This window comes from Ambystoma mexicanum, chromosome 11 (assembly GCF_040938575.1).
Source record: "Ambystoma mexicanum isolate Mex_15411 chromosome 11, UKY_AmexF1_1, whole genome shotgun sequence".
NCBI classification, from domain to species: Eukaryota; Metazoa; Chordata; class Amphibia; order Caudata; family Ambystomatidae; genus Ambystoma; species Ambystoma mexicanum.
In genome coordinates, this window is record NC_090934.1 from 1426526980 (window position 1) to 1426815337 (window position 288358).

Here is a 288358-nt window from a genome sequence, read left to right on the forward strand (position 1 = left end):
AAAAAGGTCTTGCCTTATATTCCAACTCCGCTTCACACATCGGTCATTGCTTCCACGATAAAAGGATGTCTCATTATTGCACCGCTGATTTTCTGGGCTCAACCAGCTTATTTGTTAGACAGGCTACAGGTATTTCAAAATTCAGCTTCCCGTTTAGCTAAAGATATCCCCTATGGCAGGCCAGTTTCCACGGCTCGTCGCCGATTGCACTGGCTATTGATCGCAGCCCGGGTAAAGTTTGAGTCCTTGAGCATCATTCACCGGTCGAAACAAGGCAAAGGCTGTAAAGGTCTACAGTAAAAACCTACCCCCTATTGCCTTGGCCGAGCTCTTCAATCTTCCTCTCGTTTTTTGCTCAAAGTTCAAGCTAATTATTGTCTGGCGCGCCGTGGCGGATGGGCCTTTTTCTGTGGCAGGTCCTACGCTATGGAATTTCCTTCCACTAGATTTGCATACAATCAGAGGTCAAGGCTTAAAAATTAAAGTGGGTGGGGGGACTCCTCAACAAACGCAATTGGATGCGACATCACCAGAAATTAGCATATCGAGGTGAAATATACACATTTCATTAAATTGGCTTTGCATAACCACCCAAATTGCACAGGAGAAATGGAAGTTGCCTTTCATAAAATCAACACACACACAAAATAGGATATTTTCCTCTAATAGGGCCTCATTAGGACCCAGGCGGTAAGGGGTTTATGGCGGCGTAAACAGCGCCGACCCTTACCGCCTGATTCCGAGGTCCCTTAGCGCCATGGAGGTTTTAACAGCTGCTTTTAGCAGGTGTTAAAATCCATGGCACTAAGGGACCTTGTTGTTAATTACGCCACCGTAATTTACGGTGGCGTAATTAACGCCTTCCCCACTCCCATTATGCCCTATGGGGCAAAAATGGGAATGGGGAAGGGTAAATGGGTTAATGGGGACTTACCGCCCCACTCACCTTGGAATGGGGCGGTAAGTCCGCCAACCACCATGGCGTAAACATAGTTTACGCCATGGTGGTAAAGGTACGACCCAGGTGGTAACTTACCGCCTGGGTCGTAATGAGGCCCATAGTGTTTTTGAAAACATTAAAAGGTGTGCATGTTTTAATCTCCAAGAATCAATACGAATATTTTCCTTGGGACCTGCAGTACTGAAATGCGACATTTCACCTTATCTAGTGCAGTGGTGCTGCGACCTGCCTGCAAACCGGACGACTGTGGTTCGATGCTGAGGTTGGCTTTAATTCATAAATTCAAAGAGGTAATTCAATGTTTCGCATTTTAGGTGGTGGGCTAGGTCCACCCTCTGAATAAAGTGGGGGGACTCCCCCCCCGTGTGTACCCTCGATTTGAGCCCTGCATACAATCCAAGATTTTAACCTCTTCAAAGAAAATCTAAAGACCCAGATTTTTGCTTGATCATCTTTCTCACGGTATTGCTTTTAGCGCCCTGATGCCATTGGTGAAGGTTTTGCTGTGCTACATAAATGCTGATTGATTTAAGTTCTCTCATGTTCGTTTCTGGGTTATCAGCAACGTCTCAGATGCATAGCCACTCCGCTTGTCAAGGCTGCTCCAGGGCCATGCATGGTCTCTTGATATGTGCTCTCGTTTTAGATCAACGTGCGCCATTTTGTTGAGAAAAGATGGCCGCCCCTTGCTAGAACCTCCACATCATGCACTGGGATGAGATGAGCTATCACGTGACAAATATGCAGCAGTCACAGTGTGTGCTTCAGCCCTCCCCAGAAGCCGTTCTTTTCATCTCACAGAAACGAGAGATTTTCCAGGGATTTTAGCTCTATGTATATTGAGTTGCTTGGCACAATGGATGTGTACAAAAAACGTGATTACTTTATAAAGCACTTCCTTATGAAGCTACAGATACTAAGTCCCTTGAAAAGCGGAATGTAGCAGAAAATGACATAACCAAACGAGCGAGTGAAAATAAAAATAAAAAAGAGGAAAGTAATGGGTGCTAGGATCCAACTGATAGCATAGCAGCTTGACACTTGAAAAGATCTTCTGCTCTTAAAAAAAAGATGAAGGGGGCCTTGACAGTGAGTGAAGGGACTCTTTAAAACATGTTTTTTAGATGCTGAATATTTAATTCGCTGATAAAAGAGACCTTATTTCCTGCATTTGAACTACACAAATAAAAAGGCCCGTCTTAAAAGGGAGGCAGGGAGCAGAAGTGACCTTTCTGCGAGCGGGCAGATGAGAGGAGGAATTTGGCTAATCCCAGCTGCCTCTGATTGGCCAAACAGACCGTGTTGGAAATGGCTCCATCTGGACTAATCTGTCCTCAGTCGGATGAGCCGAAGCCTTCAGAGTTAACCTGACATTTAACAATAATTACCCTTTTCTCTGACCCCGGCCCAATATCCTGCTCTCTCGGAAATATCTGGTTTTGTGTGTTTGCTCCCAAACCCCTTGACTCTTGTGTTAGAGATAGCAAAGGCAAAAAAAAAAATAAAAAAATAAAAGATGATATGATAATGACTACGAAAAAAAATATCCTTTGTCAGCTGCAAAAAAAAAAAAAAATGGCGCAGCATGTGGCATTTGTGATCCCTGGCAGGCGATTTATCAGATTCTGGTGTCATATGTGGAAAAAGATATGAAAAATGGGGAAAAAGTGATCTGGTGTTATTGACGGATTAACTGCTACAAATGTGCACAGGTCCTCAACATAAAGTTCTCCCTGTATCCTATGGACCGCTCAGCGTAGGGCTGGTAGCTTCTGCTTTAGTTTGGGCGAGTAGTGATGCAAGAATTAAAAAAAACAGGGGTCAAAGTTTATGTGGGCCTTATGCATAGGAAACGGGCCTGTTTATTTTCCACCAAAGTCCACAGTGGTAAGGAAATAATACACCTCTGAGAAAGGAATCTGTGTAGATGAAACAGGGGGCACACCTCAATTCTCCAATCTTGTGCCCTCACTCCCTTTGTTTCAGTGTCCTGAGCTCACTCTGATTCACTAACAAGAAGTCATCATAACCCCAACTTTAGAGTGACGTCATAGCATGGACTGGGGCCAGGCTTCAACCCACCCCAGTCGAAGTGCCTTTTTTGTTGTTGCTCCACCTGCCATATAATCAGGCTGAATTTGAGGGTTTCAGATTAAAAATGGTGCCCCTTGTGCCCATCGACTGGTGGCACCTTAGGGAGGTGTCTAAAATGGCTTAATTGTGGCAACACCCTGGTAATACTTTTTACGACGATGCATGCTCTGGGGTTCGTTTCAGGTTCGAAATCCAAAACAACACCTTCAGCATGATTCCAAGAATTCAGTGGAACGCTGAGTATGGTAATGTTCGGCATTGCAATGTCACTGCCAGCATATCCAAATGTATGCCAATAAACCTCCTGAATACATTCGTTCCATTCCAAACGTCTGCCTGTTGATAGCTTTCTGCCCAAAGACATGTTTGATGCTCCCAGAATGGGGGTAACTATAACTAGTACATTGCTAGAAAGACAACATAATGTTTACAGATTTGGACAGCCCAAACAGTAGCCACCAGTTTCATTGATTGGGAAAGTCCCCTGCTTGGATGGTCTAGGATATACTAAAGACAAGAGTGAAGAAAGACTGAGCAACACAGCAAGTGACCAGAAACCATCCTACACTGCTGGATGGGAATACAAGAGTGTCAGGGATGAGGGGAAAAAGAGTGCTTATAGAGATTACGAGTTTGTTGGGTAGACGATTGGTCATCGTCAAGTGTGCTGCGGTCTTCCAAGAGTGTGCATTTCATCAACTGTCATTTTGAAGCACTTAACAATATTTTCTGCCTTTGGGTTTCAAGAAGAGGTGTGTGAAAGGTTATTGCAAGGGCAACTGGCCTGTGTTCACCAAGTTCTCATAGCAATCTCACCTTTTGATAATTTTCAATAGCAAAATGGAAGACATTTTTTCCAGATTCTTTCTTAAGGCTCGAGTATAGAGGCTGGGTACCTTTCCTGATCGAGGAAAAATGGGCTTCTGCAGCTGTTCCTTCTCAGTTATTTGTAGAAGCAGTTGGGCAGCCATCTTAGTTCAAAGCAGGTTTGTGGTTGGGTGTCATGACCCTTGCCCCAGGCCCTCACTGGCAAGTCAGCCTTCCAGTTAGGGCCAGGTCAAAGGACTTAAAACCTCATCCAAGACTCTCTTGAAGTCAGTCCTGGTGCCTTTGGAGCCAGGCTCATAACCATCATGAAGACCAACATTAGAATGGGACTATTTACTTGGGACTATTTAACTTGGGGGGGTTTCAGCCAACATGGAGGCGCACACATAGCTTAGTTACAAGGATCTGAGCTATGCGGTCTAGTCTTTTGGGTGTGGCAGGCCTGGGACTACTTTACCTGGACTACTTTGGGTGTGGCAGACCTGGGACTATTTTACCTGGACTACTTTACCTGAGACTATTTAAACCGCACCCAAACAGCAGAACATGCTTTGCGTTATTCTGCTGTGGGCAGCTTAACGCTCACCGTGTCCAGTTCTTTGATGCCAGTTTACCTGAAACCAAGGACCTGCAGGGAGAGAAGGAACACTACGAAACTTACCTGGAACAGTATCCTGTCTTCAATCCATCGCTGACTTCAGTTCCACTCACCTGAAGGTACGAACTCCATCATCCGGCACCACATGCATCCTGGAATACCATAACCTGGAAAGAGGAGAAAGAAAGACAACATTAGTAAGCGTTTACTCACGATTACTCGCGAATGAAGAAAGCCACACAATTCTTACCTGGGTCATCATCTCCTGGTCAGTATCATTGCTGGAACATTACGGCATTCGGCGAGGAACATTGCAACCTGCAAGGAGAGAAAAGACACAGGTTGTCAATATAAAAGGCGAAACAGCACCGCACATCGCGCATTACTCACCGGACAGCATCGCGCACACTGCGCTTTCACCTACCGGCCCATGCTCATCTTCAACTGCATGACAACAACAAAATACCTTTCCATACCTAAAAGGAAAGAAGCAAGACATTAATATTCGAACTGAGAGGAACATAAGAACTGCATATAAAGACTTTAAAGCAGCAAACCTAATGAGTCGCAGCAGGCTTGGATTCCCACAGGGGGGCTTGCACCAGTGAAGTAACTTGGTCGCTGCTCGCCCCCCACATCTACGCGCCCCTGCCATGAGGAGCAGGACGGAGAATCCACCTTTTACAATATTAAGGTGAGGAGAAGGCCCAAGGGGGAGGAAGGAGTTGAGGCCAAGGGAGGTGGGAAAACATAAAGACAATCTGGTATTGAATACAGCTCTCCTATATTGCAGACCCCTCTTTAACCAGAGGCCTTAACAAGGGACCGGGAGAGGGTTTGAGAGTGCAAATGATCCAACCAGGGCTGGGTGGCATCCCCGTGGATACCAAGCGAGTGTAACATTGGGTTCCAGATGCATGGGAAAACATTATAGTGGATCAAAGGAATCTCCTGAAAGGCATGCAAGTTCTCAACATGTTATGTATGCTAAATGCACTTGACATAGCAACGCTGTTGCAGGAAGCGTTCAACTCTCATTTGCAAGCAGTGATCAAAAGTCCGTAAGCGACATGGCTTAGAAATTAATCCCTGAAGAAGGAGACTTACTCCGAAATGCATCGGCTCTCTAGCCATATTTAGACCTTGGAAATGCTTTCCCATGAGAATAGACCAATTTCAAAAGGTAACTCATGTTGAATAAAATTGGTTATTTTCATTGCAACCATGAAATAATATGAATCATTCCACTCTGATTTAAAAGGATGTACAATTGGGAAATGAGATATTAAAAAACTTAAAGGAGCTGTTATAGTAAAAACACAAAGCTCAACTTTTGAGAGCATCGGATCGGTGAGCTCATGCAGCTTTTTTGTTTTTCTGAAGAGGAATCATCTACCTGTCGTAAGTTAAGGTATTCAATCGTCATTGTCGGCTCCATCAGAACTCACACGGTGCCAAGGCAACCACTTGCTGCCATGCCTTACTGAAACGCAAAGACCTTGCATGTCCAAATGTTTGGAAAAGTTGAAGATCAGGGGCTGCTTGTGCCTATTCGTTAAATGTCTAAGCGATAAGGGAGTGAATGTCCATGGCCCTCATTACGACCCTGGCGGAGGACCATGGTGCAATTTGCACCATGGTCCATGGCGCTAAGCTGCCAACTCCGCCATGGGGGTTGGCGGACTTACCGCCCCATTCCGAGGTTGGCGGGGCGGTAAGTCCCCAATCCCCATTTACCCTTCCCCATTCCCATTCCTGGCCCCATAGGGCATAATGGGAGTGGGGAAGGCGTTAATTACGCCACCGTAAATTACAGGCATTAAAATCACCATGGCACTAGGGGAACTCGTACTCAGGCGGTAAGGTACGCCATGGTTTACGCCGGCGTAAACCCCTTTCCGCCAGGGTCGTAATGAGGGCCCATGTCTTTAGCTTTCTCTATAGAATGCTAATTCTATGACAGTTCACATTTTTAGGCTATCTGTGAAATTACTCATCCAGCATTACAGAAGGAATGCCTCTAGTACAAAAGAGGTTCATGTCATTAGTACAGTCATTAGTTAGGAGAGTGAGGAGAGTTCAGCGTTTGGGCTGCTTTACAACATTCTGAACGCTGCCAGTTTCTAAATTGCAGGGAAGGCTCTGGTTCATCCACACCTGGAGGTGTGTTTACCCTTTTAAAACTGTTATCCGACCCAGAGTGTGGCAAGTGTTTGGTGTTTGACGAGAAGGCATGAGGGCGAGCCAGCAGGAAGCTGCCTCCAGGTTCTGGAGCTTTGATGCCCTCTGGAAACAACGTTTTCTTTTGTTTTATTTCCAAGAAGAAAGTGGGCAATACAGTGTGGATGTTCATGAAGGTCAGACCTCTTTTGCTAGTGGAAGCGTAAGGAAGCAATTTGGAGTCTGATGGGCTTCTTCGTGTGTCGTAAATCTCCCCCCGTCTCACCTGGGATCACTTCTTGCTCTGTTCCGCGGGAGGATTCCTCTTGTGGATGGATCGGGTCTTGTATAGGCTCGCCCGAGTCTCGTCCGGCTGCAGAGCGCGTTCAGAGTTCCGGGAAGGCCACTGTTCCAGGATGTCCAGGAAAAAGATAGCCGTCTCTAGGAATGAGGATTCCGGGAGCAGGTTAGAGGGAAGGGGTGAAAGGAAGGAAGAAGGAACCAGGAACTTGGAATAGTGGATTCGCCGAACAGCACACACACGTCAAGTCACTACCTAATGATAGCGTTGAGACGTGCGTGGCCAATTTATGGAACGTGCCGTGTGCGACGTGAAGGCTGGTGCGAGGCAAGTCGCTTGGCACGCCCATGTTGAGAGTGACAAAGAATACAAGCCTCGTCACAATAAGGACCAGGAAGTCCAGAAGGGGCAAGTTCTATGGGTCATGACACCGTACCTGTGATATACCTTTTACACGCCCGCTGAAGCTACTGATTGTGCACACATTTATCTTTTGGTTCAGCGGATCACTTCATTTGATCAGGCATTGGTACTGCAAGCACTGGGGCAGACATTCAGGGTCAGAGACTTTTGGTGGCCCCTGAATATTCCTTATGGGGTCAAACTCTCACGAAGGGAAATTCCCCTTCTCTAGGAAAAGATAATGGACCATTCAAATAAAATAACATCTATTAAGACCCCGCTACCCCGTACATGTGCTTGAAGAAGTACTCATTTCTCCCGTTCAGCAAGGGTTCTACCCTTGGTAAAACAGGGCAGCTCAAGGACGATGAAGCCACCAAAAAAAGCAATCGCAGAAAAGGCTTTGATTAATCCTGTCCAATCAAAGATTACAGGCTACTACACCACAAATGCCACGCCATTTTCAATAGCAGGTGTCTTAAAACTGTGACGTTAACAGCAAGCTCACCAACAATATCAGTTGGCTTTGATAATAACAATTCACTGTTAAATTTATATTTGAATTTTCAGCAGGGAGATAAGGAACTCTCACCACCTATGGAACGTTTTGAAGATCCCAGTCTTGAAACTGGCAATAGTATTTGTACAGATTTATTGGCATCACCAGACTTGGTCGAACTGATAACGGGCACAACTCGGAGCTCTGCAGTTGGTTTAGATTGTTCAAATCCGTGGATGACCTCTTTGTATTCCAATATGGAACAGGTTGCTTTTAATCCTACTCTTAACTCAGTTGCGGTCATGATTGATGCCGTCTTTGGCCTACGCTTAAGCCTCCTGCAAGAACAAAATAATTTGAAAACAATCTTGGCTATTGTGGTGGATGTTATTTTGAAAAACAGTGGAAATGTGGCTCTTGATATGGTCAATTTGGACACTGTGAGAGTGTGTATTCTGAGAGCTCCCTGGATTGTGACTCAAACACCCCCGAGCTCCCTACACAATTACCAGCTTTGTGCGAGTCCACAGCTGTGAGATCTGGTCCTTGCCGCAAAATATGGGACGGTACAGGTAAATGGCAAATTATGCAGGATTAAGACATCAAAAGATCACATAAAAGCACCTGGATATGAATAGCCCCTTCCTTAACCATATTAGGCTTCTGGAAATATTTCACAACATACCAGAATTAAGGATTATCTCATCCAGTGACATTAAATGCCTGGAACTTCCAGATCTGTACTGTGCATCAAATTGGGTATTGGCCAGATTCACCTCTTCTATTATTGTAGAAACAGTATGTACTCATTTCCTATCTTTGCAAAAGATGGGCTTTGGTCTATGGCTGTTTCAACCTAAGAACTTATTAGCCCCACCTTCCCTGACCTCTATATATAAAGGGGGGAAAGCAGAAATATGGGTCACAGTCAAACCCATCCTATTGAATCCAACTGTCCATTTTGTTCACACTTGAGCTCTTCAAGACACACGAAGCCTGAGCTCAGGCTAGAAGGCACAAGGGTTCCCCCCGTGCCGCAGCCTAAACTGGTAAGTCCATCTGAAGAAAATGTGCCTTTGCTTTCATGGAACATTAGAGGCTATCAGCCATGTTTGCAATCTGCTGGAGGTCTTGCGACAGGCCACTCTTTTCTGCTGAGAAGAGATCTGGCTCCAGTTTGATTTCTAGCCAGAGGCAGGATCTCACCCACACCTGTTATGCACAATGCTCACTTTTTTTCCCATGAGAGGCATTCAGTCCTTGGTGCTTATATTGTACGATCCTTCTGAGGCCTTGCTCACAGACTACCTTATGCATGGCCACTTCTTACATTTTATTGGTCTGGTGTGAAAAAGAATCTGCAGGGTGGGATTATTTTCATTGATGATTTCAACGCTGCATGTGCTCGGGGGTGGGGGGTTTGGAAATTCCTGATCGGGGTATGACAAAAGAAGTTCTAGATGGCTCTAAATCTTCCAAGAGAGAAAAATTATGGTTGAAAGTACTTATGGAGTAAGATATGCAGATGCTTCATCCTATGGCCAAATCACCTTATGTAACTTGGAGTTATGGCCATGCCTAAAGATGCATTGACTATGCATTTGTGATCCAAATAATGTGTCTTCATGTTCTGAACTTTGCTGTCATTCCCAGAGATTTGAATGACCACTCCATGCTCAAGACACACGTTAAATTAAATATGCCCTCGTTGAGGAATATTAGCCAATTGAATATTGCTATAAATTTACAAGGAAACAGGATCTGCTCATCAGAGGCAAACATTACTACTAGTGTTAGGCTGTTGCTTTCCACTGGTGGTCACTCTCCTGCTGAAATACTGTTTCGCAGTCAATGGGATTCGCAGAAAATGGTGGATAACTTTTGGCCTAGCCATTCTAGGCATGTGATTATGCATACATGTACAGTCAAGAACAATTCATTATTTGACATAGAAATAGCTAAAAAGAAAATTACTTTGCTCCTTGCTAAGCAGAAAATCTAGAGGGACAATGGTTTATTGAAGATCGAGAAAGGTGCCCAGATTACATCTTTGACCATGCAATATAAGAATTGGATGTCCAGCCATAAATTCCAACTTAATTCATCAAATTGAAAAATGTTACAATGTCTTATTAGAACTCATGCTACTAGAACGTTTTGGCACATGCTCCACTCCGTTGGGTCTTGTGAGGTAGCAAACGAGATTTGTGGAATATCTGAAGAGGTCTTGGGTAACTTTATTGCAGGTGCATAATGGAAGATATCATCAGCCCCTGGTCAACAGGCTGGATCGATCATATATGATCACACCCAATTTAGCCTGTTCGTGGAGGATGATATTCTGGGTGTTATTACAAGATTAAAGGCTTCAAGGGCTCCTGGTTTGAATGGCTTGGCTAACCCTGTGATGAAGAGAGATCCTCAGTTTTGGGCTCGGTTGCTCCTAGAACTTTTCTATTTTGTTATTAACACAAGGAAAATCCCTCCCAGTTGGCAACACTCCATCTTGATAATTGTTCATAAAAAGGGCACACAGCTAGATCTGAAAGACTTTCGCTTGCTTGTGATGCTAGACTCTTGTGGGATGATTTTTGCCTCACTCCTATTGGGCAGGCTTACGAGGTGTGCTGAGACAAAAAAACCTTTTGAGCCAGCAACAGACAGAATTTAGAAAAGGATGCAGCACCATGTATAGTGTTTAGGTGCTACAGTCCGTAATGGCAGACACATACCAAAATGCAGAGTTTAACTTATTCCTCTGTTAAATAGACTATTGTTCAGCTTTCGACAGTGTCTCGCGTGTCAAACTTTGGCCTAAATTAGAGGGATGGGGAATCGGCCCCTCGCTCTTATACTTCATCAAACAGGTCTACAATGAAATATTGATTGCAGTAAGATTATCACAGGAAGGAAAAACCTCAAAGCCTCAACCCACACATATTTGCTTAAATCAAGAATGTGTTTTGCCTTCCATCCTTTTCAATCTTTAAGTGGCAGACTTAGATTTGGCCCTACAGCAAGCACGTAATTTTCCTCCTAAATTTGGTAGTGTGGCTACATCATGGCTCGCCTATGCTGAATGTACAGTGCTGCTCGATCAGACACTGGTTGGTCTACAACATTTGCTGGATGCTCTCTAATTCTAGGCTGAATTGAATGGTCTAAAAATCAACTTGACCGAGAAAGTCATGTTAGTCAGCAGAAGATATTGTAGCTTTGGTTGGTATATGGGTGGTAACAGACTTGAGCAGGTCAAGGTGTATAAATACTTGGGTCTTCCCATAAGGAATCTACCTTCTGCATTATTTAATGCCGAGACCTTGCAACTAAATCCTTAGGTAAATGGCTGGCTATAAAAAGCATGATAGACGGACATGGCGGTCGTTCCATTGAAGCCATGTTGGAGGTGTACACTAGATGTATTGTCCCCTGTATCCTTTACACTTTAGAGGTTTTGTCTGAGAAGTCGTTTAAGTGGCTAGACAAGCTGGAGGCAAAGATTATGCGAGCAATGCTGGGTATGCAGAGGTCCCTTCCTGTTGAGGTTTTGAGACTGGAAATGGGTCTCCAATCTCTTTTTCCTCTATGGAAAAAGAAAGAAGTAAATTCAAACTGAAAATTATCTTGTCACCAGCCTCCAAAGCACCAATATTAGGCTTGTTGTTACAGCATGCTACATTGAAGCCAGCCAATTGGTCATATATAGGGGCCTTCTTATTCGAGTCACCACACACCTTGAGAACATAGATCTTGCCTTTCCTGGTGAAAATTAAGCTGGGGTGTTCCTGCAAAAATTAAAAACTAAGACTAGAGAATGGGACTGTATCCAGTCCTTATGTACACTTGCTGAGATGTAGTGGTGCGCCCGGTACTCACTGCCTAATTTACCATAACCTGCTCTTTAGTTGTTATTTAATGTGCACCTTGTATTCTATGCTCAACTCACAGCGTCTTGCCTGTGATTAGATATTTAATGCGACGAGGGCACCCACCCATCTGGCTACTTCTGTCTACCACATGAATTTATATTCACGCCTGGCTGCACCACACATGTTCTGCTGGTTTTACGTTGCCTAGCACTCTGCCTCTGATCCTTCCAGTACACAGAAAATCCTGCCAGTACGCACAAAATTGATCTACCCCATGCCTAGTCGCCCACACGCATCATACTAAGCAAACGGTACAGCACAGAAACATATGCCTTCTAGCCTGCAGACCTCTCACCAGGAGAGAAGCCAACCTGCTGACCACTACCTCCAAATCCTAGCACAGACCCCTCATCACTCTGTCTCATCTCTTCCATATTTATAACCCTCACCATGTCTCCCAACCTTCCTGACTTTTACACAATTCCACCAACCTATTTCCTACCTTCTGGCTTCACACACCTCTTATGCCCAACCCCACAGCAATGTGACCTTGAGAGTCACCGCAGCAAGACCACAGATATTAATCAGCTTTCCATGGCCTGCCCCACTCCTAGCCATGCAGATATATATCGCCCCTGTTCTATAACAGTAGAATTGTAACCTGCACACTTAAGACCCCACGGGTCTCTGTCCTTAGTACCATCCCCTCCACGCCTTGGAGGAATTCCCACCTGAATTCCAGAATCCCTCTCAATACTTCCACCTCCACCAAATACACCAAGCACAGCTCCACAGCCACCCGCCATCGGGTCACAGCAAACCGAATGCCTGCTGGGGACCCCGCCAAGACAAACCAGAGAAGACACCCAAACTCACCCCAAATGCTTTACATCGACACTACCCTGACCGCCAACCATCATACCAAAGCCACCTCAATCCATCGTAACCTCATCAATGCTAAATCTATCCCCGCACCTGCACTAGATATTGCTGACCTGATCACCGCCAATGCACTAGAGTTCCTGACCATTAATGAAACCTGGCTCCATGCTGCTGCAGGCCCACCACTCCTCTTGGCAGTTCCAGACACCTATTCTATCTACAGGACTGATAGACCGACCACAAAAGGGGGGAGTAGCAATTACAGCTAAAAATGACATGAACATCTGGGAACCTCCACACCCCACCTTCCAAGCAGGAGAACTACTATCTATTAAAATCGACCACATCACCACCCACCACGCTGAATGTCCACCTCATCTACAGACCTCCTCGTCCTATCTCCTCATTTGTGCTAGATGTAGCACAACTCCTCTCCACCAATACAAAACCTAGCTCAGAGGACCCTTCTGCTAGGAGATTTCAACCTGGGCTTCTATGACCATGAGTACAACCACGCCGTTGCCTTGGCCAATATGATAACAGCACTAGGTTACAGGCACTGAATAGGCAAACCTACCCATACTAAAGGCCACACCCTTGACTGGTTAGCGGACCTCAATTGAAACATAAACCTAACCTCAAATGTCCACTGCCCATGGTCCAACCACCACATTATCAGGATCAACATAGCTATGAACTTGGAACCTGCATCCGTCCCTCCCATGGCTCCAGTGGCATTATCTAGAAACTCACGCAGCTTGACAGCAGATAATACAGTCCCCCTGCTCCATCCTATCTTCACACACCTCAACACACTTATGAATGACCATTCAGATTTGGTGGAACTATATAATCAAATTCTCCAAGGTGCCTTAGACAAAATAGTGCCCTTATCACTGTGCAAGTCCAAACCACTAGCCCATTTAAACACTTGGCTCACACCTAACTTGAAAACCTTGCGTAACATGAAAAGAGCTGCAGAATCCCATTGGAAAGAATTGCCCTCAGAGCAGAACAAAGCTTCCTTCTCCACAGCCTCTAAAAAATACATAGAGGCGACCATCCAGACTAAAAGTACAATGTTCAATGAAAGAATTGTGAATGCCAAATCAGAATCCAAGGAACTCTTTGCCATCCTGAGAGAACTTGAGTCCCCTGTGACACCTCCAGACATCTGCATCAAAGACGAGAGCTGGTGTTCTGGCATCCAAAAAGCTCTTTCAGACAAAATAGCCATACGTCAAACTAAAATCAGTCTGAAGCCTGCACTCCTGCAACTGATGCCTAGCCCGGTTGTCCCTTATACAGAAGTACCCTCTGAAGTTGGTCCGGTCTCCAACACCGAAACTGCTAAAATCATATCTAGCCTTAACCTTCCAGATGTGAGGGAGACACCTGCCTGGCCTCTCTCATTAAAGACTGTGCGACTGAACTGACACCTTACATCACCAAATTAATCAACACATCCTTCGATGGCGGCAGAGTCCACATCAACCTCAAAGATGCCTGGGTCCACCGCTCTTAAAAAAGTTCATACTGGACCCCAACGTTCCGACTAACTACCGACTGATAACCACAGTGTCATTCCTACTCAAAATCCTGGACAGAGCAGACTATCTCCAGATTCAAATCCATTTGGAAACAAACAACGTACTCTGTACTCGACAATCTGGCTTGCACCCTAGACATAGTACGGAGACAGCACTTCTATATCTAAAAATACAAATGAATGAGCTGATATGATAAGATATGATATGGCATTTATAACACACCTATACACAAGTGTTTAAAGGCGTGACGAGGCAAGGGAGGGGGAACAGAGGCAAGACAGAGACATCAATCCTTATAGACCAGGTGTCATTCAGATTGTACAAGTGCATGGGAAGGGGGAAGGGTTAAAGTGCAGGTGGAAGGGGGAGGAGACAGTGCAGTACATGGGATAATAGAATAAATAAACAGTAAGTAAAAAGTGTGGCCAGCTGGTGGCAAGTGATGGAAGTGGGACTCTAGGGATACAGAAAACAGTCCCAAAGTGCAGGGCTTGTCAGGAGGTAGGGCAGGTATGTGACTGGCAGGAGAGGGAACCCCGCCCCGAGGTCAGATGGTGGCCAGGTAACCAGTGCAGTTTCAGTTTCAGCCAGGAAAATTAGCAGGGGAAAGGAGGAGAGAAAACAGAAGCAAAGAGAAAGGTTTTGAGGTGTTTCCAGAACTGGAGATAGTTCTCCTCAAGTTTCAGGGAGGAAGAGAGGCTGTTCCAGAGGGAGGCCACAGCCGAGGAAAGAGATTGACCCACTACTCGTTGCTTGGAGAAGCAACTGACCCTGAGGAAGTTGAGCAAAGAGTTTGAGAAGGAAGATATTTATGAAGAGAGAGTTGAAGGTATTGAGGCCTGAGGCCCCAGAAGGCCTTGTGGACAATGCAGAGGGTTTTTAACTTAATCCTTGCAGCCACTGGGAGCCAATGCAGAGATTTCAGTTCTGGAGAGATACAATCCCTGGGCTTGAGGCCAAGGACAAGTCTCGCAGTCCTGAAAGACAATGGCAATTTAGCACTTCTCCTCCTGCTAGACCTATCATCAGCATTCAATCTAGTAAACCATGATATACTTTGTAACCACCTTGCCTCAGCTGGCCAATTCTCACCTAAAGCTATCAAATGGATACAGTCCTTCCTCTCAGATAGAACCATGAGAGTCTTCTCACCTATCTCAGCGGCAGCCCCAGCACTGGTCACCTGTGGGGTACCTCAAGGCTACTGCGTACCTCCCACACTATATAACATTTTTACTAAGCCTTTATTCGGCCGCTTGATGATTTGGGTGTAACCTACACTAATTACGCAGATGACATCCGAATCCTCTTACCTATCTCTGGCTCTTGACGATACTGACACCAACTCTCTCAACACCATCTACCAAACCATCCAAGCCTGGTTGTCACAACACAGGTTTTACCTGAATGATGAATAAACTGAGCTTCTCCTTATTGGCTCCCAGCCCGTCTCAACAAACTCTCTAAATCATTCTACTCCTTCAACATTGACAGCAATATCATTATGGTCTTGAAAGAAGTAAAGACCCTTGGTTTCTACCCTGACGCTACCCTAACCTTAACAAGACAAGTCAACGCCACGGTCTCGGCTGCAGCATACACATCCAAGTTTACCAATGGCTGTAGGCCTTTCCTCTCACCCGACAGATGCATCACCCTTGCGAGAGCTCTGATTCTGTCGAGACTAGATTGCTGCAATGCCCTTTATGCAGGGACTGAGACCCTGAATATCAAAGAATTGCAGGTTATCCAAAATAACGCCCTGAGAGCAGCTCTCAACATGACTCACATTTCATTGATAAGACGCAACGCTCACTGGTTACTGGTTACAAAGAGAGAATCTGCTTCAAAACACTCTCATTAACCCACAAATGCCTACACAAGCAAGCCCCTAAATACCTCATAGATAAACTCATGCCCAAATATTCTAACAGATCTATGCGCACAGCCTACGGGGACCGTCTCGTCACCTCATGTTTCAAGCTGCAGAACGCAGGTGGCAGTAATAAGGTGGCAGTAATATCTTTACAGTGGTAGCAGCCAAACTATGAAACAACTTACCACTAGCTCTACGGTCAGAAACTTCTTATTGGGCCTTCAGAAAACACCTTAAAACATGGCTGTTTACACAGGAGGTACAAATATAACTGCACAAAATAATCTTCAAGCTAGCCACCAGCCTCTTAGCATCACCTTATGTAAGTAACTAAAGAACTTCTGTATTTATTGTTTTGTTCCTGTAACTCTGTACCTAAACTATTACTGTATCTGACGTCACATGCTTAACCACGTAACCATGCATCTTGTGTATCTGCCTGTAACCTTTATACGCCTGTATGGAACGAGCAACATCACATTTGTTACTGCCAAGCATAGCGCCTAGATGCCCTCATGCTTGGTTCACTATATAAATTGCAAATTAAATAAATAAGGTTTAATCTTCACACTCATCAAGGCTCATTCACCAGCGCCCATCATAGTTACTTAATTTAACTACATAACCCTTTGCTGATACGCTTTATAACAGGTTTGCGTTTTAACATTAAGCCAGTGTTCGTGCACACAGGGGGTTGGCGGGCTTCAGCTAGAAGGACGAGTGTACCGCTTGTGTGGTAGTGGCATTGAAACTGCTAGACACATATTAATGGCCTGCCCAATACTTGAGTCTGAACTTTGTAAAGCCTACACAAGATTTGCTCGTTTTAGAAATGATCAATTTTGGTCGACGATCTCTGGGGCAGCATCGATGGTTATCATGCCCTCTGGGTATTATCCCTGGTTGAAGGATAAAGAGCTACTTTATTTATCATCTGTTGCTTAATTAATTTTTCCTATTTATGATAGGATTAGAGTCTTCTTTCATTATGAGGTTTTTCTATTTTGTTTTATAATAAAAATGGTATGAAATTATAATCTATGCACTTGAATGTAATGAATGTTTTATTGTAATGTAATTGCATGTGTAGTGTAAAAGGCTTACTATGTAGCCAAACCCACTTAAATTTTAAAAAAAAGAAATTAGTACAGCTAAAGGCAAAATTAAATTGAGAATCACAGAGTAAGGCTGTCCTCCAGAAAGCACAAATACATTCTTGCAAGACTTCCACAACCATGCAGAACACCTGTAGACTATATTACAAATAATCTTTGTGTTGAGATTATGCAAATCATGTTCCTTGTCACATGACCCTCGCCAAGCCTTCCAAGGGAGCTCTTGCCTCAAGGACAAGCCTCTTTCCATGCACCAGAAGAGGTATAACTTTTTTTGCCGACTGTGTTTTTTTTTTAAAGTAATTTTTACCAAAACAATTACTTCAAAATAACTATCGGCATATATGGGGGTAAAGGGATACAAGGGGTAGTGGTAAGAATAAAGGGAATGGGAAGATTGGAGGGGACCCCCATGAATATATCATTTTTTTAATGAGTTTTTTCAAGTAATTTTGTTAAGAAATATTACTTTGAAAAAACTCCTGTCGGCAAAGGGGCATAGAACCCCAGAAGAATCTGACAACCATATCACGTACACAAAGTAACTTCACAGGTAACAATAACATTCAAATAGCCATCCAGGCCAGCAGCAGCGAACTGAAATTTCAGTGAGCAGATTAAGTATTCTATTGCATGACATACATCAAGTTTGCACTAACCTGAATCTAAAAGACTATCGTTTAGGAATAAGGAACCAGACGTTACATGATGATGTTTAAGACGATATCTATGTGTATGTATCTAAAAGTAGCAGACTAACTGATGTTGAGGCAATACTAAGGCACCCACATCTGTGATGAAGAGACTAAAGAGCCTCATTACCAGATGGCCAGAGTGAAATGAGGTCCCAGTAACAATGTACACCAGCAACTTTCTGCACCGGCCAACTCCAAACTTGCTTGTAGAGTCTCTGGTCTACTGGCAGGCCTGACCTGCTGGTAGATCAGGCCGCTACTGGCAGATACATCCATGAATGCCGGCCAACTCCAAGCCTGCTGTTAGGGTCTCCAGTCTACTGGCAGGCCTGACCTGCTGGTAGATCAGGCCCCTACTGGCAGATACATCCATGAATACCGGCCAACTCCAAGCCTGCTGGTAGGGTCTCTGGTCTACTGGCAGGCCTGACCTGCTGGTAGATCAGGCCCCTACAGGCAGATAAATCCATGAATACCGGCCAACTCCAAGCCTGCTGGTAGGGTCTCCGGTCTACTGCAGGCCTGACCTGCTGGTAGATCAGGCCCCTACTGGCAGATAAATCCATGAATACCGGCCAACTCCAAGCCTGCTGGTAGGGTCTCCGGTCTACTGGCAGGCCTGACCTGCTGCTAGATCGGGCCCCTACTGGCAGATAAATCCATGAATACCGGCCAACACCAAGCCTGCTGGTAGGGTCTCCGGTCTACTGGCAGGCCTGACCTGCTGCTAGATCAGGCCCCTAACGGTAGTTAAAACCATGAATCACTGGCACTGTTACTAATGGTGCCGCTGATTTGCGAAATCTTATCGTATGGAATCTAATGGGACCCCATGGAATGGGGAGTTACCAGCATCTCTGCCACCCGTAATATCCTGGTAATACTGGGATATCAGGTGGCGGAGAAGGTACGGTAGTTCTCCGATATTCCCGGGAACTCATAATTAGCCCCTAAGTAATTGTATTAGCTTCTAAGGTTCCTAACCTGACCATTACTACACGGATATAACCTAACTAAGAAGGCAATAAAAAGCTAGACCTGGGGTAAGGCTCTTAAGAACTGAAGACAAGATATATCATTTTAGACTTTGCTTAGCCCTATTAGAGGTAGTTGCCTTGTGCATTAGAAATGATCCCAAAAGATGAATGCACATGAATTGCATGTGTCATTTTGCCAATTCACTCATGGGTATTTCTGTATCACAATTTAGGTCTGGAGCATGTACAAGTTCATTATTTCAGTTTGTTGATATTGCTTTCTCTGTAGCACTCTGTAATCACTTTCATACACCAAAATATGGTGGGGAATTCAGGGCTCAGAGGGGTCTGTGAGTTAATACTATTCCTGTAGTGGGTACCACACCAATATTCTCAGTAACTGTTAAGATGAGGGTCATGCTTGAGGTCAGCATGTTAGTAGGTTTTCCCACAAACACAATCCCCAATCGCCAGTACAATCGCGGTGTTGGGCTAGCCCAGGATGCAAGGCTCTATTGTTTTTGGAATGTGTTTCAAAGGAAAGAAACCTGGTTGTGACTAGTAATCATTTATCATTAAATCAAGCTTTATTTGATATAAAACGTCTTACAGCAAGGCAGAAACCATAAATATATGAGGATACAGTTGACATTTAAAAAAAATCAAAGTAATGTGCTAAACAAGAAGAGTACAATGATGATTTAATCTGTTAAACAACGTTTTTTCCATGGAATTTTTCAAATGACTATCCTAATTGCCAGCACCAGAGCACCGATATATTTCAGATACATTATTTAAGATTTACGAAGCCATAATTACATCAAATCGAAAAAATGTGAAAAAACAGCGAACAATGCAAACATTCTTGCGCGTGCATCTTTGGGATTGCTCTGTCACATTGTCATAAATAGAGATGCGCATTTATAAAATAAACCAAAAACGCTCTGTGTTGGGTTGACTATAGAAAAGGCTGGCACAGCATCTGGTTGAGATCTGGTTCAAAACCACATAGCTAACCCACAAGACAACCAGCACAGGTGTGCCAGGCTACCTGATGGCCAAACTAAAACCATTGGGTGGCACACAGTCATCTCATAGTAAGACCATTACCAGACTATAATATGATCGTTTTTTTAATAATGCACTTAATGTTGTAAGCGGGGAACCCGGGATTGAAACTGTGTTGCGCCTGAGCTATCCTCCCGAGACCAGAAACAGAGCTTGAATGCAAAGAGAAAACTAGGAAACAGTCCTTGTCATGTTACTCTCCAGCCCTCTTGGACTCCATGCCGGTATCAATCCAGCTTGCTCCAAGTCTCCTTCATTTTAGGAAAGAACTATAGACATGGCTCCTCCAACAGCACCTAGATTCCGGCTGTGCTGTCCACTCCCTCTCTGTGATCATTTTTAATATTGCTTAAATATTTACTTGATCACTTTCTAGAACATCTCTGCCAATATTTTGCTCTATGGACTGTACACTATAAAAATATATTTTAATATTAATAATATGTAGAAAATGTGTGAATTTCAAAGCCTTGGTGCTGTCAACAATTTATGTTTCAGTGTTAGACATACTCGTATTCATTTTAGTCATATCACTTTTCATTGTAGTAAAAGCAGCCTAATAATTGTTGTATACCGGTATTCTGTATGGCACATTTGAGTGTGGCCTACCTTGTCTTTGACTTAACAGGTGCTTCTCTGGGTTGGGGGTGGGATTTGCCTGACAGGTTTATAATTATTATGTTATGTTTTTTTATAATGCGCTAAATACCAAAGAGGTTTTTAAGTGCCAGTATTCAAACCTGTGTTGCCCTGTGTCATTTTGCTTTCAAGACTGTTAGGGTCTTCCTTTTGGTATGTTGGTGTTTGCTTGTTTGCTGTAAGTGAAGGATGTGTTAGGGTTGGTCTTCCTTCCTGTATGTGTGATGTGTGTCTGGACAGATGTCTATCTGTGGAATGTAGGCTGTGAGCGCGGAATGGTGAGGATGGATTGTTTGTGGTTGAAGATGTTCCAGCCCAGGCAGTTTAGATATGAAGCCTGCGTGGTGGGAGCCAGTGGGCAATTGTCCTGATTTCCTCTTAATCTCCTGTTAGACTGATGACATCTGATTGCAAATGAAGATACAATTAAAGCAACCGTGAACAGTACCTGACAGGGTATCAAGTTTATCATTTTGTATGAACCCAATGATTGAGATGCAGTCATAACAAAGACGAACATGTTGTCACTGAGCTATACTAACCGTGGTGCAAAAAGGGGGAAAACAAGCATTTAGCAAATATCAATTTATTTCTGTGGCAATATTCTCAAATATGGAGCATAAACATACATTAATACTACCTGTTTATTTATATGTTGAAGGTAAGCTTGCATTATAGGGTTATTCAGAATGCTCCACATACTTCTAAGATGGCCACCCTGTATACATTTATCACAAAAGGGCACATGGTTGATGCCTTGCCCTGCCCAGGTGGGTAATATCATAAATAGAACAAGAATGAGCAAGGTCATAAGAGTCTCACTGCTGAAGGAAGAATGAGCACACTCCTGTGTGGGTCTCACCTTGACGTGATGGACACCGACTAGTGCAAATAGTTTCTGACAAGTATTAGACAGGACAATACTGTGCACTACAATTTAAATTCAATTTATTTGCAGTGAGTGTTTTCAGTACACTTGACTGAGTGAAATAAACAATACTTCAATCTTAGTGCATTTACATGGTATATTAACCAGTTTACATAGAACAAATGTTGGGTATTTGTAGCATCAATCTTTTGCTTCTACATTCTCTAAAGTATCCTTGGGAAGGAGACCAGAGAACTTAGTGTGGTAGTCGCATCATGGGCGGCATAAATGCATACAAACAATGTAGGGTTGAACAACAACAACACAACAAATACAATAGGTCAACACAACAGTGTTTCGGCCAAGGAGTGATCTAGATGAGCTCAAGTTGTGTGGCCTTCATCAGGACGGGATATTCCAAGGGTAGAAGTATCCTAAGCAGTCAGATCTGGGGAGTGCAGTGGCTCGAAGAGTAGCAGTATCTATGTACACTGGAAGGATTGCAAGGTCCTTGGTGTGGCCATTCCTTTAGGTAGCCTACTCAATAAGGCAGGCGTATTGAATACGAAGGAACTCCGCGGGAATGGATGGCTCGCTCGTCGGAGGGAAAGAACGCAGGGTGCTGGATGTCTCGGCAGTCGCGTGTGTCTGGAATGGTAAACCATTCCAGACACACGCGACTGCCGAGACATCCTGTCTAATACTTGTCAGAAACTATTTGCACTAGTCGGTGTCCACCACGTCAAGGCGAGACCCACTCAGGAGTGTGTTCATTCTTCCTTCAGCAGTGAGACTCTTATCACCCTGTATACAGGGCATAAACTCGATGAGTAGCCAGCATGTAACTGGGTAGAATCTGCAGAAATACTCAGTGAGTCACAGCTACCCAGTGATCTGATTGGTTATATTGCTTTATGTGTGTGTGCTCTCTGACATAGTGTGTATCCACCTGTGCTGTGTTTCACACGTAAGGGTGTCTGTGTGTGTGTGCCTGTTGCTATTGGTCAAGTGCCAAAGCCCCTCTAATGCTAGTGCTGTTCTCTGGAGACAAGCAGGTCTGTGCCAAATGCATCTAGTGGTGACCCGCCTCGATCTGCTCTGATCTCTGAATGACCTCTTCAAACACAGTAAACTTCATACACACTCTTTCAGCCAGTGAGAGCTTTCTATAATGACTTGGTGATGGGGGATTTGCCAGTGTACTCTGTGTTTTGTTGGCCTACTTGCTCATTGGCCCAAGTACATTAGGCTCATTAGTCCCGGCACATGTGCTGACTGGCTTGATTTTTTAATTAAACGTTTAATTTTTTAAAGCTCTGGGATTTGAGGAATCCAGGATTCTAATAGCCATACTATAGTTCATTCATGTAGAGTCTCTTCTCACCGGTTTTAGCAGCCATTCAATGAGTAGGTGTAGTCTGTTGTGCTCTCTTTTTTGTCCCATTTAGGCAATAAAAAATGAAGACGGCCCTTCCATTCTCAAATTTCTTGTCATTAACATGTCAGCCATGGTTTAATTTATCATCTGGCACAGGTAATATAGCTCATTGGCAACTCGCTCTTCTTGGAAGCAACACATGCAGAACTACACCAGTTTGAATCTCGGTCCAGGCTTAGAAACCTAATTGGTATTAGTACCCGGCGAGAGTCAAGCAGAATGCAAGACGCATTCCGATTGGCTCTCGCCGGGTCCTTACCAGGCCGGGAATCCCTCCGTCGGGATTCCACAGACTTTGTCCCTGGCGGGGGGCATGGCAGCACCTCAGCCAATGAGGAGGCTCGAAGCAGGGCCATCCCCGCTCCGAGCCTCCCCGTGGCTGAGAGGCTGCCTTCGCCCCCCGCCAGGGACTCGGGTAAGCCTTTTTTATTTTTTTTATTCCCTTCCCTCCGTCCCTCCCACCCGCCCCCCCAACTTACCTTCTTGTTCCTGCATCCCGAGCGGGGGATGAGGGAAGCCTCTAGCCGTGTGGAGACTCGGAGCGTGGCCATCCCCGCTCTGCGCCTCCACACGGCTGGGGACTTCCCTTGTCCCCCGCCGGGGACACAGGAACGTTATTTTTTTTCCCTCTTCCCTCGGCTTCGCTCGGGGCCTTACCTATAGGCCCTGGGCATTACCTGAGTCGGTAATGCCCCCGTCACTCGGGTTACATTGCTTAATCAAGTGCGTTCTAAATAACTAATTATACATTTGCATGATTTAGGGATTATAGATAATCACCTCTGCCAGAGTTTGCATGGCATATGAGGAAGACCAGCATTGAAGTACAGGGCCTGAGGAAACACTGCTTATGATGTTATTAACTGACAAGGTGGTAGTGCCGAATCTGATTGCCACTAGTGCATCTCATTTCTTGCTGTAAAAAATAGTGGCAGCCCAAATCACAAATGGCGTCTGAATGAGTTCATCTTAAATGCGCTCATTCAGATGCACTATTTCTCCCTTTGCACATTTGCGTAAAAAAGGGGGTATTTCTGGGTATTTTAAAGCACACCACAAATTAACACACAGAATACACTTTAAAATGGCCACAAACGAGGACCATCCACCCTGTGGTGGATCTGAACAAGTGCTGGGGAGGCCCATATATTTCCATACCCAAATCATTGTGGCATCCCGCCTGGCATTGCCCGTTGGATTTCGAGGTTCTGGCTGGATAAAATTATCTATATAATGCACGCTATATACACCTGCCTGTTTGTTTTACTTGATCTAGAAAACATGCATTACCACTGAACATGTGGTCCTCATTGGCTCATTAACCTGAAATATGTTCATGGTTTTGAGGGTTCTTGGTTGGTTCTACTGCTTCGTGACCTTTTGTCAGCAATTGCTTAGCATGTGGTGTGTCCTTTCTGGCCTTGATGGTAAGACTTGGTTAAAGAGAGCTCAACGAGATCCCACAAGGAGGTGTGTTGGGCGGGAAGGGCAGGAACTGGATGGGAATGACCATAGGGATTATCATGTCCATGGGCAGTCAATGGGTGGGCACATAACCATACAACACCTACAGAATGTGTGTCTCTCCTCAAATGCCATTCCTCCCTATCTATACTCTAATGCAATAGTTTTGGCTTATAGATATCGCAAGTGACACCTAATAGCGAAAACTAAAAAGGCAATGCCCTTAAATTGCGTGAGTTCTAAAGACCAATTGTCTGCAAAGTAGAGAGATGAATGGAGGTGCCCAATGTGTTAAAGCTGGGTGAAGAAGTTGGGGATGATTGAATGTGAAAACATAGCCCCGGGTGGCATAAATCAAAGGGGTGAACAATGGGAGATTGGACATAGCGAGGAGAAGAATGATGCCAAAAACAGTGAAAAGGCAGAAGGTGAAGGTAGTAAACAGGAGGTTTTATGCTCTGAGGAGCATAGCTGAAAGAAGTAAAGATGGTATAGTTCAGAATAGGAAGGGAAAAAGAGAACCAAAGAAAGTCGCCAATAGTGTAAAGATGGTGGGATAGAGTAGACGTCTTGTAGAGTCGTTTCAGGAAAATTGCCCAAAGTGGTGACAAAGAAGACAAAGAGAGTGGAGAGTGCACAGAAGAGTATGCAGATCAGAGATGTGTGTTTAATGATGAAGAAGTGGAGGATTGAGTGTTTATGAAAAAAGTAATTGCCGAAATGGACACCTTGAACAGATAAATATGAGCAGTAGAGGCTGAGCTGGTAGCTGATGATAAGGGTGGATAATTTAGCAGGAGCCTGTGAAGGAGGGCCAACAGAGTAGCCATCTGAGCTAATGGGCAGAGATCTTTGGGAGAGCATCTGTATGAAAAGTAGTTTATTTTATTTTTATGTATTGGACATTTGTATGTCACCAATACTTAAGTGTTTCCATTCACCACAAGACAAGATAGTGGGGTGAGGAAGAGCATGGGCATCACGAAAGAAGAAGAAGAACAACACAAATGGTTATATAGGCCTTGTGACAATTCTATTGTGCAAGTGTATGACAAGGTGGCAAGTGCAGAGGTAGAGGGGGTAGAGGGAGACATGCAGGAGTGGGGTGCCCACAAGTGTGGGGATCGGGCAAGTGCTGGGTGGGCCAAGGTGGCAAGTGCCAGGGGAAGAGGGGGGAAGGGAGGATGAGTGTGGTGGACAGGGAGGATCAGGTTGGGCTAGTCTGGGTAAGGGAGCCCAACAGCAAGTGATGGCAAGGGATGCTGGAAGGACTGTTAGGAGCCCCAATATGACTCTGAAGGGATCAGGCCCAATCACATTGGCAGTGGGAGAGTTAGCATGGGGGGAGAGAGGGAAGGAAGAGGAGAAAAGGAAAGTCTTGAAAAGTTTCCAGAACTTAAGAAGATCCAGCTCAAGTCTGAGGGGTGTAAGGAGGCCATTGCAGAGGGAGGACACAGCCAAGGAAAGGGATCTACCACTCACTCTATGCTTGGAGAAACATTTGACCTGCAGAGTGTTGAAGCCAGAGGAATGAAGGACTATGGCCGAGAGGTATTTAGGGAGGGAGAGCAGGATGTAGAGAGGTCCCAGGCCACAGACAGCCTTGTAGATGATGCAATGGATCTTGATTCCGATCCTTGCAGTCACCGGGGGCCCGTGTATAGATTTTAGGTTGGAGAGATGCGATCCCTGGGCTTGAGGACAAGGATAAGTCTTGCAGTCCTATTCTGGATTAGTTGAAGGAGGCAAAGGGAGGACAGAGGCGGATTGAGGAAGAGGCTGTTGTAGTAGTCTAACCTAGAGAGAACCAGGGCTCTGGTAATGTTGAGCTTCCGGGAAAGATGAGAAACGGTAGAATGCCCCTGAGGAGTTGTAGCTGAAAGTTGGACTTCTTGGCAAGGTCTGTGATGTGTGGAGAGAAAAAGAGAGAGAGGAGAGGTTTTTTGCCTCACAAGTTATAGATGAGAGGGGACCCCAGGAGACTGGCCAGAAAGTGGGGGGGGCAAGGAGCATACATCCCCTCTTTGCCTCTGCCTTTGCCCCCCCTTCTCCCCTGTTGATCTATTTCTTCTCTTGGCATCGTGCACCTGGCCACCCTCTGTCATTCGGGCCCAGGTTCCTGCTCAACTTGCCACCCTCCTGCACTGACTCCAGGCCACCATCTGCACTAGGGTTCTGTATCTGTACCCATACAGCCCCCCTCCCACTTTTCTTCTGCACTTATCATGTATACCTTTCTGATTAACTTTCACCTGCCACTTGCTGGCTGCACTACCATGGTTTATCGCCCTTATTTATTATTTATTTTATTTAATATTTATTTAGATTTTCTCTCCTCTGCCTCACACTTTCCACTCCCAACCCCCCCCCCCTTTCATGAACTTTTCCCTGTTTCCCTTTTCCATGCACTTGCACTTTCTTAAATGTCACCGGGCCTAGTAAGTTTGCTCTGTTTTTTTTGTTTTTTCTCCCTTGTTCCCCTCCCCTTTTGCCTGGTCGCACTCTTTAGCACTTGTGTATGAGCGCGATATGAATAAAATATAATTTCATTTTTATTTCATTTCATTTTCATTTAAGGAGCTCTGTCTTACTGGCATTAAGGCAAATATCATTGGCAGAGCACCATGCCTGAATAGCAGTCGGGCAATCAGTTATGAGGGAGGAGGCAGAGGAGGTAGCGGAAGGCAGCTTGAAAGAGAGATTTGTGTCCTCTGCAGAACGCTGGAAATGAGGGGAAATGGCAGAGATCAGGTAGGCCAGAGGGGCCAGGTAGATATTGAAGAGTCATGGTGATAGGATATATCCCTGAGGGATGCCACAGGTAGAGAGTGAGGTGGAGGAGAGAAAAGTACTCATTTGCATTTGGGATGGTCTGTTTGAAAGGAAGGAAGTACGCCATGCCAGTGCTCTGTCGGTGATGCCTAATTTATCATGGAGACAGATTATGAGGATGCAGTGTTTGACTGTGTCAAAGGCAGAAGAAATATCGAGAAGGATCAGAACAGAGGGAGTGTTTGAATCCAGATTAGAAAGTAGGTCTTCACAGGTGTTCAAGAGAGCAGTTTCTGTGCATCTCGATGTCCTGAAACCAGACTGGTGATCATTTAGGCAGCCTACCACTTAAGGCAGCCTAAACCTTCTCCATGAATTTGCGCAAATAAAGGGGTGATATAGATAGGGCGATATTTAGCTGGGCCTGAAGGGTCAGCAGATGGCCTTTTAGGAGAGTGTGCACAGGAGAGTGCGTGAGGGGTTGTGGGAAGGAGCCAGTGTCAAATGAGTGGTTGCAGAGGTTAGCCAAGGCTGGGGCAAGGGAGGTGATGCTGTTATTGAGGGTTCTGAAGGAGCAGGGGAGCACCTGTTTAGATGAGACTTTCATAGAGCAGACAACTCTAGAAATGTCATCTGGTGCAATGGGAGAGAAGAACGAGAGGATCAGGAATAGGGGGGCTGAGGGAGGCAGGAGAAGGGGGGGTCTTAGGTTGAACAGAATGTCCAGAGTTTTGTTGGAGAAGTTGGTGGCCAGTGCAGAGCAGAGGGCCTGGGAGGGAGGAGGAGAGGAGGAGACTGCTGTGGGATTGGCATGTTCCTTGCAGCTTGCAGATTTTAGCCGTGTTATTGGTGGCTCCAGAGATGCGGGCTTGCTCATGAGCGATCGTTTGGAGCAGATGACAAGACCATATTGCCTTTGGAGTAGGCGCAGGCCAGTTTGTCAGAGGATGAGCTAGATGCCTGCCACTTCCACTCTGCTGCTTTGTACTTACGTCTCAAAGTTACAAAGTTGGAGTCATACCAAGAGTTGCATTTAGAGACAGACTTCATGCAAATCCTCATGATGGGGGCAAGGATGTCCAGGATGTAAGCAATAGAGAGATGGAGGTTAGCTACAACAGAGTCAGGAGGAAGTCAAATGAAGGGGGTGGAGGAGGGATGAAGGAAGAGAGAAATGCAGCGACTGACACACACTTCTGCCATCGAATTAAGGAGAAGAAGACTGACAATGCAGAGGCATCACTAGGGAGCAGGGGAGGTCAAGTTGGGAAGAGAGGAGAGTGTGGTCAGACCAGGAGTGGTGTAGTACGAGGGTTAGATAGAGGGATGTCTGTTGAGATGAGATCATCCAAGTTGTGTCCGGTAGAGTGGGTTGGGCCAGAGGGAAGGATAGTGAGGTAAAAGAGTGTCACAGAGGTCACGAAAGAGAACAGTAGCCACATCTGGAGAATTGATATGGATGATAAAGTGCCCAAGGAAGATTGGTTTGGGTAGCAGGCAAGAAGAGGGGAGGGCCGGACGGCCCTTTCTGAGAGAAGACAGAGGTATGTTTGTGGGGCCTGTAGATGGTAGCTAGAGTAAGAGAGAAGGTAGGCGAGACAGAAAGCCTGCAGACTAGGCTTTCAAAGGAAGAGTAGGTTTGTCCCGGGAGGATAGCACAGCGGCAGCGTGCGCGTCTTGGAAGCAAGACGACACAAAGCAACAACAGGTTCGATCCCCGGGTCCGCGCTTAGAAACCTCTGAGTGTTTAAGCGCGTTATAAATACGTAACTAAGACAAAGAAAAAACACAACTAAGAAAAACTAACAATTCCTGTAACAGCGCCTCGATGCCTGCGGGCTGTGTGAGCGCTTTATAAATGTAAAAAATAAATGAATAAATAATAATAAGTGGGTATGCTGGAGGCAGGAACCCACTCACGGAAAATCAGAGCCACTCCACCACCAGGCCGGAAGAGCCTGGAATCGGAGAGGATGTTGTAGCCTTCAGAGTGAAGAGTGTTAAAAGCAGTGACAGAACTGGCCTTGAACCACATCTAGGTGAGAGCAAGTACATCAAGGTCAAGGTCATCAAGGAGGTGACAGAAGTCAGAGGCGTGTTTGAAAGCAGAGCGAGGATTGAGGGTAACTAAGGAAGCTGGTTGCCCCTATAAAAGATTTGCGTGGGGGTCACAGGAGTAGGGTGTCACCACAGGGGGGGGGGTGGGGATGAGGGATGGAGGGTTGCAGGAGAGGGGGGAAGTTGAAGAGAGATGGAAGACACTTGTCAAGAAGGAGGAGGTTGGGCTGAGAGCCCGGGGGCCATGACAGTGCTATTTTGATAAACATTAATGGTCCATTTCAAAGATGTGAAGTGAGCCAAGAGCACATTCCATCTGGTGCCACCAGTAATGGGAGAGGAGGAGAAAGGGGAGAGGATGGAAACCATACTTGGAGTTCATAAGTCAGAAGAAGGAACAGCAAAGAGAATGTCAGGGATAGTCTGTGTTACATTCAAATAATTATAGATACTCAGGTAGGCCGCAGGTAGATTAGTCATGATACTTTAATCGCGTTAAATGGTTCATCAGGTGACATCAGGTTCATCAGGAGATTGGAAGTACAGAAGGGAGCCCACTGGCTCCCACCACACAGGCTACATCTTCCAACTGCCCTGGTTGGAATCACATTCAACTTCAAACATTCCAGTCACTCTCAGAGCATTTCATTCATGACATCACACATTGCATTAATGGAACAGGGACCTAGCAAGGAATACCAGTCATAACACACCTCCTTCCGTTCTTCACACCATACACACCTGCACACCTGACACATTCGTTCAGCCTTCAGGAGAGTGGTTGTCCAACCAGGCATAACTAACACACAGGTAGCAGCACCACAACAACATTGCAACAAATCACAACCACCAAAAACATCACACAAACACCTTCCACCCACCACTGGCACAGGCGGGTCACCAGCCTGCCATGCTGGAGTGCTACCTGCCCCATATAGGACAAGAACCTACACTCAGAACCACCATACACAACTAATAACACCTTTCTGTCCACCACTGCCACTGGCGAACCTCAGGGCTGCCACCCCCAAGCCAAATCTGCCCCTACATGGGCTGGCATGTGGCCCACTACACTTCTGCAGAAACTGAACTAACCCTCAACACACACCAATCCAAACCGGTGACACAGAGCAAGATGCTTACTTAACCACAACCATAATGGACAACATTCTGAACTGAGAGACACTCAGCACTCACACATTCTGGCAACTGACGTGCACAGCAAGAATCAACACGGTCAACAAATGCCCAAACAAAACAGAATCCCAGAGTGTTGGCCAGACACACTGAGCTTCCTACATCAAGCTCTGCTGAGAAGACTAACCACAACCAGACCAGCTGGACACTGTCACAAAGAGATGGAAAGCGTTGCCAAGACCTCCAGAATCATCTGAAAGAGGATCCAGGATGATTCCAGAAAAAGAAAAAAGAAAAAACATTTGGATAGAGTGAGAAATTCCTAGATGGGTCTCACACAAACAAACCTTCCTATTATCCCATCCACACAGGCAGGAATATATAACTCTATCTACATGTACAATCACACTTCAGAGAAGGCCTCCATCCAGTGAAAGCCTTCACCACTGGATGCTTGTAGCACAAAAAGGGACATTTTTGACCAGTAAACCGACTGGTCACACTGCCATCCACAGAGAAGAAAACACACATCAACCAATCAAACAATACCTCTACAGCAACCTCACACCAAGCAGCAAGCGATGAAGTCGCCTTTTCCCACTGGATACTCCATGACACACACTCTGGTGTGAGAACATACCTCTGCACAATCACACCCAACAAAAACATCAAGATGAAGGATCTCCATCCGCCCCAAAACATCCATGCCCATCATTGCACTACAGAAATAGTAACTTTTCATAGTGCTTTTTCTTTCAACACTCCATTAATAATTGCGTTTCTAAAGTCCATGTTGCTAGTTTGCGCAACCTAAAAATGCTGAAAAGCCTCAACACAGTTAGACTAGCAAATCTAAACCTAACATTCACAAATACGCTATATGTCCATGTTGCTGTTAAAATGTTGCATATACTAAAAAATAATTAACTCTAGCAATTTCTAGCCCAAAATGTGCACACATACAAATGCCACCTCAGTGCACAGACAGTAATTTTTTACATTCAAATGCAAGTGTGTGATGCACATGTAAAATTTAGACTGGTGTACACGTATCGCAGCGAAAACACCTCATATCATCCAGGTAGCATTTAAGCTGCAGCTAACAACCTGGATATTGTAAAAGACGTTGCTTTAACTGCATGTATGCATAGCTCACCACGCATGTTCCCATACATATCCCTGCAGGAATGTTCCTGTATTCCACACACATTCTAAACCACTTTGTTTCATGTATGGTCGGAAAACGAAAGTACAACCAAACAACTCAAGATATGCACCCAGAAGCCTTTGGGCCAGGCGCGCTATACACATAAAGAAATACAAATACAAATACAACACTACCCACACAACACACCATGGCGCTAATGGCTCTTGTAACATAAGATGGAAATGTAGATCTCAGAGGAAATCACTTCCATGGCAGCATGACAACCCAGCCTGCCGCACGTCGCAAGTAAACACTGCGCAAGAAATCATGCTGAACTATTACAAGGTTACATACCAAAAAGAAATGGATTCTAAGATAATGCCTCATTACAAGTGTGGCGGCCATGAAATGAACGGTGCCTGTAAAGGACGGGCACCGTTCATTCCGGGCTGCCACATTACGAGTTCTGCAGCGAGTCCCGCTCTGCACGCCTGGTCTGGCCAGACGTGCAGAGCGGGACCCGCTAGCAGAACAGGATGCTAACAACAGGCCCCTCATTAACAGGCCCATTGTTAGCATCCTCCCCATTCCCATTGAGCACTATGGGGCTGAAATGGGAATGGGGATGTACTGGGTCCGGGTCCCGCGAAAGGGAATTACCGGGCCCTCCAAGGTCAGAATAGCCCGGTAAATCCCCTTTTGCAGGACCCGAGTTTGGAAGTAGCCATGCCGCTACAAATGGCATGGCTACCTCCAAACTCATAATGAGGCCCAATGCCTGAGGCTCCCTGAGCAGTAAGCATTACTGTCACATACATTCCTTGGTAACACTGCAGAGGAGCTTAGACGGTGCTCCGGAGAGCTCTCTCCATGCGGCCTTCATTTGACAAGACAATGCATACTCTGTCCCATGGTGCAAACGTCACTCTGTCAGAGATCGGCACTTGCCGTGATCCAACTTCCAGCACTTAACTGGGTCATTCTCATTGCTGTCGTGGGTTACCTCTTGCAGGGAAATGTGTTTATAAAAAATGAAAGTCTTACAAAACCTCTTTGGTTTCTGGTAATTATTTTTATATTGTTGGCTAGTGGTTCACTGAAATGTGGCACACCACTCTAACACTCCCATTTTTAAAATCCCATCCCACAATTTAGGGCAAAGAACAGTGAAATATTCAAAAATCTAAATTTATATAAAGGAAAAAGATACTTTCAACAAACTATGTCTCCAACTTTACAGTGGAGACAATAGAGTATATATCCAAAGTAAATAAACACAATGTTTAAATGCCTGTATGCATCTCACTATTATGAGTTCACAAAGGCCTCTACTTTCCATCATAAAGTCTTCTTCTAAATATGATGATAATCTGGAATTACAACACTTCTGCTTGAAATCAGCTTGTTTAGATCACAGAACACATTTTTCACGGGAACCCTTTCATATAATGCAAGTATGGTTAAATATTTGATTTTCCCCAGCATCAATGTAAGTATGGTGTCAGAGAAAATCTACATACATCCAGAACACATCTTTATTTTCACTTAATTCTTTTATACAAGTGTGAAGCTGTAAACGTGTGGATTATGCGTAAGCCAATGGTATTAACAAAGGCTTACATGCATAAGAACCGACACATTAGAATTCAAAATTACTTTTCAATAGTTGATTTTCTCTATTCTGAACCCACATGCATACTGGATTTTCAATACACCTGGGTGCAGCTTTCTCTGAACATGTATAAGTTATGTTCACTCAATAAAGGAGTACTGCTTGTGACCTGTACATATAAGTGTGAGTGTGTGTGTGTGTGTGCGTGTGTGTGTGTGTGTGTGTGTGTGTGTGTGTGTGTGTGTGTGTGTGTGTGTGTGTGTGTGTGTGTGTGTGTGTGTGTGTGTGTGTGTGTGTGTGTGTGTGTGTGTGTGTGTGTGTGTGTGTGTGTGTGTGTGTGTGTGTGTGTGTGTGTGTGTGTGTGTGTGTGTGTGTGTGTGTGTGGAGTTCCTTTAACATGACTGTATTTTTCAAAATAGATGCATGTACAGTTTTAAAAGGGTCTGCATGTAACACTGCCAGTCTCTTTAAATAGCTAGGCTGGAGATTTGCTATTCTCCAGTAACAGATACTTATTTGAGGAGCCTCTGTCATCCCACATTACACCTAACTTTGCCTTTGTATTGAAAGACAGGGGAATAGAGAGGATTTGCACTTCATACAGTTCTTAATGAATACAGTTAATGTAATTAAACATGTATTACTTTGCACAAACATGCACTCAATAAAATGGTCACCCCAGCAGCATTAACTTCATGATGTCTCTTATGCTATAGTGGGTCATGATTCCACTAGGATCTCAAAGGCTCAACACCAGCTTTAACAACTAACTGTATTTGCCAATAATACCTAATTTTACAATGGCAATACTAAATTAAATCAGCAAACAAAATACTATTCAGATTTGGATTTAATTAGTCAATGCAACTAGGGCTTGGCCTTAAAGAAGCAACATCTCATGTTGTATTCAATATATATAAGGAACAAAGAACATTTGGATATCAACAACTGTGTCCCTGTTTATAAATTGCACTTTCTTGCTTTCCCAGTCCTTTTATTTGCCCTGATTTTATCCTGACCAAAAGTAGACAATCTGTTGATTGGGGTTGATTTACCTTTTAAGATATAACTTCTGATTTTGGGAGAACCTGCCAGGGGACCAGTCAGTGAGGCATAATTCTGTAAGTAAACCCTCAACTCAGTTGGTCTATTTGGAAATTCATCACCAAGTGTATACAGGGCTTCCTTCTATGGGTTGTTCTCCCCTGTGCCTTAGCCAATGGGCACATCTGCCTTCTGAATATAATTAGTCCTTCTGCTGTCCAATCTCCTGTTTGTTTCTCTTTTTAGTCTTCACTGCCCAAATTCACATTGCATCAGTCTCCAACTGTCCTATGACTATGCCTTTATAAACCTCCTCTAATACCACAACTTGCTTGTCAGAGATGTCATTTTTCAACCACATGACTAATTAAGGGGGAGTGTTGCTGCTCTCCTTTGAAGAAAAAGTAATTTAGTTTGTTATGCACTAATTTCGGACTCATCTGTTTTACCTTGGTGAAACTTATAGTTTTAGATTCTGCATGTCGGGGTGAACCTTTAGAGATGTTGAATGATTACATTCTTATATTCTTTGACAATTGTACAAGTTTTTACAATTGTTTTTTTTATTTTTTTTTTACCAGAGGACAGAAACAATACATCACCTAAATATTCCCTTTCCAAGTAACCAGTATCCAAAGCGGAAATTCTCTTGGTGTACACATTCTCAATGATCTTTCACCTTGACTAATCCAAGGGAGAGGTCTGCTGCTGGGCATCTGAATGTCAATCACCATTCTGTTGACCTCTTAAAGCTAATGCTTCTTTGACAAGATTATGGGAACACATTAATTTGACATGTCTTCTTTGAAGCCAAATGCTATTTCCTTGAGTGAATTAATGCAGTATATTTATAGTGCTTGTCCCCTTTAAACACCTGCTGTGCAAACAATGGGGAGCAGTTTTGGCTACCTAAAAGCATGTGACCTGACCATTGCATGCAATAATTTTCTAAAGGTTGATTGCAATTTTATAATTCATAATGTCCTTTAGGTAAATAAAATACATGCATCTTTCTTTGTTGCACAATTTGATTTGCTAGATCTTTTATGGATAGGAAATCACGCTTGCCTGAAAGAAAAAATGTAATGGCATTCTATCTAAACATGATATTGAACACAGTGTACACTATAAACCAACCTTTTAAATGTTTCAATTTGCAAGAGACAGTAATCCCTGATTAATTACAAAGTCAGTGGATATATATTTGTCCTTGCTCTGCCAAGAAGGCCTTTCTCATTGTATTTATTCAAGGCCTTATTTTTATTATGAAATCCCTGACAGTTCAAGTCTTGACTTCTTCTTGGTTCTTTTATGATTTCCAGCGAGTGCTGGTTTCACAGGGATGTCTCTGTTTTCTTTCCCCTTCTGTTTGTTACCTAGTTGTACTGTTCTGCATTTGGCTGCCTTTATCCAGAATATCCACTGTTTTCTTCTTGAGATGATTTACCTTGGTGTAAAGGAATAAGGGGCTTGAGCAGTGAGCATGGCACTTCTGACAATCCTGCGGTAGACCAGTGGTGGTTGACCTGATGAGAGGATGGCCAACAGGTAACTTCCAGCATCTGGATGGGAGAGAGATGTTTCTTTTGAGCTTCGTGCTAAGCACCTGAAATCTGTCAGTTTATCCTTCATAATCCATTGCACAGGGACTGATGTGACCTGCATGGGCTTTAGTAGTACAACCCTAATCAGATAGTTATGAAGAAGCCCCTCGTTGGAGTTGATGCTGCTGAGTCTGGGAGCCTCTGTGCCACCTGAATGATCACACATGCGCCATCTTGGGCCTTGGAAATGGAGTGCAGATCATGAGGAACTGCACTTGTCACTTCCGAGTGATGAAACAGCACTGGGACTGCCCCTTTGCTCTGTGTCCCGAACAGTGAGGTGATTGGAGAACCACCACCCTACGATCTGCCTCTGCCTGACTCCGAAAAAGGGTTGACAAGTGTCGCGACATTGACCTGACAATGGAGAGGATATGGCCCACAGTGAGTCAGGCAGAGAAGCAGAGGATATGACAAGCATAGTGAAACGACTGTAGCATCAGTGGAGGTATCTGCTCTCTGCCCCTTATGATCTCATGGCGACGGCGGCGATCAGCCCACTCCGAGGAGCACACATCAGTGACTGAACAACGCAGCCCTGCCTGCCACCCTGAATACTTACTGAGAATGTTCTTGTCTCCGACCTTACCTGACCCCATTTGCTCAGAATACAGCTGGTGTTTCTCTGTGTAGGGGATGTGGAAGGGGAAAATAGCTGATAGACACAACCCTCGCCGTGTGCCACTGGTAAGCTGAACTCTGCTCCAGTTGGGACTAGAGTTTCCCTACATAAGGATGGGAGCAGTAACATTGAAAAAGGCACGTATCTCATTATGTGCTGCTGGAGATCTGGACACTGACTGCGTGTGGAGGTCGGTTACCCGGGACATGTCCTCGAACACACTGTTACATAGTGTGTCAGCAGTAGTTGGTGCCCTCCTTCCAGATAACTGTGAGATTAAATCCCCAGAACTACCACAATGAAGGTCCAACCCACTGCACTCTCTCACCTTCGAATTTGGGTGTGCTTCCAGCTGTGCATCCACCATTTTGTACTGTTCTTAGTGCTTTCTGGCAAAATTCGAACATTGGTGTGCTTCCTACTGTGCATCCACCATTTCATACAGCTTTTTAGTGCTTTCTCGCAACATTCGAACATAGGTGTGCTTCGAACTGCGAATCCACCATTTTGTACTGCTTTTTAGTGCACTCTGGCATAATTCAAATTTAGATGTGCTTCCAACTCTGCATCTACCTTTTGAATTGCTTGTAAGTGCTTTCTGGCAAAATGTGAATTTAGGCGTGCTTTCAACTGTGCATCCACCATGTTGTACTGCAATTTAGTGCTTTCTGTCAAAATTCCAATGTAGGTGTGCTTCCAACTGTGCATTCACCATTGTTTACTGCTTTTTACTGCATTCTGTCAAAATTTCAATGTAGGTGTGCTACCAACTGTGCAATCTCCTTTTGTGTACTTCTTTTTTAGTGCGTTCTGGCAAAATTCGAATTTAGGTGTGCTTTCCAACTTGTTAATGATCTGTAAATGTGGGCATTTCAAGCATGCTCACTGATTTTGTCTGCTTGGCCACCTGGTGAGATTCTATTGTTGCATAGTGCTTTTAATCCTCTCCCTTGCTATCCTCTGATTCCCCCACCACTCTTGTCTCTGCCCCCATGGTGCTCTCTGTCTCTTTCTATTCTAACTGCTTCTCCATCACCCATCCTCCCTCTCTCATGAAGTATGGAAGGAAGAAACTTAAAAAGGCACTCCTGAGTTCCAACCCTGGTCTGCCCATCTCAGACGCCTACATCAATGCTTCCTCCAGACAGACAGTTATGACTGGTGTTCCTTGCTTGGTCCCTGTTCCCTGAATGCATGGTGAGCGAATGCATGGTGTGAGGTCATGAATGGAATGCTAGGAGAGTGATTGGAATATATGAGGTGGAATGTGATTCCACCCAGGGCAGTTGGAAGATGTAGCCTGTGTGGTGGGAGCCAATGGGCTCCCATATGTACTTCCCATCTCCTGATGTACTTGATGTCACCTGATTAAACCTTTTAATGCGAATAAAGGATCCTGAATAATCTACCTATGGCCTACCTGAGTGTCCTTCATATTTGATTATAACAACTGGCAATGAGCTGGTCTTTGGAGAGGACCCAGGCGAACCCAGAAGCTAATGTCACAAGGTACCTGTGAGTGTGAAAAAGAGGAGAAATGAGACTGCTGCTGGGGGTGCAGGAGGAAGTGACAGATTATTGGAGAGAGAAAAGGGGACCCACTGCCCCCCACTGTTTATGTCCCACCACCCAGGGGAATAAAAAGGGCACAGCATAGGTGCCAGATGTCTAATTGCCACAGCACTTATCCAGAGTGCTTGGGGGGACCCAGAGTGTATAGAAGCACCTTATAGCATCCTGTATAGCTGTTGTCCTGGCCAAGAAGTGATGGGAAACCCAAGGGAAATTGAGACAGGTTGTAAGAAGATTTTTAGTGCCTGAGTGCCACGGGACCCAGGGAGTGTCACCGGCAGCTCATATACGCTATGAAACAGCTCATTGAACAGCTCATTGTTTGCCTGCCAGAGTGTTTGGGTATCTAGTTGTGTGACCCCCAGGGGAACTGTTTTGGACTCATGGCACAAGGTGGTCTTAAGGTATATCAGAGTATTTGGCGGCAGTGAAGTGTCCAACCTGCATTGCCAGACCAGTGTGTAATGACGTTTCCCCAGCTGCAAACTTGAGGTACTGTTTGCTGCGATGTCCCAAGGACAGGGGATAGTTTTTGCACTTTAAAACTTTAACTCCTGAGGGCACATGACACAGCGGTGGTGCCACGTCGTCAGGCTGGACTGACCTGACGGTTGGAGTTTGATACTCCAATGTTCTCTGCTGTCAAGAGGGCAATGGTGATGTCGGCCGGCTGCTGATAGTGATGGTGACCAGTGGAATGTTGAATCCAGCCCGCGCTGACATCACGTTCTGCAGGTGCATCATTTATCCTGGTGGTTGTCAGTTCAAAGAAGGAGCTAAGAGTAGCGTTTTAGAGAGAAGCACCTTTCAGCGTGCCACGGCGTGGCTCAGAACTAATGGTTCTCATTGCTGAAGTGGGTTACCTCTCCTGAGGCTGGTAATAAGCCATTTTTGAACCTTTACTTTCCCTGATCTTTAAGTCAGCAAACATCATCAAATAACTCCTGACATTTCAGATGCGTATTATGACTACCTTGTTTATTATCCCACCCCAACACTGAAAAACATCATAACACATCTTGAACTTAAGTGTGCTTTGATTGTCTGGTCATTTTATCCGTGACACAGACACAACATACCTATGGGAAAGAAGGGGCCTTTTAGCACGAGGCAGGTAAACATGTAGAAGGCATTTCATAAGCAGGAACGGAGGCCAGCAAAGATGCTGTTTCACTTAACAACATTTTTGGCAAATGCGGTTTATTAGGACAACCCTGAAAATACCTTCATTTTTACCTTGATTGTCAAAACAAATACATGGTATCAAAAAACAGGTTATTACCTTCAAGAGCACTGCAAAGAATAAAAAGTGACATATCAACATTGATATTAGAATAGGATGTGTCATGGGCTGCATACAACAGAACACATAATGCATGGCTATTTCAACAACTTTATTTGTTCTTGAAGGTAGATAATTAAATGAAGGCCTGCTGAAATGGGAAGCATCTAGGTATGGGGGGGTTGTAAGACGACAGTATCAGGAAGGAGGGTTAATCAATTATTGTGTAGGGCCTACTCAGTCATCTCAGAGTAGATTCCTCAGTACATTTTCCAACCACTATGCTACATCTCAGGCTCCTGGGATATCCACACCCAGTACAGTGTCATTCCAATCACTCACAAGCTGAATTTTGTTTAACGTTTTTTAAGTGCCCAACAAAGCATCTTAATCATGGTCTTATCAGATGATCCCAACATTGAGTAGTCTCCTGCAATGCTATTGCCTTTGACGAACAATCACCTGGGCAATTCCTGTTTCATGACTTCTCTTGGACTTGGGGGGGGGGTGGGAGGGTTCTGATGCATTAGTAGAGCAATACCTGTTGCTTCCCCTCTTGCCTCAGTGGTTCTTCAGTGTAATATTTTCTTTCACCTTTCAGTAATCATGAGCCCCCTATCAGACACAATATTATCCTAATATGCAAACCTCTTTAGTTGGTGCAAGATTCTGCACTAGATCCTCCAGCATGTTTCTCTCAAGATCTTCTGCCAGACCTCTTCACCAGCAAGCCTACTACTGAAGACTGCCATATACTCATTTGTTTTTCTACACCATGGTTCACTAAACGTAGCCACCTCCAGTCCTGTATTGATAATGATATTGCTCATTTGGCTTCAAACCCACATTACTATTCTGCCCAAGCGTCCTTCCTCTCCTCTTTCTGATACACCAATGACATTCTGGAATCCATTCATAAAATCCTCAAAGCCAGGAAGTGGCTCCCTCTTTTTTACAGTTAGGCTTTGGCACAGATTGTCTCAATGAGTCTTCTGGTTGGTGGGTCAGTTTCTCTTGTCTTTTAGTGTGGATGTTTGTAATTGGAGGGTGTCAAATGGTTCCACTACCTTCTCAGGCACCTGCCCCCTAGTCTCAATCAGACTGAAGTGATTAATGTGTTTTAATGAGTGGTTTGGGCTCTAGAGCTAACTGTATGCGGTCCCATAAAGCCAGCCCACCAAATTATAATCAGTGAGTGGTATGATGGTAGCCAAGCATGGCAATGTTTATGCTAGAAACAGTGGAGGTACCCCTCCTTGCCTGAAAACAGCCTGTGCACATTTAATGCCTTTGTTAATTGTACTTGTTTTTTTTTTCTTTTTGCTGTGCACTCCTCATCAGGCTCCACTCCAACACTGACACAGGGGTTTGCATGTGTGGGTGACACTCATTGTGGAGACTTGCTCAGTGCTTGGATCCATGATTGAAGCCCAGCGCTGCATACCGTTTTTCTAAAAAAATATTCTGAATGCACACAAACTCTTCAAGAAGTTGATTTTCTCAAGCTTTCCTTCTCCCGCACTCACTTTCCTGACAATATAACCCCACATGGTATGCTGTCAATAAGGGTGTTATGTTATGTTATCTTATGTTAAAACATGTTTAAAATGCAGCCTTCACTATCTAGGACATCATGGGTGAGAGAGAGCAAGACTGTAAAGGAAGCTAGAAAAAGAAGGCTGGACTCAGACTGAAAACAGAAAGGACTTCAGGGCATCCCGGAATGGCAGATGATCGCAGATTTTGCAATGGGACAACGGAACAGAGTTCCACAGTTTTGCTGCGGCAACTGAAAAGGAACAGCCTCCCACCAGCAAGTACTTAAAACGTGGCACAAGGATGTGCAAGGCGGTGGCAGATCGCAGGGGACAAGAGGGAGAATACTGACATAAAAATGTCGCTTGAAGATATTCAGGGCCAATTTTATAGAAGGCCTGATGAACAGTGCAAAGGGCCTTGAACTTGACCCGTTTAGACACTGACAGTCAAAGAAAGGAGCTCAGGATGGGAGAAACAGAAGAGTAGCGGTAGGCACCAGTGTCCAACCTAGCCACAGAGCAGAGTTTTGAAGGATTTGTGAATGATGTAGCTGATAAGAAGGTTTTGCAAGATAAAGAGAATTACAATAATCCAGGGACCCTGAAGTCAGGGAAGGTAGAACCAGAGGACAAAGCTGGGGAGGAGCTAAGGTAGTATGTTGCGCAGGATCTGCAGTTTGAAATTGACAGATTGGCACACCGCGCTCACTTGGGCCTGCACAGAGATGCAGAGAACTTTGCACCCATGTCCTTAACCACTGCAGAAGGCAGTGTATGGGGGCCAAGTTCAGCAGGCCTGAAAGTGGATGACCAGAGTAAAGTCTCAGGTGAGGAACCAGCAATTAAAACCTCTGTTTTCACACTGTTAAAGTGAAGCCAGTTGTTTGCCATACAGCAATGGACGGCAGACAAGCAAGAACGACAACGCTCAGTAGTGGCAGGGAGGGAAAGATCAAGCCACACGAAGATCTGAGTGTCATCCATGTACGAGTAACACTTAAAACCAAAAGAGTCAATCAGTTTAACAAGAAGCTGAATATAAACGTTGACAAGAAGAGTGGAAAGAGCAGAGCCCTGAGGTACACCACACGTGAGGGGCAAAGGGGTGAAAGGAATGGAGGAAGGGAGAGAGACTGAGAGCGATCAGAAAGAAACAACTGAAACCAGTTTAGGACCGGGCCGGAGATATCTGCCAATGTCAACCTCTTAATTAATATGCCATGATCAACAGTGTCAAATGTGGCAGAGAGTTCAAGCAGGATCAGGGCTCAAACACCACCCTGATCCACAATCTGAGCCAAGTCATCCATCGCGGACATCAGGACCAGTTAAGTTCCCTGGCTAGGCTGAAACACAGACTGGAAAGGATCAAGGAACCCAGAGTCTTCAAGAAATGAGCAAAGAAAAGGTGTAACTAGGGCATCCAGAAGCTTCATAGGAAAGGAAAGGGTGACACTACAGCTCCTGTGGGGTGATCATGAAGTGTCCTAGGGAGGGCTGGATGAGGGTTGGCGGATGCCCATTTGCAACCCCTTAACGGTGAAATTAAAGAGAAAGTGGCTTCCCCTGGCCCCCGAAGTTCTGTGTTGACCTTCAAAGGGCATCTCAAAGGGGACTCTGACACAGCCGGTGCAGTCTTATTGTCCCGTAGGACGTTGCTACTGTTATGCTATGTGATTTTCTATTTTCTAATTCTTGACATTTTAAAGTATATATGCAATTCATCTTAACTCTTAGTACCTAAGATCTCTTTTCATGTGTGCACCTTAAATTGTTGGCCAACTCCGCCTCTCTATCATTGTCTGTTCTAAACCAATCCTTCTTGCTCTCTGCAGTGCCATCAAAAGGCATTACTAGTCAATCGCCATGGGCTTCATTAAAAATCCGGCAGTGCAGCAAAACGTGGCAGTAATTCCATTCCCACCCGTTCTTTTGGCAGTAAGGATATTACCACCACTTTTATGGCACCAACAAATTGCTGATTTGCCACCAAACCCATATGGAGGATGTCCCAGTGGCTGTCACCTTTCTTTCTTTGAAACACCCCCTGCTTCCCCACATCTCCTAATTGCATGGATCACTCACATTGATCAGAGCATATTTTCTTTACAAATATACATTTTTACTGTCTCTTTAGAGCTCTTGCTCCCAACATCCCTCTTGCTGCCTCTCTGTAGCCAACTCGATTTATTTCTCAAATTATCTGAGTTCTGTTAATGACTTTCTCCTTAATTTTTACACTACACTTTCTCCTCCATCTTATTTGTCATCAGCCCCCTTTATATAATTTCTCTTTTGGTATGACTGTGTCAACATTCTTTCTCCTCTATAATTTTGTAGACCACTAATTTTTCCAATCATCATCCATTACTCGCATTACTCTCTGCAGCTCTATATGCTGACACTCAGACTAGATCAATAGGTCAAGACCTCTCCTTTATCACACGCAGTCTACCTATGTCAGTCTGTCTCGTGTATTAAAGTTCCTGGCTCGTTGAATGCCAGTGCCTCTTAATCACTTACCGTAGATCACTACAGATCTCTATTTCTTATTTTATTCCTCCTGTCTCCCTACATGTTGCAGTCCTGTCTATCACTTGTCCATATGCTTGGATTGCTTTATCTAGCATATTACTCACTGTCCCTTTGTATGTTGCCAGGCCTCTATCAAGCCCACTAGGTTGCTACATCTATCTTTAACCTCCTCCATTACTCTCCCTGTTTCAATTCACCTCTCTTTCTCATCTATCACTCTCTCTGTCTCTTACCCTCTCTGGCTTTTACTCTGTCAACCAGCATCTTAGTATGATCTAGATGTATCTACTCCATTAGCACCCTGGGCGGCAGAGCCAGCCAATCAGGTGCCTGGGAATGTGGGCTAACACTACCAGTGAAAGCCAGCATTCCAAGCTGCCTGATAGCTTGCACTCCTACCCGCCATCTTCCCCCGCCAACCTCGTTTTTTGTTTTTTTCCCTCTTCTTCCCCATCCCACTTACCTGATAGCCGCAGCGGGAATAGCTCCTTTCCCCATGTGACCACCATGGAAATGGAAGAGGGACTCCGTATGGAGCCCCGCCTTCCAATTCCTAGTGGCCATGTTGGAATAGTATTGTCTCTCTAAGAACGGAACAACGTGAGGCGTTCCGTTTATGGAGAGAAAACATGTTTTTTTTAAAAAAAACCATTTAGCATCTGTGTAACGCACTACACCCATGCTAATGGCGATATGCCCCTCGTTGGCTGGGCCCACCATGGGTTACAACCCACCACTCTCATTAAGGGACCCTTGCTTCGCTCTGCCCATTAACTTGGATGGCGGGCCGTTACTCACAAGGTGGGCCTGCCACCCCGGGGCATATCGCCTCAATATCAATTAAGAAGACTCCAGTCTCCCTACAAGTCCTTATCTCTGTATGTCTGTACATCATTTAACATGGCACTGCCTTTCTCTGCATCTCTCTTTCTTGTCAGTCTCTTTCCCTATCTCTTTCCACATTATCATGGGCTCTTTTTCAGCTCTGTTAGATGTCATTGTTTCTCTGCAACACTATGCACCATATCTTGTGCCGTGTCTCTAAGTCTCCCTCCTTCATTACTCTACAGTGGCCCTCTCTATCAATGCCATCTTTCTGTTCCATCAATGCCATTTCAATTTGCAGCATGTCTAACACCTATGCCCAAGACGGCAATTTTTAAACTTCAAAGATTGGACTAAGTCATGTCGATTGTCTTATTCTCTTGACTTAAAATAGATCCGTCATTGGCCAGAACTCTGCTTCCAGATGGAGGACATCATGACAAAAATAAAACAAAAATCCATGGACTAACATCAAAGTGGAACTTTAAATGCTCATTCTAGTATATGTCACTTTAGAAGGATTCCTCACTAACCCCAAACATCTCTCTCCTTCCTATCTTACTGACTATATGGCCCTGCTTTCACAATACAGACAGAGACCATATTGTGCATGGTAACATCATACTTACTAATTACCACATTACCATTGACCAGGATATTCCAAAATGTGCATCCTTCTCTATATTCCCACCCCAACAACAACCCAGCAGATAACCTTGTCTCATGACATTGTTTTTTATCAGACCTTCTCTTTGAAACGCCTAGAACCATAACAGAACTAAGGACCTGGTAATTCTGGCCCTTACTCATCAGCACCTCAGGCTTCACTCCTGGTGACAAAGCAAATACAAAGAGGTGATGGCTGGAAGGTTTAGACTGAATCTTAACCACTGGCATTGCTCAGGGCAACCCTCCAGACCATCGTTCTTCGCCTGCCAAGCCATTACAGAAGGGGAAAGACCATATGCAAATCAGGCTTGGTCCCACCCCAAAAGGGGAAGTCCAGCCCGAACTGCTAGGTCACATCCCTTCTGCACGAGACCACAAGCATCCCCAAACATGTTTCACCCTTGTTGGGGCTCATCAGTGAGGAGTAGCTTGGGTCTCTAGGCCCAGCAGGCACGGGACCAACGTCTGGGCATACCCGTCCCACTCAGGGTGACAAAGCAAAAACAAAGAGGTGATGGCTGGAAGGTTTAGACTGAATCTTAACCACTGGCATTGCTCAGGGCAACCCTCCAGACCATCGTTCTTCGCCTGCCAAGCCATTACAGAAGGGGAAAGACCATATGCAAATCAGGCTTGGTCCCACCCCAAAAGGGGAAGTCCAGCCCAAACTGCTAGGTCACATCCCTTCTGCACGAGACCACAAGCATCCCCAAACATGTTTCACCCTTGTTGGGGCTCATCAGTGAGGAGTAGCTTGGGTCTCTAGGCCCAGCAGGCACGGGACCCACGTCTGGGCATACCCGTCCCACTCAGGGTGACAAAGCAAAAACAAAGAGGTGATGGCTGGAAGGTTTAGGCTGAATCTTAACCACTGGCATTGCTCAGGGCAACCCTCCAGACCATCGTTCTTCGCCTGCCAAGCCATTACAGAAGGGGAAAGACCATATGCAAATCAGGCTTGGTCCCACCCCAAAAGGGGAAGTCCAGCCCGAACTGCTAGGTCACATCCCTTCTGCACGAGACCACAAGCATCCCCAAACATGTTTCACCCTTGTTGCAGGGAACCAGGCTGCACCTCACTGAGGAGGTCCAACAAGGCCGAAACATGTCTGGGGTTGCTTGGTTTTCTGTGCAGAGGGGACCTGGCCTAGCAGTTCGGGCTGGGCTGCTACCTTCGGTGGCGGCAGCTGCTGACTGATTTGCACATGGCTGGTCCCCTTTTGCAATGGCGCAGACGGGCTAAAAAACGGTGGTGTGGAAGGTTGCCCAGAGCAATTGCCAGTGGTTTAGATTAATTCGAAACCTTCCACCCATCACTTTTGTGGTCAGTTTGTTTCTCCTTGTGAGAGAGGGTATGCCCAGACGTGGGTCCCTTGCTCCCTGCGCCACAGGGAACCAGGCTGCACCTCACTGAGGAGGTCCAACAAGGCCGAAACATGTCTGGGGTTGCTTGGTTTTCTGTGCAGAGGGGACCTGGCCTAGCAGTTCGGGCTGGGCTGCTACCTTCGGTGGCGGCAGCTGCTGACTGATTTGCACATGGCTGGTCCCCTTTTGCAATGGCGCAGACGGGCTAAAAAACGGTGGTGTGGAAGGTTGCCCAGAGCAATTGCCAGTGGTTTAGATTAATTCGAAACCTTCCACCCATCACTTTTGTGGTCAGTTTGTTTCTCCTTGTGAGAGAGGGTATGCCCAGACGTGGGTCCCTTGCTCCCTGCGCCACAGGGAACCAGGCTGCACCTCACTGAGGAGGTCCAACAAGGCCGAAACATGTCTGGGGTTGCTTGGTTTTCTGTGCAGAGGGGACCTGGCCTAGCAGTTCGGGCTGGGCTGCTACCTTCGGTGGCAGGAGCTGCTGACTGATTTGCACATGGCTGGTCCCCTTTTGCAATGGCGCAGACGGGCTAAAAAACGGTGGTGTGGAAGGTTGCCCAGAGCAATTGCCAGTGGTTTAGATTAATTCGAAACCTTCCACCCATCACTTTTGTGGTCAGTTTGTTTCTCCTTGTGAGAGAGGGTATGCCCAGACGTGGGTCCCTTGCTCCCTGCGCCACAGGGAACCAGGCTGCACCTCACTGAGGAGGTCCAACAAGGTCGAAACATGTCTGGGGTTGCTTGGTTTTCTGTGCAGAGGGGACCTGGCCTAGCAGTTCGGGCTGGGCTGCTTCCTTCGGTGGCGGCAGCTGCTGACTGATTTGCACATGGCTGGTCCCCTTTTGCAATGGCGCAGACGGGCTAAAAAACGGTGGTGTGGAAGGTTGCCCAGAGCAATTGCCAGTGGTTTAGATTAATTCGAAACCTTCCACCCATCACTTTTGTGGTCAGTTTGTTTCTCCTTGTGAGAGAGGGTATGCCCAGACGTGGGTCCCTTGCTCCCTGCGCCACAGGGAACCAGGCTGCACCTCACTGAGGAGGTCCAACAAGGCCGAAACATGTCTGGGGTTGCTTGGTTTTCTGTGCAGAGGGGACCTGGCCTAGCAGTTCGGGCTGGGCTGCTACCTTCGGTGGCGGCAGCTGCTGACTGATTTGCACATGGCTGGTCCCCTTTTGCAATGGCGCAGACGGGCTAAAAAACGGTGGTGTGGAAGGTTGCCCAGAGCAATTGCCAGTGGTTTAGATTAATTCGAAACCTTCCACCCATCACTTTTGTGGTCAGTTTGTTTCTCCTTGTGAGAGAGGGTATGCCCAGACGTGGGTCCCTTGCTCCCTGCGCCACAGGGAACCAGGCTGCACCTCACTGAGGAGGTCCAACAAGGCCGAAACATGTCTGGGGTTGCTTGGTTTTCTGTGCAGAGGGGACCTGGCCTAGCAGTTCGGGCTGGGCTGCTACCTTCAGTGGCGGCAGCTGCTGACTGATTTGCACATGGCTGGTCCCCTTTTGCAATGGCGCAGAGGGGCTAAAAAACGGTGGTGTGGAAGGTTGCCCAGAGCAATTGCCAGTGGTTTAGATTAAGTCGAAACCTTCCACCCATCACTTTTGTGGTCAGTTTGTTTCTCCTTGTGAGAGAGGGTATGCCTAGACGTGGGTCCCTTGCTCCCTGCGCCACAGGGAACCAGGCTGCACCTCACTGAGGAGGTCCAACAAGGCCGAAACATGTCTGGGGTTGCTTGGTTTTCTGTGCAGAGGGGACCTGGCCTAGCAGTTCGGGCTGGGCTGCTACCTTCGGTGGCGGCAGCTGCTGACTGATTTGCACATGGCTGGTCCCCTCTTGCAATGGCGCAGACGGGCTAAAAAACGGTGGTGTGGAAGGTTGCCCAGAGCAATTGCCAGTGGTTTAGATTAATTCGAAACCTTCCACCCATCACTTTTGTGGTCAGTTCACTCCTGGCTCTCCATCTCTTTCACTAAGAAAGATTACCCTCTCCCCTTTACAGAGACACAAACAAGATTGCAACAACATTGCAGGCAGTGGTTTTGCACAAGACCCCTTTACATTAGATTACAGATCATTACATTATGTTAAATCCTCATATTTTAATTTTCATTACCTGTATTTGTACTTCAATGCTCTGATCTTAATAGAACCACTTTTCACATCCACCGGTTGACATATCATTGCATGTTTACTTCTGATCTTTCACACACCCTGCTTCTTAACACCTGCGTATTCCCCATGTGTCCCCTTACATATAAAGTTCGTATTTCTCCTCTATCAATGTCTCTGTCCTCCGACTATATTTGTGGTCGCCCATCCCCCTGCATTCCAGTATATTCGTTACCACTTTTATGGACCTCTGCAGAGCGCATTCTCTTTTTGAATGCCCCTTGTGCCACATCATGCTTTCCCTTTGACCTCAGTCACTCACAATATGCCCACAACCCTCTGTCACTTTTTTTGCACTGTGTATATTACTCTAAATTGAAGGTGTTTTAAAAATGTTTGAGACACAGTTCAAAGCGTCTTGTTCAAGGTTTAGTTGTCTCCTTTAACTACTGGAAAATCCATAACTACTGTATTTTAAGCATCTTGTCTGAAGTCTTGGGCTTTCTTTTCATTCGTGATTCCAACTAAATGATATTTGGCATTATGATATGGCGTAACATTAACTCCATAAATGTGAAGCATTTTATAGCGATGTATAATGTTTGGTTAGTGATCAAGAGCTTATTAAGGATCTCTATGTGAACAAAACTGATCTGTTTGGTATTTGATCTTGAGTGCTTATATTATAGTGTATTCGGTTTCATATTGAAAATGAAATGAGAATGACAAATATGTCAATTTGTAAATGCCTATATGGTATATTTATTTGTGTGATTTATTATGTTGCAATTTAGTATGTATTTAAATGATTTTATTTTATATGTGGATTATGTTCATGAGATTGTATATATATATATATATATATATATATATATATATATATATATATTCAATGAAAAAACTTTGTTAAAGGGACATTATGGTTAAGTTGCGCTACTAAAAACCTATGAAATTCAGTTAAAAACGTTGTTAGAAGGACTTTATGGTTACAAGTAAAATCGAAAAACCCCTGAAATTCACCAGTTATGGTAAGCTAAGCAACCACAACTTGCACCACCACAGTGCACTGCTAAGACTAACACCCAGGACATAAAAGATGACATCACAAATGTCATTGATGACATCACATGTCTAGCCCCTTCTTTTTTGGTCACTGCCATTATTTACTGACAGTCAGTAACTTAACATTCAAAAGGTATTACACTTATAGATGTTGCTATTCTCACATGTTCTTAAACTACTTTCCTTAGAATTTAATCACATCTTATGATGCACATATATAGGGGAAGAAGTAGTCCTGAAACACAGCAATCATTTTTGTGCGTGAATACAATCATGTAGATTATACACAGTTGCTAATGATACTGCCTCTTGTTTGTTTACTTTACTCTCCATATATAAACCCCATATTTGTATGCATTGTAGTCTATTTATGTTTTGTGTGTATTACTAAAATTATGTAGTAAATGATGCATTATTAGCTACTTAGTACATGTTTAACAGTACGGAAAAGTCTGATACAGTAACATTCACTGTTTTATTATATAGCTTTGGAAAATTACAAATATTGCACCTCTATGGTGTATGCTGCAGCCAATACCTACATTTCTGTATGAGTAGGTTCCTGTACTAGAAAGAACACTGCAATGGAATGTTCTTTAGAACACTACATTGTGTAATGAAGTATGTAGTTTATTACACATCTCCCGATAATCCCTGATACTTTTTTGCCAGCATTACATTCACAAACCCTTGTATGAAAAGTAAATGCACATGTGATATCATCAGTGATGTCATCAATGAGATTTGTGATGTCATCTTTGATGTCCTGGGTGTTAGTCTTAGCAGTGCACGGTGGTGGCGGCGAGTTGCTTAGCTTACCATAACTGGCGAATTTCAGGGGGTTTTCGATTTTACTTGTAACCATAACGTCCTTTTAACAATGTTTTTTTATTGAATTTCATAGGTTTTTAGTAGCACAACTTAACCATAACATCCCTTTAACAAAGTTTTTTCATTGAATTTCATAGGTTTTTATTAGTGCAACTAACCATAACGTTCCTGTAACACTTTTTTTTACTGAATTTTATAGGTTTTTATGAGTGCAACTTAACCATAACGTCCCTTTAACAAAGTTTTTTCTTTGAATTTCATGGGCTTTTACCAGAGCGTGCTATTTTCCTACATCTTACTGATATCATACTTACCCAATATAGTAATATTTGTGTCCAATTTACAAAGGGTCATCTTAAAACTCTGCCATTTCCCACCTTCTAGAATGATTTTTAACACTTCTATACACTTTTTGCAACTATTTCACCTAGTTTTGCATCCATGGACGTCTACGAACATCTGACTTCAAACCCGCACTTCACGATAAGAGCCGTGCTTCGCGGACAGTTCGGAACTACATTTTCTACTGATCTAGGAACTTTCAACTTCAAAATTTCCCTTGCACAGCTCCAACACCTATTCCTACTCATTATCCATTAACAATTTAGTACACAGTGCATACTTTTAGCAAAACTACTATTTATCTTAAATGGCATCAGCTGTTGCCATCCCTCCTCCCCAAGAGCCACCACCACTGCTTTAATCAATGAGCATGAGAAGCACTGCCCCCTACCTTCAAAATAACACACTCAGCATTTTCCCCTGTTCCCCTTTCCACCTATCCCTCCATATTAGTGTTTGGTGCCTCTTCCCTCATTTCCTCCCCACATTTCGTTCTTAGCTCTCCTGCCAAAAAACAAAAACATCTAAAAACAACAAAAGAAATGTTCCTTTCGGAACCACCTTTCACAGTTAAAAAATAGAACTAAAAAAGAAAAAAAGTATAGACTCCATCTACTTTATATTTCTCAGTAAAGTACATAGGGCCTCATTACACGGATGGGGTAGGGATTTACCGGTACCGGTAAAATACCGGTACCGGTAAATCCCTACCGCCTTACTACGATGTCCCTTTGCGGGTTGGGGGATTTAACGCCTGCTTTTTGCAGGCGTTAAAATCCAACCCGCTAAGGGACCTCGGAGCTAATTACGGCACCGCAAAATTGCGGTGCCGTAATTAGCGCCTTCCCCATTCCCATAGAGCCCTATGGGGCAGAAATGAGAATGGGGAAGGGCAATGACGGAAGGGGGATTTACCGCCCCTCCAACCTTGGAATGGGGCGGTAAATCCCCTTTCCGCCAAGGCGGTGCCGGTATTTTACCGGCATGAGCCATGGCGCTAATAGCGCCATGGCTCACCGCCTACCGTGTAATGAGGCCCATAGACTCAATAAGATTTTCCAACATTTCCATTAGCATTTTGTGTTATGCTAATGGAAATATTGTGGTGTTCATCCTCCGTTCCAGGGCTGGAGCGGTAGATACCGGCCCGGTAGCCCAAGTTATCAGCCCAAGCGAAGCAAGGGTGGATAGTGAGGTCTCTGAACCATTATCCCCCCATTCCAGCCCCTGTAATGGGGGATGAAGGCCATTAGTATCCTAGGGTCCCAAAGCGGGAACCCGGGGTCCTGAAAAAAGGGATTTTACTCCCTACACCGGAATGCCTGCGGCATCCCGGTTTAGGAAGAAAAATCCTTTTCCAAGGTGGCCACCATCGAAAGGGAAGGCGGGGTTCCATACAGGACCCCTCTTCACTTTCCATGGAAACCTGTTTCCAAGATGGCCACCATTGAAAAGGAACGCGGGGTTCCATACAGGGCCCCTCTTTGCTTTCCATGGAAGCCTGTAGAAAGCGAAAAGAGAACCCTATGACCTTATTACCACAAGCACATTTTTCTTCTCTTTCAAATCTATTCGAATTTTGAATAACTTCACCACAAAGCCAGTCCCAGGTGGACATGGCCCCTTTAACGCCATATGTTGTTCCTCGTGGTCATGGCCAGTAGCCAGATTGTCCAGATTATGACCTTATTCCATGACCTGGACAATCTGGCCACTGTCAATGGCCATAGGTTACACCTCAGTCAGCAAAGATATATCACTATTTTTTGTACCTACATTATGACACTTGTCAAAGAATAAAACAGGGGCACATTTGCAAAACCATGCTTTCAGGTCCTTGCCAATGCTCCTTATACAAGTTTGCTGGAAATCCACCCATGTTTTATTTTTTCAAAAGTGTCAAATGTATGCACATACAATCGTCATATAACCTAGCCCACACTTGACAAAATCCATTCAGACTTTACAAAAACATTTATATCTAGATCTATAATCTTTTTGCAAACCTGTGTATAGATTTGTCAAATGGCACCACATTTATAAGCCTTTACAATATTTTGGGACCCCCCCCCCTCTAATTCTGCTCCCTCTTGACAAAATCCCACCAAACTTCGCAAAAACATGTATATCTAGATCTATTATCAGTTTGCCAAATTAAGTGTAGATTCGACAAATGGCACCTTATTTATAAGCCTTTACTTTATTTTGGGACCCCCTCTATAATTTTGCCCCCCTTGACAAAATCCCACCAAACTTCACAAAAACATTTATATCTATATGTATTATCAGTTTGCCAAATTAAGTGTACATTCATCAAATCACACCTCATTTATAAGCCTTTACATAATTTTGGGACCCCCTCTAGTTTTGCCCCCTCTTGACAGAATCCCACCAACCTTTGAAAACTCATTCGGGATCAGGTCAGGAATATAATTGCAAAATTTCATGCATTTTCATTAAGTAGTGCCAAAGTTATAAGCCATCCAAAAACTGGCCCCAAACATCTGAAGTGTCCCCGAACTTCTCAGGACTGTTTGCTGACTTTTGCGGCAATAAACACCCATATTTTTGCTTCTTGCAGCCATATTCCATCCCATCCTCATCACCCTTCACCTCCCCAGCGATTATTTGATAAGTTTGACAAGTGCAATGTTGTTTTTTTAATCTGTTTTTTACCACGATGTCCGCGGACACCGGCCGATGTCCGCGAATCCAAGTTGGCGGGCGTTTCCAAAAATCTGACGCACCTCACGCTTCACACCAACCAACCAGCGAACACGTTGTATGTCCGCGGACATGACACAAGTCTGTTAGCCAATCGGTGTCCTGTTCGCGGAGCGAAGAGCGAAGTGTATCCGCGGAGCAGACATAGATATCACTAATTGTTTTGCCTTACATTTTGGTCATTTAAAAAGAACCTGCTGCATGGATTTACACTAAATTAACAAACGTACGCTTTTGGGACCAAGCCGCCTTTCCTGCCACAAATTTGGTGAAAATCCGTCCAGCGGTTTGGGCTGTAGGCGTGAGCAAAGATTTTTCCCTTTATGTAAATGGGAAAAAAATACATTTTGGGACCCCCCCCTATAACTTTGCACCCCCCGGACCAAACCTCACCAAACTTTGCAAATAAATTCAGAGTGGGACATATACTTCTTTTTGAAAACTTAACCATAACTACATGGCTGCTACCGCAGGCCATGTAATGATTTATAATTATGTGAAAAGTTTATTTGTAAACTATAACACATTAATACATTATTATTATTAACCTGGGATATTTGTAAATTACGTCTTAAGAGATTTATGACATGTATTGATTTTATTTTAAGCCACTGCTAAACCCAGAAGCAAATCCTCTTGTCACTTAGACAGAAATCATGTAGATCCAAGAAGCTGCACATTTTTAATTGCAAAGAGTATTCTAGTGCAATGTTTCTTTTTCTATCAGGCAGATATGACTATTTTAAAGTGCATAAGAATATTTCAATGTGCATAAGGCTATTTCAAAAAACATAATTATTATACTGAATAGGTGTATTGGGAATACCAAGAACAGTCAGATTGACCAGAAACATAAGAAAATATCTAAAGCGAAAACTGACGGAGGTTGGGGACAACCAGATTTTGAGATTTTAACTAGGACAGCTGCATTATACATGTGTAGGTTTCTGTGTACTACCTCCTCTCACATAGTTTTTAGAATATTCTGTTAACATACATGATGCAACCATAGGGGGCTTGATGTTCTTAATTTTAATTTTCTCTACTCTGCGCCTTTAAGAAGAATTAATGTAAGTTGATCCAGAAACATTTAACATTTGGAGAAAAATCAAGGTTCCTGCACAAGATAAGAATAGCCCAATTAGCCTTTTGACATTGAATTTACAAAGAATGTATTGTTTTGCATTTGAAAATGCTAATTCTTTTTTTAAGTGTTTAGTTTAGACACAGGGATGGGTTTATTAGAAATCTTGTTTTACAGCAAAGGGATTACTTTCATGCTGTGTTAGACATTACAATGCTTCAAAACTGAGGGATTTGAGCAGGTATATGTGCAAAAGGATGAAATGACAATTAGTATTTCAGAAGAGTGATGTAAAAAAGTGTGTAGGTTTATTCATTAATTCCATAGGAGGGTACATCTAAGGATAAAACATTACTATCATAAATATCAACTACACTTCGCCCACTGGTAAATATAAAAATACACCATGCAGTACTTCCTCTGTGATGGCAGTGAGGTCTCCGGGTGAGGCATAAGGTACAAGTTGATTAGAATTGTAAATTGGGTGATTTTTTTTATCATGGTTTATCATGGGATAAAACTCAATTTTACTAGAATCTTGCAGACAGTAGTGTTTCTACCGAAGAAAATATCACTTTTAGGGTCTGCAGATCCGTGGAACGTTTAGCAACCAAAGAGATATTTTTATTCTCAGAACTCTGAATACCAAGAGCCTTTTGAATCAATATGGAAATCATTTTCCCCATAAAAACCCAACATGGGTCTAGTGGAGAAACAAGTTGAAATATATTATAGAGTCATGGAATGTTTTTTTTTTCTTTTTTTTTTTAAATGAAAGTCGGGAAAATACCTAAATAATGTGCTGCAAAAATATATTATTTATTGAGGCACTACATGAAGGGGGTGCAGAGATGAATATATAACACATCTCATTTTAAAAGTAGTGGTATTTGTTGTTTTATTTCATGAAAATATCACTACAATGATTTAAAATGAAGTGTCCATGTTATGTGAATGTTACATGTATATCATTAAACAACATGGAATTTAATTTTTTTTAAATGCAACACATCTCGAACCTCTGCTTCTTAGGAAAGTAACTGGTGTCTGAAGAAAGGATACATTGCAACTTTTACAGATGTGTCTTGGTATAACTACTTCAATATTAAACATTACTTTAAAATCTGTTTTAAAGTATTTCCGAAGTTAAACATTGTCGATTGATGGCCATGATAACTCACGTAGGAAATAAACCATCCTTCTTAAAATGATGTATTACTCGCTCAGTAAAAAAAAGGGTTCTAAAGGTAGCAAATTGTATCAAAGATTCAAAGATGTGCTTTTTCACAGGAAAGGAAACTGCATGGTATTCTCAGGGGGACTTTGATGTAAAATTCACAAATAACTATGTTTTACCGCATCTGTTTGCTTTGCTTTTGTAACAAAAAACGTTTTATCAAGATCCATTTTATTTTTTGCTGAGAATATCTTTTATAAACGTTGTTCTCTTTGTATAATGTTTTTTTCTCACATAAATGTGCATCTGTTTTCAGTATTTTACTTTTCATCAAGAATAAAAAAATATTTTTTAAACAATGTGATGCTTTTCTAAAAGTATCTTTTTGGGAAGAATTAGTCCTTTTAAACAACAGCATTTTTTGTAATGAATCAATTTCTTCTTGAGATCAAGATTAATGGCGAAGAGGGTGATACGCAATGCATCTCTGGAACACATGTTTTGCTATAATCAATCCATTTTACTTTTGGTGACTGCATTTTGCCGGGCCCTATAGGTGGGGAAAAAGTATGCTTTGAATTGGCAATTCATTTATTTTACCTACCGAAATAGGTCTACTTAGTACTATACCTGTCAGATAGTATCTCACTGAGTTAAGCACTTTCGACGAAGATCTTCTCTAAACTTTCAATTCATCAAACGTGTAAGAAAAATGTGACTTTCATCCTATAGTTTCAATAAATAGATTAATTAATAAACAAAAAGGTAAAACTCTGGTACTCAAAGTAAATCCAATCGTACACTAACTATGGTGCCCATCACACTGCAGCCAGAAAGATGATGCACAAATGTGACAATTGTTCCCAGAGTTACACACAGATGAGCATACAGACCACAGTCAATGCAGAAGAGAGGTACTCGAATTCGAATTCTCACAAGGAAAGCGATCATATGCAGTGGCTTCTAAAATATCTTTTTTTGGCTCTTGGTTGCCACCAGAATAGAATTTAAAAATCCTAACCATTAGATACTTGTCTCGCAGGAGGATAGCTCAGGGGCAACGTGCTCGCCTTGGAAGCAAAACGACAGGAGCACCACAGGTTCGATCCCCGGGTCCGCGCTTAGAAACCTCTGGGTATTAAGCGCGTTATAAATAACCTATCATATCATATCATATCATATGGCACTGCACCTTATGCCTGAGGGCTAGGTGTGATAAATAAATACAACAATCAATTGCATAAATCCTTCTAGGAGCAGCAGGAATCATCCATCGTGCCATCGGAGCAAATAATCTGGCATTATGTAGGTATTTCCGAGCTGCCGCCGCATCACAGGGCACATGCATTAGCGCCTGGGAACACCATTTGTTGTATTGGCACCTTATAAATAGTCAATAAATAAAGTGCATGACAAAGCAGGGTAAGAACCCAAGAAGCACCCATGTCACCCTCACCTTCACGCTCTGGGCCACTTTGTCCACAGATTCCCAGCTCTATGAAAGTCCCCACTTCCTAGCGTCACTCATCCCTCCCATCCTTTATTGGTCAGTCTGACCACGTTCCTGTATCATATTTGTCCCATCGCCTGCGCTTCACGTGCAGATACCCATGCCGTATTTTATTGTCCGCTGTTTCGTGTTTCATTGTGCACCAAGTGGGAAATCATGCTACACTTCTGCAATGATTTCTAAAGCAGCAATCTGATATCCATTTATCCTGAGACTAATACAGGCCCTAAAATCAGGCAGTTTGTTTCTAAAATAAAGATCATATATGCGCAAATCACGAAAAACCCATTAAGGCAGAATGCGTTTGAAAGACACTGACCTGGTGGGCAGAGGTTCAGAAGGCCAGCCTAGTTTCTTGGAACAGGATAACCTTCTGGACAAGCCAGACCAATCAAGGTAGCATTGGCGGCGGTCAAGACTAGGGGCCTCATTACAACCCTGGCGTTAAGGGGTTAACGGCGCCGTAAAAGGCTGCAGCGCCGTTAAACCCTTAACGCCAGATTCACACTTTAACGCCTGCTTTTTGCAGGCGTTAAAGTCCAAGGCGCTAAGCGACCTTGGTGCTAATTACGGCACCGTAATTTACGGTGCCGTAATTAGCGCCTTCCCAATTCCAATTGTGCCCTATGGGCCAAAAATGGAAATGGGGAAGGGGCCATGGTGAATGGGGAATTACCGCCCCGCCAACCTTGTAATGGGGCGGTAATTCCTCCATCCACCATGGCGGAATCCGGCATGGACCATGGTGCTAATAGCACCATGGTCCAACGCCAGGGTCGTAATGAGGCCCTAGGTCTCAGGAGGGGTTAGGGTGATTGAAAGCCCACAATTAGCACACCGAGTAAAGGACACTACAAGTTACTCTCAGTCAGGTGTATATATCAAAAATACATATACATTTATTAAAGGCCTTTTAAATCAAACACAAAGCAAATACCAGCAGTATCAACTAAACTAACACAACTCTACTATTATACATATATACAGTAACCAAAGGCCTAAAGGAATAGTGCACAGTAAGGGTCCACAACCTGTGAAGAAAGGGAGCATGCAGTGCAAATATCATTTAGCCAGTCCTTCACTCTTCAAACCCCAAGAGGCAATCCAGTCCCTACGATGAGTGGAGCCTCTGCTCAAAAGTTATTTCGGTGCTGATGGACGCGATCGTGCGGTTGGGCCAAAAAACAGGGTCTCTAGTATATCGTTTCTTCCACTCTTTTAACATGCCTTTTTTTGCCAGGTTATTTATTTATCTTGATGTATTTTTGCATTTATAAAGCGCCTGGCTAACCCTGGGGCATCAAGGCGCTTCCTACATTCCGCAGTGCCAGGGTGTATCATGAGGTTGATCTCCCGTTACTACCGCAGTTGCAGCAATGCCACACTCCCCAGCTCTGTGGAAATGGCGGCCCTGTTCCTCCTCTTCCGTTTCCTATCGGCCTTTGTTTGCTGCCTGCTTCCATGCATCGAGCCGGGCATCATTCTATCGCCTCCTTAGCCACAGGGGTGGCGAAAATCAATGGCTATCAGATTACCTTGTTAGCAGGGGGGTTAAAGGGCCAGTGTGTTAAGTTCACAGTGCATCACCTTTCATTTAAAACATTTCGCTTTTTTATTACATATTTTTATTAGTATTTATGGCAGCGGGTGCCCAGCACTCCTGCACTTATCGATTACCAGCTCCTGCTGTCGGCTCGTCTTCTGATGTCTCCTTTTAGAATTATGACAAATGGGCAAACATCGGAGGATTTGGTAATAATAATAATAAGGCAGTATTTATATGGGGCCTTTCATCACTGTTAGGCTGCAGAAGTGCTTGCAGGCCTGTCACACATTTTATCATCGGCCCAGTACAATGGGGTCAGCATTTCAAAGGCTGGATTGACCTTGTCTTGTTTTTAACCTGTGACATTCAGGTTGAACAAATGTTTAAGCCACTGTTTCTTCCACTCCCTCTGTATGTGTAGTTACACATCACAATAAGCAGGAGCGGATCAGTCCATTGTCATACTATGAACACTGTTAACTTCCCCTTGCCACAGGCAATAATGCAGTCATATTAATGTTCTACGTGGCTATCTACGGTGAGAACAATCCTGTTTGTTAAACCTTTAAAAAAAATACTGTTTTGCATAGTACAAAATCACAAACAAGTCTTTCCAAATTGCATAAAGGGAGATGATGGCATAGTAGAGAGAAATACAGCTATCAGCTGGGTTACGGTTAGCGCAGTTATGTCATCTTAAAGGTTGCGGTTAGCGCAGTTATGTCATGTTAAAGGTTGTTGTACCGTGCACTGTTGCCACCTGCCTGGTCTCTTGACGCTCTGGCTGATGTGTAATGCAAGGAGGGTGGCAGGGTTTGTTAGCAGGACTGAGCAGGAAAAAGAGAAAGAGAGCTGTAATGTGCTGTTGGCAGCTTCTTTTTGGAGAAGCTGGTCACTGAGCTCAGGTGTGTTTTTCAGTAAGTAGTCACCATTTGGTGTTGGGTGAAATTACGCTTGGTTTGTTTCGTTGCCACAGTGTATACATTAATTGTTGAAACACGTTCAATCAAAAGTCCTGCATATTAAACATCGTTTGCAAATAATAACTGAAAACAATAACGCCTGGAGAGTGTCCAAAAACTATGGGTCCAAATTGGACAGTAACAGATCTGGATGTTTCCAAGAGCATGGTGTCAGATCTTAAGTGCTTAGAGGCACTATCACACAGATTGCAGTGAGCTATGGTCCTATCCAAATGCGTAATAGTCCTTGGAGACCCTGAACAATGACATTATGACTCTGATTCGATTTCAAGAATTTCAAGAGTGGTGACTAAAATGTTGTATAATCCTGAGTAAGTTAGAACACTTATCCAGAAAGAGAGTGGCGAGCACCCAGTATTGCTATCTGGTATCTGGGTAGGCTTTCTTATTGAGTTTATTTGTAGGTGTCCTCTTGAACCTGATATACCTTTTCCCCCCAGTATCAGATATTTTGAGATTGCCTTCATTGTTAGTGGCTGCATAGACGATGAAGAGCTTCACCTATGTTGACTGCTTTGGGACTTGGGAATTGTGAGAAGCGTGTTGCCTTGATAGTATTAGTGGTCTACTATGGTGGAATGGTGTGAGTACGTTGCTAATATATTTGGGTGCTGTGTTTGAGATGTCCCAGTATGTTACAAATAGGCCTTTGATTCGGTCTCAGAGTGTGAAGGGTAACCATTATAAGGCTGTGGGTTCAGCTGTTATGTGGGTGCGTGCCGTTTGGCCTCAGATCACACAGCAGTGTGGACATGAATTAGACAGATTTGGAGGGTTAATACTTTTGTTAGGCCTGTGAATATGCTATTGCCATAATTAAACATAGAGATCAATAGAGTGTTAGCCAGTTTGATGTTTTGATCCTATTCCAGGAGGAACCAAATCTTCAGTATCTCTAGCAGGAGCGGTATAGCCCCTCCATCCTCAAGGAAAAGCATATGGTTTTGTTAAAGTCCTTTACCAGTTTATTAGCGGTTGGGAGGCACGTATTTCTCCATGCCATATCAGCACATAGAACCTGGTAAACTCTGTGTTGAATCAGACGATTTATATTTGACTCAGATTGAAGCAGAGTCCTGGAAGACATCTTGTTTGAAATGATAGAATGCACATAGCTATGTTGTCTTAGGGTGACTCTGCCTTCAATAGGTTGGAAGCTAATTGTGTGTCAACCGGAGGGAAATACCTGTTTCTGGGAATGAAGAAACTGCCACTCCATGACGTTAAAAGCCATGTCAGAACTGTTTGTACAAGTTACTTAGCCAATTAAAGGGACAGTATTGTTTACTAGGAACATCAAAACTGACAATGTTGGAATGTGGTTGCTACAAAAACCTGCTCTAATGGGAATATTGCAAATGAACATACTCCTAACATGTATGTAACAATTGACAATATCTGTTCGGGGAAATGTAGGCTCTGCCAGTACCTGCTATATGCATGTAGAAATTGGCAGTATTGGTTACTGGGCATGCAGTACATGTGAATACTGTATATGCTATGATGGTTCATATCTGACCTGGAAATCTCTGTCATAGGAAAAGGAGACTTATAGAGTTAGCATTTGGGCACTGACCATATACTACTTACTGAATACCTTTCACTACTTACGATGCAATCCCTGACTCCACAATAAAGTGTTTTTAAACTAATATCCCATTTAGATGTCAATATCTGGTTGCATAAGAATACCCCTACAGTGGCCATCTGCCCCCCCTTCCTTAATGCTGATGACACCTACCCAAATCATTGACTCCACAGACCCATTCATGTGCCCAAGTTGTAGCTGTAATCAGGGACGTGTGCTGTGGATGTATTCATGAAGCCATCATTGCCACATACATGCTGATGTTTCCACTCTGAGCAAGCAATCACAGTAGGAACTACATGTCCATGTTATTGGGTCTCCACAGAGTTCAATAGCGATCAGCGGAAGGGAATGTTTATGTGTTGACCAAGAGGAGTTCACCACTTCTCGGTTGGTTTCATCTGAAGAGGCTCAACATTAAATTAGACCACAATGGAGAAGAAGCTGTTCTTGCAATTGATGGCAAACACAGTTACAACAAAGCCTTCAATGGAGAGTCAATAGCGGGAGAAGACATAATACAGCAACAAGTTTTCACGGTTGAGTTGGGTGTCTTAAAAACCTCATACACAAAATAAGGATGAAGGATAATGACATTCCTGGAACTCACAAAGTTATGAGCATTCCCTTTGCAGTGAGAAGTGAAGTGCCAAAAGAATTACTACTAATGGAGAGGCAGGGTGTTATCGAAATCATGGATTTGGCAGAATGGGTATCACCGTTGATGGTGGTCAGAAAGCCAAATGGAAAGCGCAGATTGTGCATTGATTTGAGGGACGTTAATAAATGTATAGTACCTGACCGACATCCTCTTCCCAATATAACAGAAATGCTGAGCACCATTGGAGAAGCTGAGCAGTTTTCTTAAACTTGAAGGTGGCTTACCACCAAATTAAGTTGCATTCTTCATCGAAAAACATGACTGCTTTGATCACACTTGTGGGCATGTTCTAATGTAGTTTTATGACCTCCTGGTTGATCTCAACTGCTGTCTTTTTCCAGCGCATAATATATCAGTTGTGCCTGGATGGGGAAGGGATCATTTGTTTCCAAGATATATATTTTGGTGCATTGGAAAAGCTTAAATGAATATTATAGAAGGCTGTTGACAGCACTACATTTTATAGAGGTGGCAGTTAAGCCCAAATCTGACTTAGTCAACAGTATTAGTGGGTTTCTGAGTCCCCAGAACAAGGAACAATTGTTATCATTCCTGGGTATAGCAATTATAATCCATCCAGAGCAGATGTGGTAACAAAGGATGCACGCAATAAAGGTTTGGGGGCAGTTCTGTACAAAGAGAAGGGGAACAGGAGTTCACAGAGGCATTTGTCTCTAGAATTTTAAAACAATTGGAGAAGAACTATTCTACTATAGAGAAGGAAAGGCTAGCCATCGAATGGGATGTGGAGATTTCATTCCATTTTTATGGGGAACTTTGTTTTTGGTAAGGTCGGACCATAAACCGTTTAAACAGATTTTGACACCAAAAAGAATTGGACAAGGTATGGTTCTGCAAACTACATGGATCACACATTTGTATGAACATACATGGGATGTGGATTATGTTCCGGGTATCAAGAACAGAGCAGCTGATTGTCAATACTTACTAATGTTATGGTTAACCTGGATGAGGTTAAGCAGCACGTTCTTGGCATAAAACAAGTGGTATCTAGGGAAGAGTGGGTTGAAGGCATGAATGCTGATGAAATGTTGATAAGATTGAAGGATGTGTTGAGAAGTGGCAGCATGATTGAGGAAGCAAGCATGTTGTGGATTCAATCAGAAGCAATCAACATGGTGCACAATGAATTGCATGTTGGGAATATGTTTGTGTTGAGAGGTGGTCAGATTATTTCACCTCGTGGGGTGAGAGAACACAGTCTGTTGGTTGCCTAGTAGGGACATCAGGGAATGTCCAAAACCAATCAAATTGTGAGTCAAGATTATTGCTGGCCAGGTGTGGACATGCAAGCTGCGAGGATGATCAAAGAGTGCAATTCATGTGAACATGCCAATAAAAGGTGTATTAGCAGGTCTAGCCCCATTATGGTCATGACAATTCCACAGTCACTTGGGAAAGTGTTAGTTTTTATATTGTTGGTCCTGTAAGGAGTCAAGTAAAACAGGATTATTTTATAGTGTTAATTGATCCTTTTGTCCAGGTGGGCGGAGTTACAGTGGATGCAGAATATATGTACCAGTGACATAATCAAGTTCTTGGATGTTATATTTCAGAGGGAAGGGTATCCCACAATATGGATCACTAATAATGGGGTTTAGCTAGTCTCGAGCGAAATGTTGACCTTCATTAAAAGAAATAATATTGAGCATTGCAAAAACTCTATTTATCACCCTGAGACCAACGAGTTGGTTGAAAGATTTAATTATTTGATAAAGCAGAGAATTCAGGGTGCCATAGTAGAAAACAAAGATTGGAGGAGGGCTGTTGAAGTCACTGTAGTGGTATACAGATGGACATCCTATTCCTCGATGGGAGTTTCTCCCTTTGAGGTTCTCAGAGGTAGGAAGCCTAATGCCAGGGTGTGTCCAGCATTGCAAGTTGATCGAATGTGACTAAAGTGAGATTGAAAGATGTTAGAGGAAACATTTGAGAGTCAATTGACTAGCAACGTGGCGTGTGACATTCACAAAGCATCCAGAGTGTTTAATGCGGTGGAAGGTGAGTATGTGCACATTAAATTGTCTTTTGCTTTACAGAGGCAGTGTGGTTCTTGGTCTAAACTCATAATGGCGATGCAAGTTGAACAAGTGAGTATAGAGCTGTAAGGACGGCAGATGGAAGGGCCTCTGTATTTTGATGAGTCTGTTAACTGCTTTGGATATAATGATCTGATCCTCTTTGGTGGTGTCCCACCATTTATTGCCGTTATATGGTAGATTATTTGCTCATTTTACACCAATCTTGTCATATATATATGTTCTTCATAGTTGTTCCAACGGTCATCCTACATGTTATTTTGCATGGTGTTCATGTAGTTCAGTAACATATCAGTCTTAGCATTAGTACCATTGGTAACATTGTAGTGTGTTGGGTAAGGAAGGGAGATGTGTAGCATTCTCACTTCATGTGCAGAGTGTGGAACATGGAATCCTTCCTGATTCTATATTCCACCTCAGAAGAATTGTCCGTTGACAGGAGTCGATGGGGAATGAGGTTGTAAATAAAATACCTCTTCTACTGACCACTGTCAGGACTCATCTCTGTTACAAGAATCCACATCCAGCATCGGTGATGGGGAAACTCTTTTCATGCACCTCTGTCAAGTGTGCTTGCTTTTGACTATAGCACCAGTATTTGAATACAATACATTTTGAGAAGAAGGTTTACCCTATAGGTTTCTCCCCATACATCAAGCAGTTAGAATTAAACTAATCTATTTTCCAATGGGAAATCCGACTGCAAAGTGTCTGCCTCACCGAAAAGCAATGATATCTAGACATCATTTAACATGAAGTGCTTTTCTGTTAAGCAAAGAGGAGATGCTTTGCGTAGACTATGTTTTCATATTTCTCTCATAAGCCTTGCACAGATGGCAACATACGAGGCCAGGTCGGCAACTCGAAGACTATGATAGATTCGAGGTGCCCCAGAACCAATATCTATGCGACTAAATGTAGTGATTGTGGGTGAGGAGACCCTGCACTGGATATGACCTGACACCGTCATCCCTAATTAAACATTAATTTAAAAACACAAGCCCACTGAAAGGTGACCGCAGTGAGAATAGCGACAATTAATTATAATTACAGATGAATCCGGCCAAGCAGCAACATATTTAACAATTTTCTAAATTGGGAGATCTCCCTCCCAGATAGCAGCGATTTGCTGTGCAGGGTCTGCAGTCATCCCTACCAACCCGCAGGCGCACATCAATGCCAGCCCAACCCAACCTTGGGTTGGCTTAGAAAATAGTGCTTTAACTGTGTTTGACAGCATTGAGACAACAGTGGCAGCCATGATGGATTACTGGCGGTTACGCTGAATAAGGGGGGGGGGTGGGTGGGATTTCTGCCTTAGCGCAACCTGAACTAATGGCCTATCCCCTAATATCATTTGATTTATGCGAGGTTTTCCGCCAGGATCCCCCTCTTAGGAGAGCTTCACTGTGACACAGAGCTCCAGTCTTCATGGGCATTTAGACATATTTTCTCCCACTCTGTTGCCCCCTCGCCCCCCATCCTTCCGGATGGATACTTAGTGGATGTGTTGTGTACATCACCTAGGGGGGGAGGGCGGGGAATCACATTTGCCAATCCCAGGGGGGGTGAACACGAGAGTGAATCACAGTAAGGCGTGATTGATTAAATTCAGCCGTGTCTTCATTTTTCATTCCTTGAAACGGTTGTTCAAGTGTCTTTTAGCTCTAACTGAATTCCAGGTCGAAATCCGTGTATCTGTTGCAGACCCCTCTGCCACCGCGGTCCGCTGCTGGGGCTGCTTCAATTAATTAAGTGCTGCAGAGCTGGGTAACGATTTTAAGCTTAGGAATGAAATGACTTCATGAAGTGGCATCTTTCCACACTGCTCTACTGTCTGGATAATGGCGGAAGAAAGTACACATTGAATTGGCTCTCGTGCTAAAAGGCACTTTGCTCCTAATTTCCCCGATGGTGCAACACTACGGGCCTGATTTACAAAGCGTTTTTCAATTAGATGTTCCCATTGAAAACGGTTTTGTAAATCAGACCCTGGAGAGAAAAGAAGTGCCGGAAGATGCCATGTGCATGGAATCCGACGACGTAATGGCGGGAAAATATGTAATGAAACATTCACTGTATTACAATGACTGCTGGGTAATTCGGAGCATAGTGTTGTATGTTTGAAAGCAAAAATATTATTAGACATAATCACAGAGACTATGATCATCATTTTGCTTCATTTCTTCAAGCATCTTTGTTTTAATGCGAGCAATTTGTGCATTTAAAATATGTCCCACTGATAAAACTATAAAGTGAAGGGCACAGTGCAAAGTGATATAGATGGCATTTATAACGCGTCTATACACAAGTGTTTCAAGGCGCGAAAGTGACGGTGTGCCAGTTGCAGCTGGTGAAACTTTTTCATTGGAGGGGTGTTTATATTTCCCACAAAGATGCCAGTGCAAGTGGGCATTGCGATGGAGTCTGAACCAAACAAGGGGGTTCGGAGAGGTTCTGCCCCAGAGGAAATGTATGAATACAGGAGACTTTCTGTGAGAAAAAAGGTACAAAAGATAGTTTGTAGTTTGCTTTTGTAGGGTAAATTGGGTATACTACAATCCAAAGATGCAAGTCAGCAACATTTCCTAATGCATTTTCATGATACCTTTGCCCACAACATATGCCAGTATAAAAACATTTTTAGGCTGACTGCGTCCATACATTTCCATGCTAGATGCACCAATATATGCAGATATTGCCATATAAGAACATACTCATGTTTGCTTTGTGTATAATGCCAGTAAGGATATTATAAGAAAACATGGCCATGCTGGCTCTGTGAATATATGGAAATAGCCCCACATAGGAACATCCTCCTGTTGGTTTGCCTTTTAAAACAAGCTACCATTATAAAACATGCCCCAACTGGCTGCACAATCTAAGCCAGTCTAGAAAAGTAATAGCAATTATGCTTACTTTATCATAGATTCCAAGAATAAAATGCCATGCCATAATAAGATATAGCTACACTTACTGCACCACAATTCCTGTCTTGTCACATATTAATACATATCTTCCCTACTGTATTGTATATGCCCAGAAAAGAAAATGCCATGCCACAGTAAAAAATAGCTAGAGTGGCTGCACCAAAATGCCAATTTAGCTACGTATGAACACGTATCATGCTTGGACTGTCATCGATGCCCAGTAAAACATTGCATGCCACAGTAAGAACTGTTCCAAAAAAGTAAACCTAGCCACGCAATTATCATGCTTGCCTTATCATAGATACCCTGTAAAAAATGGCATGCCACAGTAAGCAATGGCTAGACTGGCTACACAAAATGCCAGGCTAGCCACATCATACGATTTATCATGTTTGCCTTATTATAGTGGCCCAGTAATAAATCCCATGCCAAAATCAGAAAAGCTAGACTGACTGCACCAAAATGCAAGCCTAGCCTTCTAACAACTCATATTATCCATGTTTTCTCAAACACATGTTTACTAGTTATCTGTGATAGATGACCAGTAAAAGATATCTTAGCTGCAGTTCTCCCTCTGTCCCCACCACAAGCCAGCAAAAATCAGCTCCCCGGCCCAGCACAAGCACAAATGCAGATTCACACAACATTCACTCACACATGCACACACTTCATTCACTCATGCAATCATACATCATACACTCAGTCATTCTCACTCACATTGGCCAATTATAATTCATAAAAACATTTGTCTAGCCTGCAACTACAGTCCAGACTCCTCTGCTCCGCCTGCACCTCTATAAAGATCTCCAGCTCCCGTGCAGCATGAACAGGAACCTGGCAGCGAAGAGCTCTTCCTGGTTCTTGCACATGAACATAGGAGCTGGAGTGCTCAGTTGACAGCGCCCCAATGTATTTAATGTGACGGGAGGCACGAGTCCCCTTTCTCACATTCCAGCATGCAGTTCCAAAGCCTTCACCCCCAATGTGCATACTAGGCTGGGGAAGTAAAAAGCCTCTGACTTTGCATGGTCCATTGGACATAAGCGCTGGGGAACTAAGCTGTCAATGCAAAATCAGTTTTAAGCCAGCCCAGGAGTGCTCCCTCAGTAACATCACACAGCTGAGTGTACACTTAGTGTTTCCACTGGACTGGCATGGCTCCACCATGACGGGCAAGCGTACTCTCATGTCTGTGCCCCCTCTCCCATTATAGATGAGCCACCCCTACTTTGCGCCTATGTAAATCATAGTTCACATGCTGCAAATTGCTATTTCAAGTAAAAAAGCACATTTAGCACATACAATGTGCACCGTGCGTCATGTCCAAACATTTGGCGCCCAATAGTATTTGTACTACATAGAAGCAAAGAATGTGTGAACACGAGGACGTTGAATGGGGTGGAATATTCATGGACAACATCATATCATGACAAAGGGAAGTTACCTGAGAGTGTTCTGGGAGGAATTGGCCAACGTCACATCCACACCCACCAAAGTGCAAAAATACCCAGATTAACAAAAACATGAGCGCCATCAGACAAAGTTGGAAGTCTCCAAATCTTTGCTCCTATCCAAAGCAGGGGCAAAGTACAAATGCAGCATGCAAGCATGGGCAACATTTTCCACAATGGCCTGCCACTTCTAGCACTCACACTTGCCCACATGCCTAAAGGAGAAGGAGGATGCATAGGGTTTACCACACCAATAACATCATCTTTAGAATGTTCGATAAATAGGGGTATGGCAGATTCAGATTCCTACCTCATGTCACATTCAAGATGGTGAGGCAGTAGAAACCAGAATTCGTTTCCAACACCACAAGCTCACATGCTATACCCCTGCCCCATGCAAGGGGTTTAACCCTCCACAACTTTTTCACTGGCTCATTCCATTTTACCATTCCAATCAAAGCGGGTATATAGGTATATAACAACCCACCCACACTCAATTCCCACATCAAATGCTGCAATGATATGATATGATTTGGTATTTATAGCGGTTCCGTTCACAAGTGTTTCTAGGCGCCACAAGACAAGGAAGGGGAGACAGAGGGAAAACAGGACAAACAATCCTACTAGGCCCTTCACATTTGAAACGTGCAAGTGTAACCGCAAAAGTGCAAGGGGAAGGGAGAGGGGGAAGTGCAGAGGAGAGGGTAAAGGGAAGAACAATCAGGTCACCTTACCTCTGACTAAGTGCAGCCAGAGCTGCACGGCCCTGGGTACGTCCATGGAAGGCAGGGGGCAGTAGGAGTTACAGCCCATAAGTGGGTTGTAGGCACAGCAGCAGTGCTGGAATAATGGTCATGGAGGTGTCGGGTACCCAGTAAGACTCTGAGGGTACCCTGTAAGAAGTCAGGGAAGGCAGACAGGAAGATTATCAGGGAAGAGGGAGATAGAAGGGAGAGGAGAAAATGAAGGTCTTGAGCAGCTTCCTAAACTTCAAGTGGTCTGGCTCAAGTTTGAGAGGGGCAGGGAGGCTCTCCCATAGGGAGGTACCTGCAGAGGAAAGAGATCTGCCCCCCACTCTCTGCTTGGAGAAGTGTCTGATCCTCAGCAAATTCGAGGTAACTGAGCTAAGGGCTCTAGAAAGAAGGTAGTTAGGTGGAGAAAGCTGGATATAGTGCAAGCCCGGCCCCAGAAAGCCTTGTCGATGATGCAAAAGGTATTGAACTTGAACTTGGCAGCCACTGGGAGCCAGTGCAGGGATTTCAGGGCTGGAGAGATGTAGTCCCTGGGCTTGAGGCCAAGGATAAGTCTCTCAGACCTGTTCTGGATTAGTTGAAGGGCAAAGAGTAGAGTTAGGCAGGTGGAGAAATAGGTTTTTGCAGTAGGTCAGCGTGGCGAGAACAAGAGCTCTGGAGACAATGAGCTTCTGGGGGAAGGTGAGAAAAGTTAGTATACCTCTGATGAGGTGCAGCTGGAAGTGGGCCTTCAGGGCAAGGGCTGTGATGTGAGGAGAGAAGGAGAGTGAAGTCAAAGATGACCCCAATGTGTTTTACTTCCATGGAGGTTGAGGCTAGTGGGCCCAAGGGGGCAGCCAGAGTGTGAGAGGGAAAGCAGAGGCAGTGGACCCAATGGGAAGAATGTCAGTCATACTAGCATTGATGCAGAAATCATTGGATGAACCTCATTCCTGAATCTCTCATAGGCAGTCAGGAATGAGCGAGGAAGGTGAGGAAGGTGAGGGGCTGAGGGAAGCCTACAGGAGAGCTGTCTGTCATCAACATAACACTCAAAGTTAGAGGAGAAGGTGCAGATCAGGTGGGCCAAAGAGGTCAAGTAGACATTAAAGAGCCAGGTTGAGAGGATAGAGTCCTGAGAGAGAGGTGGTGGAGAGAAAGCACCGGAGTTGGACCTTGGGGGGTCAGTCCAAGAGGAAGGAGGTCAGCCACGCCAGAGCCTGATCTGTGATGGCCAGGTTCTCGTGGAGTTGATTAATCAGGATGGCATGATTGACCATATCAAAGGCAGAGGAAAGGTCAAGGAGGAAGACTGCAGGAGAGCTGGAGTCAAGGTTAGAGAGCAGTTCTTCACAGATGTTCAGAAGAGCAGTTTCCATGGCACTGGCTGCTCTGAAGCCAGACTCATGGTCATGAAGACAACCAACAAATTCATTGTGGAGGGTTAGTTGGGAGATGGTCAGCTTTTCCAGTTGTTTGCCCAGGAAAGGAGTGATGGAGATCGTGAGATAGTTTTCCAGCCAGGAAGCATCAACAGAAGGCTTTTTTAGAAGGGGGTACACAAGGGAGTGCTTGAGGAGAGAGGTGAATGATCCAGAGGTGAAAGAGTGATTACAGAAAATAGCTAATGATGGAGCGAGGGAGGCAATGTGGTCCTTGATAGTTCTGGTGGAGCAGTGGAGCACATGTTTGGAAGACACTTTCATAGATCAGACTTGTCTAGAAACATCATCAGGTGTTATCGGAGAGAGGGACGAGAGAATGGAAGGAGAGGGAGAGGCGAACAAGGGGGGGCTGAGATAGGGAGAGGGAGAGAGAGAGGAAGAGGAAAGTGAGGATATGATGACCTGGGTTTTATTGGTTAGATAAGAAGTCAGAGCCAATCAGAGGGCCTTTGAGTGAACAGGAGAGGTAGAGACTGCAGACGGATTGGCCTGCTCCTTGCAGATTTTAAAGAGTTCAAACATTCTGTTAGAGGTGCAGAGATGTGGGCTTGCATATGGACCCTCTTCTTGGAGAAGACAGAGTGTCTGTATTGCCTTTGGAGCAGGTGGCATGCCAGTTTGTCAGAGGATGTGCCCGATGCCCTCCACTTCCGTTCGGCTACACTGCACTTACGTTTTAAGGCAGAAAAGGCAAAATCATAGCACGAGTTGTACTTCGAGGTAGACTTCAGATGGATCCTCATGGCAGGGGCAAGGATGTCCAGAGTGTTGGAGATAGAAAGATGCAGGTTGGAGAAGGCTGTGTCAGAGTGGGAGTCAGCCGCAGCAGTAGGAGAAGCAGAGAAAGTGGAGGCAAAGCTGGCCATTGACACTCGCTTCATGGGCCGAATGACCGAGAAGGAAGTTGGCAGTGCTAGGCTGGGCTTTGTCTCGGGGACAGGATGCTTCAGTTGAGAGGAGAGCAAAAAGTGGTCAATCCAAGAGAGAGGAGTAGTGAGAGGGTTAGAGGGGGGGATGTCTGAGGAGATGAGAACATCCAAGGTGTGTCCAGCAGAGTGTGTCAGACCAGATGTTAGAATTGACAGGGAGAGAGAGTTACAAAGGTTGCAGAAGAGCCCTGAGACAGGGTCAGAGGCATCCAGGTGGATGTTGAGATCTCAGAGGAGAAGTTGAGAGGAAGAGACAAGAAGAGAAGAGGTGAGGTCCGCCTATTCTGAGAGGAAATGTGCAACCTGGCCAGGTGCACTGTAGATGGTGGCCACTGATAGAGAGAGGCCATGAGAGATTAAGATCCTGTAGACCAGGCATTCAAAGGAGGAATAGGCCTGCTTGGGAATGACAGATGCAGGAACCCTTTCAGGAAATATCAGGGCCACTCCAACTCTGGGCCGATTGGTTCTGAGCTCAGAGAGGATCTTGTAGCCCTCAGGGAGGAGCGTGTCAAAATTCATGACTGAGCTGGCTGTGAACCATTTCTCAGTAATAATGAGAACTTCAAGGTCAAGGTCTTCTAGGAGGTGGAAGATGTTAGAGGAGTGTTTGATAGCAGTGCGAGAGTTGAGAGTAGCTACGTGGAGCAGGTTGCCACCTTTGAAAGTCCTCTGAGGCGGGGTACAGGAGTGAGGTACACCCAGCGGAAGAGGCAGAGAGGGCCAACAGTGGGCAGAGGCAGTAGATGGAGGAGATATAGTGTCCAGAGAGGAGGAGGAGGGGGGTGCCAGAAAGGACACAGTGTAGGAGGGGGGAGGTGGTAAAGGAGCTGGAGAGAAGGTAGAAGGAGTAGTAGGAGAGGGAGGAAGTTGATAAGACACAGGAGCTGCCTATCAAGAAGGAGGAGATTGCGCTGAGAACCCTGGACCATGATGCTACCATTTTGATATATATTAATGATGGGTAAGGAGAAGTGGAAGGAGGCCAGGAGGACCTCCCATCGGGTGGCACCATTAATGGGAGAGGATGAGAAAGGAGAGCGAACAGAGATTATATGAGGGGTCCATATGTCTGGAGAGGGAACGACAAAGAGGATGTCGGTGAGATTCTGTCTGGAGGAAGCGCTAGTGTGGGTATCAGTGAAGGGCAAAATTAGGTATCGTTGTCTGGATCATTCAGGTGGTGTGCTGCTGTACACTCCAACTGTAGTGGGCAAAACCATACTGGCCTGTTGCATGTTGCATGCCATGACATCATTACTTCTTCCAATGAACATTTCCTGTTGAGAGCACACACGGCATCCTCTGGAAAATGTGCATCAATGTTGAGAGTGCCATAACTGTGTCCAAACCAGTCACTCTTGTGACAATTAAGATACCTGGGTAATACCCCATGCCATAAACATAAATGATGTCCATAGTTTAAGAATGCATGTATCAATACATGTCCATAGACAAGGACTGCACATAACCATATGGCCACATCATCGAGAATGTGCAATCAGTACAATTACAAGCTATATGATCAAATACACATGACAAGTAAGAATATGCACAGCATGCAAGATCATATTCATAACTTGAAGGTGACATCCTTCATTGTACCATTCCACACTATGCTGGCAAATGGAAAATAAATCCCTGCAAGGTCATACATCAAAAAGACATGTGGTTTGAAGTTTCCATCCTTACATGTAATACAAAGGCACATCATTCTGACCTGTATGCACTGTTTTATAACACATTGTCTGTGACATAATGTGGGGCCACCAGCAGCAGGTAACTGGTCAGAGCAATACACGAGTAGTGCTGTTGTACCAGGACTGGTCTAAAGTTTACAGACAAAGGAAACTTAGCCAACAGTCGAAATGCAGAAAGCCACCAACCCGGATCCGGATCTAAGTGTCTGCTAGATGAGTAGAGAATCCTCCTCGTCGCCACTCCGTGCTGCCGTGCTGCCGTGCAAGCGATGGGAGCAAGGAGTGTTCTCCAGGGAAACCCTTGTGGGGAAGAAAATCCTTGGTGTGCTGCTAGGGAGCATAGAGTCCTGTTAGGTCTCTGGGACAAACTGTCAAGCCTTGTATGGAAGCTTCCCCTCAGTTTGGCAACCGAACACAAACTGCAAGAAAGGATCTGGGTTATTGGAAGCTTGAGACCAATGAGTATGGGAGACATCAGATTGATCCTTACCCTGTATGCTGTGCCCGTGTTCTCAGAAAGGGGATAGCTGATACTGCTCCGTGTGGGAACTGTTGAGGTAAAGGGTAACCCTGTGGTCAAATGGTGTTAGTAAGGAAGTAACCAGTAGCAAAAGAAAGAAGAATAGAATGCCAAGACAGACAGGAATGTGCTGTCTTTCTGCTTACCGTTGGACACAGCAAGCATTCCCCAAGAACGGTGTGGGCATGTTCCTGCAGTCTTAGTCTGCTGTCATGTGCAAGCCACGGGTGAACCTAGGTGGGCTTGATACAGAAGAACGTTTGTTACAGAAATATGTTCATAAACAAATGCTCACATATACCCTATCTCCTGGACTGTATGCACACCTACACGGGACTGACAGGCAGCAGCCAGCATAGGGGGGTGAGGGTTTGATCCGCATGAGTGTCAAACGCGATGCAGTGAATGAAGCAGAGCTGGCAACATAGGCAAGCGCGAAATGGAGAGGTGATGAGTGGGAGCAAGGAGAATCGATACCAAGACTGTATCAAAGCAGTTTAAGGATAGTAGCAAGATTAGAAAAGAGCACTTACTCAGCATGGGCGACTATGAGAGTAGTAACACGTAGATGCATTGGGATCCAAGGTAGAAAAGCACTTCCTGCAGCAGGGGGGGTGGCTTGCAGAGGACACAGAGGCTGATCCACTGGTGCGGTAATTGGAACTTCAGCCGCCCTGCTGTAGGGAATCCTATACTAGGCTGCATTGGGCTCATATGCCGGAACACTATAAGGGCCAACTGGCAATGATGATGCATGTGTTAAGCAGAGAACCATGCGTTTCATCACAGTATGCCCCCTTCTAGGGGAGCACACCCCAGGTTTGCCCGGATGGAGCCGGTGACAGTAAAGAGCCAGACCCGGTGCATGAACTGCGTTAGCTGGTTCCCATGTCCTTTCCGCAGGTGAGTGTCCCTTACAATCTACCAGATATTGGAGCATCCCTCTGCGGTAACATGAGTCGCATATCCCCTCCACCTCATATTCTGGACCTGTCGATGTAATAACCAGAGGAGGTATTGTTGTAACTTTAGGATCGAACCTGTTACACACTTCTGGCTTGAGCTGGGAAACGTGAAAAACCAGATGCATGCAGGACCATGAGTCCGGAAGGTGAAGACGAAAAGCCAAGGAACCAACTAGTTTCAAGACCCGAAAGGGTCCAAAGTACTTTGGTGACAGTTTGGATGGCACCAGGTGACGTGGAAGGAATCGGGAGGCCAGCCACACAAGATCCCCTACTATGATTTTAAGGGCCAGAGTTCTATGTTGATCGGTGAAATGTGTCCTTCTTACTTGTGCTTCTCGCAGGGCTCCACTGGCCATCTTATGGCCTTGTTGGATTCTGTTCACGAGTGCATCAATATCCGGGAACTGAGTAGCTGGGGGAGATAAGGTAGGACAAGATGCGGGATGGTAACCATAGGTACAAAAGAAAGGACTGGATTTGATGGATGTGTGATAGGAATTATTATATGCATATTCTGCTGTAGGTAACAACTCATTCCTATTGTCTTGGGCCACTGAGATGTAACAACGCAAATACCCTTCCAGGGTTTGGTTAAGCCGTTCAGTCTGGCCGTTGGACTGTGGGTGGTATCCTGAACTTAAAGTGCGTGATATTCCAAGGAGGGAGCAAAGCTGCTTCAAGTAGCGCAACATGTATTGGGGCCTCAGTCAGATATGATGACCTCCGGTAGACCATGGAGTGAGAATATTCACTCAGGGCTGCAGTAGGAAAGTACAACATATCAGGAGCAACAGAGCACATGCACTGTAAAACTTACATCACCCACGTGTATTCAGTCATTTTTCTGATGTAAATTACTCCATGGCAATTTACTTTGACACAATCTTTTAGTTAGAGCAGTATTTAGTATGTGTTTTAAAACATTTTTTAATATTATTAATATTTATTTGTTTATGATTACAAATAATCTTGCAATTTAGCATATAACACTTAGCATTTACATTTAAAATCACATATTCATTCTTTAGCCATTGGCGGATCATAAAATTCATAAAAATTCATAAAATTCATAAAGCTTCTATCAACTTCCTTAGGTTGCAACCTAGTGCTCTATCTTTCAAATACTACACTATTGGCTTGGTCTTTCCAAAGGTGATATCACAGCCCATAAAGTAAGCAATGCATTTCATGAGATTACCTAAAATGCTTAAAGTGCCTATGGTTACCCAACATTTCCTAAAATGACATACCATTTTTTGTAAATTTATAATGTTATGATTTGCATAGATTTACATACATTTACACAACATCACATAGAGTTTACATTACTTGAAATACTTTATACACACACAACTATGGCAATAACTGTGGATAATGGCCCTATTTTGGTATGGAGAGTTTAGACAATAAGTCAAAATGCCTTTTTTTAATTGAGACATAGCTTTAGACATAGCCCTGACTACTGTCATATAAATAGTTCCCATGGGGCTACATTCTGTGAGCACATGTTTGGGTGTCTCGATACAGCCTGCCAATTTACATATACAACATATTCTTTTATCCAGGGCTATTTTTAACCGGGCCCCCTGGAAGACCAATAGGGAAAGTTGATTGGTATGCAGTCTGAGCATCAGGCTGTGAACCGCCGGGCTGGGGCATTGCCGGAGGTAGGGTTGCAGGCATAAGTAGATTTGGGACACATTGGACACATATTGATATGTTCTCAAAATTGATAATTGAGTATAATTATCACACCAATCCCAACGTTCCAGCTTCCTTTTAAATAATGCTTTTAAAATTACATAGTAAGTACCCTTTTTGAAGTAGGGGGTTCAGGCAAGAAACTTGTATAGCTGGTAAGTCAAATGGGCAAAATCCCCTCCCCCACGTTTCCATTCACATCCCTTATCTGATCCTACTACTGCCAGTTATATACAATTAGGTTTTGAATTAGCCTTCAAATTGAGATCTATTGTCTAAGTAACAGTTGGCCCCCCAAGGAGACCAACCCCAGCTGCAGTTGCCAGTATTATACTGGCACTGTATTTGAGAGGTTTAGGACCCACCTCCAAAAGTAACCCTCCACTTTATCTAACAGCTCAGGTTGGTCATTTGAAGGGCCTCTAAGCCATACAATATCATCTGACAAAAACTTTGGCGATATAGTCAATATACCCTCCAAATGAGTAGCACGCAGTATTCTGGGTGAGCTTGTCTATCAGGCTTGTCAGCCCTCTGCCTTTTACTGTCCTGGGCTCTATAATATGTATATAAGACAAATTCTGACTCATTTTGAGGCCAAAATATGGGTACTTGTTAACATATGGTAAGTTTCCCAAGCTGGTATCAAGAGCAGGGCGGCTTACCTGGGCAGCCAAAACCAACATAAACTTTGTCTTGGTCATATTAACCACCAATTCATTCTCAGTGGCATACACAACTAGAATTTCAAACATGTCTTTTGTGCCACAGAAAGTATGGATAAAAAGGGCCAAATCATCAGCATAAAGAAGGCCAGGAATTGCAGATGTATCAATATATCAAGTAACCACCACGGGTAGCCCCACCATTCCAGTTAAGCCCACAGTTTAGGCTGACTAACACCATCAAAAGCTGTGTGGAAATCAACAAAGATAACATACAGAAGAGAGCCGCCTTTAGATGCAGTGGCTCGGGCTAATATATCCAGTGTTCTCAAATTGTGGGTAGTAGAGCTAACTGGGCGAAAACCAATTTGTGTGAAATAGAGAAGGTCATTTTTGTCTACCCAGGACTGTAGCTCTCTTAGCACCAGCGCAGAAAAAAATCTGAATGGTAACGTCCAAAAGGGACAGTAATCTATAATTACATGGGAATAGTCTATCTCCTCCCTCATAAATTGGTAAAATTATAGACTAGCACCATGAATCTGGGACATTCTTGTGAATACAATTTTAGGCGTCTAGCCCAACCCACGGGGTCTTGTTTTAGGACTATACTAGTGAGCCCTTTAATACCAAGGGCCCTAGATCTCTTTATGTTTTTTATAATCCCCTCAATAGTCTCAGTGAATATTATCAAGGGCCATCCACCTGGCCCAGAATCCACCCACTCAGTTTTGTGACTCCCCCTGCTCTGTGTTTAAGTTGGTGTAACCACTCTTTTTCTTCAATGGGGTTCAAGATCACATTCTTTCACCCTTAGCTGAAGAAAGAATCTGCCACATTTTTGGCAGCATTTCCATTTCGCAGAGCCCCAATCATGTTTTGACAATGGGTATTCGTATTAGAAAATTGGCACTGTTTAAGTCATTGGCCCTCATTACGACCCTGGCGGAAAGTGACTGACCGGACCGCCACAGCGTAAATAGCGTTTCCGCTATTGCAAGAAGGAGCAAAGTGCGGCCCATTCCGACCCATCGGGCACGAGCACCACGGCATGGCGGAAGTGCAAAGTCCGCGATGGCGGAAATGAACCCAAAACGGCCCACACCGCCGCCGTACGGCGCCCTAGGTGCAATACCGCCACCCATCACAGCGGACACCGCAGTGTGCGCCTACCGTAAAGTACGGTGACCGGAAATATACGGAAACGGAAGTTAAAACACGGGCCCGGAACGGGAAACAACCCGCCGTACACCTATAAAACCACTAAAACCACACAACCACTAAAATCACTACCCTGAGACACAACCCAACCCGTCATCCACCCTAGCGAAACCAAGAAAAATGGGAAAAGTAGCGAAGAAAGCGTGCGACCGCAAGCGGCAGGTCCACTTCTCCCGTGAGGAACTCACCGTGCTAACAGAGACCCTCCAGGAGAATGCTGCCGTGCGTCGTCTCCACGCAAATGACCAGGACGGCACTCGCAAACAAGAAGGCCATATGGGCTCTGGTGGCACAGCGGGTAAGTGCGGTGGGGACCGCACCCCGCACCCCACAGCAATGCCGTAAGCGATGGGACGACCTGCGGATACGCGTCCGCAGCATACTCTCTGCCAACCGCAACATTGCCACAGCCACCGGGGGAGGGTCGGAATCACCCATCAAGCTGACCCCCTGGGAAGAAATCTGTGCCTCCACCATCGGAATGGAGAGCATAGAGGGAGTCGGAGGGATGGAGAAAGGAGTGCAGACATCCGAAGAATCAGGTAGGTGGGCCTAATGAAACAATGCCAAAACCACAAAGTCCATCCATGTGAAGCACCATGTGTCCCCATAGTGCAACAGAAACACATGTCCAGGAGAACGTCCACACACATCGTCCTGATAGCGCACGTTAAAACCCACAATAAATACATAAATAATTAAAAACCCCTAAAACACGCACTACACGTGCAGCAGGCACACCCTAACTGCAGGCTGCCAAACAACTGCACCCTCACTCCACACACAAATGGAAGCACCTCCAAGGCCCCGACCCAAATCACCCTCAGGTACCACCCCAATGCATGTGATACAATGCCATTCCAATTCCCACAGACCCACCAATAACCCTCGCCCTCCTTTACTCCACCACAGGGTCCGATCCAAACGACGAGCTGCAGGACACCCCTACCAGCACACCTGCAAAGAGGGCCAAGACCAACGGCCAAAGACCCTCCACCTCAGCTGCACGCATCAAGACACGGCAGCAGCACAAATCAGGTGGCAGCACACAGGAGGGAACATCAACAGGCACCCCAGCAGCCAGCATGCCTACAACACCACCACCACAGGTCCCCCCAACGGATGCCACAGAAGGCACTGCCTCCGGTGGCAGCAGCACCATAGGTGACACCCCATTGATGGCAGCATGCTCCGACACAGAAGACGGGGATGTCGAAGTCAGATCCATCCATGACCTGTCCCAATCCCCCTGTCTGTCCCATCCCGTACTACATGAGGATACCACGCAGGGGCACCCACAAGACGACGACTGGCCATCCCCCACAAGCCCTGTGGCAGGGCAACATGAGGACAACAGCCCCTCTGTGACACCCCCGCAAATGGCCATGGCCCAGCAGAGGCAACAGTCCCTCGACCAGTTAATAGTGCAACAGCAGCAACTGGCCACGCTCCTCAAGGACCATGCCGATGAATGTGGGGGCACTAAGGCAGACATAGAAACATCAACTGAGACACTTAGAGCACAAATGGAGAGTAGCACCGAGAGCCTGAGAGTCCAAATGGAGAGTAGCACCGAGAGCCTGAGAGTCCAAATGGAGAGTAGCACCGAGAGCCTGAGACTCCAAATGGAGAGAAGCACCGAGAGCCTGAGGGGGGAACTGCATGCGACGTCCAAAGACGTATGTGGTGAACTTGCCGCAGTGCGCCGTGTGCTCACTGAGCTCTCGCAAACCCTTAGGGACATGCATGGACGTGAGCAGGCAGAGACATCATCCGTTGCAAGTTCCGTCCAGGGCAGCCCCCAACGTAGATCTGGGAGGAACCTGCGCTCCACAGGCAGGGGTGCCCCTGATACCCGCAGAGGGGGCTTGCAATAGCGACTGCCCACTGACGATGAGCATCTTTGGACACTGGTGTTCGGGGGGGAGGTGGGAGGGTGGAGGGGGTGTGTTGGGCTCACTTGGGTGGCGGGTCGATAGGGTGTACAACATGATATCACATATGCCATAAAAAGTGCACGATCAACCAATGAGATGTGTGGACATTGATCTTTGTGTACTAGGCCATCATAGGCGTACAGTCCATATTGTGCATGTCCCAGACACACACAGTGCCACGAGTCCCGTGTCCATGTATCAGCCACCAGGCGTGAGTGCTAGAAGCATACATCAATGAGATGCTGACAAATGTCACGGGCCTCCGGTGCCTCGCAGACTCCCTGAGGTGCTGCCACATCCCCACCCTCATCATGACCATCTTCAGGTGCTTGCAGTTCTGCGTCAGGGGGCATGGGCACATTTCTACGTACGCACATGTTGTGGAGCATGACACATGCCATCACCATCTTTGCAACCTTCTCATGGCGGTACAGGAGTGCCCGCCAGACCTGCTGAGGCAGCGGAAACGAGTCTTCAGTAGGCCGAATGCCTGTTCTATGACTACACGGGTACGTGAGTGGGCATGGTTGTAGTCCTCCTCATGCTGGTTCTGTGGGTTCCGGACTGGTGTGAGGAGCCATCTCTTCAGTGGATATCCAGCATCACCTGTATGTGGACGATAAACGTATGATGTGGAATGCCATTGCTACGTACGCACACCCCCCCCCGCCCCCTTCCTGCCAGGTCATTGCCGAATCACATACCCCACATCATCATGCATGAAATGAGACTCACCGAGTAGCCAGGATCTGTTCCCTGCGTGTCGCTCCATGTAGCGTGGTATTGTAGAGTTCCTCAAGACCATAGAATCATGGGTTGATCCAGGGAATCGGGCACAACAATGTGTAATGATCCTGTTGGAGTCACACACCATTTGTACATTCAGAGAATGAAATTGTTTTCGGTTGCGGTACTGGGCCTCCATGGCATGTGGGACGACCAATTCCACATGGGTGCAGTCGATGGCACCAATGCAACCCGGTATGCCGGCAAGTGCATGGAATCCCACTTTTGTGTTCGTAATTTCCTGCTCCGAGCGTGGTAGAGAGATGTAGTCGTCTGCGTGCTTCAGGAGGGCATCGAGCACTTGCAATAGTGTCTGTGAGAACAGTGGCTGTGAAATGCCATGCAACTGTCCGACTGTGTGCTGGTAGGTGCCTGTGGCCAGGAAGTGGAGTACAGACACCACCTTCAGTAGAGGTGGGATGGCGGTTGGGCTATCTATCATGCTGACAAGGTCAGCCTGTGTCATGTCCACAATGGCGGTTATGGTGTCCCGGTCCAGACGGTAGAGGGTGTGGATCTGCTCATCAGTGAGGTTGAACGGATGTGCTCGGAGGCGTGGGATTGCGGGCTGCCTGCGTGGTGGAAGTGGCTGTGCTGGCGGCCCTTGCTGGCCCTGCCTTGGCCTCCTCCTCCTCCTGCGTCTCCTCCGTGCGGCCGGTTGTAGTTGGTGTTCGTCTTCTTCTTGGAGTTGGAGTACTTGCAGTGCTATCAGGTCCCCCAGGGCCAACATCGCGAGTCCTGCCGGTAGCATTTCGGAGTGGGTGTGGTTGTGGGAGGAGACTGGGTGTGCAATTTATGTGTTTTCAGGCTGAATGGCCTCCACCTGTGGTGATTCATTCAACCTGTGCAAACTGCTCTCCCCTTTGGCCGAGCACGTCCCGCGCACAACGCTGCAATTCGTGGAATGGCATCTTGCTATTGCAATCTTGTATTTGTACCCGATGGCCGTGTAACATTGGTTGATATGTTCATTCTGCTGTGGTCCCATTGTTTCACATACTATCTGTGCAGTCGCGAACAGAGTTGTGAAGGGTCAGTGGAACGTAGTACTCGAGTAACGGTGGGCCCTCATTCATCACTGTACCGAGTTGCAACGACGGGCGGGGCGTCCCATTCGTGGGTGAAGGCAGTTGCCATTTTCACACACAGCCGCACTCGATGGATTAATTAGTGTTTTCAAACGGCCACAGATGCCTCTTCGACGTGATGTTGCAAATGAGGAATTCGAAGGGCGGCGCTTTCGGTTTTCAGCTGCAGGCGAGGAGATGCCCACAGGTCTGACTGCAAATATAACGTTCTATTGTTCAATGTCCTTGGGACAGGGGCCATGGCGAGAATGCTATGATTGATATGAATAGTATGGGATGCGCAATTGCGTAGTGGACGATAAGGCAGGACGTTCCCAAATACATGTTACTTCACTAGACTGGAATTACGTGCTGGGGCACTGTGGATTTTGCAGGCTGCATAACGCACAGACTCAATGGATATTTCTAATGTTATGTGAGTAAATATTCAGGCGTTTTCATTACGGGATGAGGGAATGATGAATGGATGCATGGGCAGGTGATTTGATACAGAGTTTGCCATGTACAGGGCTTCTTGGGATCTGTCCGCCCCCCCTGCGCTATGTGATGCAGGGCTGCCATAGTGGGACCATCGTCTATCTGGCCTTGTTGAGCCCTCCCTGTCTCGACGCGCCTTCAGACACTTGTGTCCATGCACGTTACCAATCCCATCTGAAGGATTCTGTTTTCACAGACGCATGCACAGGTACACTCGTTTGTGATGGTGTTTTCACCTCGATATAGATAGTTATGATTCGCAAGTGGTTTTGGGGTGGTGATGATCCTTTGGAGTGGGCTTGCATGCATATGGCTGTGGATCTAGTGTGATCATTGAAGTGAGTTGTTCGAATGTAGTTCTGATGGCCATTCTATTCTGTTTCTTTTCTTTTGGTTGACAGGTATCTCCTCCCCTTTTGCCACTGCCATCTGTATGCCACTCCTGCAGATGGGTTTTACTCCCGACACCTGCTGCTTCGTGTTAATCAGTGGAGCAGCATTACGATCTTATGGGACGATCGCCAATGGGCCACATGCCCTTACGCAGTACTGGTGGCTCGGAGCAACATTTCGGCCTTTCAGCTGGACTAGTGCCTCCCCATTGGGACGGCCCTGCGGTTCTGTGTGCTTCCATGTTGCCTTTTCGTAAGTGAATGTGGCCCTGTGTACCATGAAGGAACAGGGCGTCACACAAGTAGTGGCTGGTCATTTCTTGCGGATGCAGCCCACAATGGTGAAATGTGTTTTGGAGTTCATGGCCTGATGGCTGTATGGGCTTGGTGATATTGATGTGCATTAAAATTCTATTCTGATATGGGCCGTGTAGCGTTCTTCTTTGCAAGTGATGTGGCATATTCCTATTTGGGGAGCGATGTATTGTGAGGGGATCTGCATTGGGTTCCAGCTTCGGAGTTTTGTTGCGTGGTCCTGTACTGGGCGCGTTTGCCTACGAAGCCCGTGAGGTCAGGGATGGGGGCTGCCAATATGACAGTTTGAATGTTGTCAAGCTCAGGGGCGGGGGATTGGGTTTTGTGTGACAGATGCCGGTCAGCCAGGTGGACTGGTGGAATGTTGTGATTTTCTGAATATTGCTGGTCACAGGTGCCTGTGTTTGCGTGCGTTTCTTGGTGGGGGACTGTGGTCATGTCCATTGGGATGGCTTCTGTATTCGTGCCATCTGTGCCCTGCAGCTCCCATTGGCCCCTCTTGAGGTTCATTTGTTCGTTGGCATGCATGGGTGACTTGTGCATTTCACTGGTTGCATTGTGGCTTCGTTGCACCTACGGGGAGTTGTACTTTGTGGGCAGGGAGCGGTGTACGGGCAGTCAGTGGGGCCGTTTACGGTTGATTCGCGATGCCGTACTTCTCACCATGGCGGAATGGTGCATTCCGCCATGCTTGATGGCATTAGGTACATGTCCGCTGGGGTCGGAATTGGCGTACCGTTGCGCCATGGTGGTGTTTACGGTTTGGCATGGCGCGCGCGCGCGTGCTTGGTGCAGTTAGCGTTGGCGTTCACTACGGTGTCGCTAATGGCATCGTACTTTGCGGTGACGGGTCATAGTCGCACCGAGCGCTATTCGATGGCGGTATTGCATTTCCGCCATCGTTTTCCGAATTCCGCCAGGGTCGTAATGAGGGCCATTGCCTGTACTCCAACGTTATTGTCCTTATCATCCTACTCTTAACAGAAGTGGGAGCACCTGACCCCTTATTTTCCTCAGCTTACACCTCATAGTTCTTTTCGTGTCACGGATGACTAAGTCAAATTTATGTGTATGTGTATGAACCACAGTCAATTCTCCACCTTGTACAACCCAGGTAGTAGGTGCTAGTGATCTTAGCCAGTCTTCTGTTCCGTTACCTTTACACTGAACGAGACCACCAAAGTCTCTGAAAAAGGTAAATATGAATAGTTGGTTGGCGTTGTGTACATTCCTTGCTGTCCAACAGACATCGTTTCCTGCATGGTTTGGCATATCCCACCTAAGGACTTGGGCAGAGGCAGCGGCCATATGGCGTTCCAAACTTTGGGCCAATATAACATGCTCACGAAAACAGTTCGATATAGCCTTTGTGTCATGACCACTGGGTTTCATTCTTACACCACTCACTCTCACTGCATACAAAACAGAAAGAGGGGAAAGAGAGGCTGGACCACCTAATGGGGTGCCTGGCACGCATCAGTCCGTCCAGTTGGCATGATAGCTGCCCACATCTAAAGTTCCCCCAATATGGATGACAATCTGCAAGCACATTCCATTGGAGGCAGTCTAAGATACCTGGGTGGGCTGCTATATAAGCCTCACCCACACGTGTGTTTCATGCTTTGCGTTATTTCTGCTACTTCTTGCTGCTACTGCAGCATAACGCTTACAGCGATCCTCCGGCCCGCTACTGCGCCTGAAAAGAAAAACAGAAGGTCAGTGAAGGAAACTACCCAGATCCCCCCAGAGACCTGAACAACTCACCTTCTTCCTGCTCCGCATCGCATGCGATCTCCGCTTCCATCAGCAGGGATTCTTCTAAGCTAGGTGTCCCTCACTTGTCTGCCAGCACGGCGCACACTCCGGTCTGGTCCTGCAAGCATTTCACGATCCGCTAGCTCAGCAGTTCTCCCTCTGGTCTAGAGTTATAGCAGCAAGGAAAAAGACATTAGAGCATGCAGAGCTTCACAGTTGCAAGCACTGGGCAGCACGTGCAAACGTGAAGACATAGGTACAAGAACTTGTGAGTACGGACACCATAGACATTTAACGTATGGAGCCTACACTAAATCGAAGGAAAATCACCCAAAATGGGACGTTATCGAAGGGCGGTTTTGGAAAACGATCCTACTAGTACCGCAACATTTTCCCATACAAATAATTTGCTATGAGCTGGGACTCATAGCTATGGAAACATCAGTAATATGGATGCAATATCATTATATGGGAAATGTACCAACAAAGACAAAAAACATGATACCTGTCATAGTGAAGCTTCTGGAAACAAAGAATCTAACACCATTATCAACGTGGGAAGAATAATGTATTATTCAAATGCAGAAAGCGGACATTGACTTAACGCTTGTATGGTCAAATCCCACAAGAGCAAAAGAAAAATGCTGGCAGACAGCTTGGAATAAAAATTGGGACGAATGTAAAAACTATAAGATCTTCACCACAGGAAATTTCCAGCCAAAAAAGAGCTAATACCTTACCAATATACCTAAAGAAATTTCTGAGCAAAGAATATTTTGATAAAATAATGTGTCTAAGATTCAACCTATGGCCGACGAATGCTGTACTTTTAACACGATCTAAAGGAATCTGGGAATCTGGGAAAAGGCATGTCGATTCTGCAGATTATTTGAAAAAGTGGAAACTCTACAACATCTCAAGACGGAATGCACAAAATTATATAAATTGCAACACAAATCCTTCTTTAGGCTTTTTTTTACCAATATCGCCTACTCGACCAAACACAAATGTGTGATATGATTTTCAAGGCCAAAAGAAATCAGTTAATCTGGCAACAATAAGATTCCTAACTAAACTGAAGATAGAACCTGCAAAGAAATCTGACATTATAAGAAGAGCATAACAGATAAATGAGAGTGTGTGAAGAGATTTATCCTAGCAGCCCAATAAAGAAAGAGGAAGGGAAAAGAGAGGGTAGAAAATAAACAGCCTTGACATGTGAATTCATCAAAAATGTTAAAGAACTCTAAGGACTATGAAATGACTGTGCTCTTTGTTAGAATCTTTCTTTCTTACCATTGTAATTTCATAGCACAATTGTGTAACATGAGAGCTCCGTATACTTAGATGTTTAACCCTTGTATTATTCCCCTTATTCTTCGCTTATCTCTTTCCTTATTTCTATTTGATTTTCTTTTTACTATTCCTTCTCTCTCCTTCCTTTTAGTATTTTTATTTTCACTCCTTTCTACATTGTTCCTCATTTACTTGAAAATGTAAGCACAAAAGTGAACTGTAAAAAGCATTATTTTATAAATTTGGAAAGCTGCATGTCAACATACAAAAAAGAATACTTGGTCTGGTGATGCCTTTCCATCTTCTAGTTACATTTTACAAGACCCCTTAGCAAAAGCCCCCAATAGCCAGGACCAATTGTGTATTCTCCCTAAAGGTGAAGGGTCCTGGACACACACCGTAATTCTTCTATAAAATGGATTATTTACTAAACATGTCATTTGCAATGATTGAAAAACTAGAACTATTTACCAAAACCTTAAAACTGCTCGAGTAACTTCCGACAGATCATTTCCCATTGGGAGAAGACACTAAGCCGCGTCCAGGATAATGCTCCTAACCAGTCTTGCATTTATATGATTGAACACTCTAAGTATTTATCACTACAAAATTCCAACTGGTCGGTGTCTAATGAGTGGAAAGCACGTAAAGAAGGAACTCAATCAAGCAGGTTTATGTTTAAGATCATTACACATTCTTAGAATAGACATTCTTAGAACGTCTGCCTATTTCCAAGGATGTAATGATGGCTTTTATGCTCTGACATACAATCAGAGTAAAGGCCTGGAATCACACCTGCTGTACTGATGGTGGTGCACCCTACATGGTCCTAAAATCATCAGATGGTTCTTACATATCTAATCACTTGTTCATTAGACTTTCCAGATGGATACCCTGTACTGCCACCTTCTCAAGCACTCACTACCTCACTACCTGACCAGTGGTTATCAGTTCACTGACCACTTGTTCAACCACTGTCAAGGCTTCTATGTGTGAGGGCCCCGCTCCAGTCAATTGAGCTGACCTCTCCTTTCTCCCCAACTTCGCCTTGGCCAGATGAGTCAAATCTGTCATGCGCTTCTGCACCTCTTTGAAAGTTTCATGTTCCACATTGATCGGATCAGACCGCTGCTACAAGAAGGCCACATGTTCTGTCACAAAGTCTGAGCTGTGACTCAAAGCTTAAAGCCCACATGATGTTCCTCAGCAAAGTCTGCTAGCTTTGCAAGCTCTTCATGAGTACATATTGTCTTAATATTTGGTCCCTACTCATTTGGAGCCTTCCCTCCTCACTCATGATGGATGCAGAGGTCCTTGTCCAGATCTTTGAAGCAAACACATGTTCCAAATGAGATGCACATGCTCTGACAGCAAGTGTCGTATAATGTGGAAGCACGTCACAATCGCAGCAAATGTTTTCAAGGAAATCATGCTTATTTTGTCAAGATGACTCACGCAGTGCACACGTGGCAAGCTGTGCCCTGAATATCTTTCCTTTATTTGCTTCATGTGCGCACCTCAATCACTCACTTGTGCACCTCTTTCTTCCTTTTTTATTGTACTCCTGTCTGCCTACCATGTCAGCCCTTCACAGGCTGTTGTTTATCCTTCATTCTTGACTAGTTCTTCTCTTGCATTTTCCTGATGCGACTCATTCACCACTGCAGCCTGATCTTACTTTCTTCACAATGTTTTGACTCCAGCTCCTGTACCATCTCCTCCTCCAGGTCACTTCCTCTGCCTCACATGTACAATATATGCCTCCACCTGTTTGGTGTATTCCTTCTGTCCAGTTATTCTCAGGGCGCACAATTACTCCCACCAGCTTCCAACCCCAATGCCGAGCGTATCATCTCAAGCAGCCAGGTTGGGGAGGCTGAGAGCTGTTTGAGACCTGTCCCTGAGGCACTGGGAGTCCCTCTTCAGTAGGTGGAAGCAGATTGGGGCTATGGCCGGTCACAGGATCAAGGAGCACATTAGAGTTGCCATTAATGTGGAAGGAAGGCAGTCCATAGTGTGGAAAATGTAAAGAAGCACTGGGACGATATGAGGATACTGAGCAAGATGAAATTAAGAGCAGCCATAATTGGAGTATCTAGTTTTTCCACGGCCACCAATGTGTGACACAGCCAGAGGTCCAGATCCTTGAGAATGTGAAGCCAGCACTTTATGCACTGGTCCTTGATCTTCAAAGTCAGATCCAGGCTTCTAGCAGGTACCAAAGGAGACAATTTCAAAATGATGAGCTGTTGGCAGTAATGTGACAACAGAAATGTTTTCAGAACATATATCTGCATCCCTGTGAGATTTGTAGGTAGCCACAGTAGACAGTGTGTGCATGTAATGTGCCACGTGATTTCAACAAGGAGATCGGGTGTGGATTTCTTAGCATGTATGCATTTGCATGAATCTAAACATTGTCAATGTCAAGTAATTCTTGACAGATGATATAGGGAGGGTACAGAGGAAGGTTATAATACCAGAGGAGGTCTGAATGGAGTATAGCTGCCACTTCATGAGGCATCAACACATGAGACAACACATCCACATTTCTGGAAGTGTTTGGCTGGATGGGGTTCAAGGAAATTGGAGGTAAACATGTAAAGGAGTAGACTGAAGATGTGTTTCTGTGGCAGAGGTTTGAGCATGTATTGAACAGTTGTGTTGTGCTAGTACAAACCATACATATGAAGACCCACAATGCATACAAATCAGTGGCACATACAGGGAAACTAAAGTAAGGAAGAAAGAAACAGCGGTTGTACGTGATTTTGCCGACCTATTTTTGGTCGTGGTACTTTTCATCGCCGGATTTTACATCGCCAGAAACCCTGTTTTTGTTTTTTTTTTATTCTGGGGGGTTCCCCCCCACATACCCCCTTTACTATTATAATAATACCCCAACCCCAACAAAACACCCCCCAAAATAAAAAATAAAATAAACGGGGTTTCTGGCGATGTAAAATCCGGCGATGAAAAGTACCACGACCAAAAATAGGTTGGCGAAATGCGTGTATACCGAAACAGCATCATCAGAAAATGTTAATAACATTAAAGTTTATCTTCATGTATACAAATGGATTGTGTGTTTGAGGCCTGCTTATTTCTCCATGTATGTGCACCATGAACTCAGACCAAACACTAAGGAAAGTACTTTAAGAACATATGACAAGGTTTACGTCTAGATATATTGCACCTTTTGATTTTAAGATTCTGACAGTCAGTGAACAAAACCACCTGGCCTATATATTTCAGTGAACAAAAACAAGTGGGCCAGATATGTGATGTCATCAGTGATGTTATCAATGACATTTGTGATGTCATATTTGTTGCCCTTGGTGTTAGTCGTAACAGTGGACATTGGTGGTACGAGTTATGGTTGCTTAGCTTACCATAACTGGCACATTTCTGAGGTTTTTCAGTTTTACTTGTTACCATAACGTCCCTTTAACAATGTTTTTTCATTGAATTTCATAGGTTTTCATTAGTGCAACTGAACCATAACTTCCTTTTCACAACACAAAGTGTTTTCATTGAATTTTATAGGTTTTTATTAGTGCAACTTAACCATAATGCCCCTTTAACAATTTTCTTTCATTGTGTGTATATATATATATATATATATATATATATACATATACACACACACATATGGCAAACATATTTTTGGGCAGCAGATATGCTTACATTTAAACACGGTTGCTATAAAACACTCTATCAGTTATACTTAACAAAGTATTGGGGATCGTGGATACTTTTTTGTTGAACGCTTTTGGGAAAATGTATGCCCGCATTTCTGCCGCCTGGCAGGACATGACAGTTTCTATTGAATGTGTTGTCTCTTTAAATAAAGATGTACCCCACTTGAAGATGGTCCAAACGCTGCCCAACCAACTGTTACCCTGCTAAATACTAGTCCTCCTAGCAATAGGAAGACATCAGGGGTCAGTGCGTAAAAAGAAAGGAGTGAAGAAGGTGACACAAATATGAAGAGATGTTGAAAAATGGATGATAACTTTAAGGATCCAAGAATTCAGCTACCCTTGATTGGCACCGCGAAGGATGCAAAAGAGGCACACTATCAGGATTTTCCATGGGTGGCAATTATGCTAATAGTAGAAATTGAACCAACATTCTTTTAGCAAGTTGTGACACACTACTCAGGAGGGGGGATAGCTCACGAGCAACGTGCTGGCCTTGGAAGCAAGACGACATGGAGCACCACAGGTTCCATCCCCGGGTCTGCGCTTAGAAACCTCTGGGTATTAGGCGGATTATAAATAACCTATCATATGATACCAACTTGAACAGCGGTGATGAGTGATTGATTTCCAGTGGATTTGGCTTAGCAAAAATCTCAGGTCTTAATTGTTAATGATGACAATGAGGGAATGGATTAAAGGCATTAATTCGCATTGTAGATGTATGGATGGAATTCTTGAGTGTGTATAATTGAATATCACTACATGTTTCTGTGTGAGGCTAAAACACAGCTCATGGAGGAACATGTAGAAACCCATTGGACTAATCCAACTATTGTATGAAGGGAGGTCTGTTTGAAATGTGTAATCAAAGCGTTGCCCACGTTTCTGGCTAAAAGGTTACAAGAAGGAAGCTCAGTGACTGTGCAAAGAGCAAACAAGGATACAGGAGAACCAATCACATTCTCTATGGTTCACTAAAAGGAACCGGAATCTTCAAGCGAGAGACCCTTTTTAAACTTGAGACCCAATTCAACATGGGCAGGGAACAGGAGAGGGGAGCCAACAGAAATATCATGCTGGATTCCACAACAGTGGCTGTCCCATTGTTATGAGTTCTCACCCATGATTCAGAGATCGAGCCAGCTCTCGGTAGGGGTTCCCAATGCCTCTCTAACATTTAACAGTAAGGCGAACGCCAGCAGAAGCCGGAAGTGAAAGCAGTCATATCATTATCAATGGTGGCACACCTTGCATGAACTGCTGCTACAAGGATGCTTCTCACCAAAATGTTGGTCAAAATAACGGTCCTGCTATTTCAAAGGAATGGGTTGGATTGGCAACTTCATTTAAGGCAACCCGCGAGCACTGCTCGCTTGGATCCTGCTGCGGTTCCTCGTGGGCATACACTTCAAGCCAATAGGAATGGGGCAGCTGTAGCTTTAAAAGGCGGGAAAAACTAGAACCACAGTCTCCTAAAGCAATGGCTTAATAGGGTGTGTTAACTCCGGTCTCTGAACAGAGTCCAATAAGGATTCTTTAAAGCCGTTTGAACACATTTAAATCATGAAGGGTTTGTGTTTGAAAATTGGAAATATAGAACCATTTTTTATTGATCTTTGAAGCAAAAGGGCAGTTTAATGTATTGTGAACCTGCAAGGGTGCCATGCAGCTCAGCGTAACTCTCATGGAGAAGGAGGCAGTTCAACCAATCATATTTATAATACACTGCTTCTGTAAGGCAGAGATGAGATCACCAAGCTGTGCTGTACCCAGGGATGTTGCTTAATGACCTTCTGACAATTGGTATAATTAATTTTATTTTTATGTTTGCAGTCCTAATTGTGCCATAAAGCAGCATTATTAATATTAATCATGCAGACATAACATATGGATGCTTACAGTAATTGTGTCACGCGCATTTTCTTGCTCCAGGAGCTGATGGCAGGCATGTGTGTGTTGCTGCGCAAACCGTCTACAAGATATCTTTTTTCTGTCACCTTTCCATCCCTGAGTTCATAAACGAGGATTTGGCGACAATGTCACTGAATTGAATTTATGCTACAGTTACAGTCGCCATAGGCTCTTCTGTAAAGTGAGAAACGCAGAAGATCTGGCCAACGACCCTACCCACTGAAAAGGACAAGCTTTAGATGCCAGCTCATCATCTGGACACCCGCACCAGTATAGCACGCACGCCACCCCTCTTCCATGGACAGATCCACCCATGCACATCAAAACTTCAGACAAGTTGCAAAGTCTTCCAATGTCTCTCCTCCCTCTAGGCTGGGTTAAATCCCAGTAAGGGTGTTGAATCCTGTGACCACAGAACTATTTGCTGCTACTTTTCAAAATCCCAAAGAGTGCCGGTATCCACTGATTTTCCCCTCCTTTTTTATATAATCCATTCTTATTAGTTTTGAAAATGTCAAGAACACATAACGTTCAAAATAAAGTGAACACTTTAAATGCACAGGTCCCTAACCCACTCTCCTTCCTAATCCTCCCAGTATTATGCCCCCCCTCACAAAATGATTCATATGCCTTCGGATGTATTGCAATCACTCCTTGGGTTGGCAATTCTATGACCTTAGGGTACCAAATTAAAATTTATCAATTCCTCTTTCAACTGAGCGCTGTCCACTTTCCCCAGGTTTTTGGTGGGTGCCTGAGAATTCTCTAGATATGTATATTCTCATTTCTAGGGAACGGCACCTGTCTCCCCTTCCTCCATCATCATATGTGTGGGGCCTCCCCGTCCCCCAATTGCCCACAATATCTCTCCTGGCTATCACTAATGCGGTTGCAATGTCTTTTTCCCATTTTGTTTACTCATTTTCTCACCAGATATTCAGAAGGGCCAGCCTCAGGGCAGACCAGTATTTGTTGACACGGAATCCTCGACAGTATTGTTGAGATCACATTCTACAAGGATTTTCTTTAAAGCATTTCCATATCAGTGCCACATGTAATACAAGTCTGGTCTGGCACTCTGTCCATGTGCTACAGTCCCATCCTAGAATAGTATATCCTATGTAGGACTTTGTATTGGACCAAATCTAGTCTACTGATAATAATAGTTCTCTTATTGAGGTAAGTGTTTCTGTCTAATCTTCCTCCTCAGAATCCCCCAGCCCTGCCGCCCAACTTCCCATTAGTGTTTCTAGTTGTAATTTAGTGAATTTATTCATGGACTGGTATAATGCTGTGATAGCATTTTTCATCAATCTTTCTGACAATAGGTTCATTTCAAAAGGTGAATAGGTTGGTATGTCCCACTCATACCGAAACTGCTTTTCCAGGCCATGTTTAAGTGGAGTGTATGTATATGACTCCTGCCATGGTACCTTATATCAGTCTGTTAATTCCTGAAATGTTGTCATTGTGTTGGGTGTTTTAAGGTCTCCCATGGTTGCAATACCCATGTCGCTCCATCTGAACATCCTGACCAATTTCATTACTTCCAGGATAATGGGATTTTCCTGCAGTGATAACATTAGCGTGATCTTGCCTTTCCACACGATCACCCTGGTAACTTCCCCATATCCCCAAATGACTTGTAGTCTGCCCGATGGAAGCAGTTTTTTTTTTCCTGAAACACATTGGGCCTCATTCCGAGATTGGAGGTAGCCATGGTGCTATTAGCATCATGGCTGCCTACAATACCGGTACCAACTCCGACCTGGTTCAATGGGGACTTACCGGTGTAGTCCGACCTTTGCGGGACCGGTAAGTTCCATTGAAAAAGACAATTCCCATCCCCATTTGAGCCCCAATACGCCTCAATGGGAATGGGGAGGGAGCTAATAACAGTACTGCAATTTGCGGTACCGTTATTTACTCCCTGGTGCCTTTGCGGCTCCCGCTAAGGGCACCTGGTTAAACCAGGCGCCCATAGCGGGACCCGCTAAGTGACCTCTTAGTAGGGCGCAAAGGGATTACCGGCACCAATGGCCTTAACGGTGCCCGGTATCCCTTTGCGCCCTACTCGGAATGAGGCCCATTCTGTCGAGAGGGTGCTTACCCATTAGCTGAATTTATTCGTTTTGTATGGTGTTCATGATGGTTGCCGAGTATTCGCTCATTTGTCACCACCAATTGAAAGGTCCAGTAACATTTCTGCATATCCGGGACACCCAAAGCCCATCCTGTATTGAACAGCACAAAGGGCCTTATTACAACTTCGGCAGTAGCCATGCCGGTGAAACCGGCACGGCTGTGGCCGGAGTCGTTTTTTTACTGGCGCCTGGGAATGGGCAATTACCAGGTCATTACGGCCCTGTCGGACGTGGTAATTGTCCATTCCCGGGCGCTGGTAAAAAAAATCCCCATTCCCATTCGAGCCCCATAGGGTTCAATGGGAATGGGGAAGCCGGATGCACCGGCACCATTAAGAAAGGTGGTGGTGCATCTGGCATGGTCTGCTCGCGGGTGCTGGTCCGCCTGCAACGCCAGACCTGGTGGGCGAAAAGGCACCTGCGTACAGAACTCATAGTTTGCAGGTACAGTAGCAACGGTACCAGAAATATTACCGGTACCATTGTTACTGTACCAGCAAACTTCGAATGAGCCCCAATGTCTCTAGTGGAATATATGGAGCCCCAGCCACCCAATTGATGTTTTCGAGCTGGGCTTTTTTTCTTTTAAACAGTGGAACCTCTGTTGTAGTATGCATATCAATTTTGGCAGGGTGATAATTTTGAACAGGTTAACTCTCCCTATTATGGATAGTGGTAATAGGGGTTAGGGTTTTTCACTGTGTTTTAAGTTTAACTGCACAGGTTGGAGGGTATCTCTCAGAAAAGCCTCTTCTCCTACACCAACAACAGTGCAAAGGGACCCCGTGTTATCTTTAGGGGTCAGCTTTCTGGTATTGCCCCTGGGCCTGCTTTAACTGGGAGAAGCGTGGTTTTATCCCAGTGTATCCTTAAACCACTGTTGAGGCCAAATTCCTGAACAAGGTCCATAACTGTAGGGTCTGACACAGTTTTCCAGGTAAATAAGAGGGTGTTTGGCTAATAGTGATATCAAATCTTCCCCACCACCAGGCCAACCAAATCCCCTTAACATCTCATCACTCTTGATCTTTGCCGCCAGGGGCTTCATGGCCAGGAGGAAGACCAACATAGGTAGCTGGCACCATTGGCTTGTGCCCCTCTGCAGCAGGAAGCTTTGTTAGAGAGTGCTGTTCACCCTCACTCAAGCATTCGGTATGGTGTACACTAACCTCACCCAGGGAATGTCTTTGTAATGTCTCTGAATCCCTCCTTTTCCATTGCAGGCCAAAGGAAGTGCCATCTCACAGAATGTCCAGCAACATCATAGCGTGGGAGCCTTGTAGAAGTGGGGCTTTCGCTAGGGTATTGCACATCCTTCTTAAATTCATTCGTGTTGCTCTTCCTGGAATGATTTGATCTGTGTCTATAAAACGGCATATTAACTTAAGCATTCTATTGGCCAGAATGTTTGCCAGATTTTAGTCTCTCCTTTGATGAGGAAAACCAGTCGGTATGAAGAGCAGGGTTCCGGGGGCATCCCTTTCTTATGTATCACCACGATGGTGGCCATTCTTAAGTCTTTAGGTAATGTCACTACTTCATAGTATTTCCTAAACAAATCTAGCTTGGTTTTAGACACTTTACTCCCTATTTTTTCCAGAATTTAATAAGGGGAACTCCATTTGGTCCAGGGATCATTCCCACTTGAAGCTGGCGCATTGCCACTACTATCTCATGATATCTCTAGTAGCATCATGTATTTATTGGTCATTTATATAGCGCCTATACACTTAACAAGCTTTTCATAGCACTCCAACGCAGGGAGGGTGAGTACAAAGATGAACATTCTTAATAGGCATTGGTGTATTCAGAATGGGCAAGTGCTATGTGTTTAGTGGTGCAATAATGGACAGGAGGAACACAAACGGTTGCAACCTATGACACACATTATTGCACTTGCCTGACAGTCGTTACAATAATGCAAAAGCTATGTATGAAGGAAGGATGGTGGGAAGGGGTGCATAGGGTAAGACGAAGAGGGCTCAGAGGGGCGAAGGGGAGGCACACTATGCACATCCAGACGAAATGTGGCTGCAGAGGTAGAAACGCCTACATTCGATGCTTAAGCAAGGCACACTAAACACAATTAAAGCATAATGTTACACCATAACTTTGGACGTTGGCTCTCATCTAGGTATCGGGTTATGTTGTCCTTCATAGCCCACACTTTTCCCTGTGAAGTACCTGATAGAACGCTGCTCCAGCTGTATTGTCCCCTGTCACATAGCACTCAGACTGCATGTTAATTATCTTTGCGACACATCAAGATTCCTCTTCTCTCTTTTCTAGCTAGTCTAACATCTTTCCCGATTTATCCCCCAGCTTGTAAAGTCTAGCTCTCTTATACCCGGAAGCCTGTTTGGCTTTGGCGGTCACCATTGTCTTGTATTGGAAAATCAACTTTGTCAGTTCTGCACTTGCTTCCATTGTTTTATTGGTGACATATGCATATTCGCACAACTTAATTACCTTTCCAGTTTTTAGAGTTGTGTTTTTCTCTATATCGTTTGTGGTTGGCTGTCTCCATTATAACCTTTTCCCTGTATAACCGCTTTGAGCTTGCCCTCCTTAATAGAAATAGAAAGAACACTTGTACACCACTGGCACAAATCAATGCACTCAGAAGACAGAAATGCATGCCTGCATCAACTGAAAGGATATTATGTGGCCATTCTTGCAGAAAACGATTTCCTCCATGATCACAAAGTGCAGGTCAACATGCCTGCTTGTGAACTAATTCACATCAGCAAGGGTTTGAGAGTGCCCTCGGAGTGTATTTCCACCAATTGTATTTCCCAAGTCTTAGCAGACAGCATTCAATCCTTCTTCAGGGCCAAGATTTAATCCATGCATGAAGCTGTCGCATGTCTGATCGGATCCTCTGCTCCTCCTATCCCAGATGCTATCACAAAATTCTACTTTCCTTCCTTCAACCGTGTGTCCTAATCTAACTGCAAGCACATCATCAAAGCAATGAACACTTTGTCAGAGTAGGAATACTCGTGCCCAGCCAAGACCATCGAAGTAAACATTACCTGTGTTGACCACCTTGATTAACAGTCCTTGCAATCAGTAGACTTTCCATCTGCCCTCTAGAAACCTGCATCTCTCGCCTTCTTAAGAAAGCAAATGCTGACCCAATCATTCTGGTAATTTAGAACCCAATTGCAAATGCACAATCTTTAGGTAAGACTCTAGAGAAATGTGCTACTGTAGAAATGCGGGAACAGTGCAAATCCTTCAATTTCATGCACAACTACCAGTTATTGTTCAGGTCATCTGGAGGAATGAAGTCAGCCTCAATTAACACAAGGGACCAAAGGCCTTGATCAATGACTCCCTTGTTATGCTAATTCTCGTCAATCGCTCTATGGCATTTGACATGTTTTATCACATCCCCTTAATAACTATCTTAAAACACACTTCAACGTGTATGATTTCACCCTCAAATTCATCTCCTTTTTCCCTGTAGACATACTGCTTCAAGTATGTCAGGGTCCTTCATCACTGAGCATTCCATCCCTAACTGCAGAGTCCCTCAAGGACCTATCCCCTCCCAAGATTGAGGTCTACCCTATTCTGACCTGGAACTTCCCTGGTCTCACTGGCCGGTCTTCTCTCTTCCTTGCTTAAGTCATTTCTAACCATCCCTCCACACTAGCCTTTCTCTGTCCTCCTCTCCAGATGGTAACGGGCATCTGTATTTCTCTCTTACCTCCTCAAGTCCTCTCCTGCACATGGTGATAGACTCTCCTTTTCACTTCACCAATAACCTTCTCCATACTTTAATAATGTTCAGCCTCCTTAATAACTCTCCCTCCAACTTTCTCAAATGCACACTTGATATGGTAATTATCCCTCCAACCTTCTTCATAACTCTCTCCTCAATCACCTCAATTGTTCTATCTAGATGGTAATCCTCCTTGCCACCTCCTCAAATGCTGTACCTCTAACATCCTGAATAACGTGCATCTCCTTCACGGGCACTGCACACTGTTAGAATGAACAGACAGTATTGTATAGTCTGTTCTATGCTATACTTGGATGTAGCTTAAGAACATGCATTGCAACTGTGTCGTGCAGTTTGGTCTGGCTTATAATTGGTCCTGTAACCTTTGGTCATGTTGACTTAAAGTAGGTTGGCCCGAGGTTAAATTGAGGCCTGCTACAATCTTGGCTGTACAAATGGGTGTGGGCACGTGGCTGATCTCATTCCCACTCCTGTGCATTTGTACGGGCATAGACCATTTTGAAATGCGCCCCTTTGAATTCCCAATGTGTAGCCCAAAAGTCAGTGAAGTTATTGGGAAGCAAGGGAAATAATTGTTAAAAGAAATCTTCCAACAAACAGAAAACTATTAACATATAAATCCATTTGACATGAGCAGGAGTGGTTCTCTATGCAGTGAATGTGTGTGCATGTATTTTAATTGCACTTGTGTATCTTGCACGGTTGCTGCAGTCTGCACTGGCATGTCCCAGTCATTTGAAACCTTCCTTCAGGCAGGTGTTCCAAAGAAAGCAATGTATCCACGTGCTTACTGGTGAATTCACAATGCTGCAGTACTATTTGGTTAAGGGAAGAGGAATTCATTCCTATGCTGATTTTGTGGGTCTGGCTAGTGGGTTACAGTAGTTTGCAAGGAGTACCATTACAATAGTTATTGCTGTCCTCTATGGATTTGAAAGCTGACCCCTTTATCACAGGAGTCTTTGAGATGCAAGTTACTCCTGTGATTCCCCCATTCTTATTCCGGTAACCCAGTCTGTTGATCCTTGTACACCCATTCTGAGTGCACCATGCGCTAACATGAATGGACCCAGCACCTTAGACCATCCCACTGTCAGTCCCTAAGATTATGCAAAGAACCACATCACATACGCTTCCCTGCAGTCTCTATGCTCATCAGTCACCATCTTCTGGAGAAATACAACAATGCAGCCACACTAACCCTAGGCCAAAATCTCAGTGGCCATATCAGGCCACCACTGCTTGGTTTGCAGTGACTTCCGTTTGTTGCTCACATGAAATTCAAGTCACTATTTGTTTTACCAATTGCTTTCTGTCACTCTAGTCCAACCTAACTCACAGATAAGTTCGTAAAACACTGTCCACTAAGGCTCTTCGCGTTCTACAGCTGTAAGACCTTCATGGCGGCAGCCATTAAGAAAGGATATATGGGGGGCAGAACACTGGAAGTAGCAGGCACACTTACCTTCGCCTCCCTTCCATCGCCTCCCCATGCTTGTGTAAGATTAGTTGTCCCTTCCCATCGACTTTCTTTGGGGGTGCTACCAAGTGGTTTATCAAGCATTCAGCATCTAAGAAATTATAAATATATGCAGAAATGAATAAATGAACACATAAATTAAAGATTTTCAAGAAGGGAGGCGATGGCAAGGTATCTACACAGCCAATTGAGAGGCCCTGCTGTGAGTTTCTGTTGTGCCCTTTCTTTTAGATGCCTCTGCTGCATTAACGTGAGAAGAAACACTGGGATTAGCGTCCTCTTTAAAGCATGCGTAAGCATGTTAGGAGAGTTCCACTAGAGATCAGTGCAGCTCTCTTTTGCACTGCCCCTTTTGGAGCTGTAATTGAGATGTGTGTGCCACCTGCTTAATGTAGGGGCCTGACAAGGACAGAGCGAGAGAAGAGTCTAATGAGGCATTGGGATGGATTCAAGGGGGATCATTATCTCCCTGTCAGACTCGGGATGGTGTTTGTGCAAATTGCGGATATCGCATAGAATCTCCGGATGGCTGCACGCACGCACGGGGGTTTCTGAGCAGTGAACGCAGAGCGGATAATCCTCGCTGAGACCTCTTGATGGAATGGGAGAGAAAGAGCCTGGGATCAATGTTTATGCTAATTGCAGAGGTGGAGGTGCTTTAGAAACACAGTGGCACAGAACGAGGTGGCTGATGGAAACGGCTGATCAGAGTTTTTGGGCCTAAAAATTGGAACCAACTCCGACTGCAGATCAGAACGCGTGAGATAGCGGACCTTTTTAGGAACTGCAGGATCATATTGTCAGCCCATCCTAAAACATAGTTCATTCCCTCATAAAATGCATAGTGTCAGATAATTACTGACCTCTGCACCTGGATGCATTGTTGTGTGTGTTCCATGCCATCTTGAAATGGTGACATGCTCATTCAAGCATTAATATTCTATTTCATAAAAAAACAATGCTCCATTCAGTTTCTCCTTAAAGACTACTTTGAAGCTCATTTTGCTGCGTGGTGTGGCATGGCGTGGGGTGCATGAAAGGTGCTTAAGACGTTTACTCCTTTCATTCAAGCCATGCCACAGTTTCCTCCATGTGTATGGTGGAGAGAAGGGGAGGAGAGCAACTTGCATTTCCTCGGCCTCCCTTCCTCTCTGCCATACAAAAGGCCCAGTATTTGCACCGGTGGAGAATAGCTCAGAGGCAACGTGCTCGCCTTGGAAGCAAAACGACACGGAGCGACAGGGGTTTGATCCCTGGGCACGCGCTTAGAAACCTCTGGGTATTAAGCACGTTATAAAAATCATATCATGTGCATTTTCAAAGCTGGGGATCCCTATGGCGCCCGGGTGTTTTGTACACCAGCATAAAGCAGTTCAGACTCCAGAGGAATCTATTGTACACGCTGCCTGACATTTATCCACCACTTTTGTTTTTCTATAGTCACCCTGGCGGGGACGGGAATGCCCAGACATGGGTCCCGTGCCTACTGGGCGTAGAGACCCAAGCTACTCCTCACTGATGAGGGCTAACAAGTCCAAAACATGTTTGGGGTTGCTTGTGGTCTCATGCAGAAGGGATGTGACCAGTTTGGGTTGTACTGCCCCTTTTGGGGTAGGAACAAGCCTGATTCGCATATGGTCTTTCCTCTTTTGAATGGGCTTTCCAGTTGCCAGGCGAAGAATGATGGTCAGGAGGGGAATGCCAGAGGTTAAGATTAATTCTAAACCTTCAGACCATAACCCTTTTTGTTTTGCTGTATTCAGCCCGAGTGTGACGGGTATGTCCAGACATGGGTTCTGTGCCTGCTGGGCCTAGATAACCCAGCTACTCTTCACTAATGAGGCCTAACAAGACTGAAACAAGTTTGGGGATGCCTGTGGTCTCCAGCAGAAGGGTTGTTATCCAGCAGTTCTTGCTGAACTGCCTCTTTTGTGCAGGGACCAGGCCTGCTGTGCATATATTTCCCCTTTTGTAAGGTCTTGGCAGGTGAACAACGATGGTCTGGAGGGTTGCCCACAGCAATGCTAGAGGTTAAATCTTCCATCCATCACCCCTTCTGTTATGCTCTTTTGGCAGGCAGCTTTTACAGCTACAATTGAACGCTGCCTGCCATGCTCACATTTACTCATTTGCAGAGTGGAGTGCAAATGTGCTGGCCAAAAGGCGGCATATAGACATGTATGCCGCATTTTGTCCAGCACATTTGCACTCTGCCATGCAAACAACCCATTATTCACTGGAGCAATGATGGGTACTCTGTAGCAACCCATAAAATAAATTACTTTTACAGCATCACAGCTTTTACAACCAACCCACAGTTATCTGTAGTGTCACGGGCACATGTCGACATGCGGACACGGTAGGAATTATGGAACTATATATTTATTATATTGGGTATCTATAAGTATCTACATCGGGCTCCACCGGCTGGCAAATACAGGCTTTGGTGTTTGAATCACCTCGTTCTCCTCCATCACAGGCACACGTCACATTGTATGTGACGTCCTCGTATCTCCTGCGTGCCTGGCTCACCGCGGCCCTGATAATGCAAGTGATGTACGATACTACGCATCTCCCCTTCTTAACTTATCTGATAACACAAATTTAATGTCCAACATATAGAAAGTCTTTCATTGGTTCAATGTTCCCACACAAAGTCTGTCAACCCACGGGGATGTCGAATGACTCTTCCTCTGCTTGATCTGCGTGTTATATCTGTTTTAGGCTTTGGCAAGGAAACACTTTGCAAGTTCTTCTTATTCACTACATCCCTACAACATTCCTCCAAATCACTAGGACCACCATTACCATTGACTCTTTCATGACCATCATGTTTTGGCACAATCACTTTGGGTACATCCCATACACATACTCTCTCCATATTCCAAACTCTTCCATCCTCAACCCTCACTGCATGCTTAAACACTTCGACCACACCGACAGGTTTTGACCACTTGCACGGACCATTTCTCAAGACAGGTGGAAGCTTGATTCTCACCAAACCTCCAACCATCAATGGTGATCTTTTTACATTTCTGCCTATGGATCTATCATGGGCTTTCTTGTTCTTAAATTGCATAGTTCTGATGCTCTCACACACGTCTCCAAAATCTTTCTTTATTACAGTCATTCTTTTCATCCAGGATGGTGTCAACTTAGTGTTGGCCTTCCGGCCCCTACTCATTTCAAACGGCGACAAACCTGTAGTACAGTGTGTTGTGAAACGATGAGCATTAATCTTTTGTCTGACAGCTTCTTCCCATCTCACACCATTTGCCCATGCCCATCTCACCGCATCTTTGAGCACTCTGTTAAAGTGCTCGACCACTCCATTGGTCTGCGGGTGGTATATTGCACTTCTTTTGTGCACAATGGAATTTTTTGCACAAAACTTTTGCCTTTCTTTCGAGTGGAACTGGACTCCATTGTCCGTTAATATACTTTTTGGCAAACCTTCCCTTCCACAGACCTCTGCTAGAAATTCAACTACCATTTTGGCAGTCATGCATGGCTTGATCATGACTTCCACCCACCTAGTCAACAGATCAATGATTACTAGGCAACATTGTTGCTTACCCTCACTGCAAATTGGACCCAATATATCCATACCCAGGTCATCCCATACATTATTTGGGAGGTCTGTAACTACCATGGGGTATTTCTCATTCACACATTCTCTATCACTCTCTTTGCAAAGGATACAATCACGTATAATTCTGTCGATTTGCAGATCATATCCTGGCCACCAAAATTCATCACGTATTCTTCTCTTTGTCTTCACAACACCCTGGTGACCCTCGTGGCCCAACGCAATGATCCTTTGGCGCAGACTTGCGGGTGGAATGATTCTGTCACTTCTCATAATTCTATTATTCTCCACCTTGTGTTCATTTGCAACTTTCCAAAATTCTAACAGCCCATTTTCTTCATACTTGGCTTTGACCAACGGACTACCACTTAATATGATGTGTCTCAATTTTCCGAATGAAATGTCTGATTCCTCTGCCTCTTCCCATTCCTTCTCTGATATGGATATATCTTCAATATTAAGTACAACTTCAGATTTCATATCTTCATCATCATCTATCTCAGAGACGTTAGTGAGTCTTGAAAGGCAGTCGGCAGCACGATTTTTCATGCCTGGTACATACTTCACTACACAGTTGTATTCTTGCAGGAGTATGACCCACCTTTTTATGCGATTCCAAGCATTGTCCAAACCTTTGTTCATTATGACGTGGACCAATGGCTTGTGGTCCATGCGGAACTCCACTTCTGCACCCCAAATAAAATTTCGAAACTTTTCCGCAGCCCATTTGATAGCCAATGTTTCCTTTTCAATGGCCGCATATGTTTTTTCCGCCCCTTTCAACAGTCTAGATGCAAAAGCTATCAATCTCTCCTTGCCATCAATCTCCTGTGTGATGACTGCACCAAGACCTACATTGCTGGCATCTGTCGTGATGACGGTTTTCTCTCCGCTCTTGAAATTCCTCAACGACGGTGCTTTATTCAACTCATGTTTTATCCACCCAAATTCTTCTTCACATTCTGTATCCCATGCAAATGACTTCCTCTTCAAAAGTTCTCTGAGTGGAATGGTGTGCATGGAATAATCACGCATGAATTTTGAGTAATACTCGGCCATGCCAATGAAAGTACGCACTTCCTCCTTCGAATTGGGTCTTGGCATATTCTCTAAAGCATCTAATAGTTGTTTCTTTGGCCGTACCCCTTCAGCCGATATAGTATGTCCTAAGTATTCAATTTCGCAACAATCAGTTTTGCATTTTTCTTTACTTAAGGTCATTCCTGCTTCATATAGTTTCTTGCACACATATTGCAGTCTCTCATCATGTGTGCTTTGATCAATAGCATGTACTAGTATGTCATCCTGGAAGCATATAACACCTTGGTCCTCTGGAAACAGTTTATGCATGATCTTCTGAAAGACATATGCAGCCAATATGAGCCCAAACGGTAATCTCTTATATTGATATAGTCCATCTGGCGTGATAAATTTTGTCATGCACCTGGATTCTTTATGTAATTTTACTTGATGGTATGCTGAGGTTAAATCAAGAGTGGAGAAATGCTTCGATGGACCAATGGTGGAAACTATTTCTTGGATGTTAGGGAGTGGGTGTCTGTCAGGAATTACACATTTATTCAGCTCCCGCATGTCAACACATATTCTCAATTTCCCAGATTTCTTCCTCAGGACAACTAATGGAGATACCCATTCGCTGGCGTCAATACTTTCTATGACACCATGTTCTTCTAGGCTCTTTATTTCCTTTTTTACTTCCTCTCTCATAGATAGGGGAATGTTGTGAAGCTTCCGTGCTACTGGAACACAATCAGGTTTCATCCTGATTTTATGTGAGGAACCCCGCAAACATCTAATCTCATCCTTGAAAACACTTTTCATCACTTCTTCATTATTCTTTGTCTCATTTATTCTCATGTATTTTCCTGACTTTTCATTGTCAATGTTCATCACCGATTCATTGGCACTGGCATCCAACTTCACTTTGAGTTTACTTTGATGAGTCCAACTTAATAAGGGAATTCTACCAGCTCTTGTAATGTAGATGTTCCCATTGGCCTTCCTATCTTTAAACTTAAGTGCACCCCAAAACCATCCGATAACATCAATTTTAATTCCACCATAGGCTCTAGGCCTTATGTCTGCTTCATGTAAATATTCATGTCTCCTTTTATCCCACATATCTTGTGGTATCAAGCTGTATTTGGCACCAGAGTCAATCATCATGTGCATATTCACTCCATCTACACACACCATAGCCTTAGGACTTTCCATTTCCTCTTCATGTTCTTCGTCAAATATAACAAATACACACTCATCATCACCATCATCGCTGCCATTATCATTGCCGATCCAATTCATGGAGGTATTTTGTGCTCTACAACATCTAGCATAATGGCCCTTGCCTTTGCACTTGCCGCGTATGATCTTCAAAGCTGGACATTCAGGATTATCCGCCCAATGACCCGTACCATCACATCTAAAACATTTGCCAGTACTCCTCCTTCTTGGACTGCTTCTTTGTCTTCGTGGAGGAGGACTCCTCCTTCTCGCATGTATCTTGGGTACTCCTTTGCTTCTTCTATCCTCATTCACAATGGTTTTCGAGTTTTGTCCCACTTGTTCTTTCCACTGGCTACATCTATCACTTGGGCTATTGATTCAATATTCTTGTTAGCGTTCATAGTGCAATTGCTCTTTGGGGCGTCATGTTTGACTTCAACAGACTGCATTCTGTTCTCTAGTTCTTGAACACATTTCTCAGTATGTTCAACTTCTTTGGCTATTCTTAAGTCTGTATCGAGGGGTGGATCATCTTCAGCCCACAGCTTTTCCCTCACCTTGCTGCTCCTGCATTCTGGCATAAACTGATTGCGTAATCTCTCGTCCAATTGAGCATTGAAATTGCAGGTCCTGGCCAATTTCCTCAAGATAGTTATGTACTGTTCAACAGTTTCACCTTCTCCTTGAACTCTTTTCCCAAACTTGTAATGTTCGAGGATAGTGCTCAATTTTTTTTCATAATGTTTGCTCATCTTTTTCACTGAGCATTCATATTCATTCAAATCTGCACTTTCTTCCGGCAATAATTCAGGCAAGTCTTCAAATGTTTCTTGTCCAGCTGGTGCTAGGCAGTGCAACAAAAGTGACTTCCTTTTTATCCACGCTGCAATTTTGACCGCACACCACCCCCGAGTAGTGTTCGAAGGCTTTAATCCACCTCTTCCATGGAATTGACGGTTCTCCCACGTCTGACAGGAAGAACATGGGGGGTGGAACACCACTGAATGCCATGGCAGACTATAGTTGTAAGGTTTAATGTTTATTGGACAATAAAGTTCAGCTCTGTTGTGGTTTTTCACTGCAGCAACACAAATCCATGCATCATCAGTATGAATTGACAATGATTTTCGGTTTTATTTTGTTGTGTGCTTTGAAACATTGAATAGGCACCTAGTGAGAGGTGCCCTCCTTCTGATTTGTAGTAAAACTATATGCTCAGACCAATATTGCTGCACTTCAAACATGAATTCCCCTTCAGTGCTCCTCCATACCGTGCTCTCCATAAATGTATTATTAAACTTCCCTTAGTGTTCCTCTATACCGTGTATTACGGTTAAATTGAGCAGTTGAGATAGGCTGGCCTTTATGAGGCGGAGCTACAATCTGGAAACATTATGCGGCGGAGACTTACTTGCTGTGGCCACTGCAACGCTAAGGGAAACGTAGCGGCCTTTGTAGAAAACAAATCACTCCTCAGATACCGGGGATTATGCAATGTGGCCGCTGCAAAGCTCGGGGAGGTGGAGCGGAGCGACCTCTGGGGAAGGTGATTGCAGGAACAGCTATCACGGACACACGGGTCCTCAGGAGGCGGTGGAGCCCGAATCCTCGTCGCCACTTCTAGTGTCACGGGCACATATCAACATGTGGACACAGTAGGAATTATGGAACTATATATTTATTATATTGGGTATCTATAAGTATCTACATCGGGCTCCACCGGCTGGCAAATACAGGTGTTGGTGTTTGAATCGCCGCTTTCTCCTCCATCACAGGCACACGTCACATTCTATGTGACGTCCTCATATCTCGTCCGTGCCTGGCTCACCGCGGCCCTGATAATGCAAGTGATGTACGATACTACACATTATTCACTGGAGCAATGATGGGTACTCTGTAGCAACCACTAAAATAAATTACTTTTGCAGCATCACAGCTTTTACAACCAACCCACAGTTATCCTGCTGGAGTCTAATATCATAATGACTGTTCATGCTCTCTTCCACTATCCCTTTGCAATCTTAAAGACATCTGCAGTCTTCATTCCCATCATCATTTGACCTGTGCTGTGGTCATCAGTTATCCATCTTCCTGTTGTCCCGCTCCTTTGGGTATTTAATGACTTTAAAGTCTTTCGGTTAACATTTATCAAGCCACTTGTTGGGAAGAGATTTGTTTTACAAAGAGGCTTTGGTAAGTGCAAATATACACCACATATTTGTGTATCCAAATTTGATTGGCAAGTGCTGGTGTGAAAATACTAAAATCAAATTGGCATCCTAACAAAGGCTGTTAGTTAGTGACCACCTAAAATTAGAAGAGAGTTCAATCCATTCTTCACTGATATCGGCGATCAATGGAACATGTATTTTTATAGACTTGGACGCAGAAGAGTTTGCATAGTAAAAGGTAGCAGTTGGGTAATAAGAAGAGGATACATCTAAGGTACCTTTTCAGGCATTTTCATTGGGTTCTTTTACTCAAGTTATCAAGGATTTTTCCTCCTGTTTTCATGTTCTCATTTGTAAAGTGATTTCCTAAGGTGTTTACATTGCTATTTGTTGAGTATATTCTATCTCTTAAAGCCCTAGGGCAGGGTTGTGCAACATTTGGCACTACAGATTTGTTGGACTACAACTCCCATCCTTCCTAACAAGCATTTTAAATGGTGAGGGATCATGGGAGTTGCTGTCAAAAACATCTGGACAGCTTTGGTTGCATCCCAATACTGTATAGCTTAACCATTCCCAATGAACCCTATATTCATACATTTTTACCAATTACTTCCAACTCCCCTCACAACATATGGGGTAATTCATAGAATTTAGCGCAGAAGCAGCGCACGCGGGCCTCACAGATAGGAAGCATGCGCCCGGCATACGCCAGCCACGTGTGCCAAAACCCATTTTCACGCACAGCGTATTCATGGATACTACAGCCGTGGTGCAGCTTGGCACAGCGACCCTGCAGCAGTGCCAGTTATGCCCTTAAAACTGCCCCATGTGCCAATAACATCGCACAAATCCCTTACATGGTGCAAGCAAATGAAATTGCATGTAAAACTCCCTGTGCGCCCCTCGGATTACGCATAACCCGCCCGCGCCAGCGAAATCGCATGTAAAACTCCCCACTCACCCCTTGGATTACGCGTAACCTGCTCATGCCAGCGAAATCACGTGTAAAACTCCCTGCGCACCCCTAGAATATGCGTACACCTCTCGCGCCAGCGAAATCACATGTAAAACTCCCCACACACCCCTGGAATACGCATACCCTGCTCACGCCAGCGAAATCGCAAGTAAAACTCCCTATGTACCCCTCGGATTATGCGTACCCAGCTCTCGCCAGCCCAATCACGTGTAATTCTCATTCCCGTACCCCCAGATTCTCGCAGCAGTGGGGTAAGAAGCCACATGCACCCCTGCAGCCAGACCATGCCACAGGGGTCCACCCTAAACCCCTCCCCATGCCCCGCAGGCAGCCTATCACCCCTCCCAATGCCCTGCGGGCAGCCCATTCACCCTGACCATGCCCCGCAGGCAGCCTATCCACCCTTCCCATGCCCCACAGGCAGCCCATCCACCCTGTCAATGCCCTGCAGGCAGGCCACATGGCACCATGCACTTGGGAGCCCGACTCCTGCCCCCCACCACCTCCAATTGACAGGCACCTGCCAGCAGGCCCCGACAAATATCCCCCCCAACCCACCCCCCCCATTGACAGGCACCTGCCAACAGGCCCCGACTCATGTTCCCCCGAACACCATGTCATAACTATAAAGACCCATGGCCCTAATGGCAGCCCAAATCCCACACACCCACCCCCAAGTACAAACACCCAACGATCCACTGCACCCACTCCCTAGTAAATTACCCATTCCCTGATAGTCTGAAAAGAACCAGCATGCCCATCAACAAATGTCGTACAGAGCCACACAGTGGCAACACAAGACTTAGCCAATGCTCATGGAGACACGCACAAAATAAATCATTGTACACCACACCAATAATCTTGAATCATGAAATGTATTAAAAAGTAAAACAAATGACTAAATGAAAACCACACATGCAAATGAATAAATAAATAGTGCAATAAGAAAAAGAAAGTCTAATCCAAGGAAAAAAAATAAATCCAAAACATGAAAAAATATAAGTGGGCCATACCCAAAGTCCATAGAAAAAAATCATAAGTTGAAAAGCATAAAAAAACATTAATCCATGTGAACATCTAAAAAAAAAAAAGTACGTACATGTCCAGAAAAATTGTGAACAAAAGTCTGAAGGATCCATTATGCCAAAACAAAAGGAAACCTACCTAAAACCCTATCTGAAATACAACTATCTTCAAAAAGTGGAGCAAAGTCTGTGAACACCAAATCATAATAAAAACCAAATGAAACCTACACCTAAATAACTATATACATTGATGGCGGGCTAGTCCGAAGGCTCCCTTATTGATGTCCCGGGCCAGGGCATCATTGAACTCCATGGTCGATGTTCCAGAGGCGGGCCAGTTCCCTGGCCTTGAGGTCTCGCAGGGATGCAGCCATGGCCTCCTCCAACTCCCTGCGAGTTGCCCCGAGGCACTCAGCCCGCCTCAAAGCCCGGTGCCTGGAGTTCTCCGCCCTGACCATTGTGAGCCATGCCCTCTCCGCCCGCCACCGCTCCACACCTATTCGCTGGCCCAACCGCTGCCACACGGAAGACACTACCAATCCTGGGTCCTCCTGCCTGCCGGCTGGTGCCTGCCCCGATGATGTAGAGGGCCTGAGGTCACATGCCTCCCACGCCGAGGCTGCCGCCGCCTTTCTGCTGCCTGCTGCTGCCACCACGGCTGCTTCCAGGTAGATGGCAACACCCAAGGCCGTCTTGCAGGTGCCCTACTTGTATGTGCCTGCACATCATCTGTTGCCAGGGGTCCAGTTGCCGGGGTGACCTCCTGTGCTGGAGCTCTGACTCCCGACTGTGGCAGGAATGGGATCTCCACCAGCCTGGCTGTGTTGGTTGGGGCAGGTCCACAGGGGGGCTCTGGTGGCATCTGGGCCGGAGGACGGCACGGAGAACGACTGGTGTATAGTGTGCACAGAGGAGGAGAGGGCCGCAAGACAGAGCGTCACATGGAGGGAACCCCCTAACTGGGCCACGTTGGCACACATCTCTTCGTGATGATGTGCATGGTTCCCCCAGGAAGCACGCACGTCATCACGATTGTCACATGTGAGCAACACGACACCAATCAGGACAGACTTCAATCCTGTCACAGGTTCCCATGTCCTTAGGTAGAGGAGTGCCAGATGACGTGGACCTCCCCCCTACCTGCAGACGTGCCTGGGATGGGGCATCCCCTCTGGTGCATGGTGATGCAGTCACAGTGTTAGGGACAGTGACATACACAGCCCCCTTCGCGGTGACTTGTGCTGCCTCCTGCCCCTGGACTGCACCACTTGCACCAGTGGTACCACCCCCACCGGGCCCCATATGCAGCTCTGAAGCGGCCTCCTCTGTACACACCACCAACCTGGATGGCTCTGCACCATTTTCCGCCGTCACCAGCCCCTGTGGGGGCTCACCCGCCCCTTCCGCTGCAGCCGTAGTGGCGGACGTGGCACCAATCCCCTTACTCCCGGATGATAGAATTTCCTGGGAGGGTGACTGGGCCTTGTGTCGCCGGCCAGTGGAGGCATCCCTGCCGCTTTCCTCCACAGCGCCTTCTCCGCCCTCTTCTTCACTCGCCGCTGTGTAAAGGGAGACATTGAACACAAGCATCAGGGTACTGTACAATAGCCCCCAAGACACAAAGCAATAGCACATGAGTGGCACTGTCAAACATCACTTCCATCATGTCCCTCCACAGCACATGGGTCAGTGCAGGCAACACACATGCAGGAACAGGCATGGCACATACAAGAAACATTTTAATCCATGTCCAAGGGACTGTAGAAACATCCAATGGTGGTCTGAAACTCACATGCATCATGGGACATGCTGATCACATGCACACACATCACCGGAGGGTCATATATCTGGCCCCGTATAACCCCAGACACAGTGGATACAAGGATGACTATGCTGTATCAGTGAATCAACAGATCGTCATGGACATCCATGGCATTTACCAGTCACTCACACACTACTCAGACACACGGACATGTACACCATGCATGTCCATGACAGCAGCACCCATCCCTCACGCCCCAAACATGTCCAAATACAGACACAGGCATGCATACATGTGTGCATTCCGAATGCTGCTCTGCATGATGCATTGTAACACGTACACCATCCATGTGGGTCACACCTGACTGGACTCACATGCAGCACCATCATGTCCCTGCACACACACATCCATACATGACCCATGTCACACATACAGCCAAGTAGATAACTACCACCACCCTGCAACATGTACTGTTTTAAACGGGAATGCATGGGCACTTACCGCTCGACTCCAGATGGGCCTGAATCCTGAGGGTCTGGTGGTGAAGCACTGGGCGAATGCGCTCCAGGACCCTCATCTGCTGGGTGGTAAGGTGGCCCCGGTGCCCCACTGCATCCGCTGCATTCAAGAGGCACCGGGCCTTCTTGAGGGTCCTGGACTTGTAGTCCTCCCAGCACTTCGGGACATGTTTGACGTCGCGGGGTGCCACCCCCTCCATGTTGATGGCACCCACTATGTCCGTCCAGATCCTTTTCCGTCCTTCCTTGTCGGTGAACAATGGTGTGAAGAGGGTATCATAATGCCCCAGGACTTGCTCCACCAGGATGCCAACTTAATTTGCACTGAAGCTGGCAGCCCTGTGCCTCTCTGCTGGGGGGTTGCCACTGGTGCCGGATGGTGTTGCGTCGGACATGGCAACCCCCAAGGCAGGTGTGCATGGGCAACTGGGTCCTGGGTCCTGGGGCTGGGCTGTGGAGTGATGGAACACCAGTCAGGAGCCTTCTGTTCCAGCAGGGGTGGTCACAGCAACTGGACCCCTGCAGATGGCTGATGTGCAGGCAAGAAATGGCAGGGCACTATTGGCAACAGGCAGGCAGGCAGTCAGGCAGCAGCAGATGGCTTGTAGGAGGCTCCCCTGGGGACTGGGGGCAGGAAAATGGCCTTCTGAGCAGGAGCGTGGTCTTCCGTGTGTTGTTGCGTGGCCAGCCTGATGCAGAATGAATTGGCACGTGAAAAAAAAAAACTTCAGTATGTAATTCGAGGAAAGGGCCTTACCGCGTGAGTGCATAAGTGACGTGATGCGTGTGGGCGTTTCCCTCGTACGGGTGCCTAGTGAATCCGCATGTGCAAAAACAGTGAATGCGTGTAATTCGAGGAAAGTGACTTAGCGCATAAGCGCGCCAGTGACGTTACATGCGCGGGCGTTGCCTTCAGCATGGGTTAATGGTCCAGCGGGGAAGCAGTCCACTGTACGTGCTGTTCATGGAGACCGACGCATGTGTTTACTCTTCTGGATTTACACGCAATTACTTTACAGCGTTTGAAGTTTGTACCTCTTCTTTTAGCGGGGTGTTGCCTACGCGCACAAGCACGTGTGTTTTTCTTTTCCACGCAAGGCAGACGGTGAGTCACGCATGCTATTTTTCCCCCTGGGCATTGTGTACCATTTTCGATGTCACAGTACCCTGTGTGTTCCACGTGTACCTGTTTTTGGTGTCCCTGTACACAGTACTGCTGGAGGTAAAATCCACGCATGCAGGTTTTCATTTGAAATTGTACTATGTTTTAATATTTATTTCTTTTCTTTTTTTTTTTTTCTTTTTTTTTGGAGGGGGGTCTGAGCTTTGCGTGACTCGTCATTTTTCCCCAGGGGTCATAGACAGCCTTGCAGGAGCACAGGGGTACCTATTCTATCCAGTACCCTGCCCCCTTCAACCCAATTGCCCAGGACAATTGTTAAGTGCACCTCCGATCGGCTATTTACCATCTGTGCCATGGTTGGGAGGCCAGCAAAGGGTAAACAGGGCAAAGCTGGGCATCCTCCCAGGGTTGTTCATGGTTGGGCATGTGGCTGTGGAGACCAGGGGGAACAGGGAGTCTAGGGTGGCCAGGGTGGCTATAGAGGGGGAAGAGGCAGGGATGCCCCATTGGCACTGGGGCAGGATGCCCAGCCACATGCTGGTGCAGATGTGCCAACACCCCTTGTGACTCCGAGTGATGCAGCTGTTGCATCACAACCTGTGCCCATATGACCCAACAGTAACTTTCATCTGCTGTCTCGGGCCCACCATTGGTGGTAGCTGCAGGTGCAGCTGTGGGGACCACCACCTGAGCTGGGGGTCGGGCAGCGCATGTTGTGTTGCGTGATGAGGACTCCCAGGATGATTTCCATCTTGTCAGGAGGTGCGGGTCACGTGTGTCCAGTGCAGCTGTGACTGGGGCACAGGTATCTGGGGCATTTATTACATCTGCTGCCCCAAGCAGCCAGGTGGTGGTAACTGCATGGGCAGATGCAGCCAACACCACCCCGACAGTGAGTCAGAACCAAGCCAGACCTTCCATCCTCTTTCAAACACCCACTCCCTTGGTCCAGTCCACCAGCGCAACTGCCCCCACTGATCAGGGCCGCATTTGCCACTAAGGGTCAGTACCACTGCACAAAAGGAGGAAGCGTGCTCCTGCGCAAGAGGCTGAGACCCCAGGCACGGCTCTGGCCTCTGGCACGTCAAGGAAGAAGCCTTTCATCAAGCAAGAACTGGACTTGCTTGTGGACTACGTGTCAGCAGACCAACGTGATATGCTTGTGGGCCCACAGTGCCATACAACGCCTGCTCAGCGTTGGGTCCACTGGCAGCATGTTGCGGATGGTGTGACATCCATGGGATACCAGTTTTGCACGGCTCAGGACTGCTACAAGCATTGGAATGACCTCCGATGCAGTGCAAAACAAAAGTGTGCCTCCAATTATTCCATGTCTCTGGTGACTGGTGGTGGGCCAGCACCAGAGAAGGATGAACTCACTCAGCACAAGGAGATCGCTGCAGAGTTCATCTCAGAAGAACAAATCCGTGGAGTGGGAGAGAGGATGGATTATGATGGATCGTCCGGTGAGTGTTGATGTGTGTTACTCAATGACATGTGTGTTTGGCATGTGTGACCATCCCAGCTACAAATTGGGTCCTCCCTTTCATCAGTCTCCCTCTCTACCTGTGGTGTTCACCAGGGGTCTGACCTCTCGGCCTGGCTTTCCAAACAACACCTGGCAGCTCTCGCCTACTGCATTTTCATTCTGTGCTACAACTTCCAGTGCTATGCTGATAACACTCAACTCATTTCCAGGCTGCCCATGGCCACCTCTTCTCCTGTCCTCATTTCTGATTGCCTCATTGACATTTGAAATTGGTGTACTGCCACCAATCTCTGTCTAAATGCCAGCAAGACTGACATCCTCCCAATCGGTACATCTTCACCATCCTTTCCCCTTACTCTCTGGCTGGCCCCCCTTGACCCTCCTCCTAACCCCACCTGCAAGGCCAACAGCCTCGGGGTCACCTTTGACTCCACACATTCCTTTTCCGCACACATATCTGATGTTTCTTGAGATATATTAACTTCTTGCTTAACCTTCTCAGGGGTACTGTGCCTTTCCTCTTGTTCACCTACAAGCTCACAGTCTCTCAAGCTCTGGTTGTCTCAATGTTGGACTACAGTGACAGGCTCTTTCAAAATTCTACCTGCCTCCACACTCCGCCCTCTATCACTAATCCAGTACAGGACTGAAAGACTTGTCCTTGGCCTCAAGCCCTGGGATCCTATCTTTGCAGCTCTGAAATCCCTTCATTGGCTAACAGTGGATGCAAGGAAGAAACTTTAGACCCTCTGCATTGTGCACAAGGATTTCTGGGGCCTGGGTCCAAAATACCTTCAACTATCCCTCTGCCAATACCTCCCCTCTTGAGTCCTATGCTCCTCTACCTCACACTCCCTCCGGGTCAGTCGTTTATCGAAGAAACAAGCTGGGGGCAGATCTGTGCCTATTGCTGAGACCTCCCTTTGGAACAGCCTACCTGCCATGTTGAAACTTGAGGAGAAACATCTCTGCTTCTGGAAGCACCCTTAAGACCTTCCTATTTGCTCCTGCATTAGCCCCTCTTCTCCCCAGCTGAACAGTTTCCTCTCTTGGCACTGTGCACTTGGACATCCTCTGTCCTTCGAGCCCAAGTACCTGCTCACCCTGCCTCCCTGCTGAACTGCCTCCAGGTCTCCCATTGCAATGGGTCCTGTATGTGTACCCATACAGTCCCCCACTCTTCTTCTGAACTCATCAGATTTGCCCTATCCAAATGATCTTGCACTTGCCACTTCCCACTTGCTGCTGCACTACCACCTTTTGAATGCCTATTCTAACATTGGACTTCATGTTCATTCTTCGGTCTCCTCTGTTTAGCACGTTCCACTTCTCCCCTTCCAGGTTCTTCAACCCTTTAACCCTTCTCCATGCACTTGCGTGTTCTCAATGTCACTGTGCCCAGTATGATCGTTGTTTTCATTTCCTTTCTCCCTTGTTCCCCTCCCTTTGCTTTGTTGCGCTCTGAGCCACTTGTGTACGAGGGCAATCTTTGAGGAGATGTTATATCATGTCATATACATCCTTTGTCCTTGGTGCAGTGTGTCTCACTCTGACTGTACTGATGGCAGTGGCTCCCCATGCACATGTGTGCACATTTATGTTCCATGTGCATTCCATGTATGCCCCTAGGTGTCCTTGACCGCCTGCTCATTGTAGTATGTCTCCATGATGATCCAAGTGTCATGTTATTTGGACAGCCATTTCATGCTCACTGTGGGTCTGTGTATCACTTTAGGGTATCCACATCTGTGTTGTGCACATGGCTCCCCCTGTTACAGGTCCACTGCCTCTTTTCAACTGGTGTTGTGTCTTCTGCATGCATGGGTGTACTACTGATGGTTCATCATCTGTACTGCATCGTGTCCACTTCTCATCGTCTGTAGAGACATCTGACTCACGACATGCAATAGACGCATGCCTACACTGTCTGCCAATGCACAGTTCTTTGGTGAACCTTTCATTGCCATGCAGTGCCTCCCTGCTATTGCCCAAAGGGTGGGTGTTTCACAGTATCCATGTTACATGGTGCATGCCATTTGCACATGATGGCTGCAATTGCCCTTACAGTGCCATCACGTTTGGAGATTGACATCATTACATACGTGTTGATGTTGGAAGTTGAGGGGGTACACATGCACTGCACCACAAACACCCACGCCTGTACCAAGTTCAGCCCTTTAACATGCAAACACAATGCTGCTGTGTGATAGTGACCTGCCATGTATGTACCCATGTCCCTCCTTTCACTGTATCGAAACACAGTAGCGTAGGTGCCTCCTGTGACACATGTACTCTGCATAGTCAATGGTTGGTGAGTGCTGCATGTGAACATGCATGTTACATGTGTCATGGTGTGTTTGGTGTGATTGCCAGCCGTGGCTATTTGTGTGTTCCGACATGCTTATGCTACATGCCATCTCTGTGTTGCCATCTCTCATTTCTGCCTTGGATATATGCCTGCTAGAGGTTTATTTATTTATTTATTTATTTGGATTTGTATAGCGCACATCTGCCCAGGGGCATCGTGGCGCTGAAAGCATTCTTACTTGTTACAGGCAAACATGGTATGGATATAGATACATTGCTGAACATATATGCATGTTTATATACAGTTGTGCTTATTTATATACAGTTGTGAAAAAACAGTTAGGACGGTGGGGTGGAGTTAGTTAAACAGCGTGGTTTTGAGTAGTCTGCGGAAGACATGGTAAGAGTTTCCGTTCCTAAGCGCTGTGGGGAGTGCGTTCCAGTTTTTGGGTGCTAAGTGTTGGAAGCTAGACCCCCCGGCTTTGCTTCTTTTGAATGTGGGTACGTAGGTCTGGTTGGTCATGTGTGACCTTGTGGGTCTAGTGGATGTGTTAAGGGTGATTCTTTCAGAAAGATAGGGCGGAGCCTTGGCTGAGAGGCATCTGTGGGTGATGGCCATGGATTTAAATAGTATCCATTCTTTTATTGGTAGCCAGTGGGCTTCTTTCCTGGCTTGGGAGATGTGCTCCCTTTTAGGGATGCTTAGGGCTACTCTTAGAGCATTGTTTTGTGTGACTTGCATTTTTTTTAGGTTTTGTGCAGACGTGCCCAGGAAGAGAGCATTGCAATAGTCCAATTTGGTACCTACTGTGGCTCTAGCTATGGCCAAGCAGTTTTTGGTGGATAGGTAGGGTTTAACGGCGTTGATTATCTTTGTGGTGAGTGCGGCAGAGGAGGCTATGGCATTGACCTGCCGTGTCATGGAGAGAGTGGGGTCAAGGTATACTCCTAGCGTTTTTACTGCAGTGGAGACTGTGATGGTGGAGTTATCTATGTTAAAGGATTTGTACTGCGGTGGGAGTTTGTTTAGTGTTTCTTTGGTGCCACTAGTAGGATCTCTGTTTTGTCCCCGTTTAGGCAGCGGCCGTTGGCTGCCATCCAGGTTTGGATGGCTGTATAGATCTTGGTTAATGCTGCTGCGTCTTGTTCATAGACCCCTGTGAGAGGGAGCAGGACTTGCGTGTCGTCAGCATAATTGGTGTATGCTATGTGGCGACGGTCCAAGTCATTGAACAGTGGGAGGGTGAAGAGGTTGTATAGGGTGGGTGCAGTGCAGGACCCTTGTGGGACACCACAGTGGATGGTGGTGGGGGTAGCGTTTGCAGAGTCTGAAAAGACTTTCATAAGTCGTCCCTCGAGGAATGATTTGGCCCAAGCGATGGCTTCTGGCGAGAAGTGGGCTTCTTTTTTGAGTTGCGTGCCTAGAATATCGTGATTGACCAGTTCAAAGGCGGCAGATAAGTCTAGCAGGAGCAAGAGTGCCGGTTTGTCCATGATGTCATTTAGTTGGATTTTGAGGTCTAATAGGGCTGATTCGGTCCCATGCCCCGGGCGGAATCCCGATTGTCTTTTTCCTAAGATGCGGTTTTCTTCCAGGTATTCCTGTATTCGTGTATAGGCAACTTTGTCGAGGATCTTGAGCAGGAAGGGAACGGTTGTGATGGGTCTATAGTTGTTGGCGTCTTCGGGAACTAGAGTGGGTTTTTTGAGAAGAGGGCGCACCCAGGCTTCTTTTAGGCTGGTTGGGACTGAGTTTGAGTTGAAGGACGCATTGATGAAGGTTTTAAGAAATGGTGCTAGTGTTTCTATGCAGTCTTTAACTAGTTTAGCGGGGCAGGCGTCGCCTTTACAATTAGAAGGTTTGATTCTGTTGACGATGTCGACTACCTCTTTTTCTGAAACTTCTCTAAATCTCTAAATTTGAAAGGAGTAAAGAGCTTAGTCTTTGTGTTCTCAGTCACAGTTTCCGTATGGGATGCTGATAGGTTGTGCTGAGTGAGATTTTTGTGGTGGTCTATGATTTTTGCTTGGAGGAGTTCAATTTTGTTTATGAGGGCGGACTGTATGGTGTTACACCAAGCTTGGTCCTTAACAATCTCTTGAGACTTAGTAGCCGGTGTGGATAGTTCATTGAAGATGGCGAAAAGCTCTTTGGATTCAGAGGAGGCGTTGAAGATTCTTTCATTGTAGGACGCGGATTTGGCTGCTATGATACTTTTTTTGTATTGGGTGGCCAGTGATTTGTAGGAGGATAGCGAGGATGCGTTGGGCGCGCTTTGCCATAGGTTTAGGGCTTTGCGTTTTTTGGTTCGTAATTCTTTTAGTTCTGCTGAGAACCAGGTATTTGAGTGTTTGGTATTTTTAGATTTTTTCTTTTGTAGAGGGGCGATGGTATCTATGGCAGTGCTAATGGAGGATTTGTAGATATCCGCCAGCGCAGCTGGGTCTGATGCGGCAGGGAGGTTAGAAGTGAGGGTGTCTAGGTAAGGTAGGATATTTTCTTTAGTGATGTTCTTGGCTCTTCTGGCCAGTGCTGGAGGTGCTGGCTTGAGTTTTTTTCCCAAGTTCTTAGGAATGGGGATGAGGAAGTGAATGAGAAAGTGGTCGGACCATGGGGTAGGTATGATGGAGCTGATGTCGATGCCACAGTTGTGGTCAACTATCCAGTGAAGAGTACGACCTTTGTTATGGGTAGGATGGAGTACTTTATGTTCAAAGCCCAGTTCCTGGAGAACCTGTGCTAGTGTAGTGGAGGGTCTATCTTTCTGGTCGTGGAGTCCCAGGTTAAGGTCTCCTAAAAGGATAGTTTTGGTGGTAGATTTAAGGTTTTCCCCTAGTAGATGTGAGAGGTTGTCCTGAAAGTCCAGTATTGGGCCTGGTGGGCTGTATACTAGATTGAGGGTGATGGTGGTATTGGGAGAAAGTGCGATCTTGGCAGATAGAGAGTCTACCTTCTCCCCTAATTTGGAGCAAAGTTGTCTTATTTCTAGGTGATCTTTGACTATGAGGGCTACCACCCCCCCTGTGGATAGTGTTCTGTCCTGTCTAAGGATGGAGTATCCCGATGGGATGGCTAGGGAGATGGCCGGGCCGGCGGCATTGTGTAGTCAGGTTTCGGTGATTGCGAGAATGTCAAGGTCGAGGGTGGTTAGAAGGTCATGGATTTCAGTAGCGTGGGCAGGGAGGGATCTGGCATTAATTAATGCACATTGTAAATCTGGGCATGGCAGCGGAGGTGGGGTGGTATTCTGCCCAGTGGCTGCCTTCTTGGTGGTGGCCCTTTTGTGGTATTCTGTAGTTGGTTTGTTTACAGTTTTATCTGGTTGGGTTTGCGGTGAGGATCTGGAGCGGAGGCCTAGTATTTGATTTCTAGAGTTAGTAGCTCTGGGGCGCGTCGAGGGTGTGCTCGGTTTGTGATCTGTGGGTTTAGTGAAGAAGGATGGAAGGAAGGGTGTGGGGGGATGAGTGCATACGGTGGGGGTGTGATGTTGGGCATGCTGGGTGAGTGCAGGGCAGCGATCAGCTATCAATCAACTTTGGCTAGGTGTATGCAACATAATGGCTAGATATAGGCAACACAATGGCTAAGAGTGGGCAACACAGTGGCTAGATATAGGCAACACAATGGCTAAGAGTGGGCAACACAGTGGCTAGATATAGGCAACACAATGGCTAAGAGTGGGCAACACAGTGGCTAGATATAGGCAACACAATGGTTAGGTATAGGCAAGGCAATGGCTAAGAGTGGGCAACACAGTGGCAAAATATAGGCAACACAATGGCTAGGTATAGGCAACACAATGGCTAGGTATAGGCAACACAATGGCTAGGAATGGGCAACACAGTGGCTAGATATAGGCAACACAATGGTAAAGAGTGGGCATCACAGTGGCTAGATATAGGCAACACAATGGCTAGGTATAGGCAACACAATGGCTAGGTATAGGCAACACAATGGCTAGGAGTGGGCAACACAGTGGCTAGATATAGGCAACACAGTGGTTAGGTATAGGCAACACAATGGCTAAGAGTGGGCAACACAGTGGCTAGATATAGGGAACACAATGGTTAGGTATAGACAAGAAGGCAATGGCTAAGAGTGGGCAACACAGTGGCTAAATAAAGGCAACACAATGGCTAGGTATAGGCAACACAATGGCTAGGTATAGGCAACACATTCGCTAAGAGTGGGCACCACAGTGGCTAGATATAGGCAACACATTGGCTAAGAGTGGGAAACACAGTGGCTAGATATAGGCAAGACAATGGCTAGGTATAGGCAACACAGTGGCTAGGTATAGGCAACACAATGGCTAGGAGTGGGCAACACAGTGGCTAGACATAGGCAACACAATGGCTAAGAGTGGGCAACACAGTGGCTAGATATAGGCAACACAATGGCTAAGAGTGGGCAACACAGTGGCTAAATATAGGCAACACAATGGCTAGGTATAGGCAACACAATGGCTAAGAGTTGGCACCACAGTGGATAGATATAGGCAACACATTGGCTAAGAGTGGGAAACACAGTGACTAGATATAGGCAACACAAAGGCTAAGAGTGGGCAACACAGTGGCTAAATATAGGCAACACAATGGCTAGGTATAGGCAACACAATGGCTAAGAGTGGGCAACACAGTGGCTAGATATAGGCAACACATTGGCTAAGAGTGGGAAACACAGTGGCTAGATATAGGCAACACAATGGCTAGGTATAGGCAACACAGTGGCTAGGTATAGGCAGCCGGGCTACCCATACAGTTATTAATCATGCTCACTGTGAGAGTGATCAGTATGTGCATGGCATAGTGGTGTGCTTACAGTAGCACGTGCTATGTAGCGGGAAATAGTCAGAATAGTTACATGTTAGGGACAGGAATGCAGAGTCAGCGGTTGGGATCTCAACAGTGTTACCTTTGAGTTGGGTAGCGTTGGTCGGTGTAGTTCAGGCAGGGGTCCTGGCATGCGGCATGACGGCTGGTGACAGGCTGAGGACAGGTCCTGGCCTTGTCTCCTCGGGCCTTGCTGAACGTGGGCCGGCTTCCGCCTGCCGGCTCACGGGATAGCTGCAGATAAAGGCCTGGCAGCCAATCGGTGTGGTCGGGGGGAGCCTGGGGCTACTGGGATCACAAAAGGCTGTCCGTTGCGGCGGGCGGCCATCTTTGAAGGCTTTTTCCTCGTGTTGGGCAATGGTGTCCACATGGTTGTGTCTGATGCAGGTAATGGGCAACATGCAAAACATGTGTTGGCTTCACATTTTGGTCGTGGGGTGGCAGCCCACGATAACCCACTGGTGCTCCAGGCCATTGTGTCCAGAGCTGACTCTGAGTCAGCCTCTGATGTATCCTCTGACCACAATGTTGAGCCAGATCTGCATCATGACGTGTTATCACCGGTAAGTGATCCTGTGTTGGATGATCTTCTGTCCACGACACCTGCAGTAGGGGGCCAGGCGGGGTTGAAATGTCCGCCTGTGGTGGTTACGGGTGCACGGTCACACTCAACACCAGTTAGCCATGTTCCTGGGGCATCAGGTCAACAGAGTGATGCAGTCTTGCAGCCGCGGGTGGCACCAACCCAGCAAGGACTACAGCTCCTTGGGCCCGGCAGGTGTCGTGTCTGGCAACATGGTGGTCGTGCGCTACCGGGATCAACTGAGTGGGAGCATGCTGTCATTGCCATAGCACAGCAACAGGGGGGAGTAGTTGAGATGATGGCTCAAGGTATGGAAAGTGTGGTCCATTCCATCCTCCCCCTGAAAGGCAAGTGCAGCTCCAGCAGCAGTCTACGAGGTCCATGTGCCGCTCACTCAGGCTGGCATGGCGACCTCTGACAGGGCGCGCCGGGCTGAAATAGTGGATCTGCGTCAAGCTATTTCTGCTCAGGCAGAGGCACACCGTGAGGTTCTGAGGGTCAAACACCAAACCCTCCGATCTACTCTGGGTACTCTCATGACGGACGACATTAGGCGGGAAGAAGACAGGATGAAGCGGCTTGAAAGAACCATCTCAGCTGAACTCTATGCAAGTCGGGAGGTACTCTGTTTGTCATGTGAGGCCATGCAGGCTGAACTCTGTCTTACACATGAGTCCTTGCAGGAGGAAGCACGTGTGACACGTGAGGTGATGCATGCAGACCTACGTGTCATTGCCATGCAGGACCTGTTTTAACAGACCTGCATGCTTGCTGCCGCTGAGGGGCAAGGCGCGGATAGGCGTGGTGAGGCAACTGTGCCATCTTCACCTTCTGATTTCCATCCAGAGGGTGACGACGACAACCTATCTCCCACATAGGTCGGGCCGTGCAGGCGCTGAGCTCAGTGAGGTTTTTTTCTTTTTTTGTCTATTGTGCATTCATGTGACAGTGTGGTGCTTTGTGGCATTTGAAGGCATCCACTGTGTGTTCCAGCAGGGCCCGTTCAGGCTTGTCTCATGTGTGTGTTTTGCTTGGGGTCCAGACATGTATGCTACTCCTGCTTCCCCTTTCCATGGGCCTGCAAGGATGGCTCGGTGTGACAGCATCTCACACAGGGGCATTGGGCTCCCGTCATATCAGTGGCCAGCCTGCAGTCTTACTTGTGTGTAGACCCCTAGTGGGTATTCTGGATGGCTTCTCCAATGCATGTCTGAAATTCATTTTGGTGAGTATTCTGTTGACTGCATTTCATCATGTTGCTTATGGTTTATTTTTATGAATTGACTGTCTATGTTCATGCACGGCCTGCTGTAGGCGATACCATGAACCCTTTGGCTGTGTAACACACACTGATGATGGGAGGGGTCTGTGTGCTGACAATGTTGCATTGGGACACAAGTGTTTGGCGGCAAAGGGGTCGAGAACATGGATTGCAAGCATGCAGCGCAGCTGTCGACCAGCGGAGACCGCAAGATAAGACAGATACCACAACATTATAACTAAGAAGACAATGCAGCCGTTGGCCGGAGCCTGTGCATAACACACGAGGAGACCTACCTGAGGTTCTTCACAATTTGGGATAGAGAGAGAAAAAAACAGCTTGCTAGCCAAAGCGACTCTTCTGAAGGAAGAAAGATACTTGGATTACCAATTGCAACACTTTGTGAAGCGAAAGAAATTAGCTTGGAAATTGAATGAAATTTGTCAATTCACATCAATCAGAATTTTGTTTTTAGAAAATGTGTTTGTTTGTAATGTATACGTCCTGATGAGGTGCACCAGATGGAAGCTGCATAGACCGTTCTGGTGGCCCGAAACTCGAGTCGACAACACCATAGAGCCTACTCTTCCCAGAGCTGGCTCTAACTTGGGTTTACACAGATAAAATATGGGGATCAATATGTGTCCATAAATAATTACTTTGGAACATCCACCCAGTGTTTTATATATTTTATAAACAAAATAATGTCAAATAGGCGTATTTTGAATTATTGAAATGTTAAAGCCAATGGATGGGATGTTCTGAGTCACAGAACAAAACTACCAGGATTGCGTTTTTTGCACAAGTATGAGTGGTTGTTTGTATGTATGGGGATGAAAGAGTATGTAAGGAATGATATGTGGGACGTGAGCTTCTTTACGGTTGATGTGATAAAATGCGTATTGTCTAGCAATTGGTTTGTTTATAGATGTTTTATTAATATATTTTTTGATATGCTCTTTTTGTAAAAAAATGTCCACAATTAAAATATGATGAAATAAATTTTAAACAAATGAGTTCTGACACGCTGTCTTGTACCTTAAATATATACTCTTCAAATAGGGTTGTTATTTTTGGAGGGGATTAGGCAACGTTCTCTACATATGAACTTATAGGAATCAATAATAGGAGGATGTGAATTTTATCTACGGGTAACTGCAACCTTTTTTGTTCGGCATTGGGACACTTGGCCTACAGTGATTTTAATATGCCACATGAACGTTGCACGCTGAGTTATCCTTGTCACCACGTATTTCAACTACCCCCATTTCCTTGCTTCCCCTGCTTTGGCCATCTTGCAGCCCTGCCTGGTGTTTTGTTGTGCCATTGGAAATATGGCCGCATTGCTTTTGACTTGACTGTCATGTTGTGGCCTGGACCTGCTCCATCCCTCTCATTGGTTGCACTTGACCCTTGTGACAATCCGGCCAACCAGGAGGCTGGAGCCTGCCGCCACTACCAAAGGCCCAGAATGGAGGACCTGTCTACCCCTGTCCACCCCTGTCCAACACCCTTCTGGGTCCCTTGATTGTCCCCCTCTCTCCCTAGCCCCGCCTGTCTCCATCGGCCCATGCCAGTCTCCCCCTGTCTCCCCTGCCCTGGCCTGTCTCTAACTGCCCCCTGCCAGTGTCCCCCTGTCTCCCTTGCCCCCCGCCAGTCTCCACCTGCCCCCCGCCAGTCTCCCTCTGTCTCCCCCCTTCACCTTCACACCCCCTCCCCTTCTACACCGTCTTCTTTCCCTCTGCCCCCTGTATGTGCTTTCTTTCCCCCTCTCCCGTTTCCTGCCTTTACACCTTGGCCCCCTCCTCCCTTCTCTCCTCCCTCTCCACCACGCTGTCCCCTCCTCCTTGTCCTCTGTCTGTCTTTTTAACGCACTACCCCAATTGCCGTCGGGCATGGTGATACGTAGCAACTTGTTCTTTGCAGACACTTCCCCCTCTGCCTCCGTCCATCCACACCCCACCTTCACCTTTTTGAGCTTTATTTTGGAACTTACCTTTATCATCAGTCCCTCCACCACTGATTACAGGTTGTCTGATCCCCCTTTCCCTTCTGTGTTTCTTCTCCCGCTCCCCAGCACTATTTTGATTCTTCATTGACCTTCCATAGTTTGTCACTTGTCTTGTTACTCTCCTCACCTCTTCCCTCCTCTTCCCTCAACCCCCTCCTTATGTGACTCCTGCACTGTAACTATTTCCGTCAGGCATAGCAATGATGATGCTAGTTTTGTTTTCCCACATTCCCTCCCTAGACTCTCCCTTATTGTTACAAGCACTTGTACTATGTACTTTGATTTGATACTTATTTTTCACATTATGGACTGTTAGAAGGACTTGTAGGAATGCACTGTTATTCTCCCTTGTTCCCTCCCTCCTTGAGGCGCTTTGATGCACTTTGTGTGTAGGCCCTATAAGGATTTTCAATGAATCAGCGATTGCTCACTGTCTGCCATCGTCGATGTGGGGTACTCTGTACATGATATGTTCTGCTGGTCAATGGCTGATCCTTTTTTGGGTTTGATTTTAAGATGTCAGGGGATTGGTGTGGTTTAACAAACAGGGGGGTCCTTGAGTGCAATGTTCACATGTGCTGTGTACAGGACACTGGGGCTCACTTCATTCCACATGCATGTATTTGATGCATGTCCCTACTGACACAAACACTTAGGCAACACCCCCCCACACCAACTACAGCGACACCATGCACACACGTGCACCCAGATTGCTTCTCAGTCATGCTGTGTCCCGACAATCCATGTTCACTTCCGATTCATTGATTGTGTACGGAATGACAGCGTACTATTTGGTTGATTGTACTTATTTTTCATGATGCTCAAGAGGATACCTCAACGCAATGCACACTCACTGTGCTGTCCGGTGAGCAGTGTGTTGCAGGGGACACACATGCAGCACATGATGTTTGTAATGCCAATTTGCTATTGTCCAATGTGCATGGCAACAGGTTTTCTGACTTGTGTTACTTGCATGACTGGTGGCATGCATTTGTGCCACCGTTTTCAGGGTGTGAGGTTTTGGTCAGTCATTTCTTCAGATTCCATGTCAGGTGTAATTGGCTGGTGCCTATTTACATTTCTCCCATGGCACTTCATGACTATTGTGTCATGTGTTGTGCATATGGTTTGATGTTTTGCCGTTGCATAGCATGGTATGGTGTTGCAGACGGGGGTCATGGGAGTTGGGAGGGTTTGGGTGGCATACCAGTACTTTTGTGGCCCTTTTTGCAGGGGGGGATATGCTCCTTACATGTGTTCCTTTTGGTCACATAGGATTGGTTGTGTTTAAGTAGCTAGGGATGCACACAATGTGGCACTTCTGTGGACATATTCTCAGGGTGGTAAGGTTGTGACAGTTAACTGTCCCTTTCTCATCATCGATCGTCAACCGGTATGTACTAGGCTTGTGTGCACTCTGCAGGGGTTAGAGTTCAGGTGAAAAAGTGGCCACAAGCTGGGTACGGGCTGCCTCGTCACATGCCCTTTCTTCTCCCGTGCGCAGCGGCCGTGCGTGTGGTTGGGGATGTAGGGGCACCACCATGTCCAACGGTACGCCCCGCCGTGTTGCAACATTGTGCAGGAAACATTCTGCCACAATGATCCTGCACACTACTGGGGGTGCATATAGTAGCTGTCCACCAGAGCGGTCAAGGGAGCGGAAGCGTGACGTGAGCACTCCGAATGTGTGCTCCACTATGGCCCTGGTTGCAATATGGGCTGCGTTGTATCTTACTTGGGGTGGTGCGGTGGCGTTCCGTATTGGCGTCATGTACGTGCTCAGAGGGTAGGCACTGTCCACTGGTAATGTGATAATGATTGTCATTATTTGGGCTTATGTATTTGTCTGTGTGTGACATGCACGCATGTGCACAGGCATTTGTACTCACCTATGAGCCATGTGTCGCCATGCTACCCAGCTTCCAGGGCCCGGCTCAGGGTGGACATTCTGTATATGAAACTGTCCTGGGTGGACCCTGGATAGTTTGCATAGACAGAGGTGATGATTCCCTTGGCATCACATACAGCCTGCACGTTGATGGAATGCCAGTGCTTGCGGTTGCGGTAGATGTTTTCAGTGGCGCTAGGTGGACGTAGGGCCACATGGGTGCAATCTATGGCACCAAGCACTTTGGGGAAGTGTGCCACCCCGTAGAAGTCCTGGACCACGGCCTGCCTTTCTGCGGGTGTTCTGGGCATGTATATGTGCCTGCAAACTGAGGTGCGCGCAGTGATGATTGCCAACACCTGGTGTAGGCAACGTGACTGCGTGGGAGATGCCCCCCACAATGGCAGTTGTCTGCTGAAATGACCCAGTGGCCAAAAAATGCAGTACATTGAGCACCTTCTCCAAGGGGCTCAATGCTTGGGAGCACAGGGTGGGTGATGTGAGTTCATCCTTGCGCTCAGTGATCAGTTCTAGGATGATATGAGGTGGAAACCTATACCTGCCATAGACCTCCTCATCAGGCATCCCAAAAAGGCTGGTCCTGGGCAAAATAATATGGGGCCTGGCTATTCTCCTCCTCCTGCGGTGTCCCACGATCACTGCTGCATGGAATGGGACATTCATCGAAGCTGTATATGCTTGTTTGTTGTTTGCGCACACTTTTATGCTGCTCGGGGGTGCTTCCGCCTGCTTTCGTGTGAGGGACCTATTTGTGCATGTGTTTTGACGTGCGTGGCTTTTCCCTATTCGATTCCATGAATACTTGTTGTTCACTAGCGTGTGGGAGTTGCGTGTGTTTCCCAGTGGTAATTTCCATGTTACGCCTACATTTTTACACGTTGCTCCCCATTCCCTGTGTTCTGCCCCCTTTTTAGATGTGTATGCGAGAAGTTGTGCACTTTCCCCGTTCCTGTCGCGCACGTGTTTAGATAGTCGCAGTGACAGGTAAGGTAAGGGTGGATTTGGCGCACATTCCGGGAAAATCATGCGCAGAGCATTCCATGAACCGCATGCGTGTAATTTGCACGCGTGCACTAGATTTTTCACGCTTGCGCCACAAATTTCGGCACTTTATTCCATGAATTACCCCCTATATCCCGTAACACATTATCCTTAACTCCATACCCATTACAAATAATCATAATGCCTTAGCTCTTGGCCCTAACCCTTAAAATCTATTTTTGTAACACTTAATCCCTCACTTGAGAACACCTATGCAATAATATCGACCACTTTGCCACCAACTCTTTAGTCATAGACCCTAAGTCCTTACCCCACCTCCTTCACCTCTCACCCTTTGACCCTTAACCATTCACCCTTAAATGCTAGCCACTAACCCACTTTGCTGATGCCTTAAGTGTTTATTCCTCATACACTAATTTGTCATCCTCAACCTCTTTGGGCCTCACCATGAGTTGGGCAATATCCCAGTGGTAATTGTGCTGGGATACCCCCCAATGTAATTAGTGTTACTGCAACTCGGTCTGTTGCAAATTGCACTGGATCCCAAGTTGTGGTGGCACTGTTAGTCCCCATTTGTTATGATTCCATAGTACTCTATGGGCGTTTTCAGCGCTATTACCATTGGCAGAAGTAGCACCAGCAGAAATAGCACCGAAAATGTGCGAAAAGCTGGAGATTTACCTCCATTCGGAGTTGGGGGTAAATCTCCAGCTTTCCGCCCAAACAAAGCATTGGGTGGAGCGCTAATGCAGCGGCAATACCGTTACCACCACATTTCATCTGCTCCATTCAACTCTTGATGAAGCCCTTTATCCATTATCCATGTATCCATTCATCCATTATCTGACACTTGCAGGCTGCAGGAGCAGCTTTGCCACCCTATCTGTCCATCAGAACAAGCAAGGTAAACCACTGGGCTTATTCTACTACCTCTGCCACTGTTCTTTTACATGCAACGCTAACTTCCGCAACATAATCTATTATTACCCACTTTAATTGATTGAAGTCGCAATGTTGCCCCAAGACTGTTGTGCCATACTTTTGTGCATTTTTCTGTAAATGGAATTTAGAAAACCACCTGGTTTCTATCTTTAAGATGGCCGCCGCTGCCTGGAAATCGGCTCTGCAGTGATTCATGCGAATATCCTGACTTGATGCGAGCAACTGCCTCCTGATTGGGCAGTCACCCTCCTATAGCCTATCGTCGGGTACCAGCAGGCGTTAGCTGGCCCCCAACGAAGGCAACCAAGAAAGGCTCCTGACTGAGCCCTGGTTCCTTATCGTGCCACCAGTAGTCGAGCAGGAGCTCCTGGTACTCGCAGGCTGCAGGAGCAGCTTTGCCACCCCATCCGTCCAACAGAACAAGCGAGGTAAGCCACTGGACTTATTCTACTACCTCTGCCACTGTTCTTCTACATGCGACGCCAACCGCTGCATCATAATCTATTATTACCCACTTTAATTGATTGAAGTCGCAATGTTGCCCCAAGACCGTTGTGCCATACTTCTGTGCATTTTTCTGTAAATGGAATTTAGAAAACCACCTGGTTTCTATCTTTAAGATGGCCGCCGCTGCCTGGAAATCAGCTCTGCAGTGATTCATTCGAATATCCTGACTTGATGCGAGCAACTGCCTCCTGATTGGGCAGTCACCCTCCTATAGCCTATTGTCGGGTACCAGCAGGCGTTAGCTGGCCCCCAACGAAAGCGACCAAGAAAGGCTCCTGACTGAGCCCTGGTTCCTTATCGTGCCACCAGTAGTCGAGCAGGAGCTCCCGGTACTCGCAGGCTGCAGGAGCAGCTTTGCCACCCCATACATCCATCAGAACAAGCGAGGTAAGCCACTGGACTTATTCTACTACTTCTGCCACTGTTCTTCTACATGCAACGCCAACCGCTGCATCATAATCCATTATTACACACTTTAATTGTATTGAAGTCGCAATGTTGCCCCAAGACCATTGTGCCATACTTCTGGGCATTTTTCTGTAAATGGGATGTAGAAAACCGCATGGTTTCTACCTTCAAGATAGCTGCTGCTGCCTGGAAATCGGCTCTGCAGTGATTCATACGAATATCCTACTTCATGCGAGCAACTGCCTCCTGATTGGGCAGTCACCCTCCTATAGCCTATCATCGGGTACCAGCAGGCTTTAGCCAGCCCCCAACGAAGGCAACCAAAAAAGGCTCCTGACTGAGCCCTGGTTCCTTATCGTGCCACCAGTAGTTGGAGCAGGAGCTCCCGACACTCGCGGGCTGCACGAGCAGCTTTGCCACGCCATCCGTCCATCAGAACAAGCGAGGTAAGGCACTGGGCTTATTCTACTCCCTCTGCCACTGTTCTACTACATGCGATGCAACCGCCGCATCATAATCCATTATTACCCGCTTTAATTGTATTGAAGCCACAAGGTTGTGCCATACTTCTGTGCATTTTTCTGTAAATTGGATGTAGAAAACTGCATGGTTTCTACCTTTAAGATGGCCGCCTGGAAATCGGCTCTGCAGTGATTCATACGAACTTCCTGACTTGATGCGAGCAACTGCCTCCTGATTGGGCAGTCACCCTCCTATAGCCTATCGTGGGGCACCGGCAGGCATTAGCCGGTCCCCAACAAAGGCAACCAAGAAAGGCTCCTGACTGAGCCTGACCCAGAAGCTGTGCGCCTGCAGGAAGCTCTGCCTGTCATTTACACATACTCTCCTCTCACACTCCTTTAGATGCTCTCCCTTGCCTGCGTGCATAACAGGTACTTCTATACATGTGGGCACGATCAAATTATGACTGTACACCCCTTGAAACAATATACTGCATGTCCCTGTGCCTTATAGCTGATTATGCAGTTGTGCAATGTCACACTCGCACTCTGTTATCCTCTGCCACGCCCCAATTGTCCACGGTGCATATGCATAGCTATCCCCGCTTGCTGCTCAGCACCCAATACACTGCATATCTGCTGTAACCTCATCAGGTACGACCCACGTCTCAATTTGCTCTGCCTATGCACTCCATCAGGGTGTTTGTTGCATGCTGCCCCTTTTTGCAAGCAGTAGCCCTATCTTGCGATAGCTCCACCTCTATCAGTTACTTCTTAACCAATAACGTACATTTGCCATGGAGCAGTGCTACTCTGATCAAGCTACATTATTCCCAAGGACCTGAACCATCGTTCTTTGATGCTAAGGACAAGTGAAGAGGCAGGGTTAGTGTAGTTAGAGGAATCTCAGCTTTGTTTGAGGAAGATTCAACCATCTTGTTTCTCTCTATACCGATCATGTCTTCCTGTCTCCTGACTTCCTTTAACACAAAGCACTTTGCGTGTGATGTTAGAAGGCAAAGACCACTTGTCGCAAGGACAGGGATTGGACCCCTTAAAACAGGTGTGCTTTTGTCCAATCACTTTGCATAGAAAAGAGTGGGTCTGGCACACCCTCATTGATTCATCGCTGGACTTTAACCCTTCAAGATGAATGTGTTTGAATGTGCTGGGAAAAGAGCCATTTCCGAAGTCCTCCAGTTGTGGGGTGAAGGCTGCTGATGACCCAAGGCAGAGGCAAGCTCTGCCCCATGCCACCCTCAGCGATTAGATGGTGTGACATGTTGCTGTAGCCAGATCTGAATCTCTGTCAGCCATACCATTACCCAGGCTCTCACTGGAGATTAAGGACTGCATTGGCTGTTTGCCCGTCTCCTCTATGTTTAGGAGAATGAGATCAAGGACCTATCTTGTCCCAGAGCCCCTAGATTGGGACTTACAACAACTGAAGAAATTAAGTAGCTGGTCTCCTGCATTTGAACTGTGTGGAGTTCAGTGTTTTAGCAAAATGACTCTGACATCAAGGTGTGGATGACTAACTTCTTTAATCAGTTTCCAAGTGTAACATCCAGTTTCTAGAGTCATTATTCATCAGATGGTAAAGTTCAGTTCTCATAAACAAGCACCGGCATCCTCTCTCTCAGGCTACATCTCTCAACTGCCTTCAAGAGAACACCAGTCACACATAAACATTCTAACCATTAACATTCCACTGTCAATCACAACACTCACTCCAGATTCCATTAGGATGCAGGAGAAGACCAAATCCTTACAAACTGAATTTAAACACTTTCAGACCAATAGAACCTGTGGGACTGCCTTTGCCACTTCTTCAAACTCTTCGGACAGCTATTGCTGCATCCTCAAACCAGTTCACAGCTGCCCCACAGATGCTCATATTGTCAATGACTCAGAAGAATTTGAACCGCTGTGTGCCTCACTTCGAACTCGACCCAACACCTGCTATAAATCTAGAACATCATCCACACTGCATCAGAACATGATTTGAAACTCTTGCACAACATCTAGAGTAATGGTTCACCATTAATAGTGAGAAGGCATTATTGACTGCTAACTGCCTCCTGGACCATCTTTGGGCCCTAGTGACTGGATAGGCCACTTTGAATCACTTTTTACACTATAACATATCCTTTTGCAAACATTATGGTTACTGATTGATTTTCACCACTATTTCATTATCCAGAGAGCATATTTCCATTTCTTGGATATTCTCTGTTCTTTTCACATGGGTTGATTTTGTGTAGTGCTGTTCTATTGGAGTGTTTACCTAAAGTATATTTTTGTTTAAAGAACCTTAACTGGACATATCTTTATTTTAGACTGCTGTACATTGCTGTTTGGGATGCTGCTGTTTCATAATCACACTCCTCTTAAAAGTAAAGCCTGCCCTTGGCCCATTTTACCTCAAAAGGCAAAACAGTTATATCTCTTAAACGTGCCTGTTTCACCTTTATAGTTGTTATCACTCTAGTTTTGTAAACGTGGGATGGCTGAGTAGGCGATTTATTCACTACTCATCCTTGTACTCCAATGGGGAAGAAGTATTTCATCACAACTACAGTAAGAATTGTTGAACCCAACGTCTTAGAGAGACCTCTTGTGAAAGTTGTTTTATACAAGGTCTGAGGAGACCTACTGTGTGACTTGCTGAACAAAAGGTATGGAAGGAATTGCCAATGAAATGTTTTGAAACCAAGGTCTTGCAGAGCCTTATTGTGAAAGTTGTTGATCTCAGGACCTGTGAAAACTGAACAAAATGATAATATTGGAGGGATCTACTTTTCCAGGAGTATTGGCGAGAAGTGGAGTATCCCTTAAAGCAAATTTGGACTGAGGGAAAATCTCCTAAGAGGTACCTGATAAAAGGAACTGCAGAACATGATGCATGGGAAAGGTCTTCAGAGAGCTGGCAAAAGCAGGCACACCTTGAAAGAGAGTTCCCAGAAGAAAGTTTTTGTGTGCTTTTTTAGATTTTCGCTCAACTATTAAGGTAAGGATTTTTGAACTCTTTCGTAGGTTAAAATGTACAAACATTTCCTGCTTGAGCTATGGTAGCCAGGTGACTTGTAAAGATTAGGTTTGGACGTTTCTTTTCTTCACATCCTTTGAACATTGCTTTGGTGTCCCAATAAAGGGGGAAGAAAAACTATAAACTTGGTGATGTCACCAATCTCAAATCTCTTCATGTCAACTATAGGACTATGAACGTAGAGGCGAAAGTTGCTTACTACTCCACCACCATCGCTGCAGCATGTAAGAGGAGTAAATTCATCTTTGAAGTAGTAAAGTATTGTATCAAAATGCTGCATGACCTTGAGTTGCCAGCAATTAAGGAAACATCCAATTGAATCAACAATGGTTTAATGGAAAAGATGGACAAAAATCTGACAGATCATTGAATCAGCCTGCCCTAAGGTAAGCCACCCTACACCTTGCATGCAATCTGCCTCTCTGGAGATAACTATCTCCTTTCCATCCTGTGGACACTTAAACCCCACCACCTCCCTCAAACCTCCCTCCTACTCTGATAAAATAGCCTGGCCTTCATCATTTATCAATTAACAAGCCTGCTGCTCAATGCACTGCTCAGCATCATTAATGCCTCCCTCACTGAAGGGTCATTCCCAGACAACCTCAAGACTGGTCTCATAATATCTATTTTGAAAAAAACAACCCCACGACCCAGATGATCCAGCAAACTGCCAACCCATTACAAACCTCTTGTCTCATTATACCTATTTTGAACAAATCAAACCTAGACCCAGACAACTGGGCAGACTTTCAACCCCATTATGCTCCTCTAATTTATCGACAAAATATTGATAATGTAGCCTCTACTCAACTACATGCCAGAGTAAATCAACTATACCTGGTAAGCGACTATCAGTCTAGGCTTTACCCGAAGTGCAGCATCGGGACAGCCACCATCCAGGATCATGGATCCAGGATCATGGACAAGGTTGAATCATGACTCCTCATCCTCCTTGACCTCTTGGCCACATGTGACACGGTTTAATAGTGCACCCTCCTCTCCTGCCTCGGTGACAGGTGGGGTGCACTGATACTGTCCGCAACTAGTTCACCTCCTACCTTTCAGACAGATTACAACTGTCCAGATGAACATGTTTCATTGTAACTGACTCCGACTTCTGCAGAGTCATCCAAGACGCTATCCTCTCACTGATCCTATTTAACGTTTGCATGGAACCCAGTGGCAACCTTCTCAAAGATTCCAATCAAGCCATCTTCCAATACACGAATGATACTCAGCTGTTTATGAAAATAAAAAGCCTGCTGGACATCAGTCACATCCATGATTACTGTGCCATCAGCCAGTCCTGCTTACCTCAAACGTAACCACTGCAAGACCTAATTTGTTCTCATCGGTCCCCCTGCTAAACAACATCTCATCCACCCATGGCTCAATGATATGCACCTAGAAGGATTTGTTCTGCATCTATTGGATTCAGCAGAATTCTTAGGGTTCACCATCGGCTGCAGATTGTCCTTTCAGAAACACATGGCCATGAAGGTCCAAACAGCCTGGATCCAAATATCCACCCTTTGCAAAATCAAAGACTTCATCTCACCACATGACTTCCAGACTTTAGTTCAGGCCCTTGTGATCTCAGAGGTCGATGAGGAAAATACCCTCCTGACCGGCTACCAGCAGCTCTCTTTGCTCGCCTAAAAGCAACCCACCATGCCACGGATGTATACTAATTGGCTTTTTCACAATTGATCTTGGGGGAATTGACCTTCTGCACAATTGATTGTGAAATGAAGGTCAATTAGGACATATATGCAGGGGGAACCCCCTGCACCCCCCACTCAATCCAAAACCCCCTGCAACCCGCTACCCAATCCCCTTTGATTATTTATTACCCCAAACCCACCCCACACATACATATAAAAAGTCAAATAAAGGTAAAGGTCAATTGTGCAGAAGGTCAATTAGGACCACTATTATTAGGTCAATTAGGAAAAAATGTCAATTGTAAAAGGTCAATTTGGGTAATACCCCATGCCACAGCACGTCTTATTACGGGTTCTCGAATATTTGCCCAAATTAACTCACGCTCATGGACTCCATTGGCTTCTTCTCGAAGGCCAGCATACAGTTCAAGACTTCATGTGTCATCTGCAAAGTAATCAAAAGTAGCACACCAGCATGCCTGGCAGCTAAGCTTTATAAATATGGTGGCACACGCTCCTCATGCAGCATATTGACAAACTGTATCGAATCACAACTCACCCACAAACAGAGGACCCGCAAACAATCCTTCTCTTGTCAGACACCCACCCTCTGGAACTCTATCACAACATTGGTTTGGAATACCCTTACATTTATTCCTAATGAGCAAATCTCTCAAACTGTGGCTTTTCTAACAATACCTGACTGATAAATAATCCTGATGGATGCACAGACTGACACACATTCTGCAAATCACAATGCTGTACAACTTCTTAAAAGATGCCCGCCCAAATTCTGGCCATTAACAGCCTCACAGCATGCCCAGAACTCTGATGCTCTTGGGCTAAATCAGTGCTTTAAATAATAAAATAAAATCATCAAAATAAAGGGCTAGGACTTATAAAAAATATATTCAGAACTTTAGGATTTTCTTAAAAGGTGTTGGACATACAGAGCAGGACCAATTTTACACATTGTTTACCTTATTTATATGCTGTAGCTTATCCAACTGCTTTGTATCTGTTGGCATATACCTTAACGGGAGTTTGATTCTTTTATGAAATTAATATTTTTTCAATAAAGTTTAAAACAATTTTTAAACTTGCAGACTTTTGGTGTTGATTTCGAGGATCCGTCACGAGAGCACTGCTCAAACAAACAGTGTTTTTGCATTGCCAAAAGTGGATAAATATATATACGGTAGTGGCCATGTAGTTATGGTTAAGTTGCTGTTTCCATAGAAAGAGCACTTTTTGGGCGGCTTATAACTTCGCTCTCCCTGGACGAATCCTCACCAAACTTTGCAAAAAAAAGTATTTGTGTCACTCTGAATTTTTCTGCAAAGTTTGGTGAGGATTCGTCCAGGGGGGGCAAAGTTATAGGGTGGGTCCCAAAACTTTTTTTTTTCCCATAGACTGAATGGGAAAAAATGTTTGCTCGCGTCTACAGCCCAAACCGATGGACGGATTGTCACCAAATTCGGACCAGGAGCAGCGGCTTTGTCCCAAAAGCGTGCTTTTGCAAATTTGGTGAAAATCCATACAGTGTTTGGGGAGGGTGGGAGTGTATGAGATAGGATGAAAGTTGTGTTTTTTATGTGTTAGACGTTCTTTTTGTGTTCGATTTGTCTGCGGACATCACAGGTGTTCTGAAATGTTCTAAATAAACTGAATGGGGGGTGTTCTGAGGATTCAATATGTGTCCGTTTTGTTCGCAAGCAAACTGAAACGGTTCTAAGATCACTCCCAGTGTCCTGAAATGTTTGCAAATATACAAAATGGGGGTGTCCTGAGGACGCTGTGCGTATTTTTCGTTGTCAAGTTGAATATGTTCTAAGAACACTCGCAGTGTCCTGAATTGTTCGCAAATACAAAAAATGGGGGTGTTCTGAAGACGTTGTCGAACACTCGCTGTGTCCTGAAATGTTCGCAAATATGAATGGGGGTTGTGGCTGACAAGTTGAATGTGTTCTAAGAACACTCGCCGTGTCCTGAAATGTTCGCAAATAAACAAAATGGGGGTGTCCTGAGGATGCTGTCCGTATTGTTCTCTTTCAAGTTGAATGTGTTCTAAGAACACTTGCGGTGTCCTGAAATGTTTGCAAATAAACAAGATGGTGGTGTTCTGAAGACGGTTCTAAGAACACTCACGGTGTCCGGGGAATGTTCGTAGGGGGTGTCCTGAAGACGCTGTCCGCATTGTTCTCTGTCAAGTTGAATGTGTTCTAAGAACACTCGCGGTGTCCTGAAATGTTGGCAAATAAACAAAATGGGGGTGTTCTGAAGACGTTTCTAAGAACACTCCCGGTGTCCTGGAATGTTCGTAGGGGGTGTCCTGAAGGCATAGTCCGTATTGTTCGCTGGCAAGTTGAATGTGTTCTAAGAACACTCGCAGTGTCCTGAAATGTTCGCAAATAAACAAAATGGGGGTGTCCTGAGGACGCTGTCCGTATTGTTCTCTGTCAAGTTGAATGTGTTCTTAGAACACTCATGGTGTCCTGAAATGTTCGCAAATAAATGAAATTGGGTGTTCTGAGGACACTGTCCGTATTGTTCGTTGTCAAGTTGAATGTGTTCTAAGAACACTCCCAGTGTCCTGAAAAGTTTGCAAATAAACAAGATGGTGGTGTTCTGAAGACGCTTCTAAGAACACTCACGGTGTCCGGGGAATGTTCGTAGGGGGTGTCCTGAGGAAGCTGTCTGTATTGTTCTCTGTCAAGTTGAATATGTTCTAAGAACACTCGCGGTGTCCTGAAATGTTTGCAAATAAACAAAATGGGGGTGTTCTGAAGACGTTTCTAAGAACACTCCCGGTGTCCTGGAATGTTCGTAGGGGGTGTCCTGAAGGCGTAGTCCGTATTGTTCACTGGCAAGTTGAATGTGTTCAAAGAACACTCGCAGTGTCCTGAAATGTTCGCAAATAAACAAAATGGGGGTGTCCTGAAGGCGTAGTCCGTATTGTTCGCTGGCAAGTTGAATGTGTTCTAAGAACACTCGCAGTGTCCTGAAATGTTTGCAAATAAACAAAATGGGGGTGTCCTGAGGACACTGTCCATATTGTTCGTTGTCAAGTTGAATGTGTTCTTAGAACTATCACGTTGTTCTGAAATGTTCGTAGGGGGTTCCTGAAAACGCTGTCCGTATTGTTCGCTGGCAAGTTGAAAGTGTTCTAAGAACACTCATAATGTCCGCGTACATTAAAAGTTTCCATAGACCATAGTTGAAATGTTTGACTCTATGGATGTGATATGCTGCGGTGGTTGTTGCCAGGGCATAGAGTCTTGGGTGCATGGCCATTTTGCACCCAAGACTGTATGCCCTGGCAACAACCACCGCAGCATATCACATTCATATTTGCTTATAACTTTGGGTGAAAAACAAAAGTATAAGGAACAAAGGTATTAGATACTATGGATGTGATATGCTGCTATGGTTCTCCTTATTATTGTATACTTACTGTTTGGTTTAGTAACGGGAGTCCATGTTTGTCTTGTTAATTTCTGTGATAAAAGAAAATAGCATGTTAGTACTAGTATTTTGTAATTACATTGTATAATCATTATACTTTTTTTTTGGACCCTCATATTTAGTAGATTACAAATCAGAGTACTGTGCAATTTGCTCAGTTTCTGTATTTGTTGCTAAAATCATTGGGTCTGTGGGAGAAAAAAAATCCATGTTGGACTAAAGAAAAACATTTTTCTGTTATGCTACAGTTTATTTGTTTGTTTGTTTTCAGTGTTCACTTGTTGTTTCTGGCTAATGCTTTATACTTTGGCTTGTTGTATTTTTTTGGAGCAGTAACATATTATTTATTTGTTTTGATATTATAAAATTTTGGAGCAGTTAGATACCAATTGGCGTATTCTAACTGTCTATATTTTTTTATATATTTTAGTGGTATTGATTTATCTATTGGGATATTGTTAAATTTTGGGACATTTAGATACGAATTGGTGTATTCTAACTGTGTATTTTTTGGTCTAATTTAGTGGTATTCATTTATCTGATTAGTTGTTGTAGAATCTTTAGATAGCTTTTGGAGTATTCTAAAAGTTTATATTTTTTTAACACAAGTTTAAATACAGTTTAGTTATCAAATTTTGGTTTTAAGAACATCAAATAAGCGTTCGTAAGATTTCCTGGCAATCTCTGCTTTAGAGTAATGGTACTATCATTACATTCAAACCATCCACATTTCTTTTTTATATATGCAGTGTAGTGCCCTGAAATGGTTGTGGCTCCTGCGTGGTAGATTATACCTATTGTTGTGAAGGTTTTCTTACCAAGTGATATTTGACCATGTGTGAATCCAGTCAGCTTGCAGTTGTTTTTGGTACCATCTGCATTGTACCGTAGAAGCATTAGTATTACGTATTTACTATGTGTTTGTATTACTAACGTGGAGCGATTATCTGAATTGCAGGTAGAGCATAATCTACCATGGTTTGCATTTTGTACAATTCGCTGAAATGGAATGAATTCACACTTTGGTATTGATATATATACGAAGCGTTCATTGGGGATTTGTTCTTGTGTCACATTGTTGCAGAGAGTGCATGGATGTTTCCACATGTATGAAATCTGAAAGATTTCATTTATAGGTATGTTTTTGTTTTCCAGTACTTGTAGTAAATACATTAGAAATTCTTGTGGATCTTCCTGTGAATTTATAGTGAATTTCACCATTCCAGCACAGTAGTCCAATTGTTGTCTTATTCCAAAAACACTATACGTGTTGTCAGGATTGTTTGCTGCATTTCTGTGAAGTACTAACATTTGCAAACACAATGGGTCTGTACTGTGTAAGTAAATGTTATCAACAATTGGTGGTAATTGAAATAGAATATTCATTGCTACATTGCGTAGCAACTTAACCAGCTATATTTGAGAATTTAAATGGTCCAGGTAGTTCTGTATCTAACTTCTTTTTTTGGTGTTTGTCTCCCTTCTTCAAAGAAGTACTTGGTTTACTTTCCCTAATTGATTCTTTTTTGCTTGTGGTACTTGATGAAGTATTAGTTTCTTTTACTCTCTTTGGAGGATTTGCAGTGACATCCTGTTGCATTTCTGTTTGATTTATTTTTCTTTTATAACGTTTTACTTTTTGTGGAACAGAATATGTGTTTAGGTGGGGGGTGTATAGTGAGTGAAGTCTATTGTATTCTAAAATGCAAGGAATATCAGCGTTTATTTTACTTGCATCAAAGTTGATTAGAAATAGACCGTCAAGTGTACGTAAGCGTGATAGTGCTACATTGCTCATGCCTTCTTTAAAGACTGTTTTACCAATATCTATCATTGCTTTGTCTAGGGTCAGACCTTGTGATTTATGAATCGTGACTGTGTATGCAAGAGTTAGAGAAAATTGTTCTCTGCGTACATACATATCTTTGAAGAGAAGGAATCTAGCTGTTGAGCGTCCTATCCTTTTTACTTCTGAAAGTTTGTCAAAGAGTATATTGACAAACTGAATTTTGTTGTCGCGTGAGTATGTTTGAAAGCCAACAACTGTACCCAGTGCTCCATTAACGAGTCCTTGATCCACGTCAAGGTTACGTTTAAGCATTACTCTGCAATTTAAGGATAATTTTAATATCTTTTCTAAGCCTGCTGTAACGCTCACCTGACTCCCATGGAGACGCTGACCAGGCCTGGGATGCTGCGGCCTCTTCTAAGGTGATGCGCAGGACTCGGAACACCGACTGGGCCGGACCCCCAAACCTCGCCTGTCTGATGAGTAGGAAGATCTTTCTGTAGATGGGGAAAAGGATTTTAATCACCTGCGGAGTGATGAGCCGAACCCCTCCTTTCCCCTTTTACTCTCTCCTCAAACCACCTCTGAACCTTCCCATTAATTCTCACCTTAAGATTTGAAATGACGAGCTCTCCATCCTGCTTCTGGTGCAGGGGTGCGGTAGAATCCAGTTACTTCACTGGTTATCGGACGGGCATTCAGGTCCAGTTGCTTCACTGGTTCTTTTGTATGAATAAGGCACTTTCGTAAGTATATGACTTATCAAGTTCAAGGGTTGTTCTTCCTTCCTTTTTGGCCTTTATTTTCAATGGACTGCTTTTAGTCTTTTAGCGCAGGTGCAGAGCGAAGATTCCACGTAGGAAAGACAATTCGCTGTGGATAATTCAGGTGAGCTTATGTTGGGGTGGTTTTTCTAATGTCTGGATGTTCACCCACTAATGCGCGTGTTCTTTTTTCCCCATAGGGGCCGGGGCGCGGTACTGCCAAAAGGCGTGCCGACCCAAGATGAGGAAGGATTCTCCCCCACCAATCGCCAGGTAAGCCTTCTGGCAAATCAGTTTTTTCCCAATGTTTTCTCTGGCTCACCTTTTGTTCTTCTCTTTTCCTTCCTAGGTGCTGGAATGCGGCGGAACGTGTGGATGGTCGTAGGAGTACGGAATTCCTTGTGGACAGGTGAGTTGAGCGCAGCGCTGCAACGAGCAACGCGAGGAACCCAAAAATAATGTCTTTTCCTTTAGGATTGTCGGCGTGTTGGCTCCGGATCCCATGTAATATCAGGTAATGTCCTTTATTCACCTTCTCTTCCTCTCTTGTTCCTTTTAGGTGTTCCAGGACTGAAGCAGGCGTGGCTGGAGTCAAGATGCAGGAGCAGACACGGTGAGCGTCCAGCTGCTGGGCGTGGCTTAAATAGCCTCCAAAGAAGTCCCAGGTATGTATCCTTCCCCAATCAGGTATGTATCCTTCCCTGACCACGCCCGAGTGGTAAAATAGTCCCACAGGTAAAGTAGTTCCTTTCAGGCCTCAAAGAGGTCTGGATCTGGCAGCATGGTCTGCATCAGATAAGTCCACCAAAAGCACTCCCTTTATGAGCCTTGCGCCTACGGTGCCAGGACTGATGTCCAAAATGAGCCTGGCGCCTACGGCGCCAGGACTGTGTCCAAAGGGCCCCTATTTGGGGTTGCTGGACCTTCCCTTGGGTACCTGATGTGTGCTTCCGGGGCTGCCGGTCTTGGACTGGCTCTCCGGGAGTATGCATCATGACACCTGCTGTGTTTGAGATTTTTCTAAACGATTTAGTCTTGTTGTGGCTTGGTCACACATGGGTAGTGTCATACCATGTACATCTAGTTTGTCTGTGGCGCTAATTCCCATGATTGTTTGCATTTCTTTACTTAGCATGATTTCATTGAATTTGAAACAGCTTGCAAGAGTTGGCATTAAGGCCATACAATTGACATTTTTGTGGGCTAATTGTTCCATAACATCTGTAGCACATGCATTATCGCCATAAATTGCATTAATGTGCCGGGTTTTAAATATTGCTTCTGCTTCTTTAGAAAGTATACCAACTCTGATACTTTTTAAAATGTTGGCATAAGTGAGATGTGCAGATTGCCGCATGTTTTCTGTTAATTCTCTGTATTGGAAATGTTGCCAAAGGTTGACATTTCCAATGCTGCCAACAGTTTTACGGCAGAGTTTGTGTCCTAATGGTTTAAAAATAGGCTCACCTTTTACTGGTGTTAATTGAAGCAGATCTCCAAAAACAATAATGTGTTTTCCTGCAAAGAGCTCTTCATAGTCTGTTTTCAGTACTTCTTGTACTCTGAGGTGAATCAAAGCTAACATCAGGTTGGAGACCATGCTCACTTCATCTATTAGTAGCATTTTCATTTGTTTCAATACTCTGTGTAATTCCATTGCAGCTTCTGCAGAAAGTTTGTAATAGTCTAATTTGTTCTGATGTTCTACTGGTAATAGTAGTAATCGGTGTAATGTAACACCACCTATGTTGTAGGCAGCTAAACCTGGGGGGGGGCAGTGACAACAGCTGACAGTTTGTTGTTTGTCAATTGTTGAAGGAACTTACTAATGATTTTGATTGGGAATGTTTTGCCAGAACCAGCTTCACCACTGACGTACAGTAGTATAGGTTTATAATTATGGCAGGAACATTCTTTATTTTCATGTTTTACACCACGTGCAATTTGTTTTGTTACTTCTTGAAAAATGCTACTTTGCTCATTGTTTAGTTTTGATTGTAGTATAGTTAAGTCTTCCTTATCTTCATACTGACACATGGTGTTTTCTACTTCTATCATAGCTAATTCTGCCTCATTTATTATTAGTGGTTCTCCCAGTGGTTCTTGGCTTCCTGTTACAGAAGGTTGACTACTGCCAGGAGTGTCCTTATCTAGTTGGGCTTGGAGTTCTTCTTCGTGTTGCTGTTCATTGTGCAACATTGTTTTGTACTGTGTAAAGTTTACATCAGTTATAGTGCTTTCATTTGCTTTGAAAGCATCCTCATATGAGTCATAGTTATCTAGTAATTGTTCTTCTTTTCTCCACGGTTTGAAGAGTTGTAGCAGGGACATGTAATATACTTCTTTATGTTGAGGAGTCTTTAATGACAATTTGATATGATTAATTAAATTTGGTTTAGTGAGTTTAACTAAGCTGCCTTCACAGTTTGTTACTCTATATTCACCTTTTTTTTCATCAGGTTTCATATTATTTTTGTATGTGTAGTTTTGGGCTATGTGGTATAGACACATGTTTTCCAAAGTATTACTTATGTTTGGGTAGTATGTGTCCAATAAATTGTTTTTTAAAATGTCTTGGCTGTTGGGATCATGTTTGGCTATTGTTTCTATATCTTCATATGATTTTAGAACTCTTTTTCTAGTTTTAGCTGGACCAAGACTTAGCCATACTATATTTTCAGATTTACCATACAATGCAGTACCAGTTAAACGATCAGCTGCTTCATATGATCCACATTTTCTATGGGTGAGCATGTTTTTGCCCAAGCTGTATAATTTCTGAGATACTGTTTTATCTGATGACAGGTCATTCCAGAGGTCTTGGAGCTCTGTCTTTTCTGCTTTAGTTAAGTATGCTGTGACATATCGTGCAACTGCAGTAGAATTGTCTGCAATGGACTGCACATCTATGTTTGCATTCCATAAGTGGGCAATGATTGCATTATAATCATTGAGATATTTTTCTTCTTCTTTTCTTTTTATGTAATATGTATTTTTAGGTGACTTACTTTTAACACTATGTCTAACTGAAGACATGAGGTTTTTCACTTGACCTGCATTTGTAACTGGTCTAGGGAAACCAAATCGGCATTTGGTGTAGTATTTCCCTTTGTTTTTGTATTTGCGACGACAATATTTTCCACATTTGTGTCTTTGAAATTGTAAAATTTGTGCATGAAGATCACTATTTGTGGCTTCTGATGGAATTTCACAAGTGACATATTTTTCAATAAACTGTAAAACAGTGGCATCACTGTCTTGACCAAATTTAGGAGCCTCTTTGATCCATAAAAGCATGTGGATATGTGGTGCTCCTCTGGCTTGGTATTCTTTTCTCCAAAAGAAGTGTTGCATTTCTCCAAGGGGAAGAACAGTTTTATTACAAATAAAATGTAGCATAGCTATGAAGCGATGGTGAAAATATCTTGAAACATTAACAGGATCCAAAGAACAAAGTTCTCCAGGTGTTAGTATATCTATGTTTGTTTTGTTTTTATTTGATATGCGTAGGAAATCATGTAAATCTTCCCATGCATATTCTGCACAACTTAATGTAACAAACCAAGTGGGTGGGCCAAGGTTTCTGATTATACAACGAACATCCCCATGACGTCGAAACCAGTACTCTTTAGTACCACGCATATTTGCTAATAGATTTGTAATATTTGATTGTAAAACCTCATCCTTTTGTTGCACTTTTTCTAATAATTGTGTAGCTGTCATATTTTGAAAGTGTGATCCTGATTTTAATATGTGTGCAACTCCGTAACATAAAGTTGCTAGTTCACTTTCAAAGAGTAGGTGGAATATGTATTCCACATTTTGTCTAAATCTGGGATCTTCAGAATACATCTGTAATGAGCGGTATTCTGAAGCTGATATTTGAATAGGTCTATCATCATACCTTCCTCCTTTGCCAGTAGGAAAGAGTAGAGGAAAAGTACGTGCTTCTATACTTTTTCCCCATATGCTGATTGGCGATCCTTTTTTTGACGCATTTGGTAAGTTTCCAGTACATCTTCTATGGTGTCATTACAGTGCAAAATTTGAATTGTATGATGGCCTAAAGTATTTGATATTGTAGCAGGATCTAGTAGCTCAAATTGATCACATTCTTGTGTTTCTTGAATTATTTCAGTTGTATCTTTCAAGTTTTCTTCAATATTAATTTCTTTGTAATATTCATTATTCTCTTTAAGATATTGGAAGGCTTGTCTAACTTTATATAAATCTACCAGCTGTTGCCATATTATTTTGTATTTTGTAGGTACTCCATTTACTAAGATAATTAAAGATTGCTGCATTGGACGTTGCACTCCTAGAGTATGCACATTTTCTTTTAGATCTAATGGTAAATAAACTACTTTTCCACTGATGCCTTTTACCAATTCAGAGGCAGGTAATTTTGCTGTTTTTGGTTGAAGGCATATTATTGCTTGAAATGCGTGTACTGTTTGAATTATGATGCTCTCATATAAATAAAGTTGTTGTAGGGGTTTTGGTACTGGGTATAATTCCAAATTATTTGTGATAGAACGTGAAGGAGTTTGGTTGTTGTCAAGTTTTGTAGTGCAGTAACTGCAAAGTATTAAGGACTCAGTTATTTCGTATTTGTTTTCTGCTACAAGGTAGAGAGCCAATTCAAACCATTTAGAATCTTCATTGTCTTCTATTTTGTATGATAGGTCTACAGTTTTTGTGTTACTTTTATAAAAAGTTCTACGGCAACATACACATACATGGTTTGGTACTTCAGCTGATGTACTTTTACATTTTAGTATTTCTTTTTTGTGTGTGTTTAGCAAAAAGTTGCCAGGTGTAGAATTGTTGCTTAATTGGTTTAAAGCTATTTCATTCTGTAAATGGCATTCACTTCCAAAATATTTTTAGCATAGTACAGTTTATAGACTAGATTTCTTATAGTTGAATGATGTGTTGATATCCTTTTGATATCATGGAAAGTGGTTTTACAAGTAGGTCCTGTAATGCAGGCCAATGAATGTCCTTGTAGTCCTGTGTACTTGCGCACTGGACAGGTATCCATATTTTGCAGTGATTTAATTTTGATTTTGTTTTGTTTTTTACATATTTATTGAGGAATTGGCGTAAACATAGCTTGTATTAACGTTATAATATGTTTGATTAATAATACAAATATTATGGTGATATTCTACTTACTTTTTTAGTTAAATTAACAGGTAACTTCTTAGTTCTTCTTTGTTCTTCGAATTCGGCTGCTTCTTTTCAGGAGACTGGTCTTCACTGCAATTGTAAAAGCTTCAAATTAGTAACTTTGTTTGTATATAGCGCTGTTTTTAATTTAGATATTGATTTTTTTCATTGAAATCCTCAGTGCCTTCTTTAAAACCATTAAACTAATTTATTTACATAAGATACATTGCATCAGTTCAGTACATATGATATGTTCTTAATGAACAAATTGTATTGAATGACTAACTGTAGCAAAAAGAAATATCTCTACTATGTCTTGTGAAATGTATAATATACCAGTGAATACAACTATTTCTGTAAGTAAGCTGTTCTAGGTAATAGCTCCTCAATGTCATGTCTAAATTAAAGTAATTAAGTAAATAAATAAATAAAAACAAAAAAATATGAAATTGTATGAGTATTTTTTTAAAGATTTAAACATAGATTGTGCTTGCATGCAATTTTGTTAGAATATATGTATTCTATATATTTCATTTAAAAAATGTTAGTTTAACATGTTTTGAGTGTGTGTGTATAAAGAAAGTAAATATTATAAAGGTTTATAAGTGATAGTTGATTTTAGGATATTGAAAAAAATACAGTAAATTAATTTTACAGATTACTCAAGCTAAAAGTCTTTTTGAAAATGTGTTCATCTACTGTACAGAAAATGTGCATACCTGAAGTTTGTGTTCATGCATATGGATATGCATGGAGCTGCAAGTAGACATCTTGGAGACTTGTACATTATTTCTGGTAGATGGTGCTTGCCAATGATATGACACTTGTACTCAGAGAGATTCACAATACATTTGCAGTGCTGATCTATGATGATGCAGTTAGATCTAGAGGTCTTGAATGTGATTGGTGCATGGTCATTTGATTTTTTAGCTACATCCAATGAGGGAATGGCAGAGAGAGTGAAGTGGAAATGGTAGAAGGGCCGTTCATTTTACGATATGTCCGCGGACATGGCAGTAGTTTGCGGACATCGGGAGTTACATTCGGGGATTTTTGGGTTCAGAAGTCATGCAAATGAGAATAAGCACTGAAAGGGATTGGTCAGGAAAGTTTAGTGGGTGTGTTGTGCCAGGAGAGAGTTTCTCAGATACCCTTTTTGCTGAGAAAAGAAATGATATCTATGGCTGTGTGTTTCAGAAGACAGATTGTTTGGATTTTGGGAGATTGGTGGATACATTGGTTGAAGGTGCATGCAGAAAGCTGTGGAGTAGCTGTAGATCTTGGATTTCCACATGTGGAAGTACACTGGCATGGAGTACGTGTTGGACTTGCTACCTCTCTGTGCTACTTTGGAGACAGAGCAACATCCAGACATAATAGTAATTCATTGTGGAGGGAACAGTTTAGGACATGTGACTGGAATTTATTTGCAATTTGCTATGAAAGAAGGACTTGGGAAGGTTATGGACATGTTTCCTAATTCTCAAGTGATATTTTCACGGATTGTGCAGGGACAAATGTGGCTTTGTTCTTCTTCATTTGGTCCACAAATGGAAAAAGCAAGGCACAATGTTAATAAGGCTGTTTGTACCTTTCTAAGAGATTTTGGCATGTCCTCTTTTCACAATGAAAATATTATGTTTCGTAGTACATACATTTTTCGCAGAGATGGAGTCCATCTAACTTATGCTGGCAATCAGATTTTTCTGAGAAATGTACAAAATGCATTGCAACCTTTTTTGGAATTACAACAACCATTTTGTAATTTTTGACTTACAAACACCACCCAAAGGCTCTTTTCAGAGCCACCACTTCTTCCCAGAGAAAATTTCAATGTTTGAGATGGGGTAGCAACACAATTTTTTAAATGTTCACAAACTGTCTGCGGACTTCTAAAAAATACAAAGGGCCCTGCTTCATTTATTGTCACTTCTATTTTTTAACTGTGAAAGGCGGCTCTGAAAAGAGCCTTATTATTTTTTTGATTTTTGGTATTTTGTATTTTTTTGGTTTTTTATACACGACACACTAGAAGTGGAGGGGAAAGTAAGGTAAAGGGGGGGACACCAACCACAGGGATAAGAAAGGGAGAGCTGAAAGAGGAAGATGTACAGTGGGTTTTATTTGGGTAGTGAGCAGATCTTCTCGTGCTCTGAGACGATAGTCTCAAAAGCACTACGAAGTCGCTCCCCCCTGCAGAGTACTGTGTCACAGTACATACATACAACTGTGACCCTCGAAAGGCAAGGGTCATCAGCATTCTGTATGGCCTGTGAGGCAGCTTGAGTAAGACGCTGTCCCACAGAGGTGGTCCTTGTGGTTACAGGATCAGAAACAGAGGATGAAGTAGAGGAAATCAACCTGCTACATTCTTCACAAAGTACAACCCGGCGAATAGCCCCAGAGTGAAATGACCTCAGGTGTCGCTTCAAAGCTGTAGTTACCGTGCTTCCCACGACTGAGTATCATTTTGCACTCATTGCAGGTAACACGGTTCGCACAAGCCTTAGGAACATTACCATGAATGGTAAAAGATGTCCTGGGTGTTAGTCTTAGCAGTGCACGGTGGCGGCGCGAGTTATGGTTGCTTAGCTTACCATAACTGGTGAATTTCAAGGGTTTTTCGGTTTTACTTGGAACCATAACGTCCCTTTGACAAAGTTTTTTCACTGAATATATATATATATATATATATATATATATATATATATATATATATATATATATATATATATATATATATATATATATATTACATGGCCACAGTAGTGGCCATGTAGTTATGGTTAAGTTGGTGTTTCCATAGGAAGAGCACTTTTTGGGCTGCTTATAACTTCGCTCCCCTTGGACGAATCCTCACCAAACCTTGCAAAAAAAGTATATGGCCCACTCTGAATTTTTATACAAAGTTTGGTGAGGATTCGTCCAAGGGGGGCAAAGTTATAGGGGGTGTCGGGGGGAAATTCTACCGGGGTCTGCTGGGCCGTCCTCGGACCCCCGGGCAGGGAGGCCCCAACTCCTCCCGCGTATCCCAAAAATGAGTATGAGGCACACGCAAGAACCAAGGTGGTTCTGCTGTTTATTAAACAACGGCAGGGATGGGTCAAGGATCGTACGCGTCCGTCCTGACTCTCGAAATTCGTGGGGCTCGCAGGCCCTTTTTGCCTCAGTATGACGCGCTACTCGCGTCACCTGGGAAAGTTAACAAAAAACCTATTGCAACTCTGGATTGGTTCCTCGAGTGGTAGGGTTAGTATAGCATACGTATAGAGAGCGCTGTTAGTGGTTAAGGGTCAGTCAGGTGGTATACTTGGGTTGTCCCTTCTATTAGATACATGAAAATTGTTACATGAAGACCCCTGATGATTGGCTAATGTTAATGGCATCAGTGATGAGTGCCCCATGTTCTGATTGGTCCACTCGCGAGCCCCCCAGCCTGGGACCATCGTTGTTCCCAGCTCGCGGTGCACCTGCCATTTGCAACAATGTGTAACTATGTGTTTGTGCAGACAATGCATGGATTTGTTCATATGCTTGAGAGCAGACTACTCCCACCGCCGCAGGTGTCCATTGAGTCGCTTCATGGTTGCTGCCTGTGTCTCAAAACGTGGGACCCATGCGCCTCCTCCCTTCTGGGTCTGGCACCCTGTCAGGTTCGGCTTGGTCACGTGAGGTGAGACCGTGGTTGAGGCAGAATTCTGCACATTTAATGTTGCATTTTCCACTGTGTGTCTGGCTTAGCTTGGAGGTGTGACCTTGGCTTCGGCTTGTGGTATGCGAGTTTGCCACATTGCTCCCTTGGCTGTCTGTTCTCGCCGGGCTCATTCTGCAGGGTCAGCAATTGTACTCTTGCTCGTTCAATGTTCGTGGAGGCTCTTGCTTGCGGCCTACTTGGGCCTGGTGCATAGGTGGGGATGTTTGATGCACGGCACTTTAAGTTATGGTATCATATTGCTTTACCCCCAGTATCATGTCTTCGTTATATTTCTCATCGCAATGCATGGGTTAGGAGAAGCGTCAGCAAGCATTTTAGATGAGTTCGTTGTGCGTCTTGCGTTTCTGCATTTTGAAAACCCTATGTGTAAAATAATAAAAATGCGCGTCAGTGGGTGTGTCCGTCACCTACGTCATAGCACTGAATATGTTCTTCGTGTGGATTGGTGTCGGAGTGTCCAGTGTCCCTGTTTGCACGGGTGTTCTGACCGTTGGCTAGGTCGTCATGGCAACTCTAACGATGTGTTTATTTACTGTTGAATGGTTCAGTCGAGTTCATCCATGCCGCAGGTGTCGGCTTGGGCAGGGCAGGCTGGTGGGCAGGCTGGTGGGCACATCCGTATGTTCCTGTACCAGGGCATTTGGTCGTCTGGTAGATAGTCAAACTCCTCTCATTGCGGGTGTCTGGGCCGTGATCCTCTAGGCCAGGGGCGTGAGGGGATTGGTGGGACTCTTTTGTCCCATTCTCCCACTTCAGGGGGGTCCCAAAACACTTTTTTTTCCCATAGACTGAATGGGAAAAAACGTTTGCTCGCACCTACAGCCCAAACTGCTGAACAGAGTTTCACCAAATTTGGACCAGGAGCAGTGGCTTGGTCCCGAAAGCGTGCTTTTGCAAATTTGGTGAAAATCCGTCCAGTAGTTTTTTTTTTTAAATTACTCAAACGTAGGTCAGAAAAAATTAGTGATATCTGTGTTCACTTCGCGGACACACTTCCCTGTTCGTTCCGCAGACAGGACGGTGATTGGGCATGTGATGTCCGCAGACATCTGACATGCTTTTCTATTGGCTGCCGTGAAGCGTGCAGTGCGTCTATTTTCAGAGACGCCCGCCATCTTTGTTTATCGCAGCGGGATCTGCTGCCTGCACAGTGTAGATGTAGGCTGCATCGGCCACGAAAAGGCAGTGAGGCACAGGCCCTCATGTCTCTCTCTTGTTCCCCCCACCGCCCGCTCATGGGCCGTCTCTCCCATGTCCCACCCTCGCTGATTCTCTGTGTGTTCCTCCCATGCTCCGTTTCTCTTACCCGTTCCCCCCGCTCATGCCCCGTGTGTCTCTCTCCTTCCCCCCACCCCCCGCTCATGCCCCGCGTCTCTCTCCCCTTTCCCCATCCTCCGTTCATGCCCCGTGTGTCTCGCTCCTTTCCCCCCACCCCTGCTCATGCCCCGTGTGTCTCTCCCCTTCCCCCACCCCCTGCTCATGCCCCATGTGTCTCTCCCCTTTCCCCCACCCCCTGCTCATGCCCCCTGTGTCTCTCCCCTTCCCCCTCATCCCCCGCTCGTGCCCCTTGTGTCTCACCCCTTCCCCCCCACCCCCTGCTCATGCCCCGTGTGTCTCTCCCCTTCCCCGCACCCCCCGCTCATACCCCGTGTCTCCCTACTGTTCCCCCCCACCCCCCGCTCATGCCCCGTGTGTCTCTCCCCTTCCCCCCACTCCCCGCTCATGCCCCATGTGTCTCACCCCTTCCCCCCACCCCCTGCTCATACCCTGTGTCTCCCTACTGTTCCCCCCATCCCCGCTCATGCCCCGTGTCTCTCTCTCCTTCCCCCCACCCCCGCTCATACCCTGTGTGTCTCTCCCCTTCCCCCCCCACCTCCCTCATGAACCGTGTCTCTCTCCCCTTCCCCAACCCACTGCTCATGCCCTGTGTGTCTCTCCCCTTCCCCCCACCCCCGCTCATGCCCCGTGTGTCTCTCCCCTCCCCCACCCCCCGCTCATGCCCCGTGTGTCTCTCCCCTCCCCGCCACCCCCCGCTCATGCCCCGTGTGTCTCTCCCCTCCCCCCACCCCCTGCTCATGCCCCGTGTGTCTCTCCCCTCCCCCCCACCCCCCGCTCATGCCCCGTGTGTCTCTCCCCTCCCCCCACCCCCCGCTCATGCCCCGTGTGTCTCTCACTTCCCCCCGAATCCTCGCTCATACACAGTGTGTTTCTCCCCTTAAATCATGCCCCCCGCTCATGTGCCGTATCTCTCTCCCCTTCCCCCCACCCCCCGCTCATGCCCCGTGTCTCTCTCCCCTTCCTCCCACCTCCTGCCCCATGTCTCTCTCCCCTTCCCCCCACCCCCCGCTCATGGCCCGTGTCTCTTTCCCCTTCCCCCTACCCCCCGCTCATGCCCTGTGTCTCTCTCCCCTTCCGACCCACCCCCCGCTCATGCCCCGTGTCTCTCTCCCCTTCTCCCCCACCCCCTGCTCATGCCCCGTGTGTCTCTCCCCTTCCCCCCCACCCCCTGCTCACGCCCCGTGTGTCTCTCCCCTTCCCCCTCACCCCCCGCTCATCTCACCCCTTACCCCCCACCCCCTGCTCATGCCCCGTGTGTCTCTCCCCTTCCCTCCACCCCCCGCTCATACCCCGTGTCTCCCTACTGTTCCCCCCAACCCCCTGCTCATGCCCCGTGTGTCTCTCCCCTTCCCCCCACTCCCCGCTCAAGCCCCATGTGTCTCACCCCTTCCCCCCACCCCCCGCTCATACCCTGTGTCTCCCTACTGTTCCCCCCACCCCCGCTCATGCCCCGTGTCTCTCTCCCCTTCGCCCACCCCCGCTCATACCCTGTGTGTCTCTCCCCTTCCCCCCACTCATGAACCGTGTCTCTCTCCCCTTCCCCCCAACCCCCTGCTCATGCCCCGTGTGTCTCTCCCCTCCCCCACCCCCCGCTCATGCCCCGTGTGTCTCTCCCCTCCACCCAACACCTGCTCATGCCCCGTGTGTCTCTCCCCTCCCCCCACCCCCCGCTCATGCCCCGTGTGTCTCTCACTTCCCCCGAATCCTTGCTCATGCACTGTGTGTTTCTCCCCTTAAATCATGCCCCCCGCTCATGCCCCGTATCTCTCTCCCCTTCCCCCCACCCCCCGCTCATGCCCCGTGTCTCTCTCCCCTTCCTCCCACCTCCCGCTCATGCCCCGTGTCTCTCTCCCCTTCCCCCCACCCCCCGCTCATGGCCCGTGTCTCTTTCCCCTTCCCCGCCACCCCCCGCTCATGCCCTGTGTCTCTTTCCCCTTCCGACCCACCCCCCGCTCATGCCCTGTGTCTCTCTCCCCTTCCGACCCACCCCCCGCTCATGCCCCGTGTCTCTCTCCCCTTCCCCCCACCTCCCGCTCATGCCCCGTGTATCTCTCCCCTTCCCCCCCGCTCCCCGCTCATGCCCCGTGTGTCTCACCCCTTCCCCCCACCCCCTGCTCATACCCCGTGTCTCCCTACTGTTCCCCCCACCCCCACTCATGCCCGTGTCTCTCTCCCCTTCCCCTCCCACCTCCGCTCACGGCCCGTGTGTCTCTCCCCTTCCCCCCACCCCCTGCTCATGCACCGTGTCTCTCTCCCATTCCCCCCACCCCCGCTGATTCCCTGTGTGTCTCTCCCCTTCCCTCCCACCCCCCGCTCATGCCCCCTGTCTCTCCCTCATTTCCCCCCACCCCCGCTCATGCCCCGTGAGTCTCTCCCCTCCCCCCACCCCCTCTCATGCCCTGTGTGTCTCTCCCCCCCGCCCCCCACTCATGCCCCGTGTCCTCTGCGCTCATGCCCACCCTCCGCTCATGCCCCATGTCTCTCTCCCCTTGCCACCCACCCCCTGCTCATGCCCCGTGTCTCTCTCCCCTTCCCCCCACCCCCTGCTCATGCCCCGTGTGTCTCTCCGCTTCCCCCCACACTCCGCTCATGCCCCATGTCTCTCTCCCCTTCCCCCACCCCCCGCTCATGCCCCGTGTCTCTCCCCTTCCCCCCACCCCCGCTCATGCCCCATGTGTCTCTCCCCTTCCCCCCCACCCCCTGCTCATGCCCCGTGTGTCTCTCCCCTTCCCCCCCACCCCCACCCCCCTGCTCATGCCCGTGTCTCTCTCCCCTTCCTCCCCACCCCCTGCTCATGCCCCGTGTCTCCCTACTGTTCCCTCCACCCCCCGTTCATGCCCCGTGTCTCTCTCCCCTTCCCCCCACCCCCCGATCATGCCTCGTGTCTCTCTCCCCTTCACCCCCACCCCACGCTCATGCCCCATGTCTCTCTCCCCTTCCCCCCACCCCCCACTCATGCCCCGTGTCTCTCTCCCCTTCTCCCCCACCCCCCGCTTATGCCCCATGTGTCTCACCCTTCTCCCCACCCCCCGCTCATGCCCCGTGTGTCTCTCCCCTTCCTTCCCACCCCCCGCTCATGCACGTCTTTCCCCTGTTCCCCCACACCCCCCGCTCATGAGCTGTCTCCCCTGTTATCTCCCACCTCCCGCTCATGCCCCGTGTCTCCCTTGTGTTACCCTCCACCCCCCCGCTCATTCCCTGTGTCTCCCTTGTGTTACCCCCCCGACCCCCTGCTCATGCCCGTGTCTCCCTTGTGTTACCCCCGACCCCCTGCTCATGCCCCGTGTCTCCCTCGTGTTACCCACCACCCCCCGCTCATGCCCCGTGTCTCCCTTGTGTTACCCCCACCCCCCGCTCATGCCCTGCGTGTCTCTCCCTTTCCCCCACCCCCCGCTCATACCCCGTTTGTCTCTTCCCCTCCCTCCACCCCTGCTCATGCCCCGTGTTTCTCCCCTTCCCCCCACCCCCTGCTCATGCCCCATGTCTCTCTCCCCTTCCCCCACCCATGCCCCGTGTCTCTCTCCCCTTCCCCCCACCCCCACTCATGCCCGTGTCTCTCTCCCCTTCCCCCACCCCCGCTCATGCCCTATGTGTCTCTCCCCTCCCCCCCCACTCCCCTCGCTCATGCCCCGTGTCTCTCTCCCATCCCCCCCACCCCCAACTCATGCCCCGTGTCTCTCTCCCCTTCCCCCCACCCCCCGCTCATGCCCCGTGTGTCTCTCCCCTTCCCCCTGCTCATGCCCCATGTTTCTCTCCCCTTCCCCCATCCCCCCGCTCATGCCCCGTGTCTCCCTCCTTTCCCCCCACCCGCCGCTCATGCCCCGTGTGTCACTCCCCTCCCCCCAGCCCCTGCTCATGCCCTGTGTGTCTCTCCCCTTTCCCCACCCCCCGCTCATGCCCCGTGTGTCTCTCCCCTTCCCCCCCACCCCCGCTCATGCCCCGTGTGTCTATCCCCTCCCCCTCACCCCCCGCTCATGCCCCGTGTGTCTCTCCCCTTCCCCCCACCCCCCGCTCATGCCCCGTGTGTCTCTCCCCTTCCCCTCCACCCCCGCTCATGCCCATGTATCTCTCCCCTTCCCCCCACCCCCCGCTCATGCCCCGTGTCTCACTACTGTTCCACCCACCCCTTGCTCATGCCCCGTGTCGCTCTCCCTTTGCCCCCCACCCCCCACTCATGGCCCATGTGTCTCCCCTGTTCCCCCCACCCCCCGCTCATGCCCCATGTGTCTACCCTGTTCCACCCACCTTCCGCTCATGCCCGTGTGCCCTGTTCCCCCCACCCCCCGCTCATGCCCCGTGCCTCCCTTGTGTTACCCCCCAGCTTATGCCCTGTGTCTCCCTTGTGTTACACCCCACCCCCAGCTCATGCCCCGTGTCTCCCTTGTGTTACCCCCGCTCATGCCCCGTGTCTCCCTTGTGTTACCCCCCACCCCCCGCTCATGCCCCGTGTCTCCCTCATGTTACCCCCACCCCCTGCTCATGCCCCGTGTCTCCCTTGTGTTACCCCCCCACCCCCGCTCATTCCCTGTCTCCCCTGTTACCCCCACCCCCCGCTCATGCCCCGTGTCTCCCTTGTGTTACCTCCACCACCCGCTCATGCCCCGTGTCTCCCCTGTTCCCCCACCCCCACTCATGCCCCGTGTCTCTCTCCTATTCTCCCACCCCTGCTCATGCCCCGTGTCTCCCCTGTTCCCCACCACCCCCGCTCAAGCCCCGGTTATCCCTCGTGTGCCCCCCGCTAATGCTCCATGTCTCCTGTTGCCCCCCCACCCTCCGGTCATGTCCGTGTCTCCCTCCTGTACCCCCACCCCCACCCCCGTGCTCATGCCCTGTGTTTCCCTCCTGTACCCCCACCCCGCACATGCCCTGTGTTTCCCTCGTGTTCCCCGCACCCCCCCGCTCATGCCCCGTGTTACCCCCCATCCCCGCTCATGCCCCGTGTCTCCCTCATGTTACCCCACACCCCCACTCATGCCCTGTGTCTCCCTCTTGTTACCCCCCACCCCCGCTCATGCCCCGTGTCTCCCTCATGTTCCCCCCACACCCTGCTCATGCCCCGTGTCTCCTGTTGCCCCCACCACCCGCTCATGCCCTGTGTCTCCCTCGTGTTTCCCCCACCCTCCGCTCATGCCCCTTGTCTCTCTCCTTTCCCCCCCACCCCGCTCATGCCCCATGTGTGCCCTATTCCCCCACCCCGCTCATGCCCCGTGTGTGTCCTATTCCCCCACCCCCTGCTCATGCCCCGTGTGTGCCCTGTTCCCCCCACCCCCGCTCATGTCCGTGTGTGCCCTGTTGCCCTGTTCCCCCCACCCTCCGCTCATGCCCCGTGTCTCCCCTGTTCCCTCGCACCCCCGCATGCCCCGTGTCTCCCTCGTGTTCATCCCCACCCCCCGCTCATACCCTGTGTCTCCCTCATGTTCCTCCCCACCCCCTGCTCATGCCCCGTGTCTCCCCAGTTCCCCCCACCCGCTGCTCATGCCCTGTGTCTCTCTCGTGTTCCCCCCACCGCCGCTCATGCCCCTTGTTTCCTTCAATTTCCCCCCACCACCAGCTCATGCCCCGTTTGTGCCCTATTCCCTCTCACCCCCCGCTCATGCCGATGTGTCTCCCCTGTCCCCCCCCACCCGCTGCTCATGCCCTGTTGTGTTCTCTTTATACACCCCGCCTTCCCTTTCCATGGTGGCTATCTTGGTAAAAGATTTTCCTTCCTGTCCCGGTGTAGGAAGGAAAATCTTTTTTTTTTACCACCCGGGGTTCCCACTTTGAGGACCTAAGATGCTAGTGGTCTTCATCTATTGAAAAAGGATGTTATGGTGACGTTGCACTAATAAAAACCTATAAAATTCAGTAAAAAAAAGTGTTACAGGAACGTTATGGTTAGTTGCACTAATAAAAACCTATGAAATTCAATGAAAAAACTTTGTTAAAGGGACGTTATGGTTAAGTTGCGTTACTAAAAACCTATGAAATTCAGTGACAAATCTTTGTTAAAGGGACGTTATGGTTTAAGTTGCGCTACTAAAAACCTATGAAATTCAGTGAAAAAACTTTGTCAAAGGGACGTTATGGTTCCAAGTAAAACGGAAAAACCCTTGAAATTCGCCAGTTATGGTAAACTAAGCAACCATAACTCGCGCCACCACCGTGCACTGCTAAGGCTAACACCCAGGACATCAAAGATGACATCTAAAATGTCATTGATGACATCACGGATGGCATCACATGTTTGGCTCACTCTTTTTTCTTTTGCTGACATATCTAGGCCACGTGGTTTTCTTCAGTAGCAGTCAGAAACTAACATTTTTATTTTATTTGTATCCTTCAAGTAGGTTCTTACAGTAATTCCCTTAGAGTCCAGTCACATTATATGAAACATATACATACGGGAAGACACAAGCTTGAAAGACAGCAATCCTTTTTGTGCATAAAGATAATCAATAGACTTATGAGAACGTTCTGATAGTTCTGTTGGTTTTTTTTAGTTTTTTTTATAGCTGTACTTTCCCTGTATATGGTCATATTTGTATACATTGTACTCACACTACTTTCCTTTGGGTCCAATCACATCAAGTGATACATATACATAGGATAAATAGCAGCTTTGAAACAGAGCAATCATTTATTTGCATGAAGATTATCAGTTAAGTTATGAATTGTTTCTGCTACTACTTGTGCGTTTTGCTAACTTCACTTTCCCTGTATATACCCATATTGGTATGTGTTCTTGTGTCTTTGTGTTTTGTCTATACTAATGCAATTATGTAATACATGTGTTTTATTAGCTACTTATTACATATTTCACAGTACACAAAAAGCTATTAAGAAAGCAATTATCATTTCATTATTCAACATATTAACATTACGAATATTGTACCTTCATCTTGTACGCTGCACACAATGTTATGTTTCTGTATGAGTAGCTTAGTATACTAGATAGAACCCCATAATAGAATGCTATTTATATCAATGCATCGTTCAATGCACTAATTAGGGTCTGATATTTATTGCAATGATCCTTGACACTTGTTTCGCAACATTATAATAAGAATCCCTTGTACACATATTTAATGAAAAGTACATACACATGTGATGTCATCAGTGATGTCATCAATGACATTTGTGATGTCATCTTTGATGCCCTGGGTGTTAGTCTTAGCAGTGCACGGTAGTGGCACGAGTTATGGTTGCTTAGCTTACCATAACTGGCGAATTTCAAGGGTTTTCCGGTTTTACTTGGACCCATAACGTCCCTTTGACAAAGTGTTTTCACTGAATATATAAATATGTATTTTCAAGGACAAAGCTCTAGTTGCAAGGAAGTTAAGGAGAGAACTTAATGCAACAAACCCCTTGAAATTTAGCTAAAGTCACATTAACTTCGTGTCCCCTGTTACGCAGATGACGACAACAATGATGACATCACAGATCACATTACTTATGACATCACTAATTAAATTACAACAGCAACTGTATTAAGCGTGGCCTTCAGTCATGGTCAGTGTGCATGGCCAAATATATTTTAACACATGAACGGGTACTAGTCATGGCCTTCAACTATGGACAGTGGTCACAACTTTCATCCATGTGCACTAACAGGCTACCAACCATAGATGTTGTCCTTTACTAGATGATACAGCTTTCAAACGAATTAGGCACTAGCTGTGGACTTTAGCACAATAGTGGCCTCTGGCCACAATCTTTGGCTGTGCCCACTATGCATTCTAACATACAAATAGGTCACTAGCCATGGCCTTTGACCTTGAGCATTTTGTACATCTTTTGGCCATGTCCACTGGATATTTTAAAATAATCAAATGCAATAAGCGATGACCTTCGGCTGTGCCCACTCTCTAATACACAACACTAACCATCCACTAGCTATGGCTTTCAACCATACCCACTGTATATTGCATACACCAACCAGCCACTAGCCATGGTCTGCAACACAATATTAGCCAGTGGTCACGGCCTTTGGCTCTGCTGACTGTATATTCAGATATATTAATGGGCCCTTGCTATGACCTTTAGCCATGGCCACTGACTACAGCTTTCAACATTGCCCATTGCATATTTTGAAACAGTGACGGGTGACTAGGCATGGCTTTTAACCCTGCACATTGGTGTTTATGAACACTAACTCACCACTAGCTAAAGTTTTCATGAGCTAACTTATAAATGATGTTATGTTTAATTCCATTATTGATGTATTCAGTTATATACAATTTAATTAGTGATGTGATGTGTGATGTCCTCAATGTGGTCATAGTCTGCGCAACAGGGGTCGTGAATTTAAGGTGGCTTTAGCTGAATTTCCAGCGTTTTGTTGCATTAAGTACTCACCTTAACTAAAGGTTTTTTTTTTCCTTGAATTCCAAGGGTTTTGTTATTCCATACATAATTAACATTAATAATACAGACAATTCACCTAAACAAAACAATTAATTATGTCTACAAAGTAAAATAAAAATCAATTGTGCAACCATATTCCCCCCAAATAAACCAGATGTTACAAAATATAGGTTTGCATATGTACTTTTTTTACTGTGTAGAAAGAGTACACTCAATAGATTTAAAAAAAAATAAATATGTACAACACTTCTGCCCATATATATGTATATATTACGTCCTGCGGAAGCAGCCCTGTAGTTATGGTTAAGTTGCTCAACTCATAGGAAGAGCACTTTTTGAGCGGCTTATAACTCTGCTCCCTGTTGACGAATCCAAAAGTATATGGTCCGCTCTAAATCTTTTGGGCAAGTTTGGTGAGGCTTCGTCGAGGCAGGGGCAAAGTTGCAGGGGGGTGCCACAATTTTTTTTCTCCATAGACGCAATGGAAAATAGATTTTGCTCTTGCCTACAGCTCAAACCACTGCAAGGATTTTCACCAAATTTGTGGCAGGAGTGGCGGCTTGGTCCTGTCAGTGTGATTTGTAAATTTGGGGTAAATCCATCCAGTAGTTTTCTTTAAAACAGGCAAAATGTAGGTCCCAAAAAATGTGTGATACCTGGGTCCACTCCGTGGTTCCATTTCCCTGTTTGCTCCTCGGACAGGACATCGATTGGTCCGGAGGTTGTGTGATGTCCACGGACAGCCAATGCACCCACTGATTGGCTGTTGAAAAGCATGATATGCGTCATATTTTTCCAAAACGTGTGCCATGTAGTATCCGTGGATAGCCGCGGCTGTCCACGGATAGCAGGGTGGGGAACAGGGCTGGGAAACTTGTTTTGGGGCATTTGGTGTTGGGAAGAGGGGCTGGGAGAGGTGGAAGAGTGAAAGAAAGATGATATGAGATATTTGTTTGGGTGGAAGAAGAGCGTGTGGGTGGCGTGGCAATCCACGGTCACTGTAGTAGTCCGCGGATAGGGTCTTAGGCAGGCAGCTTATGTGGTGACTACATGCAGGCTTTATTAGGGCAAGGGAGTGGAATGTAAATGAGATGAAGATGTTTGTATATGTTAAAAATAGGCCATGCACATGAGAATCTAGGCACTGGCACAAGTTTGACAGGCAAATGTGGCAATGCAACCAATAATTTGTCCACAACCATTCTAGTAGTAAGTGTTTGGTGGGGAGTTGGAGAAACATGTTTGGGATTATTTGGTGACTATAAGAGGGTTGGTTAGAGTAGGTGAGTGGGATCTAGATGATATGGCGATGTTGACATTGGTGAAAAATAGGGTTGGCGTTCTATTTTGATGTCTGCAGATGGCATTTTAATTGGGAAGTTAAGGGCAAGTTGTGGTGTGGTGGTTGTGGCCAGTGATTCTAGGGCCTATGGCCATGCACCCAAGAATCTAGTCATTGTCCAAAACCACTACAGCATAATACGGCCATGCACCCAAAAATCTGCCCACTGGCCACAACCATTGTAAAGATATGTGCACAGAAATGGAATTCTGCCATTGGAAACAAACATTATAATAATATGTGTATACTAATTATACATAGTGAGTAGGCAGTGTATACTTTTTGTGACATGGTGACAGAATACCATTGAAGTGTAAATGGTACTTTTGATTGATGTACCATTGGGGGTACAGGTTGACTTTGTTGTACATGGTAATGCAGGAGAAATCTTTGCTTCTTTTTCTGTGAAAAAACATATCATAATATGTTAGGTAAAGTACTTCACAATGTTGTATTGCACACAATCGCACATATTCATGTACTTTTTAGACCCTCATAATTAGTACATTGCAAGTACTATGCTTCAAACAACATTACTGTACATTTTTGCAAAGTTGCTCTGTTTGGTTGCATAATCATTGGGTCTGTGGAAAAAAAGAATTCATGTCAGATTTTGAAAAAAACAAGTACATTTATTTGATGTTACGTGTCACACTATGTTTATTTGAAGTGTGAATTACTTAAAGGAATGTTTAAGGTGCACAAATAAGTGTATTTGTTGTTACAAGCAATGTTGCAGTAGGAAGAATTGTAATGGTGTTTGGTGTATGTATTTTGCTTTTCGAAAAGTTCTGGTAGTATGGCTGCAGTTAGATTCCTTTTGGCGTATTCTGTTGATAGTTTTACAGTTTTGAAGGGTATGTTTTGAAGCATGTTTTTGAGCACTTTCATTCCTGTTGGTGGATTTGAACATTTTTGCTATTGGATACTAAAATTGCAGTTTTATGGGTGCAGTTAGATACCAGTTGGCGTATTCTCACTGTTGATAATTTTACAGTTTCGAAGGGTATGTTTTGAAGCACTTTCATTCCTTTTGGTGGATTTGAACTTTTTGACTATTGGATACTTATATTGCAGTTTTATGGGTGCAGTTAGATACCAGTTGGCATATTCTAACTGTTGATAGATTTACAGTTTAGATGGTATGTTTTGAAGCACTTTCATTCCTGTTTGTGGATTTCAAGTCTTTCACTATTCAAAAGTGATATTGCAGTATTATGGGTGCAGTTAGATTTCAGTTGGCATATTCTAACTGTTGCTATTTTTATAATTTTGTAGGGTATGTATTGCAGCAGTTTCATTTCTGTTGGGGGATTGCAATTTTTACACTATTGGAACCTAAAATTGCAGTATTATGGGTGCAGTTAGACACCATTTGGTGTATTGCAACTGTTGATAGTTTTATAGTTTAGAAGGGTATGGGCCTCATTACACATTGTGCGGTAAAAAACGGCATTTACCGGCATGGCGCTGTTAGCGTTTCCGCCCTCGCAAGAGGGCGCTAATTGCGTACCATTACGAGTACACGGAAACAAGCATAGCGCCATGCCGGTAATGACCCTACCGCATGCAATAAAAGTCCCCAAAAAGTCCCTTACCGGCTTCGACCAAAGTGCTAATAGCACCTCCGCCCTCACGCTACATGCAATTTGCGGTCACCGTTAAAAAGCAGACCCGAAAATAATGTCATCTCACAGGAACGGGAAAGAGCACGGCGGCAATCTTTAAAAACACAATCCATTGCCATCCTCTGCATCCAGGACCTCTTTCCAGGAAACTCGAACACAAATCTATCCCGGATAGCCCAAAGATGCCCAAGGCCGTGAAAAAAGCTGCTGATCGCCAGCGAAAAGAAAAATTCAGCAATGAGGAGCTGATCATATTCAGGCCATGGATCCAGCCACAAACATACATGCATGCATCACCACATACACGTGCAACACAGACCCATACATGCATGACCCACGCGACATCCCCATTACCGGAATCCAAAATAAAGAGTCCCCAATGCATAGATTGGCATGACGTAAACATTCTGCATAAGGCACGTTGAACCATAAACGATGATATTCCCTATTTTTGACCCCTACACGATCACAGACAGACACTGAAGACCCACGCACAGCGATACCTGCTCCCCCAGCAATGAAAAATCCCAGGAGAGATGAGACAGGGGACACTGCCACCACCTCAAGGGGAACCGGGAGGAGTGTTCAGCAGCAGAGGGCCAAAGGCAGCAAGAGCACCACTTCGACGCAGCCTGAGGCCACGGCTGCTGCTATTGTTGCACCCACGGCAGTGTGTCCCATTACATGTGAAATCAGCACGGAGGGCACACACTCTGCTGCCACCAGTTCAACTAGTGAGGCAGCAGCCACCGCACCACTTTCGGACGTGGAGGAGGCAATTGACGTTCTGGATCGAAGCCAGACCCCCAGCCCAACACGGTCCATTGAGCCTAGCCCTAGGCCATCATCAGGATCAGGTAGCCATGGAGGATCAGCTACCCACACCGTGGAAGGGGCATGGAGCCCTCAGGTGTCCTCATCTGATGCCAGAGGCATGGACCAGGGCGCAGCAGCCACCCCAACAGCTCGTAGCACGCAACATGACCTTGCATCCATCAGCCAGAGGCAGGTAGAAATCACTGCGCTGGTTGGGCAGCATGTGGCCGAGGCAGCCCGTCTGAGGGATGACCTCAGTATGTATGCAAGCCAGACAAGGGAGGGCATGGAGGCCTGCACAAACAGGATTTGCGAGGAAATGGCCCAACTCAGACAGGCCATGACACGTATTGTGTACGCCAGTGATGCCAATACCCACCCCCAACACAGGATCAACCGGGTACCTCCTCCTCTGCGAGTTCCCGGCAAACAACCCCCTGCGCCGCTCTCTGCGCAACTTGAGGCGCACAACATTCCAACAACCCAATGGTGGAGGAGGCACTGAGGATTAGGGCCAGCAAGGACTAGGTGGCACATGTGGAGCAGGACACGTACACACTATAAGGCTCACATGGGGTTGTTGTGGGCGGAGGGGGGAAAGGGTGTTTTTGGGAGTGTTGTGGGGGAGGGAAGAAAGGGTGTTTTTGGGAGTGTTGTGGGGGGAGGGGGGAGAGGTTGTTTGTACAGTTGGGGCCATGCACTTTTTGTTCACATTCTGATCACAATTAAACTGTTGAGAAGTTGAAACACAGGCTTGGTCTTCATCATTGTGTATGTGTACTTTATTGGGGAGAGGGTCCTTTGTGGGCCTCACCACATGCATCAGGGCAACAATACCCATCTCCATCCATAATAGTTCTCCCTTGTATCTCATGAAATTTGATACATCACATGCAGACGCACATGGTGTCCCTCCTGGCCATCGCCTCTTGCACGTCCTGGCAGACCATTTCACCCATCCTCATCCCCATCAACATCATCCTCATCTGGTGGTTGCATGTCAATGTCAGGTGGCATAGGCACATTCCATCTGATGCACATTTTGTGCTGCATTACACATGCCATGGTTATCTTCGGCACTTTGTCATGGCCGTACAGGAGAGCCTCACCCGGCCCACTTAGGCACCAGGGCTGTGTCTTTGAAAGCCCAAATGCCTGCTCTATCACGACGCGGGTACGGGTATGTGCAATATTGTAGTCCTCTTCCTGCTGGTTCTGTGGGTTCCGTACAGGGGTTAGGAGCCACCTCCTCAGGGGATAGGCGGCGTCGCCTGTATGGGGTGAATAATGGGTACCTATTACCGGTCACCTCTGGTGCGGCCTGTACTTGTCACACAAATTGTCTTTGCATTGTGATTGTAAATCACAACTACCAGCATGCATGCAGACGAACTGCGTGACTGCAATATGCAAAGCTGAGCTTGACCATGCAAGTGGACATGCCCAAATCATGCCTCCGACAGTAATAGAAATGTCCTGGGTGAGGCCAGGTCTCAGGTGTCCCTGGCCACAGGCAAATATAGTACCAAACTGCCAGTGTACTGCCATTCTGACATCCATGTTGCCATGCTGTGAAGCATCACTTTAGTGGTGCTATAGGTGTGTGGTTCGATGCTATGGCTAGGGGTGATCCCTTTGCATGCATTCATGGGCACATTGCTGTATTGATGTTGTGCTGCCCTAATTCTGTATGACTGTCTTGACGGCATGTTGCTGATTTGTCTATTATGTGGTGTGGCATGATGTGCAATGTGGGTTTGGATGGATGTGTAATCTTTTGAAACATGTTTTTTTAAATGTTGTGCAGCTTCAAATTGCATGTGGTGTCTTCTCAAGTACATTGTGGCCTTCCCTGATGGACATTGGCGTACATCTGTATGTCCATGTGTCCTACGCACGACAGTCAACACCCAGTTGGAGTATGTATCTCTCCCCCGCCCAATCCCACCACCATGTGCATGCCCTGCTACTCACCAAGTTTCCACAATCGTTGTCCGGCTTGTCGCTCCATGTTGCGTGGTATGGTTGAGTTCTGCAGGACCATTAAATCATGGGTTGATCTGGGATATCTGGCACAACAATGTGTGATTATCTTGTTTGCGTCACATGCCATTTTTAAAATGATGGTGTGGAATTGTTTTCTGTTTCGGTAGACAACTTCATTGTGATGTGGGACTACCAATTCCACATGGGTACAGTCAAGGACCCCGATGCTACTTGGGATGCCTGCCAGTGAATAGAAGGCAACTTTGGTGTTTGCGATCTCCTAGGCAGTCCGTGGCAGGAATATGTGTTCATGTGCAAGCTTCAGGAGGGCATTGAGTACCTGGTTCAGCGTGCGTGTGAATACTGGTTGTGAGATGCCATGCATCTGCCCCACAGTATGCTGCTAGGAGCCTGTGGCCAGGAAGTGGAGCACAGTCACCACCTTCAGTGGAGGGGGGATTGCAGTTCTGATGTCTATGAGGCTCACAATGTCATCATGTATCTCATCCATGATGCTGGTGATGGTATCCCAGTCCAGACGGTACAGGGTATGTATCTGCTCAGGTGTTGGGTTAAATGGACTGGCTTGGATCCTGGGGATTGTTGGCTGCCTCTGTGGTATTTCTGGGTGCCCTGCTGGTGCTTGCTGCGCCTGTCTTGCCCTCCTCCTACTCCTCCTCGTCCTCCTGCGTCTCCTCTGTGCTGCCTGTTGTTGTTGGTGCTGCACTGTAATCATGTCCTCCAGCCCATGTAATGCTGCTAGTATTGGAACCATCTTGGTGTGGGAAGGGTTGTGGGAAGGGGTGTGGTGTGCTCTTTTGCACTGCCAGACTCCATTACCTCCACCTGTGCTGATTGTGTCCACCTGTGGCAGGTGGGAACACTGCTCAGGTCTCTTTACGGGTGGTCCGCGATGCCGGTATCAGCGCCATGCCGGTAAGGGGTTTTTGGGTCTTTACCATGCCGCTATTGCCATGTCCGCCTGGCTTGTAATGGCGTGCTATTAGCGCCATGGCGCTATTTCAGACCTGGGGGTCGCACGCCCACGGACTTGCCGCTATTAGTGGCACCGTACTTACTGGTTCCGCTAATAGCGGCAAGTCTGGGTTGTAATTTACTAGGGAATTTAGCGATACCGGTAATCCCTTAACGGTACCATAATTCCCTTACCGCACAAAGTGTAATGAGGCCCTATGTTTTGAAGCACTTTCACTCTTGATGGTGGATTCCAAATATTTACTATTGGAAAGTAACATTGCACTATTATGGGTGCAGTTAGACAGCACATTCTAACGGTTGCTAGTTTTACAGGTTAGTGACTAGAGTTTGTAGTCCCTCATAATCAGTACATTTTAAGTACTATCGGCGAAACAACATTAGTGCATACCTTGCACAGTGGGTGTGTCTGTGTACATAATCTTTGGGTCATTGGGGAAAAAAACTGTATAGCATTATCAAAAATGTAAAACATTTACAGCTGTTGGCATATTGAAACTGGTTTCCATAGCATTGTAGCACTATGGATGTAGTTACATACCAGTTGGTGTATGCTAAGTTTTCATAGTTTTACAGTTCAGCAGGGTATTTTTTTAGCACTTAGATACCTGCTGGTGTCTATCGTGCACTAACTTATGATTGCTTTACAGGTTAGTGATTACATTTAGGATTAAGGAATATTAATTAGGCATGTGTTAGATTTGCTGGTAATATAAGTTTTAGAGTAATGGAAGAGTCATTGCATTTAAACCAGCCGCATCTTTTTTTAATGAATGCAGTATTGTCACCTTCACTGGTTGTGGCCCCAGTGTCGTAGATTATGCTTACTGTTGTGAAGGTTTTCTTGCCAAGAGATAATGGCCCGTGTGTGACGCTAGTAAGCTTGCAGTGGTTTTTGGTACCATCTGTGTTGTACCTTAAAAGCATCACTATTACATATTGACTATGTGAGTTTATGTGTAAGTTGGAACAATTGTCTGAATTGCATACAGTACATAATATGCCATGATTTGCATTTTGCACCAGCTTCTGAAATGGAATGGATTCACAATTGGGTATAGATACATACAGAAATTGTACATTAGGGACTTGCTCCTGTGCAACATGGTTGCATAGAGGTCATGTATGTTTACACATATATGAACTCTGGAAGATTTCATTTATAGGTATATTTTTGGTTTCTAGTACTTGCAGTTAGTACATTAGAAATCCACGTGGATCTTCTTGTGTGGTTATGGTGAATCTCACTATTCCCGCCCAGTCATCCAATTCTTGCCTTATTCCTGAGACACTGTAAGTGTTGTCAGGATTGTTTGTTGCATTTCTGTCAAAGTGGAGCATTTGCAAGCACAACTGGTCTGGGCCGTTCAAGTAAATGTTTTCAACAATTGGTGGCAATTGGAACAGAAGATTGATTGCTACATTTGCATAGCAATTTACACCAGTTGTGTTGGAAAATGTAAATGGACCAGAGAGTTCTGTGTCTGTGTCATTTGCTGGACCTCATTTTGTTTTTTTAAAAGACATATTTCTCTTTATGATGTTTGATGTGCACTTTCATTTGCACTACAACGTTTTTTGGCTGTGCTACTTGATGGAATAGCAGCTGCTTTCAGTTTCTTTGGTGGTCCTGTTGGGAGATTTCTTATAAATTGTGTTTGCATTACTTTTCTTTTGACAAGTTTACCTTTTTGAGGAACAGGTTGCATATTAAGATGGGGTGTGTAGAGTGCACATAGTCTGTTCTACTCCACCATGCAAGGAATGTCAGCCTTGACTTTGTTTGTATCAAAATTGACTAGAAATAGTCCTTCAAGTGTATGTAGACGTGACAGTGCTACATAACACATACCTTCTTTAAAGTCTGTGCTGCCAATGTCAATCAATGCTTGATCTAGGGTTGGACCTTGCGATTTGTGTACAGTGACTACATATGCAAGAGACAGAGATAATTGTTCTCTGCGTTCATACATGTCTTAGAAAAGAAGGAATCATGCTGTTGAGCATCCTATCCTTTTAACTTCTGAAAGTTTGTCAAAGTGGATGTTGACAAACTGAATGTTTTTGTCACGTGGATATGCCTGGAAGCCAACAACTGTTCCACATGCTCCATTAACTTAACCTTGCTCCACGTCAAGGTTACATTTCAGAATTACTCTACAGTTCAAACACAATGTTAACATTTTCTCCAAACCAGCTGTGTTGGAGATACAGCTTTCTAAGCTATTCAGTTGTGCTGTTGCTTGTTGACACATAAAGAGTGTCATGACGTGCACTTCTAGTTTGTCTGTGGAGTTAATATGCACTATTGGTTGCATTTCTTTTTTATCATTGTCTCATTGAATTGTGTACAACTTTCTAGGGTTGGCATTAAGGACATACAAAAATTCACATATTTGTGTGCTAATTGTTCCATGAAATCGGGAGCAGATGGGCTATGCCCATCTAACTCATTGATGACTCTACTATTTAAGTTTAATTGTTTTTTTTAAGAAAAAATGTTAGCATGGGTGAGGTCTGCAGACTGATGCATGTTTTGAGTTAGTTCTCTGTATTGGAAATGTTGCCAGAGATGTACATTTCCTATGCCAACAAGTTTGTTATGAGACTGTTTGTATCTAAGGTTTTAAAAATAGGTTCACCTTTCACTGGTGTTAATTGTAGTAGATCGCCGAAAACAATAACGTGTTTTCCTCCAAAGAGTTCTTCATAGTTTGTTTTAAGGACCTCTTTCAATCTGAGCTGAATCAAAGCCAACATTATGTTGGAGACCACGCTCACCTCATTTATTAAAATCATTTTCATTTGTTTCAGAATTCTGCATAGCTCCAAAGCAATTTCTGTTGAAAGTTTGTAGTAATTTGTTTTGGTGTTCTACTGGAAGGAGCAGGAGTCAGTGTCAAGTAACACCTCTCATGTTTTAGGCAGCTAAACCTGTGGGAGCTGATACAACAGATGAAAGCTTGCTGTTTGTTATTTTTTGGAGGAATTTGCTGATGATTTTTATTAAGAATGTTTTGCCTGAACCAGCTTCACCTCTTACATAGAGGAGTACAGGTTTATAATTTTGCAGCTACAAGTTTTACTTTCATGCTGCAAACCATGTTCAATTTCTTAGTTACTTCTAGGAAAATGCTATGTTGCTCATCATTGATTTGTGATTTCAGCAGAGCCAAGTTTTCTTCTGATTGCTCATATTGACACATGGTGCTTTCTACTTCAGTCATGGCTAATTCTGCTTCATTTACTATTTTTGTGACAGTGTTTTGTCAGATGATATGTTATCCCAGAGGTCTTTTTGCTCTGTTTTCTCAGCTTGTGTTAGGTAGGCTGTGACTTATCCTCCAACAGCAGTGGAATTGTCTGCAATGTATTGTATATCTATGTTTGCATTCCTCAAGAGGGCAATGATTGTACTGTAATCATTGATGTACTTTGAAGTCTTGTTTCTTATAATGCAATATGTGTTTTTAGGTGATTTGCCTTTTACACTGTGTCTAACAGAAGACATGAAGCTGTTTACTTGTCTTTTTGCTGAAACTGGTCTAGGGAAACCAAAGTGGCATTTGGTGTAGTATTTGCCTCCTGGAGATTTTATGTCTACCCCTTCTTTGTTTGGTTTGCTGTGCGTAGGAAGTTGTTAGGAAGTTGTGAAAATCCTCCCATGCATATTCTGCACAACTCAAAGTGACAAAGCATGTGGGTGGACCAAGGTTCAGTAGCATGCACCGTACATCAGAATGACGTTGGAACCTGTATTCTTTTGTACCACACGTCTGCCAGGAGATTTGTGATACTTGACTGCAAAACTACATCTTTGTCTTTTATCAATTGAAGTAGTTGTGTAGCAGACATGTTTAAATAATTGGAACATGTTTTCATGTGTTTGCAACTCCGTAACATAGAGATGCTAGTTTACTTTCCAACAGGAGGTGGAATATGTATTCAACATTGTCTGAATCTAGGGTCTTCAGAATACATACATAAAGAGCGGTTTTCTGATGCTGTTATTTGTGTGTATCTTTCATCATACCTTTCCCATTTTTCAGTAAGAAAGAGTAAAGGAAAGGCTTGTGCTTCTACACTTTTTCCCCATATGCTGATTGGAGATCCTTTGGCTTGACACATTTGATATGTTTCTAGTGCATTGTCTATGGTGTCTTTGGAGTGTAGTGGGTGAATTGTACACTGGGCTAAAATATTGGATGTCGTAATAGGATATATAAGTTCAAATTGGCCAGTTGGTGAGGAATCCTGAATTATTTTGATGGTTTTCCTTTGGTTTTCTTCAATGTTTATTGCTTTGTAGTACTCATTGTTCTCTTTAGGATATTGTAGGGTTTCTCTAACTTTGTTTACTAGTTTTTGCCAAATTTGTTTGACTTTTGTTGGTACACCATTTACTAGTATAATCAAAGATTCATCTACTAGTCATTGCACTCCTTTTCTTTAAGATCTAATGGCAAATAAACTACTTTGCCACAAATGCCTTTTCATAATTCAGAAGGAGGCAATTTGGCTGTTTTGGGTTGAAGGCGCATTATAGTTTGAAATGGGTGTACTTTTTGGATTATAATGTTCTCATACAAATTAAGATGTTGGAAAGTTTTTGGAAGTGGGAATATTTCCAAGTTATTAATGATAGCCCATGAAAGCATTTGGTTATTATCAAGCTTTGTATTGCAATATGGGCAAAGTATTGAGGGGTTAGCAATTTTGCATTTGTTTTCTACTATAAGATAGAGAGCTAATTAGAACCATTGGGATTCCTCATTGTCTTCTATTTCATATGTTATATCTACAGTTTTGGTGCTCTTTGTATAAAATGTTCTGCGACAACACACACATACATGGTTTGGTGCTTCAGCAGATGTGATTTTAAACGTTATTATTTCTTTTGTGTACGTTTTTATTAAAAGATTGACAGTTGTAATATTTTTGCTGTTTTCTAAAGTTACTAGATTTTCTAAGTGATCTTCACTCGAAAATATTTACTTTGGATGTGGTCTATTCCTTCAAGGAGTTCTTTGGCTGTGAATGTAGGAGAATGTTATTAAAATGTTGCAGTTCTAAAGCAGGACATTTTGCATAGTACAGTCTCTGGACAAGATTCCTTAGAGTGCAATAGTGTGTTGCTAACATTTTGTTGTGGTAGAAGGTGCTTTTGCAAGCATGTTCTGAAATGCAGGCTAGTGAATGTCCTCACAGTCCAGTGTAACTGCGTACTGGACAGGAGTCCATGTTTTTTATTTTAATTTACTTTTTTACTTTTACATAGTGATCGAGGAATTGGCGTAAAGATTTCAAGGATTGCTTCCGTACGTTGCACATTGAGGTGTGGTCCATTTGTAGACTGGACGGATTGCATCAGTGGAATGGAGAACTTATTGTAACTATATTGGGGACATTTTTTCAATGAGGGTTTCTTCTGCCATAATGGTGTTGTCTCCCACTTCATACCCTTGGCCACTACTATGTATAGCCATTGGGTTTTTCTGCTCTTGTTTGTATGCCTCTTCATTGAAATATGGTTCTGTACTGGTTGTGTGAATCCACTCACTTGCACAGAGGTTTGCCAAGGTATCTCTGTTGATATTGTGCATGTTTCGAGGTACTTTTTGTAGTTTACTGATTAATTTTGTTAGTGGTTTCATTCTGGTTAAAATTAATATAAACAATAAGGAACATTGCACTGTCAATCAGAGCTTCCAGGATTAGTCTTTTGTGGTAACTTTTAAGGGTTGAGCATGATTTCCCTGCTGTTTTTATAATATTGTGAAGTACTCTACAGTTGACATTTTTTGTAAAATTAATGTTTTGGAATGCTTAACTGTGGCTACATTAAAATTGGTAAATGTAGTGCTAGTGCTATTTTTTAATTTTATTTATTTAAATATTCATATTACGTCGAACAGCCCACAGACATCGGGTTGCGGACAAATACACATAGACACAACAGAATTTGACAGGGCATCTGATTCCTAGTGCTAGCTCTTTCTAGCTAACTTTATTTAAAAATAGTGTTTTTTAGTTTATTTTCTGAAGATCATGTAGTTATCTTCTAGTCTGAGTTTAATTGGTAGACCGTTTCATGTCTGGGCTGCTCTCACAAGGAAGGACCTTCCTAATCCATTTGCTCTTTTAGCTGTAATGCATGCAATGTGTCCCTCTGTCCCCGATCTTAGCGATTGACTCGGGGCAGAAGGAACAATCCATTCCTTCAAGTAGACGGGTTCTTGGACAAATAGGCATCAATGTACCAGGGTCATATTTTTAAAGGTGATCCTGTCTTCTAGTGCTAGCCAATGCAAAGCTTTCCAGTCAGCAGTAACATGATCCCTTCTTTACTTCTAACTAACAATTCTTACTGCGTTATTTTTGATAGTTTGGCACCCACTTAAGCATCTTTTACTTGCTCCTAACAGGTGGGCATTCCCGTAATCTAACCTGGAGAGGATAGTGGCCCTTGCGATGGCAGCGCTGTTCTTTTCACTCAAATACGGTCTGATGCATCTTAACAGCCTCAGGTAGTACTGGCTATTTTGATTTAAATTATTAAAATGCACATCTTTTTCTGATACCTGGATGAGGGCATCTTTGATCTTAAAAGATGTGTAATCCTGATTTAACATAGCCCGTGCCTGATATGATCCGAAGATCTTCAGTCTGGTTTTACACCCATTGAGACACATCCAATTGTCTTTCATCCAGGGCTCTATGATGTTATACAAGTCCGTCACTGGGCCTCATTACAAGGTTGGCGGTAAGGCAAAAATGATGCCGGTATGGTAATACCGGCATCGTTTACCGCTCTGGTGTATTCTGACGCGGCAACCCGGTATTAGCAGCATCCTAAATAACGGCATAGACGTGTACATGCGCCCCTTCGGGGAGCAAATACCGGCATGCCGGTAATAGGGGGACATCCCAACCCACGCGGACACGCAAATACCGGCATCGCAAAGCGGGTAATCATGGGCTGCACGATGCCGGCCATACAGGCATCGCAGACCACGTGCAAACAGCAATCAGGAAACAAGCCAACTGCCACAGGTACACACAATCCCCACATGTGGAGGCAATGGAAGCTGGGCCAGTATAAAATGAGCACACCCACACACCACACCCCTTCCAACACCAAAATGCCACTACTAGCTGTTGCAATCATGGCGTTGGAGGACATGCCAATACTGCTACAACTACAGCAACAACACCAACTACAACAACAACTACAGCAGTAACAACAAGCAGCACAGAGGAGATGCAGGAGGAGAAGGAGGGTGAGACAGGCCCAGCAAATAACCCCAGAGCAGCCAGTAGTGCCTCATAGGCAGCCACCAATCCCTCGCAATAGACCCAGTCCATTCAACCTAGCCCCTGAGCAGATCCACACCCTGTACCAGTTGGACCGGGACACCATCACCACCATAGTGGACATGATACCCAATGACATAGGCAGCTTCATAGAAATATGCAATGCCATCCCCCCGCTACTAAAGGTGGTATCCGTGCTCCACTTTCTGGCCACAGGCACTTATCAACACACAGTGGGGCAGCTGCATGGCATTTCCCAACCACTTTTTTCATGCATGTTGAACCAAGTGCTGGATGCCCTCCTGAAGCACGCAAGCACCCACATATCCCTACCACGGACTGGCCAGGAGATAGCTGACACCAAAGAAGGCTTCCATGCACTGGCAGGCATGCCCAATTGTGTTGGTGCCCTGGCCTGCAGCCATGTTGAATGGTAGTCCCCCATGCCATAGAGGCGGTGTACCGCAATCGCAAGCAATACCACTCCATCAATGTGCAGATGGCATGTGACTCCAGTAAGATCATCATACATTGTTGCGCCCGATATCCCGGATCAACACATGATGCCATGGTACTGCGCAACTCCACCCTACCCCGTCACATGGAACTACATGCTGGACAACGTGCCTGGCTGTTTGGTGAGTTGCACAACTGGGCCATGGCAGTGCTCTGGGGTACTGATGTGTAGGGATGTATACTCCACCTGGTTGGGAAAGCGGTGGGGGGATGCATACCCCACCTGGGTGTCAATTGTCAGTGATTGGAGAATGCATGCAGAGCTAAACACTCCAGACCTGAACCTCACAAACAGAACATGACACATCACTGGCACAAATTAAACAAATGATGCATATCGATGACAACAAGTAAGAGGCACAACCAGGCCACCATGGTGATGGCAAGCAATGCATGACTGTACAGGATGGCAACTGGGCCAATGTGGCTAGTGTGACCATGCATAGAACTAACTGCTTGAATGGGAGGCTAAACATTGTCGTACTACCACAGTACATCCGCCTCAGCATGCATGATTACACCCTGCATCATCTATTGAACGCCATCCAGACTACCACACCTTATAACAGTTTAGAATGCATTTAGGTGACAATTTTGCATATGTACAGGGACATGTGCATGTCCAACCAAATTGCTGCCGCCATGACTGTGCTTCCTGAAGGTGCCAGCTCAGAGTGACACACACCTATTTGTATTTGCTTGCAGGTGATGGAGGATATCCCTTGAGACTGTGGCACTTACCCCTGTGCGGAACCCGCAGAACAGCCATGAAGAGGAGTACATTTGTGTGCACACCCGCACCCGTGTTGTGATAGAGCAGACCTTTGGCCTGTTGAAGGCGCATTTCCGCTGCCTAAGCAGGTCTCGTGGGGCACTCGTATATAGGCCTGAGAAGGTGACAAAGATCACAATGGCCTGTGTCATGCTGCACAACATGTGTGTCCGGAGAAATGGACCACTATCACCTGACATTGACATGCATGCCCTGGGTGAAGATGATAAGGATGGAGATGGAGGTGAAGTAGCCCCCCTGCTAGTACATGATGCATGGGATGGCCATGCAGTATGCCAAGCACAGATTCACAAATACTCCTGACCCACAGGGACTATGAAATACATGTGTCAGTCAGACACTGGGCCAATTTGGATATGCACACAGGGAATGTTGGGAGTTGGGCACTGAACACTGTAACACATTAAATGGATGCACACGAAAATAACAATGTGCAGCCATGGATTTTTCTTATCACAACGTGTGTATTATTTACAACAGCAAAAATGTGCCCACTCCCCCCTCTGTACCCCCCCAACAAACTCCCAGACCCCCAACAAACTCCAAAACTCCCCAACAAACTCCAAACCCCCCCGACAAACTCCAAAACCCCCCCAACCAACACCAATACCCCCAATAGACTCCACAAGATGCACCCCTTCACCCCCAACCTTGTGTCCCACTCCCATTGTCTGCCCATACTACTTCCGGGACTTCTTCCTGTCCGGAGGCGGCATTTCAGTGTGCCTTGCACTCCTACGTGTCTGGCGCACTGGGTTGTTGGGGGACAGATGAAGCTGGTGTGGAGGTAGTAGGTGAGTCGCTGGCATGTTCCACACCTCATGCAAGCCGTGGCCGCTGCATATGGAGCAGCATTGAAGTCAGCACCTGTGTCACCACCCCAGGCAGTCCCTCATTAGGCGAACTGATGCATTAACACTGGCTGTGTTGGCTGCGATGGCCGCTGTGGTCCCCACAATTGCTGTGGCAATACCCCACCTGGTTTCCTCCCCGTCCGCTATGTACTGGCGGAGCAGGTCTAACATGGCCTCCTGTTGGGCCTCCACCATCTACAATCGTGTCTCCAGGATTTTGGAGGGGGCTGGAGTGGTGGGTTGTGCAGTTACGTGGATGGCATTTTCGGGACTGTACTCATCAGAGGTGGGTAGGTCACAGTCACGGAGGCAGGGATCAGCTTCACTGCAGTGGGTGACTGCAGGTGTTGGGGGGAGGAGGTGGGGGTGGGCAAAGGGCTCGGGGTGGCCAGGCATGTCACCTCGGTGTCTCCCTCAGGCTCCACACTGGCATCAAATTCTTCCCCAGTGGAGGCGGGTGCTTCCAGGGACTCCCCTTCGACAGGTGTGGGTGTGGCCTGCTGGGTCAGTAGTGTGTCAGGCACACTGGCAGCAGGTGTTGCTGGCTGTGTCCCAGCTCGCACAGGCACACTGGCAGTGGCTGTGGCGTGCTTGCCTCCAGCGGAGGTGGTGGTGGTAGCCCTCTTCTTAGAGTGTGAGGTGGATGCCCTTGCGGTGGTCTCCTGGGTTGCTTCTTCCTCATCGGTGCCTGGGGAGTAGGGCATCAGTGATGGTGTGACATGGCAGAGGCATACAATGGTGCTGTTCATTATTAATTTGATCATGCATTCATGTCTTACAGATGTGTCACGCAGGGTATTCAGAGGGGGCATGTTAGCATTCACTGCATGGCAGGTGGCATGCCGTTCATATGGGGTTTGTGTGTTGGGTTACATGTGCAGGGTCCTGGTATGTTGCCCGTGTGTAGGTTACAGGATTGGCACTCAGCATGCATTTCTGTGTGACAGGGTTTGGGCCGCAACCTTGACTTGGATATGTTGATGTGGGTGTAGGGACATGCATTGCCTTGCCTAGTCTCACATTCACGTCACTAGTGCTAAGTCATGTTTTCCCCTACAGGGATGTGCAGGGTCACTCACCTCTTTCTGTGGATGATGTCGCACCCATCTCCATCTCTCCGAATCCCTCTATTGACTCAGGATCAATAAAAGTGCTGGCAGTCTCCTTACAGGACATCAGCTTAGCAGGTGAATGTGGACCCTCACCTGTCTCCATGGCCGCCTTCCTGTTGCTCGATAGGATGTTTCGCACCCTCAAGCGTAGGTCGTCCCACCTCTTGTGGCAGTCAAGCAGTGCGTGGGGTGGTCCCCACGGCTGACATATTCCAGGCAACCTCCTGCCAGATTTCCTTTCTCCTCATCTGGGCTTCTCGCTTCATATCATTGTTTTTCATTATGGCTGCATGTGCAGCCAGAGTGTCAGCAAGCATATTGAGCTCAGCATCTGAAAAACGCTTCTTCCGCTGCTGGGTAGTCGTCTTCCGGGTTTCCTTGGACATCCTCAGGGTTTTCCAGCACAGCACGACACGAAAATGCTGGTGGTTAGGGGGGATGCCAATGGATTGTGTTTTTAAAGATAGCCACCGGCCCATTTCCCGTTCCCGTGCGATGACGTAATTTCCGGATCCGGTTTTGCAAACCCGATATTAGCATGGTGGTATTACCGGGCCGGTATTTAGGGGTTGCTCTGAGGCAGTGCCGGTATCGGCGGGTCCTGTGATGCCGCTATCGGGTGGTTGGAGGGCCTTTAGCAGCATGCCAGTATTACCATTACCGGCATGGGCGTTTGCGCATGCTCGCACACTCGTAATCACCCGCTATTGGCGGGTTCATACAAGCACGGACCCGCTCTTACCGGCATGCCGGTAATGAACCAATTTTACTGGGCTACTCGTAATGAGGCCCACTGTGTTGTTATCAGTGTTGTGGCACCCACTTGGCTCTACCACCAGATTAGTGTCATCTGCAAAGTTGGTAAAGTAAACTCCGAATTTCTCCAGCACTGTGCATAAACACCTTAAATTATTAGCTATTAGTAGTTTTATTCTTCGTAATACATGTCTTTTTATTTTTACTTTTTGGAAGAGTGGCCATAGGTATTTTGTACTGCTATCTGGTTCAGTTTTGTTGATTGACTGTATTAGCTGCTTTGTTTGAACATTTGCTATAACTTCTGCTGGAGGTGGATGAGTATTTTGCATGCTTTTAGTTTTATCTGCTCTATTTTTTCATTGTTTTCTATTGAATTGCTTTTTGGTAGGCATTCTGTTCTGTCTGTTGGAGAAAAACAAAAGTGTGGGTTTGAAAGTTGTGCAATGTATTTGAGTGTGTTGTGAATGAGTGTGTGAATTTCAGGGCAGGCATAAATAGAGGGCTGTGTGATTATGCAATGGGCTGTTAGTACTGGTTGGGATGGTTGTACTAGTAGCTGTGTGTGTAGATGTGTGAGGGGCTTGTTACAGTGTGTATGACAGTGTACTGTGCATAAATAAGTAAGGACATTATGATGGTTTCATGATACTAGTGGGTGTTATGATACTGGTGTTCAGATGAGAATAGAAAGAGTGTACCTGCTGAGGTGAAAGAAAATTCTGTTGGTTCTGATAGAATTTTTTTGGCTACTATATGGTTACGCTGCACTGTATGATTAACAGAACGAATGCTACTACACGAATGCACTTACTTTTTGGGATGTGAAGAGTAGTTTTCTTCCGGTTCTTATCTTCTATGGGAGACGTTGCTGTCTTTCAGGAGGCTGTTCTTCACCACATTTGGGAATGAAGAAAATGAATGGGTATGTGAGGTAATGGCAAAAGAATTGTAGTCCAAGAAGACATTATTGTACACTGTAGAGGAGTTGGTGTGAAGAAAAGTTAGTAACATTGCACGTGATTATGAGTACGGTTGTAACACTGCTGTTGCTACAGCAGGTTGCCACCAGATTCCTAATAATTGTTTGGCAGCTACCTTCCAAGTGTCGCTAGGACATTACAGGTCATGTTGGCCTGAAAAGTCAGGTGGTGGAAAATGTTATTTTATATTTCTGTGCAGTTGCATCGCACTGTATGGGAAGGGGGGCATGGGAGCACCAGCAGCGTTGGTATTGGGGCCAGTGGTTGCATGATAAGTATGCCATATGGAGCTGGAGTTTTGGAAGTGTAGGAATTGTTGTTGCACACTCTGTATTAGAAACGGTGTACTGAAAGTCCTAGTATGCCCAGAAAAATGGAGACGCCAAGAAGCATGTAGGAATTAGAAAAGATAATGTTAGTGTGTGCAGTTTTATTAACTTTCCCACACATGCATGTTTGGTATGTGAGTGCTTTTGCAATATGTTGGAGACATTGTTTCCATTTTCTTTCATTTATTTATTAGAAATTACACACAGCACTGCTGTAAATATACACATGCATTCATTGGGTTTCCTTCAAATGGTGTTGTAATGAATAGTTTTAAATGCACTGTATTTTGTCATTTTTCAATCCATGTACATGTCATGCTTCAGTAGCATACATCCAGTTATCATTTTCAGTGTGCATTGTGGGAGTTTTAGTGCAGCTTTGTTAGTGGGAGAAGTGGTTTTAAAAGTGAGAGAATTAAAGAAGAAAATAATAGTTTGCACATTCAAATGGGTGATATGGCAAACATGCATAGGATCTGGCTCTTAAACATGCTGTGGAAATGTTCCCAATGTGTTTTCTTTTAACAAAAACATCACAGAGTGCTGCTAACATTGAAATATGTGTTTTGAAACTTTAATGAAAGTGATCATTAAAAGAAAACTTTGTAAGCACACAGCATTGTAAGTAACTGCCACTTGATGTCAGGAGATGGGACAAATGAGAGTATGATTATTGAGTAGGTTGTACAAGGTAAGTGGCAGGAAGCCTCTTCCTATGCATTTGTAAAAGAGTTGGACATGTATTTTACACAATATATGTATGCCTGTAGTTTATGTTGATGAATGTAGACGTGGCTGAATCTGGAAGAAGAAATCTTGGAGAGTTTTATAGTACTTTTTGAAGCAGGTGCTTGGGATTAACAGGAGACCTGTACTCTGAGTGTTGAAGGGTACATCTGAAGTGTTGAACTGAGATGGCAGAGTTAGATGTAGAGTTTTTGGATGTGATTGGTGGATGGGTGTGTGCAAGTACTGCAAAGAGTGAGGTGGAAAGGGAAGAAGGTCTGTCATGTGTTACAAGGTCCTCGGACACCGCGGTAGTCTGCAGACAGGGCGTGCCATATCCAGGTTTTCTCAGGATGCCTGGCATGGAAATGGGACTGTGGGGGTGTGCCAATCAGATGTTCAGGTTCTGCTGTATAGGAAGAGAAGGTAATACTTGTTTTCATTGCTGTGTGCAGTGAAGATGGCTGTGGTTGCAGAGATGGAGAGAGTCAGTGTGTGGATGGTGGGAGATTGCTTTGTGAGTCATCTGCAGAGGTATGCAGAGAGAAGTGGCATTTCTGTCAATCTTAGATTTGAGGGAGTGGCTGCTTTGTGGTGTTGTGTGCTTGGCCACAGTTTACAATGTGTGCTTGCACTTTGTCGGGATATGGCCACTTTCAATAATCCAGATGTTCTTGTGGTACAATGTGGAGGATTGCATTTGGAGTACATCAGTGCAGTAAGTTTGGAGAGTGCACTGGAACACTTTCTGAAGGCACTAAGGCTGTTTTTTTCCATGTGCCAAGGTGATATTTTTACAGATAATACCTAGAGCACTATGCAACTGCCCCAATGTCGTCTGTCCTCTGCAAGATGCAGGAAGGTGTCTTGTGAACAGAGCCATATCTTCCTTTTTGTGTTGTGCTGGATGTTCTCTTTTGAGAATGAGAACATTAATTCTCTGAGTGCGAATGTTTTTACTGCAGATGGCATTCATTTGTCAAACAGTGGAAATGCCATTTTTCTTTACAATCTAAGGAATGGTTTGAAGAGGTTCATGTAAGGCAGTAAGGGAATGAACAAGAGCAAAGGCGAACAAATGATTTAAAAAAGGTGTTTGTTTCCAAGCACCTTAAAAAAAGGCTCTTTTCAGAGCCACCACTAAAGGAAACATCTCCTACCCTGGGTTAAATTTCTCTCCCCACCCCCTTGAATTGGATAATTTATCAGCAGACCGCGTGGTAGTCACGTGCCACATCCGGGGATTTTGAGGATGGCAGGAAATGGGACTGTGGAGCCCAGGGAATTGGCCAATATGTTTTTCTGGTTGAAGTATGCAAGGAGAGAGTATGGCAGAAGATCTGTTTGCTGAGAAAAGTGCAGATGACTATGGCTATGGCTGTGTCTTTCAGGAGGTAGAGTGTGTGGATTCTGGGGGACTCGTGGATCCATTGATTGCAGGTGTATGCAGAGCAGTGTGGAGTGGCAGCACATCTTGGATTTGATCCTGTTGATGTGCAGTGGAATGGAGTGTGTGGCATGAAGTGGGTAGACTTGCGCCCACTTTGTGCCACTTTGGTGATGCTCCAACATCCGACCATTATTATTTTTCATTGTGGAGAGAACAGTTTAGTTAAAAACAACAGGGAATGCTTGGCAAACTAAAGTGCACGGTAAAACCGTGATCGTCCTTTAAACCGTTAACAAGGAGAACATATGGTAACACAACAACAATGGTTATATTAGGAAGGTAGACTTTTTAGGTGCATCATAAGTATGCTAACACATTGGTCAAATGGGGTGCTCACATTCAAACTCAGAGAAATAGGGGGGCCACCCACCTCGGCGTACCTGTCCCTAAGGAAGAACACCCTAGCCCTGGCGGGGGTGTCTCTCCCTGGGTAGCGCGTGGTGTATCGCCTACTAAATAGATATAGAGGAGAGAGCTGTCCCTCAACCTTCTATACTGGTGGCTGTGTCCAGTGACAGACACATATTGTCCAAAAAAGGGAGAGAAAACAGAAAATAAAAAATGGTATTCTCCAGACGGTTGAGCAACGTTCAACAAGGTATGGATTAGATCTTGGGGCTGCTTGATCTAGAGAGTAGGTACAACCTGCAGGGCAGGTCAACTGTTTTTTCCTTTCCAAAGTGTATAACTTTACTGGTGCCCGTGGGTCACTAAGGTTGGGATGGAAAACAATTCGTCTGGAGAAACCACTGGTGGATGGAGAGGTAAAACACTGCCGGGGAAAGGCTGGAAGGCTAAAAACTGGCTCTTGTAAAAGTGTTGAGCTCACTCGGTGGTGACGAGCGTGCTGCAACAGGTTATTCAAGAGAAAACTCTCTGTCGGTGTGCAAGAGATCAGAAATGGGTCATGAGAGCCCTCATGACCGAAAAGGGTCGACCGGTTTCAATGGCGATAGGGAGTTGTGCCATCTTCGTCAGGACCGTTGATTTTAGATGCAGGCTGGGTTTCCAAGGTTCAGAATGCAGCTGAACATGATCGAGAAAAATTCTGGTGTCTCCTCTGGGCATAAGTCCAATGTAGGAGGGAGGAGGCCGATGGACATCAAGGGTGGTAGAAACCACACCACACAGTAGAAGCCCAAAACGGCAAACAGGGCTCACAGGTCAAGCGTACCTGTGACCGGGCTGCTGCTCGCCTGCAGAGGGTCCGTGTGCTGTGTTGGGTAGTACAGCTCCGGACTAATGCTCCTGGGAACAGTTTAGGCCATGTAACTGGAATGTCACTGCAGTTTGCAATGAAGGAGGCATTTGGGAAAATTATGGGCATGTTTCCAAACTCCAGAGTAATCTTTTCTTGCATTGCTCAGAGACAAATGTGGCTGTGCTACAGTTCATTTGGTACACAAATGGAGAAAGCGAGGCACAATGTCAACAAGGCTGTTTGTGTATTTTTAAGAGATGTTGGCATGACTTATTTCCATAACCAAATCATTAAATTTCACAGCACCAACATTTTTAGCGCAGATGGAGTACATCTTACTGATGCTGGTAATCCGCTTTTTTTGCAAAATATCCTAAATGCTTTGCAGCCCTTTTTTGCAAATATAGCAAGCATTTTGCAATAGGTGTTTCCTATCTTACTCCAAAACTTTAAAAAAAATCTTTAAAAAAAAACAACAAAAGAAGTCTCTGTTCAGAGCAACCAATTTCTCCTGCGAAAGAGTTGAATGTTTTTGATGCTACCACAAGCTACATTTTTAGATGTATGAGGACTACTGCTCAGTCTGCTGACTTTGCAGGCTGCGTTGAGGCCTGCACCTTTATTTGGTACTTCTATTTTCTGAACTGTGAAAGGTGGCTCTGAAAAGAGACTTTTTTTATTTTTGTGTTTTGTGATTATTTTGACTTTTTTAAACATGACACACAAGGGAGGGAAGCGAAGGGAGGGTAGGGAAGGGACACAAATCACATGGACGAAGGGGCAGGTGGAGACAGGAAGATGTTGGGTGGGCTTTAATTAGGTTGGGGCAATGGTTCACGTGCTCCTGAAAGGCATCCTCAAGATCACTTTGAAAGTCCTCCCCCTGCAAAGTGCTGTGTCACAGTACATACAGAGTACAGTGACCCTCAAAAGGTAAGCATCAACTGCATCATGTATGGCCTGCGAGGCATCCTCAGGGATCCTTTGCCCCACAGGAGTGTCTCTTGTGGTGGCAGGCGCAGATGTTGAGGATGCAACAGAGCAAGTCATCCTGCTACCACCTTCAAAAGGGACAACCCTCCAAACTACTGCCTTGTGGTTAGACATTAAGTGTCGCTGCATGGAGGTGGTCCTGTAGCTATATAGCCCAGCCTTTCTGCGACTGAGTAAAACCTTGCACTCAGTGCATCAAACCATGGCTGCACATGCCTTGGGTACCCCCCGATGGTGGCAAACAGCCTCAACACCCAAGACTCATGCTGCCAGCTGGTAGTAGGGACTTGCACGACCCCTTTGTCTTTGTCTTCTTGATCAGCCTCTGCATCACCACACCTGTTCCCCTTTCCAGGCCCTCCAGATGGTGGTGGTGGTGATGATGGGGGTGGTGGTGCAGCAGCCATGGATGCCATTGTATGGCAAAGCAGGAATCCAGCAACACCAATCTCCAGCAAGTGCTCAGTCCTGGTCAGCCAGAAACAAAATAAGGAGCAGTACTTGGGTGTGGCTTTTTATAGAAGTCTGTTTTGCAGACAGTCGCACGCTCTGCGGATATTTTGAGCATCAAGTTGGGCTCAAAAATTATATTAAGTCTCTAGATCGACCATGGCATGGTCTAGGACCTCTGCACGGGTGAGTTTTCAGCTTAAAACACAGTTGATTGTCCAGAAAAACACTTTTTAACTATCCAGGCATACAAACAGTATCCATGGATACTCCCCACGATCAGCATGGGTGTGGTCACATGATGATGCCCCGGATGAGCGCAGATAGGACGGCTGTCCGTAGGAAACCTATTGCGCGAGATACGGTGTTCGCATGTGCCCAGGTGTCCACAGGACAGTGGTGGGATCCCCAAACTAATTGAAAGTGCATCACAACTTTACGGGCATCACCGGAGAGGCACAGTGTTCATAGGACACAGAGGAACAGATGCACATACGCCTAGGTGTATGTATGACAGAAGTGGGATCCACAAAAAAGTATTAAAAGTGTGTCACAACTTTACGGACATCTCCGGAAACGTGCAGTGTTCGTAGGGCACAGGGGATCAGATGCACATGTGTCCAGGTGTCCGTGGGACAGGGGTGGGATTCCCAAACCATTTAAAGGTGCATCATGACTTTGCGGACATGTCCAGACAGGCGCGTTGTTCGCAGCACACCTCCATTTTGATTACGGACAGCCCAGACAGTCGAGCTGTCCGTGGACTCCAAACGGGGCTTTTAAAAAAATAAAAACCACACACACCAACAGTACATACAGAGAAATTTATTTACACACAGAAATACACTCAAATAGAAAGGGGAAGGGGTAGCAGAAAAGGAAACATATATAGGGGAATTGGGGTTTTGTACAGATTGTTTATGACGGGAGGAAGGGATTAACGATTCATCATAGCATTGTTGATTGCAGAAATTTGATGGGGATGATTGGCTTTGACACGGGAAAGGGGCACAGGTTCAAGTGGGGCAGTGTTAGCTAACATTGTCTGTAATATGGCGTTTCACAAATGTAATTAACTGTGCAAAATTAGCATTTAGTTCATCCATTTTTGTAGACAGAGTTAATAGGTCATGTGCAGCATTTGGGCTTTGGGGCTGTTGTAGCCATCTTCTTGCTTATTTGGTGATAATTGAGGGCCACTGTCTTCATTTGCACTATGCACTGTTAAACAGAAAACCATGTTTTAGTGACATGTGACACAATTGACATTATTTGTTTCACTTGCATCATTGTAATCTGTACCATTAGAGTTATTTCCATCACTCATTTCATCATGTGGTAAATTGTCTTCCAACCACTCCTAGGTGCTTGCCATTTCTGTATAATGAAAATAAAACTGGTATTTCTTAGAAGTCATGTAGATACAACAAACTCTACAGTTACAGGAGGAAATATAGTGTACTTACTACTTTTTGTAAGGGTTTCTTTTGAGTAGGTTTGAGTTGCTTTTGAGAGTTTCTTCAGAGTGTGTACGCAAGGTTGCGCTGAGGTACTATTGTTGTTAGATGTACAGTTCACTTTTGTGCTTGGTGCATTCCATTATGTTGCGCAACTTGTACTTCTGATCTCATATGTACAGAATTTGCATACATTTAATTTGTGCATGTGCTACATATATCTCTTGTGTTTTAAAGTAGATGTGTTTGTTTGCTGCAGGATATAATAATGTAAGGTAACCCCTATGCTTTTGGGTAGTGTGAATGCTGCCCATGCTCCGCTGACATGTGTGCTGTCCACGGACCCTGTGCCTTACCATTTTGGGGAAGTGGGGTCAGTATGATGTAAGGGACATGTAGATACATTAAGGGAATCCTGGTAAAAACCCATGAAATTCAGTGAAAAAACGTTGTTAAAGGGACTTTATGGTTAAGTTGCAGTAATAAAAACCTATAAAATGAATCGAAAAAATGTTGTTAAAGGAACGTTATGGTTAAGTTGCACTTATAAAAACCTATCAAATTCAGTGAAAAAAACGTTGTTAAAGGAACATTATGGTTAAGTTGCATTAATAAAAACCTATCAAATGCGGTGGAAAAAACTTAGTTAAAGGAATATTATGGTTACAAGTAAAATCAAAAAACCCCAGAAATGCACCAGTTATGGTAAGCTAAGCAACCATAACTTGCTCCACCACCATGCACTGCTAAGACTAATACCCAGGACATCAAAGATGACATCACAAATGTCAATGATGATATCACTGATGGCATCAAATGTCAAATTAATTTTGATGGAAAGTTCCTACAAGCGGTTGTGTTTATAATGTTGGTAAACATATGTCAGGTGTGATTAGGAAGCCTACTATTAACTACTTAATCTATTAAAGAATTTACTCATCTAAAGAACATTGTATTGGAGTGTTGTTTTTATTACAGGAACCTAATCATACATAAACATAGGCAATGGCTGCAGCATGCATCGTGGAAGTACAATATTTATAATCTTGTAATTTTGGATAGTTACATAATGAATGGTACCCTATCAGTGTTTTGAGTAATTTTAAACATGTAATAACTAGCTAATAATTCAAGACTTACTACACACTTGTGCTAGTACAGACAATACATATGAAGACCCACAATGCATACAATCAGAGGCACAAACAGGGAAAGCAAACTAAGGAAGAAAGAAACAGCATCACCAGAAAATATTACTAACATTCAAGTTTATCTTTATGTATAAAAATGAATTGTGTTTTTCAGGCCTGCTTATTGCCATAAATATGTGCACCATGCACTAAGACCAAACCCTAAGGAAAGTACTTTAAGAACATATGGCAAGATTAACGTCTAGATATATAGTACCTTTTGAATTTGTATATTCTGACTGGTAGTGAACAAACCCAACTGGCCTAGGTATGCCAGTGAACAAAGACAAGTGTCCCAGATTTGTGATGTCATCTTTGATGTCCTGGGTGTTTGTTTTAACAGTGCACGGTGGTGGCGCGAGTTATGGTTGCTTAGCTTACTACAACTGGCACATTTTTGGGGGTTTTAGATTTTACTTGTAACCATAATTTCCCTTTAAATAAGTTTTTCAACTGAATTTGATAGGTTTTTATTAGTGCATCTAACCATAACATCACTTTAACAAAGATTTTTCACTGAATTTGATAGGCAACTTAACCATAATCTCCCTTTTACAAAGTTTTTTGCACTGAATTTCATAGGTTATTTAGTGCAACTTAACCATAAAGTCCCTTTAACAAGGTTTTTTCACTGAATATATTACATGGACGCAGTAGCGTCCATGTATTTATGGTTAAGTTGATGTTTACATAGGAAGAGCATTTTTTGGGTGGCTTATAACTTCGCTCCCTCTGGACGAATCCTCACCAAACTTTGGAAATAGAGGATATGGCCCACTCTGAATTTTTTTGCAAAGTTTGGAGAGGTTTGGTCCAGGGCGGGCAAAGTTATAGAGGGGTCCCAAAAATGTTGTTTTTTCCCAGAGACATAATGGGAAAACACTTTGCGTACGCCTACAGCCCAAACCGCTGGACGGATTTACACCAAATTTGCGGCAGGAGCAGGGGCTTCGTCCCGGAAGCTTACTTTTGCAAATTTGGTGTAAATCCGTCCAGTAGTTTTTTTTTAAATGGCCAAAATGTAAGGCAAAAATATTAGTGATATCTCCGTTCGCTCCTCAGACGGACTTCCCGGTTCGCTCCGCGGACAGTGCCCCGATTGGTCGAGCGGCTTGCGTGATTTCTGCAGACATGCGACATGTTCGCTGATTGGATGGCGTGGTGCATGAAGCGCGTCAGATTTTCTGTGGCACCCGCCATCTTGCATTCGCGGACGACCATGAACAGTGCGGTGAAACTTGGATTAAAAATGGTATTTAGTGGATTGTGTTGGTGTGTAAGAGTGTTTGGGGAGGGTGGGGGAGTATGAGATAGGTTCAATGTTCTTTTTTTTATGTGCTAGACACTTTTGTTGTGTTCGATTTTTCTGCGGACAACACGGCTGTTCTGAAATGTTCGTAAATAAACAGAAAGGATTCGGTGTCAAGTTGAAAGTGTTCTAAGAAGACTCGTGGGGTCCTGGAATGTTCACAGGGGGTGTCCTGAAGACGTTGTCTGTATTGTTCGTTGTCAAGCTGAAAGTGTTCTAAGAACACTCGCAGTGTCCTGAAATGTTCGTACATAATGAAAATGGGGGTGTTCTGAGGACGTTGTCCGTATTGTTCGCTGGCAAGTTGAATGTGTTCTAAGAACACTTGCGGTGTCCTGAAATGTTTGAAAATAAACCAAATGGGGGTGTTCTGAGGACGTTCTCCTTATTGTGTGCCTGCTTAGTTGTATCCAATGAGGGAATGGCACAGATAATGAAGTGGAAATGATAGAAGGGCTCTCTAAGAGTTATGCGGTCTGCGGACAGGGCGTGCTACATCCGGGGTTTTCCAGCAAATCCAGCATGGAAAGAAGACTGTAGGGATCAGCCAATCAGATGTTGAGGTTGTGGATTTGTGTTCAAAGAGACTGTGTGTAGTGAAGATGGCAGAAGTGGAGAAAGTCAGGGTGTTGGTGCTCAGAGATATGTTTGTGCATGGTTTACAACAGTATGCTCAATGCAGGCATGTTGCAAAGAATGATGTTAAAGGAGTGGAGGTGGTGTGGAGCACTGTGCCTGATTGCAATGTACAGGGAATTGTACAAGTTTGTGAAGATATGGGCAGGATCAACAGTCCCCATGTGGTAGTTTTGCACTATGGTGCTTTTCATTTAGGCTATGTCAGAGCCCCTACTTTGTTGGCAGATTTGGAACACTTGGTTCAAGCAGTAATGAACATCCTTCCAAATGCCAAAGTAACTTTTTTCTGGATTAGTCCCTAGGGCAATATGGGACAATAGTTCAGTTTTTTGTCCTCAGCAAAACAATGCTAGGTGTGTAATCAACCGAGGCATGTGTGCCTTCATGCTTAGAGCTGGTATGTTCTTCTGTAATAATGAGAATATTGATTCCAGTAATGCTGTTTATTTTAAAGAAGATGGCATTTCCTTATCTTTTATGGGAAATGCAATTCTGTTTTGGAATGTAAGGGTTGCTTTGGAGAAGGTTATGTGAAGATTTTAGGAGTAAAGTAAGAAAAATAAAAAAATAAAAATACAAAATAACAGGTGTCTGTCAAGCATCTGCAAAAAAACCCCCAAAAAAACGGCTCTTTTCAGAGCCAACCTCAAAGGGGAAATGGGGCACACTATTTAAATTTACATTCACCACGCTCAGATTTTCGATATGTCAGCAGACATGGCGGTAGTCCGCGGACATCGAAATCACTAGCTAGGGGTTTAGTATGTTCTATGTTACATGTATATAAAGTCAGGGATATTATGGTTAAGTTGTGCAACTAAAAACATATGAAATTCAGTAAAAAATCTTTGTTAAAGGGACATTATGGTTAAGTTGCGCCACTAAAAACCTATGAAATTCAGTGAAAAAACTTTGTTAAAAGGGACGTTATGGTTAAGTTGCGCTACTAACATTTGTGATGTCATCCTTGATGTCCTGGGTGTTAGTGTTAGTGTTATCAGTGCACGGTGGCGTGAGTTATGGTTGCTTATTTTACCATAACTGCCGAATTTCAGGGGTTTTTCAGTTTTACTTTGAACCATAACGTCCCTTTAACAAAGTATTTTTACTGAATTTGATAGGTTTTAGTAGCACAACTGAACCATATATATAAATTCACTGAAAAAACTTTGTTAAAGGGACATTAAGGTTAAGTTGGACTAATAAAAACCTATGAAATTCAAAGAAAAAACTTTGTTAAACGGATGTTATGTTCCAAGTAAAACCAAAAAACCCCTGAAATTCGCCATTTATGGTAAACTAAGCAACCATAACTCGCACCACCACTGTGCACTGCTAAGACTAGCACCCAGGACATCAAAGATGACATCACAAATGTCATTGATGACATCACTGATGACATCACACATGAAATACATTTTGATGAAAAGTCTCTACAAGGAGTTGTGTTTATATTGTTGATAACAAGATGTCAGGAGTGATCGGGAGACCTATCATGAACTACTTAATCTATTAAAGAATGTACTAATCTAATATCACTGTATTGGAGTGTTGTTGTTAATACAGAAACCTAATCATATATAAACATAGGCAATGACTGCAGCATGCACCATAGAAGTACACTATTTATAATATTGTAATTTTGGATAGTACAATAATGAATGCTCCCTTATTAGAGTTTTGAGTAATGTTAAACATGTAATAACTAGCTAACAATTCAAGACTTACAGCACTTGTGCTGGTACAAACAAAACATATGAAGCACAACAATGCATACAAATCAGAGGCACACACAGGAAACTAAAGTAAGGAAGAAAGAAACTGCATCATCAGAAAAAATGAATGACATTAAAGTTTATCTTCATGTATACAAAAGAATTGTGTGTTTAAGGCCTGCTCATTTCCCCATGTATGTGCACCATGAGCTGAGACCAAACCCTAAGGAAAGTACTTAAAGAACACATGACAAGGTTAACATCTAGATATATAGCACCTTTTTAAATGTATTATTCTGACTGCCAGTGAACAAAACCACCTGGTCTATATATGTCAAGGAACAAAAACAAGTACCCAGTTATATGATGTCATCAGTGATTTCATCAATGACATTTGTGATGTCATCTTCGATGTCCTGGGTGTTAGTCTTAACAGTGCACTGTGGTGACGCGAGTTATGGCTGCTTAGATTACCATAACTGGCGAATTTCAGGCGTTTTTCGGTTTTACTTGGAACCATAACATCTGTTTAACAAAGTTTTTTCTTTGAATTTCATAGGTTTTTATTAGTCCAACTTAACCATAACGTCCCTTTAACAAAGTTTCTTCATTGAATTTCATAGGTTTTTATTAGTGCAACTTAACCCTAACGTGCCTTTAACAAAGTTTTTTCAATGAATTTCATAGGTTTTTATTAGTGCAACTTAACCATAATGTCCCTTTAACAAAGTTTGTTCATTCAATTTCATAGGTTTTTACCAGTGCATGCTATTTTCCTACAGCTTACTAATATCATACTTACCCAATATAGCAATATTTGTGACCAATTTCCGAAGTTTCACCTTTAAAACTCTGCCATTTCACATCATCTGGAATAATTTGTAACACTTCTATACACTTCTTGCAACTATTTCAAGTAGTTTTGCATCTGTAGACGTCTACGAACATCTGACTTCATAGCGGACCTTCCGGACAGTGCCATATGACCATACGCTGGCGCGCGGCATGATGATGTGTCTGAGAACCCATCCGCACTTCACGATAAGATCTCTGCTTGGCGGACAGTTCGGCACTACATTTTCTACTGATCTAGGAACTTCCAACTTCAAAATTCCCCTTGCACCACTCCAACACCTAATCCTACTCATTATCCATTAACGAGCTAGTACACAGTACATACTTTTAGCAAAACTGCTATTTATCTTAAAATGGCATCAGCTAATGCCATCCCTCCTCCCCAAGAGCCACCACCACTGCTGTAATCAAGGAGCATGAGAAACAGTGCCCCGTAATTTAGAAATAACACACACATTTTCTCTTGTCCACCAACCCCTCCATATTAGTGTTTGGTTGCTCTTCCCTCATTTCCCTCCCCACCTTTCGTTCTCAGCTCTCCTGCCAAACAAAATACATCTAAAAACAACAAACGACATATTCCTTTAGGAACCACCTTTCACAGTTAAAAAATAAAACAAAAAAAAAAAAATGTATAGACTCCATCTACTTTATATTTCTCAGTAAAGTACATAGACTAAATAAGATTTTCCAACATTTCCATTTACATTTTGTGCTATGCTAATGGGAATATTGTGGCGTACATACTCTGTTCCAGGGACTGGAACGGTGGAAACGGGCCCAGCAGCCCCAGTTATCAGCCCAAGCGAAGCAAGGGTGGATAACGAGTTCTCTGGACCATTATCCCCCCATTCCAGCCCCTGAAATGAGGGTTGAAGGCCATTAGCACACTAGGTTCCTAAAGCGGGAACCCGGGGTGCTAAAAAATGGGATTTTTCTTCCAACACCGGGACGCCTGCGGCATCAGGAAGGAAAATCCTTTTCCAGGATGGCCACTATGGAAAGGGAAGGTGAGGGTTCCATACAGGGCCCCTTTCACTTTCCATAGCCACCTGCAGAAGGCAAAAATAGAAACCTATGACCATATTACCACAAGCACATTTTTCTTCCCTTTCAAATCTATCCTAATTTCGAAAAACTTTACCACAAAGCCAGACCCAGGTGGACATGGCCACTTTAATCCTATGTTTTGTTCCTTGTGGTAATGGCCAATAACCAGATTGTCTGGATCATGACCTTATTCCATGACCCGGACAATCTGGCCACTGCCCATGGCCACAGGCTACCCCTCAGTCACTAAAGGAATACCGATATTTTTTGTAGCTACATTATGACACTTGTCAAATAATAAAACACTGGCACATTTGCAAAACCATGTCTGTAGTTCCTTGCCAAAGCTCCTTACGCAAGTTTGCTGGAAATCCACCCATGTTTTATTTTTACACAAGTGTCAAATGTATGCACATACAATCGTCATATAACCTAGCCCCCACTTGACAAAATCCGTTCAGACTTTACGAAATCATCTAAATCTAGATCTATAATCGTTTTGCAAACCTTTGTGTAGATTTGTCAAATGGCACCACATTTATAAGCCTTTACAATATTTTGGGACCCCCACTCTAATTTTGCTCCCTCTTGACAGAATCCCACCAAACTTCATAAAAACATGTATATCTTGATCTATTATCAGTTTGCCAAAAGAAGCGTAGATTTGTCAAATGACACCTCATTTATAAGCCTTTATATTATTTTGGGACCCCCCTCTAATTTTGCCCACTCTTCACAAAATCCTACCAAACTCCTCCTACACGTGGGCATGAGCGGGGGGTGGGGTGAACAGGGGAGACAAGGGGCATGAGCGGGGTTGGGGGGAAAAGGATGGAGACACAGAGCATGAGCGGGGGGTGGGGGGAACAGTAGGGAGACACGGGGCATGAGTGGGGGGTGGGGGCGAACAGGGGAGACATGGGGCATGAGCGGGGGTGGGGTCAAAAGGAGGGAGGCACGGGACATGAGCGGAGGTGGGGGAAAAGGAGGGAGACGCGGGGCATGAGCGGGGGCTGGGAGAGAACAAGAGAGAGACACGGGGCACGAGCGGGGGTTGGGGGGAACAAGAGAGAGACACGGGGCATGAGCAGGGGGTGGGGGGAACAGGGGAGACACGGGGCATGAGCGGGGGGTGGGGGGAACAGGGGAGACACGGGGCATGAGCAGGGGGTGGGGGGGAAAAGGAGGGAGACACGGGGCATGAGCGGGGGAATGGAGGTAGACATGGGGCATGAGCTGGGGTTGGGGGGAACAGGGGAGACATGTGGGCATGAGCAGGCGGTGGGGGGGACAGGGGAGGCATGGGGCATGAGCGGGGGGTGGGGGACCAAAGGAAGGAGACACGGGGCATGAGCAGGGGTGGGGGGGAATAGGGGAGACACGTGGCATGAGCGGGGGGTGGGGGGAAAAGGAGGGAGACACGGGGCAAGAGCGGGGGTGGGGGGAACAGGTAAGACATGGGGCATGAGCGGGGGGTGGGGGGGAAAAGGAGGGAGACACGGGGCATGAGCGGAGATGGGCAGAAACAGGGGAGACATTGGGCATGAGCGGGGGGTGTGGGGAACAGGGGAGACACGGGGCATGAGCAGGGGGTTTGAGGGGAAAAGGAGGGAGACAGGGGGCATGAGCAGGGGGGTTGGGGGAACAGGGGAGACACGGGGCATGAGCGGGGGGGTGGGGGCGAACAGGGGAGACACGGGGCATGAGCAGGGGGTGGGGGGAAAGAAAGGAGACACGGGGGATGAGCAGGGGGTGGGGGGAACAGGGGAGACACGGGACATGAGCAGGGCTGGGAGAAAAGGAGGGAGACATGGGGCATGAGCAAGGGTGGGCGGAAGCAGGGGAGACACGGGGCATGAGCGGGGGGTGGGGGGAACAGGGGAGACACGGGGCATGAGCGGGGGATGGGGGAAAAGGAGGGAGACATGTGGCATGAGCAGGGGGTGGGGTGGAACAGGGGAGACATGTGGGCATGAGCAGGGGGTGGGGGGAAAGGGGAGACATGGGGCATGAGTGGTGGGTGGGGGGAAAGGAGGGAGACACAGGGCATGAACAGGGGGTGGGGGAACAGGGGAGACACAGAGCATGAGCATGGATGTGGGGAACAGGGGAGACACGGGGCCTGAGCAGGGGGTGGGGGGGCAAAGGAAGGAGACACGGGGCATGAGCAGGGGGTGGGGGGAACAGGGGAGACACGGGACATGAGTGGGGGGTGGGGGGAACAGGGGAGACACGGGGCATGAGCAGGGGGTGGGGGGGAACGAGGGAGACACGGGAATGAGCGGGGGGTGGGGGAACGGAGGTAGACACGGGCATGAGCTGGGATTGGGGGGGGAACAGGGGAGACACGTGGGCATGAGCCGGGGGTGGGGGGACAGGGGAGACATGGGGCATGAGCGGGGTGTGGGGGACAAAAGGAAGGAGAAGCAGGGCATGAGCAGGGGTGGGGGAACAGGGGAGACACGGGGCATGAGCGGGGGGTGGGGGGAAAAGGAGGGAGACACAGGGCATGAGCGGGGGGTGGGCGGAAACAGGGGAGACATGGGGCATGAGCGGATGGTGGGGGGAACAGGGGAGACACGGGGCATGAGCGGGGGGTGGTGGGAAAAAGGAGGGAGACAGGGGGCATGAGCAGGGGGGTGGGGGGAACAGGGGAGACACGAGGCATGAGCAGGGGGTTGGGGTGAACAGGGGAGACACGGGGCATGAGCAGGGGGTGGGGGGAAAGGAAGGAGACGTGGGGCATGAGCGGGGGTGGGCGGAAACAGGGGAGACACGGGGCATGAGCGGGGGTGGGGGGAACAGGGGAGACACGGGGCATGAGCAGGGGGTGGGGGTGGAACAGGGGAGACATGTGGGCATGAGCGGGGGGTGGGGGGAAAGGGGAGACACGGGGCATGAGTGGTGGGTGGGGGAAAGGAGGGAGACACAGGGCATGAGCAGGGGGTGGGGGGAACAGGGGAGACACAGGGCATGAGCAGGGGGTGGGGGGAACAGGGGAGACCTGGGACATGAGCGGGGCTGGGGGAAAAGGAGGGAGACACGGGGCATGAGGCGGGGGTAGGGGGGAAAAGGAGGGAGACACGGGGCATGAGACGGGGGTAGGGGGGAACAGGGGAGACACGGGCATGAGCGGGGGGTGGGGGGACAGGGGAGACACGGGGCATGAGCAGGGGGTGGGGGGAAAAAGGAGGGAGACACGGGGGTGGGGGAAACAGGGGAGACACGTGGACATGAGCGGGGGTGGGGGGAATAGGGGAGACACGGGACATGAGCGGAGGTGGGGGAAAAGGAGGGAGACACGGGGCATGAGCGGGGGCTGGGAGAGAACAAGAGAGAGACACGGGGCACGAGCGGGGGTTGGGGGGAACAAGAGAGAGACACGGGGCATGAGCAGGGGGTGGGGGGAACAGGGGAGACACGGGGCATGAGCGGGGGATGGGGGAACAGGGGAGACACGGGGCATGAGCAGGGGGTAGGGGGGAAAAGGAGGGAGACACGGGGCATGAGCGGGGGAACGGAGGTAGACATGGGGCATGAGCTGGGGTTGGGGGGAACAGGGGAGACACGTGGGCATGAGCAGGGGGTGGGGGGGACAGGGGAGACATGGGGCATGAGCGGGGGTGGGGGACCAAAGGAAGGAGACACGGGGCATGAGCGAGGGGCGGGGGGAAAAGGAGGGAGACACGGGGCAAGAGCGGGGGTGGGGGGAACAGGTAAGACATGGGGCATGAGCGGGGGGTGGGGGGAAAAGGAGGGAGACACAGGGCAAGAGCGGGGATGGGCAGAAACAGGGGAGACATTGGGCATGAGCGGGGGGTGGGGGGAACAGGGGAGACACGGGGCATGAGCGGGGGGTGGGAGGGAAAAGGAGGTAGACAGGGGGCATGAGCAGGGGGGTGGGAGGAACAGGGGAGACACGGGGCATGAGCGGGGGGTGGGGGCGAACAGGGGAGACACGGGGCAGGGGGTGGGGGGAAAGAAAGGAGACACGGGGGATGAGCAGGGGGTGGGGGGAACTGGGGAGACACGGGACATGAGCGGGGCTGGGGGAAAAGGAGGGATACATAGGGCATGAGCGGGGGTGGGCGGAAACAGGGGAGACACGGGGCATGAGCGGGGGGTGGGGGGATCAGGGGAGACACGGGGCATGAGCGGGGGATGGGGGGAAAAGGAGGGAGACATGGGGCATGAGCAGGGGGTGGGGTGGAACAGGGGAGACATGTGGGCATGAGCGGGGGTGGGGGGAAAGGGGAGACACGGGGCATGAGTGGTGGGTGGGGGGAAAGGAGGGAGACACAGGGCATGAGCAGGGGGTGGGGGGAACAGGGGAGACACAGAGCATGAGCATGGATGGGGGAACAGGGGAGACACGGGGCCTGAGCAGGGGGTGGGGCAAAGGAAGGAGACATGGGGCATGAGCAGGGGGTGGGGGGAACAGGGGAGACACGGGACATGAGCGGGGCTGGGGGAAAAGGAGGGAGACATGGGGCATGATCGGGGGTTGGGGGGAAACAGGGGAGACAGGGGGCATGAGCGGGGGTGGGGGGGAAAAGGGGAGACACAGGGCATGAGCAGGGGTGGGGGGAAAAGGAGGGAGACATGGGGCATGAGCAGGGGGTGGGGTGGAACAGGGGAGACACGTGGGCATGAGTCAGGGGTGGAGGGAATAGGGGAGACACGGGGGCATGAGTGGGGGGTGAGGTGGAAAGGAGGGAGACACAGGGCTTGAGCAGGAGGTGGGGGGGAACAGGGGAGACACAGGGCATGAGCGGGGGTGGGGGGAACATGGGAGACATGGGGCATGAGCAGGGGTGGGGGGAGAAAAGGAGGGAGACACAGGGCATGAGCGGGTGGTGGGAGGGAACAAGAGAGAGACACGGGGCATGAGCGGGGGGTGTGAGGGAACAAGAGAGAGACAAGGTGCATGAGCGGGGGTGAGGGGGAACAAGAGATAGACACGGGGCATGAGCGGGGGTGGGGGAGAACAGGGGAGACATGGGGCACGAGTGGGGGGTGGGGGGAACAGGGGAGAGAAAGGGCATGAGCGGGGGGTGGGGGGGAAATGGAGGGAGACATGGGGCATGAGCAGGGGGTGGGGGAACGGAGGTAGACATGGGGTATGAGCGGGGGGTGGGGGGAACAGGGGAGACACGGGGCATGAGTGGGGGGGTGGGGGTGGACAGGGGAGACACGGGGAATGAGCGGGGGGTGGGTGGGAAGGAGGGGGACACGGGGCATGAGCGGGGGGTGGGGGGAATGGCGGTAGACACGGGGGCATGAGCAGGGGGTGGGGGAACAGGGGAGACATGGGGCATGAGCGGAGGGTGGGGGGGAAAGGAGGGAGACACGGGGCATGAGCAGGTGGTGGGGGGAAAAGGAGGGCGACACGGGGCATGAGAGGGGGGTAACAGAGGAAGACACGGGGCATGAGCGGGGGTGGGGGGAACAGGGGAGACAAGGGGCATGAGCGGGGGGTGGGAGGGAAAAGGAGGGGACACGGGGCATGAGTGGGTGGGAACAAGGGAGACACGGGGCTTGAGCGGGGGGTGGGGGGAACAGGGGAGACATGTGGGCATGAGCGGGGTGTGGGGGGAACAGGGGAGACAAGGGTACATGAGCAGGGGGTGGGGGGAAAAGGAGGGAGACACGGGGCATGAGCGGGGGTTGGGGGGAACAGGGGAGACACGGGGCATGAGTGGGGGGGTGGGGGTGGACAGGGGAGACACGGGGAATGAGCGGGGGGTGGGTGGGAAGGAGGGGGACACGGGGCATGAGCGGGGGGTGGGGGGAATGGCGGTAGACACGGGGGGCATGAGCAGGGGGTGGGGGAACAGGGGAGACATGGGGCATGAGCGGAGGGTGGGGGGGAAAGGAGGGAGACACGGGGCTTGAGCAGGTGGTGGGGGGAAAAGGAGGGCGACACGGGGCATGAGAGGGGGGTAACAGAGGAAGACACGGGGCATGAGCGGGGGTGGGGGGAACAGGGGAGACAAGGGGCATGAGCGGGTGGGAACAAGGGAGACACGGGGCTTGAGCGGGGGGTGGGGGGAACAGGGGAGACATGTAGGCATGAGCGGGGTGTGGGGGGAACAGGGGAGACAAGGGTACATGAGCAGGGGGTGGGGGGAAAAGGAGGGAGACACGGGGCATGAGCGGGGGTTGGGGGAACAGGGGAGACAAGGGGCATGAGCGGGGGGTGGGGAGGAAAGGAGGGCGACATGGGGCATGAGTGGGGGCTACGGGGGGAAAGGAGGGAGACACGGGGCATGAGCAGGGGAGACAAGGGGCATGAGTGGGGGGTAGGGGGGAAAGGAGGGAGACATGGGGCAGGAGCGGGGGTTGGGGGGAAAAGGAGGGAGACATGGGCCATGAGCGGGGGGTGGGGGGAACAGGGGAGACACGTGGCATGAGCGGGGGGTGGGGGTAAAAGGAGGGAGACACAGGGCATGAGGGGGGGTGGGGGTAACAAGGGAGACACAGGGCATGAGCGGGGAGTGGGGGGAACAGGGGAGACACGGGGCATGAGTGGGGAGTGGGGGGAAAAGGAGGGAGACCGGGGACATGAGCAGGGGGTGGGGGAAAAGGAGGGAGACATGGGGCAGGAGCGGGGGGTGGGGGGAAAAGGAGGGAGACATGGGCCATGAGCGGGGGGTGGGGGGAACAGGGGAGACACGTGGCATGAGCGGGGGGTGGGGGTAAAAGGAGGGAGTCACAGGGCATGAGCAGGAGGTGGGGGGGAACAGGGGAGACACAGGGCATGAGTGGGGGTGGGGGGAACAGGGGAGACACGGGGCATGAGCGGGGGGTGGGGGGAGAAAAGGAGGGAGACATGGGGCATGAGCGGGTGGTGGGAGGGGACAAGAGAGAGACACGGGGAATGAGCAGGGGGTGTGAGGGAACAAGAGAGAGACAAGGTGCATGAGCGGGGTGGTGGTGAACAAGAGAGATACACAAGGCATGAGCGGGGGTGGGGGGAACTGGGGAGACATGGGGCATGAGCAGGAGTGGGGGGGGAAGGAGGGAGATACGGGGCATGAGCAGGGGGTGGGGGGAACGGAGGTAGACATGGGGTATGAGCGGGGGTGGGGGGAACAGGGGAGACACGGGGCATGAGCGGGAGGGTGGGGGGCGAAAAGGAGGGAGACACGGGGCATGAGCGGGGGGTGGGGGGGAACAAGAGAGAGAAACGGGCCATGAGCGGGGGGTGAGGGGGAACAAGAGAGAGACACGGGCCATGAACGGGGGGTGGGGGAACAGTAGAGAGAAATTGGGTATGAGCGGGGGGTGGGGGGGAACAGGGGAGACACGTGGGCTTGCAAGGGGGATGGGGGGAAAAGGAGGGAGACAAGGGGCATGAGTTGGGGGGTGGGGGGGAACAGGGGAGACATGGGGCATGAGCGGAGGGTGGGGGGGAAAAGAGGGAGACACGGGGCCATGAGCGGGGGGAGGAACAGGGGAGACACGTGGGCATGAGCGGGGTGTGGGGGGGACAGGGGAGACAAGGGTACATGAGCAGGGGGTGGGGGGAAAAGGAGGGAGACATGGGGCATGAGCGGGGGGTGGGGGGAACAGGGGAGACAAGGGGCATGAGCGGGTGGTGGGGGGAAAGGAGGGAGACACAGGGCATGAGTGGGGGGTAGGGGGGTAAAGGAGGGAGACACGCGGCATGAGCGGGGGGTGGGGGGAACAGGGGAGACAAGGGGCATGAGTGGAGGGTAGGGGGGAAAGGAGTGAGACACGGGGCATGAGCGGGGGATGGGGGAACAGTGGAGACACGGGGCATGAGCCGGGGGATGGGGGAACAGTGGAGACACGGGGCATGAGGGGGGGGTGGGGGGAACTGGAGGGAGACACGGGGCATGAGCGGGGGTGGGGGTAACAAGGGAGACACAGGGCATGAGCGGGGGGTGGAGGGAACAGTGGAGACACGAGACGAGGCATGAGCGGGGGGTGGGGGGGAACGGGAGGGAGACATAGGGCATGAGCAGGGGTTGGGGGGTAACAGGGGAGACACGGGGCATGAGCGGGGGGTGGGGGGAAAGGAGGGAGACACGGGGCATGAGTGCGGGGTAGGGGGGAAAGGAGGGAGACACTGGGCATGAGCAGGGGAGACAAGGGGCATGAGTGGGGGGTAGGGGGAAAGGAGGGAGACACAGGGCATGAGCGGGGGATGGGGGGAACAGTGGAGACACGGGGCATGATCGGGGGGGTGGGGGAACAGTGGAGACACGGGGCATGAGGGCGGGTGGGGGGAACAGGAGGGAGATACGGGGCATGAGCGGGGGGTGGGGGTAACAAGGGAGACACAGGGCATGAGCGGGGAGTGGGGGGAACAGGGGAGACACGGGGCATGAGTGGGGGGTGGGGTAAAAGGAGGGAGACACAGGGCATGAGCGGGGGGTGGGGGGAACAGTGGAGACACGAGGCATGAGCGGGGGGTGGGGGGAGAAAAGGAGGGAGACACGGGGCATGAGCAGGAGGTGGGGGGAACAGGGGAGACACAGGGCATGAGTGGGGGTGGGGGGAACAGGGGAGACACGGGGCATGAGCGGGGGGTGGGGGGAGAAAAGGAGGGAGACACGGGGCATGAGCGGGTGGTGGGAGGGGACAAGAGAGAGACAAGGTGCATGAGCGGGGGTGGTGGTGAACAAGAGAGAGACACGAGGCATGAGCGGGGGTGGGGGGGAACAGGGGAGACATGGGGCATGAGTGGGGGGTGGGGGGGAACAGGTGAGACAAAGGGCATGAGCGGGGGTGGGGGGGAAAAGGAGGGAGATACGGGGCATGAGCAGGGGGTGGGGGAACGGAGGTAGACATGGGGTATGAGCGGGGGTGGGGGGGAACAGGGGAGACACGGGGCATGAGCGGGGGGACGAAAAGGAGGGAGACACGGGGCATGAGCGGGGGGTGGGGGGGAACAAGAGAGAAAAACGGGCCATGAGCAGGGGGATGGGGGAACAGTAGAGAGAAATTGGGTATGAGCGGGTGTGGGGGGGAACAGGGGAGACACGTGGGCTTGGAAGAGGGATGGGGGAAAAGGAGGGAGACAAGGGGCATGAGCGGGGGGGTGGGGGGAACAGGGGAGACATGGGGCATGAGCGGAGGGTGGGGGGGGAAAGAGGGAGACACGGGGCATGAGCGGGTGGTGGGGGAAAAGGAGGGCAACATGGGGCATGAGCGGGGGGTGGGGGGAACAGGGGAGACAAGGGGCATGAGCGGGGGGTGGGGGGAAAGGAGGGAGACACAGGGCATGAGTGGGGGTTAGGGGGGTAAAGGAGGGAGACATGGGGCAGCATCAGGGGGTGGGGGGAACAGGGGAGACAAGGGGCATGAGTGGAGGGTAGGGGGAAAGGAGTGAGACACGGGGCATGAGCGGGGGTTGGGGGAACAGTGGAGACACGGGGCATGAGCGGGGGGGTGAAGGAACAGTGGAGACACGGCACGGGGCATGAGGGGTGGTGGGGGGAACTGGAGGGAGACATGGGGCATGAGCAGGGAGTGGGGGTTACAAGGGAGACACAGGGCATGAGCGGGGGGTGGAGGGAATAGGGGAGACATGGGGCATGAGCGGGGGGTGGGGGGAAAATGAGGGAGACAGGGGGCATGAGCGGGGGTGGGGGGAAAAGGAGGGAGACACAGGGCATGAGCTGCAGGGGTGGGGGGAAAAGGGGGGAGACACGGGCCATGAGCGGGGGGTGGGGGGAACAGGGGAGACACGGGGCATGAGTGGGGGGTGGGGGTAAAAGGAGGGAGACACAGGGCATGAGCAGGGGTTGGGGGGTAACAGGGGAGACACGGGACATGAGCGGGGGGTGGGGGGGAAAGGAGGGAGACATGGGGTATGAGGTGGGGGTGGGGGGAACAGGGGAGACACGTGGGCATGAGCGGGGTGTGGGGGGGAACAGGGGAGACAAGGGGCATGAGCAGGGGGTGGGGGGAAAAGGAGGGAAACATGGGGCATGAGCGGGAGGTGGGGGGAACTGGGGAGACAAGGAGCATGAGCGGGTGGTGGGATTATGAGGAGGGAGACACGGGGCATGAGCAGGGGGTAGGGGGGAAAGGAGGGAGACACGGGGCATGAGCGGGGGGTGGGGGCGAACAGGGGAGACAAGGGGCATGAGCAGGGGGTGGGTGGGAAAGGAGGGAGACACAGGGCATGAGCAGGGGACGGGGGAAACAGTGGAGACATGGGACATGAGCTGGGGGGTGGGGGAACAGTGGAGACACGGGGCATGAGGTGGGATGTGGGGAACAGGAGGGAGACACGGGGAATGAGCGGGGGGTGGGGGTAACAGGGGAGACACGGTGCATGAGCGGGGCTGGGGGGAAAATGAGGGAGACTGGGGGCATGAGCAGCGGGTGGGGGGAAAGGAGGGAGACACAGGCATGAGCTGGGGTGGGGGGAAAAGGAGGGAGACACGGGCCATGAGCGCGGGTGAGGGGAACAGGGGAGACATGGGGCATGAGCGGGGTGGGGGTAAAAGGAAGGTGACACAGGGATTGTTTGGGGGGTGGGGGGAACAGTGGAGACACGAGGCATGAGGTGGGATGTGGGGAACAGGAGGGAGACACGGGGAATGAGCGGGGGGTGGGGGTAACAGGGGAGACACGGTGCATGAGCGGGGCTGGGGGGAAAATGAGGGAGACTGGGGGCATGAGCAGCGGGTGGGGGGAAAGGAGGGAGACACAGGCATGAGCTGGGGTGGGGGGAAAAGGAGGGAGACACGGGCCATGAGCGCGGGTGAGGGGAACAGGGGAGACATGGGGCATGAGCGGGGTGGGGGTAAAAGGAAGGTGACACAGGGATTGTTTGGGGGGTGGGGGGAACAGTGGAGACACGAGGCATGAGCGGGGTTGGGGGGAACGGGAGAGAGACATAGGGCAGGAGCGGGGGTGGGGGAAACAGGGGAGACACGGGGCATGAGCGGGGGGTGGGGGAACAGGGGAGACACGGGGCATGAGCGGGGGGAAGGAGGGAGACATGGGGCATGAGCATGGGATGGGTTGAAAGGTGGGAGACATGGGGCATGAGCAGGGGCGGGGGGCAACAGGGGACACACGAGGCATGAGCGGGGAGTGGGGCGAAAACGGAGACACGGGCCATGAGCGGGGGGTGGGGGGGAACAGGGGAGACACGGGGCATGAGCGGAGGGGTGGGGGGGAACAGGTGAGACATGGGGCATGAGCGAGGGGTGGGGGGGCAGGGGAGACACGGGGCATCAGTGGGGCGTGGGGGGGAAAGGAGGGAGACACGGGGCATGAGCAGGGGGTGGGGGGAAAAGGAGGGAGACACAGGGCTTGAGCGGGGGTGGGGGGGAACAGAAGAGAGCCACGGGCCATGAGCAGGGGAGGTGGGGGGGACAAGAGAGATTCACAGGGTATGACCGGGGATGGGGGAATGGATTACCACTCCTTGGCCCTCCGCAGGCCACCGTGTGGGGATGGCGTCTCTCCTAGCAGTCTGCAGCAGCCGGGGACGGGTTGTATGCAGGGTCTCTGTTGCCTCAATGCGAACGATAAACTAAGATGGCGGGCGAAACTAAAAATACGACGCACTGCATGCTTCACCACAGCCAATGGGAGAGCACGTCACATGTCCGCAGACATCACGCAAGCCACTTGCCCAATCCATGTCCTGTCCGCGGAGCGAACAGGGAAGTGTGCCCGCAAAGCGGACACAGATATCACTAATTTTTTTCACTTACATTTTTGTCATTTCTTTAAAAACTACTGGATGGATTTACACCAAATAAAAAAAAGCACGCTTTCAAGACCAAGCCGCCGCTCCTGCCGCACTTTTGGTGTAAATCCATCCAGTGGTTTGGGCTGTAGGCGTGAGCAAATTTTTTTCCCATTATGTGTATAGGAAAAAAAGAAGTTTTGGGACCCCTCCTATAACTTTGCCCCCCCTGGACCAAACCTCTTCCTATGGAAACAGCAACTTAACCATAACTACATGGCCACTATCGTGGCCATGTAATATACTAAAAAAAACGTTGTTAAGGGGACGTTATGGTTAAGTTGCGCTACTAGAAACCTGTGAAATTCACTAAATAAACTTTAGAAACTTGACATTATGGTTCAAAGTAAAACCGAAAAACCCCTGAAATTCGCCAGATATGGTTGGCTATGCTACCATACCTGCCCGCACCACTGTGCACTGCTAACACTAACACCCAGGACATAAAAGATGGCATCATAAATGTCATTGATGACATCACTGATGATATCACATGTGTAGCTCCTTTGTTTTTGTTCACTGCCATATATATATATATATATATATATATATATATATATATATATATATATATATATATATTTCAGTAAAAAAACTTAGTTAAAGGGACGTTATGGTTCAAAGTAAAACCGAGAAAACCCTTGACATTCGCTAGTTATGGTAAGCTAAGCAACCATAACTCGCACCACCTACTTGCATTGCTAAGACTAACACCCAAGATATGAAAGATGAAATCACAAAGGTCATTGATGACATCACTGGCAAATTTCAGGGGTTTTTCGGTTTTACTTTGAACCATAATGTCACATATTTAAAGTTTATTTAGTGAATTTCACAGGTTTTTAGTAGCGCAACTTAACCATAACGTCCCCTTAACAAAGTTTTTTTTGAGTGTTTTTTACGGGTTTTTAGTAGGGCAACTTAACCATAACGTCCCTCTAACAAAGTTTTCTTTACTCATTTGGACAGGTTTTCAGTACAACAACTTAACCATACCGTCCCTTCCGTAAACACTTAACAGTAAAATGTTTGCCACGTACACAATGTGGAAACAGATTTTATATTGATGTAGGAACGTCCACCTGCAACATTTGCCTTGCACAGCGCCAACACGTATTGGTAGTCAGCCATTAACAATGTAGTACACATTACATACATTTAGAAAAAGTTTTAGTTATGTGAAAATAACATCAGCTAAGGCCACCCATCCTCCCCAAGAAACAGCAGCACTACTGTAATGAAGGAGCATGACAAACATGGCCGCAACCTTATAAATAACAAACGCACAATATTCTAGCAACGGCCACCCCCCATATCACTGTTTGATGCGTCTTTCCTCATTTCCGTTCGGAAAAGGCCTTATTAGATGTCATACCAAAAAACAAACCCATCCGTTTGCAAAGTAAATGTTGCGTTAAAAAATACTTTTCACAATGTAAATGTATTCAAAAAAATCACATTCACTCCATGTACTTTAAATTTCTCAGCAAAGGATATAGACGCTATAAGATTTATCAGTAATAGTATAGACATCCTTTGCACAAAGAAGTAACATATACTACGGAAAAATAGGATTTGTGGTTGATTACAAAACAAAATCCTTTTTCAAGATTGCCATCATCGAAAGGAAAGGCGGTTGTTGCATACATGGCCCGTCTTCATTTTCCATGGCAGCAAGCTAAAAGCAAAAGTATGTGGCTAGACGCAGAACCTGTACATAAACATACAGCGATTACAAATCAAAATCCTTTTTCAAAATGGCCACCATAGAAAGGGAAAGCGGTTGTTGCATACATTGCCCCTCTTCGCTTTCCATGACAGCCTCCAAAAAACAATAGTACGTGCCGTGACGCAGAACCTCTAAATAAGGAGGTTGTTACACACATAGCCGGTCTTCATTTTCCATGGCAGCAAGCTAAAAGCAAAAGTACGTGCCGAGACGCAGAACCTGTACATAAACATACAGCGATTACAAATCAAAATCCTTTTTCAAAATGGCCACCATAGAAAGGGAAACCGGTTGTTATATACATTGCCCCTCTTTGCTTTCCAAGACAACCTCCAAAAAGCAACAGTACGTTCCGTGACGCAGAACCTGTAAATTAACATACAGTGACGTATAATGTGGTACCTTACATTTCGAAATAATAAACAGGATTTTAAAAGAAAACGTTAACATTTAAGAATTTCTAAAGTACTTTTATTTAACAAACAACTGTCAGAGACCAACGGACTAATCCCATTTCCAAATACATTGTAACAATGGTTCTAAGGGCAACATTGACAATATTTATGGTGAGACACACGCTGTTCTTTTTGCATACACAAAGTATGCATTTCTGTTAAAGCAACCGCTTTGTTTGCACAGGTATTTGCAATACGGCACCATGACCGTTGCCTTACACCATCATAAATTATGTTATGTCACTCCTAACAGCTAGTTCAGGGTAGGGACAGAGGGGGCCAGGCCTGTCATCCCATAACATTATAATGGACAGGCAGCCATTCACATGCAGATGCATCTGGCGTGGAAAGAAGCTGTCACTTGGTATCTGGAAACCATGGCACGCACAGTACGGCAATATGTAGCTAGGTGGAAAACGTAAGAGAAAATATGTGTCAATACCCAACCTTTAGGAAAACATTTAAAAACAGACACAAAGATTGTGGAAAGTAGTACACAAATGGAAGTGGACAACCATGACATTTTAAGGAATTATTGGCGTTCACCATGGGTACCTATTGTGCAAGCCTACAAAGGCCGCGAAAAAGCAGTCGCCGTAAGGATTAAAAAAATGCCATCTACACAGTGAGAGGGTAATTCAGTTATGAAGCCAACATGAATGGGCAAGCAAGAAAATATTGCATGTCTTGATGTTACACAAGACCAAAAAAACATGCAAACTGATAGACAAAGCTATGTGGGCAAGCATAACATTTGAAAGAAGAAGAGATAACGGTCAACAAGGGAGACTCTTCTCATCGCCTTCAAACGCTAACAATGTGCACTCTCTGTTATTGAAGGAAAAATATAACTGCGCAAAAAAATAATACTTCAGTTACAGTGTCACAATTAGTGTTGGGTAATATAAAATTAAAACGCGGGTCGGTGTACAGTCGTCAAAATTAAAAATACATGATCTTGACAGCCTCCATTGCTTTTCGCAAAGTCAGACAGCAATGTGGTCTCAGCAAAGAATTTTTGTGAACTGATATTTCATGTTTCTTACAAATAATTTTAAAACATAACTTTATCAAATGATATGTTTTTCCAAGCTCTCATTCCTAGCATAGCTTTTGAAGTTTCCCTTTCGCTCAAGGTCAAAAAACAATAGTCCCTTATAGATTGACATGGATGCGTGGGCCTACTGAGCTCGCAACCAAAAAAGCAAATGAACTGACCTTCACTCAGAAGGCAAATACATTCTCACTTTGCAACAACATATGACAATCCAATTATGAGAACCGCTACTCCAATACGCCTCCAGAACCGCTGTTTCCAACAAACACTCCAAGTGGCAGGCTCAGAATTCAAAATGTAGGATGCCAGTCCGACTTCAATATTAATCTGAAAACATTGTAACACAGACGCAGGCATTGGGCGCCGTACATTGAGCACCAACTTTCACTTTACCGTATGAATTTGGTGGCAAGAAAATACCACTTTTTGAATTTGCGCTGCCACATTCCATCCCAAACTAATTAAAGCTCACTTTCAGAAACAGTGTTTCATCAGTATAACAAGTCCATAGGTGTCTTGTTTTGTATGTGTTGTCGGCGATGTCCGTGTACACCAAAACATGAACGGAAGATGGCGGGGCAGCAAAGAAATGTGACACACTTCACGCTGTTCCACAGCCAATCAGTGAAAACGCCACATGTCTGCGGACATGACGCTACAGATAACCCAACCGATTTCTTGTCCACGGAGCCAACAGGGAAGTGTGACCGCGGAGCGGACATAGGTATCACTAAATTTTTCTGACCTACTTTTTGATTGTTTTAAAGGAAACTACTGGACAGATTTTCACCAAATTTACAAAAGCACGCTTTCAGAACCAAGCCGCCGCCCCTGCCGCAAATTTGGGGAAAATCCATCCAGCGGTTTGGCCTGTAGGCATGCGCAAAGTTTTTCCCCCATTCAGTCTATGGGGAAAAAAAGACGTTTTGGGACCCCCCCTATAACTTTTCCCCCCCTGGACCAAACATCACCAACCTTTGCAAAAAAAATAAGAGTGGGCCATTTACTTTTTTTGCAAAGTTTTGTGAGGATTCGTGCAGGGAGAGCAAAGTTATAAGCCGCCCATAAAGTGCTATTCCTATGGAAACAGCAACTTAACCATAACTATACGGGCACTACCGTGGCCGTGTAATATATGTATGTATATATATATATATATATATCATTATTATTATTATTATTATTAGATGGTTTAAAAGCCGCGTCTACTAAGGATGCATGCGTGGCTACATGCCGCAATAACTGGGGGGGGGGTAACCCGTGCGTGCAAAATGAGCCAATAGGATGTCAAACTCCTTTAAAGTGTCTACCAATCTTCGCGAATCATCCACCAACCAATAAAAAAATGCGCTGCGGCTCGTCGCCTACACGTGACTTTTATGAGCATCAACGAACAAGCAATTAAAATGTTCAGATATATTGACGAGGTTATGCCCATGTCGTTTGATGACATCCACCTGTATGAGACTGTCCAATCTGTGCGGCAGTCTGTAGCCACGAATAATCACATCACCCACAAAAATTAAGTTTACATTTATCAATGTTTTCTTTACTTACTAGTGAACGGGTTTCTGAGTAACTGCAAACACTTTTGGCACTTTACCCCTTAAATTCCTGATCCTTTTAACCAAACTTTCCCCTAATCCTATTTCCCTAAGTACTGTGATTTGTTAAACTTGTTTATTTTTTGTTGTCCTTTTTTTTCTTTTTTTAAAACTTTTTTTTGTTGCAGCATTGTCTTTTTTGTCTTGTCTTTTTGAAAGTTTTACTTTTTCCTTCCTACTAAGATATTCCAACACCCACAGTATCTGCCTTAACCTTGGAGCCAAATAAGAAATCAACATGTGTGAAAATAGGAAGAGTCTTCCAAACATGTTAGGAGACCCAGTTTCATCTAACACTTTCTGAGAATTGAGAAAGCTGCAATGAATGGGATGGGGAGAGGGACAGACATGAAATCCTACTACTTTGTCTCATTGGCCTATGAGGTGCATTAGAAAATCTAGATCACAATCCCCAGCTAGAATGAGAGAGGAGATTGTAGTAGCTGTATGTAGGAATCTGAGGCAGAGGCAGCCTGGTATAGTTTGTAAGCCCTTTTTTCTGTAGACTATAATGCACCAAGAAAACAAAATGAATAAATCCAAAGTCCTCGGTTCATTGTCATATCAGGAAGATCCAAGCGCGTGTTGCTTGGTAGGGGTGCACTCGCCTCCTTGCACTGTGTATCACTACACTCCTAGTTTGCCCAATGAAACTCGCTCTCATCCGTCTCGGCATAAGGCTCCTACAAAATATGGAAACAGGAAGACACTTGGTATGTGTATTGTTTCCTTTTTATTGGACCTACGGGTAACAGTATCCAAACCCTGTTAAGCATGCACTTGTGGTCGGGTCTCCTTCCGGGTCTAGCCCTGCCCCCTTGGTTTGGACTCCCGATCCATGGCTGCCATAATCCCCATGTGCTGGTAGTGTCTTGTTGTTCTCCTGGACAGCAACTTCCAGACCTGTGTGCAGTTTTAGCATCTTGGTAGGGTAAGTTCAGCTATGTCCCTTGTGCAGGGTCTGGGCTGCCTTTCCTTGTATGCAACCCGGGCATATGAGTCCTGTTCTGCTTCCATGCTTGGGACACAGACACATGTGTCTCTGCACAAAGTTCCCCCGAGTGATGCCCGTTTGCTGTCACGTCTGACCTCAATGCTGTTCCTGAAGCTTCCCTCAGGGTTGGGAGCCCTTACCTGCTCCGTTGGCTAGTTGCTAAGGCCCACTTTGCTTGATATTCTGGCCGACATTGCGGCACCCCATCACACCGTACTAGCATTATATTTGAAAAAACAGGTAAGCCATACTTGTTTAACACCCAAAGCAAGGTGGTATTCACCATCATGTATGCAGCCAGCACAGTACCAAGTAAATATTGTGTTTTTAAATCATTAAACAAAGTAATTTGCATTCTACTGAAAACTTTTTTAAACATTGATTTCCTTGTAGATTTCTATACCTCAATACAATACATCCAATAACATTTCCAAGTCATGGATGTGCAATAGCAATGAAAAATATGGAAAAGGTCAATGTTAACATAATCTGAAGACAGTTGTGCAAAATATGCTTAAAGCACAACCTCCCTTATATTCATTTATGGTGTGAATAGCAAAAAACATCTCTGTAATACATATGTTGTGGGTATTAGATACTGTGGTTCAGAAGAATGAAATGGCAAACAGATCCTAGATCTATAGACTTATATTTAAAAGAAAGGAATTTAAAAAAATAAAATCAGCTCACAAGCAGTCATGTGCATAGCATGTTATGTACTCAAGTAAATGAATCCTTCATAATGAGGATGTTTTATTGCTGAATATATATTTAATAAGGCCGATATTGGGAAAAGTATGTTCCAAATAAAATACCTAACTTAGAGGCTTTCTGAAGTAACTTCTGAATCTACAAAGAAACCGCCCCAAACATCTTTATATAAACAAACAGTACCTTGTATCATACACATGATTTGCTCAAAAGAGGCCCTGAGCACCATGTTGTCTTTCCACTGTTGATATTAAGAGCATGTTAGCCTCCTTCATAATTGTATCATCGCAAATTTGGTGGAACATAAGGCTATAATGATTCACCACTTCCAATGCAAGTACAGATGTGGTCTTTCAACATGCAGTGAAGCAAAATGACTCACATTTCTCCATCTATTTTGCATTCCAATATTGGGAAGGTGACTAAAATCTATGGACCTGTAGGTGTGAACAAGAGGGTAAGACTATATAAAATGTTTAATATCTGTCTTAACATGATCACATCTCCAACAATTATAGTATGCACTCTTACCGACTTCACACAATTTTGGTTATAAACAGTGTCATCAATGAAGAATATTAAATTGCACACATTTACTTTCAACATCTCTGAGTCCTTTGTTGTTGGACAATTCAGTTAAGGTTCTGGGAAAGTGTAGTTTAAATCTCTTTCCCATTTCCATCAAAGAAAAGAAGAATGTTTGCTGTGCTAAATGGCATCCAGAAACTAACATATACACTAGAAACTATTTGTCTACCCCATATTTTCAGAACTGACACTATCAATAAAGATAGTTTACTCATCTTTGTTGGTATCATTGCTGTCTAAATACATACATTCAATTGTATATATTTTCAAAGTTGTGTATCTGTATGAGTAAACTACTTTTGTAAATCACTCAATGAGAGTAGTTTGTCATCATGCCGCACATCCTCTGTGCATTGTACACTCTTGGGGAGAACATTCCTGCATCTAAATTTGCTTTCACTTGTTTGAATGGTCAGTTGTCCCAAAGAGGGGCTTGATTATGGAGGAGGTGGTCTGCCCTCAATATCTTATTATGTCTAATCCAACTTCAAAAGATGAAAGTCAAGTTTGGGAGCACAGGTCAATTGCCATATACAAGGACTTAAGCAGAAGATACATTCACAAGGGACTGCTTATATACGATCCATTCAGTATAACCTATATCAGAAAGAGACTTCACCATTGGAGTGGTTTCCAAAATGAAATTATAAACCTCAATATTTGGATATTTCATGCTCTGAGATTTTAACCTGTATAGAATTTGCCAACTTATAACATTAGCCTAGTAGTGACACGTATGAAGGATTTTTGTCACCACTAAAAGATAGGTATAGTCGACATTCTTTATAATTTATATACAATGGCACATAGAGAGTTTGGTTTTTGAAACCTTTTGAGTTCAGAAGGCCTGGTGTTTTGTAACAAATTCCAATGTTTGGAGACTGTTATTCAAATTAGGTGCCAATCTGAGTTGCATATATTTATGACTCTTTGGTTTGCTTTTAAAATTGTAACTTGCTATATCTGTAATAGTTCAACAGGACATAGGGCGATATTTTGTCTTTGGCTAATTAACTACATAAGTAGAAAATTGCAAGAAATAATGTATAACCTCAATCCTCATCATCAAAAAACATTGTTATATTGATTTCATTCTCTGCATATATGGCAGTAATTGCTACATTTTTACAAAATGCGATGTACAGTGGCACTGGGACCTAAAAAAACAATTCCAATGGACAACGTTATCTTATCCCGTCCCCAATCAAGAATTATACTGATATATGTCCCTTACATGTAATTTTGGCAGAGGGATTAAGATATAGAACATGTTTTTTATATCTTCTATTTATTAAAGGTGTACCCAAACCAAATATTGATGAAATGTTAACAATATGTTCCCATTCAGCCTTGTCAAATGAGTTTTCAGCACCTGGAATCAGGGTGACTGTAGGCTAGTAGGGAACTTGTAATGCCACAGTACATTGGGAGTTTTCTAATGTGATCACTCTGCTGCCGGACAAGTAAAAATCCTACTTGAGACTCATTAATCAAATTTGGAATATCTTCATTTTTAATCAGACGCCGCATTTTTGAACACATTGTCATGTCTAAATTAAGCAAAGATATAGTTGGGACTGGCAGCCAAATCATCAGGTCTTCATGTATGGGGAGGGCAGTAGTAAGAGCTCTATAAAATTCTTCTAACAAAGAACCTGATTTTTCTGCTTCTTGGTAGACCTTCACTAAATAGTGGGAGATGTATTTAATGAAATCTTATAGAATTGAAGTGGATGTCCATCTTAACCTAGGTGTTCACCTGTGGACATTTTGAGTATAACCTGCCATATTTTAAGGTCTGATATATTGTGTGTTGATATATGGTGTTCTAGATTAGAACTGACGCAATGAGACTGGGAAGTGTAATCAAATCTCCAAAAGTGTGCCCTTCTTTATGGATAAGATCCATTCCAAGTGTGTATAAGGTCTCACAGCATTTTGTATATGTATGCATTATCTTCCTAGGATAAGAATTTAGAGACTGTTCTTTGTCTTTGAGGGAAGGAACTCCTACCCTTTTCTTACTTTCCTTGAGATGCAGTGCAAATACTCCTACTTCTTTTAGCCTTGCTAGTATTGAGTGACTTTATGGCAACATAGGGAATATTCCGCTGGTTTAAAAAAAAAATCAATTGTAGTTCAAATGTGAAATTAATTTGATTTTCCGTTAATGATGAGGTGTGAAATTCTATATTGGATTGAATAAGGTCTCTGATTTTGCATTCTAAGTTGTCTGAGCCGGTTTAGTGTCTTTCTAAAGTGTTTGGGTTTTTTGCAACCTTTGGTCCTAAATGAATCCCTTATCAGAAACCAAGGAAATGCTTGGGTATTGAATGTAGCTTATAGTAGTGCATCTTGATTAAGCACTATATTAATTTGTGATTTATAAACTTTAGAGCTTCCGGTGTCAATAGCAAACAGAAGGAGGACAGATGCATAATCAGTAAAACTCATTGGATGAATGTTATTAGCAACTGTTATGTTCAGCAACGAGTGGAAGATCAGAAGGAAATCCAGCCTTGTTCATGTGATATGTGAACAAGACATATGCATGTATTACCTAGTCAATAGGTGACTTGCACAACATGGTTTGATCAGACCATGGTCTTACATTATGCATATCAAAATGCCTCTGTCTCAGATACTTGCAATGTCAATACCTTTTGACCTGTCCAGTAGTCGATCTTGCAGAAATTTCCAGTCCCCTCCTATCACAAGTTGTGTAGTACAAATCTCAGTCAAAATCATATTAAGATATGATAGAAATGCACTTTGATCTCCTGTAGGTGAAAAAATAGAGCCAAAAATAATTAATTGTTCCTGTGTTATGAATTTTGATGCATTGATTGGAATGATTCACTCCTTCCAATCCATGCAGGTTTCAAAATCCTAAGTGGCAATTACTTATTTATCAACAGTGCTACTCCACACCTCTTGCCTTTAGACAGTCCACACTGGACCACCATCTCCACCCATTCTTGCTTACCTGCCTCCTCCAGAGGGAAATGTGTCTCTCATATTAAAGACTATATCATGCATTTAAGTCTCAAAATATTGAAGTATTGTTTTTATTTCAACATAATTATTGATTTCATTAACATTTAACATTTTGATTGATAATGTGGCCATATGTTCATCAATAGAATAGTGTATCTATATATTTATAAATCCTGTGAAGAAGGTGTTGACGTTTTTTGAACAATTGCCTCACGGAGTTTGGTTTTGCCTCTAAAAATATGAACGCACCTTTGCAGATGTCATGTGGGTGGCAAAATAACAGCAACCATAAAACCAACACATTATACAGAACAAAAGCAAAGTGATGAGTATTAGGGATGTAAGGGTGTTGCGAATTGCACCACAAGACCTTTGTTCTAAGGTCTAAAGTAGATTTTCAATCAATTAGATCTCTGTTCCAGGTCTCCTAACATCTAACGATTGACTGTGTGATAGCCCCAAGAGATGGCTGTGTTGTGTTACGTACCTGTACAGTTATTGGTGTAAGTGAGAGCTCCAGTCAGCTCACTGGTTAAATAAAATAAAATACTGAGAGTTGCCACATAGTACACTATTAGAAAGGTGAAGAGGAATAATTGCAAAAGGGGTTGGGGACTAGGAGAGAAAATTGTCATGTGATATTTGTGAGCCGATATGAAGTTTAACATCCTAAAGCCAAAATAGCTGTCTATTGTGGTTTGTTAATGATGCAGGGTGGAAGGAAATGTGGGAAAGATGGGTCATCTCATGTGTGTGTCAATAGGAGTGACTCAATTCTGAGGAGGGTCGTGATTCTTCAGCAAGATAATATTGGTGATCTTGACTTATCTCTGGAGCATTCTTCCAGTGGAGTGTGTGAAAATGTTGGTTGTAGTTGTATATTCATGCTTACTCATTCCTATTTAGTTTGCTATTGATCCTCTGTGAATCTAGACGTAGAGTGGCATTATCAGTGGCCATGATTTTTAATGGATTAGATGCATCCATTTCTTCTATCGTTTGTGCATGTAAATGTTTTTAGAGTTGTTGCCATGTGTACCAAACTATAACACACATACCACTTCTTGAGATCTAGTTTGAGAGCTAGAAATTGTTTCCTATTTTCCATTTTCCATTGTTGTAATCTTGTGAGACTGTGTGTGTGCTTTTTGTTTCCTGTTAAATGGCTGATTACACCTCAATATACAGATAATACATCTTCTCAGCTTATCAGCATGGCCTTAGTTCCAATTCTAATGACGCTTTGACTTTCAGTCTTTTTTATTTTGGACTAAAAGTCTCCATAAAATCTATAGTATGATGTCCTTCCTTCCTTTCCTTCTGTAATGCCACAAAAATCCACAATGTCCCTTCTACTCCAATCTTCCAGATCAGTGGGCAAGTTATGATATTCTATTTTGTAATTGTTCCATACTCTTCAGTCTGTATTCTGCCCGTGCTATCATGTCTTCCATGTCTACCAGACAACCTACTTGCATATTTATATTTTTCCTAAAATCGGATAAACCAGTGTATGTTTCAGAGGTTCTGACATATATTTATTTGTCAGTTAATCCTAATTCAACATTTTTTTGAGAGAGAAGGAATAACATAGATTGAGGTACGTTTTAGGAAAAAACAGATCGTAATTGACCGTGTGCATTCTGCTATTTAGAATGACGATCTGTAACATGGAAGAGTTACTTACTGGCTATTATTTTACAGCTTTCCATTCTCACTGACTTTTTTTTATCATCGATTGAATACAAAAATACTTGCCAAGGCAGCATCAGCACGCAGAGCTTGTATGTGGTGAATAATAGTCGCTATAAGGTAGTCATGAGTTGAAGACTAATAATGCATCTGAAATGGTTATTGTACAAAGGGAAAATTCCTCAATCAGTTTATAAGGTTCCTCTGAAAGTAGTATCAGGCCAACCTAACTCCCTTTGCAGTCCTCTTTGCTGGCTTCTAGATATGCCCCGTAGTGGAAGCTAATAACATACAATCCCACAGAGCCATTGTGCAGAGCAAGTTGTGCAAACAGAATATTCAGTAGTAATTCGGAGTCAACAAATTCAACATTTAAATGCAGGATGTAGAATACAAACATTAGAGAACATTACTTCTGGATGTATAAGGGTGCAGAAGGAGGAAACTGACTCACAGGCAGCATGTGTGTTGGTATACATTGTTATTAGTAATGATAATAAACAGAAAACCTAACTTTCCCTAACTCTAACGGTAATTTCCCTGCCTCAACTAAATACTAAGGGTTTGGTCAAGATGTCTATGTAAATCAATAGTCCAGCATCCTGTTTCAAAAACCTACTTCTGTCCTTCACACTTGTAACTAAACTAAAGATGTAGTGTATCTTCTTGGTACAAATGAATGGCTCCCTTCTTCTGGACATTGGATCACAGTTCCAGTTGTTAGGTGGGATCTCTACCTGAATGAATGACTCAATTCACAAGGTCTCCATCCCTCTTTCCACAGCAAAAATAATTTTTTAAAAAAGTTTGAAGTTGTAATGAGAAACGGTAGTAAAGTTCTCAATGCAAAATCAAAATATATTGTTCCAGTTCAAACATTAATATTCCTTTTTGCCCATAGACGCTTGTTCACTATTGGGTTCCTGGAGAATGTCTCCCACCTCCAGGTATCTTGACACAAAGCCAGGGGGAATGACTTCCTTCCCCTGGACTCTCTTTTAACTTGATTCCACAATGTCACAATGCCAAGGGAATGACTCCCTTCCCCTGGCCTCCTTGGCCTTGTTCCCACACTGCCTTGTCTTTTACTTTCACAGTTCAGAACACCAAGGGGAATTACTCCCTTCCCCTAACCTCCAGACACACCCGTCCAGATCCATTATGCATGGAAATGTGACAGCAAGGAATATCATGACGTGTGAGCAAGGTATGAAATGAAATTAAATGTCACAATCCAAGGAACATTAAGCATGCCTCAACAAATACAATAAGATCATGTAACACAAACACACACACACTTATACAAACTGACACAGAAGACATTATACTTGGTATATTAACAGAACACTACAAAATCAACCATGTTTGCAAAAGTAAAGGGAAGACCTCTGGAACAAAATCAAAATTGTCCATATAAGCACAGGTGCACAGAAGAAACTGGGGACAATCAAAGGTTGGCACATTAAGATGCAGAAGCAGATAATGATTATTACGGCATGTTATAGTATATAGGTAATGCACGTTACAGTAGAATACATGTGATAATAAGACACATTTCAGCATTTGTTGGCTCTCTGCATGCAGTTGACTGCAATTACCGTTAGCCATATCCAGTATTGGAAATGCTGAGAGAACATGGGAGTTACAGTCCAAAGCATCTGGAGAGCCTTAGGTTGCAGACTCATGTAATAAGGCCTAGCTAGAGTTAAGAATTACATTGACATTTTTTGGGTGGTGGTTAGAGGTACACTATTTGAGGGGCAATACAGCCCTTTTAACCTTTTTAGGAGCAACAGAAAGATAACGCACTGAGAACCACTCTGCATTTTGTAGAGCTAGGAGAATGGTACAGCACTGATTATTCCATGTGCATTTACTGGGATGAGGAGAAGGTCAAAGCAATGAGAAATTCACATGCATTTACTAAGAGGAGATAAAGTACATAAAACAGATAACCACACATGTATTTTGTAGATGTAGAAGAACACCAAAGCACTGAGAACTACAAATGCATTTTCTAGGCATCAGTGAAGGTGGAAACACTAAGCACTGCGTGTGCTTTTTATAGGCAGCAGAGAAGGCCAAAGCAATAAGAACACCAAGTGTATTTCATATCAATAGCACAAGACTAAAGAACTGGCAACATCATGTGCATTTTGTGGGCATAGAGGAAGATGAAGCACTGAGCATCTCCCTGACCATCCCATTGTGTATGCAGATGAGAAGGCAAATGCACACAAACAAATCTGCATTTTGAATGCACAGGAGAAGGCCACAGCACTGAGAAGCCTATGTAAATGTTGTAGGTTTTGGATAAGGACAAAACACTGAGAACTCAAAGTGCATTTTGTAGGGCAGGATAAGTTCAAAGCACTGACATCCACAAGTGCCTTTTGTATGCATAGTTGAAGAATAAAGCATTGAGGAACATGTGCATTTTATAGGCAGAGGAGGAGGTCAAAGCAATGAGACGCCCATGTGCAATTTACAGGCATAGAAGACTAAAGCATAGAGAGCCCAATGTGTGGTGGAGAAGGCCAACATGCCTAGAACCCTACATGCATTGTGTAAGCATAAGAGAATGCAAAATTGCTTTGAACTCCACTTGCAATGTGTATGCAGAGGAGATTGCAAAAACACTGTGAGCCACACATGCATTTTGTATGCATAGGAGAAGGTCAAATCAATGAGGACCCTATTTGTATTTTGTAGGTGGGGGATCAAGTCAAAGCATTGAAAAAACAAGTGCATTTTGTAGGTTGTAGAGCAGACCAAAACATTTAAATTGATATTTGTATTTTTAATTATTACATTTTTATAGTGCTTTACACCCAAGAGCTTTAAAACATAAATGATATGAATACAACTCTCCTTTTCCAGAGCTCCTCCGTCAAGCGACCATCTTCTTAGCCTCTTCTTAGCCTTTGGGCAGTCTCTAATGATGCTTTTCAATAGTTCTCAAAGTTTGGCAGTCCTGCAGTAGAGTCTGCCTTCCAGCTCCTCTATTATGGGAGGAACCACAAAAGCCCAGCAGTATTCCGCGGAGCGAGACGCGGAGCACGCGAAGTTCGCAAATTTTGGCAGTCCTACAGTCCTTGCAGGCTAATGCAGGGTGCAGGAGCCCCTGTCCCCGACTGTCGGGGGAGTGACTGGCATCAATATCGGGAACCGGAACTGACGGAACCTTTGGAAACTGCAAGAGTTCTCCGGAGCAACTCTAAGCCAGTTCTACAAGCTGAACGGAGATTGCCGGGGAAAAGAGGTAAGAACCTCGTGCCCTCCATTTCAGACGCTAAGTCTAGTGAAGCCTCCACATCCGCGATGTACGGCCATCACAATGGAGCGGGAGGGAGGGGAGCAGACAAACTCCCCAGTACGGTCATGGCTAAGGCCATCGCCGAGATTGATCTGGCTTCCTCTCAGGAGACCACCGCCACCCGGCGCAACATCTTAGATGCCGCTGAGCCAATACAGGACCAGAGCGCCGCTTGGGCGAGAGGTCTCCCAGCTCAGCCCGCCAGAGGGCAGACTGACCTGGACCTTGCCCTGGTCCTTTGCACTAACAATCACGAGGGGCTCACTGAGGCTCACAAAGACCTGGAACATAGAGAAAGACTCCTCCAGGGAAAACTGGGAATCAGCTCTATAGATGCGGCTTCTCCTCCGACTCTGTCACCGATCAAGAAAGGGGCAATGGCAATGAGCACACCCCCGGGAGCAAGTTGGAACACGACTGAACTAAGCCAGACCTTAAGTAGTAAAACAAAAACAACATCAGAAGGTTCTGCAGACAAGGTGCCCGGGGAGAACAATCCAGTGTTTACAGGGATGATAGAAAAGCCCCTGATGCTAACCAGGGCATTAATCCACACAAATATGGACAAACTGGTGGATGCAGACCGAAATACAGACTTGAATGTCCATATAAGGGCAACAAGCCCTAGCCAACCAACGACAGATCAGTCGAAATCTGTGCCGACGAGGACAGCAAAGGAAAGTCTGAGCATTGACACTAGTGCTGAGCCTACAGAAAGCACTAACAAGGAAATGAACCACGATCTGGGGGACTGGGTGGACCTATGCTCCTCCGTATGTGAAACCGCCAAAGGTCCAAAAAAGATCAACAAGCCAAGTGGTACAAAACAACAATACATTAAGAAACAAAGGGGAAAGACAGCAATCCCAAGTGGACCTGAAAATTCAAACAGTCAAGACGACGGAGTACTGAGACACAATAAGAATCACAGTGGTATTAAAGAAATAAATAAATCCAGTCGAGTGGCAGGTGAAAAACCTGACTCAGGGCCGTGCACGCTCCCGAAACCTCTACTCTCAAATGCCCTGTTCAATTTCTTCAAGACTCAACAGAAAAAACGTAAACTAAAGGCAGATGACGAAATCTCTGATGCTGAAATTCTGGAAGTAATTGAGGTCTCGTTTCCAGTAATAAAAGCCAGAAAAACGGAAACAGTCATTGACAACACAACAAGTCACAGTGAAAGGGGACCACTAGCAGCGGAAAAGCTGGTGGTCAGCCCAAAGAATAAAAAACCCAATGTCGTGAATCTGAGCGAAATGTGCCCATTAAACTCTACAATCACTAAGGAAAGAGACACTCAGATCCAAAAACAAATCCAACAAAAAGCTCTACTTACCGAACCTAAAAATCTAAACAAAGACTCTAGGGAAAAAAACACCATAACGGGGTCTTTAAGGGAAATGGATGACCTCTCAAAGATGTCCCTGAAAACTAATGAAACTCAGTGCCAACCGCAGCTGGGACCAGAGGAGGTCTTGCACTGACTGAATTCTGTTATTACGGACAACACCAGTCTTACAGAGACGCCGATCCAAAGTGTCGACCCTTTGGCTACGATCGGAACAACAGCTGAAATTCAACTCCAGGAACAGATAGAACAAGATAAGGCATCACAACTTAAACTTATGAAGACCCATGATAAACAACATCATCCACCATGCGAGACTCCAAGAATGGATCAACTGGAGCAACAAGAGGACCACACACTTTTAGGACTCAATTGAGATTTAAAAACCAATTGGGAAACAGATCAAATACGGACCCACGGATATTCCAGGAACGCGTTCCAGGATCACAGGCTCTAATGAGAGACCAATCCTGGACAAAAATTCACCTTCAACATACAGAAAGAGGAGAAAAACTGATAAAAACCAGTCAAGATCGGAACAATACTAAATTCAAATGTCTCCAGAACTTCTCTCATTTGTTCTGACACATCTGAAGTCAGAGGTGGGAGCTCGACTCTCGAAACTTCATCACAACAATTTGACAGTTTCCCTAGTAGGGACTGTCAGAACACTCCGGTTAAACATAGGAGACACAGTGAAATTGTGTCCGACTCTCAAAAACCATCACCAAATAAAAAACAAGACATGACTACAATCATGGCGGCCCTTGCAATTGCTCTTGCACCATTTTGCAAATTATATGAGACAATCAGTGATTCGACAAAAGATAACACAACGATTCTCTGTAAGATCCAATCTAAGCTTAACTTCTTAGATGGATACATTACAGCTGCAGAGGCGAAAAGTAGCAAACAGGCGACAATGTGGGAGGAGAAATGGGCCAGCTTGGAGGCTGGAAGGAAAGAAGTAGTACTTGAAAAAAAGACTGTAAAAAAGTGCACGGACAGAGCATGCCAGACAACCGCGAAGAAGGAGATAGGAGAGATGGAACCAATTTTCAGTATCCAAAAACTGAAAAGCTCAAGTGAGTCTCCTTTGCCACAAAACAAGAACACTAGTACGGGCTCAAAAACATCACCCTTATCGACAAGCCAAAAGAAAAAAGTGGTTCTATGTTTGGCAAGTGGATCCACCATGGGCGAAACAAAGAAAAAGAAAACTGAGACTCCAGAATCTAAAAAGAAAGAGGTAATAATCGACTTAACACAAAGCCCCACTACACCAAATCACACAACCAGACCTTCAGCAAAAAGTCAACTGACAGAAAAATCGCCAAAAACGATGGATGAGTTTATGAGAGCTAGCCCACTAACGGATCTATCTGTACACCTCGATACAGACGTAAGAGGAGAAAATCCTAAGTGCCCAGTGGGATCTTGAGGAACAATACTGTTTGTTTACTGACAGTAAGAGGAAGCAAAAGGCGAAAAGGCAACAGGCAAAACAGTGCCAACATTTCTAGAAGTCAAAGAAACGCCGCAAAACAAGACTGAACCTACTCACGGGTCAACCCCACTGAAGCAACGATTACAGCGGCACTACGAAGAAAATCCAAGTAGATGCGATGATCGTGAGACTAGACCCAGGCCATATAAACAACAGACAGAGAAAACCAAGAACTTGCATAGCTTCCTCAAGGATTAAAGAGTGTTCAAACTAGAGCAATTGTCGTGTAAAAGCAAATATATAGTGCTGAACAGGAAAACGGTATTATATATACTAAGCAAAATACACTGTCTGCAGCATCTGAATACCGAAGATTTCATACTAATAGAACCCTACCATCAAGACCAAAAGGCAAAAACCTATTTACACATCAAAGGTCAGGCACTAAAAGGCATGCCGGATGAAGCCTACAAAGACCTAAAACAAGCAGGGTTCACCCTGACGGAACTACGCCTACCTAAGACTGATCTAAAGGCGCAGCCAACAAAGGTAAATGGTGAACACAAATGGCACTACATATCTAAAATGAAAGATCTATACAACAGGAAAATACAAGCCCCCAGGTACCACATGGATTACGAAAGCAAGCGGCACTACGAGTGGGAAAAATATGAACCAAGGAATGAGAGACAACGATGGACAGACCCTGAAGCTATCGAAGAACAACAGGAAGAGAGTGTGAGGAATGGAGGCCAGGCCTGTTAAAGAAGGGACAGACATAGAGTCGAAACCCCTACTCAGCGACAGACGACCCGGACCTACAGAGTAACACCAGACAAGGAGGGAAGAAAAGAAAAGGTTTGGGAAATGAAGATAGCAGAGAGTCGATAAGCTAGAGTACCAAAGGGCCCATGGAAGTGGCTAAAAGCAACGTTGAATCCCCACAGCAATAAATAGCAATCATCAGTAGGTGGGATCAGAAATCTACCCCCTCTGACCACCTATCAAGAATCAGCACCTCAAAAACTTCTTTCTATGGCCTCGTGGAACACGAGAGGCCATCGACATCTGACGAACCCCGAAAACCAGGATTTAGGTACTTTTGACATCTTATGTCTTCAGGAGCATTGGTTAACAGAAAAAACATCTCTGGACGGATTCGAGATAGCTTTCTCTCCAGCATCGAAAGGCCTGTTTGGCCGACCGTCTTCAGGGCTCCTGATAGCAATAAAGTTGGGCTCAGGAATCTTCAGTTTAAAAACTACAACAGAGACATATGGCATACTGTCAGTTCTAACTACATGGACCCAGGAAGATGCAAGCGGAAAGGGAAGTGAAAAAGTGAAAATAGCCCTTATAACAACATACTGGAACCCGGCAAAAACAACTACAGCAGATTTCTGTAAGCAAGTTGCAAAAACAATTGATGACATTATCGTGGAAGATCCCCAAACACATATAATAATCTGTGGAGACTTAAACGCAAATTGCAGTAGTGAAAAGGAGACCACTGTGCCGAAGAGGATGAAATCTCCTGGTGAAGACAGAGGCACAACCTGGATGAGGCTTATGAAATCGAGAAACCTCCATAATGTGGCAGCATTGAAATCCTGGAATGTTAAGATACCCACATGGGAAAGGGGTGAATCCAGTGCCAATATTGACTATTTCTTTATCTCGCATAGCCTATTGGCAAGTATCGAAAATTATTCGGTGATTAAAACTCAGCAAAGCGACCACAACCTGCTGGCTATACAATGGAAATCGCTACGACCTGTGACCAATTGTTACAGGAATTCAATCAAGCTGAATAACCAACAAACCTGCATTTGTCTAACTGCGGCAAACATAGAATGTATCACCAAAAAGTATAAAACTGAGATTCAGTCGCAAGGAGATAAGATGCAAAGCCCGGACTACTTACCTTTCTTATTACAGTACAGGACGAACACGCAAGGAAAAAACTGAAAGGTACTGCAAAATATCCACACGTATGTCAAAGAGGTCATAGAAAGAAAGGGAACACTGAGAAAATTGAAGAGACAAATTAAAAAGGATAACTCGCTAATGGCATGGAAGACATGGAAACAGGAAAACACAAAATATAAATCTTGGGTGCAAGGTCATAGACACGAAATGTACCAAAAAAGACGCAGAGGAAATGCTGCGGTCACTAAGCACAAAGAAAACTGGTGACTTTTGGGCACTTATCAAAAAATCAGATAAGAAGGTGGAAAACCAAATTGCCAACGCAGTGAGCGAAAGCTCGTGGGTGTCATTCTTTGAAAACCTGTTTAGGACACCTCCTCATCAAACATCGATGGCCGAAAGCCCAGCTGAAACGGCATGGATTGATATATCGTCAATTGATGACATAAAGAACGCCATACTCAAATTAAAGAAATCGAGAGCACCCGGACCCGATGGCCTAAGTAACATTGACTTAAAACAGAACACTGAGAAATGGGCTTCCTTCATTAGTACCATCTTTGATCAGTGCAGACAGACAAGATCCCTCCCAACGTCGTGGACAAAAGTGGTGGTGGTTCCGATCTTTAAACAAGGGAACAGAGAAGATCCGAGTAATTACAGACCGGTCGCCCTACTCGATATAATAGGCAAAATATTTGCGACCCTCCTGCTGACACATTTTCGAAATTGGGCCAGACTATCCCCGGCTAATGATCCTTTTCAAATGGGCTTTTTAAAGAAAGGTAGCACAACAGTTAACATCTTAATTCTCAACCTGATAAAAGCCAAGGTTAAGCAAGGGGCACCTACTATGTTCCTAGCTTTTGTAGATCTGTCACAGGCCTTTGACAGAGTTGACAGGCGGATTCTGTGGCAAAAACTGAAAAAATTCAATTGCCCTAGGGAACTGCTGGACCCTGTGATGGCTCTACATACAAACACTAAGCTAAGAGTCCGTTTAAATAATCAAGGCCTTCTGTCTCGAGAGATACCGGTGGAGCGAGGGGTGAAGCAAGGCTGCCCTCTGGCCCCGGCGCTGTTTATTGCTTCTTCGGGGGACCTTAAAGAGTCGGAAGAACCAGTCAGAGCTTTTCCACCCAAGCTGGGAAAGGTAAATATATCGCGTATACTGTACGCAGACGACTTGATACTACTTGACCAAACCCAAATCGGCTTACAACGCCAACTCTCCAACTTAATAAACAAATCAAAAACGAAAATAGTGATCCTTGGAAAAAGTGCCAAAAAGACTCAGGCTGGCTACAATTGGGCTTTGGATAAAGTCGAAATCGAAGTGGTCCCAAGTTTTAAATATCTAGGAGTCCATATCGATCATTCGGCAAAGGAGGTAACGATGCAAAAGCGCCCTATGGGAAAAAACGAAAAAACTTTTTGCCCAAATGAAAATCGTGGACCGACAATATGGCAAATTTTCACTAATCCCAGCGATAGAGTTCTATAAAGGGAAGGTGGTGCCAACCTTGACCTATGGCATGGGAGGAACCTTGAGTATGCCAAATGACATCTGGCGGAAACTAGAGAGCCATATCTGGAAAACAGGCCTAGGACTTCCTAACGCAGTCTCAATGGAGCTCATCAGAAGAGAGCTGGGCCTACTCTCCCTAGAGGCGACGGTGGCACAAAACGCAATGCAACTGTTTAGGAATACGCTCATATCTGACAGCCTGCCAATCTATAATATTGTAGCCGCTGAAGTAACAAACCGTCACCTAGTCATCCTAAACAAATGGACGGACAAACTCAGAGAAAAGCTTATCGAGATTGCATGCACCGAAGAAGATTTAAAAACGAATCCAGTCAGAGTAAAATCTAAACTCGAGGCCCAAGATTGGATAGAAACTCTGGAAAAAGCCCACGGTAATAAACTGACCAAAGATCTTCCACCAAACTTCAATAAATTGAAGGAACAAATGGCATACTGCACTAAATTTCCAAATAAACAACTAAGGAAACTGTTCATGAGAGCGCGCTTCAACCTCCTCCCGGCTATTAGGATGCAAACAAATGATAAGGCCTGTCGACTTTGTACTCAATCAAATGAACCAGAAACAATAAAACATCTTCTGTTACAATGCCCAGAGTTAAGAAAATTAAGTGCCACATACCTGACCAGCCTGTGTACAGACCACTCGGGAATGTTAGAAGAAGTAGATACAACATGGTGGAATAGGTCGATGTCAGGAGAGAAAACGAAATGGTCCATTGCAACCACAAAAATTCTGGAAAGTGCTTTTGAATTGATCGCCTTACGAACTTCCACAGCGACAATCTGTCAGGACCCTGGTGTAGGATGAGCACTCTAACAGAGAACAGCTGGATGTCGGGGCCTGTATTCTGCAGCCCCGGTGCGGTGTTTCGGCATTTGCATCTGTTTCTGTTCTGTGCTGATCTCTGTTGTCGCTATACTCCGTTTCTTCTGCTCACCTTGTGGCTGTATTACATGCCTGTTCGTCTTCCAGTTTACTTCCTTGTTTTTTCCTCGACTGATTGATGGTTTTGTTTTCCTTCATTATTCGGCTCTTTTAAGATGACTAGCAACATCTTTTTGTAAAAATTGCAAAAGCAATTGTATGCAAAGTAAATACATTTTTTAAAAAATGTGTTACAAAATATATCAGATTGTCAAAATAATGTCAACCAGAGAGAAGATCATCTTTAAGGGACAGTGATGATAAAGAACACGGAGAAAGAGCAAGGACATCCCAGTGCTTGGGTGCATGTAAAGAAAAATAACCAAAGCACAAGCATCCAAAAAGGGGAAGGAGAGACAAATAAAATAAAAAGAGACTGAGGCCGAAGGGAACAGGACCGAGAATAAAAGTAAATGAGTGAAGAAAGTTAAGAAGATGCTAAGCTACTTTGGCATTTGAAAACAATCCATAAAACATTGAAAATCAAATTTGATTCAAAGGGTAACCAATGTAAAGAGTGCAAAGCCAATGAAATGGAATTGTGAAAAGATAGTCTAAACAAAACATGAACTGAGGAATTATAGATTGAGAAAAGTAGGGCTAGATGATAGGCAGAAGAATACTACAACAATAGAAAAGACAAGAAAAACATAAAGAAGACATAAGGGGTTTAAAAGCATAAAAGTTAAAAAAAGAAAACATCAAGTGTTGCAGATATTAAACAGTTGAAAGTGTCAAGAGCGAGAAATGGTAGAAATGTGAGAAGAAAATGAAAGAGAAGAATCAAAAACAAGACCCAGATTGCAAGTGTACACAAGACCTTCTGGGGTCTGGGGCCGCAACACCTTCAACTCTCTCTTCCTAAATATCTTCCTTCTCGAGCTCTTCGCTCATCTGCCTCCAACTCCCTCAGGGTCAGTTGCTTCTCCAAGCAACGAGTTGGTGGCAGATCACTCTCTTCGGCAGGGGCCTCTCTCCGGAACAGCCTTCCTGCCTCCCTGAAACTCAAGAAGAACCATCTCCGTTTCTGGAAACACCTCAAAACCTTCCTCTTTGCTTCTGCTTTCTCTCCTCCCCTGCCTTGCTGAATTCCTGACTGAAATTGCACTGGTTACCTGGCCACCCTTTTATGATCTCTGGCCCAGGCCCCATCAACTGCCCACCTGCACTGCCTCCCTGGCAACCCCTGCACTTGGGGACCATTTTTACTGTAACCCTTCAGTCTCCCTTCCAGCACTTATGTCTGCACTTCCTTGCACTTGCCACCAGCTGGCTGTTTTATGTGTTTTATTTATCTTATTTATTCCACTTCCCACATACTGCACTTTCCCCTCTCCCTTCCCCCCTTGCACTCTTCCTTTCCCCCCTTCCCATGCACTTGAGAGATCTGAATGACACCTGGCCTAGTAGGATCGTTGTCTGTCCTCCCTTGCCTTGTCGCGCCTTGAAACACTTGTGTATAGGCGCGTTATTGCGTTATAAATGCCATATGATATCATATCATATCATAAAATGAGATTGAAATGGGTATAGTAGAGGCGTGATATGAGATGAGGAAGGGGGAGAAGAGGAGGAATTGTCCAAGCAAGAAAGAAAAGAACCTCAGTCTCAGAAGAAGTGAGGTGCAAGTAATGGTTGGACATCCAGGATTGGATGGATGTCAAACAAGCTGAGAGAGCAGTATGCGTCAGAAAAGGAGGAGAATGGGGAAGAATGTTGGAGTCATTAGCATAAAGACGGTAGGAAATCCAGAGGAGGAGATAATAGAAGTGAGGGGAGTGTAGTGGGTAATAGTAATGGACCAAAGATGGAGCGAGGGCCAAACCATGAGAAAGAGGGTAAACAGGAGACAAACAACCACCCCAAGAGAATGTAAAAGTATGATTAGAAAGATAAAATTTAAACCAGTCAAGAACAGAATCACAAAACCAAAGATGATAATGAGAAGAAATGAGATTAGAGTGGTCTACCATGTCAAAGTCGGTCGACAAGTCAAGAAGGGCTAGAAGAGAACATAATTTAGACTAGCACATGTGCATTATGTAGGTGTAGGAGAAGGCCAAAACACTCAGAGTTCCACATGCATGCTGTAGGCATAAAAATATTCCAAAGCACTGAGATATCCATGTGCACTTTTAAGGCATATCAGAAGGCCAAGGAATTGAGAAACTATTTGCATTTTGTTGGTGAAGAAGGCCAAATCACTGTCTACCCCAGAACCATTTTGTAGGCAGAGGAGAAGGCCAAATTAGTCAGAAACCCATTTTCATTCTGTAGCCATAGGAGAAGGCCCAAAGCACTGAGAACCCTGCTTGTATGGTTTAGGAGGATGAGAAGGCGAAAGCACTGAGATCCAACTTAATCTTTGTAGTCACGTGAGAAGGCCAATGCACTGAGAAGCTTATGTGCATTTTTGTTACGCTCACCTGGTATCCACGGGAGCACACACAATACTGGATGGAGGTCTAAGCGCTATCCCGGACCCCTCTCTGCTTGGTTATGCACCAGACGTTGGGTAGCGCCTTAGGTTTTTGTGCGTTGAACTCTCCGTCCGGCGTCTCTGTGCAGGGGCGCGTGGTTGGTGCGGGTGTTCCATGGACCTTGTTACTTCACTGGTCCGTGTGCCCTTATGTCGGGTCCAGACCGGCTGTGACTCCGACTCTGTTTGCTGTCTTCCAGGTGAGTTATAATGTCTTTTCGGTCTTTATTCTGTCTCTTTCTTTCCCTCTGTTTTCTTTGTCTTCTCTGCCTCTTGCTCCACTACGCTGTTCCCTAACAATGTCTCTTTTGTTTTCACTGGGATGGTTGCGATCTCGGAGTTGCCGCACCGATGGCGAAGACCACAGTGAGTTATTGATGTGCGGAGCACTGCGCGTTTATTGGTGCTAATTGCTAACCTGTGTTCTCTTCTCTTCTTTGTACAGGTTGCGGTGATGTTACGGAGTGATGAGCGATCGAAGCACTGCTTGACCAGGTAAGTGCCTTGTTAATGCTGACCTTGTTCCGTTCTCCTTGCAGGTTGCGGTGAAACCCAGAGATGGGCGAGGTAAGAGAAGTACATGGTGCTGCCAGGACTCGCTGCTTGCCCAGGTAAGAATTGTTATTAATGCTGTCCTTGTTTCTTTACCTTTGCAGGTTGCGGTGAACTCCGGAGATGGGCGAGGGAAGCAAAGCGCAGGATGGATTCAAGGCCGGTTACTTCACAGGTAAGTGTTCTTGCTCGATAATGCTGTTCTTGTTCTTCCATGTTATTAATGGAATCTGTATATAGGGCTTCAGGATCGGGCTGCCTGAGAAGAAGATGAGCAGGAGCTGGACACAGTGAGCGTTACGCTGCAGGAGTGCAGAATAATGCGAAGTGTGTTCTGCTGTTTGGGTGTGGTTTAAATAGCCCAGGTAAAGTAGTTCCAGGCCAAAGAGTTCCAGGCCTAGCCACACCCAAACCACTAAACCGCATGGCTTGGTTCTAAAGAACTGAGCTGTGTAATAGGCCTCCGTGTTGGATTAAGGTCCAAAACTGGTATTACTTTATTCCTAATGACCCTGGCACCAAAGGCCCCAGGACTGACTCCATTTATTTTTCTGATGGAGTTTTAAAGGCCTTAGGGCCAATGTGAAGGGCTTTTGCCCCACTGTTGCCAGGGGGCTGTTATACCTGAGTGGGTCAGGGGCATGGATCGTGACAATTTTGTAGGTGGGGTAGAAGTTCAAAGCACTGAGAGCACCACAAGCATTTTGTCGGCTTAGAGGGCCAAAGTACTCAGATCTACATGTGAGTTTTTTAGGCATAGTAGAGCGCCAAAGCATTGAAAACCACAACTGTATGTGTAGGTGGAGATGAAGGCCAAACCCGTGATAACTTCAGGTGCATTTGCTAGGCAGAGGAGAAGGCCAAAACACTCAGAACCCCATGTGGATTGTGTAGTCCTTGGAGATACCCTAAGTGCTGAGAATCAAGGATCAATTTACTAGATGGAGGAGAAGGCCAAAGCACTGAGTACCACAGGTGCACTTACTATGTGGAAGAGAAGGTTAACACACTGAGTACATGCATTTTGAAGGTGTAATAGAAAACCAAAACACTGAGATCTAAATGTGCATGTTTTATTGGTAGTAGAAAGCTAAGGCTTTAGGCTACGCTTGTGCTTTTTGCATGGATAGCAGAAGGCCAAATCACCCCACATGTATTTTATATGCAGATGTGTACTCCAAAGCACTGAGAAGACAATGTGCATTTTATGCATTTGGTGGGAGGTGGGAGAAGGCCAAAGCAGAGAGAACCCCATGTGAATTTACTAGACAGAGGAGAAAGGCACCTCCATTTTGGAGGCATAGAAGGCAAAGAAGGCCAAAGCACTGATAACCCTATTTGCAGTTTGTATTCATAATAGAAGGTTAAAGCACTGAGGACCTCATGTGAATTTACTAGGAAGAGGAGAAAGCCACAGAATAGGGAAACCTAAATGCAGTTTCTAGGAGAAAGTCAAGGTTCTTACAATGTCACAAGCACCTTGTAGCCACTGTCCTTCCTTCACCTCCTCTCTCAACTGGTCAGTTATGGTGCTGGTGAGGATCTTGGCTATTCACGTTTTGCTAAAGCCCATTTGTGCTGAACAAAAGGTTTGATTGTTCAAAACAATCTCTGCGCTTGCTCTAATACAATTCTGTCAAGTTGGTTGGCAAGAAAAGCAATCTAGGAAATAGGTTGAACATTGCACATATCTTCTAAGTTTAACAAGGGCTTTTTTAGCAGTGGGCTGTGTCCTAAGTCTGCCAGCACTCAGGGATTTGTTGAACCGATGCAGTATTTCTTTGTTGAAGATTGGGTATACTTATTTGGCAATGTCAGGGCGTTAAATGTTCTGTGGGCAACGGAGCATCTGGCAGTGCAAGGTTGTTTGTTCATTCTGGAACATTTCAATCGTTCAAGTGGATCCAGTGGTTGCATATGTCATTCCTGCTGAGATGGGATTATTACATTATTTATATGAGGCAGTGTTTTATAATCCCTGCCCTACAACCATAGCAATATAATTACTTTCAATGTTTCCATTAGAAAAAATTTGCTAGGTTGTCCACCAGTAATTTTGATGGGTTCATTTGAGAAGATGTTGCGGTTGGATTAGACCTGTCATCATCAACATTGAAGAGTTCCTTTGTTATAATGGTTACAATATTGAATTTTCTTTAAAATAAAAAAGCTTTGTCCGCTTTTGGAATTTAGGTTTTATATGTTTACATTTGATGATGAAATAAACCTTTCTGTCTTGGATCATAATCTACCTCAATTTTCTTTCCAAGTTTATCTAAGTACTCCTCTGGAGGTTCATTTCTGGTGTGAACTATTTATACAAGGTGCCTTGGTGTATCTAGGTTGGGATTTCATGGGACAACAGTGTCTAGTACTTTATGTTCCTGATCAGTTCATTTTGATAGGATCTCCTCAGAGGTTTCTAGGCTAGGAATGTCAGTTGTTGCCAGGTCAACAAATGATGCCTTTAACTATCTTCAGTCAATTGTCCCCATGGTCGCAAGCTATTTATGTTCCCTTAGGAAATTAAAAAAGGCATACGTTGTCTCACCACATTTTCTGAAGACGTAAAAATGTGATATAGGGTATTACTATTGGTGTGCAACGCTGGGGGGTCATTCCCAAATCCCATGTGCATTTTGTAGGCCAAGGAGAAGGCCAAAGCACTGAGAACCCCTATGCATTTTGCCAGCATAGGCAAAAGCCAATGCAGAAAGAGCCCTGCATGCATTTTTGTGGGCATAGCAAGTCACAGGACTGAGAAGCCCATATACATTTAAGAGGCATGGGATAAGGCACACGCACTGAGACCTCTGTGTGCATCTTGTAGGTGGGAGGAGTTCCAAAGCACTAAACTCCACACACTTTTGTAAATGTAAGAGAAGGCTAAAACATAGAGAGCTCCATGTACATTTTTAAGGCAGAGAAGGAGTGGGAAATCAACATGCATTTTGTCTGTGTGGGAGCAGGCATAATAGTTGATAACTCCACATGCTTTGTGTAGGCGTGGGAAAATGCCAAAGCACTAATATTTCCACATGTGAGTTGTAGGCAGAGAGGAATGCCGAAAAACACTTTTCCAAAGTTAAGAATCCAAAGTTAATTTTCTTAGCATAGTGAAAGCGAAATCCTGGGGGTCCCCATATGCATTTGGTATGTAGAGGTCAAGGCCATACCGCTGATAACCTTATGTGCATTTTGTATGTGAAACCGAAGGCCAAAGCAAAGAGTACTCCAAGAGCATTATTCATGCAGGCAAGGAAAAAGTACTGGAAATCTCAAGTGCATTTTGCTGCCAGAGGAGAATACAAAAGCACGGAGAACCCCATGAAAATGTCCTGGGCATACCAGAAGGCCACATCACTGAGCTCCACGTGCAAACTTACTATGCACAGGAGAGGGCCAATGCGCTGAAGACCCTTGTGAATTGTGTAGGCGGACAAGTCCAATGCACTTAGAATCCTAAGTGCATTTATACAAGGGAAGTGCGAATTAAGTTAACATGTTGGAATCTACTGCACAATGCAAACGTGGTAGGGGACAAGGTGAGGCTCATCAAGGTATGTATCCGCTGGGTATGTTTTACCTGCCACAGTTGCACCTCATTGCATTGCCTAAGGCCAGATCTGCATGGGCATATGACGACGGCGACAACACACATCTCTTCCTCTGCAAAGAACAGAGGGCGCCTGGTCAAAAGAATCTGGTGCACTGGCAACAAATACAATTCTGCATGTATCGCAAGTGGAAGTGGAACCTTGCAGGCAGTCGCATCAGCAGCACTGAATCGTTGATCAACATCCCTAAATGAAATCAAGAGTGTGCAGCTATTTTATGTAGGAACAACAACAAGCTTATCATGCCACCTTTGAGGCAAGCTATGTGCCCATTTCCACACATCGTCCTGTAGGCCCACACGAGGCAGCAGCATCATCTGTATGCTTGGCAAAAGAAAAGGAGGATAGGGCAACATCTGACCGCTGACCCGCAGGTAATGGGTACATTTGTACCAGCATCCCACAACAATACACAAGAGATTTCTTTCTGAGTCTCGGGCGGATAGTTCAGGGGCAACTTGCTCGCCTTGGAAGAAAGACGACACGGAGCACTACAGGTTCGATCCCTGAGTCCGCGCTTAGAAACCTGTGGGTATTAAGTGCGTTATAAATAACCTATCATATCATATCATTTACAGATTATCCTAAGCCCCATAGGAGCACCATCCTTGCCTGCAAACCCCACAACCTTAAAACAACTTATTTCCTCCTCAGTGCACCAACACACCATTTCTTAGGCTTTGAAGTGTGTCCGAAAATATCAGAAAAGGCACAAAACTCTCTGAATGTTGAATTGCAACCTTTGTGTAATGTTGGCAGGTGATGTAGTAGCCTCATCCCATGTAGAAAACTATGGATTCAGGCAGTTCCTTGGCCTTTCTGATTCCCACTTGGAAATTCTTAGTTAGCATTACTTCATAGCAACCTCATAACCACAGCTCTACAAATGTGTAGTGGAAGCCATGCGAATGGCACTTGACCACAGAGACTTCAAATAAGTCCAACTAACAATGGATATGTGGACTGCTGCACACAGCACGCATTTTATAGACATTAGAAGACACACACTGGATCACATTCCTAAATATCTCTCTTGTGCAAAACCCTGGACAGTAGCTGCCAAATGTCGATCACCAGAAAGCCACATTTTGAATCGAAGGGTTTGACAGAATGTTGCACAGCGGAGTTCTCTTGGAAAAATAAAAGGAGGTTGTGGCAAATTGTCTTACTCCTCATAGTTTACAAGTGTATTTTGTGGTAGCTGACAACAGACGTAATGTTGTGAGTGCCTTGAGAAGAGGAACAACGATGTGCATGCCCTGCTTTGCCCATGTCCTCCATCTTGTGGTGACATTCTCCCTAAGCCAGTGCGCCCCACTACAAGAAATGATATGTGTGACTCAGACGATCTGCATCCACGTTAGCGACTCCAACAGTGCATGCAAAATGTGATGAAAGTTGCAGTTGAGCCATAAACTCCCTTTGCAAGAAGCTAGAAACTGCAATGCTGACTGAGTGCAATTCAACCATTCACACATTGGAGCATCTACAAGAACAATCCAGCTCAGTGACCAACAACAGAAGTAGCCAGAGCCAGAAACTGGACACTGATTGCACAACAACTCTATAGCAGCAAATGTTGGTCAATGTCTATCTGTTGTCATTAGAACTATCAGCAGAATACATGAACTGTCTAGCAGTGTAATTACTACGAATCTGATCCCAACCTCTGGACAGGATCCACACATTGTTGGGAGGAAAGGGAATGGCTTCTTTTCCTTACACACTGGTGTGGTCTGCGGCTAAGGGGTCACAAGGAGGATGCCTGATAACTTGTGACGGGTACTCTGGGTAAACCCCTGTCAACTGCAGTAGATCAAGAATGAGGTGCGCAAAAGATACACATGTGCAAACACCGATACCTAGAAGAGGGCGCTGGAAAAAAAGTAGCACAAAGCTGCAGGTGGAAGCAGCTGCTGTGCCCAAAGGCAGAAGCACAAGAGCAGGAAAATGTCATAGCTGAGCAGCAGAACTATCTATCCCAGGATGCCTAGTGTTACTGAGCAATTGTGTAATCTCAGCAGCAATTCTGGACGGCAACTCTATTTAAACCACACCCATCAGGAATGACAGACTCGGAGTTCTGAAGAAACCAGTGCTTACCTTCATGTGGTTACATGTCTTTCCATCGAACTTTTTCCATCGAGGAATAGTTCCATCGAATCATTTCCATTGAAGAAATTTCCATCAAATGCATTTTTTTTATTTATTGTCTAGTGGCGAGTCCCCCTCTAACTCCCCATTTTGAACCCTTAAAAATCCACCCGAAACAAAATTAACCCTTTACGCCCCATAATATGCAGTCAATTGATATGTTTTCGATGGACAACTTTTGTTGGACTATCCCTCAATGGAAAAAGTTTCGATGCAAAGACTGCATTCCCCTTCATGTGTGTTAGAGCTTCATAACCTAACCTGCAAGAGCACGTTTTCCAAGCCTGAAAGAGAAGGTGAATGCAGCGTAAACAGGCCTGAAATTTTACGGTGATGCTCACTTTCCCCTGCACTCTGGATCTTGCGCAAACATTTCCAGTGCTGTTTCGGACCTGTACAGAGAAAGAAACACAAATAATTACTGCTTACTAGAACGGTGTATACCCGAGAGCAATCAGGCACAAATATGACATATGATATCTGAGCATTTGGATTTTTAATTTTGGATAGATTAAGAGCAGGTTTTGCCTCAGTGTAACTTGTAGATACTGCCCAGTATATTTCTCACAAGTACACTGGTCCATAGATGGATCGTGTATCTTGGATCTTATATCTTGAGGACTTGAAGCTGGATCTGTTGGTAGCTTCTCAGCCTCACCACTTCCATCATCAGACCCACAAAATGTCTAAGGGGGAAAACAAGGAATAGGCAGGAGAGTAAGATGCTAAGGTATCCTACACATCCCCTTGTGTCACTACAGCTTGGTGCTAAATCACTCACACTTCAGTATATGAGACACCAAGGGAGCACTTGGTATAATACACCCCTTTTCCCACTTTAGGATCCTTAGAGTAGTGCACTCACAGTACATGAGGGACCATGTGTGGGTAGTGAGAGCTCTGTGCCTCCCTGTGGATCTCCAGGTAAGGTCAATAACTAACTGCACCTGTTCTTTATGGTGATAGTGGTGCTTAAAAAGGAAGTGGTAGCTATCATGTTCCAAGGTAGGTTGTCGCTGATGAACAGTGGACCCCAGGACAGAACCCCTCAATGAGTAGAAAATCCTCTGAAACTCCTTCATTTGCTGGTGACTGGAGTTTGGCTGATGCTAAAATGGCAGGCTCAAACAAAGACATACCACCGATTCCTCTGAATGCCATGAGACAGCTGAAAGACTTTACCTGGAAAAGGGAAGGCTGAAAGGAGCAGGGAACAGAATGCGAGTTTGAACAAGCAGGGAGGAAGGGCAAAATCCAGGAGGAAGAACGAAACACAGGACATGGCAGAAGAGAAAGCATTAGTTGAGCATTGCAATGTGATGTGTCTGGTCCCTTCTGATACTTGAAGATTGATGCTGGAGGTTCTGCAGTACCCAGAAACAGAAATTGTGAAAACTTGACTGCGCAGCAGGTGCCATATTCAAAGGGGCACATAGCTGTTCTAAATGATGAACCGTACCTAAGGCTCTAGATGCAGCAAGGGCAGAAAAGGATGACCACCACAACTAGCTCACAAAACAGCCTTGGCATAAGGATAGGATATGACAGTAAGCATTACAACCATACCTAAAGGTAATGTAATGCAATTTAAAGTGGTGTTATATAATGTCCTTCTCCCAATAATGTTGGCCTCGCTGTGCATTGGACCCAATGGTAAATTTACGCTGCAATTACCGTGCGGTAATAACACTGGCGGTAATTGTGCCAGAAATTGGCTTTTTTCTATTGTGTTGACCCCCAGCTCTGAGCTGGGGGTAAACAGGCCAGACTTGAGATTGGGTGGACCCTTAAATGCAGCGGTACCACCGTTAACGCCGCATTTAAGGGCTACCAACCAACTTGTGATCAGTCAGTAGAGGGTGTGTGCATTTCAAAAGAAAATCTTTCATTTTTCCTTCATGCTAATGATTTTGTGGCTCAACCAACCAGCTGATCCACTCTCCAAGTTTTAGTACTATGCTCCTAAACTGGATTTTCTGCCTCAATGTATTTGTCGCTACCAACAAGTGGAGTCATTCGCCTGGTTTTTGTACACACGCTCACAAACTGGAGGATTTGTATTAATTTATTTGGTTCTACCAAACAGCGTAGCCAAGAATGCCTTTGCACCAGGTCCCTCTTTCACTATTCTTTTGCCCAGTGATCTACAAGTGGGCAATGCAATGCAAGATCATGTGTTTCACCATTCATTTCATCTACCTCTGGCTGGTATTCCAGCTCACATTGACTGATCTGGGTCAGGCAAAGAATGCAGTATTTTCTTGAATGCAATAACACACTGTCAAACTTGTTATGTCCAAATGGAACCCCACCCTGATGTCTACCACCACCAACAGTTGGATGCGCTGCTAGTGCTGTTGAAGTGGCCCTGCTAATTTGGTGCCACTGGTTCAGTCTGTGTTGGGCCAGACAAGCATAGTCAGGGGGATGCATGGCTGTGCCAGAGTCAGTGGTGATGGATTTCTCTTGCTAGAGTAATCAGACCATCCTTCATGGCCATCATCACTGCTGCAGATGGCTGCTGCACAAGTTGTGTCTGTGGCACTTGGTGTGTGCTTGTTGAATTCAATAGTGCTGCAACCTAACGTGCTTAGGAGGTGCCCAAGTAACTGTTGTTTTGGTTATTAAAGTGAACTGTTTTCTGATGATATAAACTGCCTGCAATCTCCCTGATGGTCATAAGCATGACCAGATGGTTGGTAGTGTCATGGCTGGGATGTCTTCCAACCAGGCTTCACTCTCTTGAGGAAGGTCTAAGCTCTCCTTGCCACCTCCATGCATGCAAAAAATATTGCAGTGGCATCAATCTCCTTTCTGTTAGACATCTCTTTGGGATTAAACTATTGTTCTGTCTGATGGTCTTCCATCTACTGCAGTGACACCATCTCTTCTTCTCCACTCTGCCTGATTTCACGATATAGGGCAATATCCGCTGGTATGAACACGATTATAGGTATGGTTATCGGAAAAATTGCTGCCTGGCAATATTATTATTTTCTGCACCCTAGACCCCAAATTTGAAATAGTGTCCGCTTCTTCTCTCCCCACCTCTAACCTGATTTCATTTAAACTTTTTCCCTCCTCCAAATTACTTTTTCCAACTTTTTATTCAATGCAACCTGCGTATAGCTGGGTGTATACACAAAATTAAAGCAGCGATTAATGGAAACATTCTTTGTGGTAATCTCATTATGTCTTTCATTTTAGATGCCACAATTTCACATGGTCTCCTTTTTTCCCCCTAACCACATCTAGCGTGATGTAATTTCATGCTTTACGCCCTCCAAATGGCATATTTTTCATGTTTTGTTTTGGCTAGTCGAGGCTCTAACCGTGGCTATCTCTTGAATCAACCAAAAAACATAAAAATAGGGTGGATTTTCATTCCTGAAAAGCAACTCTACTGCAAAGCACCATGGTATTCCTTTCATTTTGGGAGAAGGGGACAACCCCTTCTCTGTCAAATATTTTAAAAACTACTGGATGCAATAACCCCATACTCCCCCTCTGGAAATCGAGTAAATTCTTCATGTCAAAGTTGTTTCTTACTTGATCCAGTTCTCTCCAGTGGTTTTCTCTGTGCGATTGAGCACAAATTTGACTTTTTCTCTATGGCAAAATGAATGGGTACTAGCTGAAACTATGTTTTTTTTTTTTCTTAATAACTTCTTTATATTTTAATATATTATACTTTAATGTGTTTTAGTCAAAAACTTTACATATACATGTTTAAAATCAATCATGAAATACTACACATTTGAATATACAAAACTATCTAAAAGCTAATTTTCTTAATATAAAATTCCTAAATAATTAATGAAAATACACTTCCTAAGATTTGAATACATTATATTGTAATGGATCTTTCCCGAAATGTCCATTCTGTGGGGGCCCTTAAGTACAATTTTCGTTGCAAAATGTCAGTCAATTCTGTCATGTAAGTCAAAAGTTATTAGCAATTCATTGTTCAGGTTTCCTATGGAACTTGATACCTTAAATATAGTGTGGCACCTGCAACACTATAATATATATATATATATATATATATATATATATATATATATATATATATATATATATATATATATATATATATGTGTAGCATGATGGAATGTGTGACTTGGCTCAAATGGACAATCTTACATACATATTTTACAAGTTGGTGATCGCGACGCTGTAGTTAGGGATATAGGCTTTCCCATCAATAGAGCAGATTTTCGGTGCCTTACAATTTTATAAAATGTGTATAATTTGTACACTTTAAAGAAAATGATCATGGCTCAACACTGATGGTTTCACCAGTTACCCTTGGGTTTGGCCGCGCTATACAAATAAACAAACTAAGCTAAACAAAGGGGCAAATGCACTATGATGTAGAAACCTTTCACTGGGTTAATCTACGCTCTATTACTGCAAGTGCTTCGTGTCCTAATAGAGGAATGAGGACAGAGGCCTAGTTCCTTCTTAAAGTCCCAGAACCATAAGCAAACTTGCAGTATTCTTTGTATATATGATAACAGGTAATTTATTAATGTCTAGCCTCTTGCTTAATCCAATGCAAGAGCTTCCAGTTGATGCCACAAAAAATCAATATAGAATCCATTTGGACATTCAGCTTCTAATGGGTTGCAGAAAAAGGGTTTAAGTAGCTTAAGAAAATTCATGTAGAAATCTTGTGAGTGTTTAATTATTTTTTTTATTTATAACACGCTTAATACCCTGAGGTTTCGAAGTGCAGACCCGGGGATCAAACCTGTGTTGCTTGGTGTCATCTTGCTTCCAAGGTGAGCATGTTGCCCCTGAGCTATCCTCCCGAAACAAAACAGAACATGTTTAACAGAAAGTATTAAAACAGAACATATCACAGAGAAAGGTTCTTGCTCCTCTGTTTAACGGAGGAATTGCATAGAATAAGTACACTACCATAAACAGTTTCCTGCCAATTGATGGCTGTGTGGGGCCAGGTAAAGCTATTTTATAGGAAAAGGAGTTTAGAAGTGTGTCATAGCTTTCATTAAGTTCTTAAGTGACAGCTGGAATTCTGCTGCGTGGTGACACTACCAACGAACCACATAATACCTGATTGCTGTGCCATAGTGATGTGTTCTTATTACGGGTCAGTAGGACTTGTTCTGGTCGGGACTGATGTGGGGGTCAAACGTGTCTCTGATTATTGTGCTTGGCTGTTTTTTAACTGATACTATTGTTTTGACTGCGTTTTATGTGCTTTTGATTAGTGTGGTTCTAAGGAGGACGGTCAGTGTTTTTTTATTGTGTTGTCTAGCTGCTGCCATTTTTCTGTTTTTGTTTCTTTTGCTTGTGGTACCTGTTACTTTATTTGTCATGTTATTGTCTGTGTGTAAGGTTGCATGTAAACCAAAACACAAGGGGGGTTATGTCACGCGGAACAGCAAGAATAATAATGTACACATAGCAGACTTCTTCTGGTGAATTGGGAAGCAGTGGACCGGGTCAAGGAAACGTAGAAACCAATGTATATTCAAATGTTATTAGTATTTTAAACATGATTGATATGATATGATATGGCATATATAACGGGCATATACACAAGTGTTTCAAGGCGCGAAAAATACTTTTAAGAGGGTGGGTGCGGGGGGCACATGTCTCTTTCAGCAGCTGGCTCCCGACCTATCAGAAACACGGGGCTCAGTATTGTTTTTAATTTTAAAAAATACTCAAATGTTCATTCCATAATTCATCCAAACATAATGTATTGTATAAAAAAAAGTTACCAATTTTGCATTACACTGACACAAAACATCATTGAAAACAAGAAAAAACACATTTATCGTCGCACTGAATTTTTGATGTGCAAACAGACTATTCAATGTCTAACGCTGTGTTGTATCGAAGGTAAAGAGCTATCACCGTGGGATCAATGGTTCAAATAGGGTTTAGGTATAAGCCTGCGGGTATCTAATAAAGTGCAAAACTAGTGCAAAACATTGTTTGATGACAATTAAAGTACTACGTGTCAAGGTAGTATGGAAACCACAACACAATACACAATTAAAAAAAATAAAATTACAGGTCAGTGGTGATGTCACAAGTAGCCTCCAATAGGAATATTAGTTTCGGGCATGTATGCAGATAATGCATGCTAGCATATGCATGTATGTTTATATAGTAATTATAAGCATGACTCAATTTTATACTGTCTTGTGCACTATAATGGAGAAGACTCCAAAGTCTTCTCTAATGGCACATGAAGGAGTCATGCCATATCCGAGCTCCTCTGCCAATCACATAAGTAAAGTGGCGTGTAAAAAAAAAAAAAAGTCCTCTAAACGACTGGTCAATGGGTGCACTGGGAGCTGCTCTCCGCGAGCAGGAGTCCTCTGAACTTTCCCATTATCCCCCGCCCCGCCCCGCCTCCCCGCTTTAATCGCGGCTGCCTTTCCGCGAACAATTGAACTGCGGCAATAAGTGCCGCCAGGAATTCCGAATTCAATTTTAGTGGGGGATGACGGCCTTACCTTTCCGCGGTTAATTGGCCGTATTGTCTCCAAAAGTTAATTGGTTACTCAGTCCAGGTAGTTAGTAAAATGTTTAGCTGCGTCAAAAAGCTCCGGCTCCCGCTGTTAATGGGGCGTGAAATGGAATGTTTGATACTGCAAATAAAATCGGTGATATTCAAGGATGTTATGGTAGGTAGCGCGTTGAAAGTGCCATTTAATGGGTCCTGGAAGATTAGGGTAGTGTCAGCTGGAACCGCCCGGTCTCTTCCCTGACATTGTAAGTTGTCTCTTCATTTACTTAACGGCTGTCTGCACTGATTACATAGGCATAAAAACCCCCGGAAAAAAAACAACAGAGACACGCTCTATTAGCGGTCCAATTAGAACTATTTGCATATTACAGTTCATTTCTGCTTAAGTGAATGCCTGATACAACTTTAGGAGCAGAAACATCCATTGTGTCGTTTATGTGGAAACGCTTTTAAAGGTGATGTCCCTCTTGTGCCCGTCTGCCTTCGGGCAGGGGAGAGAGAAGGGTGGATGGCGGTGACACAGGCCGCGCTTTTGTGATTGCAAGAGCCCAGGGGAGCACCCGAGAAAGCTCCCAGCCCTGGGGATGCTACCGCTGCATCTGCGTGGTGATGCCATCCACGCTCTGGACTCTGGTAAAGGGGTGCCCGGCAGAGCCCCGTGTTTCTGATAGGTCGGGAGCCAGCTGCTGAAAGAGACGTGTATCCCTCGCCCCCCCCTCCGTCCCCTCCTAGCCCGCTGAAGACTCCCTGCCAATTCTGATTCAATTAAAACCTTGTCAGGTAGGATGAAACTGGTGATTAACTCGCGCCTTAGAGGTCACCCGTGTTTAATACAAACTTGGAAGAAGTTCAGATGACTTTCATTGTCTTTTTATTTTTTATTAATTTCAGCGGTGATTAGCTTGCAAGAGGAATACCTTCCACCGATTTGTTCTTTGAGAACATACATTCATTTTTTCAGTGTTTTTTTTTGGCAGAGTTTTATTCCGCAGATCGATCTGTAGCTTTTGCCCCTTTCCCTTTTTTCATCGCACTAAACTAAGATCAAACAATTGCTTCATGTGAAACCTGATTTGCATTAGTTGGTTCTGCAAAATATTTCACTCCAATTATCATGAGGTATGTTCCAGTGCAGTCTACAGACTTATTACTTACAAACGTAATGGCCATTGTCTCATAACATGCTGACACATGTGTTATGGAAGATCTATAGGGGTTTGGTCATCTCAGAGCTCATTTGCTTTTCAGTTCCATGCGTGAAGCCATTACTTGCTGTGAATTATGGGATTTGTAGTCCTACATGTTTTTATTTTCTTTTTCTTTTATTTATTTTTCTTTTTTTTATTTAACATTAAAAAGACACACGTACAATCACGAATTATAAGAAGAAAAAGAAAAACAGGCCTGTGTGTCTTTCTCACACATGGAACTGAATGCGTGTTCTCATAATCTATGCAAATCTTCTCAAGTACATGCCCAGGTCAGCACCAGCTTCACACAGTATGCATATTTTGGTTGGCATGGATGTGGTATCTGCAAACTATAGTTGAACGTATGTTTAACGGAACCACTTTGATCACACTGCAAGCAGTGCTTTGCCCTAGCAAAGTCGAAAAAACCAAGCATTGTGTATACCGCTGAGACTGGTGTTGGAATTTAAATCAACAACGGACTCTTTACTTCAGCTTTAGGTCATCCTGGTAATAAAAGAGCAACCAAGTGGGAAAAGGGACATGAGCCTCATTACAAGTTTGGTGGTGTCCTGTTGGTAAATCTGACGGGGTACCACCAAAATGTATTACCGTTACTGGCACTGGGTCGGACGGCATTACTGCCGGATTACGAGTGCAGGCAATGGTTGTTAACCCCATTCCATGGAATTCCATTGGACCCCGTGGGGGGTTAGCTGGAGGTTTGCCAATATTTGTCCGTAAGGTACTTGACTTACCTCCTTCTCTTAGTTGGAGGTAGATCAGGTGTCCCACCGGCAAACTTGAAGTTGGCAGGTGTGGTAACGTGCCGGTAAATGTTACTACCGAACCGGCCAATTTATAATGAGGCCCTAGAATGCTGGACACAACTCATCTAAAAGCCAAGTGATTTTGAAGAAAGGGGCTAGGATGAGAAACACAGTTCCCTTGTTCTGGGACTAAGTTGGAGCAGAAACATCAGGCCATGCGTTTCACTGTTGAAGATGGTGTTATCACAGCGTCAATTGGCCGTAGCGTGAAGCCCGGAGGTAACCATTGAAATATCTGTAGGAATGGTTGTAGAAGGCCTGTGGACCGGGGCATAACGCCTTCAATTAGATCTGCTTGCAATTGAACAGTTCTTTCGATCAACGAGCACACTGAAAACATGGGTAACTGAGCCCTAGATGAGCTGTAACTAGGGGATGAAGAACACTGGGAGACTCAAGTAAGTAAGAGTTACAAAATTAATGCAGAAACAAAACAGGAGACGAGACTAGTGACAACCTGAAATTGACAGGAAGAAAGACAAAAGGCAACTTAGGTTATCCTGGTAGGAAGGATAGCTCAGGGGAAACGTGTTTGTCTTGGAAGCAAGACAACGCAGCGCAACACAGGTTAAAATCCAAATCCCATGCTTAGAAAGCACTTGTTGGTGTTAAGCGCGTTATAAAAGAACAATTATAATTATAACATCATCATTTGCATCAGATGAAAACAGAGACTAGCGGTTGACTGACTCCATGGTTAGACTCCTCAGCGCATGAGGACAGAGAGGAGGGGGAAGGGGCCAGGTGCCAGCTGGTGATGGAGCAGTGGGTGGCGTTCCAATGCTCTCAGTAAAGCATTAAAGCCAGTTGCTGCACTTGAAATCAGACAATCCAAACTCAGAAATATGGTAAAATCCTAGCATTGGTCAACGAAGAGCGAGATCTCGGAAGAAATGATCAAAACATATGAATGGATGTGTCTGCTCAGTGAATGAATGCAAAGATTAAAGGACAGGGATAACTCCACCAAGCCCAAGTGGACCGTTTTAGTAAATGGACATCAATGTTTAGGTACGTGGCATCATAATAACCAATGACGTTATGGATCTTGGCCACCAGAAATTAACATAACCATGCCAGGGCGTAATGGCTCCGCCAGCTGAAACAACAAGCTAGTCTGGAACATTGATAAATCACCAAATAATATCAGTTTCAGTTTAATGTGTGTGGCATTACTTTGAAAGTAGAATGGTAAGCTAGATAATGATAAGTGCAAATAATAAAGAATACACACATACTAAAGAATAGCATGGCATAGAAAGGCATCAAAATATATGAAGCTATGAAAAGACCTAAGAAGGGTCAATATGGCTGCCTCCGAACACTCCTGCCGTTGGCCTCTGCTAACAGCTCAGATTTCCACTTTGTCATTGTCAAACCCAGTCTCTCTTGACTCTCTTTCGCACCCTGTCTTGTCTCTTTTTCGCACAAAGTGATATGTAGTACCCAATTCTCAATGAGGATCAGAGAGTGGCTTCTGCAAGGAGGGTGATTTGGCTTTCGGCTCATTGCCCTAAGCGAAAGGCTATAATAGACCTGAGAACCATTTTGGTTTGAAGAAAGATCTTCCCCCAGATGTATGAAACCCTCAAGAGCTAATTTCACCTTCTGTACTATGTTGGTTGGCAGGCCAAGGGTCATCTAAAACCTCACTCTAACCTGCTTAGGTGCGGTGCCCATTGGGATCCACTGTGACTTCACCCCATCAGGGCACAATACATTGGGCCTCATTACGACCCTGGTGGTAGAGTGATAACAGCACAAGTAGTGCTGCCGGTGCCGTTATCACTCTACCGCCACATTACGAGTTCTGCTTGCGGGGCCGCTCGGTACGCCTGTTCAGACCAGACATGCAGAGCGGCACCCGCTAGCAGAACAGGATGGTAGCAACGGTCTCATTATTAACCGGACCGTTGTTACCATCCTCCCCATAGGGCTCAATGGGGGCTCAAATGGGAATGGGGACATACAGGGTCCGGGTCCCGCGAATGGGAATAACCGGGCCCGCAAAGGTCGGAATGGCCCGGTAATTCCCATTTTTCATGACCCAGACCCGAGTTTGGGGGTAGCCATGCTGGTAAAAACTCGTAATGAGGCTCATTGAGGGGATCTCATGGATGTTCAGTCATTTGCCTGCGTCCAGGGAAGTGACCAGAGCCTCTGATTGTTTCTCCTACAGCTCTACTCCATTGTATCAACCAGGTCTTATTCCATTTCTGCATGGCACACACAGCTACATGCCAAACAGTATTCCACTGTCATGCATCGTATTGTGGCAGCTCCATAATCTCTGTTTGAGAATGTTGTTGAAATCCTTCAGGAGGTTGTTTATGACGGGGAGGTCAACGAGATGAGTGGCAGCAAAACAAAAGGTCTAGTGAGAATTCCTCAAAGTTCCCTTCTTAGCACAATCCATGATCCATCGGCCTAAAGAGTGTGTCATGGCTGTCGGAAAGGGATGAGAAGGACACTAACAGTGCAACCAAGAGTGAAATTGACCAGAGTGCACAATCCAACAACACTGCAATCTGGAACCTCTGGATGCTTGCTAGGTGCTCATCTCCGAACATAGCACATTTCCGTCATGTGTATGGTCTTTTGATCTTTGGAACCCTAAGGCAAGTTAGTTGGGTTTGGTTGTTGGGAGCAGATGGAGAAGTGAAAGTTTACTTTGCTATTGTGTTGATGTATGCAGAATGAAAGGATCATGGCTCTGTATGTTTGGTACAATAAACTGTCCAGGCAGCAATTTGGCTGGAACCCAACTGCACATAATTGCTGCCTGGACATTTTATTGTGACTTACTTCAGGGTACGAGCGTTGACCCTATCCAACATTGCACCTTAAATAGTTTAGCGAGTTTTGAGTTTTATCCTTTGCATTTGGTCTTACACATTGAGTGCAGACCCCATTGTTGTTTATTTGGTGTGCATGGTAGACATCTTAACATCTTATTGATTTGGCTCATTGCCACTGGGAAAAACATTGTCATCTTATTTGCTGTTCCCATTCCAACCGGGCACTCACTTCCCCAGTCCTGTCCAATGCGGCCTCTACTGCGCATCATTTGCCCCATTTCTCTTGCAATGCCCCAGCTCTTTCCTATATCAATCTCCCTGCACCAATCATGATCTTTATGACTCTATCTCTCTCTGCTCTAATGCTGTTCCATGTCACTTTCAGGAGTCTAGTCCTGCCCCATTATAACTTTCTATGGCTATATTCTGCCTTAATGTTTCTCTTCACGCTCAATTCTAGCGTGGATTTGTTCTGAATGATGTTCTTTTTTTTTATACAGCACTTTGCTGCTGTTTGATTGGTCCTATGCTACTTTGGTTCATGAAAAATGCAGGCTTTGGGTTTAGTTAATAGTGACAAAGGGAAAATGGGAGATAGCTTTGCTGTTGTTTTGATGGATGCAGTTCAGAATTCCATGGGTACTGTGTGCAGATCTGTTTCTAGATGGTTTGTTTCGAGTGCACTTGATCTGAGTCCGGAGGGAAGCTGTGTGTTTCCCTTAGTGCGTGGATGCATTGATGGGGACTGTGATGGACACAGGTTGGTTGGTTGATTGGTTGGTTGGTGAGGTGTACTGTTCTGATGCTTGATGTGTGTTGGTTGGTGAGGTGTACTGTTCTGATGCTTGATGTGTGTTGGTTGGTGAGGTGTACTGTTCTGATGCTTGATGTGTGTTAGTTGGTGAGGCGTATTGTTCTGATGCTTGATGTGTGTTGGTTGGTGAGGTGTACTGTTCTGATGCTTGATGTGTGTTGGGATAGGGAGTTCATCTGCTCCTTTTGGATTGCTTATATGGTTCATATTATGTTGTGGAAGGAAGATTGGGAAAGTGTCATCGCGGGAAGCAGTTCATAGAGACCCTGAGGCCATTGAAGCATCTATCTGGTGAGGGCATGTCAACGACCTGGTAGATGTGCACCTCAGCAAGTAGCAGCAAGTCCTAAAGCACAGTGAATAAAGCACAGTACGATATCTAGGAGCAGAACGAATTGGATACCATCTCACAGTGGAGCAAGATAGCTGTGGGTAATATCCTGGGTTAGCCAAAAGTGGGGGGGGGGGTGACAGTGGAGCAACACAGTTGTGGCAGAAATAAATATGTATACAACAATGGAAGATGACATGGTTGATACTGGAAGAGAAAGATTGATCCAGGCAAATTGCATTGGGATACATAGTAGCAAGACAAAGTAGGTGAACATTACAGTGGAAAGATGTAATGTAGAGCACCAGTTTGCAGCTCATAGTGGGATACATAGGGTCAACGTTGCAATGAGCAGAATTACAGTAGGGCACTTTGAACAAAGTCATAAAAGGAACATTTTATAATGGGGCACCTAGGAGCAAAGTCACATTAGTGCTCAACACGTTCTTGCACGCATCGCATCACTATAGTTCATGTTATGGCAGCTTCAACTGGCATGCAGTGTCATGCTGTGACGGGCACCACCCAGGCATGATAGTGGGCACGGTCAAGGTCTAACTGTGCTCTGGGTTTTATATTTTTAAAGTCTGTAAACTAGCCTTGGCACCAGTCATTAGAACAAAATAGTTCTAAAGCCAGCAAGTTCCTGTACTGTGGAAGTGCAATGGGGGCGCCCGTTCCAAATGAGCAGTACAGAAACAATATCCATGAGTGAGGGGAGCAGTGTTAGGCCACTCATGGACATTGTTATGTTATGTTAGCATTTCTTAAGCGCATATTTACACCCTCAATTTAGAAGAGAAGTCTCTTAATCGCTTAATAGCTTTCCTAAAAGCTAGATGGTCAGATCACTTTTTTATAGAAGGTGGTAGCTCATTCCATAAAATAGCAGCAGCCACAAAAAAAGACCAACCTCCTATCTGTGCATGTCAGTGAGACGGCACAATGAGTAGGTCTGCAGTAGCAGAATGCAGCTGGCAGCTAGGAAAGTAGCACACAAACCTGGCTCAAAGAAACTCTCCTCCTAGATTGTGTACAGCCCAGTGAACAATACACAGAGCCGTAAACCTGATACGTTGATGCACAGGAAGCCTGTGGAGGGATCGTAAAACAGGAGAGATATGGGCTCCATAAGGGGAGCCAGTGGCCACTCTTGTGGCCAGATTTTGCAGGCGCTGCATTCTCTGAATGAGCCCCTTAGGTTGGGCTAAGTATAGAAAGTTACAATAGTACAATCGGGATAGTATCAGGGCTGCTCCCACCGGAGGACGGAGATGCTCAGAGATTAAAGGGAGCCCTTTCTTTAAGGACTTTCAGCTGGAAGGGTCCAGTTTGACAAACAGCAGCATCCTGGCTCTCCATGGAGAGAGAAGCGGATCGCGTTACACCCAGACTTTTCACATTTCCTGTGGGGATGGGAAGGTTACCAAAAGATATAGGATAGGGCAGAAAGAGGACACCCAAAGTAAAGGATCAGGAGGACACCCCACCACCAAGACCTCAGTCTTATCTCCATTCAATTTGAGCCAGTTATAGTTCATCCACTTGCCAACAACCATCAGACATGAGTGTTGTCGGCATAAGAATAACACCTGACGCCGAAGGAGTGGATGAGACAGACCAATGCCCAAATGTAGATGTTAAAGAGAATCAGAAACAAGGAGGATCCCTGCAGAACGCCACAGCTAAGAGGGCATGGGGTAGATAGTAAAGTTGGCACAGAGAGAGTTTGGGTACGATTTGCCAGGAACGAGGTGAACCATACCAGTACTTGACCAGATATACCCATCTAGGCAAGATGGGACAACAGGATGGGGTGGCCGACAGTGCCGAAAGCCGCTGACAGATCTAGTAGGATCAGGGCACCCCCCGCCCCGAGTCCACCAGCCTGACTATGTCGTCCTGGACGGAGACCAGAACACTCTCTGTGTCTCTGCCAGGTCTAAAGCCGGATTGCGCAGGGTCAAGGAGAGAATATGATTCCAAGTATGAAGAGAGTAAAGAGGAAACCAGGAGCAAGCTCCAACAGTTTAGCGAGAAACGGGAGAAGAGAAATGGGGCAAAAGTTAGCAAGAACGGAGGGATCAAGTGTGGGCCTCTTTAAGAGAGGGATCACCCTTGCAGCTTTCAGCTCCGGCAGAATTGTCCCGGACTGACAGGAGTTGTTAATGGCTGTGGTAATTTCCCCTAAAAGATCAGTGGAGATAGTTTTCATAATAGCTAAAGGAATGGCATCAGAATGGGAGCATGATTTCATCTTGTGAATAGCTGTCAAAACTGCCTCTTCTGTAAATATAGGGAAACCCGACCACTTGGGAGATCCTGAGGACGGTGCCATCTGGTTGAGTCCATCATCATTACTAGCATAGGTAGGAATGGTCTTCACAATGTTGTGACGGATATTGCTAATTTTGGTGGTAAAGAAATGTGTCAGATCATCACACAGTTTTTGTGTAGGTTTGACACTAGAGGTTAGATTGTCAGAAGATGAGAGAGACTTCACAGCAGTGAACAGGGCTTTGGGTTGGCAAAGGGCAGTTTCGATTTTCACAGAAATGTATTGAGCTGTATCTACCTTAACAGCAGCAGAATTGGCTGCTAACTGTTGCCTGAAAAGTGTATTATATATTCTTTCCAGTGCTAGTCAAGAGAGGATAAAGCACAGACCTATTTGCCCCAAAGGTACATCTGCCACTGACTTTATTGAACACAAACCTGGGAGCGTATACAAAGCCAGGATCCAAATGACGGGTTGACATTCTGAAAAAAAAGAAAAACAAGGTTGAGGCTGGGCTTTTTCAAGTGTGGAATGTAGCGTTATAGCTTCATCCCGGTAAGACTATGCCAGTTTGACAAGCGCAAATTTGTAAGAAAAGGGAGGGTTGTGCAATTAAGTTATTTCAGGGCAAGCATAGGACATGGTTCGATGGAGAGCTTACCTGACCATTGGGAAGCAGTACATCAGCCTCCTCAACAGCAAAAACATAACATTTCTCCACATAGGGGCCTTCCCTAGTGTGCAAAATAGAAGGCAAGTAGGATGTGGACATGACTGCAAAACATGGCTGTAGTGAGACAAAATATCTGAATTGTCACACATGTTGGAACATTTGGCACAGAGAGAAGAAGGGAGTACTCTAAAGTCTTGATTGTGTTCATTTTCTTCAGATTTGTGGAGGGTAGTAATTTCTGTTGAATTATTGAATGAGAATCCTCTTTGGAATTGTCTTTTGTTTACTGATTTTTCTTGTAGCTCTTGGATTTTAATGTCCACCATGGTTTTGGAACATACACACAAAGTGAACATCTTGCTTTGGGGATTAGTCTTTCTGTCTGAGACCAGTCTCTGATGAGTTGGATGGTCAAGAGCTCTACAACGAGCCACTTTAGATCATTTTATTTCTTCAACAAATGAATTGCTTCTCTTCAACCTCTTATCAAAAGTCATACAAATGACATCAGCATTCAGGAACAAAAGGGAGAAGCACATGGCAGAAGCCATTAATTCAGACACATTTCCTGTGCAATTGTGTCACTGGTACAAATGTGTTTATGCTCACTCACACAATCTTTGTTGGAGTTTTTCCCACTGCCATCCATGGGGTGGGATGCATTGGTGGGTGAGAATTGAGCAATCCAAATGTGTTTTCTAGAGAATTTTACAAATATGTCAGGCACCACTTCAGACTTTGTCAGTTAGGCCCGAAACACATTGACAGTGATGAATATGTTTGAATAATTTCAAAATGCAGATTCTAGTGCGAGATTAGTAGAAGAGCACCTTCCTGACAACAATGATAACACCCTAAAACGACTAAAATAATCTAAAAGTGCTCCCATTTAAATAAAGTGAAGTAACAGCACGGCTGAACTCTTTAAATCTGCAAGGAGCTGGCCAATCCTACTGCAGTCTCCACCTATCATGTTCCCTCCCAGGCCCTCTGTACGGCTCTGGCCTCTCATTTCACTGCAGAAACTCAGGACATCTTGTCCTCACTTTCCTCTTCCTCTCCCTCTACCTTGCTCAGGTCGCCTTTGGTCGCCTTTCCCTCTCCTCTTCCTTTTTCCACCTTCTCTCTGACAACCCCTGACAATGTCTCTAGGCAAGTCCGATCTATGAAAGTGTCATCCAGACAGCTACTCTCCTGCTCTTTCAGAACCATCAAGGACCACATTGCCACTCTCGCTCCTGCCTTGGCCAATTTCTGAAATCACTCTTTTAGCACTGGATGTTTCCCCTCTCTCCTCAAGCACTCACTATCGAACAATCCCCCGATTTATAACACGTCTTTCCTGGGCAAACTCCTGGAAAAGGTGGCCATTTCCAGCTTACTCTCCACACTGAATATGTTGGTTGTCTCCATGACCATCAGTCTGCCTTCAGAGCATCCAGAAGCACGGAAACTGCACGGAAACTGCTCTCCTGAACACCCATGAAGATCTGCTCTCTAATCTCGACTCCATCTCTCCCTCTGTCCTCATCCTCCTTGACCTTTCCTCTGCTTTTGACACAGTCAATCACGCCTCCCTGATAAATTGACTCTGTGTGAACCTGGGCATCACAGATCTGGCCCTTGCATGGCTGACCTTCTTCCTCCTGGACCGTCCCACCCAGGTCCAACTTAGGTCCTTTCTTTCCACCACCTCTCTCTCCACATGTGGTGTCCCCCATGGCTCTATCTCACGCTGGCTTTTCAATGTCGATCTGGCCCCTTTAGCCCACCTGATCTCCACCTTCTCTTCTAACTTTTCAGTGTTATGAGGATGACACTCAGCTCTCTTTTTGGCTTCCCTCAAACTCCTCTCCTCCCTTGCTCCTTTCTGACTGTCTATCTGCAAGTCAGGATTGGTGTGCCTCCAATGATCTTTGTCTTAATGACAGTAAGACAGGCATCCTTCTCATTGGGACCCCTGATCCTGCTTTCCCTCTCTCACTCTGGCCATCCACATTGGGCCCTCTACCCTCGCCTTCCTCTAAGGCAAAACACTTTGGTGTCATCTGCGACTCCACTCTCCTCACATCACTGACCTTGCCAAAAAGGTGAAATTCCAGCTGCACCTCCTCAGAGATATTCTATCTTTGCTCACTTTCCCCCAGAAGCTGCCTACCTATACCCTTCGCTGCCTGCAACTAATCCAGAACAGGACTGTGAGACTTATTATTGGCCTCAAGCCCACCAATGAAATCTCTCCAGGCCTCAAATCTCTCCACTGGCTCCCGGTGGCTGCAAGGTCCAAGTTCAAGACTCTGCATTGTCCAGAAGGCTTTCTGGTGCTGGGGCCCACACTACATCCAACTCTCTCTTCTGAAATACCTTCCTTCTAGAGTCCTTCGCTCAGCTATCTCCAACTGTCCGAGGGTCAGACACTTCTCCAAGCAAATAGTGGTGGGGTGAATCCCTCTCCTCTGCAGTTGCCTCCTTCTGGACCAGTCTCCCTGCTCCTCCCAGACTTCAACCAGACCACCTAACATTCCAGAAGCAGCTCAAGACCCTCCTTTTCTCCTCTGCCTTCTCTCACTCGCTCCTTTGCTAACTTACCTGTTTGCTGCGCTGACTGGTGTCCTGGTTCCCTCAGAGTCTCACACAGTACCAGGCTCTTCCATGCCAAGTCTTCCTTTGCACTGACTCCTGGCCTACCATGCACTTAGGGGCTGTGACTGTAACCCTACTTTCCCCCTTCCTCCTTGCACTTACCCAGAGTCACACTGCCCTGGCTGCACTTACTCAGAGCCATGCTTCTCTGATCGCACTTCCCCCATCCTCTCCCATGTACTTCCCCCTCCCACTTCTCGATTCATTCTTGCACAATCCGAATGACACAAGGCCTAGTAGGATCGTTTGTCTTGTCCTCCGTGCGTCTTCCCTCCCTTGTCTTGTGGCACCTAGAAACACTTGTCTACAAGCGGGTTATGAATGCCATATCATATCAAGATGCTCTGTGTCAATTATATGTTATTGTTTGTTCTTGGGATCACGTTGTTACCTGGGGTTTGTGCATCATCAGAGCATGACATGTCCACCAGCCACAGACAGCTGGGAGCATCTAATTGAACTGAATGTAAGATGCAGCTATACAATACATTAATTAAGTGTTAACTACCCGTTCTAAGGGCTGTAATGGGTGGCAACTGTCTGGTGCCCGAGCTAAAGTCCTGAGCATAGCGAGGGCCTTTAATAAGGGTTCCGGGATGTTACCACCCATTCCAGGCCTTGGAACGGGGAATTAAGGCTATTAGCACCCGTCCCATTAGCTGGCATCCGGGTAATTTAACATATTTTCGTTCTGTGAATGGGTTGCCTTGCAGCATTGCGTTCACAGAAAGCAAAGACTATACAAACATGGTCACAATGGAAAAGGAAGGCACGGCTCTGTACGGAGCCTCTCTTTCATTTCAATGGCAGCCACACAGGGTAGAGCAGAAGGAGCGGCAGCAGCATTTGCCGCCGCTGCAATGAGGTGAGTGGGGAGGAGCGGTAAAAAAAAGGAACAGAGAGTGAGGGGAAGATGGCGAGCGAGTGAACCGACCTTCAGGCAATTTGTAATGCCGGCAAGATCAGCAATATCAGCCCACTTTCCTAGCCTTCTGTTTGGTTGGCCCTTCCTCCTGCACCAGGGGCTAAATACAAATAAGACATTTTACTGCTTAATTCTTTGGAAACAGACACCCTTATGTTTGCAGGAGACTGGGTTCCTACTGCCAAACACTGCTTTGAATTGCATGTTTTGAATGGTTTAAGAACACGAAGAAATCCATCCAGGTGCTCAGTAGTGAATGCTAGTGTTTAGGGCGCTTTCATTCGCACTCTTCCACGGTTTGCTGCAGATTCCTCAGACGCCATCTTAGAGAAAGGATTCATTTCAATTGCTGTAAATTGACCTGACAATGTCTCTGGTGCAGGCATGTATCTGCTCCCTCATCCCAGGGAATTGGCCAATCTAAACCTGCTTCTCTAGCTTTTTACAGAGGTGTTTCATACCATTCCGGGCACAGCCACTTAGTTATTGAACACAGGTTGGCTGTTGCTTTGGAACAGACACAACAGTTGTCATACCAAGGTGCGGGGTTTCACGCCATTGTCCTAGGATACATCTTACCAAGGAATGTCTGTGCACCATTATTTGTGAACACAGTGAATAATAATGGCTAAGCATAAGTCTTTGTTGCTGCTGGGTAGAAAGGATTAATTGTCTTTACTTGTTGTTGTGCTAGTGGGTAACCTCTTCAACGAGAAACAGTATACAAAAGTATTGGAACGGTAAATTGAACAATTCCAAGCGGGGAGCTGTACAAAAGGTCACGATTTTAAAGTAGGATAGGTTGATAAGGTTAATAATCTGTTTGAGTGTGTGGGGGGTGGAGGTAACATCGAAACATGTATTGGGCACAGAAAAACAACATGATTGTATAATATATTCAGCTACTGATAATATTTACAATTGGTACCGTTAATTTCAATCAATCAATCCTTTATTTCGACCAGTGATAGATCATAAAAGTTGCATATAAAACAGAAAAATTCCCAAATAAAACATACATCATTAGTAAAATGCAGTAATACACAATAGATAAAACTAAGCGCATTAACAAAATAACATTAAACCGCCCATTACACACAAAGTGCTCCTGGAGCAGTTCCTGCTGCAGATGAATACTTGAGCTGCTTCCTCCATGCCAGCAACAGGAAGCTCGCCATACCATACAACGCATCTGGATCATCACCCAATCAGAAGTGCAGCCCCGCTGAGAGCTTGGTGGCATTAAAAAACATGACTAGGGGTAACCGATCCTCCTCGCAGTCTTATGTGCTGGGCAAAGCACAATACACAATACTTTCAACTTCACTAGGGCAGAATGGACAAGTGGCCGCCTAAGACTCATTCTAAACATGCTTTTGAGTGGCTACAGGCAGAATGCCAATGCACGTCCTCATGTACAGAACCCTCACTTGTTTCAATGGCATACTATGAAGTAGGGAGCATGGCTGATTCAACACACACGTTTTTCACTCTAGATACTTTGTCCCTAAAGGCCTTCTTAAATAATGCTTTATTATTATTTAGCATGTATATAGCGCTACGAACCCTCAGGCATCTGAGTGCTGCTTATTACCCAGGTGTGTGGTGCTCATTTATAAACCTCGGAAGGATGAAAGGCTGAGATTGGCCTGCCGCCATTCGAACCTGCGTTATCAGGCTCTACACAGATGTCAAAGTGAGCGCTCTACTCTTTGTGCTATCGGAACGGCTTTGAAATTCCTTGGAATAGAATCAGGCTGTGACAATAGCCTTCCATCCCCACTGCTGTCAGCTCCCTACATATGACCCGGAACCAGGACAAAGTGGACCTCCCAGGCAGGTTAGTACATCTCGGACCGGCCTTTCTATAGTGGGCCATTTTGCTATTAGACCACAACCTAGCCTGAAAAAACACCGGCCTCATCAGTGAAATGAAGCTGATGCTCTGCAAGTCCAAATCCCACAGTAACAGGACATTTTGGGCATTCACAGGAAGTCCCAGAACTGTTTTTAAAATGTCTGCTCCACCACCTGAAGACGTGCTAAATCGCAGATACCCCAGAATTCGGCCCCATAAAGAGATGCCTGCCTTGCCTGGCTCTTATAGATTTGCAAAATTACACTAATCTGACCCACCCCATGGGCCTGTATACATCTAGACATGGCTGCACAATTCCTGGTCAACTTAAGACCAGCCCGCTTCACCTGGTCAGTCCAGGCGCAATTGGCCATCAGGCGGACCCCCAAATAATCAAAACTCATAACCTGCTCAGTTGGGCCACCACTCAGAGCCACTTTCAGGCAAGGAACATTCTTGGCCCGTGAGCTGCGCCACTGCTGTCGCTGTTCCACTCCAACAGGCAGCGCTGCTGCCACCACCAGGCACGCTGTGTGAGTCTCGTGTGGGAACTGCTATACCACAATTCACCACAAAACTGTGTATATTTATTTGAAAACCACCTGCTGAGAAATACATGTATTCTTTCAAAGTTCCTTTTGAGTCTGGGGATATTTCGCTGTGCAAGGGCAATCCATCTGTCGATGTGGAGCATGTGTGCTAGTCTTGACTTTTGGGTATTACATTTTTTTCATTGTGCATCAACCAGTAAGATAGCTTAGTGGGTTGAGCGCTCGTAGCTGCGATCTATCTGGGCATGATCTGCAGGTTGCAGGATCGAATACCGGCACGGCCAACTCAGCCTTTCATCCTTCTGAGGTTGATAAATGAGTACCAATTTGGTTTGGGTGATATTGTTTGTAAATATGTGTTCTGTAAAGCGCTTTGAATTAAAGTGCTATATAAATAACACATCATTATCAGTAACTCTTATCACACATCATCTATGGCCACAGACGCTGAACCGCTGTCAGTTGTCCATTTTCGATTTTATTGAACAACATTGGCAAACATTGTCAACTTGTGATGTCTTTACATTTCTAAAGAAAGGAGGTGGCACATTTGTTTAGTTATGAATGCACTGCTTTGTTCTCTGAGCACTCTGGGAGGCAGAGGAGAGAGAATTGAAGTGCACAGTAGAGTGCATGGGTATTGGAGAGGCCGGGTGACAATTGATAAGAGACAACAACTGTGCACTGCCTTCTCAGCCTTCTGGAAGAAATCACCATTGTGCAAGAACAGCAACTGACATCATGTTTATGGTGTAAAGGTTCAAGAATAGAAGGTGCTTTATCATCAATTATATGAGGACCTACACATTTGGGGGTCATCCTGCAGAATGGCGAGAGTACCTGGACAGATGGTGTCAAAACCTCTGTCAATGGTGTGAATACCAAATATTGTTATGACAATATGTAGTATGTGATAGTAGTATGTCTCATATGCCGTGAATACTAGAACACACAATGCCAATAAAAGATACATGTCAAAAGACCGGCAAATGCCTATAGAAAGCAAACAGTTTCTTTTTCAGCAGTTGTTGTTGTTGGTTGGGTTGCTCAGAGCAGAAAGGAACCTTGCCTCCTTTGGTATAGGTGCAATGCAATTGTCACGTCGTAGGCAAGTGCATTGTGGCATGGGGTGATGTGCTTCTATGCTTATGCACACTTGAAAGAGCAATTACCACTGGGGGTTCTCTGAAATGACTTGGTAGCTGGAGATAGTCTTTACATATATAAAAATGCTCACGACATGTTAAGATAATCCCTCAAGTGATCAAAATGCACAGGCACATAAATACATGACCACCAAAGTCCCTATTTTGTTTTCTGAAATAATAATAATGACAATGGTTATTATGATGACCTATTTATTGACATGTGCACTGTGGTTTGGTGTGCCTTTTTACATGTCTTACGTTACAAAGAGTACCTTTAAATTTCATGTTCTACTGGCCATTGTGTGAGGGCACAAAACTCATATGGAGATCTCACTCTACTGTGAAATGCATAATTCCGACGCTGCACCTGTTCCGGTTGCTATCCAAGTGTCAATGGTAGAGGGCAGGAAGTGGAGGTGAACAAGGGGAGGGCATTTTGAGCTTAAGGTAGACAATGCTTTAGAATAAGGAGGTCAAGTGGGGGGATTCAAAGAGATGTCTACTGTATGTTGCTTCTGTTTGTGATGTGTATAGCATATATCAATATTGAATTACCCATGTATGCAATACATATTGTACAATTAATTACAAGGGGTGAATAAAAAACAATAATAAACAAGTAACACTGCACCCATTAACTGGAGGTATTTCCAGTGCATAATTTCACCATCCAAGCAATTAGAGTATACAAGTAATACATCAAATCAGGGTATTAATGCAACAGTTGTCAAATGTAAGATTTACTGAACTTCCCAAAAGTAAAAACTATTGTGGGGCCGATGGAATCCTGGTACCCAGTTAAATTAGGCTGTGCAAGTTGGTGAGGTATCTGCCGAGTTGATGATTCTCACATCGGGTTTGAACCCTGCACCCCGAACTATCAGAAGTGCATCATCAAGGCTTTCAAACCTGCAGCCACCACTGATACAGACATCGATTGTGTATGGCTGCTAATGTGCTTGTAAGGGCGCCTAGGCCACATTCTCTTCCCACTCGCAGCACACCAGTTTTGAGGGCCCGTGCAGGGAGGGGCAGGGGCTTACACTCACACTGAGCGAGAAGTGATACAATGATACATTGCATCTCAAAAGGTTGTGTACGATTAGTATCTGAAATACATTGGTACCAAACCAGCATTGAAAACGATGGACCATATGGTGACTTGGTGAATGAAAAAAGTGATATGTATAAACATCACTCTAAGGTACTGAAAAGGAAGGGGTGGTTTGAGTTTGTGTTCAGTCTTGGAAGTAGGGACTGATTCAAGGGGTTGCTTGGGTAGTTGTCAGGGACGTCATTTGGGGGTCGCCAGGGGTCGCAACTGCGACACCTGACGTCTCCCTTGCTAGCCCTGTGGTCTCCCTTGACACCCCTAAAAAAAAATAGAAAAATAGAAAAAAAACCCTGTTTTTTTTGTTTTTTTTGTTGAGGCACCTCGGTTGTGGCCAGCAGCATGTGGCCATTTGTTTCTGGAGTGGCTGGCTTTCTGGTAGCTATATCCAGGTAGTTAGCTCAGTGAGTAGAGTGCTCACTGCTGCAATGTGTGTGTGATCTGCAGATAAGGTCAACTCAGCCTTTCTTCCTGCTGAGGTTGATAAATGAGTGCCTGGTCTATACTGTACCATATTTGTTCTATATGAAGCGCTTAAGCGTAAGTACTATATAATAACACATCATTATCGTTTGGCCTTGGACGTCTGCTTGCATTCACAGTAATTTGGTAATATATGGTCCTATAAGCACCGATATTAATGATACATATGGTGATCCATTCTTCTATGGAATGTATATCTCTTTACAGTGATCCCATTAACCATATTTTTCATTGTGTACTTAGAAACAATGCTGTGTGATGCCACTTACTGTTTTGTCAAGAGGTGAAAGGTTGTGCTCCATCGCTTACTGTGATGTTACTTCGGGTGGGGTCAAATGACATAATTTCCTGTGATGTCATCAGAGGTCAAGGGTCATGTGATGTCACTTCCGCTACCCCTGGCATTTTGGTGAAATGATGTCCCTGGTTGTTGTAGGGATATTGAGTAGGATTTAGTTCAGGGAGAAGTAGAACTTGTAAAAAAGGTTTTTTTTATCTTATTTTTCAAAACCCCAGACTTTACTTACAGAGGAGTAGCATCACCTATACAGATGTAATTTCTTGAGATTGACGACAAGCGAGGAGGATACCCCAGAATTGATTGGAAGAAGGCCGTGAAAAGTGGCTGTAAAATGTGTTTAAAAAGCTAGCATGAATAGGTCACAAAATGCACACCATCATGTTATGACTTCTAAGGATAGAAGAATCGCAGTAGCCCCCATGCATAACATGAACACGTGTGATTTTTGTTGGCATTGACCATGAGAGAGTAGAAATTGCCATAGTTGGTTGGAGGCAGGAGATTACATTATGTAGCTGCACGAAATTGTGCATCACAGAAACATTTTGTTTCGACAAGTGTGCTGCAAATTTGGACACGTTTGGATGAGTTTGGCGCAATTTATTAGTGCCAGCAACTCTTGTGAGATAACACGAGTCTCCTGAATCCCAAATATGGGATTCGGTTTATCTCATGAGCTTAGCGAGTCAGCGATTTGGCCAGCCTTAGTCATCATATTTGTTAGGTGAGTGCCTCTGCTCCAAGGCCTGGACGGTGATGTCTCGGGTATCAATGACCACTAACTCCAACAATGCTACTACACTCCGAATGACGGAGTGTGATTAGCCTTCAGACCCTTTATCTGGCCTGTTACCAATAATCTTCACTATCGTAGTGAGTAGAAGTTGTGTCATTACCAATTATATGAGCACCTGTCCATTTTGGGGTAATACTGCAAAATGGGGAGTGTACCTGGACAGTTGGAGTCAAAACCAACTTTTTTGTGGGGCAGTGGGGGGTACCAGCGATCCAGGGAAATGGGATAGCCATTTGGGATCCATCCTCTGAAGTGTGCAGATGGGGCCTATGATGTTGTTTGAGGAGAAGCAGATAATCTCTGAGGGCAGGTAGTGTACGACTTGAGCGTGCATGCTTGTGTGAAAGATGGTATAAGAAATTCAGGAAAGTAGGGGATAACATTCATGCCCATCTCTTCAAGTGAATTGATAGGCCACATGCCAAGAGGTGACACAAGGGGAGAGGAAGATGGCATCAATAAGGACATGTTGTGTGAGACACATACTTGCATGATTTATGTGGCAGGAATGAAATGTCCATCTATTTAGTGAGGGAACGAGAGACTTGACAGACACTCAGATGCCACTTTTTTGAGGAGCACGAGGAGTAGTGAATCCCTGATTGCATTATGCGATAGACTCACGCTCCCAAAATGTTCGTGGGAGAAAATACAAAGATTCACAGAGGTGGGAGATAACATTCAGTAAGTAAATGACACATTTGGACAATACAGGTTGAGCACCCAAAAAAGGCCATGGACAGGGAGTGATGTGCTGCCCATGGCATTCTCACATCTGCATCAGCACTGTTGTGTACTTTGGGATGCCAGAAGTGGACATGGATTATTGAAGGTATCATTCAACTCATGTTCCTGACCCCATCATCACTGAAGTACATGCACCAGTTCAAGGATATGCAAAGCTATAGTACCACCGCGATGAACATCATCTACGATCAACAAAGGTGGATGCACTTCCAGTTCCAGTTGAAGGTAGAAGAGGGAGAGCAGAGCTATTGTCTACAGAAGATGGGGGTTGAAAAAAAAATACACTTGCTGAAGTTGAACAGTGAGAGAAGATTGACAATTCCAGGTTTCTATCTCTATTTCCCCAATCACTGAGAAGTCAGAAGAAAATGATGATGAAGATGACATGGATGAGGGTCAAAACAAACATTATGTTCTATCACAATCCAGGCAGGAATATGGGTTCCTGCTGGAAAGCAGTTTTATTGAGGAGCAATAGACTGCCACCCCAGCGCACCTAAATAAATCTCAATAAACAGACTTACTTTTACAGATAGACATCTACAGCACATCATTACATGGCATCTAGACCAGCACCACCCACACTGCTAGCTCAAAGCACATTTCTATCCATATTTGAGGGATAGAAATGCAAGAAAAACAAAACAGTTTCATAGCTCTACTGTCACACTGAAAAAAAAATGTAAAATGCATCACAGGGTCAGGAAAGATCCTGCCATGCAACGCGCACCCCATATTCCAAAAGGGTGTATGGGGTTGCCTTAGATGCCTGCACATTTAAAAGTGATTCCTGTTTGGGAATTGGGAATATCTAAAATATTCCAATAACACTATAAACAGTGTTCTATAATATTTTGTGATGGGTTATTCAGTGCATGAGATCATTATTTGTAAAATCTATGCACATCTTAAAGAAGGTTGTAAAAGTATTCCTTGCGGAACCTATTACTAAGTAAGAGATTCAGCAAGTGTTATACACCATGTGTTGACTGATATTCTCTTGTGCGTTCCAGTCTGTCTCACAGACAGGAGTACTCATTGATTGAGAAACGTGTCCCTTCCTGATGTCAAACAATGCATCCATGTCGATGACAGCAAAACATGTTGACACAATGTGTTTCGACCTGAGTGTGGCGGGATCAGAAGATTTCTCAGAGTGTCATCTGTTTCCAGGAAAATTATAGCTGAGAAATGATCAGGAATCACCTCTTCTTCGGCATCTGTCTATTTCTCTCTTTGTTGCTGAGCTGATGCCACATGCTCTCTCACTTGTGCCTCGGTTGGTGGCCAATCAACTTCCTCTTACTCTTTCTCTTGAAGACCATCCTATGGCACGTGATCAATGTACTAAGACACTGCAGGCACAATTTACTTGCATCCCAATACACCAGGATCCTTTCAGACAGAAACCCTTGCTGTATGCAGAGAAAGACATCTGTTGCTACCGACTGACCAGTGCCGCTGGCTCAGAGACCCACACATGATCTGGTCTTCGCCAATGCAAACAGCTGATGTGGTATTAGGTGAAAAATGTTCAACAGATACAATCTTCCCACAACTTTTAATCCGTCCACTACCAGGTTTGGATACAGCATGCAGCTCCGTTCACCTGGCCAACAACTTTAATACCTTCTTCCTGGACAAAATAGCCCCTATCCAGAAAAACCTACAATCAGAAGCCAGTCAGTCAAACACACTTTTATTCGGTTTTGACCTTCAAGTTATTTAAACAATTTACAATAAAACAGCCAGAGTGTAAAAATTAATTTAGCAGATTTCATCAAATTCATAAAATATCAATTCATAATGTTACAATACAATACCAGCAAATTCATACTTGTCAAAAAGAATACAAAACTGGATAGTAGTCAGAGAGAGTCAATACTTACAGCCCTGATTGTTGGCTCTTCATTTCATTGGATAATGTGTGGAAGCGAGGGGACAATGGGCCACTCTTTGCCATCACTTCTCAGTACAAAACTCGGACCAGGTGCCACTGGTGGTGGGTACGCCCCTCGCCCTTACGCAATGTTAACTTTGGGTTACATTTGCGTAGATGGGACCACCGAGCAGGACACGGGGCATCCATTTTTTGTACCCCCTTTTGACTCCATCTTGGTGACCAGGCCTCACTGTGATAGTACAAAATGCATGTCTCCCTTTTCCCCGCCGCAGCAGCTCGGAGCACATGGCCCCCACCCTCGTTCCCACTCCAACTGGAAAACTCTGCAGCTCCATTCTCACGCTGAAGCCAGAGCTGCTTGCAACAAATAATAAATGTAACACATCTCTTTTCCTCTGAGATCACTGTCCTGCATGTGAACCAACATGAGCTAAACACATAGCTCGTCCATCTCCACAAAAGTGTCCTTGCCCTCTTACCCTCGCCAGTTGAAACATATTGCCATTCTAACCCTGTGTCCTTGCAAGGCATTCCTTTCATGTGCCAGACTGCTGACCATGCTATGAAGCCCACCCAACAGACCCCCAACTAACATTAGACACCTGCTGCAGTATATCGTGCCCAATACTAACAAGTGCCACATACCTGAGATTCTTGTGAAACTAACCCTACAGTATTATAGTGGTCAAGGCCTGTAAACCTGTGACCTGCATAACCCAAATGTTATAGATGATATAAACCCTTGAGTGATTTGTACAATTACATGATACACTACTGAGGGTCTTTTTATCAACCATTATTTAGTGCATGCATTATTTAGAATGTATTTTCTTAGCTTAGATAGTGACCACCATGTTTCGCTGCATCCTGACCTTCACCCATGCGGAGCACAGATGTCTGACGTCAATCCTCCCGCCAACCAAGCAACCAACCCGGAGGAAGAGATGATGCCCACACCTAAGACACCACCCCGGCTGACCAATCCAGATCCAACGTAGCATCATATGTTAAAAATGTCAATGTCCTATATAAATGTGTTGTGACCTTGATGTGGTCAGAGCGCTCTCAGAGATCTAGATAAACCTTTCCTTGAACTCTCGCAGCCTGCTCTTTTGTGCCTTATTCCCTGTCCAGGGAGTGTCTGTATTATTCATTTTTACACGTATAGTCAGGGAGGGCACAAACATTTGGTGACCCCCTGCGACGTGTTCGGAGAGGTGCCTCGAGGCCAGCGCCGTGCGGCGAGATCCGGGATGCCCCCAGCAAAACCATCGCCTCCGCGGCTGACCAGCCTGTGCGCACTACGGAGAAGGGTCAAGGGTTCCCGGTTGATGAATACCCGACTGAAAAGCTGCTCGCCGGGCTACGGCTTGGTTGGGGTCGAGCCTGACTGGGGTGACCCTCGAGTCACCTGACTGAACACGTGAGTGCCAGTTGCGAAGTTTACGAAGTACACAATTTGGCACACTTCACTGGAGAATTAGACTGCCAGCTAGCGCATGCACAGATGGAAATAACGCGGCTAAGAGCATTGTGCGATAGAGGCCAAATGCTGCCAGGGGGAGGAAAGGTGCCACCATTATGGATCTAAATCCAACACTGAGCTCAGCAGGGGAAGTGGTGCAAGCAATCTCAGAGCCAGCGCGATCAGTATCATCACAAGGAACACGCATACCACAAGGGCAAGAGAAAGAGTGGCGGTCAGGAGAGTTTCCCGTTTCATCTAAATGACAAACCGTGAGGATTATACGCCCACCCACCCCAGAAAGTGAGAGAGGGGAAGGATGTGAAGGAAACAATGAGCAAGAATCAGAAATAGAAGAGGTGTGGAGTGACTTAGACGAATATGAAGAGGCAGCTGCTGAGGCCAGGTCCCCACTGCCAAAGCGCTGTTACCCAGGTTGTATTGTATTGTTTTTTCATTTATGGAACGCTCCTGGCCGTTAAGCAACTGGGTGCTTGCAATAAAAATCTTAAGTTATAGGTACATACATATATTACATTTCTTCTGTTACAGGATCATATATCAAGCATTTCTTATGTTACAATGTCTTTCAGTATTTTACAATAAATGTACAGAGTATTTAGTACAGTTGAGGCTTCTAGCAGTTGTTGGTGTGAAGCCAAAGTTTGGCGTTAGATTTGAACACATGGAAGGAGGGGGTGGCTCTGAGTGCATCAGGGATGGAGTTCCAGAGATGAGCTGCTAGAACTGGGAAGCTGGACCCACCAGTTCTTTTCATTTTAAAGTTGGGGATTTTGATGCTGTTTAAGTGGGCCTTTCTGATGGGTCATTCAGAAGTGTACTTTGTGAATTTTTCTGTGAGGTATGCAGGTGCTTTATTGTTCAGACAATTCTGTGTAATGTTCAGAGTTTTAAATTTGATACGATCATTGATGGCCAGCCAATTGACGGCTCTTCTTTGGACAGATATGTGTTGCCCTTTGGAAATTCCTAAGGCTGTTCTAAGGGCGTTGTTCTGCAGGGTTTGGAGTTTGTTGATGTTATGTTTACTGGTGCCTAGATACAGTGCATTGCAGTAGTCTAATTTGGAGAGGATGAGGGCTCGTGCTATGGTGGTACAGCTGTCTGTGGATAGGTATGGTTTACAGGCGTGAATAAGTTTGCAGGTGTAACTGGTTGCTGAGGCTGTAGCATTTACTTGCTTGTCGAGGGTGAGAGCTGAGTCTAGGTAGAATCCTAAGGTTTTAACTTCCTTGGCTACCTTGATTTTGATGCCATCAATAGTTTACTGGTAGACCCGATGATTAAGAGCTTGGTCTTGTCATTGTTAAGACATAGGCCATGTGTGGCCATCCAGGTTTGTATGATTTGGTATATTTTATTTATGAGGTTGGTGTCCTTGTCATAGTCACCCTGGATTGGGATAAGAATCTGGGTATCATCAGCGTAGTTGGTATATGAGACCCCAAGTTTGTCCAATATATCAAAGAGAGGCTTTGTAAAAATATTGTACAAAGTGGGGGAAACACATGACCCTTGAGGGACTCCACAGGTGATGGGGACTGGATCCGCTGCTGATGTAGATGAGAAGACTCTTATGGTTCTCTGGACCAGGAATGAGTTTATCCATGCCGTGGCTTCTTTGGAGAAGTTGGCCGCCGATTTGCGGTGATTACAGAGTACCTTGTGATCTACCAGGTCAAAGGCAGCTGATAGGTCTAGGAGTAGGAGAATAGAGATGTCTCCTCTATCTTTTCGTCTAGTTGGTTTTTAAGATCAAGGAGAGCCGTTTCGGTTCCATGTCTCAGTCTAAATCCTAATTGTCTTGTCCCTAGTAGGTTATTGATCTCCAGATAAGATTGGATCTGTAGATATGCAGTTTATCTAAGATTTTGAGGAGGAACGGAACAGTTGTTATGGGCCTATAGTTCGTTGGGACATTGGGGTCCAGGTTAGCTTTTTTTAGGAGAGGCAATATCCAGGCATCTTTAAGGTTGGTTGGCACAGAGCACGATTTGAATGATGAGTTGGGGGCTAGTTCATGTGCAGCATCTTTAATAATTGGGGCTGGACAGGTGTCACCGAGGCATCGAGGCGGTTTAAGAGACATGATGATGTTCTTAGTTTCCACAATAGAAATGGCTCTAAAACAGAATTGGTTAGTAGGTTTAGTTTGGTTGGCGGCAAGTTCCTGAAGGATGGTTTCTTGCGTGGAGAGGGTAATGTTGTGGAGGGAGGATTTTTTGGCTGATATTTTGTCTTGTAACATAGTGATTTTGTTGCATAAGACTTTTTGAATGTTTGTGCACCAGACTTTGTATTTGGTACAAGAGTCTATGGGTGCAATTGGGGATTCTAATTCTCTCAGGATGGAGAAGATTTCCCTGGTATTTGAATTCGCTTTTTTGATTCTGTCATTAAAGGTCTCTTTTTTTGCCTGAATGATTTGTTTTTTGTAGCTGTTTGTAAGGGCACTGAGGAGGTTTTTATTATTGGGAGAAGGGTTTTTTCTCCAGCAGGCTTCTGCGTGTCGTTTCTCTTTGCATAGGGCTTTTAGCGTGGGAGTGAACCAGGTGTTAAGATGGGCAATAGGTTTAGATTTGGTGAGTTTCAGCAGCGCAATGGCGTCAATCGCTGAGTTAATGGTGTTATTATACAGGTCAGCTAGATCGTTAGGGTTAGAGATCAGGCTAGAGTGATTAGTGATGGGTTGGATCAGAGGGAGAAGATTCGAGAGTGTTATATTTTTTTTGCAGCGGGTGAGGACAGGAGGAGCATGTGGTTTAGTAGATTTAGGTTGGGGAAGGTCTGAAATGGTCAATGAGATCAGATAGTGGTCAGTCCATATGCAAGGTTCAATGGCCGTTATGAAGGAAACGAACTTCATATCTGCGACCCAGTCCAATGTGCAGTCTTTAGAGTGCGTGGGGCTGTTATTCCGTATAGTGAGGCCTGCTTCCACAATAGTGTTGGCTATGGTGGAGGCATTAGAGTCTTTTGGGTCCTTATAGCCTAAGTTAAAGTTGCCTAGTAGAATGATTTGTGTTCCCGGTTTGGCATTAGTGTTTAAGAGGGTGGTTAAGTCTTCTTCAAAGGTGCCTAGTGGACCAGGGGGTCTGTAGATAAGGTGTACCGTGATAGTACGTGAGGTGGAGATTTCTAATTTTAGGGAGAGTAGTTCAGCTGACGGCATAGTGATGCTGTCTATTTCTTTGATGGTGAGGTTGGCTCTGCAGATAGGAGCTATGCCTCCTCCTTTGGAAGTTACCCTGTCTTTTCTGAAGATGGTAAAGTTTGGGGGTATGGCTAGCATAAGGGCGGGGCCAGCAGCTTTGTGTAGCCATGTTTCAGTAACTGCTAGGAAATCGAGTTGGTTACAGGTGATGATGTCAGCAATTTCAGAGGCGTGGGCTGTTAGAGATCTGGCGTCGATGAGACCGAGACCTCCCTTGAGGTTTTGTGTTATTTTAGTGTTGTTGCTAATGTGGACCTTGTTGGGCAAGGTTTCAGAGGATTTGGTACAGGGTATTTGATTGCAGCTAAGCTTCCTTTTGTGCGTGTGTCGCCTGGCGTGTATAAGCTCCTTCTTAGGGTGACTGTGAGGTGGGTGTGCACATGGCAGTTTGGGAAGTCTAGTGCCTAGTCTAAGGTATCTTAGTCCGGTAGGACAAGCCTGATTTGGTTGGGTCTGGGTGAAGGGAGCAGGCTGTTTGGGTAGTCTAGTGCCTAGTCTAAGGTTCCTTAGTCCGGTAGGACAAGCCTGATTTGGTTGGGTCTGGGTAAGGGGAGCAGGCTGTTGGGGTGGCAGCTGTGTGTACATCTTTCTGGTTGGTTCCCTTTCTGTAGGCAGATTGTGGTAGGGGACTACCATAATGGCAAAGGCAGTGAATGTAGAGAGTATGGCTAAGTAGCATATAGGTGTGTCAGACATGGGAGATGTCATAACAGCGTTTGTTGGTAGGTTGGCCTGTAGTAGTCTGGTGCCTAGTAGAGGTATGATCTAAGTGTGCAGAGTGCAGATGGGTTCGCCTAGATTCAAGAATCACAATATGAGCTAAAATGCATGACTTAGAGTAGTTAGCAACGTGCAGGGCAAGCGACCAGAGGGTCTCAAATAGGTCACAGAGTGCAATGATAGGCGACCAAAAGGGTCTCAAATGGGTCACAGGGTGCAGTGGCGAGTGACCAAAGGGTCTCCAATAGGTCACAGGGTGCAATGGTAGGCGACCAAAAGGGTCTCAAATAGGTCACAGGGTGCAATGGTAGGCGACCAAAAGGGTCTCAAATGGGTCACAGGGTGCAGTGGCGAGTGACCAAAGGGTCTCCAATAGGTCGCAAGGTGCAATGGTAGGCGACCAAAAGGGCCTCAAGTCGGTCACAGGGTGCAATGGCAATGGTGCAATGGCAAGCGACCAAAAGGGTCTCAAATGGGTCACAGGGTGCAATGGCAATGGTGCAATGGCGAGCGACCAAAGGGTCTCAAATAATTCACAGGGTGCAATGGCAAGCAATGGCAATGGTGCAATGGCAAGCGACCAAAAGGGTCTCAAATGGGTCACAGGGTGCAATGGCAAGCAATGGCAATGGTGCAATGGCGAGCAACCAAAGGGGTCTCAAATAATTCACAGGGTGCAATGGTAGGCGTCCATGTTTATAAAATAGGTGGTAAAATACACACTATTCGGGGCTGCTCAGCGGGTGTACTTACAGGCAGTCAGGGTCTGTCCTTGAGGATAAAGCACAGACAAAGGGTGGGCATCAAATAGTCCTGATGATGTAAAGGAGCTAGGTCGAGGAGCAGAGAATCTGGCCCTGGCCTCTGTCAACTCTGGACAGGCTCGGGACAGGCAAGAGCCTTAGAAGGTGAACCTTTGGGGGGTGGGCCGGTTTCCACCTGCCGGTGGACGATTGGTGCATATGATGCACACAGTGACCAATCCGTAGGTCAGGATATACACCATCACCACCACTATGGCAGGGTAGACTAAGACAGCGAGGGGGAAATATGATGGTAAGTAAAATAAAGAAAGGTGCGGTAAGCAAGGTAGGAAAGAAACACAAGTTACAAATGCCATTGATACATAAAGGAGCAGGTAGGCCACACTACATTCCATGGGCTCAAATGGATAAAAACAACTTGCTAAAGGTCCTCCCCCCACTATCGGGAGGGGCTGGGAAATGGATACACGCCTTTGAGAAAAACACAGCAGGAGTGCCCCTAGCGATAGGGGATGTGAAAAGTTTACTAGTGTCAGCAATTGGTGACCAAGCAGACGCAGTGTGGGAAAAGGCCGGATTCCCCGGAGTAACGATGAGTTGTGACTGCCACGATGGGTCGGCGTTCAATAACGTTCGAGCACAAGTATGGGATGCATTGAGGCGCACATTTCCAGATATTCCACATTTACATTTAGTGATGCAGTGCACAATGGAGGAGAACGAGGATCCCACACAATTCATATTGCGGGTGCAGGATTTATGGAGAAGTGAAACTGGCACGGCATGGAACTAGTCCACTGCCTTGTTTTATTTTATCATTAAAAAGGGGCTCCCGAAGGAGGTGCAGAAGGCCTTGGACAAAATAGCTGGGATAGAAGCCACGGGTTGGCCTGAAATACAGAGCATAATTGTGCACCACTGCAGGAGGATCAAAGAGAGAGAAAAGGAAATAGCACAAAAAAGGCTCGCAGACGAGGCCAAGCTGGTACAGTACAAATTAGTGAAGGTTGCCGCCGTCAATGCCATCGTAGCCACAGACAGAGAAAACGAGGGGGATGAAGGAGCGGGAAACAGACCAGCAACAATAGCGGCACTGCGGGCCACAGGAGGACAAGGACAATGGAAGGGAGAAGAGCAATACAGTGGACAACAGTGGCAAGAAAGACCAGCAAGAGGAAGAGGTGGGTACCGTGGGCAGAGAGGGGGGTTTGGAGGTATGGGGAATAGAGGATTTGTTGGTCAAGGAATGAGAGGCGGACCACAAGGGTCATGTTGGAATTGTGGGAGATGGGGACACTACTCCAGAGATTGTAGAATGCGGGCCTTCATGGTATTTCCAGGGGCAGCAACCCATGGAGAACGAACAAGGTTGGGGGTGCCAACACCCAGGTAGCCCCTATGGACTACCGATGGGAGGAGGGAGGCAGCAAGACCAATGCTATAACGAACCTCAGATGCAGCAAGGACAGCAACCACCACCACAACCTATGGCAAGACAAAACGCAATAGGGAACACAACCAATAATTGTTATGCAACAGCCGCAAACGGTGCACCCGCACCATACCGTGGCGTGACCGTGGTTGGAGACAATGTCTTTTCACTGCCAGGGCAAGAAAGACATTCGGATTAGGACAGCCCAAAGGGAACACTTGCATGTCCAGTCCTATCCACCACCCTATGTGCAGAAGAGGAACCACTAGTGGGGTCAGAGATAGGAAATAAGCAGTTTAACTTTATGGTAGACTCAAGGGCGGAAAAATCATGTTTTATGGAAGGGCAGTTTCTGCTCTCAGGCAGGAATTTAGAGACGCAGGGGTTCTCCGGGGCTATTTTAAAAGTTCCTTACACTATAGATCTTGATATAATGGTGAGGGGAAAAAACGTGCTCGCACCCTTACTGTACCACGAAGACGCGCCAATCAATTTGCTAGGGAACGATTTGTTAAGCAAATTAAATATGACCATCTCGTTTACAGAACCAGGAAGAGCGTGTTCAACCCCAGGAGTATGCCCAGTACGAGCCATGTTGATGATCAGCACTGTAATGAACGAAGTTGTGGTGCGAGGAATACCCATTGATATAAGTATGTTTATTTATGGCATCAAGGTATTAGCACGAGCGGTGCCAGAGATAACGAGAAAAGAATGGAGAACACCATCAGATTTCATATTTCGCCCAATTGCACACACAGACGTTGTGCCAGGCACGATAATGTCCATAGACATCAAGGCAGTTCAAGTATCCAGCAAACATATTGTGGTCATAGTGAAGTGGGAGAATGGAACAACAGGCTCCCGCCAATCCCCTCTCGCGCTTGGCCTAGAGGATCACGGCCTAGGCACCCGCCACGAGAGGAGTTTGCCCATTTACCAGACGACCAAATAGCCTGGTACAGGAACATACGGATGTGCCCACCCACCTGCCCAGCAGCCCGCCCTGCCCATGCCGACACCTGCGGCATGGATGAACTCGACTAAACCAACACATCGTTAGAGATGCCATGACGACCTAGTCAACGGTCAGCACACCTGTACAAACATGCACACTGGTCACTCCCACACCAATCCACACGAAGAACATACTCAGTGCTATGACGTAGGTGACGAACACACCCACGGACGTGCATCTTTATTATTTTTCACATAGGCTTTTCAAATGCAGAAACGCAAGACGCACAATGAACTCATATAAAGAGCTTGCTCACGCTTCTCCTAAACCCTATAACCTAAAGCGCCTGTGCACTCAACGGCTCCATCTATGCACCTGATCCAAGTAGGCCGCAAGCAAGAGCTTCCATGAACATTAAATAAACAAGAGTCCGGTTGCTGACCCTGCAGAATGAGCCCGGCGAAAGCAGACAGCCAAGGGCGCAATGTTGCAAACTCGCATTCTAAAAGCAGACAACCAAGGGCACAATGTTGCAATCCCGCATGCCGCAAGCCGACGTCAAAGTCACACCTGCAAATTAAACCAGGCACACAGTGGAAAAAGCAATATTAATTGTGCAGAATTCTGCCTCAAACACGGTCCCACCTCACGTGACCAAGCCAAACCTGACAGGATGCCAAGGCCAGGAGAACGGAGGCGCCTGGATCCCTCGTTACAAGACACAGGCAGATACAATTAAAAGACTCAATGGACATCTGCGACAGTGGGAGTAATCGGCCTTCCAGCATATGAATAAATCCTCACATTGTCTGCACATACCCATAGTGAAACATTGTTGCAAATGACAGGTGCACCGCGAGCTGGGAACGGCGATGGTCCCAGGCTGGGAGGCTCGCGAGCGGACCAATCAGAACATGGGGCTCTTATCACTAACGCTATTAACACTGACCAATCCTCAGGGGTCTTCATGTAACAATTTTCATGTATCAAATTGAAGGGACAACCCAAGTATATCACCTGACTGACCCTCAACCACTAACACCGTTCTCTATACACATGCTATACTAACCCTACCACTCGAGTAACCAATCCGGAGTGGAGATAGGTTTTTTGCTAACTGTTCAAGGTGACGCAAGTAGCGCGTCATACTAAGGTAAAAAGGGCCTGCGAGCCCCACATTGTGTGTGTGTCAGGACGGACGCGTACGATCCTTGACCCATCCCTGCCGTTTTGTCTAATAAACAGCAGAATCACCTTGCTTCTTGCGTGCGTCTCATACTCTGTTGGTTTTGGGATATACGGGAGGAGTTGGGGCCTCCCTGCCCGGAGGTCCGCGGACGGCCCAGCCGACCCCGGCAGAATTTCCCCCCGACAAGTTGGAGGCACTGCTGAGATCTGTTTAAGATCTGCTTTTTATTTTATTTTTTTTTCCAAGTACTCCCATTGCGAGGAGGCCCGGCAGCGCGGCCCCCTCTGCCGCTGCCCCCTTCTGAGGACTACAGGACCATCGCGGAACTGCGAGAAGACCGGACAGCGCAATCCGGATATTGGCCTTCGGGAGCCGGTTGAGAAGTATCCCGCCCGCGGTTGGCGAGTGTCCAGACGTGGTCCAGACGAGGGGAGGTGGCGAGCCGCTTGGAGGGGTGCACGCAGTCGAGCGGCCGCGCATCAAGAGAACTTGGTGAGTATGCCACACCCAACAAGCAATGTGAAATTGTGAGGGAGGGGGGAGGAATTAAATAGGGGAGGTGGGAGGTGTTGCACAGGTGCGCGGCGAAGGTTTGACAATTTAGTGTTGGCTATGAAATGAATGGTAGCCAAACGAGTGCGAGAGCAGTCGGCTACGCTACGCGAGAGAGGGGGGCGGAGCACGAAAACATCACGTGAGGCCGCTCGTAGACACTGATTGGCCTATGTCGCGACTACGTGTAAGGGTGTGTGTGTGCGCGGTTTCCTACGATTTGGTAATTATTGATCAATGAGTAGATGAGGATCCCTATTGATCGAGCAAGAAACTCGATAGGTAGATGACGTTTCCCTGTAGGCGGTAGGTAGCTGGTTGCCCAATACGGAAGATAATTGGCTGGTTAAGCCCTCCTGTCGAGGGGCGTATCACACGCGAGGCGACGCAGCGTGCGCAGTCCGATTATATATATATTATTGATTACCTTGTTCCAGGCGTGACAGGAAGACAGCTGTGGGGTTAACGGGGGTAGATTGCAAGTGTATTAAGAACTTACTAGTAGTTTGAAGAGATCGGTGACGTCACCAGTAGGGCTTTCATAGGATATCCCGAGCACAAGGCATCTCTATTTCGGAGAGTGGTGGGGAAGAGAGTTGTGGTAAGGGGGTGGAAACGGAGATAAACGGTAATGAGTTGATCGGGGAAAAGGCGAAACGGGGGACGTGGCTGCGCACCGAGAACGCCGGCCACGGCAAGTGTAGAAGAGGGAGGAGGAGCAAATGAAAATAGGACGACTGTATAAGAACGTCACAAGGGGTACGCAGCCGTAGGGGGCTACGTGCGCCTCGGCCGCAGGGGGCCGTAAGGGTGTTCTGTAAAGGAAGACAAGAAAGAAAAGAATATACAAATGTAAATACTATATTTTAATAATTTTCATTAACAGACTATCGCAAGTCCCCAAACTCACGGGGCCAGGTAAAGGTATAAGGCTGTGTATTGTAGGTGTTAGTAAGATAACAGCTACCACATAGGGGAAGGATAGCAAGTGGAGCGCTACTATGTCATACGGGGCAGGATCGGGAGGGTGGGGGAACACCCTCACTACCCCACTACAACACATATGTAAAACACTGTCACCCCATAGGGAGAAACTGATCAAGTATAGCATAGAATGGACACAGGGGACGGACAACAAAATGACAACACCATGGCCGCCTAATGGTAGCTTCGATCCATATACCCAACATTCACTATTAAACCATCTGCATAATACATACAAGGGGAAGAAGTTGGCACACCACGTGGAGGCGTTTAACTTATGGAGGATGTTCAAAGGGTCCCGACCAGGACCAAATGGAATGTTCACTGTGGGGGGAACACCGGAAGAAAAAGAGATTAAGGAGGAAGGAGAGAATGGGGAGAAGGAGAGTGAAGGCCCAAAGAACACGGGGAACGGACAAGAGGGAGGAGAAAAGAATAACAACTCAAAAGAAAATGAAATAAAAAAGGAACAGAGCGACGATATACCCCTAGCGAAGGTAGTGAAAACAGAGGGAGGGGGGTTGTACCCTTTAAGAGAACTAGGAGAAATAGGAAGAGAACAATTAAGGGCGGCTGAGGGGTACTCGAACCCGGCATACAGCCCGCCACCATATGCAGTGACAGGTGGCCACACGGGAGGGGAGCGGACTAGTACGACGGGATCAGCTCATAGGAAGATGTCAGAAGGGGAGGGGAGGACTGGAGAAGAGCAAACTGCGGAAATAGGACATGATGAGTGGGTAGCTGCGCAGATACTATTAAAATTACGAGGTACATTAACAGGAGAAGAGAAGGAGGTAGTAAGGAAAATGGATGAGGATAATACCAGGGAGAGTGAAATGAAAGGGGAAGAGCTGTTACGACAAAAGGAAGAGATTTTGGAGGAACGACTAGCAGAGCTAAGGGATGAGCAGAATGAACTAATCAAACAGCTCGAGAGGGAGGAAAGAGAGAGAGCGAGGGAAAGGAAAGAAGGTAAGAATGAGTTGGAAAAAATAAGGGAACGAACTGAGGAGCAAAGGAGAGAAGCCGAAAGGGTAAAAGCAGCAGCAGAAAGGGTATCAAGAGCAGTACTACGAGAGAGGAAAAAGGAAGAAGAAGAGAAAGAAAAGGAAATGGCAATGTGGAAGAAGAGATTACTATCAGAAACGACCAGGAAATACGAAGAAGGGAGGGTGATAGAGAGTATATTAGAACGGGAAAGGGTGAGATGGGAAAGGAAGAAAGAGGATGAAAGGATATTGGAAAAGATGAGTAGTGAAGTAATGGAGGAATTAAAAAGGAAAAGGGAGGAAATTGGTAGAGAGATGGAGGAGAGAAATGAAGGGGCAAGAGAAGATAGGAGAGGGGGGAGTGAAGTAAGGAGGTATGTATATAGAGATACGGAAGTAGCAACAACATCAGCACAAAGGGGAGCGGTTGGTAAAGGAGAAAAGGGAGAAACGGACCTAATAGACTTAAAAACAGTAACGATCAAGGGGAAAAAGACAGAGTGGGGGCTGCCACTTACAAATGACTTTTTTAGTGAGGAAGAAGAAGGAATGGAGAAGGAAGGAAGAAATAGTGAAAGGGAAAGCCTAGATAAACTATACACCACCCGGACCAATACATACTCACCATGGATCTGTATGAGAAAGGATGAACTGGAGAGAAGTGAGGAGGAAGAGCGAGGAATAGCGGAAAGACAGACACATGAAGCCACACCGTCACCATCCCACCCTACATGCTCAACCACCTCACGCTCACTACGTACAACCAAACTCGCGCCCTTCACAAACGAAATGACACCCTATGCAGGTAGGCTTAGAGACCTCCCTAGACGCAGGCAGGGAGGACGAATACACACGCCCACATTAAATACAGGAAATGATGAAAGAAGGGGAAAAGATGGAGAAGAAAGAGTTACGAGCAGGGGAAATACGGACGAAATTGACGATGTAGGAGAGACGGAAGAAGAGGAGGGGTGTTGGGACTCGATTTTATGGAACCCAAGGGGTAAAACGAGACACAACTTAATGCCACTTCTGGAGAGGGGAGGGGTTAGACCTCAATACGTCCCTTGGAAGCATGCAGACAAAGAAAATATAAAGTGCAGGCTCCCATCATTAAGTGGAGGTGCGGGTAAATGGATATATGAAATGGAAAAACACACCGCAGGACAGAAACTGGCAGTGGGAGATGTAAAGGGCCTTCTAATATCTATATTAGGGGATGCAGGGGATGACATTTGGAAGAGAGCGGGATTCACTGGGGTAACAATAACAAACACATCGCACGATGGGGCACCATTTGCAAACTGCAGACATGCATTATGGCAGGCACTGAGGGTACAGTACCCAGACACATCAGACATAGGAGCAATTACCTCACGCAAGATGCGTGAGAACGAACATCCTGTTGATTATATCCAGGAAATCCAAGAGAAGTGGCGCATGGAAACTAGAGAACAATGGGACAAAACACCAGCAATATTCTATCATATACTAGTACAGGGGCTCCCAGAGGCAGTTCAGAAACAATTGAAGAAAATAGTGGGAATGGAAGCAAAAGCATGGCCAGAAATACAACTGACAATAGTGCATCATTGTAGGACATGGCAAGGAAAAATGAAACAAAAGGAAGAGGACAGGAAAACGGAAGAGGCTAAACTAGTACAGAAAAAACTTACTAAATACACAATGGAAGGGGCACTAATAACTACACCTGCAACAATGACCCAAAGCCCCACACAAGTAGTGGCTGCACAAGATCGCTCCCAAATACAATCCTCACAGACTGTAACACAACAGATGCCGCCACTCCAACCATACACGACCAACATGGGAGGAGGATACTCAACGCCAGGAGCTGGGTATTATAATTACAACAGGGGGAGAGGAGGAATAATGAGAGGGAGAGGATACGGATACAACACACAACAGCAGGTGGGAGGACTTAGAAATTCCTACCCCACCGGGCAACCAGTATACCAGGACAACACAGGAAGCTTCCCATGGCAGAATAGGGAACCACCGGTGTGTTGGATTTGTGGACTAGTAGGGCACATGTCACGCACGTGTAGAGTAAGACCAGGAACACTATCATGGAGCGAACAGGGACAACAAAGGACCACACAGGAACAGCAGGGCATACAGCAACAGCAGACGTTGCAACAGGGAAATGAACAGCAACAACTAGTAACACAACAACAGCCACAGGCATATTCACTGCCACAACAACAGGCAGCGATAACACAACAACCCCAAGCACAACAAACACAACTGGGTAGGGTAACGGTCCTGGGACATAACCCTTACACAGGAAATGGTCAATCGTTGTACCCTCAATAGGACAGCCCACAGACGGCCTTGGTGTGTCCCATCCTGTCAGTAACCCCTAATAGTGCGGAGGAACCACGCATAGAGGTAACGATAGGTGACAGAAAATTATCATTCCTTGTTGCCACCGGGGCGACCCGGTCTTGCATAAGGGAAGGTAAATTTAAGATGTCAGGCGAAGCTATGAACACCCAAGGATTCTCTGGGGCTAGGGGGTTGGTTCCCTTTACTGATAACATTCCCTTATCAATAGGGGATTATGACATGTCAGTCCCACTTTTATATTCTAGGGCCTCACCAGTAATATACTGGGGAGAGACATCATGAACAGGTTGAATATGACAATCTCCTTTACGGAGGACGGCATAATTTGCTCTACTCCAGGAATTAACATGCTCACAGCACGACAAATCATGCAAGCATACTGCGGACAGACAGCGATTAGGGCTGAGCCAGTAGATGGTGAACTATTCCAGTACGGGACAGACATGGCATTTGCATGGATGCCAGGGATAGAAGGAAAGATCTGGAGGAGGCCAGCAGCCTATTTGTTCAGACCAGAAACACCAGCCAATGAACCAGAAGGAAAGGTGGTTTCAGTGAACATAGAGAGCATTATAGCAACAGCTGATTACATTGCAGTGCATGCCCAAGACAGAGAAGGAAGAGCATGGAGGGCAGTAATAGCACTAGCAGAGGGATGTAGACTCACCCAGGTGTCAGACGAGGAGCTCTTCTCAGAAGAAAAGGAGGAAGGTGAAATGGTGTTTATGATGAGTGTGGAGATATGGCTAAGAGTGGCGTACAAACAAGTGGCACAGAAAATTGCAATGGCACTTGAGGCACCCGCATCCACCCCAGTTCCCTTCTTTGAGGAGGATATGACAAAAGTACCCACATCACTATGGACTACTAGCCCCTATGACGTGGGGTGCATAAAAAGTATAGGGGGAGTAAGGATAAAATTGAAAAAAGGTGCAATACTCCCCAGAGTGAAACAGTACCCACTATCAAAAGAGGCAGATGAGGGCATATATGAAACAATAACGGCCCTTATAAATAATGGCATATTGGTCCCCTCAGAATCACCATGTAACATGGCTGTATACCCAGTGCATAAGGCTAAAGGGGGGTCTTGGCGCTTCATACAGGACCTCAGGCCCTTGAACAACATAGTGGAAGCAGAATACCCCATAGCCGCAAACCCGGCCACAATATTGTGCGGCATTCCAGCAGAGGCATCACGATTTACAGTGATCGACCTTAAAAATGCCTTTTTCTCAATACCATTGCACCCAGACTCACAAGATCTGACAAGCTTTATTTACAGAAACACAAAGTGGAAACACACCAGAATGCCACAAGGGTATTGTGAATCACCCTCAATTTTCAACAGAGTAATACAGATGGATTTGGGTAACATTGAAGTGGAAAGCACAGTGTTGCAGTATGTCGACGACATAATAATTTGCAGCACTAACGAAAAAAGATGCAGAGAGGACTCATTAAAGATGCTGACAATATTGGCTGAAAAAGGTTACAAGGTAGACATGGAAAAGTTACAGTACTGTCAGGAACAGGTACTTTACATTGGTCAGCTCATATCCCAACATGGAAGAAAGATTGCACCACAAAGAGCACAGGCCATTTCAAAAACGCCATTGCCACAAACGGTGAGGGAACTGCAGCAGTTCCTAGATCTGTGCAACTACTGTAGAGCATGGGTATTTGATTACAGCTCATACATAGGACCCCTGCTTGAGGTGTTAAAAGAAGCTAACAAGGGGGAGAAAAAGTTGGGGTGGACAATGGAAATGAAAGAGGCTTTTGATGAACTGAAAGATGCGATATCAACTGCTCCGGTACTGGCCACCCCAGATTATGAGCGACAATTTTTCATATTTTCACATTGCGACTCAGCAGTAATGAAAGCAGTGTTGGCTCAAAAAACAAGCATGGGCTACAAACCAGTAGCGTTTTACAGCGGCCACTTAGATCCTGTGATGTTAGGTCATTTCCCTTGCGAACAAGGTCTCGCCGCAGCTGCTTTTGCGGTAGAAAAAGCGTCAGCAATCACCATGGGGTGCCCAACCACACTATTTGTGGAACATGCACTATTTGCAATATTGAATAAACCTAAGTCCACCCTAACCACGCAGAGGGCATCAGGTTATGAGATCATCCTATCTAGAGCTGAACTATCAATTGTTAGATGTAGCACGGTCAACCCTGCAAGGTTTTTAGCAGAAGTAATTGAGGAAGGAGATTATGCACACGATTGTACGCAAACCACTGAAATGTACTCATGTGCTAGAAAGGTTGAAGAGAACGCACTAGAGGGAGGTGAGCTCCTGTTCATTGATGGGTCATCAACAATTGACCACAAGGATGGGATAAGGAGGACTGGGGCAGCGGTGGTAAAAATGATGGAGGTACCGGTGTGTGTGGCGATGAAATGTGTGCAACTACCACAGCATTACTCTGCTCAAGCGGCAGAACTAGTTGCACTGATCTTGGCGTTGAAGGAAAGCTTTAACAAACGAGTGACCATATATTCTGACAGCGCATATGTTACGTCCACTGTCCACTCAGGGCTGTCAAAATGGAGAAGAAGAGGATTTAGGAGAGCCGACGGCACTCCAGTGCAACATGCTCTCTTATTGGCTGAACTAATTGAAGTAATAAATGACCCCCAAGAATTAGCTTTGGTCAAATGTACCGCACACACCCATGGAGAAGATCATGTCTCAAGAGGGAATGCAGCAGCAGACGCACATGCGAAGTATGCTGCATATTTTGGTGAGATATGGAACCCCCCAGAGTCAGAGAGAGGGAGAGGGAGGGGAATAGCTAAGGAGATGTTGATAAGAGAAGGGTACACCCATCTCCCAGCCACACAGATAATGGAGCTACAAGCGGCTGCACCAATGGCAGAAAAAGAAATATGGGTAAAAAGAGGATGCACAATGTCACCAACTGACGCACTATGGCGCCAGGGTAACACTGGAAAGATTGTAATACCACTGGCACTATTGGACACCGCCCTGAGCCAACTACACCACCCAGCCCATACAGGCAAGGAAGTAATTGCAGCACGAATTAGGGAAGACTGGTTCTGCCCCGAGTTAAATTCTCATGTGCCAAATTTTATCAGCAATTGTCTCACATGTCAACAGTTCACGGCCGGTCACACTCTGAAGGTGATAAAAGGTACTATACCCCGGCCAGAGGGACCCTTCCGACATCTCCATATTGACTATGTTGATATGATCAACGTATGTCAAGGAAATAGGTATATGATTGTAGTAGTATGCCCATTCTCGAGGTGGATTGAAGCAGGGCCCTGTTCACACCCAGATGCATTCAGAGCAGCTAAATTCCTAGTAAGGGAGGTCTTCCCCAGGTGGGGAGTGTTCGAGGTACTGCGGTCAGATAATGGCCCGCATTTCGCAAACGAAATGTTCCAGCACATCACATCCTTACTGAACATCAAGCATAAATTTGCATGCGCATACCACCCGCAGGCCAACGGTATATGCGAACGCCTGAATGGCTTACTAAAGGAGGCAATTGCAAAAATACAGCAAACAACAAAGAAGAGTTGGTTGTATTGCCTTCCGCTAGCCCTATTTGAGCTAAGGAATAGACCAGGTTCCGACCACCACCTCACCGCTCACGAGGTGGTTACCGGACGTCAAATGTGCCTTCCTCTGACGCCAACATCAAGAGCATTCACCGACCACGAAAATACTGCCACTGTTCTTGGTGATGAAATGTACCAATATGTGTCTTCTTTGATTACTAGTGTAGTGTTTGTGTCTCAACAGCTCGAGCGCACGCGGGGCGGGTCTAACAGCGATCAACAAGAAGACGCGGATAAAGAATTGGAAAAGGAAAGACTGTGCAAAGTTGCTAAAGGTGACCACGTACTACTCCGGAATTTCAACAGGAAGTGGAACAGCCCACGCTTCACTGGCCCCCACCTGGTAGAGGAGGTATCAACAAGAGCAGTAAAGCTACAGGACAAACGTGCCTGGAATCACCTACATGACGTAAAGATCTACAAACTCCAGACCCGCCCCAGCGCCACCGACAGGGCCACTGGAAGAACAACAACAGCGTCACCAACGGAGGAAGAGACTTCTATCACTACTAACGGCCTAAGTGTCTCCATACCCTGTCACCCCCCCCGATTCCCCAGAAACAATTACTGAAAAAGAAAGAGGTGATCCCCATACCGCCCACCCCATGGTCACACGATCAAAGAGTAAAGAGACTTCCACCAGTTGAGCCCCAAACCCTCTGCCCATCAATCCCCTACCCACTGAAGTAATAACTGAACTGAAGGACATTGTCTTGCACATATACACATGTAAACACTTGGATGTTCTCTTTCTTTTCTCTCGCACATGCAGGTACAGTGTATTATTGTACTGCTAAGAAAACAGATAACTAACAAATTCACTGCCCAGGAGTAGATGGTACCCCCGACGATAACTACCCAGAAGAATTGTCACACCAATTTGTATATGAAATAAAAAGGTCAACGTACCTGAAAAGAAGGAGGGTGCGTGTCTACTACACAGCATTCCTCTTGGCCATAGAACATTCAATGCCCCACCTCCAACCATACTTGCCTGCCCTAAGAGATAGATCGCTTAGAGTGGCGTGGGAACAGCTCTTCGCCTGGGCACTGAACGACTATTTGATAGGGAGAGCTTAAAAACAACAACTAACACTAATAACAAGCATATTGAGAATTTTCAGGCGGGCAACTTTAACGTCGCAAGAATAAGCTGCCGGACTGCAGCAAGGTAACAGCAAAATGGCGGTGAAATTAGCCTCTGTAATAAAATTGATAGGGATTTTGATGATCACCGGGTTCTTGGCTGCCTCTGTATGGCAGAACAGCTATGCTATCAATATTATTGCTGTACCCAAACGTAATACACCCCCACCCCCAGCTGCAACAGGTGTTACGTCAGGTGGTACTAGTAAAATCCTACACAAGGAAAATAGAGTTAAACACAGCACATACTCAGATAATAAAGGTATTGACAACTACATACAAGATTCCGCACACATTTCAAACAACATGTGGTACCAACACATGACCCACATAGGTAAGCAGACAACAGAAGACAGCTGCTACGTTTGCTCATTAATCCCATACGCCATGAGCGCTTCTCGAACATTCGTTGCCACAGAAATAGATGAAAAAACAGCACGATGTATAATATACCTGGCACTGTTCCAAACGAAAGGAAGATTTCAAGGGACAGTGGTGCAACTGGTGTGGAAAACACGAGACACATATCCATATGAAAACAACTTCCTCAAGACTTATTTCAGTTACCACAAGAGCAGTTTACATGCTGAAGCATTCAGATACATGACAAGTGGTCCTGAAAAAGGAGAAACGAAGAAAGTAACACTACAGTACCTACCATGTGATTGGTACGCCACTGAAGTTCCTGGTAAACAAGGATGTTGGGAAAGGCCACTGGTGACGATAACAGGGAAGGTGTACATGGACAACAGATGGGACACAGGAGTGGTTGGCAGCAACATGGTAACAAGAGAAACTATTTCAACTATTGACGAACACAACCATAGATGTTGGATGACTTGGGTCAAGTACGTACCCATGCTCACGTGGATGGAGAAGGATGAACACCCAATAACAATACTGCCGCTATTTGTGCCTAAGGTATGCTACCAACATAAAGGAGAGGTGGACGTAGGATACAACACCAACTGTGCAAGCGTGATGGAGTTACCTGAGGGGGGAGCAGGAACAGCTGTAGTAATGGACCATTACTGGGCCTGCGGAGAAAAGGCATACCACACACTGCCCCCTCTCTGGAATGGTATATGCACAATGGTGCACGTTAATGTACCATCACTAGTGGTACCCCAGAAACATGTGAATGTGGCGAACTTCCCCAAAATGGATGAAGGGAACGAGAGGAAGAAGAAATCTGTACAACCTCAGAAGGGGCCAGAGAACAAAATCAACGGCAATAATACTGTCCTGAATAGAAAGAAAAGACAAGGAGAACCTCTGACAGGAAATTACCTATGGGGAAGGTCGGAAACAGCACTCACTTCAATTCCGCCAGAACACAGACTATTTAGCAGAGCAGCAATGTTCTTCTCCACAATAATACATCCGGGACTACAGGCTTACACAAACGCAAAATGGCTCCAGATAACTAGATGGGAACTAATGATGACTATCAATTCTACAGTAAATGGATTCAACGCAATAAAAGAGGAACTGCGAGCTGTGAGGATGGTAGCACTTCAGAACAGATATGTACTGGACCTCCTCACAGCAATGGAAGGAGGAGTTTGCGCAAAGATAGGACAATCATGCTGCACATTCATCCCTGCCAACGATGCTGACAATGGTACACTGACAGAAGCAGTTTCACAATTGGCCCAGATGCACTCCAAAATGATGGATGAAAGTAAAGGTGTGAAAAAGGATGAGAGCTGGTTTTCAATATTATGGTCATGGATGCCATCTTGGCTGTCAGATGGACTGAAGATTATAGTTGGATGTACTATTTCGGCTGGAGCTGCACTGATCATAATAAAACTTTGGAAGGCCCGGAAGGCACGCACCACAGACGAGATGATCGAAATGGCCGGTATGCACCCCTTGATGCCAGCAGATGACGGCCAACACACAGGCACAATCATAAAAGAGAGAGAGAAGTTGCGCAATCAGATCACCACCAACCACCTGGACCCACCATCTGTGAAGCTCGAAAACCCAAGAAACCCAAGGAGCTACATAGGGAAATGGGTATACTGCACTCCTGGAGGAACCTGTGCATATATGTATTGGTCATTTGAAGACCATGTTAACCACTATGGACATTTGGGAGGAATAAATAAAATATGGAGAGTGAGAGGAGATAAAGAAAAGGATATGTTTGTGGTAGACAAGTCGACCAGAGAGGGGACTGAAGTGGGAGAATGGAACAACAGGCTCCCGCCAATCCCCTCTCGCGCTTGGCCTAGAGGATCACGGCCTAGGCACCCGCCACGAGAGGAGTTTGCCCATTTACCAGACGACCAAATACCCTGGTACAGGAACATACGGATGTGCCCACCCACCTGCCCAGCAGCCCGCCCTGCCCATGCCGACACCTGCGGCATGGATGAACTCGACTAAACCAACACATCGTTAGAGATGCCATGGCGACCTAGTCAACGGTCAGCACACCTGTACAAACATGCACACTGGTCACTCCCACACCAATCCACACGAAGAACATACTCAGTGCTATGACGTAGGTGACGAACACACCCACGGACGTGCATCTTTATTATTTTTCACATAGGCTTTTCAAATGCAGAAACGCAAGACGCACAATGATCTCCTCTCAAGAGCTTGCTCACGCTTCTCCTAAACCCTATAACCTAAAGCGCCTGTGCACTCAACGGCTCCATCTATGCACCTGATCCAAGTAGGCCACAAGCAAGAGCTTCCATGAACATTAAATAAACAAGAGTCCGGTTGCTGACCCTGCAGAATGAGCCCGGCGAAAGCAGACAGCCAAGGGCGCAGTGTTGCAAACTCGCATTCTAAAAGCAGACAACCAAGGGCACAATGTTGCAATCCCGCATGCCGCAAGCCGACGTCAAAGTCACACCTGCAAATTAAACCAGGCACACAGTGAAAAAAGCAATATTAATTGTGCAGAATTCTGCCTCAAACACGGTCCCACCTCACGTGACCAAGCCAAACCTGACAGGATGCCAAGGTCAGGAGAACGGAGGCGCCTGGATCCCTCGTTACAAGACACAGGCAGATACAATTAAAAGACTCAATGGACATCTGCGACAGTGGGAGTAGTCGGCCTTCCAGCATATGAATAAATCCTCACATTGTCTGCACATACCCATAGTGAAACATTGTTGCAAATGACAGGTGCACCGCGAGCTGGGAACGGCGATGGTCCCAGGCTGGGAGGCTCGCGAGCGGACCAATCAGAACATGGGGCTCTTATCACTGACGCTATTAATACTGACCAATCCTCAGGGGTCTTCATGTAACAATTTTCATGTATCAAATTGAAGGGACAACCCAAGTATATCACCTGACTGACCCTCAACCACTAACACCGTTCTCTATACGCATGCTATACTAACCCTACCACTCGAGTAACCAATCCGGAGTGGAGATAGGTTTTTTGCTAACTGTTCAAGGTGACGCAAGTAGCGCGTCATACTAAGGTAAAAAGGGCCTGCGAGCCCCACGATTGTGTGTGTGTCAGGACGGACGCGTACGATCCTTGACCCATCCCTGCCGTTTTGTCTAATAAACAGCAGAATCACCTTGCTTCTTGCGTGCGTCTCATACTCTGTTGGTTTTGGGGTATACGGGAGGAGTTGGGGCCTCCCTGCCCGGAGGTCCGCGGACGGCCCAGCCGACCCCGGCAGAATTTCCCCCCGACAATAGGACTGGACGCGCATGGGTGCGAATGGAGAAACGTTATGCATAGACCCAAACATAATGCTACGAAATATAACAGACGAGGAATTATTCACTGATGGTAAAAATGATGGAGAAATAATAATGGAAAAAGCATAACATGTGATATTATGATCCAGTAGAGAGAGGTACACAACCCACTGATGGCTAGCATTAATGCCCCACTGAATATATTTGAGGAAGACATGGCAAAGGTAGCACCTGAAATTTGGACCACAGGGCCCCACGATGTAGGGTTACTGCATGCGGTGACACCAATAAAAATAAAACTCAAGCCAGGTGCAATACTGCCGAGGGTAAAGCAATATCCCATATCAAGAGAAGCAGAGGAGGGAATTAGAGAAACCATACATGCACTTCTAGAACAAGGCATCATAGTGCCATAAAACTCCCCATGTAATATGTCAATTTTCCCAATCAAAACAGCAAAATGAGGGGCGTGGAGGATGATCCAGGATCTCCCCACACTCAATGACGTCATTCAAAAAGATTTCCCATTAGTGCCTAACGCGACATCAATATTGTGCAGCGTACCAAAAGAATCAACATGTTTCACTGTAATTGACTTGAAGAATGCTTTCTTCTCCATACCACTCGATCCAGGATCCCAATACCTGACAGCGTTCACATTAGTGAACAACAGGTATGAACATCGCAGACTCCCACAAGACTATTGCGAAAGCCCCAGAATTTATAACAGGGTGTTACGTGAGGACATTGGAAACATAGATGTAGAGAGTACCATCATCCAATACGTAGATGATTTACTCGTCTGCAGCCATACAGAAGAAAAGTGCAGAGAAGACTCGATAGCACTACTGAATGTGCTAGCTACCAAGGGGTACAAGGTGGACAAGGGAAAATTGCAATACTGTCTCACCGAGGTTCTATACCTCGGACAGCTAATATCAAAAGATGGGAAGCGAATACTCCCAGACAGAGCAGCTGCTATACTCAAAATAATAATCCCAAAAACTGTGAAAGACATGCAAAAGTTTCTTGGCATTTGTAACTATTGCCAAGCATGGATCCTTGATTACGCAGCATACACGCGCTCCTTACTACAAGCGTTAAAAGAGGCACAGAAAAATAGAGCCACAATAAAGTGGATGCAGGAAATGATAACACAGTATTTTAAACTAAAAGACCTCATTGCTGATGCCCCAGTCCTCGCGAACCCAGATTATGAGAGGGAATTTTTCCTGTTTTCACACTGTAATGGAACACTGATGATGGCAGTACTGACACAAAAAACATCTTTAGGTCACAAACCATTGGCGTATTACAGTCGGACACTAGACCCAGTAATGCAAGGCCATTTCACGTGCGAACAGGCTCTCGCAGTTGCGGCCTTCGCGATTGAAAAGAGCGCCACCATTGTCATGGAATGTTCAGTAACGCTATATGCGGAGCATTCCCTATTCGCCATACTTGAGCGATCAAAATCAACACTAACGACACAAAACAGCACATGAAATAATAATCTCAAGCCCCAACGTACACGTTGTAAGGTGCAAAACAGTAAACCTAGCAACATTTATTACAGAGCCATGCACGACAGAGGACATACAAGAACACGATTGTGCCACATATGAGGGAAAAGGTGATGACATCCCAAAAGCAAATGAAAATGCCCTACAGGAGGGAAAATATATTTCATAGATGGGTCAGCATCAATAAACCCCGAAACAGGGGAAAAACACGTCAGAATGGCAGTAGTGTGCATGGAGGAAGATGACTATGAGACGATTGTGCAAAAGCGCCTCCCATCCCATTACTCAGCACAGGCAGCCAAACTAACTGCCCTGATCGAAGCACTGCACACAACCAAGGGCTGTGCGGTGACAATATACTCAGACTCAGCATATGCAACTACCACAGTGCACTCAGGGTTGTCACGGTAGCGTAGACAGGGATTCAGGAGGGCAGACGGTTCTCCAGTACAGCATGCAATATTGTTGAATGAGTTAATAGATGCATTAGCAGTACCATCGGTAGTGGCAGTGGTGAAATGCCAAGCCCATACCAACAACACAGATGCAATCTCATTGGGAAACGCGGCAGCTGACGCAGCAGCGAAGGAGGCCTCGTATTTCAATGTAACAGCAACACTCGAATGCATTGTAAAAGCAATCACCACAGACCCACTAGAAGAAGCCTACAATAATACCTCAATAGCACAGATAATAGAATTACAAAGAAGAGAACCACAGGAGGAGCAATAACTGTGGAGCAAACTGGAATGTAAACAATCAGCCACAGATCTCATTTGGAGACAGGAGACAACAGGAAAGGTTGTAATGCCCATAGAGTTACTAGACATAGCATTCCAACAGCTGCATTTCCCCGGCCATGTAGCAAAACAACACATTGAGGCAGACATCCAGAAAACACTGGTTCGTCCCCAATTTGCAAGAGCACCTGTCGAAATTCACTGTAGAATGCATAACATGCCAAACATATAATTCAGGAATGACATTGAGACACTGCGTGGTACCCTGGCCCGACCAACA